The 277960-nt window shown below is 43.7% G+C and overlaps 11 protein-coding genes across 17 annotated transcripts; 5 read left to right on the forward strand and 6 right to left on the reverse strand.

Annotated features, from left to right (window-relative positions):
- Window positions 1–14968: 14968 nt before the first annotated feature.
- Window positions 14969–15940, forward strand: LOC123018539 (olfactory receptor 10Q1-like). Its single transcript, XM_044420750.1, has one exon. The coding sequence runs from the start codon at window positions 14969–14971 to the stop codon at window positions 15938–15940; it is 972 nt and encodes a 323-aa protein (XP_044276685.1).
- Window positions 15941–21584: 5644 nt separating this feature from the next.
- Window positions 21585–22517, forward strand: LOC123018540 (olfactory receptor 10W1-like). Its single transcript, XM_044420751.1, has one exon. It carries the CDS (start codon window positions 21585–21587, stop codon window positions 22515–22517), a length of 933 nt encoding a protein of 310 aa, XP_044276686.1.
- Window positions 22518–30713: 8196 nt separating this feature from the next.
- LOC123018541 (olfactory receptor 10Q1-like) lies at window positions 30714–31661 on the forward strand. Its single transcript, XM_044420753.1, has one exon. It carries the CDS (start codon window positions 30714–30716, stop codon window positions 31659–31661), a length of 948 nt encoding a protein of 315 aa, XP_044276688.1.
- Window positions 31662–40560: 8899 nt separating this feature from the next.
- Window positions 40561–41508, reverse strand: LOC123018542 (olfactory receptor 6Q1-like). Its single transcript, XM_044420754.1, is given in 3 exon segments — window positions 40561–41078; window positions 41081–41195; window positions 41197–41508. Coding segments are annotated over 3 exon segments (945 nt in total).
- An 11219-nt stretch (window positions 41509–52727) lies between these two features.
- On the reverse strand, window positions 52728–53657 carry LOC123018543 (olfactory receptor 11L1-like). Its single transcript, XM_044420755.1, has one exon. It carries the CDS (start codon window positions 53655–53657, stop codon window positions 52728–52730), a length of 930 nt encoding a protein of 309 aa, XP_044276690.1.
- Window positions 53658–71254: 17597 nt separating this feature from the next.
- On the reverse strand, window positions 71255–135867 carry CTNND1 (catenin delta 1). Of its 5 annotated transcripts, none has more exons than XM_044420795.1 (21): window positions 135776–135867; window positions 135371–135623; window positions 109272–109385; window positions 107011–107321; window positions 104774–104845; window positions 104054–104212; window positions 102607–103139; window positions 90388–90851; window positions 90097–90280; window positions 88947–89064; window positions 87643–87796; window positions 87256–87273; window positions 85696–85764; window positions 83970–84097; window positions 81643–81793; window positions 80869–81061; window positions 79118–79232; window positions 78276–78363; window positions 76117–76164; window positions 74246–74337; window positions 71255–73500 (listed from the first exon to the last, which is right to left on the reverse strand). In XM_044420795.1, exons 4-21 carry the CDS (start codon window positions 107203–107205, stop codon window positions 73489–73491), a joined length of 2793 nt encoding a protein of 930 aa, XP_044276730.1. In that variant the 5' UTR covers window positions 107206–107321; window positions 109272–109385; window positions 135371–135623; window positions 135776–135867; the 3' UTR covers window positions 71255–73488. The 5 variants fall into 5 exon arrangements, with proteins under 5 accessions (XP_044276730.1, XP_044276729.1, XP_044276731.1 ...); XM_044420794.1 differs by having other exon boundaries at window positions 135721–135841; XM_044420796.1 differs by lacking the exon at window positions 135776–135867 and having other exon boundaries at window positions 71255–73497; window positions 135371–135712.
- Window positions 135868–166696: 30829 nt separating this feature from the next.
- On the forward strand, window positions 166697–170173 carry BTBD18 (BTB domain containing 18). The gene is made up of 2 exons (XM_044420746.1): window positions 166697–166820; window positions 168135–170173. Exons 1-2 carry the CDS (start codon window positions 166697–166699, stop codon window positions 170171–170173), a joined length of 2163 nt encoding a protein of 720 aa, XP_044276681.1.
- Window positions 170174–172984: 2811 nt separating this feature from the next.
- On the reverse strand, window positions 172985–180298 carry SELENOH (selenoprotein H). Of its 2 annotated transcripts, none has more exons than XM_044420867.1 (5): window positions 180071–180298; window positions 177798–177947; window positions 176861–177006; window positions 173999–174130; window positions 172985–173218 (listed from the first exon to the last, which is right to left on the reverse strand). In XM_044420867.1, the coding sequence occupies exons 2-4, from the start codon at window positions 177944–177946 to the stop codon at window positions 174030–174032; spliced, it is 396 nt and encodes a 131-aa protein (XP_044276802.1). In that variant the 5' UTR covers window position 177947; window positions 180071–180298; the 3' UTR covers window positions 172985–173218; window positions 173999–174029. The 2 variants fall into 2 exon arrangements, with proteins under 2 accessions (XP_044276802.1, XP_044276803.1); XM_044420868.1 differs by lacking the exon at window positions 180071–180298 and adding an exon at window positions 178403–178571.
- Window positions 180299–183306: 3008 nt separating this feature from the next.
- Window positions 183307–192583, reverse strand: TMX2 (thioredoxin related transmembrane protein 2). 2 transcript variants are annotated; one of them, XM_044420800.1, is made up of 8 exons: window positions 192218–192573; window positions 189791–189851; window positions 189047–189160; window positions 188463–188539; window positions 188220–188326; window positions 184952–185017; window positions 184640–184769; window positions 183307–184437 (listed from the first exon to the last, which is right to left on the reverse strand). In XM_044420800.1, the coding sequence occupies exons 1-8, from the start codon at window positions 192404–192406 to the stop codon at window positions 184291–184293; spliced, it is 891 nt and encodes a 296-aa protein (XP_044276735.1). In that variant the 5' UTR covers window positions 192407–192573; the 3' UTR covers window positions 183307–184290. The 2 variants fall into 2 exon arrangements, with proteins under 2 accessions (XP_044276735.1, XP_044276736.1); XM_044420801.1 differs by lacking the exon at window positions 183307–184437 and having other exon boundaries at window positions 184645–184769; window positions 184963–185017; window positions 192218–192583.
- A 219-nt stretch (window positions 192584–192802) lies between these two features.
- MED19 (mediator complex subunit 19) lies at window positions 192803–197244 on the forward strand. The gene is made up of 5 exons (XM_044420802.1): window positions 192803–193026; window positions 194145–194401; window positions 196195–196291; window positions 196543–196637; window positions 196823–197244. The coding sequence occupies exons 1-5, from the start codon at window positions 192822–192824 to the stop codon at window positions 196889–196891; spliced, it is 723 nt and encodes a 240-aa protein (XP_044276737.1). The 5' UTR covers window positions 192803–192821; the 3' UTR covers window positions 196892–197244.
- A 14161-nt stretch (window positions 197245–211405) lies between these two features.
- ZDHHC5 (zinc finger DHHC-type palmitoyltransferase 5) lies at window positions 211406–269930 on the reverse strand. The gene is made up of 12 exons (XM_044420803.1): window positions 269758–269930; window positions 259167–260541; window positions 226088–226209; window positions 224883–225040; window positions 222557–222729; window positions 222316–222418; window positions 222148–222239; window positions 219780–219912; window positions 219248–219371; window positions 218160–218272; window positions 214432–215321; window positions 211406–213100 (listed from the first exon to the last, which is right to left on the reverse strand). The coding sequence occupies exons 2-12, from the start codon at window positions 259268–259270 to the stop codon at window positions 212935–212937; spliced, it is 2178 nt and encodes a 725-aa protein (XP_044276738.1). The 5' UTR covers window positions 259271–260541; window positions 269758–269930; the 3' UTR covers window positions 211406–212934.
- Window positions 269931–277960: the final 8030 nt, after the last annotated feature.

A 277960-nucleotide genomic window follows, 5' to 3' on the forward strand; every position in this document is an offset into this window, starting at 1 on the left:
GGCATAAATATAAAAGCAACAATTGTAAAGACGATTTTGTCCCAGCAAATATAATGGGCATCAGGCAGGCAAACTTTAGCCTTGTTGGCTTTCATGAAATGAATTTGAGGCATCCACCTCTGCTTTCAGATCAAAGCGGACAGGATGACCTTGCTCTTGCTCTTTCTCTGATGGGTGGTGCCATAATCTTGTGTGCAGCCTTCCCCTGAAGTTCAGCTACAGCTAAGGAAACAGTCATCAAGATCTTAGAAACACAACAGCACTTAAATGTCCTCATTTAACTGGGCGATGCTGGACAAGTTCAGAAAAAAATAATCTCTTACCACTCGTGCTAAGCTGGGCTCCCAAAATACTGCATAGCTGAGTTCACAGGCAGAAGCAGTGAAAACATCTTTGGTCCACTTTCCTTAGAAATGCTCCACCATTGCTTCAGCTGCCATGTTCATCAGAGGAAAAACTCAGTATACTCTCACAGGTGTTTGTATCCAACAGCTGTCCCCCAAAAGACAGAAGGATCTTTGTTCCAGTGGGGCCTTCTGCCAGGGAAGTGGAAGAGGTGTTTTTAGAAGGACTCTTCTTCACCCTAACCCTGGAAATCTGCTCTGAGGCATTCAGAAACCCCTTAGGGAGATAGCATGAATGGCTGTAGAAACCACAAAAATAATGCCCAAGTCAAAATTTGCCCCTACTGTCTTTGCATGTGCAAAACTTCTATGTGCCTTCTCCTCAAAATCATCTCCAGTCGTCCTCTCCACCCTTGTCTTGGACCTATTTCTATAGGTTCGGGTTAGGGGGCAGGAAATGGCCATGGAAACGCAAGATGGGCCATTGCATCTGATTGGGTGCCCACCCAAACACAAAGTAGAAGGAGTAAACCACACAACAGTGTGGCATGGAGTGAGTGCCTTCGCTTCCATGCAGGGCCAACCAGTCACCCACGTCAGCTTGCTTCCCCCACCTGGAGCTCCTATCGTTCTCTCAGACTTGGCACGCTTCCTTCCCGCCAGAGGGCTTGCTGTTTGATGTGTGCCTGGAAAATGCTGCACGTTCATGTCATTTTGCCTTCATCCTATAATTCTTCCATCATCTACCCTGCCCCATGGAATGTCCAGTTTTTCATTGATATTTACCCCCAGCCCTTTCTATAATTTGGCAGGTTTTTTAAACCTAGGGATGTATTCCATTTTCATATAAATTGCCAAACACACACTCCAGAACAGGGGAGATGGAAGCAAATCACATCCCCCGCTAACCAAACCAACCAGGCAAAACAAAATAAAAATGCAAAAATGGAAATGAGAATTCCCCTTGAGCAAGAAGTGTTGCTCCTCTGCTTCTGAAATTGCACTTGTTTCTGAACTGGGATCTTCTTTATCTTGTATGTCATCATCATGACAATTGTCCACAAAAATTGGGACATAAGTGCATCCTTTTTTCAGAACCCCCCCCCCCAATGTAAAGGTTGCTCTTGCAGAACACCCCCTACAAATGTTATTCAATTCTGCAAAATGGAAAAAAGAACATTGAGAGTTTCCTTAAAAAACACAAAAATCTAAAGAAGGTGCTTAGCACAAAACACCACACACACATTTTTTGGAAATTTGTCAGACTCATAAGAGGCTACTCTGCCTGCAAATTTCATCCATTGTTGACAAACAAGAAGAAAAGGTATAACCACATGTTAATTTTCAGTGATAGTTAATGGGAAGCAGGAAACTTCAGATTGCTACTTCCTTCCTCAGATTCTGCCCCAGCTAGATCAGACAACCCCTAAATCAGTCCAGGTCAAACTGGGCTCTTTCCCAAATCAGGGTCTTGGCCAAAATTGTGTACCCCTTCTCTGTTCTTCAAGTTATGCCATCTTCTGCCATTGGCAAAGTTGACCAAAGCCAATGCTCTGTGAGAACCTACTGAGTCCAGTGAATAGACAGAAGGAATTGCCTGTCTGCTATGGACTGATTGTGTGGCCTTCAGCAACCAAATGTCTTTCAGCTTCTATTTATAAAAAGGAAATCATAGGGATAAAATGAAATCAAGGTTGCCATAAAAATATTGCAGTATGAAAAGTTTACAACTCTGTGGTCCCATTGACAGTTCCTTCCTTCAATGAACTGTGTCTCGTAATGCACAAGTCTAAAAATAGTGTCTACCTCTCAGCACTAATAGCTTGCCTTGAATTTCCTTTGAGATTTAGACTGAATGATTCTACACCTGAAGGACAAGGTAACCCTTAATGCAGCTCAGCAAATAGTTTCTCTTAGCATTCCACTGCTGAAACACAACACAGTGCTTTTACACACATATCCAAAAACTGGTGGCTGCCCTGCAAAATTTTTCATAAAAGCTTTTGTTCAATTGTAATATTTATTTCATAAATTGATACTCTAAATTCCAGGGCAAGAAACCCAGCCAAGGCAGCTTAAAACAATATAAAATAAACAGAAGCATTTAAATACTCTCAAAATCCATTAAAATAATCAGATAAAAAACAACTAACAACCAGCACACATGACAAAAGAAAAGCAGATTTTTAAGTAGGCTTTCTGAAAGACAGATGTAGATATAACCATGATGTGTGAAACTGAAGCTAGGTCTGCTTTCTCCAGACAGAGTTGCAGCTGGTGAATTGCCCAAAGCTAAGTAAAAGCCTCCGATGCTACTCGCTTCACCACAAATAGCATGTCCAAGAGAACCTCACAGACTCCATTCCTGCATTTTCAGTTGTTGTGCAGCCCAGTCCAAAATGAGTTGCAAGCTCCACCCAGGTAAATAGTCTAGCTGACTAGCGGTATTTCCATTTTATCTGGATTAAGCTTCACCATACCAAGACGTACCATCCTGACCAAGATGCCTCTAAGAAACTTAATGATTTCCTGAAGAGACCTACTGAGAGAACTTTTCAATGACTAGGAACATAGATAATTCCAAGTTTGCAGAGAAAAACTTTGACCATGATAAGCCCTATAGAAGGCCAATATTTTCACCTACCATATAGGCCCATGTTGTGATTCAATCAAGGCTTTAAATGTATTTCCATAATTTTGGTGGGTGGTAGTGGGAAAATATAAATTCAGACAAAATAAAATTACTTTCTGGAAGGAATGAGCTATTTATATATGTAGCAGATTTGTGTATTGTTTTTCAGCTAGAGTCAAAGCAACTTGCAACATTTATAAAACATAAACATTAAAACTGCACACTGAGAACAAATTATCCACCCTCAGTGGAGCAGAATCCAGTATCTAATGTTCTTTCCTACATGACAGCTGGTGGTAAACGGCCCTTTAAGAGAGGGAGGCCATTCAGCTGGAGCAGGGAGTAGCATCGCCTCTGCCTCCTTCCCTCATCCTCCTGTCCATTCCCACCATTTTTACTAATGTTCAGAGAATATCCCTATAATATGCACCTAGGTAAAACATGGTAAGACGGAAAGTGGATTTGCCAATCATTGTTTTTCTCTCCAGCGCTTCCATTGGAGTGCAGTCAGTCTCTAGAGGAGAAATGAAGGCATTGCCTATGAATCATTTGCTCTGGTTAGAAGACCCACCCTCTTTATTTCAACCAAGCTGCTGAGGCCCCTTGGCATTTTGCAAGACTTTTATCGCTTGCTTCTCTGTCTGTTACTTCTGTTCCTGTCTCACTGCAATTCTGAATACATTTATATAGTTGTTTTAGTCTTATTTGAATGTATTGATATGCTTCAACCTGCTTTGTACAAATATTACATATTTTGATGTTTATTGTAAGTTGTTTTGAATACAGTTTATTGGGAAAGCAGCATATTAATCAACATAACTTCGTCAATGCAGAAAAAGCATTTGACAGGGTTGCAAGTTTGATGACGGTATGGGGAATCTTTGAACTTCAGAATTATTTTTGAAACTGGATTCAAGTATTATCTAGAGTTCCAGAAGAAAAAAGATGTTTTTGACACTCAGGAACCATGGAAGCAGGTTTTGGAAGGAAGCACAAGGTAAGATTGTCCCCTGGTACCATTTCCATTTACAGTAGACATTCAACCTTTGACAATCTCAAGAAGGGATTCTAATAAAAGGCTTGATGGCCTGAGAAAAAGAATGGAAGCTATCACTGTATGCCAGCAACACAGGAGGCAATGTAGGGAGGCGGTGGTAGAATGCAGCATGTCATTCCCTAGGCCCAAGGCTGCAAGTGGGGGAAACTGTGTGAGGGCATCTGCCTGCTGCGATCTCCCTCGTGCTCTTCTCTACTGGGTGCATTTTATTTGCTCCCTCCACTGTGGTATCGCTGATCCCTTTCTCCTCCTAAACCTTCTACTCTCCCTCAATTTCATGTCACAAAAAGCCTCTTTGGGGCTCCTTAAAGCCATGAAGAATTCCACTGCAGGCATCTTGCAAGAGAAAGGCTAAAGCTCCTCATTCTAGAATCCCAATCTTTGCAGTCACATGTAATCTGCTCTTGTGAGGGCCTCATTCAATAATGGAAGGAGCAAGCAATGTACCAGGCATCCACTAGTTTCTCTCTGCAAGACAGAATCCCTCTGAGAACAATGGAGTGCCGGCAAGTGCCAGCAGTTCTCTAGCTTCAGAATGGAAACTGAGCATGCACAACACAGGTAGGCCAGCATTTGTTCTCATAGTCTTTTCAACTGCTGCTCAGAACTTCAGCAAACAGTGGGAGGGTTGCCATTCCTGAGAAGCCCTAAGTAAAGTGCATGAATAGTTTTCATCAAAATGTGAAAACTACTTATATGAAAACTGGAAGTTAAAAAAGGCAACATGACCACAACTGCTTCCACTTCTGAAACATCAAGTCTAGCTAGAGATGAGTGAGATGCAAACTCATTTCTGTTTAGAAGTATTTGATTTAGTTAATTTGTGGTAAAAGGATACTGACTTCCTGTAAATTGAGTTTCTTTTGCAATATTCCCCATTAAGTTTATGCAGTGCAATCTCAAATTAGTATGATTCACACTGCGGAGAGGAACTGATCATAATGTGGCAATGCTTGTCTTTCAATGCCAGTTAGCTCTGTTGTTTCATGTGTGGGTCCCAAGGGAATTGCCCTATTGCCCTTCTTAAAGAAGGCCCTACAGGCATAAGGATTTCTCCACATGGGACATTTACTGTGTGCTTTGGCGCCCTCAACCATGGAAGTCCAAGGGCCCTTTTTGTGATGTTGTCTCCCTCCAGGTCCAATCCAGAGTTTCCCAGCTTTCTAAACTTTCCTAGATGATGCTATTATTCACGGCAGCAACCTGGCATATTTTTCCATGTCTGCTCTGCACCACAGCGCCACATTGTCTTGTGTAATGGAGCATATATAGAAAGGCAGAGAGTTAACTCCTGGGAAGAAAAGTCTTGTTGGAAGCGTTCTAGAATCCTCCAGCAAAGAAAATGGAAGAAGAAGCCTGGGGAAAGTACCAGGTTATATGCCTCATGTAGAGGATCAGGCCAAAGACCTGTCTACTCCGGTGTTCTGCTCCAACAGTGACCAGCCCGATGCCTGTGGGAAGCCACTGAGAGGACAAGTGCGTCGCAGTGCCACATGATTTATGCTCCTCCGCAACTGGAATACAAACACACTGCTTCTGGTACTGGAGGTAATATAAAGCCTTCATAACTAGTGGCTTTATCCTCCATGAGTCCATCTATTCCCCTTTTTATCCTCCATGAATGCATCTATATTCCATAATATCCATATTGTGGTCATCCCGGCATCTTCTGCTAGTGAATCCAAAGTTTGCTGTGTATTTTCCTTTCTCTGTCCAGAATCTCCCATTTGTTAGCATCACTGGATAAACCAAGGTCTTAGTATTCTGAGAGGGAGAAAGATGTCTTCCTATCAACCTTTATTCGTTTATTTATTAGATTTCTATTCTGCTTTTTTCTTACACTGAAGTCAAAGTGGCTAACCTCATTCTCCTCCTGCTGCTCTCAGTCTTAACCCCACAACAATAACTCTGTGAGGTTGGTTGGGCTGAGAGGTCCACCTGGCGCCATTATTATTTGTTTTTTGGCGCCAGGCTAAGGCCTTTTTATTCAAACAATATTTTAACAATGTTTAATGTTTATAGGTTTTAATTGTGCAGCCAGGGTGTTTCCGGGTTTTAACTGTATTGTATTATATTTATTTATTTCTGTGAGCCGTCCCGAGGCTATATAGCAAGGGGACGGCATACAAAAAACTTTAAATAAATAAAAAAACCGGCTGGTAGGGGACTGGAATCTCGATTGCCTGAGTCCCAGTCCCTCACTCTTGACCACTGCACTACACTGGCTCTCTCCAGTCCATGCATAATTATGTACATCTTTGTCATGCCTTGCCCTTTTTCTAAGCTAAGCAGAACCAAATGTTGTAAATTTTCTTCATAGAAAAGTTGCTGTAGCAGCAACTTATTCCTTTTGGTTGCCCTGTTTTTGCCACTTTTACATCTCTGCAATGTTCTTTTTGAAATTCAGTGTTCAGAGCGGTGCACAATATTCCAAGTGTGATCGCACCATAGATTATGGTATTGGCAGTGTCATTTTCAGTTCCTTCCCTAATGATCCCTAGTGTGGAATCTGCCTATTTCATGGATGCTATTGTGGTCAGGCTGTCAGGTTTTTCACAGCAGTGATCAAGTGGATGCCACTCAATCCGGATAAGAGCGAGGTAACGTCAGGCATCAGATTTTTAATTAGATTTTAGGACATGTAATTTTGCCTGCCCAGTGGTGTTGTTATCAGCCTATTAAAATGCATCTGAAGACTTGGTGTGCTCATAGACCCAGTGCTATGCCTGGAAGCATTGGTGGCAGCTGTGACCTAGCAAATCTTCTCTCTATTAAATCCATTGCAAGAATCATGGTGCCTTCTTGGAGAAGAAAGGGCTAGACTGCAACAGCCAAGCATGGCTTTTTAACCTACCAGACTGAATATCGCAAGGTTGTCTATGTTGGTTTGTGCTTGAAGACAAACTGGAAGCTTCATCTGTAACGCTCCCTGGAAGATGCATGTGCTTATATCACCTATTCTGCAGTGAGACAAAGTCCTTGGGGAGTGTGTGTTGTTCAGTTGCAAAGTCATGCGCGACTCTTTGCAACCCTGTGTGTGTGGGGAGGCCAATTTAATAGAATCACAGAATTCTATGGAGCCATTGGGTCCAACCCCCTGCTCAGTGCAGGACTCCAAGTTAAAGCATCCCTCCAATGGCTATCCTGTGACCTTGTGAAGGCTTCCACCTTGGGAGAGCCCACAACCTCCCTAGGTCATTGGTTCCATTGTCATACTGCTCTAACAGTCAGGAAATACTCCTGATAGCTAGCCGGAATCTGGCTTCCTGCAACTTGAGCCCATTTTTCTGTGTCTTGCACTCTGGGATGATCATGAAGAGATCCTGGCCTTCCTCTGTGCTCACACATAAAGACAGATAAATGCTGGGAAGTTCTGCCGATATGTGTTTGGTCCCCCACCATCCTACAGCAGCCAGTTGGTGGTGATGCCCAGGGCATTCTTCTCACTTTTCACCCATGAGTCCATAGGTCCCAAAAGTTGGAAGACCCCTGATTTAGTGAATAAAGCCTGCTGGCACGAGGAAGCCGTTGTTAGGCCTCTTTGGTTTCTGCAAGCTGGGGCCATGGAGGAAGACAGAGCAACCTCTGGTGTCCCTCAAGCCATTATGGATGACCTTGAGGATGCATGGCCCAGTCACCACAGGGCATCTGCATCACCTGGCTGGCATGTGGCGCCAGAGGAAGGCTCTGGGTATAGACTGACAGAGACTTAGCCCAGAGCTTTGGTTGCTTCTGCAGGCAGAAGCAGTGGGTGGGTGAATACAGCTTGGGGTCTATGTGTGTTCAATTTTGTTTCTACATTCTGTATGTGAGAGTCAGGACAGGGAGGATACCTTCAACCCTGGCAGCCAACCTGAATACTACCAGATCCCAAGTAGAGAGACGACAGCAAAGTCTTTTACTTACTTATTTATTTTCCATTTGGACGCAGCCCTGGACCCTATCAAGTAATTTTTTAAAAAAAATATGGGCATAGCTCTGAGCTCTGGAAAATAAGAGCAGTTGTTCATTCAGATAATTCCCCTTCATTCTGCCCTGTTCATTATTTGTTCTTTATAAAATTTAACACATGCCCCCAAACTAAATTTACAAACTCTACTTAAAAATCTGATGCTCTACATGATGTGCAGAATTTTTTCATTTCCTCTATCTACTTTGTTCCCAAATTTCCTTGAACCACTTTATTCTGGGTTATTCCAGGTGCCCCCATCCCAGAACGCCCCAGATAGAATGCCAGATTTGAGACAGGGATGGCATATCATCAGAAAAGTTCACAGTTTGTAATACTGTGTGAACAACCTGTTTATCCTGACCTCTTGGAGTCTTTCTACATAAGGCATTTGTGGTACATGCATCATTCCCTACTCACCACTCTTTAGTTTTATTTATTTATTTAAAGTATTTCTATGCCGTCCTGTCACGAAAGCCTATGACAACATAATCCTTCATTTCATTTCTGTTTTAATCAATACTTTTGACAGATATTTTTTAGAAGACAGGAAATACATGATTTCAAGAAAATGTTATTTCCTCTTATATATTTGTGCTATCCTGCTATACCACAGTGCCACCCAGAGTTTATGTAGAGGAAAGCAAATAGGGTTTACTTTTGAAACTAGGGCTTTTGTCAAAGAAATTTTGTACTTCTCCTTTGTACTTTTGTACCTTGTACTTTTGATCATTTTAGAAGCTGTCATTTACATTTAACTTTTATATAAACATTAAAATATGTACTTAAAGACAACTTAATTTGAACAAAAATATTTCTTTTTTTGGAATTAGCAACTTGAAGCTATTGATTATTGAATATCTGCGTGGTGCTCCCTGAATCAGGTAGTGTGACAGTACAAATGCATGTCCAGGTATGCATTTTATAAAAGAAGCTTCTACCAATGACTGAGTATTCCCTAATGCTGGTAAGAGTGTTGGGAAACAGTATTTAGGCCAATAGTTTCATTGTCTTTCATGCTTGCAAGTTTACTTATTGTAAGCTGTCCTGAGATGTCAGTGGTGAATGAGCTACAAAAGTTTTAAATAAACAAAATTACTCTGTGACCATGATATATTTCTCCACCTGCTAGTCCACTTCAAGTTCTTGATTGCTTATGTCTATAGTGCTGAACCTACTGGATGTTCCTCATTGTGGGATGACTACATAGGTTGAGCTTCCCAAATTTCCTGCTCTTGAAATAACATTGGGGTACCACACCATGGGAAAGAGTCAAAGAGAGTCCAAAAGAGGTCACAGTCAGCAGGAGAGTGTGTCTACATTGTGGCTAGTACAACCAAATAGTTCTAGTATATTTCATGGTTGTTCAGAACCTCAGCTGGAGCCTAAGAGTTGTGAGAATTTTATATCGCCTTCAAGGGAAGTTTGTAAAAAAAAGATTACCTTAAGTACTATGGGGCATTGTTGCTACTGCTACTATTTGAAATTCTGAAGAGGGTAAAGTTGTTTTTAAAAACTAGCTGGCAGCTCTTCTGGGAATAATTCACTTCTTCTTGAAGGAGGCTCAATATTACCTAATTAACCAAAGGAATTGATGATAGCAATGTGTGGGTGGATTTTGTTGCTTTGATTTGGTTCCAGTGGAGGGAGATGATCTCAATTTCTCCTCGCAGTCTGGAAAGCAAACCAGACCCACCTCAGGACTCCTGTGACAGAAAGCTGTGACAGAGCTGAGCACAAGAATGATGCTACACTTCCCACCGCTCCACTGGCTCATTGACATCCTATTGGATCCCACTCCCTGTTTCCTTTCCAGAGCCAACATCCCAAGCAGAGGACATTGTGAGCACCAGCTGTGAGCTCCCTTGATGGAAACTCTGAAAGTCTTGAGGATCTTCAAAGGTAAGAAGAGCCCGTAGCTGAATATTTAAGGCAAGGCCAGCTGGAGACTGTTTTGCCCCAGTTATTTCCAAAGAATGATCAGGTTTGCAGATGATATTTGGATTACACATCTAATTATACTGTCTATGTTTATTGATTAGCTTGCATGCCCCTTGTTATTTCGTCCTCACAACAACCTTACAAATCATTTTTGTTTTTGAATAGGCAATAGCCAATTAATTGCTGTGGGTGGACGGGTGCACTTGGCCACCACTTTTTCCTGTTTAAAATGCCTTAGTAGTATTGATTACATTTTCATTGTACCCATCTTCTGAAAAGCTCAGGGTGGAAGAGAGAGTCCCCTCCATTCCCACAACAACCTTGAAAGGTAGGTTAGGCTTGATGGCTGGACTGGTCAATGGCACCCAGTGAATCTGATGGCTGAGCAAGGATTTGACTCAGGCCTAAGTCCACCATTCTGCCCGCTTCGCTGCAGTCACTGTCGCTATAGTTGGAGTGGACTATGCAATGGCTAAAACCTTTGGAAACAAGGTTAATGGACAAGAAAGCCACACTCAAGGCCACGAGCCATGGGGTGGGCTACTAAGGAGGGATGACTGACACCAAGGGTTCAATGAAGGCAGCTTCATTAAGGACCCCCCCCCCCAGTTAGAACTAAGCATAATCATATGTGTGGAAAGCTGTGCAAACCCATGAACCTATCACTATATAGGAAGCCTGGTACTGTGCAACAGTTGGCACAATGAGTGGGGGAGTGGAAAGCAATCCAACGCAACATGAATGCGGGCAGAGCCAGCCTGAGCATTTGGGAGAGCGAGGGGGCAGCCTGGGGTCTCGTGGAAAAACAAATGCTTTGCTATTTGTTCTGCTTTGACATGTTTTTAAATCTAGCAAGAGGCAGTGGGGTTCTGCCTATGGGATTTTCTGCTTTCAGTGCAAACATTGGGAATATGTACTCTGACTTAGCAGCAGGATGCCTTAGGTGAGTCCTGATTATGATCATCTTATTTTTAAGATTTCATTTTTTTTACCACCCAATAACCAGAAAAGCTCTCTAGGCAGTTTGCAAAATTAAAACATGGAAACAAAAACGAAAGTAACAATGTCACAATAAAAACAACGACAATAGCCGATTAGGATGATGTCTTTCTGACAAGATTTTATTTTCTCATTTCCTGCTCATGAGGTGTACGAGTAAGGGGTGACTTGCAGTAGCTTGGGTTTTAAGTATGCTGGCAGGGTAAAATGCAGCTTTGGTGCTTTTAAAAGATGTTTTATAGAGATTGGTACTATCTTTATTCCGTGCCACTCTTTTGGTTAGCAACCAGAATCTAGAAATGGCACAATCGGTATCTAGGATGATTCTTATACCAAGGTCAGAAGGTCTGGAAAAACCAGGAAACAAGTAGGGATTTTTTTTTCTTCCAAGAACCATTTTTTTTTCTGAAAAATTAGAAAAAGTGGACAGATTTAGATTATGATGCATTCTCTTCTAACATTTCAGGACACAATGCAATGAGGGTGCCTAGAACCCTCTGGTTCCAGCTTTCTAACTGTGGTGTTTCAGAGCAGGAGGGAAGGAAACGACATACATCACGTCTCGGCAGAACCAGTCCCTCTTCTTTCTGTGACCTTGGAGAAGTGGCGAGAGAGGCTCTTTTCCCCAGGCAGCAAGGGCAGCAGATAATCCTCCAAGTGCAGAGTCCCAGGTCTGATGGCAAAACGGTTCTCCAAAAATTCTCCTCTGAGCAGTGAAAGAAGGAATGAAGTGATATGAGCAAAATTTAAGGTAAGTCTCTAAACAAAGGAATGCTAAACAAAAATATGAAGGGAGAACATTCAAAAGCTCAGTTTTACTCAGCACTGGCTAGGCTGGACTCATTTGGAGTCCTGTGTCCAGCTCTGGGCACCAAAGTTTAAGAAACATAGAAACAGAGCAAGTCAGAAGGGTCCTCCTGGGTCATCTAGTCTGACCCCTGGCTCCACTCATGACATTCCTACCATGTGTGTGTCCAACCTATCCTTGAACACCCTCACTGATGGGGCTTCAACCATCTCCTGTGGAAGCCCATTCCATACTCTAGGGGTCCTAACTGTCAAGAAGTACTTCCTGGCATCCAAACTGAACCTTGGTTTCCTGAGCTTGGCTCCTTTGGAACACATCCTGCCTTCCTCTGTAGGGGAGAAGAGGTCTAGACCCACCTTTGTGTGACACCCCCTCACGTACCTCTATGTCGCCAACAGATCCCCTCGGAGTCTCCTCTTCTCCAGGCTGAAGAGACCCAGTTCCCTCAGTCTCTCCTCATATGGCTTTCCCTGCAAAACAACCTTGTGGCCCTACGCTGCACTGACTCTAACCTGCCTATATCCTTCCTGTAATAAGGGGCTCAAAACTGAACACAATACTCCAGTTGCAGGCACGCCAGGGTCGTATAGAGTGGTAGTAATACCTCTCTTGATCTAGAAGCCACACTTCTGGCTATGCAACCAGAGGTGGTGTCACACTGCTGACTCATGTTTAGCCTGCAGTCAACCAGCACCCCGAGGTCCCTTTCACAAGTGCTGCTCTCCAGCCACTTGTCACCTAACCTGCCCTCTTGACCACTGCGTCACACTGCTGGCTCATATCTAGCCTGCAGTTGACCCGAGATCCCTTCCACAAGTGCTGCTCTTCAACCACTTGTCCCCTAACCTGTACTTATGATGCCCATTCCTAATCCCCAAGTGCAAGACCTTGCACTTATCCACACTGAATGCCATCCTGTTGTCCCCTGCCCTCTTCCATAGTCTGTCTGGATCCTTCTGGATCTGGAGTACCTGCTTCTCAGTTGTGGCCACTGCCCCCATTATAGAATCATCTGCAAATTTGATCAGCAGCAGACTGGGCACCCACTCTTCCAAGTCATTGATGAGACTATTGAACAGGCTCGGTCTCAGGACAGAGCCCTGAGGGACCTTGCTCACCACTGGCCACCATCCCGATGATTCCTTGCCAATAGTTTACCCTCTGCTTTCAGTCAACCATGCCCTAATCTGTCGGACAGTGCATTGGTCTATCCCAGAACTCCTCAATTTCTCAACCAGGTTATCATGTGGCACTTTGTCAAAGGCCTTATTGAAATCCATAAGAATGTATAAGAAAGACGCAGACAAGCTGGAAAGGGTTCATAGGAGGCCAACAAGGATGATCCGCGGAGTGGAAACAAAGGAGAGATTGAAAGAAGTGGGCATGTTTCGCTTTGAGAAGAGAAGACTGAGGGAAGATTTGGTACACTCAACAAGTACTTGAAAGGCTGCCACACAGAGGAAGGACAGGATCTCTTCTTGGTCATCCCAGAGTGCAGGACATGGAATAATGCACTCAAGTTACAAGAAGCCAGGCAGGGCCGTCTTAACGCATGGGCCTGATGGGCACTTGCCCGTGGGCCCCATACCAATCTGTGTATATTAACCCTCGGAAAATTGGAAAACTTCCAAAATTAACAGTAGTTGTAGTTGTCGCAGGGGCCCCAGTACACTGCTTTGCCCGGGGCCCATAATGCTGTTAAGACGGCCCTGAAGCCAGCTTCGGGCTACATATCAGGAAGTTTCCTGACTGTTAGAGCAGTATGAGAATGGAACCCATGGCCTGGGGAGGCTGTGGGAGGCACTCAAGATGCAACTGGACAGCCACTTGAGAGGGAAGGCTTAACTTGGGTCCTGCACTAAGGGGTTGGACCCAAGGGCCTCCTGGCCCCTTCCAGCTCTACTATTCTATGTGTCTACCTAGCAGTAAAGATAGGGTCTCCCAGGAGAGGCCTGCCCGCTGCTATGGGCTGGGAGGCAGTGGCAGGCCACAATACATCACTCCCTGGCCTCCCTCATGCTCTTCTCTACTTGGTGCCTTTTGTTTGCACCCCCCTCTGTGGTCTCCCTGCTCCCTTTGTCCTCCCAAAGCTTCCACTCTCTCTCAGTTTCATGCCACAAAAAGCTTCTTCACAAAAAGCCTTTAGATCCATAAAAATTCTCACTACAGGCATCCTGCAGGGGAGGAGTTAAAGCTGCCCACGCTAGGATCCCAGTCTGTGCAGTAACATGTAATCTGCTGTTGTGAAGTCCCATTCGGTAAGGGAAGGAGCAGGCACTGCACCTGGCATCCATTGGTTTCTCTTTTCAAGACAGAATCCCTCAGATCAGTGGAGTACTGGCAAATGCCAGCAGTTCTCTAGCTTCAGAATGGAAACTGAGCATGCACACCATGGATGTATAAGCTCTTGGCTCTAATGCTATTAATCAGAATGACAGTTGTTCACTCAGATAATATTTCATCATTCTGTGTATTATTTGTTCCTTGTAAAACATAAAATATCCCCCCAAAACTAACTTTCACAAACTCCAATTAAAATCTGTTGAACATGAAGTGCAGGATTTTTATTTTTTGTTTGGTATAAAATTAGACTTTATTTCCTGTATTTCACTCCAAAATTTCCCTGAACCCCTTTATCGCAGAGGTATTCCATCCACCTCCAGCCTCCAGGAATCAGGCATATTCAGGGCAGTGAGGGTGGCAAAAAAAGCATCTCACTTCTTCTATCCAGCCTTCTGTTTGCTGCCTAGCAGAGCTCTTGTGGACATCCAAGGCCTATTACTCGCTGTCCCCAAGGACATCTTAAGCCCATTTGAGGCCTGCCATAATATATTTGATAGGCACCGCCAGGAAAAAAAATCTCTTTTATCCACCAGGACTTAGGCTCTAATTTTGCAGCATTTGAATCTGGTGAGGTTTCCAGATCACAGTTTGGTCTAGTTTCCTTGAGTGAGCTTTAATTGGTTCAGTTTGAGGATGCTGGCAAAGTGCTTGGACATGCGACCATGTCTATACTGGATCCATGCCCCTCTTGGTTTCTTAAAGCTAGTTGGACAGGCTGGGGAAGGGATCAATGCCTCTTTATGAGAGGGAGAGGTCTCTACTCTCTAATCCTATGTTTGGAGCCTAAATTGTAGGTGCAGAATGAGGAGCAAAATGTCTAGGGCTGATTAACACAGGGTCCACAGAAACAACCGCAATGTAAAATACTTTTATCTTTTATCTAGTGGTGCAAGAGATGTACCTGGAACTCACAAACCAGACCACCCAACCTGCCACCTATGAATTCGTCTTCCAGGCTTTCTCCACCATTCCTGAGATGCAGCATCTCCTGTTCCTATTCTTCCTTCTGCTCTATCTCACAATCCTCTTTGGAAATGTCACCATCATTTGGGTTGTCTGCACTGACCACACACTGCACATCCCCATGTACTTCTTCCTGGGCAACCTCTCTTTTCTCGAGATTTGCTACACCACAGTAGTAGTACCTCAGATGCTGGCCAGCACTTTAGATATTCATAGAACGATTCCCTTGGCAAACTGTGGGACTCAGATGTTCTTCTTTGTGGCGCTAGGCAGCACTGACTGTTTCCTATTGGCTGTCATGGCTTATGACCGTTATGTAGCCATCTGTCACCCCCTTCGCTACACCCTCATCATGACTTGGCAGGGCTGCATGCGGCTGGTTGTTGGTTCCCTGCTTCTTGGCCTTGTGCTGTCACTGGAGCTGACGGTGCCGATCTTCACCTTGCCTTTCTGTGGTCACCAGCCCCAGATCAACCATTTCCTTTGCGACGTGCCCCCTGTGTTGCGTCTGGCTTGTGCTGACACCCATCTCCACCAGACGGTGCTTTTCAGCGTCGGGGTCATGGTCCTGACCATTCCCTTCCTTCTGATATGCACCTCCTACGTCTACATTGTGGCCGCCATCCTGCGGATCCGCTCCACGTCTGGGCGCCACCAGGCCTTCTCCACCTGCTCCTCCCACTTGACGATTGTGACCCTACAGTACGGCTGCTGCAGTCTTGTCTACCTGCGGCCCAAGTCAAGTTCTTCAGAGGACGAGGACCGGCAAATCGCTCTTATATACGCCTTTGTCACTCCACTGCTGAATCCGCTCATCTACAGCCTGCGGAACAAGGATGTCAAGCAGGCCCTCAAGAAGGCCTTGAGGAGGACGGCTGAACCTCAGGCCTCCTTTCCAAATTAATTTATGGCATGATGAAGAAGGTACACTCTCGGTATAATTTTCATATGGGAAAACCTTCCCTCTCCACTATCCCACCATCACCTTCTGCCATGACTAAGAAAAGGGACCAGGGCAGGGGTATCAAATTTGGGTCTGTATCCCTTCTCAGTGACTCCCCAGGAGCAGTTACTGATGCTCATTTATCTACTTTATTCAAGGTAAAATTGGTTGGTCCTCATCATTCTTCCTGCTCACCCACCATGGTGCATCCAGGGAGCTTCCACACATCTTGCTCTTGCTCCCCAGTCACTGGGTGGACTCACACTCACACAAAACACAACATGCCTTTTTTTACCATTGTTGGTCTGCTGTATCATCTAAGCCTCATAATAGCATTTCAACATGTACATGTGTTTTTTAGAACCTAAGAACAGGGGGGAAAAACCAACCAAAAAGCCACCCTGTCCTGTGGTTTCTTGGTTAGTTTGTTGCGTAGTCTGAACCCTGAAAACACAACTCAGTGTGGTACCAAGCTGGGAATCAGAGAGCCTCTTGACAAGTGCAGGCTGTTGCTGCACTTGCCAAACGGCTTGTCTGAGAGAGCCACGAACTGCTGCCATTTTGCACAGCCATCAGGGGCATCCCCACTCTTCCTGCTCCAGCCCCTAGAGGTCTCCTTTTGGACAGGAGCTGACGATCAGCTGGCTAGCACTGGGAAAGGAGCAGCAGTGCTTAGCTGATGCCCCACTGTCTCCCTGGAGGAAGCCTCATGCACACACATGTGGGAGCAGAGAGAATCAGCTGGGGGCAGTGCCTAGGTGGGGGCTGAGCCACTCAGCTGACTCCCCTGTCTAGGGATGGGTGAGAAATCCACTTGGGGTGGGAATCTATTGGATTCCCCGGGCTTGGCTCCCCAGACTCCAGGCCACTTCGTCACAGTCACAGTCACAAGTCCAAGTTCTGGCAAGTACTCTCAGCATTTGCGTGGCACAGCCCAGGACTCGAACTTGGCACAACTACTGCAGAAGCAGCATCCCTCTTCTGTGTCGCATGCAGCAGCCCTTGCTTGTGATGCACATGGCATGGAAGAAGGTTGCCAGTTAAGCAACCGTCATTCGATGGACGTATGGTGGACTTCTGGGCTCAGCTCACTGTCTGAAACAGGGCCGAGCACGAGAGGAAGCCCGTGAATGCGCGAAAGCAGCTCACATGGAACTTTGCCCCCCCACCTGCACATGCCCGAGGGACGCACCTGTCGTGTGTGAGTGGGTGGGGGGAGAACCAGCTGGGGGGGGGTAATGCCTGGTTCGGGCTGGCGCCACTTGGCTGATTCCCCTGCTGCCCCCATTCTCATTCCCACTTGCCCTACAGGCATCCCCAGCCCAGTACCCCCCTTATGGCCACTGCATTGGGAACGCCCCTCGAGCAAGCGGGAGCAAGACAGTGAGGTGAGTGTCACCTCCTGCTCCATCACTGCCACATGGCAGGAAGGAGCCTGTGTGGGTGCCAGGCCGAGGGTGCCTCTCTGGGCGCAAGAGAGAGGAATGAGTGGGGAACCAGATCGAATTTGAAACAGGACATGTCTGTGACCGAAGACACTGTTGTGTATATCAAGGTTATGACTCACAAGCTCAGGTGACTCACTTGGTGGCACACACATCCATGTTTGGTGGTAATTAAAATGTTAAAGCAGCTCCCTGGACTGAAGCGGAAACCTTCAGGGAATTCCCCACAGGAACATGGGCTAGAGCCCATGTGTCACAAATCCATGTATATTAAACAGGCTCTCTCTGGGATTTCATGGAGGACATGATAGGAGAGCTATGCTTGTTCATCCAGAGAGCTGCAGGATGTCTCAGGCAGGAGGACATATCTATCCGAAAGTGGATAAATACACACTCTGTGCAGTGAGGGATTATGGTGCTGATTATTCCAGTCTAGGCACTTTCATGATAAAAAAACCCCAAAGCCCTCCCTTCAGCTCTCTTCTTTACATAATCCACAGTATAGCAACCTTCTCATTTTGAAGCCATGCAGCAACACTAGGACCTCCAGATTGTCATCCTGTGGTGAGTTGTAAATTCTGCAGTAATTCCATGTTGCTCTGCTGCTTCCCATTTCTGAAATGCGTAGGACAATAAATGGGAGATGTGAAAGGGGTGGGGTGCTTTGTCATACAAACCAGGGGTGGCTTCTATAGCATTCCACATGCAGATTTTATAGTACAAATGCTCGCTCCCTAAACCTTCAGGGCAGGTCATATATATATTAGGCATTCCTTGTTTTGAGGGGCATCTTTTATTTTATGGGTGGGTGGGGAGAAGGGACTCTACTGGTAGAGCTTTGGATGATTTGCAGTAAAGTAGCAGGAGTTTCTGACTCCCTGTTATTTCGCAATTAAGCCAATGTTAAACAGTGTCAAGAAATAAAAAAGTTGCCTCCACCCCAAGTGAAGCTGTTGGGAACCATCAGGAGTGCTTCCAGATCAGGATTTTACTGTGCATTCCTTCTGCCTCATACTGTGTGGAGTCCAGGCACAGTTTTCTTCAAGGTGGGAACTCTTATGCTTGCTTAGTCCATCTTCTAACGTGTTGTGTTCCACCTTGCATGCCATAAAAAAGCGGTGGAAGGGGGAGAGTGATGGAATAGTTGCCCGATGCCTCTTAACTGTGGGTTCTGTCCAGAATCATGCAGGGATAAAATGGCAAGAGCTCGCACTGTTCAACTAACATGGTTGCACTGCCATCAGAACTAGTAGTTCATGAGTAGAACTGCAACTAGCCCAAGACAGACCCGCTCAAGTGAAGTCATAAGGAACTGTGCGACACCTTGGCGGTGCTTCCACTGATTTGTGGAAGAGTGCGTACCACAGCTTGAGCAACTCCTGGTAGAATGGCTTGCAGAATGCCCTGCCCAGCCATTTTTGTAACAATTTGTGGAAGTGGAACCACAATCTGACATTTCACAAAAGTAAAAATGGGTTTCCACAAGAAGTAGACATTTTGTGCTGGTGGAGTGAGACAATTGGGTGGTATGGATACAGCTCCAGGACCCTTCTTTCGGGAAGCACCCCAGAAAAGTATGTATGAGTAAAGGAACTCTGAGTTCACTTCTGGTTCCGAAGACAAAGATGCTCAGTTCTTTAACTCTAAACTTATGTCCGACCCCTGAGCCAATATTTTTCTCTTGGGTCCAGTTAGTGGATCATGGAGTTCTAGCAAGATGCAAAGCAGATGCTCTAACCTGAAATCTGCCCATCTATTTTTTCAGAAATGCCTCTTTTTTCAGGATGCCTCTTTTAGCTTACCCTAGCAATATACAGAAATCTATTCCTCTTGACAACTACCTACCACAACTGATTCAGTATAAAGTATCATGGAAAGTACTGTTTTGAGCTCAAAGTCATCTATGAATGGCTGTTTGATTGCAATGTGATAAGTTCAGTTGCTTTTCCTCTTTTCATAGTGCCAGTCAGGAAGTTAGGACCTTAAAGAGAGACCCCCTTATATTTCATTCTTACTCTCTTGATCTGTTGATGCCCATGTTTTAACAGCACAACTGTTACTTGTTGCAGAGAGCAAAAGATCAGCGCATTGCAGCACTTCATATGTCTCAGCTTTAGGCAAAATGCCTTCCCTAGTTACTCCTGCATAAGCAGCTAACTACATCCTGCAAATACATCGTAGATCACCAATATCGTTTGTTCATGAACCACAGTTTTAAGAAAGAAGAGTTTTGTGTGGAGAAGCAGCCTGGAGGGATGCTTAGCCCTAAGTATCCTAAGGACCATCTTTTTCCGCAGTTACCTGTCCATATATTAGGCTCTTCAGCACAGACCCTTTTCAGCACAGATACCACAATCGCCATCACTTCCTAAAGCTGGGCAGTGACTGACAGGGCTTTCTCTGGTGTGATAAATGGCCCTGAGCTGTTTCCCCATGGTGGTTTTCCACAGATGATCTCCTCCATGGCTTCAGATTAGAAAAGTGTCTCAAAATGAGCTGGGAAGGATCAGAAGGCAAAGATCTCTGAGTGCTCACCATGTAGCAGCCAGTACCATAACATCAGTGCCATAGCATCAACGAGAAAGTCAACTTGTGAAGTTTTACCAAGAAACTATGTAAAATTGGTAGTGTGCACTGGACATTGGTTGCCACGTGCTGAGTTACCTATTTGCCACATATTGGAAGTTAGGCCATGAACTATTAAAAACCAAAGCTCTCCAAAGATATGCCATGCAGCAATGGATTTTAGCAGTGACATGACTTCTTCCTGGCTTACTAGGAAATGCTACTTGGATTACGTTTCACTCAGCCCAAATATCTTCTGTTCTTTGTCCTGTGGTTAGAGATGATACCTTCTGTACAAGCCAGTTATTGAAGACAGGGATGGACATGAATATCCATACAGGATCCATCTGTCATGTTCCTACTACCCAATTTACCATTTAGCCATCTGGGATACTTCCATACATGTCCCTAAACCTCCTGGCTCTGATGCTTCACAGAATTTGAAAGAAATAGGAACCAAATTCTTATCTAAAGAAAATACCTTTCTGAAATGTACTGTAAGATGATGTAATTCATGAAATTCTGGGCATGCTGGCTATGAACCAATTAAGTGCATTCTGGCTATAAAGCCAAAATATTTAGACTCAGCACCCTAGTACAAGTTATATATGCTGTCCTATTTGGTTAGCACTAATACTCAAGTTAGTTTACAAGATTAAATTATCAACTGTACTTCCAATTCCTAGCTTAACATCCGTCAGCCACATCTTCTTTCTGAAGCTTCTCTAGGTTATTTTATTTCCTTCAGCACGTTGATAAATTGGGGTAGTGGGAGGTAGAACTCGCTCTATTACACCCCATTTCTACATTTTGTCAATTCTCTGTGTTTCAGGCAATTTACTATCAAAACTAACACAAACATGTCTATACCCATCCACATGGATAGCCCTCTATGCAAAGTGGAATAATATGCAAAGTACAATCATGGTTCGGTCCATCCAATTATTTTGTATCTAGTTCAGCAAGAAACAAATAATGATTTCAGATGAACCCAGCTATAAGTTTTCCACCATTTTGCTGAAACAGACCTTTGCTGAAACCTTGACCTTGTGAAGGATTTGACACAGCCTTTTAGTTGAAACCATGCATTATTAGAAAACTGGCATTTTTCTAGATCTAGCAGAATAGAAATGTTGCCTATAAATGAATTTTAGCCTGTTGATATCCATTCTGACTGATTTGGATTTTCAAAACCTCAAATGTCAGTTCTTGGAAATAATGAGATGAAACAAAATTATCTGAAGTTTGCATCACTTGATTTCTCAATTATGGCAGACTCAAGTATGTGAGGACTAGAAATGCTGAACACTGGGAGCTCCCAATAAACTCCTCAAACTGGAGAATATGCAATCAAATGACCAAAAAAAAGGGGGAAAATGTTAGAATATGAATAATTTTAGGTTGATGTGAATTTCAGAACATTTGCACATGTTCTGCTCTCCTACATATATCACTTCATGTGCTATGCGCTTCTCCAAATCAGAACCTTTCCAAAAATTAATGTATGTGATACCATGTAGAAATGTTAACTTTTTCATGGAAATGCTCCTACGTTTCATTCCAGTTCCTTTGTAGAGTGGGAACTAGTTGTCCGGATGCTCCAGGGGAACTGCACGGCAGTGCTGGACTTCATCTTGCTGGCTTTCCCTATCCACCCAGAGCATCAGGTCCTCCTTTTCCTGGGCATCAGCATAGTCTATGCAACCATCATCACAGGTAACTTGCTCATTGTGGTAGCCGTCTGGGGGGACTCCCACCTGCACACCCCCATGTACCTCTTCCTGGTGACTCTCTCTGTGGTTGAGCTCTGCTACACAGCAGTTGTAGTCCCACAGATCCTGGTGACCAGCTTGCAGGAGAGAAAAACCATCACTTTTAGGAGCTGCTGCACGCAGATGTTTCTTTTTATCGGACTGGGTAGTGCCGACTGCTTCTTGCTGGCTGTCATGGCCTATGACCGCTACGTAGCAGTCTGCAGACCTTTGCACTATTCCCTCATCATGACACAGTGGCTGTGCATTCAGCTGGTGGCTGGCTCAGTGCTGAGTGGTTTTCTGGTTTCCTCAATGCTGGTGGGACTGATCTTCCACCGCCCCTTCTGTGGTGGGCATGGAGTTGAACACTTCTTCTGTGATGTGCCACCCCTATCGCAGCTCGCCAGCAACAAGACCAAGCTCGACGAGGTCGGGATATTCCTTTCAGGGATAATGGCCATTGCTGTGCCCTTCATGTTGATCTGCACCTCCTACGTTTCCATCGCTGCGGCGGTGCTGCAGAGCCGTTCAGCTGACAGTCGCCGAAGGACCATTTCCGCTTGCTCCTCTCACTTAGCTGTGGTGGCCCTGCAGTATGGCTGCTGCTGCTTCATGTACTTGCGCCCAAGTGCCAGCTTTTCTCCAAAGCAAGACCAGATGCTATCAATGGTGTACACGCTTGGTACGCCACTGCTCAACCCCATCATCTATAGTCTGAGGAACAGAGAGGTGAAAGCAGCCCTAGGGAAAGTCATCAGCCAGCAGATCTGCTAGAGGGAACCTAAATGCCCACGATCACGGCAGACTGTAGGTCCCCAACACAGCTTACCTCTTGCATAGAGAAATGGCTTGTAGGAACTAGTAGGGGACCAGTGTATGTTGTCTGAACTAGCCTGAACAGTTTTGTTTCTGCAGCTGGAGTTAGGTAACTTGGAGCAAAGTCTTAAGGTGGAACTGTGCTTCCTCACTGTCAGAGCAACAGTGGAACCAGCTGCCCAGAGAGGTGGTGGGCTCTCCCACACTAGAGACATTCAGAAAGAAACTGGACAGCCATCTGAGTGGGATGGAGTAAATTGGTGTCCTGCAACAGCAAGGGGTTGGACTTGATGGCCTTCATGGCCCCTTCCAACTATACTATTCTATGATTCTATGTATATTTTGAGGAAAGTTCAGGGACAGAATCCAATGATGCCCATCCACCAGCTGAGCTGGTCACCAGCTCTAGTCCACCAGTTCCATTCCACAAGTAGCCCGTTCTGCTTGTGGAATGATGATTTAGCACTCTTGTTTCTGCAAGGGGACAGCTCAGTGGAGCTCCCTTACGTGAGCACTGCAACCCACTCCCTCCCAGAACAAAAACCTCATGGTTGGCCACTGCACAAAGAGGACACTGGATTCTGCCTCTGTTTCAGAAATGCAGAGGGTGAGGGTATTTGCAAGGGAACATCTGTGGATAGAAAGAGAGCCTCATTCTCCAGCAGTTTGTAATTATTTTTCCTAGCTAAGTAATGCAACCAGCAGCAAGCCCAACTAAAGGGGTAAAAATGGGTGGGCAACCTTTACAATGATGCTCATCATTAGTGAAGGAAGAGAAAATAATTATGATTTTGATGTAAGCTTGCATAATTTTAAAACCTTATCTGACCTGAAACTCAATTATCCTTCAAAATTCACTTCTCTGAATTTTACAATAGAGTTCTGCCAGCAAAAGTACTTGCCAAAAAGATGTATATGTTAAGGAAAGCAACATCAAAATGCATCACATTAGGAAAATTGGTTGCAAATTTAGGCAAAAATACATACAAACTGAATGAATTAAGAAATGTACACAACGACACTTATGGATTTTCATGTGAACTTGAGAAAAATTCTCAAAGTTTGGCATGAACCAAATTTACAGAAATTCTCAAAGTCTCTGGTGAGTAGAACTTGAGACTGGAAAAATGAGAAATTGAGAGAAAGCAACATTGAGTGCTTCTTTCATCTATCCTAAATCAAGGTACATGAGATTAATTAAGTTTCTTCAGGAGTTTCTCTGCCCCATCACAATTCAAGATACCCATTCTCTTCTACTGGATGCATCTTAGTTCTAGTTGGTTCAGCTCCTTTGCTGACAAGGTGCTTGGCCAGGTTCATGCAACCTCCTCTATGCTGGATCCTTGCCACACACACACCCCTAGCTTATAAAAACCAGTAAGGAAGGAAGAACCAACTGGTCCAGAGAGGTGATTAATGCCTCTTTGAGAGAAGGCATGGTCTCATGCTGTCTTAAAGAGGTGGTGGTGAGACTGCTTCTGAAGAAATCCTCTTTTGATCTGGAAACGCTGAATAACTTCAGGATGGTAGCAGATATTCCTCTCCTGGGCAAGGTTCTTGAGAAGGTTGGTGCCAATCAGTTCTTGGGTGAGACTGATTATCTGGATCCATTTCTGCTGGGATTCAGGTCTGGTTTTGGCACAGAAACAGTTGCCCTGCATGATGACCTGGGCAGGGAGTGAGATGGGGGAGGGGTGCAACCCTGTTGATATTCCTGGGCCCTCTTGACGGCTTTCAGTACCATCGACCATCCTCCTGGGGCAACTGTCTGAGTCAAGAGTAGAGAGTAGTTGCAGTGGTCCCTGTCCAACCAGGAGGACTGTTTCCAGAAGGTGTTGCTTAGGGAATATTTTCAGCCCAGTGGATTCTCTACTCTGAAGTTCCTCAAGGATCCGTTCTGTCACCCGTGGTATTTTACCTCTACATGAAACCACTGAGTGGTTTAGGAGTGTGTTGCCATCAGTATGCTAGTGACACGTGGCTCTATTTCTCCTTTTCATCAGCAGCAGGTGAGGCTGTGGATGTGCTGAACTGGTGTCTGCCTGTGACAATGGGCTGGGTTATTGCTAACAAACTGAAGCTCAGTCCAGATAAGACTGAGCAGCTGCCGGTGGGTAGTTCCTTTGACTGGATGGAGGGTGCTCAGCTTGTTCTAGCAGGGGCTGCTTTCTCCCTGAAGGAGCACATTTGTAGCTTGGGAGCACTTCTTGATCCATCTGTCATTTGAAGCTCAGATGGTCTCAGTGGCTAGGAATGCTTTCTACCAGCTTCAGCTGGTGTCCCAGCTATACCCTTACCTGGACAGAGGTAGCTCTGTTTCGGTCATCTATGCTCTAATATGTCTAAGTTAAATTAATGCAATACACTCTACATGGGGCTGCTCTTGAAGACAGTTCAGAAACTGCAGCTGGTGAAGAACACAGCAGCCAGATTAATAACTGGGACCCACAGATCCAAACACAAAAGACCAGTGCTGCCCACTCACTGCCCATACTGGCTACCTGTATGCTTCCGGGCCCAGTTCAAGGTGTTCATTTTAACCTGTAAAACCGTACATGGCTTGGGAGCACAATGCATGTCAGCAGGTCTTTCCCAACCACAACTTTCTCAGACACTGTGCTTAGCCTCTGGAGCCTTCGCCAAATGAGGCTTTCTCTGTGGTGGCTCCCCCATCTACAGAATAACCTCCCCACTGCAGCTCACCCGGTGCCGAACTTGTCATATTTTTGGTGCCAGGTTAAAACTGCTCTATATGCTGAAGCCTTTCAAGACTGACTTAGACACCTAGGAGCCTGAGGGGATGACCCATCCTGTCTTTCACAGGGCCTTTCTTTGCTGCTTGTTTTAGCTGTTTCAACTTTTTACTGTTTCTTATTATTTTGTTATTGTTTTTATGGAGTGTTGTAAATGAGCCAGAGATCTTTGGCTATGGAGCGGTACAGCAATGAAATAAATTATAAGTCATACTAATTGGCCTGGTGTCTCCCTGTTGACCATCCTGTCCTGGGTGCCCCGCCACAGCCCGGCCTAGTGAGAGCCTGGCCTCCTGGCAGCATTGCTCTTGGCTTCCCTGACCCACTCAGACCTGCTCATTGCTTTAAGGCCTGCATCCAAGAGGGGAAGCCTTCCTTAAGCAACCAGAGATGAGCTGAAATGCTAGTCTCTGGAATGGAGGAGGTCAACAGAGCTAGCCAAGGGGCGCTCCAGTAAGCATGCTGTTTGAAATCAGCATTTTGGTTCTCTTCAGTCATTGTCCTGGGAAGTGCTGGTTCCCTTTTGCACTTACAGTGGCTCCCACTGGTACAACACAAATAGTGGAGGTGAAGCAAGTACTGCCCTTGAACTTCGAATCAGATTTCTGCTAGCCAGCTCATCAAGTTGAGTATCCTTTCAAATTGGGACCATCCTCCATAAAGTAAGACATGTGGCCACCCTAGGGGACAAGCATGAGACTAGCACATCCTGCACAGAAATAAGCAAAAATGGAAGGGTGGCAGGTCTGTCAGTTGCATGTTAGCAGAGCATTTCCTACCCAGCACCGTCATCATCACTGTCACCATAGGAGTGACAGTCCCTGGCCCCTGTGCAGAAGCTGAAAATGGGAGGAAGAGCTGGGAGGAAGATCCACTGCATGGCCCATCATACACCACACTGTAAGAAGGAAGGCCGTGAGCCTAGAGAATTGCCCCCTGGTTCCTCTTACCTCACCATGGCTCAGATGGGCATGATAGCTTATATCTGATGTGCTGGGCTGCTACGTGGCCACTGAGCATGCTGGTGGGGAATTATGGGAGTTGTAGTCTGACTCATTTGGAAGGTGCTGGGGTGGGGGAGCCTAGTCTACAGGAAAAGGAAGCCTAGACAAAGTGTGTAGAACCAAATGGACTTCCAGATTTTGAATAGAAAACCATGGATTACTGATTCTGAAATGAACAAAATTCTTTCCTGTCTTCCATTTTACAAAACCCCAATCAAGCCTGATATTGCTCATTTTACATTTGCTGAAGCATCCGTCATTTCTGCCTATAAAGAAAGACATTTTTTCAGAGAGCTGCAGCTGCCATGAGAAAATGTAGCTGCCCCAGCATCTGCTACCCTCTTCCCACTATTGTTTTCTGGTGGTCAGGGCTTCATAGCACATCCAAACCGCTTTTCAATTACCACTGGCCTGCAGCCATAGCTGTGTTTCTTCCTGATACTGCTTTGCTTTTCTTTAAATTCAATTATTGAGCACAAACAAGCCAATCTCAAGGGCTTGGAGTCAGCTCCTTTAATGCACTCACATTGGGAATTCTTCTGGCACTCAAGGCTCTGGATTCGTTGCACTGCCTCTGCCATGCATGCCTTTCTACTACAAGAGGAAAGACGTGACATGCTGCTTTGGCAATGAGCTCCTGCTTTGATGCAGGAAAATACATGCTCTGGGACCCTTTCCATTGCAGACCGAGACCTTCATCTTGCCAGAACACCTCCAACCACATTAGAAGACCATGGAAAAAGACCACCCTATGCTCTCTCAAATGCTGCCAAGATCTCCTCTCTAGGTAAGCTTGGAATCACCCTCTGATAGCAACCATGGGTGGTTGAGTAGTGATCAAGTTGGAAGTCAAAAGGGCCACCTAAAAATAAGGCCCTAGTTCCTGCATACTGTGCTCTTCGTTGTGGTGCAATGATATTTGTAAATGCAAACATTTTTAAAACCCTCCAAACTGCCTGACAAGAACATTTCAGCTTACACAGTGCAAACAGTAGCTGAGTTTTTGGCAGGAAATGATCAGGATCTTAAAAAAGAAAAATCAGAGCCAGGCAGTCTCTGTCAGTATCAGCAAGTCTATAATTGAGACCTCTGAGAGACAGATTGTGGCTGAGTAACAAGGGGGTGGCTGAAAACAAAACCAGCAAGGGAAAGAGAAAAGCAGGGATGGCGAATAAAATGGCCTACTTGTGTCCCTCATTCATCCCTAGAGGAAACTGCATGCAGTGAGCTTAGCAAAGCTTGCCACATCCCTGCATAGAGCAAAGATGTGAGGAAAGGAATAAAATTTGCTTACCACTTCTCGGAACTACTCTGTTCCTATAAAGTTATAAAAAGCTTTGAGGTATAACTAACTCAAATCCCAGTATTTTCACGGGGTCTGTTCTAGGAATGACTAAATCCAGCTCCAACCCATGGTGTCTAGAGCTTGATCCTACAATCATGGCAGTAAAAAATATGGGTATTTTGCTCTACTTGGGAGCCAGGGTAGTGTGGTGGTCAGAGTGCTGGACCCAAGAGATCTGGGTTTTAGTCCCCACTCAGCCAAGAAGCTCACTGGGTGACTTTGGGCCAGTCACTCACTCTGAGCCTGACCTACCTAATAAGGTTGTTGTTGTGAGGATAAAATGGAGCTATTTAAGCTGCCTTGTCACAAGAGGGGAAAAAGCAGGATATAAATACAACACAATAATAATCTCATCTCATATCAGAAATATAAAAGCCTCCCATATCCCCATGAGGGTTAGTGGGGGTCTCTGTCTCTACTTAGTGCCAGCAACGTGTCCGAGATGGACTGATATAGTTGAACTTCTTTCTCCTTTGCACGCAGAATACAGGTCAGAATATGGAGGAGAGTGCGCCAATACAGACTAGGCTCTTCATCCGCACTATTTCAGAAAATGTTGGTTTATCCCACATGTGGACAACACAATAGATGTTTCACACATAGTCCCCCCCAGACCTAAAATAAAACCTATACCCCAACCTTCTGACAGTGGAGCTTTTTTTTTTTTTTTTTAAGCACACAGTTGGAGCTTACAGTCAAAAACCCAAAGCACACACTGACAGCTGCAGACTGGAGGAATGCTTCCATGGTAAAACTGATAATGTCTTCCAAAAAGAGAGAATGGAGACATTTGTCCTATCCAATTTTATTTTCAGTTTCTCAGGAGGCAAAGCTGCTGACACTCACTCTAAGCATAAATCCTGCCAGCCACAACATTTCTCCACTAAGCAGATTTGCTTTCCCAAGGACATTCTCTATTATTAATTTGTGATGGGGACAAATTGTAATAAAAGGTATTTGAAATAATTCCTCAAAACAATCAAAAGATGGGTTTGACAGCAGATCTGATTTCTGTAAAATTAACTATTTCAAGGACTGAGAAAATAAAAGCTGACATTGAAAGATGGAGCAAAGAGGACTAATATTGAACTGAAAAGAGAATAAAGAGAGTAGATGAATAGTTCTTGTTATAGCTAGTGAATGAACTAAACTAAATATAGCTTTCATATAGCCTGAAGTGCCTGATCCTGCCTAATCTTAGATATCTAAGCAGGGTCAGACCTGGTTGAAATCTGGTTAGGTGTCTTAAAATGTTGTGAACTGTCCAGACTGCTTTGGCTACTGGTGGTATAGAAATATAATGCAATAATAATAATAGTTGACCAAGACTATAATTGTCTGCCACATCTTCTAACTACATTTCCCCAGACAACCATAAAACAATCTGCTAATTTTGGTACTATAATGCAGAAAAAAGTGGTATGAATATACAGAACATTTCAGTGGCTAGGTTTGCACAATACAACAACCCATTGTGGGTGACAGGCATACTGTGGGGTGGCTTGTTCATGGGCAACAAAATGCCCAACAGCCTATGGCTTGTTCTGAGGGCTGTCATGTCATCCAAACCTGGATGACTTTCCCCACCATGGATGCAGCCAACCAGTTGCTCAGCAAGAACAGCGAAAGCCTCTTGCCACAATCTTCAAGTTCACCCAGACCATCAGTAACTGATGCCCAAACAGGTTGGCGGAGTGGCTGTCACTGGCTGGGGGTTCACCACTGCAATCACAACCCCATTTTCATTCATCACAGCCTTTTTTCTCCCCCCACCCCCCCGCACCTTTTCCAAAAATCGTCATTTGTGGTCCCTGAGGTGACAGCCAATGACAGCCCCTTCCAAGTGCCAAGCAGCGCATTGCAGCAGCTGTTGGTTGCTCGCCACCCCCTGTTTTCAGTGTAAGAAATGCGTGAAATTTGTTTGCATTTTTTAATAATTAGTTGGCTTTCTGCAAGGGTGCACTCCTTGAGTGGGCAATATCCTGGAAGATGTCTGTGGCCCAGATGCAGCAAGAAACACCCACATTGGTCATGGACACAAGGAGGCTGATAAGAGGTGTATTTTGCTAAATTTCCCTCAACAGCTGTCAAAAGGCAAGGTGTCAAGAGAAAGCAAAGCAATGTGTAATCTTTGCTTTCAAAAGGAGGTGGATAGCAGACCCCAACCATTTGCAGCAAGATCCTCTAGTTTGGATATGCAAATGTCCCTGTCAAAATGCCCTGGTTAGGACCATGGATAACCCTAGTTCAAAGGAAGTCTGAAGATTGGTTAGCTTCCACTTTTCCACCTTCCTGAACACTTAGAGATGCAGGAAAAAGTGAAATGATGCAAATTCACCAAAAATGCAACAGTGCACTTGACCAGTCCTTTCCCCATTTTTTGAAAATAAGACATAGGGTCGGATCTGATGTAGGGTGCAATCCTGTGCATGTTCAGTCAGGAAAAATGGTGTGAACATGCACAAGTTTGCACCCTAAACCATGTTTCATTTAGGTCCTTTGAAATCAATGTGGTGCAAGTGAGCCATGGCCACCCTTAAGGACTTTTGGGCTTCTTTGGGCTACTCTGAGTACAACTCAACTTGAACCTAACCCATGGTCTCTTTGAAGATTTTATGGGAAATTTTTGACTAAGTTTAAAACGTATTTGAAAGAAACAAAGGGACTGCTCTCAGCAGTATCTCATTAGGCTTAGAAAAGTTGGACGGGTTAGGACAAATAGGAACCGATACCAGTACAGCCACCTCAAAATGAAAATTGGAATATATCTTTAATAATGAGCATTCATTATCAAACTTGAAAAAGAACCATTCTAAGATGCCCTATGAGTAATATTTAAGGGCATATGAAAAATCTGATACAGCAGTAAATATAAGTGCTGGAAATAACTGATCCCCCTTCCTAGAGTCAGAGATCAGTACATATAGAGGAATAGTCCCAAACTAATGAATGTTTGGGCAGTATGAATAAACTACAAATGGGAAAATTATTTGCTCATGACATTCAAGGACTAGTTAATGCTTCTTTGTCTTATCAGAGGGGAGAAGACAAGATGATCCTAGGAAATCACAGTGTGGTGACTGAATTTGTGTTCCTAGCTTTCCCCAACAACAGACTGATCCAGGCCCTGGTCTTCACAGCCATGCTTCTGGTCTACATAGCCAATGTTTTAGGAAATCTGCTCATCATAGTAGCTATCTGGGAGCATCCCAGCTTGCATACTCCTATGTACTTTTTCCTGTGGTCTCTTTCCATAACTGAGCTCTGCTTTACAACATCTGTGATACCCCACATGCTGGTGAATATTTTACAAGAAGAGAAAAGCATCACTGTTGGAGGGTGTGGGGTCCAGATGTTCATCTTCATAGCCCTGGGCAGCACCGACAGCTTCCTTCTAGTGGCAATGGCTTATGATCGCTATGTCGCCATCTGCCACCCTCTGCACTACGCTCACATCCTGACATGGCAGAGATGTGTTTGGCTCGTGGCCATGGCACTGGCCCTGGGGGTGCTGTTGTCTATGGAAATTGCAGTCCTGATATTTCATCTTCCTTTCAATGGCTCCAACCAGATTGAACATTTTTTCTGTGATGTCAATCAGCTGCTGAAGCTGGCAAGTACCAGGACTGACTCGGAGGAGATTGCCCAGTTCGCTGGCAGCGTCCTTATCCTTTCCGTTCCCTTCCTGCTCATCGCTGTCTCGTACATTTGCATCATCAGAACAATCCTGCAGATCCCCTCAGCCAAGGGGCGGGTCCAGACTTTCAACACTTGCTCCTCCCACCTCATCGTGGTCTTGCTTCAGTATGGCTGTGGCTCTCTGGTGTACCTTCACCCTAAATCCAGACAGTTTGATAAGATGGATCAGCTGCTTTCACTGGTGTACATCTTTGGCATCCCCATTCTGAACCCCGTTGTCTACAGCCTGAGAAACAAGGAGCTCAAAGATGCCGTAAGAAAACTCGTGCTGAAGGGAAAGCTAGAAATGAGAGACAAGTAGTTCCTGCACTTCCTGAAAGTGTGTCTCTACACTTTCTCTAATGTGTAGCATTGAACGCAAATGGTGCATCTTATGATTGTTCCACAATATGCAGCTTCTTACCTCCACAGGCTGATGGAACTGGGGGAACACACAAAGTTGCCATGACACTATGTGGTGCGTTCTTTCAATTAAATGTCACAAGCAAACAAGGGGAAAGAAGCAAGGAGGGGTGGCGGTGGCAGCTGTGAATGAGCTCTAGCTCAACCATCAGGCAATTCTTGCTAACTTCACCTTATTTCAAGGTATGGCTGATGCATGTGCTTAAAATGCCGGTATCCATTTGGTGTGTATGGCACAGCCACAGGGCTGGGGAAACAGCTTCTTTAGGGAAGTCATGTTAGATAGCTTGGAGCAACGTCTTCCGGTGGAATTGTACTGCTGCAAGCTCCTCGCTTCCTCAAGTGGTTTACAGATCCAAGGACAGCATGACCAAAAACTGCTTTCCTTTGAGTGAGAGCACACTGGAGACCTATGACGTATGTACATTAATCGTTTCATTTACAAATAGAGATCAAAAGTGGAGACAAACAACAGCACACACACCTTCCCTGGGCTTTGGCTGCTTTCATGTGTCTCACGGGGCTTTTCTATCAGAAGCATTTATTGTGCACTCATCGTTCCCAACTCACAGTTGTTTATGGTTTCTTTAGACGACACTTTAACCCTCCTGGTTCACTTCATTGCCTGACAAAGACTTCGGTGGTATATCTGTGTGTGTATATATTTAGAGCAGTAAAAATGCAGTATTTGTTTGTGAAAGTGAAAGAAAAATTTTTTTGCATTTCTAAATTTGTGCTCTTCTGCTGTACCACATTGCCACCTAGAGGTCATGCAGCAGAAAGGGAAATGTTCCTCGTTTGATTCCGTAAATAGTGTGGACCAACAGCCAATTCACAGCCTTATGTAGAAAAACCAATAAGTCGCACTGTGGATGTATCAAGCACCATTAGTTAACAGAACCTCTGAAAAGGAGCATCAGCCAGACCTAAGGATACATCAGGAGGACCACACAGTGCTCCCAATCTTATATTTTCATTGTGGGACAAATACAGGGATGAAAACATTTGTAAAAGGAGTGTCAGTAAATTAACACCTATCTCTGATTCTCTCCCACAAACTGGGTGGGAGTTAATGAAGAGTCTATAATTAAGATTCTATGAAGGGATCGGTTAAGCAAGACCCCAGATTAAGCCCTACAAGGATCGGATCTTAGAAGTAGATGACTCTCTCTCTCTCTCTCTCTCTCTCTCTCTCTCTCTCTCTCTCTCTCTCTCTCTCACACACACACACACACACACACACACACACACACACACACCCCAAGCAGTTTTTAATAATAATTGCCTCAACTGGACTCTAAAATGGAAAGTGAGTTCAGGTGAATTTTAAAAATGGTGGTAGCACAGTCAGGAAAGGAAAATGCACAGGCAGACCTGTCTGACTGAGGAAGCTTCAGCTGCCTTCTTCCTGCTGCTGGTTCTACCCTGCACACACTCCCACCAGTCCAGCATTCACATCCCCTCAGCTGTTGTGGGACTGGAAGCATGCAAACTGCCTCCATCATAGAACAAACACTGCTAGATGTTCATGCAAACATTTGTATGAACGGGATGAAGGAACTTGCCTAAGCCATGGTCTTTGATGGAGCCATTCAGCCTTCATTTTCTGGTCCAAGGGAACCATTTGCATGTAAAGCAAGAAATGAGGACTGCATGCAATATATGTTGAATAAATGGTCAAATAAATAAAGAGCAAGTGGTCAAGTTCTCTAGGTTCATCATCATTTTGACAATGGTGGTAGTGGAGGAGGAAGATTTCCTTTGCCAAATGATAATTATGAACCTCCTGCTTTCCCAGATCAAGCTTGTTGAATACCTGGTAGTTTAAGAACAGAAGCTTTTTAAAACCTTAACTTATTACTGCAGGGATAGGTGACATAGTACCCACCCCAGATGTTTTGGACTGCAAAATTCTATACTCTCCAATGATCAGCAATTATAGAAGTGGTCATTTCTAACATCTGGAGGACATCAGGTTGCCTGCCTTGTGAATAAACTTAAGCAGGATAAACTGTTTTTCTCTGATCAGGAAGAGGGTGTGGTTATTTACTCTGTACTGCCCTGAGTATTGAAAGATTCCTAGACAACAGCATTTGTTTCCATTTGGACAATTGCCATTTATGGAATGCTGAGATCTGTGTGCTTACAAATATAGATGAGAAGCAAGGAGGAGCAGACAGGCAGTCATCCCATCTAGAGGGCTTCCAGATGAAGGCATCCTAGCACTCAGTCAGAGGGCTCCGTATAGGTACTGTCTTCACTTATTTAACGGATGTTCTGCCATATGATGGAAGAAGAGGTGGAAAAACACAGAAAAGCTATGAGTGGAAGATGAACCCTCCCCTCTGCAAAATTTCATGAATGAGGCATGGTTTGGGGGTGCTAAAAGCCTTGCCTGAAAGCTCCCCTAGCATGAGGGCTTCTCCCTACAAGGCATTGATTGTGCTCTCATGATCTCTCATCCACAATAGTTTGCAGCCGCTTTACGTGACATCCTCATCCTCCCAGAGTCTGTTTACTAAGCATCCTCGTGGCTTTTATCAGAATAAAGATGATGAGCTATTAAAGTGCTTGCATGCTATAAAACAGTACAAATGGTAGAGCATTTTCACGATTCTGCTCTACCACAATGCCACCTTGTGGTCATGTAACAGAACATGTAGAATGACAGGGAAAGAAAAACCTTGGAAGGAAAAAGACAGTAAAAGAGCCAGTGCTAATTCCACAAAGAATATGGAAGCAGAAGCTTCTCTGCCTTCTATAGGTTCTATTAACCAACGACAAGGCAGTGCTGTGGCACAGCTACAGATCTGCAGTGTCTCACAAGGCTTTTGTTTGGGTTTGAACTATGAGTGTGACTTTCCTCACACTCACACCTCACCACTACTACCACCATACTGACTGGAACACATGAGAGGCAATGACTTCATGAGAAGGCCCCACAAACGTCTATGGAGTGAAGCATCACAAGCGTACAAGAAATGTCTTGTGTTGGGAAGCCCTAAAGAACATAAAGAACTGCTTGATTATAGCTAGGAAAAATAACATATTGCACTCTGATTAAAACGTTTCCCATCCAGGGATTCAGTGCTGCTTCTTTTTCCATAAAATAAGTCCTGGGTCAGAGAGATCAATGCAAGAGTCACCTTGGATTTGGCACAAGGGAAACACATTACAATTATACTAATTAGATGGGATAACAGTTATTCTTAAAAATTCCAGTTATGTCCATGCAAGAGGAGTTTGGGGGGAGAAAAAAGTACTACAAGCTGAAACCTCAGGTTTCTAGAAAAGCCACTGCAGATAACCAACCTGGCTATTAGCACAGAAAAAATAGTATTTATCATGTATTCAGGAAGTCAAGAGGTGACCATTCATTACATGTTGTGGTAGCCATCTTGAACATTGCGGTGCAGATGATCCTTTCTATATGCTAAACTTACTTCTGGCCAGACACTATCCCATGACACCCAAGGTGCTTCCAGGTGAGGCATTTAGCACAGGTGGCTTCTGAGATGAGATGTTGCAAGGGGTCTACATATGGCTGTCCTCCACTTGGAGCTCTCTCCGTCATTTTTCCCTTACCACAGGAAATTCATTGCTGTGCCTTCTGGTTGTTAGCACTAGGAGTCCTCCATCTAGAAGCAGCTCAACTGCAGCAGTTTCTCTTTGAACTTCCAATCGCTCTCACGCATGCCAGCTGCAGGAATATCTTAGCCTCTGTCCTAGCTCATGAAAAAGAGGAAAGTTCATTGCCTAAAACAGGGTGGTCCAACTTTTCATATATCAAGGACTGCATGAGGATTCGACACAGAATCCTGAGGCCGCACAATAAATTACATTTCCATATCATAAATATATCATAAATATCATAAATGCTCACAATATATGTGATATACACAATTAGAGATCACAGGCAGCTCCTTCTCCAACGACAGCTGAAGCATAATGACCACTCCACTGGGGTGGCCCATCCCTTTCTTCCCTGTTTCTCCCACCCAGAACCCTCCCCCCATGTAACCCCCGAGCCCCTCCTTTCTTCTTGAAATTGGCACTCTGAGCCTCGTGCACTTGAGCCAACGAAAGTGGGATGGAACGGTGGCCTCAGGAGAGCTCACTGCAATCATGCCTGTGCCATCACTGGGATACGGATGTGCGGGGGAACAGGGGGGCTCCAAGTCGCAAGAGAAATGCAGAATAAGGTCTGGCGGGCCTCATGTGGCCCATGTGCTGTGTGTTGGACCACCCCAGCCTAGAAGCATGATCTGCTGATCTCAGTAACTTTTACTTCTACTATGTACTTTTCCTTGCCATTTGAAACTTAACATTCTGTGCCAAGTCAAGCTATCAGCTGAAAGGTCTTGCTATTTTCTTGCTAATACACATTTAATATTTTCTGGAATAAAGTGTACTTTTGTTTCAGGGTTGATATGATCCTTCATGTTTCAAAAGCTCCGATGCTCACAAAATCTGCAGTTGCTTGGAAGCATGCTACAAATGATTTAATGCAGAGGAGTAAAGCAAAATGGTTAGATCATCTTTTTAATACACATAAGAAAAATGCTCATGCACCGATGCCAATTCTTCCTAATTATTGTTAAAACCCAGGGATTTTGTGATTACCTGATGCTCAGAGGGGAAGCCGCTGCCATTGGAGAGGCTCAGTTCTCAAGCCATGCCTCTCTTGGTCACACCATGCAGCATTGAGGTACAGGTTGGCCCAGTTGTCTGGTATCTTGCTCGCCACGTGTGTGACAGGATGGAAAGGAGAAAGGCATAAGCTCAGTGGAGAAAGAAAACATTTCCCAGGGAAATTTGGTCAAGGCCAGCTCTGCTTAATTTTACCTTTAGTACTGAAGCAAAGAGATCAAAAGTCCGGGTGCCCCACATGCCGAAGAGTTTGAATGATTGTTGGAGAAAGCTCCCATTCATATGGAGGGGAGTAATTTCCAACCTCTGAGTGAGTCCACAAGAATTTAGATGTTCTTGCAAGGGGAGTGGCAATGGCAGAGGGCAATATGACAATGGACCAGTTAATGGAGAACTTGATAGCAAGTCATCAAAGGAGAAGAGACCTCATCCAGTCCTGCTTGCTTATGGAGAAAATGACTGTGGCATTTGGATGGGTTGCCCCTTGTTGGTGAGTTGAGTGCCTTCAGAGCTCTGGCAAGAGCTGGGAGCTCAAGGTGGTTGATGTTCATGGTTCACGTAGATCGGAGCTGAGCACAAAGAATGCTGCTCTGTTTCTCTGGATCTGCTTGGTAAGGGACTGGCAGTGGAGACAAACATCCATCCTGAGTGCCTCTCCAAGAGCAAGAAGGCAGCTGGAGTGTCCCTTGCTCAGTGGTATCTTCCTGCCCCAGTGAGCACCAGTTTTGAAGGGGGGCTTTGAGGTATGCAGCTGAAAGGGACAGTGAAGGAAAGAGAGGGGAAACCTGAGAGAAAATAGGAAAGAAAGAAAAAGGGAAGAGAAATGCACCAAATGCGGCACACTAAAAAGAACTGAGAGGCAGGTGGGAGCCATACTTAATGTGCAGAAGATGTGGGCATGACTCCTGCCTCACATTCGGTTTAGTGCTGGAATGTGCAGAAGGACTGTCCTGCGCAGGCTCATAAACCACCTGGCTGAGTCAAGGAGACCACAGGAAGGGCTGCAAGCTCAGCAGCCTCCCCCTGGCTTCCCTGGTTCTGTTTGCACTGCACACTGATGCTCCAGGGATGCCCGTTCCTCCGCAGGTTGCTCTTGGCCTGGTCTTTACAGATTCCTTTTCCACAAGCCTGGCCTAAGCTTGGAACTGTGGTAACAGCTTTCCAGGCTTACCACCACAGTAGCTATTCCCAGAAGTGGAGAGATTGCAAGCTCCGTGGCATATTGTTTTTTTTGCCATTGCTTGTTTTGTTTTCACGTGCATTGTAAATCCGCTTAGAGAATCCTGCTGGACTATTGATTAAGTGGATTATACATTCAATTATATTTAGAAAAACAGACTATGATGCTCACATATCCAAGCTGAAGTAAGTGTCTTCTGGGTCACTGAATGTCCCTCATCCCCCCACTCATGATTCTGAAGAGGGATGACCTCTCCATGAAGTTTTTCTCCACCATGTTGGCTTCACGTATGTAGCTTGCTGGCTATAGTCAGCTTATGATTTCTCAGCCTACCAGCTGCCCATAACTGTCAACAAATGCAGCAATTTGGCATTAGCGTGCTGGTTCTCTGGGTCTCCTTTGTGCTGCCCCATCTCAGTGCCACTAGAAAAATACATATTACTGTGGAGAATTTTGCCACCCTGGTCTCTGGGGCTGGTTTGCTGATGTGCCTCTTCTTCCCCAAGTGTGACCTCATTTTCTTATGACCCAAGAGGAACAAAAGAGTTCAGTGGCAGAGGAGGAAATCTCCAATTCAGTGCATTAAAAAAAGCAAGATTTTCATTTCAGTTAACAAATTATGCAAACTTCCCATTCTCAACCTGAACATGAATGAGAGTGCTTTTTTGCAAAGAAAGTCTGTGCATTCTGAAATTTGCCAGGGCACATAGAGATGCTTATTTTTTAAAGTGCACTTTGGAATGCCAATTTTAAAAAATGTATTTCCACAATTTAGTCAATGAAAGGAAAGTCCACCCCTTTGAAAATGATGCAAAGAAAAGCACACTTTTCCCCATTCAAAATGCTCTTTCCTCATTCCAACACACAAACAACACCAAAAACAGAAGAAAGATGGAAATAAGTAAAAGAGCTCCAAAGTGAAGTTTGCGACATTTCCCTGAGCTTGACCATCCCCAAATCTTTCATCTCTACCAATGAAACCTCACATATCCTCAAACATCCAAATGAAGAGCAGGTATATTTTGCATAAGTATTTTGTATCCCACTTCTCTGTTATAAACAAACACTCAAGTCACCTGACAACATTCAAAAGGAAATGCTACTTAAAATTAATTGAGATGGGGGCAGCGCATTAAAGGTCACAAAAATTCCAGGAAACGTAATTGGGCCCCCCTCTCCTCAGAGGTGTCTTCCCCTGCCCCCCGGGGGTGGGGGAGTCACATGGAAAAGAATAGGATCCCTCTCTCTACTATGCATGCACAATCAGAGCAGGTTCATCCACAGGGTTGGTACTGCTGATCTTGCCCCATGCAGAGGAGGAAGCAACGATGCTGCACACACCGATCCATTCTTGCAATATTAACGTTACATGAATGAAGGCCAGTTCCACTAGCAAGGAGACAAAGCCAATGGCATGATTCATGTTTCAGTGACCGAGTGCTTCCCAACAACAGGCTCTATGCAGACACAAAGCCCATGTGTGTGGTGTGCAGATACCACAAAGAACCAGATTTCACCAGGGAAGTTCTCTAGTAAGTGAGATGCAGGGAGGAAAAAGCACCTGAGGCCATGCAGACACATCCCTTGCCCTGAAAATGTACCTATTTAGATTTCTAGACAGCCATATCATAGCTCAGAGCAAGCAGCAACAGACCTGTGTTAGCCACTATTGATCATGGTTCTTTGCTTTTATTTCAAATATTTTGGTCCTAAGCAGGCCAAACCACCAAGGTCTGGCAGAACACAGACCCAACACTCTAGCTACGACCTCCTTCTTTAGATACCATTGTGCTTAGTTTAAACGGTGGTGAGTCAACCCTGTTGCGTCCACCGCCACTCTGTGCCAAGTGGGGTCTGGAGCCTCCATCCTTAGCACTGCCTTGATGGCACCACCATCTTCAGTAGTCCAATGAAGGAGAAACAAGTGGGATTGTTGTTATTATGTTCCTCTGTGGTCTAATAGATTTTTGGCTGTTCTTTTGACACTGATCATGTATGGATTGACTGAAGGGGTGCTTGCCCTTTAGTTCTGGCTTCCTTCAGGAAAGGAAAATGTGCTATAAATATTACATGAAATGTCTTCCTACCTGTGATAGATCCCATTTGTGTTCCCATGTAGATTCCCAGCGACCATGATGCCATGATTACATCCATATATGATTACATCCATATATTATGGATGTATATATTATACATGATTACATTATATGATTACATCCATATATGCCCAACCGCCCCTTGAGATCTGTGGGAGAGGCCCTTCTCCGGGAACCCTCCGTGAAAGAAATTAGGAGGGTAAGTACTTGGAGGAGGGCTTTCTCTGCGGTGGCGCCCAATCTATGGAATGTGCTCCCCAGAGAGGTCCGCCTGGCGCCGTCGTTATTTGTTTTTCGGCGCCAGGTGAAGACCTTTTTATTTAAACGTCATTTTAATTGTTAACAATATTTACTTATTTATCTGGCCAGGGCAACTTCTTTTCTTTTCTTTTATAACTTTTCTTTTATAACTTCTTTTATATCGTTTATATTTTTTATTTATTTTATATTATTAATTTTAATTTTATATTGTTATTTTTGTATTGTATTGTATTGTATTGTATTGTATTGTATTGTATTGTAAGCCACCCCGAGGCTTCGGCAAGGGGCGGCATAGAAATGTTCTAATAATAATAATAATAATGCCGACAATCTTGGGTAGACCACAAGCCAGTGAGATTGTTCCCCATCTACAAAAAAATGGACCTCAAAGGGAAAGGGTAACAACTTGCCTGTGGCTCCTTGGCCAAACTGGAACTTGGGACAAGATCCATATGTATTTATAAACCCTAGGAAGAGGATAAGTAAGGGGGCTATTAGGGGGCTACAAACTAGGTGACGATTTGTCCTGAGAGGACAAATTTATTCTGCTAACTCCCTGTCCCTGCCAATTAACTTGAATGTTTGATCTATGGTTGGTGTCATATTATAATCTACTTTCCCTTGAAAATGGCCCTGTGTAAGGCTCCCTTCACTTCTGTCTTCCTTAGACTGTAGATCAAGGGGTTGAGCACAGGAGTGACTATTGCATAAAAAACTGACACCACCTTATTGAAGTTGATAGAGGAGGCAACTTTAGTACGGACATACATGAAGAAAAGTGTCCCATAGAAGACAGACACCACCGTGAGGTGGCCAGTATAGGTTGGAAAGGCCCGGTAGCGTCCCACCAAAGAGTCCATCTTCAGCACTGTGGAGAGAATGAGGACATATGATACCACGATGACAAAGCAGGAAATCAGGAGCACAACTAAGGAGACCAGGAAGTCAACCGTCTCTTTCAGGGAAGTGTCAGTGCAGGAGAGAACAAGGAGTGGAGAGGCATCACAGAAGAAGTGGTCTATCGCACTGGGGCCGCAAAAGGTCAGCTGCGACATGAAATAGACAGGCAGTGCTGGGGTGAGAAACCCAACTAGCCAGGAGCCAGCTGAGAGGAGCTTACAGGGTCTCGGCCTGCCATCTCCTGGTAGCGCAGTGGTACACAGATCGCCTCGTAGCGGTCATAGGCCATGGCTGCTCACAGGAAGCATTCAGTGCTGCCCGAGAAGGTGAAGAGGTAAAGCTGGGTAAAGCTGGGTCAAGCAGGCAGGATAGGAGATCATCCTACCAGTGAGGGATCCAAAGCCAGACAGCATCTTGGGCACAGTGAGGGAGGTGTACCAGATGCCCAAGCACGAAAGGTGGATAAGAAAGAAGTACATGGGGGTATGCAGGCGCTTTTCTATTGCCACCGCTAGGACCAGGAAGCCATTCTCAGTCAGGGTCAGCACGTACATGAGCAAGAAGAAGGCAAAGAGAGGCATGTGCCCTTCATGTATGCCAGTAAAGCCCACCAGGACAAATTCCGTCACAAGAGTCCAGTTCTCATGAGGAGTCTGCATCTGGAAGAACCAACACAGAATTGTTAGAATGTGGTGACCAGGGGTCAGAGCAGAAGCCTTGTTCTAAACATTCAAAGACTTGAATACATGTTTTTTTTAAAAAATAAAACTATGCATGCACATATATCTGTATGTACACAGTTTCTGTGCTGACTTTGCACCAAAATGTGTCCATGAGAATGCACTGAGGATGTGGACAGAGCATTTAGCTTAATCTAGGGACAGTGGATACAAATTCCTACTCAACCATGAAGCCCACTGAGTAATCTTGAACCAGTTACTGTCATCTAAACTATGGATGGATAAAATGGACATAATCCCACAGATACACCCCTAAAAGATTATTATTATTATTATTATTATTATAACATTTCTATGCCGCCCCTTGCCGAAACCTCAGGGCGGCTTACAACATGATAAAATACATTGAAATACAATAGTACATAATAAATTACCATTAAATATAAAAATACAAAAAAATACATTGATTTACAAATACAAAATTAAAATTATCAGTATAAAATAAAAATATAGGAGGAGAAAGAGAAGGAAGAAGAAGTTGCCCAGGCCAGATCATATGTTTTAACAATTGAAATGATGTTTAAATAAAAAGGTCTTTACCTGGCGCCGAAAAACCAGTAACGATGGTGCCAGGCGGACCTCTTTGGGGAGTGAATTCCATAGGTTGGGCGCCACCGCAGAGAAAGCCCTCCTCCGGGTACTTACTCTCCTAATTTCTTTCATGGAGGGTTCCCGGAGAAGGGACTCTCCCGCAGATCTCAAAGGGCGGTCGGGCATATACGGACGTAAGCGCTCGTTCAGGTAGCCAGGACCCAAGCCGTTTAGGGCTTTGTAGGTCATAATCAACACCTTGAATTGGGCCCGGGCTTCAATGGGAAGCCAGTGAAGCTGATGGAGGACTGGAGTCATGTGAGCATAACGCCCCGTCCCCGTCAGCAACCTGGCAGCTCTATTTTGCACCAATTGAAGTGTTCGGACTGTCTTCAGGGGAAGCCCCACGTAAAGCGCGTTGCAGAAGTCTAGGTGGGAAGTCACCAGCGCGTGTGTCACCGTCGCCAGGCAGTCGTACTCCAGGTAGGGGCGCAGCTGATTAATCAGCCGAAGCTGAAGGAAGGCGTTCCTCGCTACTGCTGTCACCTGAGCTTCCAAAGAGAGCTCCGGGTCGAGGAGTACTCCTAAGCTGCGGACCTTTTCCCTAAGAGGGAGTGTTGCACCATTCAGGACCAGGTCAAATCCACCCTCTCCGAAACCCGATCCGCCAACCAACAGGACCTCCGTCTTGTCTGGGTTGAGTTTCAGTTTATTGGCCCTCATCCATTCCATTACCTCGGCCAAGCACCGGTTCAGCACAGCCACTGCCTCACCTGGATTAGTGGAGAATGAGAGGTAAAGCTGGGTATCATCAGCGTATTGATGATTCCGCAGCCCACACCTCCTGATGACCTCTCCCAGCGGTTTCATATAGATGTTAAATAGCAGAGGGGATAGAATGGAGCCCTGTGGTACCCCATGGCATAGCTGCCATGACGTAGAGACATGGTCCCCCAGCACTACCTTCTGGAATCGACCGTCGAGATAGGAGCGGAACCACTGCAAAGCAGTGCCTCCAACCCCCAATCCCGCAAGTCTATCCAGAAGGATACCATGGTCGATGGTATCGAAAGCCACCGAGAGGTCCAGAAGAACCAACAGGGATGTACTCCCCCTGTCCTTCTCCCTGCACAGGTCGTCGTACAGGGCGACCAAGGGAGATTCAGTACTGTACCCGGGTCTGAAGCCGGACTGAAAAGGATCCAGATAATCAGTTTCATCCAAGAGTGCTTGGAGTTGTCCCGCCACCACTCGCTCCAACACCTTGCCCAGAAACGGGATGTTGGCCACAGGTCTATAGTTAGTGGCCATCTCTGGATCCAGTGACGCTTTCTTCAGGACCGGTCATATTACCGCCTCCTTTAAAGGGGCAGGCACTCGACCCTCCCTCAGAGAAACGTTAACCACTTCCAAGATCCAGGTCCCAATCCCGTGTTTGGAGTTATTTATTAACCAAGACGGGCAAGGATCCAATAGGCAAGTGGTGGGACGTACTCTTCCAAGCACCTTGTCCACATCATTGGGCCGCAAAAATTGAAATTCCTCCAGTAATTTTGGACCAGACGGTGGCATTGGCGACTCCTCAGAGACCTCTGATTCATTAGTGGAGTCCAGCTCGTGACGAATCTGAGCGATTTTCTCCCTGAAATGCCTGGCAAAGTCGTCACAGCAGGCCTTTGAGGGTGGCATCGGATCTTCCTTAGGACCCAGGCGAACCAGGCCTTGCACCACTCGAAAAAGCTCCGCTGGACGGCATTGTGAGGAGGCAATGGAAGCGGAAAAAAACTTCTTTTTCGCCGCCTTCACCGCCACAGCATAGGCCCGATAGTGGGCTCTCAAGTGTGTTCGGTCAGATTCATCCCGTGATTTCCTCCACCTACGCTCTAGCCGTCTCCCAGCTCGCTTCATCGCCCGTAATTCAGGTGTATACCAAGGGGAAGAGCGGACTCTGCCCGGTGGGAGAGGACGCTTAGGAGCAATCGTGTCCACAGCCCTGGTCATCTCTCCGTTCCACAGTTCGACCAGAGCCTCGACAGGAGCACCAGTCTTGTCAGTCGGAAACTCCCCCAGGGCCCCCAGGAATCCATCCGGATCCATCCGGCTCCGGGGGTGGGCCCATACAATCGGGTCCGCACTCTTATAGAGGGAGAGGCCGCTCTCAAGCACAAACCTCACCAGGAGGTGATCTGACCATGACAGGGGAGTCAAACATAAGTTCTTCACCCTCAGGTCATCCTCTACCTGCCCCATCGTGAATACCAGGTCCAGAGTGTGCCCACGTTCATGGGTAGGGCCAGTGACGTGTTGAGACAGGCCCATGGCCGTCATAGAGGCCATGAAGTCCTGAGCCGCCCCGGTCAGTCCAGACTCGGCATGGAGATTGAAGTCCCCCAGGACCAACATCCTGGGGGTCCTCAACACCAGATCCGAGACGGTCTTTGTCAGCTCAGATAGGGAGACTGCTGGGCAGAAAGGTGCACGGTACACCAATAGAATCCCCAATCTGTCTCGTTCGCCCAACACCAAGTAGAGGCACTCCAGCCCTGGTCTCAAAGGGACCGGAAGGCCCATGAGAGAGATGGAGGCTCTGTAAACCAACGCGACTCCCCCTCCCCTCCCTTCTGGGCGTGAACAGTGTTGAACCAGATACCCGGGCGGGCACAATTGGGAGAGGGCAACATCCCCTCCCTCTCCCGCCCAGGTCTCCGTTATGCAAGCCAGGTCGGCCCCCTCATCCACAATCAAGTCATGGATGAGGGAAGATTTATTATTGATCGACCTGGCATTGAGCAGCAGCACCGTCAGACCCGAGGGATGGTTAACAAGGCTACCTGGCGCCCTCTGGTTGGGGGCAGGATCAGAAGGAGGGACAGGTGCCAGCCATCTGTCCATCCTTCTTCTACGTGGACACGTTAAGCCCCTATTGTTGTAACGACCATTGCCCGTGACCACGCCAATAGCAGCCCCCGTGGGTTCCCCAGGATATATAAACGTCGACATGGCCAGGAATGACTCAAAGCACTGATTAAAGCAGGGTAAGATTATAAAGTAGGTCAAAGGAGGAGAAAAAGAACGATAAAAAGAAAAAAGAAAAAGAAAAAAAGAAAAAGGGAATCCTTCCTCTTCCCTGAGAATCAGCAGTAGGCAAGCCTATTTCAACAAGAGTCCATGGCCAGCCCAGCCCCCCTCTCGTCCCCCCGAACGGCACCCCAAACAGCGGCGACCCCTTTGGTCGCCGCCCTTCGGCCGCCGGCCCCGGCCGTTGCCGCGGCTTTGACTCCGCAGGGCGCCTCCGAGACCCGCCCCGTCGCGCACCGCGCGCGCCCGATCACCTGGGCCGGCGGGCGGCGCTCTCCGGCGCCGCGTGAGGCCGCGCTGGCCGGTGGAGCTGGCTGCCGTCGAGGTCGCAGCCGCGTGCGTCTGCCTGCATTCGCTTGCCCGGGAGCGGCATGATGCTGGAGGTGGGCGGAAGCGTCTCTTGCAGTGCGGGGTCGGTGTTTCCTGCCTGGGGGGCCGTTCCCTCCTGGCCGTTGCCGCGGCTTTGACTCTGCAGGGCGCCTCCGAGACCCGCCCCGTCGCGCACCGCACGCGCCCGATCACCTGGGCCGGCGGGCGGCGCTCTCCGGCGCCGCGTGCGGCCGCGCTGGCCGGTGGAGCTGGCTGCTGTCGAGGTCGCAGCCGCGTGCGTCTGCCTGCATTCGCTTGCCCGGGAGCGGCGTGATGCTGGAGGTGGGCGGAAGCGTCTCTTGCAGCGCGGGGTCGGTGTTCCCTACCTAACTACAGAGTTGCCTTAAAAAGAACGTAGTGGCACAAGTTCTCACGGTATTCCAAGCAATTTATATTATGCATTTTAATTCCGACAGGCACGTCCAATCCAAACAATGGGTTTTGCAAGCAGTGCAAATGGATTGCCCAAAGAGCAATGAGGAGGGTTCGCTGGGCCCTCTGGAGGGGTGCAGCATGTAGGAAGTGAGAAATGGAAGAAGTCTTGTTGCAGGAGCAGAAGGCTGCGTACACAACAGTCAACATCACCTTCTGCCTGATTTTTCAGGATTCTAGGGACAAAACAGGAACAATTGAAATTTTGTTACTAGAGTTCACACATAACTCTCCCACACACATGCACACTAATGTATGTGTGTGCCAAAATAATGTGATGGAACATATTGCAAATATTTAACTATAAGCATGATTAAACTGCAAATGTTATTGCAAACCAATAAACTCTTCCAATAGAGAGGGCAAGTCAGCTGGGAGATGCCCTACCTGGAATCACAGTCACCCACAAGCCACATTTGTTTTGCAGGTAAGAACGGGTTCCACTGGCAACCTCTGCATTGATCCATACCAAAAGCACCATATAGCTGTCTTATGCTGGAACTCAAACATCAGAAGCTTTATTTATAACACTTGTTTTTATGGTGCCACAAGACCTTGGCTGCTTTGCTGCAAACAGGCTACCTTGTGATGGCTGGTAAATCCTTCCTTACAGCTGGTAAGCTGGCTAGGTGACCTTCTGGGTTCTTCCACTTCTGTGTGGTTCTGTGATGTTGCCTTCTGTTCCAGATTTTACCGTGCCTGCCATACTGAAATATAGGCTTGCCCTTTGTCAGCATGACTCATGACCCATCCCAAAGCAGAATATTGCTATCCTCTGGAATATCGCTGTGGTCTGACTAAGGACAAGTGCAGAATAATGCTTAAACTGTGTTTGTCTCCAGCATACTTCAACATCAAAGGAATATTATTTTTATTATTATTATTTAAAACATTTCTATGCCGCCCCATCACAATAAAGCCTCAGGGCAGCTCACAAAACATCAATAAATAACAATACAATAAAACCCCAATACAATAAAACCCCAGTGCAATAAAACCTCAGTGCATTCTCGGCTAAAAATTAAAAAAACACCCTAGTTAAATAAATAAATTAACAATTAAAATAAGTTTTAAATAAACAGGTCTTAGCCTGGCACCAAAAAACAAATAACGATGGCGCCAGGCAGACCTCTCTGGGGAGCGCATTCCATAGATTGGGTGCCACCGCAGAGAAAGCCCTCCTCCGGGTACTCACCCTCCTAATATCATTCACGGAGGGTTCCCAGAGAAGGGCCTCTGTTGCTGATTTCAAGGGGCAGGAGGGCATATATGGGTGCAAGCATTCTTTTAGGTATGGTATGACAAAGTATATATGGGATTGCAGTGGGGTTGGATGTTCCTGTGTCTTAAGACAACTACCTTTAGAGACCAGAGAGAACTGACCCAAGTTACTGTATTACCTCCTCCTACTTCATAGTTTCAGGCACCTTCCACTCTCCCTGAATGTAATCCACTCTTGGACCAAGGTCCACATTACGAGCATCACATTAAGGTCTTTTAAGGGAGGTTAGCAGAGGTTACCACTGCATGAGTAACCTGTGAAAAGCAACTCAGCACACAGATCAAGCCCTTTTTTTCCTGTGCCAAAATAATGAGAAAGACAAATCGCACTTCGATGACTTGAAGAAATGTTCAGATCAACGTGATGACAGGTTGCATGGCTTCCACTTCCTGGCCACAACAGTTGTATCCAGACTTAGAAAGAAGACAAGACAAAAGGGTCCAGTAGCAACATCCAACCTGGCAACTGCCTAGATTCCCTAGAATCAGTTGACCTTCTAGGCTAGCGACAGTACTCACCATCCCCACTTCCATGATCCAGCTGCCCAGCTCTGCCTGCCTTGCTCTTCTCCTGCTGACAAGAAGACCTGAAATGGCCTCCTGTCCTTCTTTAACAACGCTGCCTCCCAGTCATCAGTGCTGGATGACCTTGGACCTCCAAGGACAGACGATGCCCAGAGCAATTGTGAGAGTGTTGCACAAGCATCCCTGTCACCCTGACTGTGTGGAACAGAACCACCTATAGATGGCAGCAGCTGTCTAATGAGCACCTGGGGAATACCAAGGCACACAGGTGAGATGCAGGGGGAGGCAGTGGGCACACGTTTGCTGGGTTCCAGCAACTGAACAAATCCATGTGCTTAAGGAGCCCAAAAATACAAAATCAGCAGATATATTTGTTGTTGTGATGTGCTGTCAAGTCATCTTTGACTTACAGCTACCCTATGAATGAGGGCCCTCCAAAATGTCCTGTGTTTGACAGATCTGCTCAGCTCATGTAAACACAAGGCTGTGGCTTCCTTTATGGAGTCAATCCATCTCATATTTGGTCTTTCTTTTCTTATTCTACCTTCAATTTCCCCTAGGATTATTTCCTTCCAGTGAGTCTTGCCTTCTCATGATGCTCCCAAAGTTTCGTCATTTTTGCTTCCAGGGAAAGTTCTGGTTTGATCTAGGGCCCATTTGTTTGTCCTCCGTTCAGTCATTCACACAGCTCTCCTCCAGCACCACGTTTCAAACACACCCTTTTTCTTCCTGTCTGCTTCTTTCACTATCCAGCTTTCATACTATGCGTAGCCACCAGGAAAACCACAGGGTGCATGAGCGCAGACTTACTCCCCAGTGAAACGGCCTTATACCTGATGATCTTGTCTAGTTCCTTCATTGCTGCTCTTCCAAGTCTCTGGCTTCTTCTAATTTCCCGGATGGCTGCAACATCCATGTGAATTGATGATGGAGCCAAGCTATGCAAAATCAACAGATGTACAGAGGCTGTCGCTTGGGTTCAGAAATTAGTACAGCTTGTGCCCTTCACTGAAGTACAGCATGGGTGTTGAGCCGCATGCCTGTCAGTCAATTGCCTCTCCACATTCCCACTCCCCTTCCTCTGGCCATGCCTTCTTTCCAACCATGTTCGCAATTTTCCCCATTCAAAAAGGTTGAAGTGCCTCTACTAAAGCTTCATTTCTGGCAGTAAGAAATTTAAGGTACAATTGCCTGGGGGCTTCTTTGTATTTTTGAACATTTTGGCCTTGCCCCTTTTTGTCTGCAGTCCTATCCGCCTCTGGAATGTAGCCCAAGAGATTCTCTGGCTTTGGATTCAGCCCTCAGGCAGAAAGAGGCTCTGCATCCTTGTGGGCTCCTGAATTCAGAGTCTTTGGCTCAAAGAACCAGTTTGCATATGCATCTATTATAAAGGAGGAAGCTGCCATTTGCTCACTCATAGCAGTGGCCCATCTAGCCAAATACTGCTTAAACTAGCCAGCCAATGATCCCAGCCGGTGGTATCTCAGGCCTCTTTCTGGGGCAGTGCCAGGAACTGAGCATGCAGAGATGTACTTTGTCAATGAAATTTGTCCAGCTCCCTGCAAACACATACATAACTAGATCGGTAATCATTTGGTGGCTTGCACATTGAATGTATAGATACCATTAAAAAGGACTTCTGAGAGGAAATACGGAGATGTTCTCTGGGTGTCTTCTCCACCAAGGCTTATGCAAGAACCACATTTGATGCCGCATGCTTATCATCTGATAACAGCAGAGCCAGATGTTTGTTCAAAGAGGAACCTCTTCACTTGGCTGCAGCACACAAATAATGACAATTACCGTCTGAAGGCTGAGAAATATGGGATGCTTTCGGAACGGAAGGATGTGGGAAGAGCCCTGCTGGATCAGACTCAGGGTCCATGTAGTCCAGCATTCTGTTCACACACCTGCAATCCATTGTCCGCAGGTACTTCACTAGGAGGGCATGAGCATAACAGCATCCCCCCACCCATGTTCCCCAGCAACTGGTGTACAAGTGCATGCTGCCAGCTGAACTTTAGCCAGATTTGAAGTAAAATTCACAGCCAGTTTTGCTGGTTTCTATTGTGGACTGGAGAGGCAGAAATGTTTTGGATTGCTCCTGATACCCGCTGAGTATAGCAAGTCCTTCAATCCACATGCTTAAAATTCTCATGAAGGTTCTTCTTCTATTAACTTTTTCCCTTTTCTGTTCCTAATGATAATGGTGAAACTAAGCTTTCTGTTTGATTCATGCTTTTTCTGGGTTTCAGATGCACAGTTAATACATGTTTAAACCTTTCTTTACAAATGTAAGGACTAGAAATCTGATGTTCTTTTTGGTTCGGGGACAGCAACATGTGGAAAGCCATACAGAGAACTTAGCATGGTCCAAATAGCCACACAGTCCAACAGCCACTTACGACAGATCAATCTGTGTAGCCCAGAAGAGTATCATCAGATGCTTTATGATAGGTGCTTTTTCAGCAATGGCTCCAAGTGACTCATGCAAGTAAGTCAAACTGTTCTTCTGGAGCAAGCAAAAAACCTGGGTCACCTCCCAATCTGATCTGGAGGAAAATACTTTCCAGCCCATGGCAGAGGTAAGATCTTAAGAGCAACCCAAGAAAGTTGCTACTGATTTCAGCTCTATGGCACCCGCTTATTTAATTGCCACCAGGCCAGTCTGTTGCATCCTACAACTAGAAGTACCTGCTGGAAATATTGCAGTGTGCGCCACCTGTGAGGCTACAGCCTCCACTGACACCATTAGCCAAGGTTAATTCGTAACCACATCAGCAGTTGTCATGCTTACTGTAAAAGGCACTGAAAGAAAACAAACTGCTTGAAGCAATGTATTTTTACAAACTTATTTGTAGGGCAACATGGAAAACATTCAGACAGTAGGGATATGTAACTGAAAAGCTTGCTGTCTGATCTATCTTTTCATCTCGGTGGTTCAAGAGGAAAAAAATATATCATTTGATTCATGTGGACTCCTATGATCTCCTCAAAGTCTCTTGAAGACAATGGCAATCAGCAATTTGTTTAAAATATGGTCTCCCATTAATAGAAATGGATACTAGCCCTTTAGCATTAGAATGGAGAGACAAACCACAAATAAGGCAAGGCAACTCCAACAAAATCAGTTCACAGGTTTAAGGAAAAGGAGCAGCCCCTTCTCATTATGAGCCAACCTTTCAAGCTATGCAATAATTCATGGGGAAAAGATTTACAAGACTGAAAATATTTTGGGCTTGATGGGGAAAGTGCTGTTATCTCTAGTAGTCTGTGTCATGTGATAGAGATGCTTGCGGCTGGATCTTTTATCTGTTGGCTGTGCTCAGCTGTGCCCTTGTCCCCTCAAAGGCACCTGTTAACTTCGCTTTGACAGAAACTGAGGAAAATGTGGGCACAGAACAATGAGATACATTGTGTCTTCAGAGCTAACTAAATACTGAAAGTGGAATGTTTTCCCTTATACCATTTTTGGGGGAGGTTCTATAACAGAGCACATACTCAGCCCCCAGGTTCAGTTTCCAGGTTCAATTTCTGGCACCGCCAATAGAATGACCAGGTAGAAAATTATGGGGAAGTATCAGCTAATTAAGTAACCTCATTGCTGTGAGTTTAGAAGAAGCTGTTACCTCTGCTACAGAACAACAGAAAGTCCCGCATTCCTCATGATTTGACTTGGGCTTGGACAATCAGGACACTTGACTTTGAAATCAGATCTCCAGTTTTAATTACCACCTACCATGGCAGCAAATGGCCATTTATGCTGCATACACCCTGTGTACGCACAACCCAGTAGGAAACTAGGTTCTGTGGCATCCAACTCCACAGTGAGAAGAATTTTAACCACACCACAGCCTCACCACATTTTAATCAGGAGCAAGGAGCCTCCTGTTAAGGTTTTCCTCGCCATCTTTGCCAGGCACAACAGGAAACTGGCTTCCAGCCCCTGTTCTCTGTAGACCTTTCAAGCTGCGCATCACAATCGGCAGAGAAGCAAGCGCTGCTGTTGGACCTTGTCAGTTCTGATTGCAGAGAGAAGGATTTGTGTGATCACATGCATACACATACAAAGCCCAGCACGTAGAAAACTGGTGTATCTGTAAGAAACCAATGCCAGAACCCTCTTCTTGTCATGCTATTTGCCCGTCACAGATATGGATAGATACCCAGGCGTCACCAGAGCAGCATGCAGGAATCTAGTGCCCTTCTACAACCTGAAGCAATAAAGTCCAGCAAACCAGGAGCATCTGCTTCTGCTGACCTTATATCCGAATCAGGGGCCCAAATGCTATTCCCATTACTATGGTGCTTTATCGGTTTGCTTCTGGTCGCCTACTAGCATCACTGTAAGTTTTCCATCCCTATTACATTGTGTGCACTTCTTGGTAAATCTGAGCTGTTTTAGTGGCCATGTAATACAAATTTATCAGAAACATTTCATGGAAAGGAGATATTCATACTGCAGAAAAGATAAGTATCTGCAATTTGGCTTCGTTGTAGCATCTGTCACTGCAACAACACGTGCTGGTAATATGCTTGTTGAAATTAGTCTTAGGTTATATTCATGGCCCATTAGGAAAAAATGAGTTTTAATCCCAACTAAATTTTATTTTTTTATTTAGCCAGTCAGCTTACAAACATTAAGCATGAAACAAGCATTTGTCTTACGAGTACAATATTCCTTGGAGAAAATTCAGAGATGCACACTTTCAATGGATTGCATGCATCCAACACCTGTGTGCTGAAATTCATGGCAATGAAAGGCAGCCTTCCCAACCTTATACCCCTCTGATATGTTGGGCTGCAATTCCTACAATTCACAGTCAACATGGCTGGAATTATGGGAGGAGTCATCCAGCACATCTGGAGGGATGCAGGTGTGCGAAGGCTACAGTGAAGAGAGCGTCTTCTCTCTGCCTCAGTCATGTGCTCTTCACCTGGCTGAGCACCTTCCTTAAGGCTCTTTTCACATCTTTGTTCCTCAGGGTGTAGATGATAGGATTCAGCACTGGAGTGAGGACGGCATAGAACACGGATACAACTTTGTCAGTCTCAGAAGCCTGGCCAAAACGAGGGCAGAGGTACATGAAGATGACCGTGCCGTAAAAGATAGTGACCACCATGAGGTGGCTGAAACATGTGGAAAAGGCCTTGTGTCTTCCCGAAGCAGATGGGATACGGCAGATAGTAGAAACAATCAGGGCATAAGAAATCAAAGTCAGAATGAACGACAGGAGCACAATCACTGCTGAGACCAGGAAGACTACTGCCTCGGCCATGAAGGTGTCACCAGTCGACAGCTTGATCAAGGGTCCTGTGTCACAGAAAAAGTGGTCCAGTTGGTTGCTACTGTTGAAGGGGAGCTGGGAGATGAAAGCTATGGGTAAGAAGGGCGTCAGGAAGCCACTCAACCAGGACCCCAAGGCTAGGGAAATGCAGGCATGGTTGTCCATGAGTACTGGATACTGCAGGGGGTGGCAGATGGCTAAATATCGGTCAAAGGCCATGGTGGCCAGGAGGAAGAATTCCGTGGTGCCAAAGAAGAAGAAGAAATACATCTGAGTAAGGCATGTCCAGAGGGAGACGGCATGGGGGCCAGTGAGGAAGTCCCCCAGAAGCCGGGGGACCGTGACTGAGGTGTAGCACATCTCTAAGAAAGAGAAGTTGCTTAAGAAGAAATACATTGGGATGCGCAGGCCGATGTCCATCTTTGAGATAAGAATGATCAAGGCATTGCCAAGGAGTACAAAGAGGTAGACCACCAAGAAAGTGATGAACAAGAGGAACCGGAATTCTTGGAGCTCAGGGAAACCCAGCAGGATGAACTCAGGAGCTGAAGTGCCATTCAACATTTTCATAGTGTTCAACAAATATAAGCAGACAGAGACAATAGCTGGGGAAACGAGAATGAGGGAAGCAAAGAAAAATGTATGGTTGTTAAAGATACCCCAGGCAGGAAAAGAATCCAACATTCATGTTTAAATGAATAATTCAAGGACATTTGAGTACACTTTGATTTTCTTCTATTAAAACAAAGCATCCTGAGCTCACATTCATAATTCTGTCCCTGTTACAAGAAAAAGTACAGGCTTCATTCACAATATGTTGTACAGAATGAAGTCAAGTCAATTGGCTTTCCAACCACTTAGTAATGCTGACTGTATGCATGTATGTCTAAATCACCGTTCACCATAGTCTGCATTCTTTCCAGAGATGGGTTAAAGGTAGTCACTCAAGAACTGGACAAATACTGGAGCGTTCTCAAGAGCAGTCCAACAGCTCTCCAAAGGACCAGGGTTAGATTGTGTGTGTCAGCTCTAAATTAAGATTAATTCAATAACCCCAAACCTACCTATGATACAACCCAAGTTCCCTGCAGGTAGCCAGAACTCACCGAAGCCTCCACACTGAACTCCTTATTCAGAGCTTTGAAGTAAAGAACTTCCATTGTTCATTGAAATAATTCCTTCTCCAGGCTTGATATTTGATTTCATGTAGCAGTTTCCCAGATGGCTGGAATATATAGAAAGAATTGGAGGACAGAGAGGAGTTCTAAGAAGAATCAAACACAACATTCTAAGATGGAGAAATTGAGACATGGCAGTAGGTCGACATAATTAAGTGAACTGAAATACACAAGCTGGCTAGAGAGGAAAGGTAGAAAAAGTCGGAAAAACACATGCCTCCAAAATAATACTTATTAATTAAAAACAAAAGAAACAACCCAATAACCTGCAGGTAGTATTAACAGCTTTACTTTATGCCACGCCGTGTCATTTTATGTGAATATGTTCTGATGCTATGAACATAAATTCATAGTATGCACACATTTAATTTTGGTAAAGTCTTTATTTGGGTAAAATCAAATGCTTAATTTATTCTGAACTATTTTTAAAATAATGGAAATAATCCTGGGAAACAAAACCCCTTAGAGATCAAAACCTCCATTCACATATTTGGAATCAATTCCAGCCAATCTCCTTTGTTTTTCCATGCTTATTTCAAAGGCTGGAATTTCCAGAACATACAGAAGCAAGTATTCCATTTTCTTGCATGCACACATAATTTTTCTCCAAATGTTCTCCTGGGTCAAGGAAAGTAAAGCACAGAATGGGGTGTTGGTTCAAGCTAAAGAAACAATCAAATTATATAACCAGAAACAATTATACTATATATTTTGCAGCTGAAATCATACATGACACACGTCTTTTCCCGATTTATTTATTTTTTATTTATTTAAAATATTTATATGCCATCCTTCACTATCGCATCTCAGGACGGCTTGCAAGATTAAAACCAATAATCATGAAAACAATCAATAAAACAGTACAATAAAATTTGTTGTTGTTAGACGCGAAATCATGTCCGACCCATCGCGACCCCATGGACAACACTCCTCCAGGCCTCCCTGTCCTCCACCATCCCCTGCAGTCCACTCAAGCTCACGCCAACTGCTTCAGTGACTCCATCCAGCCACAGCCTTGCCGAACTCCTTTCTCAGTTTTGAACCAATCAGTGGTTCCGTGTCCAGTTCTCACTGTTGCTTACCAAACACCAATACAAATAAATCAAATTAGAACAATGCAAAAGCAATTGTGAATCAATAAAATGCTAATTTTAAAAATAATAATTAAATAAAAAGGTTTGTCAGGACATCAGAGCAGCCGGCAAGGGTCATTGGGAGGCGTCTGGCTTGTGAGGGAGGATGCAGGCTTTGGTGTCCATGGTGAAGGGCAGGAAACATGATACAAGGAAGATCTTTCCAATTCCCTAATTCCTAGAACGCCTCCCCAAGACCCTACCATTTCCCCACACCTTTAGAGATTGTCCAGTTTTTATAGTGTCCCTGTGCGATCATAAAAATGTCAGACTATTAGGCTTTTATGATCATCTCCTAGCAAGCAGGGATCAGAGCGGAGGGGATATACTCACCTCATAAATTAACTTGCAGTCTGTTTTTCACTCCCTGAGCCGCAGCTGCTGCAGAAGTGAGGCACGGGTCCGCTTGCTGAACTGCACTGTCCGAGCTCAGTTCTGTCCCCAGAGGAAGAATCCCGCAAAAGTCCTGTTTTCAAGCTGGCGGCCTTTGCATTTGGGGAAGGCATTTGCTCAGAGCCCCTGCCAGCCCCCACCACACCAGCATCAGGACCTGTCCTGTGCTGCATGCGGAGCCATTCGGTGTTGCCTTCCCTGCCTGCCCAGAGCAGCAGCTGCATTACAATGGAACTCAAGCATGCTATGAGTGCAGGTCTCTGGCTGCCTCTGTGGGCAACTTGAGTAAAGCCTCTACTGAAGGAAGCCGCTGGGCTGATATAACTTCAGCTGAAGACCTGGGAGACTTGCCCTTCGCTGCCTGTTCACGTTCACGTGCCAATTATCCCTTGGTAAGCTAACTGGGAAAATAGGTCAGGTGCAATCCTCCAAAACCTTGGCTCTGGGAATCCGTTTGCAGCAGGGGCTCAGGGACTGAATTCAGTTTTGGAGATGCTGGGGAGGGGGGCACATTCTAGTGCAGGGTGGGCCAGGGACAAAATGGATGGGGTCAAAATGCAGAAAAGATGGGTGTATTTTAGCTTCAAGTTCTTACTGCCAGTAAGAGCTTTTCTACTTTTGGCTTTGTTGTGGAACTGGGTTCAGGATGCTAGACAAAGAACTTTTCATTTCCTGTGGTTTTCTTACATGACCTGCAGTACTATAGGGAAAATGTACAGATACACAGGTGGGAAAATACAGTTTCTTTTAGCATCAAAAATAATGCCACATTCATCACACTCTAAAATAAATAAATAGCCCACAGAAAGTGCTTTTAAAAAACAGGAGTGAACATGGAGTACCATTCATGGCACTATCCAAAGAAGCCACCAACAACTGTGAGGCAGGAATCCCTGGTGACTGGTAAACGGAACATAGAAACAGAGCAAGTCAGAAGGACCCTCCCAGGCCCTCTAGTCTGACCCCCAGCTCTGCTCCCGACATGCCTACTTCCTGGCATCCAAATTGAACCTTGGTTCCCTGAGCTTGGCTCCGTTGGAACACGTCCTGCCCATCTCTGCATGGGAGAACAGGTCTTACTGACCTCCATGTGGCACCCCCTCATATACCTATATGTTGGCAACAGATCCCCTCGGTCTTTTCTCCAGTCTGAAAAGACCCAGTTCCCTCAGTCTCAGCTCATATGGCTTTCCCTGCAATCTGGCCACCATCCTTGTGGCCCTACGCTGCACCAATTCCAACCTGGCTATATCCTTCCTGTAATGTGGAGCCCAGAACTGAACACAATACTCCAGTTGTGGGCGCACCAGAGTCATACAGAGTGGCAGTAATGCCTCTCTTGACCTAGAAGCCACACTTCTGGCTATGCACCCAAGGGTGGCGCTTGCCCTCTTGACCACTGCGTCACACTGCTGACTCATATCTAGCCTGCAGTTGACCCGAGATCCCTTTCACAAGTGCTGCTCTTCAGCCACTTGTCCCCTAACCTGTACTTATGATGCCCATTCCTAATCCCCAAGTGCAAGACCTTGCACTTATCCACACTGAATGCCATCCTGTTGTCCCCTGCCCACTTCCATAGTCTGTCTGGACCCTTCTGGATCTGGAGTACCTGCTTCTCAGTTGTGGCCACTGCTCCCGTTTTAGTATCATCTGCAAATTTGATCAGCAGCAGACTGGGCACCCACTCTTCCAAGTCATTGATGAAAATATTGAACAGGATCGGTCCCAGGACAGAGCCCTGGGGGACAACTCTTGTCACTGGCCGCCATCCTGATGACTCCCTGCTAATAGTTACCCTCTGCTTTCGGTTCATCAACCCTGCCCTAATCTGTCAGATGGGTCTATCCCAAAACTCCTCAATTTCTCAACCAGGATATCATGTGGCATTTTGTCAAAGCCCTTGTTGAAATCCAGGTAAACCACATCCACTAGCAACCTCGAAACCTTGTCATAGAGTTCCACAAGGTTCATGTAGAAAAGTTCTAAGCCTCAGGAGAGGTATCCAGCCCTTTAGGAGGGAAAGCTGTGCACAAGCTGGAAAACCTCCCGCCAATTCAGGAATGAGAGTGGGAACCACCCAGTGCTGCAGAAAAGAGGGCGCTGGCCCTCTGAGGGCTGGGCTGGGAGCCCAGGCAAGCAGGATTTGGGCCCTGGGCCTGAGTTCAAGCCCAGTCTATTGTCACCCTGGAGAGCTGAGGCACTTTCCCCTTGACAAAGTGAAGAATCCATTGAGAAAGACCTGGAAGACTGCAGCTTCATCCTTCTGGTGTCTGCGCACCCCTCCTGCATCCTTGGGGCTCAACCCCAGAGTTACAGACACATGTATGCAAAGGCCGGGAATGGAGGACCTGACTTAGTCTCCAACTCACACACATTATTGATCTGCCCATCCAAAACTCATCTGTCACATCTCGCCCATCCTGTGTAGATTGTACATCCTCTGTACCAAGTCACAGCTATATTCAATACCGTTTTTAGCTCACTGACAGCAGTGAATAAGCCTCCCCTTTATAGATCCAGAATCTCCAGGTATGAGGTCAGCTATCCAGGTGAAGTTTATTTTAACTCATAAAGAGTTCTAAGAATATAAGAAAAGCTCTGCTGGACCAGGCCAAAGTTTCATCTGATATATAATGAGATTTTGTTGACACAGTGGCCAACCTGCTACCTATGGGAGACTCACAAGTGGGATGTGAGTACAAGAGCATCCCTCCAACTACGTTCCCCAGCAACTGGTCTGCTCAGGCAAGCTGTCTCTGATACTGGAGGGAACACACAGTCATCAAGACTAATAGCCATCAAGACTAATTGCCATTCATGGCCATTATCTTGCATGGACTTGTCCAATCCTGTTTTAAAGCATTCAGACTGGTGACCATCACTACATCTTGTGGAAATGAGTTTAACTATGTGCTGTGTGAAGTAATTCCTTTTATCTGGCTTGAATCTCTCACCATTCATCTTCTCAGGATAATGCCCAGTTCTAGTATTAAGAGAGAAGGAAAAATGTCTCTCCAACCACTTTCTCCACACAGTCCTTAATTTTGTACATCTCTGTCTTGTCTCTCCTTTCTTGCCTTTTTTGTAACCTTTCCCCATGAGGAAGTTCCTCCAGCCTTCTGATCATTAATACTATTATTACATTGCATTTATCTTCCACTTTCCTTCCTCTTACAAAGAACCCAAGGCAGCTTACAAAGTTATCCTCCTCTCCATTTTATCCTGCCAACAACCCTGTGAGGTAGGTTAGGCTGAGAGTGAGTGACTGACCCAAAGTCACCCAGAGAGCTTCATGACTGAGTGGGGACTAAAACCTGGATCTCCAAGTTCCAGTCCAACACTCAAACCACTATGCCACACTGACTTGTTTTAATTATCCTTTTCTGCACTTTTCCACCTCTATAATACCAGATGTACTTTCATGGAAAATATATTTATTCTTTTTCAGCAGGGCTTGTCCCTCTGTATGATTACTGATTCTATATTTAATAGTGTTTTCCTCCAATTTATCCAGAACAGAATGTCAAGCTAACCAGAATGTAATTTCCTGGATCCCATTTTTAAAATTGTTAGCCATTATCTAATCCTCTGGTACAGAGACTGATGCTAATGACAGATTTTATATTTTCTGTTGTAAGATCAGTACCAAGTGATCTATTAACTTTCCATTTGTCAATAAGGACTTTCCTTCCAGATTAGTAAAAGTGTGTTCCCTGCTTAATGATAAGAGGTGGTATATGAGCAATTGGATGGCGATTATAATACAGATAATATAATCCCTATACAATCCATCCATTCTAATATTCTGAAACAGCTAAAATTCTTTTGTGCATTGATACCTTTTGACATGTGCCATATGACCTTGACATGTTTACTTTGCTTTCTAACCAGTTTGGATCCAGATTTAAGCTGCCTCAACTGTGCTAGAGGGTATGAGCTTCCTCATATCCTCCTTCCCACTACAGTCTCTCCATCCTTCTGAAAACACTACACTGGAAGTTAAGAGGCCCTGCTGAATGGGATGAGCTGTGGTGACTGGGAATCCCAAATGTTACAGCTGAGGGGTCTTCCGGAAGCAGAATCCTTCTTTCTGGATTCAAGCCCAACTTGAAAAGTTCAGTTCACTTAAACTTTTCATCATACTATTTCCCCTCTCTTTCTCAATATTTTCTCCCTTTTTCTTCACATACACTGTTCCCAGTTCATCCGTTTATCACATGAAGATGTGATAAGGATGAAGTTCATAAATTCATCACACATCGAAGGGGCTTCTGGATCATGTGGCTGCCCCATCCCTTCACATCTGCACCTGGGCCTGGAAAGCTACGGCAAGTAACCTCTGTGGGTGGACATGACCCGGCACTGTGTGATCACAAACTTGAGGTTTGTGATCAGAGGCTCTCTTTCTCAATATTTTCTCCCTTTTTCTTCACATACACTGTTCCCAGTTCATCCGTTTATCACATGAAGATGTGATAAGGATGAAGTTCATAAATTCATCACACATCGAAGGGGCTTCTGGATCATGTGGCTGCCCCATCCCTTCACATCTGCACCTGGGCCTGGAAAGCTACGGCAAGTAACCTCTGTGGGTGGACATGACCCGGCACTGTGTGATCACAAACTTGAGGTTTGTGATCAGAGGCTGCCACCAATGTGTCAGGGGTGGGGTCCAGTTGTCAGTTCCTGAATGGGCCCTGGGTTCAAGCTTAGTGTAAATGTCTTCATTTCCTACCACTCTAAGCTTATCCCACAATCCTCATCCTCTTTGCTTCGGTACTCTTCTGCAATCTCAAAATTACATCTTCCATACCTCGAATGTGTCTCATCTGTCCTTGCTGCTTCCTACCACTGGAAGTCCTCATCTCCTAGTATTGACCAAGCTCTTTTCCAGGTTGTAATGCCTGGTCAAATCTCACCTTTTCACTTCAGCCTCTCCCACTTCCAGCCTTCCTCCTGCTTCCCTCTATTTGCTCATGCATCTAGACCAGGGTTCCCCAACCTGGGGCCCATCAGGCTGGCTGGGGATAGTGGCAATTACAGAGAGCCCCACACACATGGAGGACACCAGATGGAAGAACCTAGTTTCTGCTTTAAAACAAGTTCTTTAACAGTGGTAGGGAAAGGAGAGATCTCCAGGATGGCCAATGGTCAGGAATGATGCGAGTTTTAAGTGCAAAACAAGTCCACAAACCAAGCAGCTTACAATCTAAAATTTTAAAACAATTTAACCAGAGACTCTGGCATGACAGGAATGAGGAAAGACTAATATATACATGTGGCCAGCGACAGTCTTGCCAAGACTGGAATTATCTGCTCACATTCACAGGAAAAATATGGACAATGTGTGACGAAGGAACCCTTCTGTGTGAAGCTATTTTAGTCCAGCAGGTTTTGGCTCATGCAGAAGCCAGCAAACTTCTGTGATATGGGAAGGACCATTTGTCAGAACTAATCAGAATTGCCATTAATGTATGCATTTGCCCATTAGAGACCAGTTTAAAACACAATCCTGTGCGTATTTATACAGAAAAAAGTCCTACAACTACCAGGGTGCTCCAGCCAACTATACTAGGCTATGAGCTCAAACATCATCCTATTCTGAATCAGATGTCAGAACAAAAACTGCTTCTCTATTCTCAAGAGCCAAAGACTTTCATGGAAGTTATTATAAAATAGAACTGGGTGAAGGAGCCCTCCAGCTCCTCTGGGGCTTAAGTAAGCCCTTGAGAACAGGAGGTTCTGCATGAAACATGATCAGATGCTTGTGAAAAAGAATTGGTCAAGCAGACTTGCCTTGAGCCCCACATTCAAGCTACTTGGCAAAATATTCAGAGCAACTGAACACCACCTGTGCAATAATAAGACCACTCTTGTATGAACCAAGTCCAGGTGGCCAAGCAGAGCATCCAGACAACAGCAAACAGCTTGTTCTGACTGGAAAAGATGCTAAATAGCTGCTAAAGTCGGGAGGTAGGTTTGTCTCCAAAATATGTCTAGTCTCAAGGAAAAGAGACTCATTAATGTCTCAAGGTACAGATTCTGCTCTAATCATTATTCTGGTGCTGTTACTTAAAGTTCCACAGGAATATTTCAGAGGTACTCTAACCCCCAAGAAGTACTTCAAGAAAATGAATTAGCCCTGGGTCTCACTGGAAGAAGAACACAAGCTTAGCCTCTAATGCTTTTTTTCAGGGAAGCACAGAGACTCTATTGCACCAAATTGCATCACTTGCCATGGTGTTTTGCTTTCAGGTCCCCAAACAGTTATATAGAATGATCAGGAATCTAAGCGATAGCAGCTTTCCTCAAACAGAAATGGAGCAAAATTGCTTACATTTGCCTTTTATCCAGCCTCTACATTATTTCCAGGGGGGACAGCTGTGTTGATCTCTTGCAGCAAAAGCAACTAAGAGTTTTATGGCATCGTTTTGGGATAATGGATTGTTGTTTCTGTTTTTAAATCACCGACTTGCCTAGTGTTGGGATGTTTTTGTCATCAGTAAGAATGGCACTGGGAAGAAGCTCTGTTGCTAACGTGATTGTCACTGCCCTTATTTTCTGCATTTCTTTTCCTCCTGACCACACTGGTTTCCCCCTGTCCCCACCACCCTATGCACTATCTAGAAGTCAAAAATAATACCTACAGTTGCAGAACCTTTGTCAGGAAAACACTGCCACACCACATCACTGCTTCCAAACAGTATTTACCACACTGCTACGAAAAGAGAACCCACTCCCACAAGGCAGTCATGCTTGGGGGTGCCAGGTTTGGTTTATGAAGACCTGCTTCTGCTGGATCAACCACATGCTCTATTCAACTCCATCAAGAACTTCTAGCTGTATCCAAGCAGAACTGTGGAAACTCTTTCCTGTGTAAGAAAAAGCTGAGCCTGCAGGCAACAGTGCACCCCCAGCACCTTTCTTGGTGCCCACCAGGTTAGCCCAGTGTGTTTGTGTATGTCTGTGTCGGAGAGAAACAGAGACACAGTCTCAGTGTAGTAGCTCCCTTCTATTGACCTGCTCTACTCCAGAAATGACTGTTTTGGTTACTTTCCACTAGTGTAAAAGGGACTATCCATTGTGCCAACAGTGGGTCCTGCTGGCACATGGGCAGCATTGAACCCGGATCAGACCATTGAACCAAAGAACCCAGATCAGACCATCTTCTCTTGCTCACACTATAGGCAGTTCTTCAGAGTAGACAACTCTTTCATTGGGCATCACAAGAAAAATGGCAAATTTCATACTGGATGCAGTGCTAGTACAGCAAAGTCTTGCGGTAGGTGGCAATATGATCTAGTTTAGACATTGTTAACCCAGTTCTGTTTCTGTTTGCTGGTAAATCCATACAACTGAAGTAATACATATTACCATCTGCCAGCCATAAGACTATTAAATTCAAAGACTAAATCTTTTAATTGCACCACTGGATATAGACATTGGATAAGAAGCACAATGACCAAGTCCTGATAGCTTCAATGACTGCCAAGCATCTTGCCTTAAAAATTCAGAAACCTCCATTGATCCTCTCTCTACGAACTGGCCAGGTATCTTACTTTACAGAGGATGGTCCTCTATTTTCAAGAGCTAGCTATTTGAAGATGGCCTCTACTCGATGGGTGATCCAATTCACATCTGGTTTAAGGTCTAAGGATCATACAGTGGGAAAGCTTTGAAGCTGCCCATCAACACCTGGCACCTGGACAGTCTTGTCCGCTATGGGGAGAGAGGCATTGTATTTGTATTTAAATTATACTTCTAAGTGTGGACCTATACATATTTGAATATACATTCAGCTATTGGGTAGTATAAGAATGAAATAGATAGATACATGGGCAAATATCATGCTATTTGTTCTCTATTTTTGTCAACGTGTAAATGCCAAGCCCAAAAGGAGGAACCGATTGCAGCTGGGAATCTCTTCCTCCCTCTGTCAGCTGAACTTTGAACTAAGGTTCTGCTGTCCCTCACAAAAGAGGACTTGAGCCATTTATTGTTGTTGTTGTTGTTGTTGACCTCTCTGGCTGGCTATATTGGAATGCTTCTTCAGCCAGGTCCTTCATCTGGTCTGACACAATTTCTTCACCCTCCGCCTTCTTTTGTTGTAGGACGAAGCCTGGATCAGGGGGAGAGGCTGCAGCTGAATGTAAAGTACATGCTTTGGAGGCAGATAGTCCCAAGTTTATTCCTTGGTATCTCCTGGTAGGGCTAGAAAAATAAATTCCTGAAGCCAAGGAAACCCACTGCCAGCCAGTGTTGACAATGCTGGGCTAGGTAGACCCAGGGTCTCCATATACGGCAGTTTCCTGTGTGGGGCACCATGAAGGACATGTACAGGTTAGCAAAATGGTGGTCAACTATCTATGCTGTAGGAAAGCAAATTAGATTAGAATCATGAGACTGTGTATTATTTCCTTAGCCAAGTCACTGTCCTGTCTTGCTATGAAAATACCACATCCAGAGATATGCCTGCCAAGGAGAACAACATCTCAGTGACCTACTTCATCCCGCTGGGCCTCATATCAGACCAACACCACCTGCAACCGCTCTTCTTTGGGATCTTCCTATTGATCTACTTTGTTACCTCAAAGAGTAACTTGGATATGATAATCCTGATCCTGACCTTCATATACTCGTGTATTTCTTCCTCAGTGCTCTCTTTCTTATAGAGACCAGCCACTCCTCTGAGACCACTGCCAGGCTTCTGGTTGACCTCCTTGCGACAGGCAAGTCCATCTCATACCACAGCACTCTGGAATGCCTGATGCTAACTATTATGGCCTATGACCATTATGTGGCCACCTGTCATCCTCTCTTCTACCCCCAACTCACGTCCAAGAGTGTGTGTACGCAATTGGTGGCAGATGCTTATGCCTTGAGCACTGCCAACAGCAGTGCAGACCCACAGCGTGTTCCAGCTGCCTTACTGTAGTCCTAACCTTCTCAAGTGCTACTTCTGAGACATCCCTATCATGCTGCAGCTTGCCTGTGCTGACATGAGCAAGGCCAGGAAAATCCTCTACTTCTCCCCTGCCTTGGCCACAGTCACGTTTCCTGGCATTGTAATCTCCTACAGCTACCTCCTGGTCACTACTGGCAGGATGAGCTCTTCAGCAGGCCAGCAGAAAGCCCTCTCCGTGTGCGCCTCCCACTTCACAGCCATCACTCTCTTCTACAGCAGGAGTGGTCTTCATGCACATCAAGCCCACCACAAGCCATCCAATGGACCAGGGTAGAGTTCAATCAGAGTTCTACTCCATTATCATCACCATGTCGAACCCACCAATCTAGAGCCTGAGAAACAAAGAAGTCAAGGAGGCACTGGAAAGGAAGATCCAGGGAAAGATACTTGCTCCATAAGGAAAACTGAAAGCAATTGCCCTTCCAAATGAGAGAATGGAAAAGTGAATCCATTCAACATTTGAAAAAAAGATGGGTCTACAAGGAAAGGTATGCTTCAACAAATGGAGAATTTAGTTTTGCTTCAAGGAGTTCTGTGCCATCAGCAAAAGGCTGGGAAAGTACTGAAGATCAATGAAGTGGATAGGACTTTGTGGCAGGGCTCAGTTTTTATCCATGCATAAGGTAGCTCAGAACATGAGAGAAGCCATGATGGATCAAGACTAAGGCCCATCTAGTCCAGCATGCTATTCATTCAGTGGCCTACCATCTGCTCACAGGACCCCTCAAGGACATGAGCAAAACAGAATCCTGAAGGCCAGCCTCCCAAGCAACTGATGTCCATAGCCATACTGCCTCTGATACCAGAACCAGAACGGCTTTCAGGAGATGATAAAGAACAGGTCTAACCAAAGGAAGGTTGCTTACCTGCACCTGTCATTCTCAGGGTGGTCGTCTATGCATTCACACATATGGGCTATCAAAGTTGTTACCATCACCTTCGATCCTTTACTTTGCCTTCACAATAGGTAAACATCTAGCTCACTCACACTGAAGATTATGCTCTTGGGGTGGTTATTCGATACATCACATGTGGGCAGCGGCAGGAATTCGGTTATGAATTTCGTATGGGCTAAGAGTGTGACATAATGCTAGCGTGAAGTGAGCTGGGCCATCATCCAGCTTAATTTCACACTGGTAAGGCAGAAAACTCAGGAGAAGCTACATAATGCCAGGTAAGCTGCCAGTGCCATTGCTCAGTGATAGAACACATGCTTTGTTTGCATGAAACTCCCAGTCAGTCCCTAGCATTGCCAATTAACAAAGCTAGAGCTAGATGGACCAGAAAGCTGCCCATGAACATTTATTTATTTATTTATTTATTTAGTTATTTAGTTATTTATTTATTTTCGATTTATATCCTGCCTTTTTCCTACAAAGGGCTCAGGGCAGCTTACATCTCCTCCTCCATCTTATCCCAACAACAACCCTGTGAGGTAGGTTGGACTGAGAGTCTGTGACTGGCCCAATGCCACCCAGTTGGCTCCATGGCCGAGCGGGGACTCGAACCCAGATTGCCCGAGTCCCAGTCCCATGCTCTTAACCACTACGCGACGCTGAACAGTTGAGATCGCCACAAGGACTCCTTTACAGGACAGCTACACAGGATTTCATCTATTTAAACCTGATAATTGTAAGAGTTTAAAGAACAAAAACCATTCTGTCTTCCCCTTCTATTTATCCTTGGCATTCTTTCTAGTACAGCTTGTTCTTCACAGTCCCTTGTGCTTGACCAAAGTTCTTTTTGCTTTACTCCAGGCACTATCCTCTGTTTATAGCAATGGTTTCTTTCCAGATGTTCTGTGCTCCTCCCTTTACTTGACCCCCTTTTGGTACACCAATTTTTGAGAGACGCCATCATTAGGAATTGCTGCTCAGGAATGATTTTCAGACGAGGGAAGAGACACTATCAGCCACACCCACCCAGTACCACTAATGATCTTGTCATTGGACAGGCACAATCCAATGGGCTCCCGAAATCTTCACAGGGAGCCGTAACTTTTTTAGCCCTGGTACTGTGGTGCTACGGCCTTGGTACTGCACTTCAACGACTGAGCTCCTGACCCACCACTCCTTGTAGCTATCCTGGGAAGAATCACATCAGCTCCCTCTCCAACTGTGGAAATGCCCGGGGGAGAGAGGTGAAAGAGGCATACTGGGGATGAGGAGGGGAGTAGGCTGGGGCCGTTTGCCTACACCGATTCCCACTGTTGCCCCAACCAACTTGCCTCCCCAGCACTTTGTGTCGATATCTGAAAATGGCCATCTAGATAAGAGGCACAGGGCAAGGCTCAGCGGCAGGAATTGCACTTTGCTCCAGCTGTTGGATGCATGCAACCACCCATGTTTGGAAGCTTACGTGTGTCACTAAGGTGGGGGGCATTGACTCATGCCCTAAATGTTGTGGCACCGAAGTGTTTAGGTGATAAGACGACTGCAGTTCACCACCACCACCACCACTTCAAAGGCTTCTCCCATTTCCGTATCAGATTTAACTTTTCTTGGAGGGCTAAACCGCATGCCCTGAGTCACCACAGCACACGCTCTTCCAGGTCTCTTCCTCCTGCAGTTAGCCAGGTGGCCCAAAGCAAGTGATGCAAGATGACTGGCCAACTTTGCCTCTGGGTTTCAAGGTACAAATCCAGATACATACTTGCAGTCCATAAATAACAAGGCAACTTTTTTCAGAGTGTCTTTGATTCTGTATCAATCCAAACTTTTATTCCCAAGGACTCTAATCAATACCAGGAACTTCTGAACCAGTTGATCACTTACCACCAAACTCAGAAGCACAGACACCTCCAAAGCCTGGAAGGGACTCTTGAAAGCTGTGGTCCATACATGGGACCCCTGCATTGCATCTGGGCTCCATCCTTTGCAGCTTCAATTCAATATTGTTAAGCTCATTACAAAACATTAACATACAAGCCAATGCTCTTACTCTTTTGGCCAAATCAAAGCAGGAAGACTGGCCTGACTTACTATACCCAGTAAACCTTCGATAATTCCCAAGGGATGGATCAAACACATACAACCTTCTTTACTGTCATCGCTAGCTTCATTTTTTAACGTTTTACTACAAGCAAGCAGTTTGTAGGGTGGACCTTTTCCTATTGCATATACAGGATTTGGGGCATGTTACTTGCCCAAGTTTTGTCAAGTTAACCCATTGCCCCCAAAGTCTTTTCAATGCCGAGGAGCATCCTGTGTTTTTGAAGATGCAAACAGAAGAAAACACAGTGATTGAACTTTGAAACATATCCTAGATCTGGTACAGAGCCTACATTACTGGAATCCATCAGTTCAATTTATCTGCAAGAACACGCCAGTCCACATTGCATCCTCCTGAGCCAGTTTGCATTCTTTGTAGAAACAGGAACTCTTAGGAGGCCAAAAGCCACCTTGCTCAAGTTGGTATGTTGAAAAGGCTCCTCCTGGAATGTAAAGAATCCAACCACTTTCCAAAGAGGATTGCACTTCAAGCTAGTACTTGATGCTGCAATTGAGTTACTGGATTGTCACCCTCCCAGGCTCCCTAAGAAAGTGCCCCAAATGTGCATACGAAAAAACAACAGCAAGTTACTTTTTCTGCTTCTTCTATCCTGTGTTCTCCCATTAGTATGTGCCCAAACTGGTAGATGTCTGTAATTATTCCAGTGGGACGAAACACTTCAACTTTGAAAGCCAACAATAGAATCTTAACTCTATAGTTTTATAACTGCAGTTGCACCAGTGACTAGCAGCGTCAACTTATCAGGAGCTGTGCAGGTTTGGGGGAGAAGCATCATTCTTTGTTCTGTATCCCGATATCTGTGCTGGAGCACAGTGTAAAACCGTGTGCCTGGGTTGGCCAGCACCTGTATAAGCTGCTGAAGGCACCACTCCCATCCACATCCCCAAACTCCGTTAGAGGCCTGGGAGACGCTCATGTGCATCAACACAATAAATGCTCATGTGCCATGTTATTAACTGCCTCAAGCCATCACCGTTGTGCGCTTCGGTTTGTTTATGCCGAGTATAACATGTGGCAGCTGATCAATACCACATGTCCACTGGATTAATTAAGGTTTTTCCAAACACCAAGCAACACCCTTTCCCATGAAAGCAGAAACATTTCAAAAGCTGTTTGAAATAAGGTATATAGACCTGGGTGTAAAAAGAAAGTGTCACTGCATAAAGCCTGGAAGAAAGCCTAAAATGGCTCTTTGACTTATGGCCAAAAAGGGGACAGGTGACTACAGATACAGGAGCAACTTGGGGCCCTCCAGATGTCGTTGGGCCTCAAAGTCAATCAGTCGGCAGGACCAACGGCAGGGGTGACAGAAGCTAGAATCCCAACAAATGGAGGACTACAGCTCTGCCACCTGGAGTAGAATATCCAAGCCATACTCTCGGCACTTAAGGATGCTTCTAAGGACACCTATGGACCACACACTAGCAACCAGCAAGTCCAGGTTCAGTTTGGCCAAATCCAGCTATTTCCAAAGGATCACTTTGCTCCTGAATTGCCACCATGGCACTCTGTGGCAGCATGCGCACCTCCTTTCACAACCCATCGCACCAGACATTCTCACACGTTGAGCCAAATCATTTTAAACGTGTTAATGCCCCTAATTTGTGTTTAAATGGCATTACTGTAGTGCCCAGTGCCAGTCAAGATCCTTTCCTTTGCCACACTCCCCTCTCACACACCCTGAAATCCAGCAATTTAACATAGACATGATTATGTTGACAAGCCCATGCTGGACACTGCAATTGTTCCATCTGGGCTAGTGGTAGCATTTGGAAGGAAGGGAAAGTACAAATATTTATCTGCTATTTAGTCCAACTTCAATCTTCCCCAACCTGGTGCCTTGTTTTAGACTGCAACTCCCAGCAGCCCCCAGCCAGAGTTGTAGTCTAGCACGTCTAGAGAGCAACAGGTTGGGGGAAACTGCTGTACTTCGTCACAAAACCTTCTTTTGAAATTCCGAGTGTAAGCAAAGATTCTAGAACTCTTCTGTAACTCATTTGAGAAACCACATCTGTGCAAGTCCAAGGAATGTGCTGAGCCTTGGGGAGCTTTCATTAATGTAGAGAAGCTTGCCAGGCTGTTCATGCTTTATCAGCAAAAGTCATGGCAAGATCGGATGTTGCTTCTCAGGGATTATTTTGCCACAGCAAGTTCTAAGGGGAAGAAAGGCTTGGTGCTTACAGAACACAAGTTCTGCATGCATTTCACTGGCCCAAGCACCATTCCTAGCATTCCTCATTAAATCTTTCTCATCACACAGCCTTCCGCTACTCAGGGAAGACAGGAATACGCTCAACAGACCCAACCTTTGTGTTTATTAATCGCTAGTGCTGGATTCGTCATAGTAGTGCTTGGGAAGGGGAAAGGCATCTCCCAACTTCTAGGTTCAGCTCAGATAATGCTCCAATATCCACCCTGCTTTGAAGTTAAGATTCCCAGCTTTAATGGCGACATGGAGCATTCAACAACACAGGAAGGACAGAACTGGAGAGCCAAGTAAGCAAGCAAAGATCAGAAGAAGCTGAGACACTACAGACTACTAGAGATAAAATTTGACTCCCAAGCTCCCTTTGTCTTTCTCTTTCAACCACATTCTGCAAAGTGTTCATTGTGAGAAGTACTGCAACTTGGATGGATGGATGCAGAAAATTCACAAGACAGTGGAACAGAAGAAGCAACATTTGACATCATCAACCTCAATGGAAACATCAAGAGTTCAGAAAGGGGACTATAAGAGTGAAAAAATATTTTGCCCAACCTGCAAGGTACTAGGGGACTGCATGTTAATATACTTGTGTTCTGTGCTAGCACTGGGTAAAGGTTAAAGCTAAGATGATATGAGAGACAATGAAGGAGTAATATTTTAATTCCTAAGACTGAAAAGAAACAGCAATGAATGAATTACTCAGCTTAGGGGATAGAAAGCAGAACCCTTCCTATTTTCTCCTGCTTGCTCCTTAAGTGCAGAGACTGAAGAGGGAAAGAGGAGAAAACTTTTAACAAAAGGAGAGAGTTAATTGCCCACAGGTTACAAATGGGATTCATTGCATTAAGGATGGAAAGCATAGTCTGCAGAGAGTAATAGATGTTAAGCCTGTATATTTCTGTTTATCACAGTCCAAGTCACAGGCAGAAATGACAAAGTAAAAACCAATGCTTACAAAAAGGCAGGGAGAGAAAATGGATGCTTTGAGTACTTTGTAAGAAAAAAGGCAGAAAATAAATCTAACAAACTAATTAATAAAACGGATAATCATTATGGGATGTGTAAAATCTTGATGGTTAACTTTTCAAAGTTTCTTTTTTTCAGGCTTCAATTCACCTGAGCAGGAGCACATCTTTCCCCACCCCACCCCCCAAGTGAGCCCAGTTTGGCACAGAGAAAATAAATAAAGGCTATTAATCTGCAGCAACTGAAACCCATGTTAAGTTTGCAGGCAATTTCCATGAAAAAGTAAAAGGCAAGACTCAACAAGATTTGGATAAGACAATTACATTTTAACAAATACACACTTTAAAACTTTATTTATATAAAAATCATTTCATTTTAAAAGCATTACAGAGTGAGCGCAAGACTCAAAGAACAGCAGGATACCCCCTCCCCCTGGGGGTGCAAAGGAAAAGCAATAAAACCAAACAACCATCAGTGAATTAATAGTTCCTCCTATAACAGGATCCCTTCAACCTGATGCCCTCCAGATGTGTTTGCATACATCTCCCAGCATCCCTAAGTAGCCATGCTGTCCAGGGAATCCTGGGAATTGCAGCCAAACGCATGTGGAAGGCACCAAAATGAGGAAGGCTGTCCTACAGCATTGAACTGGTCAGTGGGGAAGGGTTGTTGTTGTTGTTTTTGGTTCAACTTGAATTAAAAAAAGGAAATAGTGTTTTACATTAGAAAAGTTGAGTGCCTCCCCCCTCAGAAAGCTGATTTACATGTCTAATTCCTCCCACTCCCCCTAGAGGAAAGTAAAACTGGGATTGAGCATAATACAGAGGCACCAAGAATCTTCCCCGTCAGGCCTTCCCTCTGGACTGTTTGTGTGGAGACAATCCCAGAAGTCAAGGGCAACAGAGTTTGTTCCAGTTACTGGGCCAAGGGCAGGGCTTTGAGGCTGGGATGGGTGGGAGTTGGCAGGTCCTCTTCAGCAGGAAAGGGGCAGAAACCAATGTGGTGTCCAGAGCTGCTCACTACTGTCCCCTTTCCTGCAGCCCTGAAGAGTAGGACACAGATCTGGAAGTGGACCCTAAATTCGTTTTGTTCCCTGAAGAGGGGAGCTGTGAAGGTGCACACCATGATCCTCGTCCAACAGGGATTTCACCGCTCCCTTCCTGGCCCCGTGAGCCTTTACTAGTCACCAGGTGAGCTCCTGGACTCCCCAACTCACCTACTGGTAATAGCATTCTGAGCACCACTATTCCAGGTAAGGATAGCCAACTTTTGGTTCCCAGGCAAGGAGTTAGGGGAGAGCAGGAGTGTAACTCTGTGCCCAAAACCTCTCTCTCCAGTCCAGGTGCTCTACCTTCCCCTCTCAAAACTAGGAAAAGCACCAAGCTATTTCACAGTGGCAAAGAAAGGCACGTGTAGATAGGGACAGGTGGTTATCTGTTTCATTCCCCTGCCAGCATGGGAGGATCTGGACAATATTTACAGAGATCTTGCCTTCCCTCCCTCACATGCTCTCAGCATCACCAAGCTTCCCACTTCATCAGCCCCCCACCCTGCACTCCAGCATCGGCAACAACCACTTAAGTCCAAATCATCCAACAGCAATCCAAACCAGATGCCTCATTTGTCCTCTCTGACAGAATGTTGAACTTGCCACCTTGAAGTTTGAAAACTTAGGCCCCTTCAGCCACACGTCTTCCATTTAACATACTCGTCTTCTTCTCCTTCCATCAAACCCTACACCCCATAAGCTGCTCTTCTCCCACAAATAAATAGCTTCCTAAACGCCAAGTTAACCCACGTCAGACTAAACCATCGAGAATAACTAAGAAACGGGAGAAACCAGATGAAGATGAACACATTCTTCCTCAGCTGACGAGGATACAGAAGGCCGTGCCTTCACAGAAGCACTCTTTAAGGCCATCTTGCCCCCAGATTACCCAGATGTGGCCACTCACAAGCTGTTCCCTCCTTTGTCATCTCCCACCCTCTGCCCCTCCCTCATCACCATCCCCACCACCCCCACCAGGAATGTTCCAGTATTCCCAGCATCCTTTGCTGCAAAAAAATGAAATCACACACAAAAATATATTCTATAGGCTAAGAGGAGGAGGAGATGAGCTCCCATTCCACTTCTCTGTGAAGAGAGCTGGACACATCTCCTTGAGAAAAACTAGTTCCAGTAAGGTCGAGTTCAGTGGAGCCTGCACCCATGGCCTCCATCATTGGCTGTGGATACAGCAGAAGCGTGTAGCTTTACGTGTCTGCCTTGGTCGCTCTAATGAGATCTGTCAGGAGTATTTGGTCTTGAGGAATTCTTGCATTTTTGAAAAATATAGACAAAAAAGTGTCCAGAGGTTGGATGCACAGCCATCTACAGGGAGGTGTGAGGCGCTCTGGGCTCAAGGGGGGGCCAGTCATTTTGGCAGGGTGGCTGGACTCGCGTGCCAAGAGATTAAAAAAAGTGTCAGTCCATTTCACCACAAAGGGTTATACATATTATGTTATAAACTCAAAACAGAGAAGGCAGATGGTGGCAACTCTAGATCTTCTGCTGTGGAGAAAGGAAAAAAAGCTGCTGTTAGCAATCATACAAGGGCAACACGCAACAGCTTTCCACACGGCAAGCAGATCAGACATGGAATCATTAAGCGGTCAGAACCTCAGAGTCTTGGTGCTGCATTTGGTCGATGAAGAGATTGGTTGAGCAAGACCCCAGATTAAACCCTACAAAGATCGGATTTTAGAAGCAGACAGCTCTCTCGCTCTCGCTCTCTCTCTCACACACACACACACACACACACCAACACAGAGGGAGAGGATCACTGTCAGAAAGCAAGAACATACCATAGGGGGATAAGACAAGTGGTCATTCTCCTCAAGGAATTCCTGCCCTTCCTCCTGCTGTAGACATAGGTATGGTTAGTAAGGATGGCATGTTATGTAGGAGGGGAGGCAGTGGGATGGAGGGACAAGGAGTCTAACTGAAAAGTCACTGGGGAAAGTGAATGAGAGGCTGAGCGGAAAACAGACAAGTCAACGGAGCCCGGGTTAGTCACACAGCAAATACCTTAACGAGCCTCCAAAACATCGGGTAAGAGAGCAAGGAGAATGGCACATACCAGCACTGTTCCCAGTGCACTCTTTAGTGCTAGAGATCCTTGGGCTTTCAGTGTGAGTGGACCCTTCCAAAGCTGCTTCTTCACCAGTTCCAGCCACACAAACCTTCCCTGACCATCCTTGCTACCTCAGTGACCACCCACTAGGTGCCTCCGTCAATGGCCACCCCAGGTCTTTACCATCAGTGGTGCTCCCTTCACAGATTCCATTTCTTCTCCAGATCGGTCCAATGTCCTATTATGTTCCCGTTCATTCAGTGTTGAGTAGTTGTCTGAAATCAAGAGGGATATCTGATATAAGGAAAATTCACATGGGCCCAAGGCAAACAGGCTGCTGGGGGAAGCAAGCTCCCCTTTGGACACCCCAGTCACCTTGCATCACATCAGCCTGCCAGGGAACAAACTCCACCACCTCCTTCCCTGCCACAACGCACAGCAAGAGATCAGGAGGCTTCTGTGCACAAGCAGCACTGCTCTTGGGACAAAACATATACTTGGATGCACCCACTACAACATTATCACTTCAAGCTTTGGAATGAGGTGAATTATAATGGCAAAGAACTCAAGGAAGAATGTTTTGGTGAGAAGAAAGGCTAGAAAAAAGGTGAAAGAAAGGCTACATGTAGCCTGGTTCACACATGCTGGCTTATCTTACCTATGGTTTGTTGCTCTACCCAGGGCTTGATTGGCAAACATTTTTAATGCCTTGGTTGCTATCCTCTGCCCTTCCCCACTCTCTCCTTTTATTGAAGTCCCCTTGTGACCAAGCACTGGCATGTAGAGCCATTAAAAAAAAAAAATCTTGTCCACAGCCTCTGCAAGCTGGTGAAACAATTACACTTTCGCCCACAAAAACAACCATAGCTTAAACAGAGTTCACATCCCAACTACAAACTGTGGGTTCTCCTTCTGGGTTGTCTGTCGTTAGTAAACCATAGTTTGTTAATCTGACCGGGTAGCTACAACGACCCACAACCCATACCACAGGTTGGCATTATCTGTGAACCCAGCAGGCGTGTTTGAAGGTTGGGACAGAGGATGGCCACTGTGGTCTGTCTGGACTCTTCTCCTCTGCCTCCTCACCCAGTAACTCTACCTGCTTGCTAGTTTCATGGCACTGGCAAGCAGATCGACCTGTAGGGGGGCTGCCCGCCCGCCCCCCCAACACCATTCCGGTAGCATGTTTCATCCTGCGAGGGAATGTGATTTTAAAAAGCTCTTGGGGCGCACATTCCAGTGATGAGCACGGCCAAGTGCAAAAACAGTGCAGCAGAAACACACACAAAAAAACAAAACAAAACAACCCCTGCATTGCTTATTGTAACTTAAAAATTGTTAGTGTCGGTATCTGAGCCCTAAGAAGGCATTTGGACCTTTTGGAAAGAGAAAAAACTGCACCAAAGCCTTGAAACCACCACATAATCAACCATTGGGGAAAGGGGGCACAGCCATCTGGGGCTCTCTAGGGGGCTGGGTTTGGTCAGCTGGCCTAAGGTACCCCCTCCTGTCTTAGGGTGTAACAAGGCTGCCAGCGAGGAAGGTACACCACCCCTTGTTCCCGAGATCACTTTGTCAAGCCAAGATTGGCATACATGAATTAACTGCAGGTATCTGGAAGAGAGATTAGTTGTGCCAAAGTGAGGCCGACAGCTAGATCATGGGTAGAAACCATTGGCTTGCCTGCAAAAGACCCCTACAGTAGCAAGGCAGGTTTGCTAGGAATACAGGCAGGCACACTGAAACTGGGGAATGCTGCTTCCCCAGAGGCAGAACAGAACCATTCTAGGCAAAGCTGGAATGCCAGCTATGGGGGTCACACGTTGGCTGTGTGGAGTGATGGGAAGTGCTGGCCAAGACCTAAACTCAGCATCTACATAGTTACATTGGATGGACTAGTGCCACGCATGCACAGGACTCAGCTGCGGGTGGCAGAGCACTTTGGAGCTATACAGATGCAGGGTTGGTTGTGGATTTTATCCAGCAGCACTTCTCTTGGGTATGCCAAAAAGTCCAAGCATCCTCTTCCCCTTTTTCCTCTGAAGCTCCCATACCTGGTCCCATGTTGCCCATCTGGATCTCCTCTCGAGAGGATTTCTTGTCTAGACAGAAAATAAAACCAAAACAGTTAGATGCAGAAACCAGACTCCTGATTTTAACTAGCTATGCTTGGGTTAATCAACAACCCATAAAGGGGGCCCCAGGAGAAGCCTCTCGTGAGTTGGAAGACTTACGTCATTTTGCTTCTCCCATTTTCCATGATGCTAGAAATCATGGGCTACTATTACAAGACGATACTCTTCTTTGGATGATCGTTCTTTTAAATTGCAACACAGACTGTTCAAAATCATGACTTTCTTTACTGTTTTCAACATAGTGCTGCCCTTGTTCTGTTGCTGCTGCTGTTTAATAAAAGCATTCATTCAGCCTAAATCTTGCTATTCTACTGACAGTCCCCTGCAGCTTCTTGTAGTAAATCATCATCATCTTTAACAAAATTAAATACTCATGGAATAAAGGTACAGCTAAAACCAGTCTTAAACTACAACTCAAAAAACATAGGAAACCAAGTTGCCCCAAAAAGGCACTGCTAAAGAAAGAATGGCTTCAAGAGCCCTCTAAATATGATAAAAGGAGCTGATGCATATGTATTTGGTGTTGATTTATTAAACAATTTATATATAGTTTCAAAAATTGCAAGATCTTTAAGTGGTTTAAATGAATAAAATATATTACACAAAAATGTACCCTAATCAATCTATTAGAAATATTATAGAAATGGCCAAGCAAAGCAGTGCAATGACCTATCAGGGAAAGCTTAAGTAGGCAGGTCTGTCTTCAAGACATATCGAATGTTTATCTGTTCCTGCCTCTCGGACCACACCTGGGAGAGCACTGTACATTCCGCTACCTGCTGACACACGCCTGGTCACAAGATGACCAGGTAGGCTTCTCAAAAGGTTTTAGGGGCCAATTTGGTTTCTATGGGGGAAGACAGTTTGTTATGTATGCTAGTCTCAAGTTGTTTAGTGCTTTGCCAACAGCAGCATTTTTCGTGAGGCTCACTGGCCAAAAGACAACCTAGAATCATAGAATAGTAGCGCTGGAAGGGGCCATGAAGGCCATCAGTCCAACCCCTGCTGTTGCAGGACCCCAAGTCACACCATCCCACTGAGATGGCCGTCTGGTTTCTATTTGAATGTCTCTACTGTGGGAAGTACCTGCAAGTACCCATGTAGGGTTGCTCTCTCCTGCCCTCCACAGAGCAGACCTGAATGGGGGGTGGGGGAGCTCTATTCCCCCGAGTCAAGTTTTGTATGAGCAAAATGTGGTGTTTTCCTCTTCCTAGATACTTCCCCAACACAAGAATGCATTCAAAGGATGCAACTCCTTTGTGCCCGTGTCCTGGTGTGCTGGAGTCTAGGCAGGCTGGTTCGGTGCCAATGCTCCTGCAGTCCCTAGAGCTGGTTGCTGTGGAAGTGGGCGTGAGAGCAGCCCTCAAGGGCAAGGGGGGAGCTTCTGCCCAGGATGGGTGCCCTCTGGCAGGTTCTCCTAATCACACCCCCTACATGCACTCCACAAGAACCATCTGGCAGGGAAGTGGGATGCTCTTCCAGCGAAAGCTCAACACTGTGCTTCGAACCGCAGGACGCTGCCTGTGGTGCAAAGAGCAAGAGCAAGCCCCCTCAGGAGAACTGCTCCCAAAAGAAAGTGGCAAACACAAGCAAACTGAAGTCGTGCAAACAACACGATTTACACCACTTTTTCAACAATGAAGCAGTGCCGTATCTGCACACACGGTCGCTGCTACTTCTCCGGTAAAACTGCACAGCACAGACACACTGCAGAAAACTACGGGTGCACACATGTCCCTGGGTCAGCCTTCTCCACACGCTGCTTTTTGAACTTCATCGAGCTCTTCCCATGGAAAAGGAAGCAAGTGTCCACCTCTCTCCCACTCTGTCTAAATGACATGGAGTGGCAGCAGCCTCATCTGCAGCAGCACACAGTCCCAGCTAGGTGAACAGCCTGAACTCTGGAGAGCTACCGTCAGCCAGTGCAAACAATACCAGGCTAAAAAAGAGAGAACGGACTGCCCTGCAGGCCGTTTCCGGGGTTCCATCCTCCTCTGCTGCATACAGGCCCCAGGAAACACATGACCTGGCACCAGGCCTGGGATTCAGACACAGACTGCTGCCAAACCTCCACCTACCTCCTTTTTGGTTCTTATCAATGAGAGGCAAGGTGCTGTCATCGAAGGAGTTGCCCCCCTGGTTCCTGGAGATGGTATTCGGATGCACCTGAGAAGAAGGGACTGTTCAGTAACTGTACGTCATCATGAGGCAGGGCTTGCCTACCTCCCTTCCTAGCTAGTTCGTACAGGCTGCCATCTAGTGCCTACAGGCATCAGCAGCACCCACCCCTTAGGAGGAGGCCAGTCTCATCTGCAGAACCCACCTGGCAGGCAGCAAGGGCAAGCAAGTACAAGGGAATCCTTCAGCAGGAGAGCTGGCGTCACAGGCGTTTCCCTTGGTTCTTTTGGGCAGGTGCAGTGGATTGGGGAAATGGAACGGACTGATGAGACACTTTCGACCACAAGGCTCGCTGGGTGACCTCTGGCCAATCACTGCCTCTCAGCATAACCTACTTCACAGGGATGTTGTGAGGATGGGGGGCGGGGCAGAATATACTCTGCATGTGAACTTCAGGAAAAGCAGAAGGCAAGTATAATAAATAAAAGAGATGCAACGCCTGTTGTGCTGGCAAATACGATTGCTCACAAGGAAAGGCCCGGTGGCGTGCAAGGACTGGAAGGATGCTCTGCTTCCGCACAGCAGCCACTAAACTGCTTCTCTGGGTTCTAGGCCAGGTACTATAAATCTGCTTTCATTATTTTGAAAAGGCACCATGTTGGCCACAGAAGCGGCTCATCCAGTCATAAAGACCTGAAAGGGCAACCATCTCTGACTCACATTCGTAGGACAAAGCACAACCTGCCTAACCCTCTTCACCCCCCACACACTCCAAGTCCTTCCTCAACACCTGGCCAAATACCTGGAAGTCAGCCTTCTTCCACCCTTCTTTCTCCAGCGGCTTCCGTAACTCTTTATACCCCCAGATGGTTTGCAATACAAGAGCAGCTGCTCTGACTTCTCTTTCCGAGCGGTTCCTAGAATGCAAGAACAGAAAAATATAACAAAAAAATCAACAGCCTATTATTATTATTATTATTATTATTATTATTATTATTATTATTATTAGAACATTTCTATGCCGCCCCTTACTGAAGCCTCGGGGCGGCTTACAACACAATACAATACAAAAATAACAATATAAAAATAAAATTAATAATATAAAATAAATAAAAAATATAAACAATATAAAAGAAGTTATAAAAGAAAAGAAGTCGCCCTGGCCAGATAAGTAAATATTGTTAACAATTAAAATGATGTTTAAATAAAAAGGTCTTCACCTGGCGCCGAAAAACAAATGACGGCGCCAGGCGGACCTCTCTGGGGAGCACATTCCATAGATTGGGCGCCACCGCAGAGAAAGCCCTCCTCCGAGTACCTACCCTCCTAATTTCTTTCACGGAGGGTTCCCGGAGAAGGGCCTCTCCCGCAGATCTCAAGGGGCGGTTGGGCATATATGGATGTAAGCACTCCTTCAGGTAACCAGGTCCCAAGCTGTTTAGGGCGTTATAGGTCATAACCAACACCTTGAATTGGGCCCGGACTTCAATGGGAAGCCAGTGAAGCTGTCGGAGGACTGGAGTCATGTGAACATAACACCCCGTCCCCGTCAGCAACCTGGCAGCTCTATTTTGAACCAATTGAAGTATCCGGACCATCTTCAAGGGGAGCCCCATGTAAAGCGCGTTACAGAAGTCAAGGCCGGAAGTCACCAGCGCGTGTGTCACTGTCGCCAGGCAGTCGTACTCCAGGTAGGGGTGCAGCTGATTAATCAGCCGAAGCTGAAGGAAAGCGCTCCTCTCCACCGCTGTCACCTGAGCTTCCAATGAAAGCTCCGGGTCGAGGAGTACTCCTAAGCTGCAGACCTTGCCCCTAAGAGGGAGTGCAACCCCGTTCAGGACCAGGTCAAATCCACCCTCTCCGAAGCCCGATCCGCCAACCAACAGGACCTCCATCTTGTCTGGATTGAGCTTCAGTCTATTGGCTCTCATCCAGCCCATTACCTCGCCCAAGCACCGGTTCAGCACAGCCACTGCATCACCTGGATTAGTGGAAAATGAGAGGTAGAGCTGGGTATCATCAGCGTACTGATGATTCCGCAGCCCACACCTCCTGATGACCTCTCCCAGCAGTTTCATGTAGATGTTAAACAGCAAAGGGGACAAAATGGACCCCTGCGGTACTCCATGGCATAGCTGCCATGGCGCAGAGCCACAGTCCCCCAGCACTACCTTCTGGAATTGGCCGTTGAGATAGGAGCGGAACCACTGCAAAGCAGTGCCTCCGACCCCCAATCCTGCTAGCCTATCCAGAAGGATACCATGGTCGGTGGTATCGAAAGCCGCTGAGAGGTCCAGAAGAACCAACAGGGATGCACTCCCCCTGTCCTTCTCCCTGCACAGGTCATCATACAGGGCGACCAAGGCAGATTCAGTACCGTACCCGGGTCTGAAGCCGGACTGAAATGGGTCGAGATAATAAGCACTGATAATTATTATCAGATAATAAGCCTAGTCCATAAGCACTGAGGAAAAAGTGAGAGATTGTGGGGAGGGCTTATGGAGAAGTGTCCAGGCACTGTCCACCTGGGCCCTCCCCAGGGTTTGCACCCACCCAGATTTGTTGATCAGCACCAGTTTCTCAATGCCTTGCGTCTCCCGCAGTTTCTTCGCTGCTTCCAAGTTTTCCACAATAACCTCATTTATAGTGTTCAGCACTGAGACCACGGTATCTTCAGAGTGGTTCTTCACCGGCATCTGTTGACCCCCTGGCAAATTCTTCACTAAACTAGGAATGGCATGTTTACCTAGAAGCAGGAGTAGATCAGGGTCAGTTAAGAGAAAGGAGGGTTATGGGCAGAAGACAGAAGTGGCAGAGGGCTGCCTGCATCCTGCAAGCCCTGCTTGAGCTCTTCAGGTACCTAGAAAGCCTCTCTTCTTGAAAGTGGGGCATGAGAAGAGTTGTGCAGAGCACAAAGGTGGCGCTCTCACAAGATCAAGGAACTGCCGTTCAAAGCGCTTCATTCACTCGCCTGGCAGACAAAGTTGCCAGCCGAGTCTTGTTTGCTAAGAGGCTGGAAAAGGGAAAAGGGACACAATGCTGTGTCCTGGCCCTCCCAGCAAGATCCCTCCAGATGTGTTGGACTACAACTCCCAGCATCCACCAATCAGTGTAAGGACTGATTTCAGCATTGCAGGAAGCTAAATTCTGGTTTTGTTTTAGACCTATGTGAAGTAAATTAAAGAGTCGAGTCCCAATTATCCAACATTGATAGCTGGGAGTCAAGGAAATCAAAGTACAGGTGCGTGTGTGTGTATTTTAATTTTTTTTAAATGCGCATTACTCAGGCCCAAAATCTGAAAAGCCCCTTCCTCTTCCGGCTCACACCTATCAGCTCTTTGTTACGGGAATCCACTGCCAGGTTGCGCAGCGCTCCAGATGCAGCTTTCACCACACGCTCACTATCATGGGTCAGAAGGTCAGCGACGGCAGAGAGGCCTTTCTCCTGGCGCAAGGCGGAGCGAATGTAGCGCCCGTACTGTAAGAGACAACACAGCATCAGCTTGAAGTCAAGAGCTACAGGACGTGGCCGCTGGGCTGGGGGCCCCTGCACAGGACTGCACTTTCTGTTCATGCTGCTAGAGCAAGATTCCCCTGGAACAAGATGTTCCTGACTTCCCTTCCTTTGCAACCTTCCTAAAGGGCAAGCTCAGTTTCCTTTGGAAATCCTATAGCCAAAGCCCACAGTCAACCCAGTACTTCAATATACAGTCCCTGAGACCAGCTGTTTATTTTTACAGCTAACACGGAGCTGGCCACATGCCTTTGTTACCACAATGCTGACTTACTCTTCCATTCTGGAAATTCCCCATGGCTGCAAGGTGACATACAAAACCTTCATCTCGCTTTGAAATCTTAGACCAGAGGAGACTTGGCAGCAAGATCCAGGCAGCCATGAAAGTGCCCCCAAGTTAATTTCTGACTTCTTCCATGGCTGTTGCCTTCAAAATTGGACCTGCTAACCACTTCAGAGACCAGCATTTGCGTGCATACTAGGACTGTTCAAGTAAGGGGTGGGGAGGGAGAAAGGCGATATGCTTCCTCCATTCCTTCTCTGCACCTCCATCTCCTGAACAATTTTTTCTATGCCCTAGCTAGGGTGGAGTGCCTGCTGCATTCAGCTTCCTTTACCAAGCAACTTCCTACTAGATCAGTACAGCAGAAAAGTAAGAAATGCTCCCAAACTTGGGATGTCCTCTACTGTTCCTTTATTAGAAAATATTTCTAGCAGCTGGGCATAAGCCAATCCAGACTGCCTTTTATAGCTAGAGAAGGAAGGGTGGGTGGAAGGGGAGCAACATGCACTTGTGTATGTGTGTGTTTGGGGAAGATGGGAAGCAGAGCAGGGCAAAAGTAGCTGAGGAAAAACTGGGAGTACTAAAGACACCAGAGGACAGAAGAGAGAACAGAGGGACAGACCTGTGCACAGCTCCATCCCTTGCAGGGAGGGGTTCTGCACCAGGAATCCTCCTTCCTTAGCCTGCCAAAGTTTGAAGGGCTTAAAAGCAGGGCTTTAACCAGTAGGCAGAACCACAGGACTGGAAAGCAGAGTTTTACTTTTAAGCAGGGTTGCTGAATTACAGGCCCAGCCCAGGCCGCTGGAGACTCAGTCCAGCTTTCCAGGGTTCCCCAGGTAGGCAAACCCCCTTCTTCTGGCTGCACTTCCATTTCTCCAACCACCAATCACTAGGTACTTTCCCAGCTTTTGTACCACCCCACCCCCAAAGGTTGAGATGCCTCTTCGAGCTACAGCAGACTGGTATTAAGCCCAGCCACGTCTCCTTTTGCCCCAACTCAGAACCGGAATGATGAGGCCTCTGAAAGTTTCCTCAAATATGGATTTGTCCCTCAGGCTGAAAGCCTCTCTTTACACCTTAGGTAGTGTAGCAAGAGTCAGTGCGGCACAGTGGTGAAAGTGCTAGACTGGGACTCGGGGGATCCAGGTTCTCGTCCCCACTCAGACATAAAGCTTCTGAAGTGACTTTGGGCCAGTCACAGACTCTCAGGTTAACCTACTGCACAGGGTTGCTGTTGTGAAGGGAAATGAAGAGGAGGAGCCTTGTAAGCTGGCTTGGATTCCTCACAAATGGGGGGAAAAAGGCAGGATGTAACTGGGATGATGAAGAAGATGCAAACACAAAGGCTGACCCAGATTGCAGCAAGTAGCAGCCTATGAGGTTCAAGGCCCCTTGGCTGGGAGACAAGCAGGAACTTGCATGGCTTTTAAAAATCAAGCAACACTGCAAAACTCCCTGGTGTTTTTGGCTGTACCTAATTTGCTTTAAAACAAATTGGTGGGACAAAAAGATAAAGTGGTTGCAAGAAAGAGCAGCAGCCTAGCACTGGCTCTGGGGAACCCTAGTCAGCTCTTCCATGATGGCAATCGTCAACCTCCCAGCCCCTTTGCATTCCTGCCCTTTTCCATCCATGGGAACAAAACCAATCTTAAATTATCAATACTCGTTTATGCCAGTCTGTCCAGTTCAACATGCTCCAGGATATAAGGGTGGATCACATGGGCTTCCGCCTTCATGTGCACAAAGAGGCCTTTCTTCTGCTTTGCCCATGGCCTGAATTTCAACTCCTTTGTTGGGTTTCTTTGAAACACACAGGATCCAGTTAGCAACTGTGGGAGCTTTAGTGTAGCCACTCACCGTCCAACGACCTGCACACAGATTCTGGATGGCTCCCGCTGAAGCTTCTAAGATAGCCTGGGTTTTGCTCTCCTTCAACAGTGAGATATAGATACGAACAATCTCTGGCTGGAAAAGGAGCTCATATCCTAGGAAGAAGCACATATCCAAGTTAGATGTAACACCTACAAAAGATCTCCTCTTCTCTCTCTCTCTCTCTCATACACACACACACACCCATCCAAGATCAAGTGGCTGGCCAGAAAAAAATCCTTCTCCGTAATGAGAAGGGAGATCAGAGAGTCAGTGTGATGTATGGTTAAGAGTGTGGGTCTGGGACTCAGGAGATCTGGGTTCCAGTCCCCGCACAGCCATGGAGCCAACTGGGTGACTTTGGGCCAGTCACAGACTCTCAGCCCAACCCACCTCACAGGGTTGTTGTTGTGAGGATAAGATTGAGAGGAAGAGAATTATGCAAGCTGCCTTGAGTTTCTGAAAGGAAAAAAGGTGGGATAGAAATGTAATAAATAAATGATAGAGGCCCCCCTCCCCTGGTTCATGGAATTCCCTCCCTCCCAAAACAGGCCTACACTTATCCTTTCAGGGCCAGAGGCATTTTTATTCTCCTAGATCTTCTAATCCCATTAGAACATTTAAACATATTTCCATATTCCCCCTTGCTTTGGTAATTATCTGATGGAAATTCAGATGCGGGGACAGCACAGGGATCTTATAAAGAGAAGGTGAAATGATGCACATACAAGAGAGTCTAATGCTCTCAACAGGCACTGAAGCTGTTCAGTCTTTTTCCCTAGTCTTAAGCAGAATCCTAAACCATGACAGAACATCACTTGACAAGGGGGAGGGGGCCACTGGATCCAACACATTTTAAATTCTGGCTCCATGTTTAATTAACTTCAGCTAAACACACCACAGAGAAGAGCACTTTTCATTTCCTGATTTGGCAAGTCATCAGCCTCGTACACTTCACCTTTTGTTTTACTTCTGCTGCACTGCGTATAAAATAGGCATCCATCCATCCCGTACACCTAGGAGGACAATGGTCTGCCCCTTACTGGCATTACAGGCTGAGGCCACTGAGCAAGACTAGCTGCTTTGCTGGCACAGCTGCATACCACACCTTTGCTAAGACTTGGGATTGTTTCTTACATTGAAACATGTGCATCTCCACCTCAGCCCCCAGTAAAACATGTCTGAACAGCTCATGACCCACATCCTTCGCCTTAGGTTAAAGCTGAACCTGCGGCAGGACACACAACAAAAAGCTGCAGTGGAAATGCAGCTGAAGAAGCAAAAGTGACGAGAGGAAAGCTCTTTATATAGTACATCATATTTGGATCCCCCAAACCTGGTTCAGTCTATTCTGATCAGCGACAGCCCAAGCACAGAGATGCAAAACTCCAGGATGGGGTCCAATCTGGCCTTCTGGCATTTTTCACAGAGTCACACCCTTTTCTTGGCTGCACCCCCTTTTCCCCCAATGCCAATTGTTTGGCATGTTCCAGGCCTTTCTGGGGGCTCCCCTGCTCCCAGTTCTAAATGGCTGAGATGCAGCTGCCAAAGTTTAATTGCTGGCAGTCAAAAGATTTAAAATAAAATATGCTGGTGTTTGGAGGATTCTGGCTCTAACCCTTTGGCCTTCAGCTACCTAATCCTTCCAGAAAGTGAACATGGTACCTTCTGCACACAAACAGAACACTGAATTATAAAAGAATGGGAAGAATACCTTTTGCAGGGGTTTGTCTTTTGGGAAAATCAACTACATCAGCAGAAGTATCCTCGGCTGTTTTTTTACCTTGAAAAAGAAAGCAGACTACATTAAAACAAAACGCCCTTCTCTCTGTGTTCTGTTACAAGGTAAATGCACCCTCTTAAAGCTACAGACTCTTCCACCCAACAATGGATGCAAAGATAAAAAGGGAAATTTGTGCCTGCCCATTTGTAGTCAGGAGATAAAAAGAATTATGTTATTAAAAGCCAAACCAATGATGCTTCTATCATAGTGCCTGCTCTATCAAGTAGTGACTTTCCACATATTTCAGCATGTTCAGCTGCCAGAGATCATTTAACTTGGTCTTCCCCATGATTCTTGGCCTTGCTGGCTGGATGTTATGGGACTTGTGAGCCGCCCCGAGGCTTCAGCGAATGGGGCGGCATAAAAATGTTTTAATAAACAAACAAACAAACAAACAAACATCAAAAGTGCACCAGGCTGGCGAAGGCTGGTTTAACTGGAAATGCCAGGAATGAATTGGGGACTTCTTATGTGTGCAAAATTTGGCTGGGCAACTTGTGACTCTCCAAATGTCATGGCCTGAAGCTCCCATGATCCTTCACCAGTGAATATGCTAGCTTAAGCTTAAGTTGCAGGCCAGAACTCCTGAAGTGTACAGGTTTTCCACCCTGGTGTAGTGCGTGTGTCCTATTGAAGGGTCCCTCCCTATTTCATTCTAAACTTTAGGCCAGGGAAGTTTTCAGCCCAGCAGCCTTTCTCCACTGTCAAGAAATGCAAGATGAATGTCTTGCCATTGCAAATTAGCCATGCCATAGCTGACACTGCCAATTTCCAGTTCAAAGAGAGGAGTTCTTACTCCATTACGCCTTTGGAGAAGATCCAAGCAGGAGCAAGTTCAGTAGCCAAAAAGAACCCCGAATGTAAATTGACTGACATAGCACAAAGTTTGCATTCCTCAAATTTGTAGAATTCATTCTGTTCAAAGTTTTCTGAGTTCACTTCCTTCAGAGAAGGGAGTGCTGCCAGAAGGACTGGAGTGGCAAGCAGCAGGAGCAGCAATCAAGATGTCAGCAGTAACGAGGTTGAGGGGCAATGCCTGCCCCAGCCCTCCAATCTTGCTCATCTTGTCATAACCACGTTAGGAAAGGTGCTAAAACTCTTCCAGTTAGCAAAAGACATGCTGCTAATTAAAAAAAAGTGGGAAAAGGCTACCCTGAAGAAGTCAGTCAAGACTACAGGAAGGTTACTTAGCTGCTTAGCTGAAAGTATGTGCAGTAGCTTAAAAACTAGACTTTGCTGTAGTTATGTCTCAGTGGTCATTCTGATACTCTTGCTAAGCAGAACGCAAGCCACAGAACAGAGAGATCATCTTGCCCCAAGGAAGGACAAAGCTGCAGGGACAAGCACATGTGTGCGTGCGTGCGTGCACACACCCCTCTGTGTTCAGTATCCAAAATGATAAAAGAGCAAAGATTAGGCAGAAACTTGGTATGTCCCGTATTTCACAGAATCAGTCATGCCACAAAATAAGAAAAGAAAAGCTCAACTCACCTCTTGCGAACCATTCATCTTTTGGTGAAGAGAAGGACAGGGAAGAAGGGAGCAAGAGAGAAGAGATGCCAGCAGGATCACAGGTCATTTGGAAGAAAAAAGCAAAGAGAAGGGGAAACAGGCCACAAATTAGTTGAAGGGCCCATCCATCACCTTGATTGACACACCAAACAAAAAGCCCACCATACAAATCACAGGCTTGAGAGATAAACAGCAGAAAAGCCAGAAAGCGGCTCGATGCATCTGCAGGATGCTTCTGCAGAAAGCAGCCGTTTGCTCTAGGAAGCAAAGGGTGATTGAAAAGCACTCAGACACTGATTTCTTCTCCCCACTCCCTTGCCTTCCCTCTTGAAAGGCTGGGCAGATGCTGGAAAGGAGGCATCGTACCTTTGCCCTTTTTGGCACCAAAGCAGCTGGCTGCATGGGGTCCAGTGTTGTTGGGGGCAGCAAGTGGGGCTTCCTGATAGCGCTCTGCATGGGGGATCTCACGGTGCACCTGGTAGGAGAGGTTCCTCAGGAGGCAGACACAGTTTTCCACAAGCTAGCAGAAGATGGACAGGTCCTCAAGTTAGACATCAAGGTTACTGAAGTTCAGCCAGTCCACAGAGCAGTCACACAAAACAGCAACCATAAGATAAAGTCACAGCTTGTATCATCTCAGAGCACGGGGGGCCCTTCTGTTAATGAGTCAAAACATCCACCCCCAGCTGTGCTAGGAAATATGGAGGCTACAAACTGCTGGTGAACATGTGCATGTTGCAAGGGCTACGGTGAAGGATTAGGTTTGGGAATCACATTCTCATGGCTGAAGATTTTTAGATGCACAGCTCCTGGTATCAGTGGAATCAGAAAGAGCATGAAGGCAAAGGGGGGATGGTAGCATCTGCCAATGCCAGCCAGCCAGTCTTTCCCAAAAGTTAGGGACAGCTCCATCTTGCTTTCCTGCGCCTCTCCCACTTTGCATGGATCTGGAGGCTCAGGACAATAAACCAAGCAGTCTCTACAGTAGGTGTCAAACCTCAGGCTGACAGGCCATATCCAGCCTGCCCAGGGTCCCAAGCTGGCACTCTGGGTCCGCCTGAGAGATCTTTCTCTGGGCCTGACCCCATCCTCTGGCTGCCAGTCGTTCAGTGGCTCCCAGCTTTGGCATGTGTTCCTTTCTATTGGTTGAACAGAAGCTTCTCCTAAAGCTGATTCACTGGCAGTTAAACATGTTAAGCTGAAATGTGTTGATTATTTTTGGCCAGGCCCTTTTCCATTTATGGAGTGCAGCTGCCAAGAACTCCTCTGAAACTTTCCCTGATCCTTGGGCTAAAAGAGGTTTGACACCTCTGCCTGAAGAACCTATAAAATAACTTCTGTGACCTTGAATTGAGCACAGACTTTCTTAAGCAACTTCTCCTCCAAGGGGCCTTATGAAATCAGAGGGGCAAATATTAGGCATAGGGGTGGGGGGGGCAAAGAAAAATATACCCATCTTGCAGCAAAGAACCCCATTACATGACATGGGGGAAAACTATCCTTCAGCTTTTCCCTGTCGATCATCCTTCTAAGGATCAGTACTCACAAAGGAGAGAGAATACAGCATTGTGTGCTTGGGAGGGAAGAAAAGCCCTGGATAATATACTCCCCCATCCGGGGGGGGGGGGGCTGCAGAAAGAACTGAATTGCCTCTTCCTGCCTCTGCTTACCTTGCTGTCTAAATCTTTCTGGCCAATCTCTGCTTGGACAATGCAGATAAGGGCATCCACTAGCCCGTCGCACTCTCGCAGCTTCCGGCGGGCTTCACTCCTCTCTGAGCTGACGTTTCTACAGGACAGAGGAAAGACATGAGAGATGGAGACAGCAGCAGATACCGGCTTTCCGAGCACATCTCTCTCCCTTAGTTAGGACAAATTTCCACTCTTGCTCTGTGCCAGGTTGGGAATCGCTAGCTGCTGGGGTTGAACACTGTACGACACGGTAGAAGTCTATTTATTCAAAACATGTGCATGGCACCCAATTGTGCCACAGCACCTCTAGGCGGCTCACAACCACAAGATAAAAACACAATAAAAACCTAATAAAACCAACAGCACATTAAAAATAACAATAAAATACAAGCAAAAAATACAAAACAAAGGTGTTATGGCATTAGTTATTTTTTTTTTTTTAAAAGGAAGCTCTTCAACGGGCACCGAAAAGAAAGTAAGGAAGGCACCAGGTGAACCTCCTTAGGGACAGTACTGCAAATATGGGGAGCAGCTACAGAAAAGGCCCTGCTCCTGGCGGCCATCCCTCTCACCTCCTTAAGGGATGGCTCACACAGGAGGGGCTTCACCCTGCTCATTCTCTGTGTGCTGCACTCTCCTACCCCAGAAATGAAGGGGACAGGTAAAACCCCATGGGGTACTAATGGCCTGCAGTTAAGAATTCAACATTACTACAAACAGGAGCTCTTCTCTTGGCTATTAGAAAGTGTGCAAGACCCATCTCTCAAGAATGAACATGTAATAGCTTAGTGTTCCAATGTTTTATACATTTTAATGTTCTTACTTGTATTGTTTTAAATTGCTTTGTACTGAGTTGATGGCTTTTAGCAAATAAGGCACTATAAAATATTAATCATAAAGCTATCACAGTTTGCTCGAAGGCAGCCACATCACCCAAAATTCTCCCTCCAGTCTGAAAGCATATCCCACCCCAAGCAAAGTGACCCAAGAGAGTCACACACTTTCACCCAAATGCCTCTTCTGCAGGAGGCGGCAACTTTCAGGGCCCCAAGCAGCTTGCCAGATACCATCACTAGATTACAGAGCACACAGTTGCCCCGGCAGCTGCCACGAGACAGAGCCTGCTTACCTAAGGCAGCCAATGGTGTTTGTGAGCACCGACTCCCACTCTATGTGGCGGGGCTTTGAATCCTCGCTGGGCTCCCTCTCCCATCCTGAGCGTGGAATGATAACCTCGTCGGTGAGGGCATGTAAGGCGTTGTCCACGATGGCCATCTTGATGGAGTCATGAGAGGAAAGGTTCCACAGTGTTCCTGTGATGAGAAGCGTGGTGTTAGTAAGTTTTCTGTGCACACACCAGGCCACGAACCTCACACCTCCTTGCCTAGCCGCTCCCCCTTCAAGATGGGCCAGGAATTACCTGTAATGACTTCTGTGAGGTCCATGTCACGTGCCTTCCGCAGCAAACGCACCAGAGCAGGGACACCGTCGCAGTTTTTGATGGCAATTTTGTTGTCCTGGTCCCGGCCAAAGGAGATGTTCTTGAGGGCCCCACAAGCTCCATAGTGCACCTCCTTCTTGGGGTGGTCCAGCAGTCCCACTAACACAGGAATGCCCTTCAGCTTGCGCACCTCCGTTTTCACCTTGTCATTGCGGTAGCACAAGTGCTGCAGGTAGGCGGCAGCATTAGACTTCACAGCATCCAGACGAAACCCCAGCATGGCTATGACCTCAGGAAGCTCTGGCTGGCGCCAGTTGGCTGCTCCTGGGCCTCCCTTCCGCAAGCTGTCCAGGCTTGCTAAGCTGCCCCTTTCATGCTGGGCCAGAGGGGCCCAGTAATACTGGTCTCTAGCCATGTCATCCACCAACATGTCCTCATAACTCCTGCACACAGGGGAGAAAAGCAAAGCAGCTAGTAAGTAGATCAGGAACATAACCAGCTTATCTATCCATTGCATTTATATCCCACCTTCCTTCCACCAGGGCACGCAAGGGGTCTACATGTAGTTCCCCAGGGGTCCTCTCTCCAGGCAGGGACCAGGCTCAGAGCTGCTTAGCTTCAGCATGGGGGCTGCCTCACATGTCTTCAGCATACACCCTGGGACCAGTTTTCATACATTTAGAGAACAGATTTTGGTGACCAGAAAGGGTCCCCACCCCATAAGGCCCTGGCTTCAACAGAACTGCCTAGGTGTGCCAGGGAAGGCAGGACAGCACAAGGGCTAAGAAGTTGCACATAATCACCGCCACTGCCTGCACTGCTGTTAGAAGAGGCTTGGAGAGCCTCTTTCTGCCCAAGGGCCACATTCCAGTCCAGAGAAGCACAGCCTGGTGGGAGGCATGGGCCGAGGCAAAAGGAGCATACTCCAGAGCAGCAGCTTCTCTTCACTTAAAGTGCTGGCTGTCAGTAACTAAGCCTTAAGGAGCAGCATGTCTGTCATTTAGACTGGGGGTGGGAGTAGAGACTTGCAACAAAAGGCAGGAAATTGCTAAATGATAAGTGGTTAGGAAAAGGGCTGGGAAACTGAGAAACTCAAGAGGGCCAGACTGATACTTCTGCATCTCTGTGCTACATCAAAAGCTTAAAGGAGATGCTCTGTTGACCAAATCTTTGACAGCACCACTGGTGAAGAAGCAAGCAGGTGTGAACATCACTTGCACACGACCAATATATTTAGCAAGATGCAACTGGGTCCCCGAGTTGTCTTTTCCTGGTTCCAGCAGTATGCAAGAGAACGGGCACTTGCTCTTCATTCTGCCTTACTACTGCTCAAACATTCAGGGCCACAGAAAGATCACAGATCCTTGGTAAGCAGCTGACCTCAGAGCTGGGCTCGAATGAGCCATGCATGGGCAGTAAGAATGACAGCAGCTTACACAGGTAGAGCTTAACTAGCTCAGGAAGAAGAGGTGGTTGTTCTTAATGGAGGATGAGCAAGTCCCCAGGTGTTAAAAATCCAATGCAGGCATTGCAGTCATTGGGAATTTCAGTACTACCTGGAAACAAACTAGCTGTTTTGACCTTTTCAGATATAGAGGGCTTTGAACTGACATCCTAGGCTGGCCACTAGAGGGCAAGTTAGTGCCATTCACACCTAGCCAGAGTATATCCTGAGTCATCCAACCTATTCCCACTGCTCCAACATACCAACATAAAATTACTTTGAATACTCCCTTCACCCATTGCCATTCTCTGCACTGCCCCTATGCTTACACTGGTTAATCCAGGCACCAGCTCCTCCGAGGTGAAATTTCAAGGACACCGTATTTGTACAAGGCATGATTGTGTTGCAACACTAATGAAGGCATAAGGGCATTTCAGACGTGTGCACGCATGCACTTTGCTAAACAGCAAATGCTTTTAAATGCAGGTGTTTTCTTACATCAAGTTTAAGAGGCTACCTACATCTCTGGATTTCTCACAGTTAATGCTTTGGGGCACAGAGTAGACCATCTTTCCCTTCAGCTGCCTCATCAGCAAAATCTCCCCTTTCTAGAAATGAAAATAGATCCTAAGCTGGAATCCCTGCTTAGCAGTGACAATTCCTCAGAGGGATCCATAAAATAAGAATTGTGAAGACACGGCAAACTGAAGGAACACTGGAGTGAGGTGTGGGGATAAGAAAGAGCAGCAGGAACAACAGTGCCTCTTGAATGGCAGAAGTCTGTCTTGGCAACAGACCGTGTATAGGGACAGATCCCTTGCCGTACTCATCCTAACCCTGATATTCAAAACCCTGAATGTGTCAATTTGCTTGTTCATAGATACATTCTCATTCTGTATCTATATGAGAGAGAGAGAGAGAGAGAGAGAGAGAGAGAGAGAGAGAGAGAGAGACCCCATTTGTGAGATGCACTTAAACTGTCTCATGAGGGTTTTTAGAAAAAGATGAGGCTACAGAATGTTTTCCAGAGATCACAGGTTTATATCTTAATGACCCCACTTTTATTTAAGTATCTTACTATTGGAAACAGCAATAGAAAACTTTATTATGGGGGGAAACATCTTTTCCCTCCTGTCCTTTCATTTAAATGCAGTAACCTGATCAGCATGCACAACACCTAGCTCCTGGGTTCTTATCCTTACTTCTTGATAACTATTGCTTTTAAAGCCAGCTAGCAAGCAAAGCTGTTACCACCCAGTCAGTCAAGAGGTGCAGAGTAAATAAGATCAGTATGCTAAAACCAAGAACGGCCAGCCTGATTCTGACTCTGCAAGATTCTACCTTCACCAGACATACAAAAAATGTTCTCTGCTCTTTGCTAAAACTGAGTCATGCCACTTTTATCCAAGTAATTAGCCTTCTGCCTTATGACCCCTGGGATGAAACATCTTTTCAGACTGCTCCTTTCAGAAAGAGCCAGGCAGCACCCGCCACCCTCCCGCCCCCACGTCTGCTATCAGGAAGCGCCTTATGCAGCTGCAACACCTGTAATTTGTGCCCACACTAAGGCAGTGCCAAAGAAATACAGCTCAAGACTCCTCCACTCACCATCTGGAGCAGTTCTGTACACATGAGCTTTTGGCTGAAGAGACCTGACATGATGATTCCCTTCCTCTGCAATCTTCTAGCGAACAGTCTCAGCAAAAGTATTACTCAGAAGCAGAGCGGCTGCATTGTGCTATATCACTACTTGAGGACTGGAAGGTTTTCATAAAAAAGAAAGCAAACCTTCCCAGCCTAGCTTGATGCTATCAGGCAATAAAAAGGAACCCAGAAAAGAGAAGCTGGTATTAGCAGTGCTGGGAAAGACCTTTACCTGCCATTACACAGAGTTCCTGGCAAACTATGAACTTTTAAAATTATACTTCTATTTGGTTTTTCACTGCTGGTTTGATTGTTGCTTATACTACTGTTTATCCTCGTTTTTGCACTTTCTATTAGTATGATTTTATGTGGTTTTTAGCTTTATTTAGCTGTCATTGTTTTATTTATTCTTTTTTTCATGTTAGCTGCTGTGCTATGTACACTATGCAAGCTGCCCAGAGAGCCCTTGGGCTATGGGGAAGCATACAAATGTAATCAATCAATCAATCAATCAATCAATACCTAGTAAATGGAGGGTGAGGGAAACCAAACAAGTCCAAGTGTGTGTGCTAGGCAACACTTTCAATCACACTGTTTTGTTCTCCCTAATCTCCTTTTTATCTTCAAATATTCAAGGAGACTGTTGGAATGCTGCAGGTATAACAAATAAGTTAGTGCTACTTTTAGTGCCAAAATGAGACACAGCAGATTTCCAAAACCCACCCAGTTCTTCAAAAGTTTAGCAATAATCCAGGAATCCAACAAATTTTGAACAGTCACAATTTTGGAAGTGTGGCAGCTCTACCTTGATTAGTCTTGTGGTTTTGGGCCATAAAAGACATTTTTCTTTGTTGCTCCTACCCTCCAGAAGACTTGGGGTCTTCCTAACAGAATCTATTGCTCTTCCACCAGAAGCTACAAACAGAATTATGACAGACTTTTTACACTACTGGATGGATACTGTGTATTTTCTGTGTATAACCCATCCATACCAATGTCCTTAGCACTTACATTTTATTTAAGGCTGTGGTGCTCATAACACAGCAGTTTATCAGACTAAATTTACAGCACACATTTACGATACACATTTTATTCAGTTTTAAACTTAAGGTTTTTATAGTATGTTGTACTTTGCTGTTATATTTCTTGGTTTTAATTATTGCTTTGCAAACTGCTCAGAGAACTTCGGCTACTAGGCAATTTAGAAATATAATAAATGAATAAATACAACCATTCAAATAGATGTCATTTTAAATACATGTTTATTTTTAATTCAGCTTTTAAGTAGTGCACCCAAGTTATATTTTCTTTTTAAAAATGTTCTAATAATGAAATGCCATTTAAATGAAAGGCTGCTACACTGATATGCCTCTCCAATGCAATGCTGTATACCAGGAAAACAAGGGAAGGCTACGAATGGATGATAAGACCATGTGGATTTCCCGCAAAATGTGAGTGAAAAAGCCACTGCAGTTCCACAATAAATGCTCATGTGGAAGCAGCCGAGCACTGAAACTGGGCTCTTCTTCCCTGCAGTCTTGACTGAAGTGGGGACTTTGCCCTGAATCTAAAGACTGTCCCAGACATAAGATGAGTTGAAGACCACAGTTACTTTGCTGTTTTCATTGCACTTCCAAAATCTTTATTTTTTTCACATTTACAGGTCACACTGCACTTATGCCATGATTATCTTTAAAGCAAACAAACCAAACCTCAATTTACAAACAAGGCAAATGGGAGTTAGCCCATGAAATCAGTGTCATGTGAGCTGCAAGGATGCCTTTTGGCTCCTTAATGTCTCATTTTTTTTCTAACAGCATTTACAATCTACATTTAATGAGGAAGTTGGGGGTTTTTTTGTTGAAGTATCTCAAACTTTTGGTTTCATGTACTCTAACCAATTATGTTTCCAGAGAATAGCTTCAGCCTAGTGGTTTTCAAACTGTGCTCCTGGGAAGCTCATCAAGAATATCTGTGCAGTCAAACAAGCTTCCTCTGAAGACACAATCTACTAATATGTTTTTGCATTACAACAAACCACTGCAAAAGGGCACTGGGTTTATTCTGGAAAAAAGATAGGCAGAATTAACTGGCAGATGAGTGGGTGATTTGCAGTAAATCCCAACGGTTTAACAAAAGCAGCAACAAAATTACTTTCCACACAAATACACCCTAAATTATACTGCTGAAATACATGTGCACGTGCATGTATGCACAGGTATATGGACTGCAACATCCATTCACTTCTTGTACTCAAAACAAATTCCTAGGGTCAGAATTCTTCAATTCTGAGTGTATATACATCTTGTATACCAGACACTGGTTGGTAGAAAACAGACTATCAAATGAAGTAGATTGGTTGATAGAAAGCAAAGCTGTCTGTCCCCTTCTGTTCTAGGGGGCATAATTTAGTCGATTTGGGACAACAGCAGAAAAGAGCTGGCTAACACTCTGCGTCAACCAAGGATGCAACCAAAATAACCTCTGAAATGCAAAGGCCACGAGTAACACTTGGGTTCTTTTCCTATCAAACAAGCCAGTATGGAAAGTGGTCCCTAAAGACAGGAAGCCTAAACTGATGAAGACAGTAAGTATCTACTGCTGCAGAGGCAGATAGCATCGGTTAGTAGATGCTTCCCCTCTTGGAAACTTGTTCATGCAAGACCTTCACATAGTTCTACATATTTCTAAAGCCACACACATGGCTCCTTAAACATCCTAATCTCTTAAATCAGAGCGCATACAAGAGACACTTGTCCAATCTTAACTCTCTCTATTTCCCCTCCACTTTAATGAATTCAAACCAAGGGGATAGTCCTTAAATCCTGGTAAAGAGCAGAACACCTGGATCTGGAAAGCTGCTCCAGGAAACAACATCCAGGTGCTCTTATCTCCAGCTTTTCTGGGGTAGGCTGGAAAAACTGTTGCCTGAAAACCTGGCGCAGATGCTCTGTTGCCCATGAGTGTTGACAATTCCAGGCTTGCAGGACTGCTAATAAGGTAGCTTTCTAATGTTCGTATATCCCAACAAAGAAGCAGCAAACTGACCCAAGCCAGTCTAAGCCTGTGTGACAACATGAGAGCAAGAGAGAATCGATTCTCTACAGCAGCTTAATGTCAGACCATATAATTTCCTGATGTTCTATGCATGCTGTTTAGCAGAACTCTCACATGTGGCTCTTCCAACCTTCATGGCAGATTAGAGTTAAAGGATACTGAACTCACTAAAGATCTTTAAGGTCTTCCTTAGCAAAATGCCAAGTCTCCATGGTCAAAAAGAAAGAGAGAAAAAAACCACTTTGCTTTGCTCGGGAACAAGTGTGCCAAGATGTGATTTGGCTAGTTACCACCCACAGGAATAGCCAAGAGGACTCCTTCCTCCAGAAACGCGCACACAGACAGAGCTCAAGTCATGACGGTAATGGAGATGATGGGCTGAGGAGCCAACTGCAGCAAACACTGGATTCCACAGATTTCTGCGATTTTTATCAGCCCCCTTGGAGCACAGCAGTTTCACAAGTGGCCAGCTAGAGGTCAAAATCCACACAAGTAGATTTTACTGACGCAATTTTATAGCAGTGTGATTATGGGGTCACAGATCAGACTGTGGCAGCATGGAAAGCAAATGCCGTTTTTATAGTACGATGCTCAGGCTAGCAAGTTGTTTAATCATTCACCGCTTTCAGCAAACAAGCAGCAGCAGTATTGTGGGCAGGATTCTTACAACCAGCCACATGCAGCAGCAGTTAATCAAACAGCACATTTCTTTGGCTCCAGGAAGAAGCAACCTGATCAGCCTAGAGTTGTCAGGCATTATTTATTAAATTTGTAACGCGCCTTTCCACCAAATGGTGCTCAAGTCATCTAGCTATAATACAGATAGCAAAATACAAATATACTGAAACAAAGACAGGCAGATAAAAAATCGTTTAAAACCCAATAAAGAAGCAGCCGGTGGAACAAGGCAATATTTACATAATAGTCAGGTACTGAAACCACAGACTTGTCTAAATAAAAACACATTTGATTCTAGTGGAAGGGCCTTTGAAAGAAGTTCCATACTTCAAGAGCATCCACTAAGGTTGTTTCTTGAATGCTCACCAAACACACTTAAGCTATAAGAGGGACAGAAAGCAAAGCCTCCCCCAAAGGTCATAAAAATCAAGCGAGGCTTGTATGAGAGAACATGGCCCTTCAAATAAGCAGGTCCCATGTCCTAAAAGGCTTTTGGACAAGTGCTCTGAGTCTGCCCAGAAACAGAATGGTAGCCAATGAAACTGTTGGAAATCATATACTCCTTTTAACTGGTCCCAGTCAATAACTTTGGTTACAGTTTTCCAAATCAGGTGATGTTTGTTTGCACTTGAAGGCAGCTTCAAGTAAAACACTCTTCTGTCATCCAAACAAGATGCAACCGAGGCACATGCTACATGGGCAGCTGAAACATCAAGGACTGTCTGCTGTTTGTGCATTCATTTATAGCATTGCAAAAGCATTCCAAACTACCAAAAAAAGCATGGGAGCCCAGAATCAGGTCTGAATTTAGGAGCACAGCCAAACTGCAAATTTAAATCCTCAAGGGGTCTATAAACCTATCCAAGAAAGTTTCTTGATCTATCTTTCTACTAAATAGAAGCACCTCTGCCTTATCTGGCTTGAGATTCAATTTGTTCACCCTCATCCATTCTGTTACTGACTAGAGAAAGTGATTCAGAACTTCCTTAGTTTACATGTAAAAAGAGGAAGAGTTGAATGTCAATAGAACATTGGGGTTACTATTAAACCCCAAACCTCCAATAGGTTTGGGGTTTAATAGTATGATGCTCAGATGATTCATAGAATCATAGAATACTAGAGTTGGAAGGAGCCAGATGGCCACTGGGTCAAAACCCCTGCTATTGCAATACACTAAGTTATAGCATCCCATTTAGAAAAGAAAGCACTTAGAAAGAAAGCACTTTCTGAATGCCTCCAGCAAGGGAGAGCCGACAACTTCTCCAAGTAATAGGTTCCACTGTCATACTGCTCTGAGAGTGAGGAAATTCTTCCTGGTGTCTAGTCTAAATCTGATTTCTTTTCACTTAAGTCTGTTATTCCTTGTCCTGCACTCTCGAATGAATAAGAAGAGATCTTGTCCTTCCTCTCATGTTGATGTTCAAGAGCATGGAGGACAAATGGAACCCTGAGGAACATCACAAGCCAGTAAATGAGATGTTGAAGTGGCATCCCCCTGCACCACCTTCTTGAACTACACTTCAAAAGACCATAAGACAATGCATCCCAAATTCAATTCCAATCAAGTGCTCCAAATAAAGGTACCATGACTGATGGTATTAGAAGCTTCAGAGAGATCTATTGGAACCTGTCTTCATGACCTAATGATGACCCATGAGTGCATCTACCTGTAGGGACTGGGCCTGCTTCTCCCAAAATTCAGCATTCTAAGATGACCCCAAATCCAAACTGGAAGAGGGTGGGGATTGGAATGTTTAGCGGAAATGCCAAGGTTCATGAGCTTTGAGATAAGCCAAGCAGTTGGTAAGAAGCAGACCATATCCAGTATGGTGCAGCAGGGGGGGCACTGTGGAGCAGGGAAGATAAGAGAGGAAGGGGTGTGACTTTATCAGTTCCATGGTCAGACTCCAAGTCACAGGAGCAGGCCAATTAAGTAACATCCCTGCTGCCTGACCAACAAGCAGCACAAATCTCCCTGAGGATGGAGCTAACTCCATTTGGTGGTGAAGAGAGGAAAGGAGTTCAGTTAGGAAACAACTCCTGCTGTGTATGAGAACTAACTCCACAATTAGAGGGTCTTGATAATTGCTCCCACTAATAATCTTAATATTACTCTCCTCATATCACAAAGCCAGTCTTGGCTGGTTAACTTTCACATAGTTAAGACTGTAGTTAGAAGCCTCTCATAATGATGTGATGAGAAAAGGAGAGGGGTTGGGGGAGAGGGAGAGGGACTAACTCACTTTCCCACAAAGAGAATGGCCACATTCTGTGGGTTATGCTAACCCAAAGTTGGGTGAAGTAATCTGTTGACCTAAATAAGAACAGGTAATTTTTGCCAGCTTTCAGCCCCGCCCCACCCTAATCAGCACCAATCCAAGAGACTCCCAACAGTTTTTAATATCTGTATATTAATTGGTAAAGAATAGTAAGTATGAGTGGAAAAATTGGGCAAGTCAATGGATAAGCAGTCAAGCTGACAATGATAAGACTTTACCAATTCTAGACCAACACAGGTATCAAAAGCTACCACAACAGTTCTTTCTTTTGCACAAGATGCATGCTTTAGAGGTTAACCCAAGAGGGCCTGGAATTCATCTTCCTGGACAACAGCAAGCCAAGCAAAGAGGAGTGTTACACAAGTTGCTCAATTTGCCTGCCATTAATTCAGGTGCTTCACTGCAGCTGCAGAATATAAACCGGAAGGGCTGGGAAGAGTTGGAATGTTGCAGTGTTATCTTGGATGGGGGACAGGGGGCAAAAACACAGGAGTCAACACTGGGCCAGGGACAGGCATGCAGAGGGCACACACTGTCAGCTAGAGCTGGAAGACAGACTGAGACCAGAGAAGAGGAATGGACGCCATGCCAAATAATTGCCACTACCCAGCCCCATTTTACTCTAGGCCACACCACTTCCTTTTCATCTGGATGCTTAAGAGAAGTGATCACTTCAATGGGCCAGCCCAGTAAGTCAGGATAGTGCTCCTTTAGTGCTTTTCAATACAAGTTCTACAGCAGCCACCCAGATTGTGGCATAATCACAGTCCATTCATTTACCAGCTCAGTGAGACAATCTAAGGGAAAAATAAGGTAATTCAAGAGAGAAGCTTTATCACTGTGACAGTGGTCTGGGGCTATACCCCAAAGGTCTGGGGCTACACCCCAAAGAAAAAGCAGAGCCACACAAAACAAACCACTGCTGTCCACATACAGCAGACCATGCCGTTCCTATAAGCCCCTGCCGCCTCACTGGCCCTACCACGCCAGGAAACTTGTTGTCAAGCCACAGCAGGGGATGCTGCCACTGCTGCAATCCAGTGGGTGTCTCAGGGGTTTCTGAACGTCTTTCAGCCTGAACTGAATTTTGGAACAGCTCTCAGGGACTGTGTTCCAATGGTGGGTGGTGCAGGAGAAATGCAAAAAGGGGGGCACCATATCTTACATCCAAGATCATTCTGCCAGTAGTTGAGCCTTAGAAGAGGGACTGAAGCCTTTAGAATTGGGGGTGGGGACTGCACAAAAGCCAGGAAACACCTATCAGCAGTCAGTATGTACAGTGAATGGGCATGATCATCTGGAGAAGCCCTGAGGGGTGGATTGGGACCTCCAGCAGGCCAGATTTGGTCTGCAGGCCTGAGGTTCTCCCTCTCCACTGCAAAATACTTAAACAATATGAGGTGTATATTCAGTATACATCGAGTATACTGCCATTATGTACTTAGCATTTTATAGCATTTTGGGGGTATGTCCTTGTGAATTCTTGATAATTGTTACGGTAATCCTGCAAGGCAAGCTAGTATTACCCCTCACATTATAAAGGGGTGACTGACAGGAGTTTCTTGCATAAAGTGACTTGGTAAGCACAGACAGAAGTCTTCAAATGAGATTTTCCATCCAAAACTGAACCACAATGCTAGCCTCGAGCAAACATGGTACAAGTTCCAAACCCGCTACAACATTGCCCGATGCCTGGACATATCAGGAAGGGGTGCAGTACCCACTTAAGGAACATTTGATGGAAATGGAAACTAATTGTGCAGAAAGCCATTGACAGGACAAGTATTATAATCCTGAATAAGTTGAGGACACCTTTCTTACAGAGGCAGTGAACCCAAATCTGAGTTACACAACTTTTGCTTGTGAGTGGAGGACAGAATGCATTAAGGTTCCATCAGTGGATGTGTGATAAGAGCAGTAATTAATTGTTTAAGATATATAATTTGCCTTAACGGCTTGCTTATATGCAAGCAAATTATGACTAGAGTTGAGATCAACAGATCACTTGTGTCAATCTAATTCTGATGCAGACACCCATTTCACGCCTCCTAAAGCTGCCTACGGATTTCATCTCACCATGGAAGTGATTACTCTGCCAAGATGTGCAATGTGTTTTGATGTTCTGCATAACTGCAGGAATTCTGTCAGCTCAACAAAGCTGTGGTGCAGGCTCTCCCATGGCATGCAAATTTCTGGAGCAGGAATATGCTCCCCCCCTCGAAAGGGAGACTTTCATATGCAAACATGCTCCAGCTAATAGTACCACTGTCTCCAGTGTGAAAAACTAAGCAAAGGGAAAGTTAAAGGGAGAGAGTGGGTGGGGAGAAAAAGAAGAGCTGCTAGAAATGTGAACATCTACTTGACCCAAAATATCTAAGTGAAATTCAAAACAGATGACCAATTCTGGAATTTGCTCTACTGGAAAAGGGTAGGGAAAACTTAATTTGAGGGCCACATACTAGCAGTGAAGGTGGGTGGTAACATCCCTTCTTCCAACCTTATCCATACCACACAGACTCATGCAGAATGGGAGGTTTAAACATGTTGCTCAGCTGAGTGGGAGAAAGCAGGAGACCAGGAGGGGTTGGAAAGGAAGGCTTTCCGGGTCTCTGAATCCTTCCCCCCGCCCCCAGTGTGGACCACCACACCCAGAGACTATATATGCTCTTTGTGGGGAATAAGGAAATTAGAAAGTCTGTAAGCCATGAGAAATGGAAGCAATGGAAGAGAAGATGGCTAGACACTTGATAGTAAAGACATTCCACAGTCAGGGGAAAACAGAGAATGAACCAAAGGTTTCCTTTGCTGGTTTCTGTGTCCTGCTTTTATCAAGGGTGCCAACTTCGCTATTGAAGAAACCTCCAGAAAGATGCTGCTCTCTCCCCTAAACCTCAAGAGCAAAATGGAGCAGAATCTATAAACTTGCTTCCCAGATTGTATTATTATTCGTAAGTGCAACAACATCTTAAAAGATAATAATTCTGCCCCATTATATTATTAACCAATGGACAGAAAACATCCCTCCAGGACTGCCTTAACAAAGCTCCTACAGTAGAGCAGGAACAATAAAACTGTACAAGTCATAGATGTTCCTACCTGAGTCTCGGACGATGATCGGAGGGTGTTCCAGTCCGCCGGGCTGTACCATAGTCTTGCATTGTGCCATAATCCAGGTCATCACATCCCATGCTACGCTGGTCATCTTCTAGCCCATAAGGCTCAGCATGGAAGCGATTCAAGTCCATGTTGCTTCCCCCTACCCGCACCTGCGGCTGAGGGCCATAGACATCCTGCCGGCTGGTCGCCCGGTAGCCATCCATGGAGGGACGGTAGCGCTCATCAATCCGGGTCACACGGGACAGGCTGCCGTAGTTATGTTCGCTGCCATGATAGCCATCCTCGTATGGGCGGCCATAACCATCTGGATAGTGGTAATTTCGTGGGAGGGTGGCCGTGCCTGGCTGGCTCATGTAGGCACCAGGGCCACCGTTGGTGTTTTTCCGGAAGTTCCTATCTATGGTCTGGATGTAGTTGTTGGTGACTGGAGAGCCATCCGCAGGTAACCCATCTGGACCGACAGGAACTTGCTGTACAGTGCGTGTGGTCATGGTCTTCACTACTTTTTTCACCTACAGAATAGTGACACAAAAAGCTGTTTGGCTTCTGACACTTCCTCTCAAGCCACAGTTGTCTTGACAGCTGAAGAACTTGGTTCACTGCTCACTTCCTGCACTGTGTATTTTCCCATTCGTTCCACTGGGCATCACTCTCCATAGCCTCCACTTCTGTAGATCTGTTTCAAAAGTCTCTTGTCTTGGGGCAGCTTTCTGTGCCACCCTGCCTAATGCCTGCAAATGCTGCACACTGCAGGAGTGTTGTCCAGCTGTGGTTCTTTGCTACTGAGGGACAGCGCTGCAACTGAAGTTCTTAACCCCACCCCAAGACACAGCAGGTCAGCATGTTGCAACAAGGCCAAGCTGCTTAAGCAATCGGGAGCTGGTGCAAGAGCCGTGTGTCCTATCTCTCCTACCCAGCCAAACACTCACCCCATGGCTTCAGATCCTCTGCTAAACCATCACCTTCAATAGCTCTAACTGCTGTCAACATCACTACCAATATAACTGTTAACTGTTCAACTGGGCAGGTGCAATTTATGCTCGGGGGCTGTGACGTCTTCCATGAATTATTTGGCTGCATGATGTCCATCCTGACCTTTGGGGGCGGTAGCTCTCTCAGTACCTTAAACAGCCCTCACAGGCAAAAATTGAAAGGACTACCTGCTTCTTTTGCTCTCACTGGTTCTTCACTGACCACTGTCTGGCACAAACACACAGTCTTACCTCCTCACTATCCAGTTATCAAGGAAACGGCATGTTCAATAGACACAGGCAACCTGGAACCTCACAGGCATTTGAGAACAGAACTTGCATAAGCCTCAGCCAGCATGGCCAATGGATCAGCAATTCAGACCCAAAAACTCTACAAAGCCCCAGGACACCTGCTCCAGCACACCAGACAGGATGATTCGTCTGTAGCTCCTCACCGTGGTCTCCGTACGGCGGGTTGTCCCATCATCTGAGGTCTCTACTGACACAACTGACATGGCACCCTCTGGGTCCTCCTCCATGGTGTAAGTCTCTTCCACAATCTGGCCTGGGTCCTGCATCCTGGGAATGGTGCTGTATATCAGGTGACTGTGGTCCTAGAAAAATGGACAGTATTAGCCCAGTTCTGCCACACCATACTAGAAGAACTCATTCCCCTCAAACCAGGCTGTAATTGCAGAGTTCCTTATGACATCCGCCCCCTCTCTCTGGAAACAAAGAAACATAAAAAGTTGCCTAATGTGAGGGGACTTTTTAGCCAAAGTTCTTTAAAAACCACTCACACAAGTGCACAGTCTTATGCAATTCAACACTCTACCATGTCAGTTATGGTTTTTGAGGTCAAGTAGTAATTCAGACTACAGCTAATGACTCAAAAACGACAAAGTCAGTCAGGAGACATAAATGAGGTGGCATCCAACCCAACAGAGTGAGAACTTAAGCGTCTTCTCTGCACGTACTTAGCCACCCACTGCTGCAGTTCGGGCTTCTTCACTTTTTATGGAAACATAAAGGCTGCCCTATCAGGAGGTCTATAAATCAGGCTAGGTGAGCCTTCCCTAACCTGGTGCCTTCCAGAACATTGGATTGTAACTCACATACTCTTCCAGCAAGCTTCGATAACTAGTCAAAGATAAGCTCTCGGTTCTTTTCTTTACCTGTGGTCCGTTGAGTTTCAGTTCTGAGAATTTCTGCCTCTCCAGGTCAGCATTGCCCAAAAAACGGCCGTTCTGCAAGAGACAACAGGCATGCGTTTGTAACCAAGCTCAGGAAGCAAGAAAAGGGTGGAGAAGAATCACCCAAGACAGTTGAGCACCTTTAACTGGACCACTTTCATGAAGGACCACCATGACTATATGTTTGGCTTGCTATCAATTAGGAGTTTAGAAGGTTGGGCTGGTGTGATTTGAAAGTGATAAGGTAAAATAGCAGCTATACAATGCATATAGTTCATTAGATGGTTTTAGACTTCTCCAGGAATGCAGAGAAAGGTGTATAAGTTATCCTATTAAACTAAGAAAAACTATACAGGTTGAAAATGACACATTCTGGAAATAACTTGGTCAGACCCCAATGCTACAGGCACCAAAAGCTTATCTTAGTAGCTGACTAAAGCAGAGATGAACACCATGAGAAACCATTCAGAGGTTAGGAAGAGTAACTTATGAATGTAAATCAAACTTTATCGCCATCCTACTCCTACTAGGGAATTCATACTAAAATGACTCACCCATCATCAAGGCTGGATACAGCTTTCAGAAGGGCTTTGCCCAAAATACCCTCAACAGGCCTCTTCCCTAAATTTCACTTTTTACCACCAGCAACCTGGTTCTCACATCACAGAGCCAATTCCTGAGTTGTTTAGGGTTTTTTTTGTTGGGTTAACTTTTGGCAGATGCTCAGTTCTCACATCACAAGCAACTCAGGAATGTTGCTCCTGGATTCTTAAAGAGAAGTGAAAGCAAAGAGTTTGTCCTCACTGAATTTCCACAATTTCCATCTTAAACAACCCAGATCGCTGTTGGTAGCTGTTAGCCCCATCCTTCTTTCTGATCACTGCCATCATTTCCTTTCTCGAAAGGCAGGGAGTCAATGAGCAATTTACTGCTACTTCTTTTGACTACCCCCATAGTCTGGGTCACAGTGGGAGACAGGTGAAGAAATACACTGCCATACAGAAGAGGATGAGCAACTCCAGAGGGCTCTTGCCAATGGCAGGCATCCATGACCACCAGAATGAAAAGGAAAGACATAAGGAACTCTCCAGTTCAGCACCCTGTAGACCTGCAACTGCATTCACCTGTTACACCTCTAAAGCAGCTTCTAAGCCCACTGAGGCAGGAATTCTGAACTCCTACACAGAACCCGTATAGTAACCTGGGCCTCCATAAGCTTAACATATGCATTTTTATTTTAGTCACTATCTACTTCCACATCTGTATCCTTTAAGGGATACAGATAGTTAGAAGAAAGCAAGAATGGAAAAGTAAGAAGAGCTTGGTCTAAAAGCCTAACAGAAGTCACTTTCGCCACTCCTTGGGATGCTACTACATCCCTATGCACCTGCATTTTTCAAAGCTGACAGCTGCATATCAAAGTCCAAGGACTGCATATGGCTTAGAGATTTCATTACATTAAGCAGTATACAACTACTGCTAGGAAATAAAATAGAAGCATTACCACTATAAATAAGGAGGACTTCATTTTATTGTTTGGCATGCAATAGTTAATACTTATTTGGCCTGGGAATTTTTTTCGGGGGGGGGGGTGATTGTTCCGCACGAAATAGTTAATACTTTTTTGGCCTGGGAATTTTTTTGGGGGGGGGGGAGCCCATCCCATCAGTCTGAAGACCTCTTTTGGCCAGATACCACAGTCACAGCAAGGAGGCTTCAATTGCTGCTCGAGTCGATGCAGCAGCTTGCACAACATGCTGGTGAACAGTGGCTCAGAAACTATTTATTTAACCCAGGATATTCTCTAGGGAGCAAAGCACTCCAGTGCAATGGCTCGCTAGAGCCAACTCCACTTTCCAACTATGCATCCACCACACGAATACTAGTTCTGCCCTCCCCACTGTCACTTGCAAGCACACATTCCCCAAGTATTGCGAGTGCAAAATGTAGCCCAGAATTGGGAAATAGGTCTAAAGTTTAGGCTCAGAGTTGCTGCTCTTTAATTTCTGCCTCATACCACTCTTAAAGAGCCTTGGCAGGCTGTCCGATCTTCAAGCGTTGGGTGATTCTGAACACAGAACTGCAAGACCGTTGGACCAAGCTGCTCCACAAAGCGTTTCCAAGAGAAGCCACACAACCAAGGCGGCAACCCAGCAGGCACCACTTACTCCGAGGCAGACAAGCATCCCGCTTGCCCACCTCACCTGAGGCCCTTTTACCTGGTGCCGGCGTGTGAGGGTGCCGTTGGCCATGGTCTGGCTAGCATCCTGTGGGGAGACACGGACGCGCTCCAGCTGTGCAGAGACATGGCGCCGTTCTTCCTCCAGTGCCCGTGTCAGCTTCTCAAACTGTGCCTCCTGCTCTTTGACGGAGGCCAGTATACTGGCCGTCGACTCCACTTCCGAGTCATCCATGGTTGTGAAGGCCCCGTGCAGGGGGAGAATGGGTGCAAGGCAAGGAGATGCCACGGGGTTTGTGGGAACTGACGTCACACAGAAAGGGGGTTGGAGGGGCGAGAAGGAGCCCCTCACTTCACACACAAAATTGGGGAGAGAGTAAGGAGAGAAAGAAAGATCTTAGATCAGGGAAGAAAGGTGATTTTTTTAAAAAGAAAAAAAAAACTTGAAGAAGGCCAGACTCCACTTTGCCACCTCTCCCTCCCTCAAAATCAGAAGAACAGGAAGAGTCAAAACTACCGGCCTCCCCCTTGGAGCATGTTAACTGGTTCGAGAAAGAGTGAAAGAAAAGCCATCTCCCTGGAAACCAGCCTTCTCTGACCTGATGCCCCCCAGAAACACTGGACTGTAGCTCCTAGCACCCCGAGTCAGCCATAGTCCACATCTGGAGAGCACCAGGTTGGGGGAAAGATTGTTTAGACTATGGACTTTTCCACATTCTCTGTGGTTTGGCTCAGCTTCTTCCGGCTATTTTACTAACAATTCCTTAAGAAGATCCAGGTACTTTTCTTGTACCCCATCAGATCCACAATCCATATGCAGAAGGCAAGCAGGAAAAGACAGAGTATTGTGCGTTTTATTTACACAAATGCATATAATGCCTTGTAAGCGTGGTTCTCAAAGCCTGTTAGTGCAAGGAACAAGGAAGACTGCCCTCAAAACTGTCATTTGGACAACACTTCCAGCTCAAGGATTCTTCCTGTAAACAAGACTGGTCAAAGCAGTCTGTTTCAAAACATAGGCCAACTCTCTGTTAATCCCCATTATTACATTATTTATGCTACAGAGGTCTTTACAGGAGGGCCACTCCATCTCAGACATATGGTCTGCATGAACCTAGTCCAACCTGCTTGCAATCTCCAGTTTTGACTTTATTGGCAGTTCTAAATCTGACCTGCCTATCTGGGTCCAGGTTCCTTGTCTCCTGAACAGGAGGCTGCATGTCAGCTTAGTTCTTATGCATTCCTATCAGGCTGCAATAGCCTCTGAAGACGTGGCATTTGGGAAAGAGAAGTTGATTGATCTATGACCCCCCCCCCCAAAAAAACCTGTGGTTATACTGGGCAGCAAGATGAGCTGCCTGTGCCAGAAAGGGTGGAGCGGGGGGGGTGGGGGGAGTGCAACTCTTGGGAAGAAAGCTCCAATATCTTATTTCAAACACATGTACATGTGGTGGGAAGCTGCAGTATTCCACTATGCATACACGCAAAATGTTTGCTGCAAGACATTGTTTACATGCTTGTCAGCAATTCTCATGTGGAAGAAGTCAGTCTCATAGAAACAGTGGTACTTGATGTTATCCAGTCAAAGCTTTCCAAAGAACTTTGAGAACAAAATGACCACTTTCTTGGCTTCAGGTACATTTGTGTGTTGTGTGTGGTAAATATTTTAGGTTGATATTTATAAGTGGGTTCATTTTTTTTATTGTATTGCCCAGAGAATCCCAATTAGTGGGAGACTCAGAAAGATTTTATAAATAAATAAATGATCCATTTGAAAATCAGGAACAGAAAACCACTCTTTTCAATCCTCAGACTTAGGTGCAGTGCAAGATGTTCCTCAGGCCAATGCCTTTCAAGAGACCCTTCCAAGCCCACTTTTCATCAGCTGAAAACTACAGCTGTGCAACTTTAAGTCCCAATCGTAACAAGGCTAACAGGACAGGCAAGGAGAGTAAGTCCTTTTGCAAATCATATCCCTAAGCCTACGGTTGATGCTGGAGTGCTTAAGGCAAAGCACTGGCATATGTCCAACAGGAACACCTTTGACACACAGTCTACCTACTTTATGAGTTTATAAAGTTGATTTTTAACATAATCCACACAGAAAAGAGTGGTGAATGTGGGAAGGCTGGAGGGAGATGATACCCATGCTTGTATCCCATTCCCTGGGACTTCTGCTCCCCTTACCACAGGAGGAATTCCCAACATTTTAAAATGGTTAGTCTGGAGAAAAATGAGCCCACTACCCATAATGGCAGAGAACATCATGACATTAAGACTGATTTTCCATTCTATACACACCTGTGCAGGAAGGCTGGTCTGATTTGACTGGTTAAGGCACAGCCTGGTCTAAGTGCAGAAAATCATGGGAGAAGTAGCCCAGCCACCAACAGCAAGGAAGCAGGAGGGAAAAGGCTGCAGAGACAGCAGGAAGGGGATAAAATATATATATTTAAGTATGAATTTTAAAAGGAGAGAAGCAAAGGAGGCAAGTAAGGGAGGCTCTATGAGCAAACCAATTTTTATTTATTTTTACAAATCACAGTATCATCCCACCATTAATGCCCGAAGAGATTAAAAAGGGCTCTTAATTAAAATAAATAAAACAAACCCATTACCCAGTATGATACAAGACCAGCAGAGTGACTCATAGAAGTGGGACTTAACACATGAAATGCCTTCCCACTAGCATCAATGCTGTGATAGGGTTAGGAAATGCTCCACAAAATAGACAAACGCTCTTCTGCTGTTAGCAGGGCCAGGGCTCTAGCGCATCCTGAATTTGTGCCCTTATAAAATGCTGCTAGTTGTATTACTGAATTTGCATTCACTGGCAGAAGCATCCCATGGGGGAAAGAGAAGCCAAGTTTTCCTATGCTCACACCAAAGCAGCATAACAGGGAGGGGTGCATTTAAAAAAAAAAAGATTCAGTAAAAAGCCAGCATCTTTCCCCTCCCATTACTCTCACATACAAACTGCACTTCATTGCTGGTACAGTTTTTGCCTCATACTGAATATATGAGAATGATGGAAGGGCTCTGGATCATGTGTATCTACAGGCTCTCCTGCACACCTTTTTGACCTCTTTGACAAAGAAGCAGAATTTGCAGATTTTCCCACAGCTGTAGTGAGGTTTCCTAAGTAAGCCTTTCTTCTTGAAGAACAGAAATTTCTCTCCACCCTCAGAGATGAAGAACGGAAAAATTTTGTGGCCTCTGGAACTCTTGTATGGACCACAGAATTGCAACCCATGTTTGCAAGATTTCAATTCACTGTATCAGATTTTAAATAAGCATTTTTAGTCAGATGTTTGGTTCACAAGGCTGGCTATCGACACAGATGAGAAGTATGGGAAATATGAGAAGAAAACAAGTCCACACTTCTAAACTAGTTAGCTTAGTAGGCCAAGCATACAGATCTGGTATGCTGGTTGATGAACGGTAAGATATAGAAGCAGTGGTTCTCTCCCGCACTTACATCCCACCTTAGGAAAGTCTTGTCCTAGCATGTCAGAGTTCTTTAAAATCCAGTAAAAAAAGCAAAAAACAAAATCAAGGCAGAGATGGCATGCTTGAACTAGCCTAGCCTTGGAGACAGATAATGCTTCAACCTACTTTTCCCACGGTGCTGGTGACACATCAGCCCCTAAAAACAATTTAACCATAAGGCCATGGGCATAACCATTTTCAGGGCAAATCTCTTTGAAGAACATTCTAAACAGAGAGGAGAGAAGTTTAGCAAAATCCCATGACTATGATCTGGAACACAGGAGCCCATTTTGCCACGTTCCAAGAAGCCCAAATCAAAGCTTCACCTAATTCCCAAGCAACATTTCAGTCAGTAATCCCAGCCAAACACACCCATGCACAAGGCCCGATCTAAAACTGAAGAAAGTGGCTCTAAGTAGCACCTCAAGAAAAGCCTGCTGGGTATTAGTGCAAGCTCATCTTATGTCTCTAAAGCTTCTAATGCGTCCAGAATTACTTTTCCGTCTCTGTGTTACTTTTTGGCAGAGGTTTGTCATCAATAAGTGTTTTCAACATCAAAAGAAACAAATCCCAGAGACACTTCCATTCCATTATTAAGGTTCTGCAATTAAGTAGGCAAGATAAAAGTGCACATGCACCCTGCACCAGCAATTTACTGGTAGCAACTAGAATTATGATCCATTTCTACAGAACAACAACTATGGAACAATGGCTTGCTAGAATATAAAACACACAGATAATGTCTGAATCACTGAGAGAATAATACATCCCTACATTTCTATGCTGTATGACTACAATTCTTTGTATATGCATTAATTATGCTTTTTAAAAAGTTAGATGGAAACACATTCTGAGAAAGAGCATGTGTCACAACTCTGGACTATAATAGGAAGACATCCCAGTCATATTTTTAGTCACATGTTAAAAAAATTGCTTATTTGACGACCAAACTTTTTTCACTTCAGTTCAGACACTTTGGCACCAAGAGGACTTTGACCCAGAAGAGATTGTTAGTTTGCTTTAGACAGTTTTATGTGCTGCCATCCAATGGCCTCCACCCTGTAATCTTCTTCTGCAAAAAGCAATGTAGGTCTGCACCAGGAATGTACCCAAGGCCTGGAAGAGACCATGCCACACTCCTATTCTTTCCTTTGTAGGGTAGCTGAGGAAGAGCTTCTGGGCACTTCTGGGTGAACTCACCAGAAGTACTGAACTGTGTAACCCTCAGTGATATCATACTCTGGTGGCACTGCATGTCCCAATCATACAGTCATAACTCTCCCACGCCCTAGGGCACATTTGTGGCTACAGGTCCAACACCTAATATAAGGACAATGTTATCAACACTTACACTGAAGAATGGCAGCTCCGGATTCATTGTCCAGTCCATAGGCTGAACAGCTGCTTGTCCTTTCAACAAAAGAAGCTGCCTCACAGAGGTAAGCCCTTCTAAACTAGTCCCAAGCGGAGAAGACTCCATGCAATGCCGAAACCTGCCCCATTCCTTTCCTGATATGCAAAGCTCTGAATCTGTTCTATGGTCTGCTATACACCACTGTGCCATGAGAGCTGGATGCCAAAGTGTCATCTTAGTTTGCCATTTCTAAAACAGGCTTTGCAGGCTTAAACAAAGCACATAGGAGCCCCTTCTCTCAATTTGACTATTATCTTCTGCTCCAAGGGACACAGTTGTAGAATACCAACCGAGTCTTTTTCCTGTTGTTGTGCTGTTGCTGTTCAAAGGAAGCAGCACAGAAACAACAGCAACAAAAAGCAGGGAGACAATGCAATACCAAACATCCTGTAGACTTAGGCCCCCCAAAGCTCACTTCAAAAACCAGAATGCATTGATAGGCATCACAACTGAAAGGAGGATGGGAAATTATCTTCTTCCTTGCTTGTTTGACTGATGGAAAGGGCTTAAGTTCAGGTTGCAGTTTTTAAAATATAGCATGTCTTTTATATAAGAATTGCCCTGCTGGATCTGACTAAGTTCTCATTTTCAGTCAGCGCAAACAGTGATTGACAGAACCATTAATGGAACACACTGTGTGTGAGTGGCCAGCGTGTGCAATTTGGGCCATTCACACATATACAGCAACCCCAGTACAGGCAGCCCTGAATTTCACTTGCATATGCAGGATCTCTCCCCCATCCAAAAAACTGCAAAAAACTGTTTGCAAGGTTGTCATGCTTCAGTTCAATCCACCTGGACAGCTTATATTCTCTCTTGTCCCTAAGATGCCACCACTGGACACCTGGCAGCAACAGCAGGGAGCGAGACAACAGAGCTCTAGGTAAATTAGCAGAGTGGGAGCTGGCTAAAGGGATAAACCTAGCACCACCCTGAAGGTCCGACTGCAGTTCAGAAATGGCTAGAAAAAGGCCTGCAGGCCCTGTTCCCACAATGCTTTGGCAGTGGTCACAAAAGATTTAAATCAGGCACCCAGCTGGCTGGAGCTTGTGTAAATAATGCCAAAGAGGGCAAGTGATTCCCGTAATAATTAATTTCAGATCAGAGACATCATGCACATCAGAGAAACTCCCATCACAGTTTTAAGCGTTAAAAGCCTGATCCTTTGAAAAGTTTGTGGGTTTGATTCAGGCACACTCATCCTTAGAAAATACTTATTGAAATCAATGGAATATGCTAGTCATCACTAACCTGAGTCCTATAGATTTCAATGGGGCTACTCTAACCATGACTAAATAACTATCCAACCTCATAATTATATAAAGGACAGCCTATAAAAGCTTTAAATAAATGAATAAATAAATCTGCTTTCTTGTTTCTCAAATTTCACCAACTCAGATTTTGTGACAATGTTCTGAATTCCACCACAGCAGATTTCTGCTAGGGTATTCAAGGGTCTTACATTACACCATCTGAAAAACATGTGAAATTCCATGTACCTTCAACTGTTGAGATTAGACCTTGTGGATTCCAAACTTGACTACTGGAGTCTTATCTCTAGAGCTTAAACCATGTTGGGAACTATAGCCAACTACAATCACCCATGTGAGAGATTCTTTCAAGGAATAGTGCCAGGTTTCACAGAATTCTTTGTTCGGAAGGATGTGCTTGCGTTATTCCTCATGGGTCAATGCACGAATCAACAAACATTTGTATCAGTGACATTTGAAAGACAACATAAAATATCACTCACAAAATGCTCACTCTGCAAAAGGCTAATGAACAGGGTGCCTGTAAGCCAAGATGGGGTCAGAGCAATCTCAAAAGCTTCCCTGAACGTTCTTCCCAAGTGGGGCCTGGTCTCAATGTTTACTGAGTTAGCCCATGTTCTTATGATGGACTCCTGGGTCTTAAAAAATAAACAGCTGCTTAGAGTCTAAATCTCATTACCACAGCTTAATTGTGGATATCTGGCATACTAACAAGCACAACCAGTAGCGGATGTTACAGGGTGATTTAAAAGAGTTCAAGAACTCTCCATTCCCAGTAAGCCTTCTGGGAGTACTTCAGCATGCTACTTGCACATGGGAGAATTTGAAGACCCGATTCCTACATCCATACAGAATCCACAACTATTATGTTAGAGAAGAAACTTTGCTGGGAAATGAGGGCTGATTCCCCCGATGCAAGTACTTTCCAAAAGATGCCACTCAAGCATGCTACCTGCCTTCAGGAAAAAAAATGGGTTATTTTTTTAAAACAGTAATTTTCTCTAATCTATTTGCTTCGCCTTTCCAGATCCAGCATCTGTAGTCCAAACCCAGTGACCCTCAGTTTGGAGAAAAAGCAGCTATCTGTGCCTGGTCTGGTAAACAACCTTTCAGGAGCAAAAGGTATTCAGAAGGGATCCATTTTCAGCTAAAAAGCCAAGAGGGAGTCCAGTTTGTACCAGGAACATATTCTGGTGCAGCTCTCAATGGCTACCTTTCCTTCTAGAAGGAAAGCAACCACATTAGACAAGTTTAAACAAGCATGCTTAATGTTCTACATAGTTGGCCTCAAGAGAGCTATGCTGTTGAGATGACCTAGTACAGGGCAAGTGAGACATTTACATGGCCTAGAATCCATTAGAACTAAAGGGACATTCTGCCCCACTTAGAAAGAATGCACAGCATTTTTGGAGGCTGATCCAGCAATGAACACATAATAGTAGAGTTCCCTAAAGTTTTACAAATCGGAAAGCCCAATATTAACCCATATTTACTTACTCTAGCCTTAAGTTACATTTCTCAGCATGAGAACAGGTTAAAATGTCTGACTGAACAGAAAGCCTTTTGCCTCCATATTCAAGTTTATCTCCAAACGTTCATCAGGGAAGAAAAAAAATACATTACTCAAAACAAATAGGTGTATGCCTACTACTCAATAAACACTTCAATACTCCTAACAACAACTGCTATTACTCAGGAATTCAATGTGCCACTATTACACCATTACAGACTAGGGACCCAGGCTAAGAGGTAGTCAACTGCCTAAAGCTACCCTTTTCGACCAGGGGCTTCCCAGCTCATGCTCTTATCCCATCAGCTTGTGTATGGATGCACAGCAGGTATGTCTGAGCTACTGGCAGATCTGATTTCCAACTCCATTTTCCCCCTTAACTATAATAGAAGCAAAATAACTTGCTCGTTGCCCTAAGAAATACTGCTGAAATGAAGAAAGCTTCCAAAGAAACCAAGGAGTGGGTTTATGTGTATAAGGACGATAAACTCAATTTAGTTCCGACACTCACCCACATTCCTGGGCTCAGAATCATTCAACCCAGAGTATGTCTTTTGCACCAGGCTCCAGTTGGTGGATCTCGGGGTTCTTGTAACAAACAAGCCAACAAAAAAGCAGATCCTACAAGCCTGAAGTCTACCCACCCTTGCGTATGTCTTTCCTTAGAGGAGAAAGCACACACCGTGGCAAATGTATGATAAGTTTTGTGCTGGACTCTAGGAAAATGAAGTAGCCAACACATTAAGCACCTTTATGACAAAAGTAGACAGTCAACCAGCATTCAAGTTAAAAGTAATAGCCAGTTCATCAGTCAAAACCCATCTGGAGGCCAAATGAGATTTTGTAGTAATAACTATAAGAAATGTGAAGTTTCTTATCATAGGTGTCTGCTGAACTACAACTCTCTCCTTAACAATACAAGCCACTGCCAGGTATTGTGTTGTAGCAACACAGACAATTCCAACAAGCAAACAAACCCTGAGAGATCTTTATGTGTCTATTATAGCTCCCAAACCACACATCCATTTAGGGGTGCTACTACAAAAAAGATTTAAGCAGCCTCTACACATAGAATTTTCTCAGGAAACCCCACCATAAAAGATCCATCCATAAGTAGTTTAGCTCAGGTTCTCAAATGCTCACTGCAAACATTTTTGCCGAAATGAAAACATCTTGGAAGAGATGGGGTAGTGACCATTGTACCATATACAAACACTTTTAAATAGAGTAAATGAGCTGGTCACAAAAACTTTGCATCCAACAGAATCTACACTGGCCCCGAAGAAAGAAACTGCATGCACAACCTAGGCCCTGCATCCTCAATTGACTGGAGTCATTAAAACATACAGTTATTGTAATCGTTATTTCTATTTCAGGACACATTTCTGAGATTATTGTCTAATACTTGGCTGCCAGGGGCAATCATCAACAAACTGTGTGAGCTCTCCTGCCCCACATGAAGACAGGACTTCCAAGCTCATACTCAAAACAGCCACATACACTGGCATTAGCTTTTAAGCATCCTTTTGCAAAGATCAGCTCCTAAGGGCCACCCTCCTTTCTCTAAAGGAAGCAGCTATGGCGAATGAGTGGTCCTCTGGATGGAAGTCACAGACCAACATCTGGAGGGCCACATGCTTGTGTACAAAATTTCATTGTGAGTTTTCCCTCTTCCCCATGTCTTAAAATAGACAGAAACTTTGCACAAGAGCAGTACCCCAAGAAATAAAGTATCTGACTCATTAGCACTACTAATCATCATTCAGCTCATAAAAATAGTATTCCCCACTTGAAAATAAGCATGACTGAAGTCATAGTTGACAACCATTCTGAGGAGCAGTTGTAAACTCAAAGAGCAGAATGAATCCTCAGTTAACTAGGTGAGTAAAAGTACAGTCTGATGTTGCCACTACAAATTATGGGTAGCGTTCTGGACTTCTTATATCCAGAGATTCCATGCACTACAACAACAGTCTGTGTTAATGCATGATATTACACGTTAAATGTGCATCCTGGGTTACTTTAAGAATGTCATTTTAGAATTATCCTCCAAGTTCCTGGGTACGTGAGAGAATGTTTAGGAAACAGTCACATACCAAATCAGACTACTAGTCTAAGTAGGTCAGTACTGCCTACTGGGTTTCAGACAGGAGCCTTTCCCAACTTCCACCAAGGAACAGAACTTAACATTTTCTGGATACAAAGCCCGTGCTCAGTCCGTGAGCTATAGCCCTTGGCCTGCAAGATTTTCACAAGAAAGAGGACATATACCTATGTCAGTCAACTTGGCAAGTCATGTTGAACACCCCACCACCTTGTGCACCTTTTGTTCGCATTCACTTATTCCACAAGGCTTCTTCATGCTTTCCGTTTAATATATAAGCCTAAAAGTGTGAAGTTATGGGTGCTAAGTGCCACATGCAGAGTAGAGGTACAATCGTCAAGTAGCCATGATCGTTCCTCATGGCATGTTGAAATGAGCCTTTATTCTTTCACCAGGCTTCCTGTTTTCAGTTCACTGAACCATTTCAGCTCACCTCAAGCCTCACTTCAAGACCCATTTCTTTGCCAAAGCATTTCCCAGGGTGATACTTTAATTCAAGCTACCAATCTTTTCTCCTCCTCTGCTGCTCCTCTTCAGCTCCTCTAATTCATGCCAATGATACTTCTTAAAAAAAAGTAAAAAACCTTTGTGTCCTACCAAGCATTCTTCCTTCAACCTCAACTTGCAGCTTATTGTAACCATATCCTACAAATCTGGCACAACAGGGTAACCCATCTGACCTGTAAGCAAGATACCCCCCCCCCATCCCCAGCCAGAAGAATTAAGAATCCCTTTGGTTATCTCTGATCAGTGACTGGTGATAACAACAGAGACTTGTATACAACATGCTGTCCTAATCTAGGTAGCTTTGCTGCACTTAACCAAGGCTCCTCCAGTCACACCTTCAATGCTATCCTACCCATGAAGCCTGGAAGCAACTGGCCCCCCACCCAGATAAATTTCTCCATCACTGCTGTATGTCCTCAGGGCCAGAGGCAGAGAGCCAAGGCCCTTAGAAGTTTTTTGTCACATCCATAGACTTCTTGATGTCCTCCGCAATGTTTCTGCTACAGAGTCAGAAATATCTTTGAAGACTTCATCCAGAGCCATTAGGCTAAGAATATATTCTGTAAGGGTCACCAAGATAATTCCTAGATTGAGAACTGTCTACAGCCAGACACATATATCTCAAATCCAGATGGGTCTGTACATTTTCTGTGGCCATAAACCTAAACTTTCAATTAAAAAGCAGCCATATATTTAATCCAAATATGGGGTTTACTGTGCATGCTGGGGGTGGGGCAGTCAGCAAGCCAGATCCACAGAGGAAATGAGCAACACTTCCCATGAGCTCAGCACCTTCTTTAACTCCACAACCCTACCTGAATTAGCAGAAGGAAAAGATGCAAGTTGTGCACAGGTTTACATGTTTGTAGGGGCTGCAGAAAGCACTGTTCCTTGGTGCAAACAAATAGGAGTGTATTTTACAGCAGCATAACGTGGGTTATTGTTAGTATTTTCAGTAAAAATAACATCTGTTCTGTTTGGCACAGTCTGGTGGCCGGCAACACACTCACGGCCTTGCCTGTAATGCAGTATCCAAAATAAGAGGCCAGAAAAAGACTGAGAGAGATCCGAGTCTTTAAAATACTGGTTGAGTTTTTCTGAACAGCCACAAAGTGGACGGTCCATGCTCCTGGTCTGAATTTCACTCACCTGTTTTTCCTTCTGAGATTTACTTTCCTCACTCCTACATCAACACTTGCTTTTACTGGAAAGGCAAGATCCTTTGCCAAGTGTAGAAGGGGAAGCAGTGTGATAGCTTTGTTCATTACGGTGCTTGGACTTTGAACACTTTGCCACTCCCTGTGCATGCAAAAAATATTAGCCACCAACCCATGCAGATAGGCAGAGTCCCTTCTGAAGACTGCCTTTTTCTTTTCTTTTCTTTTTTTTTTGGTAGCCAGCCAGACTTCAGCAACAAAGCTTGAGCTGCATGCAGGGCGTGTCCTGCATCGATTAGAACTGGCCCAGGGCAGAAAAGGTAAAGCTTCGCCCCAACATGTGTCATACACACAAGACTGGTCTAACTAGTTGATCTGATCCCTTCAAGAGAGTTGTCTGGCTCCCTGTCCTACCAACAGCCAGCCCTGCACCCACCAGGGAGGAAGATTACATGCCTAACCAGGAAGAACTCCTGGCTAGTTACGAATATCTCAGTTTACATCCATGCATACTTCACCTGGCCATATAAGGGGAAAGCTAAGCAGCCAGGAGAGGCTGATAAAGTGGCAGTGATAACGGTGGGAGCAGGGAAAGGCAGGGTAAACGTTTAAACTCCCAGAGAATGAACGGAAGACATGAGATCAGACATGAGATCAACGGGAGGAAAGCACCAAGATCGATGCAATCAAGACCCCAGCAAGTCTCAAGGACAGTTCAACACAATTTGGCAGAGAAAATGAATACATTTTGCGCATGGGAAGCTTAGGCAGTAAAGAGGTAGTAAAAACTAGCCTTGGGAGTCATTTGGGGAGGTGGGGCAGGGCAGGAGGAGGAGGAGGAGAGAAACTGAATAGAGGATGCCAGCTTTTAAAGCTCATTGTAGCTTCAAGGCGGATTTACACTCCCTAACCCTCCCCACCCAGCCCAAAGTATGTATCCCGGAAGCTGCCTGAGCTGCAACAGGAAACTTTCACCTGCTGTACATTCTATTATCCAGGCACCTGTGTGAAAACATAATAACCCCCCATACGCAAAACAGTTTTGGGGATAGGGCACAGAGATGGAATAATTGTACTCCATGAAGCCATGGCAAGTTACACACCAGAAACTGCTGAAACATGAGCCCGGGCCTGCGCAGACCAAGGGTTCCACCCCAAGTAACTCAGGAAGCGAGGAGCTGTTCCAAGGTGGAGGGGGAAGGGAGAATGTGGAGCAGACAACAGAGAAGGAAATGGTGCCCAGCCAGCAGCAGAACAGAGGGAAAGGATTGTTCCAGTGGTATGTCAACAATCTGGCTGCAGGGCAGCTGTCCTTCTGGGCATTCAAAGGAGGGTTTGTGAGCGCATGTTTGAGAGCTGCCTTGGTGGGGGACATGGCTTAACGACATAAGCCACAAATACAGACACCCTCCCCATTCAAGTCCTGTCTCACAATCTTATGAAGCCGAAAGAGGCAGAAAAGGTTAGGTCTACCCTGCTTTAAAGTAGGGAGAAGCAAGAGAGTGCCACAGACTGAAATGATCAAGACCTTTACCACTCACATTCCATACACACATAACAGGTTAATTGCGGAGCACCATCTTCAACAGGCACCCATGCGGCTCAGGTATTCTTGGAAGCAGTAAGAGAACCTGAAAGGCTGCCACCTTGAAAGGCAGCTAAGAAATTTATTCAACAAACAAGAGGTCACACAGGGGAGCCATTGATATTTCAGCCATGGCCCCACACAGGAAGCCCGGCACCAAACGCATCTCTGGGTGAATCCAGAAAAGGCAATCACATCATCTTCTTGCCACATTCATGGCATGTGTTGAGAGGGGTCCAGAAGGCAACACTTTCCATTTGTAATCCTCCTATGTTTTCACAGCATTTCATCTTACTGCAGAAAATCTGTTATGGGAGAACTGACAAATAGGTACAAAATGCCTTCAGACTGTTAAAACTACAACCTCTTGGTCTAAAAAGGCACACTTGCCCGACTAAAGAGTCAGGTTATCAGTGGATCAACCGTGGTTCAAAAGTGCCCTTCCGCCACATGTGTGGCTATTCCCTGGGCCTGCTAGCAGTAAAAAATGTGTTCCTAACTAGTCCCTTCACTGGGCAATTAGGAGTGCCTAAACAACAAAGCCCTAAGGCAACTGTAGTTGATGCAGAAGATCATATCTATGAAACCTTCCCCAACTTGTCACTACAATCCCCTGCAGCCTTGACCATTGGCTATGCTGACTGGGAGCGAAAGAACAAAATATCTGGAGGTTGGTGAATGCTAACATATATTCAGAAGGGCTTGATAACCTTTAATTATATTCTTGCTAATATTTCTTCTCCTAGTAGGAAGATGCACATCAATTGATTTGATCTCATACAAGCCCTGAGTCTTCTATACCCTAGAGAGAGCCACAGATTTGCTCATGAGCTGGTGGACTGACACTCCCAGCCCCTAAGCTCTGGAACTGCACAAGCTGGAAATCCATCTGCAACACAAAGGCCACTCTTTTCTCTGTGGGAATTTGCAGCTGAGCTCTGGGGACAAAGGGATTTCACAGGCGCACACACAGACACCTCCCTTCTCCCCTTCTCCCCCCCCCCCACACCCCTCCCCTCCACAGCTTCCCCATTTCCTGTCACAGTAGCACCAGACCTCAGAAACAAACAAACACAGAGCACTGGATTCTGGGAACCGGGCCAGAGCATTCCAGGGCAGCCTGGCCACCAATCAGCAACAAGAGCTCCCACTTTGCCCAGCACAGCTTCTTATCATATTAGAGGAAAAACAACCCTTCCTGACTCCCTCCCCCCAAGGCAGGATTGCGCTGAAGAGGAGACTAAGATGCTTGACTTGTGGCTGAAGTGTCAAGGACATGGAGTGGGGGGAGAGCAGGGGCAGGGCGGAAGAGGAAAAGGAAAGGAGAGGTAGCTACCAAGTTAGCCATTTTGCTAGAAGAACACTGCTATGGGACACAGGCAATTCTGTGCTCCGTGATCTACAAAAGCACTCCCGACACAGTTACCTATGCGATATAATCCAATATCCACTCTGTATTAACTTCAAGGCTGACATATGAGCCCTTGGTGGCACCGGGACTCTCTCATATTATGCAAAGATACCTTCAGTCATTTGCAGGTGCTCCATTTCCATACAACTTTCCACCCTGCAAAAAGCAAGACAGCTAGCTTTCAACTGCGGCCTTACAGCAAATAGAATCTGGGAGTTCTTTGCGATAAGGCCTTGCTTATCAGCTACACAGGAGCAAAGTCCTTTACTCAGCCAAGAGAACCGTGGTCTGCCCTGAATACTGTTCACAGGAAGCAGCCACTAAAGATCAGTCCATTGGCCAACGCCCAGATGACTCAATTTCATGTTGAAAGGGAATGCGTATTAAAAAGGCAGCTGGCATTCCAACTCAACTCTCAGGTACCTCTAGACCATTTTGCTTAAAAGGCAGAGCTGGGAATTGTGCTTTGTCCCTCCATCTCTTACCTACTTTGACCCTTCTATACCCTGGACATAGAACCACCTACAGTGAGAGAGCTGGTCCATCAATTCAGGAACCCAGAGGGGTGTGTAGGCAAGAAGCTGGAAACAGCAGCTGTGAAATGCCTTTCTGCACCCTGAAAAATTCTCAGTTGATGAACAACAGACTGAGAAACTGATCCAATTACTACAGAAGGGGGACTTTCCTTCTCCACACAGCCAAAGAGCAAAGAACGAACACTTTGAATTAAGTGTAAACAGGGCCATAAAACTAACTGGAGAATGGCTGGCTGGGGCATGCTGGGAACTCTAGGGCTTTGCTCTGCTAAACATGCATAGAATTGCACCTTTACTTACTTGGGCTCACTCCTGCACCTCAACTTCTGTTTTGCAAGCATGCGTTTCTCCGTGCATTTCTTGTCTCACTTGACATTTAGTCCTAAAAGAGCTAGTTAGCCAATTTTAGAGCACACAGGCAGGTCCCAACAGAAGAAAATCATAGAATAGTAGAGTTGAAAGGGGCCAGAAGGCCATCCGGTTCAACCCCCTCCATGGTGCAGGAAACAAGAGTTAAACCATCCCTCTCAGATGGCTGTCCAGTTGCATCTTGAATGCCTCTAGTGTGGGAGTGCCCACAACCTCCCTAGGTACTTAGTTCCATTGTCATACTGAACTAACAATTAGGAAATATCTCCTGATATCTGGCTTCCTGTAACTTGAGTCCATTATTCTGTGTCCTGCACTCTGGAACAGAGAGGAGATCCTGTCCTTCCTTTTTGTGACAGCCTTTCAAGTACTGTACAACTGCTGTTATATCTTCCCTCAGTCTTCTCAAGGCTAAATATTCTTTCAATTTCTCCTCAAAGATAGGTGTAAGGTAGTAAAATAGCCAAGTGGCTAAACTGGTGGCACCAGGAACTCAAACTATTTCCAGCACTGCAAACATGACAGCAGCCCACTTTGGTAACCTAGCATAGCTATTATTTCACATTTTCTGTATCATCATTATTTCACATTTTTTGCATCCATCAGTCACAGAATTACGACCCTCATCAGCCATCTTAATTGTGGGACACATTTCAAGATTACCATTCAAGTACAAAATCAAATGCCACTACTGTTGCTTTTTGCAACATCTTTTCTAGTTCTCAAATGATGTAAAATGCCTTCTTCAGAGCCCTGCAAATATTGCTACTAGGAATCAGCCAGCCACCCTGCACTTCCAAAATGCAGGACAATAATGAAAGCTGACTGCAGAAATGAAATCAGGTCAGCAACTGATCTCAAGACAAAGGTATGGAAGATACACCATAACCAGTCTGTTACTGGGGTATCTGCCATAATAGTTTATAATTGCTAGATTTTATATCTTTTGCATTCTGTCATCCTCAGAATCTCAAAAAAGCTATAAGATTCCCAGATCCCACGACAGCAAGCAAGACTTGAGGTCAAGAAAAGCTCAGAAGGCAAAAGACGACAATAGGGAAAGCAGCTGCTGCCAACAGTCCAAACTAACATTTTTCACAAATCCTCCAGAAAAATCCTCACTCCTCATGCACCACCAACCATGTCTTCCCAAAATTTTTAACTTACTTGTACAATTACAACTCTTAAAAGTAAGACTGGCAAGGTCAATTCTAAATGCAGAATGTGTATTTTCCTTACATCAGAACAACCACCCCTAAATATAATTACAGGATTACTCGGATGTCACAAATGGATACAGAATTTGAACTGTTCTGAGAGGGTTTTTTGCTAAATAAAAATTCTAAATAAATACAGAATTTGGTTTCCTGAATATCTCAGCTTTCATTAGAAGAAACAAACAAGTAAAAGCACTTTTAAGTGTTTGGCCCTTAACATTGTAAAGGCATGGTAGAAAGTATTTGGGCAATGCTTTGAAATCTCATACAGCAAAACTGCTAACCAGGATTTCCAGTGACTTTAGGAGAGGGCCTGTATCTCCTGCACATGTATTCCATGTGTACAGAATTCACCTTCCTGGCCCCAAATTCAAATTGCCTATAGCAGAAAGTATACAACTGTGACTGTAATGGCTGCACCTTTTTCCTAGGGTCACAGCAGCCTCTTGCCTGGATCACAGTCTTACTTCCCGGTTCTCATCTCAAGGCTCATGATCCAAGGGAGCGACATGGCTTTACATAAGGTCTAGCTATCTAGCCCAGTCCAAATGGCAGGAGTTTCCCAGGGTCTCAGGCAAAGATCTATTAAATCTCCAGATACCTGACCCTTTGAACTCAACTGGAGGCTCCAAGGACTGAACCTGAGACTTTCTGCATGCCAAGCATGTGTTCTAGCATTGAACTATGGACCCTCCACAAAACTGGTGAGAACAGGGCATACTCCTGCCATGAAGGGCTTGTTTTCTCCTAGTGAAAGGCAAGGACCATGGCATTCCTCCTCACTCCTGATGCCAGATTCAAAAGCCTCCATGTCATTTCCATGTGGCCCAGACTACTTCCTTTTCCTTCTATCTGCCTTTACAATCAAAGCAAAGCACAAACAACCTGCAGACTACTTGATAAGTTCAGAGAGTGAACATGACTAGTACAGCACAGCTCTGGAACAGCAAGTGCTGCAGGTCCATTGTGCGGTGCTTTCCCGCAGACGTGCACAAAAACAAGTCCTGCGTGTGGGTGAGCTGCTCTGGGTGTGGGCTCCAGGCTACTTTATCTTCAGGCACCCAGAATGATTCAATGAACTAGAATTTGGATCATCAGCAGAACCTGCAACACTGCCGCTGTTTCTCACCTCATCCGGCTGTGTGTGTTTGCGCATGCACTTGGGAAGGGGAAGGGGCAGTGAACAAGTTTTCACAGGCACAGGTCTCAGGGGGACAAGCTGGTCTGTGCACCACTACCAGTTCTCCAGACAGACCCTTGTTACTCTGGAGGGCAGGAAATGGTGGACTCCTTCTCTACCACCTAGCAGGCACTGGCCATCCAGCATTTCAAAAACACCATCTGGTCCAACAAAGATCCCTTCACTTCCAATAGGCAAACACTGTCACTCTTTACCAAGCTTTAAGCATGTTCCTTAATACCGTTTACAAATTAATAACACATCTCATTGAAGCTCTCCTGCTCCCACATTCAAAGATCTTCAAGTCACAAATGTCCTGCCATTACACCCAAAAAGAAGGTGTGTTCTCTGCTATGCCTGGCAGATCAAGGGTATAATCCTATGCATAGTTAAACAGAGAGAAGTTCTAAAACTCCCAGCATCCTTCTAGCCATCTGGAAATCACATAACTTTTTTCTGTCTAAATATGCATGGGACTGCACCCTAAGACACAGATTTTATTTCATCACGGGAAGACTTAAGATGTTGAACAGGTGCTTCTTACGGGAGAGGAGATTGAGATGTTTGGAAGAGTCAGCCAATGTAGCATTTTGAGCAGAAAGTGGGACTGAACCATCCGTTCCAAACATGCACAAAATGTTTTCCACACAGATAAGGTAGCCTCTATCCCCACAATATGCCTGTAACACAGCTATGAAAGCAGGGCACTACTTAGTCATATCTACGTGCTACATTACAACTCTGTTCCATTAAACGTAAGCTTGTTGATTCCTCTTGGACCATCTCAAACACACAAAGTCTAAAAAAAACAAAGGCAACTGGGTAGCTCTCCATTCAATGTAAGACATGATACTAGCTGCAGTTGCAACTAGATCACTTAACCCTTTTAGAATGCCTTTTACTTTGTTGGGAGGAGGAAATAATGGCATCCAAACATCTTTTAAAGCCTTTATTGTTCAGGCAGTAAAGGAAGGAAGCAAGCATTTCCTGGTTAGACAGGAAATGACATTGTGTTTAGAAATCTGTAGGAAAGAAAAGGCAAAGTTGCCTTGCCTGAATGCAGTAGGGGTACAAGAGAGTCTTGTGGTACCTTGACAGACTTAATTTATTCTGGCACGAACTTCTTTAACTATGGTCCACTTCATCCAACACAGAAAATGCTAACAGCTTATTTAGATCTGCCAACTTGAGGCTAACAATGTATATGATAGAGTAGACAATGTCCACAAAAGTATATACCAGAATAAATTTGTTGTGCTTTTTAGGGTAGCATAAGGCTTCATTTTTTGCTTCAACAGATTGTCATGACTCCCTCTGGGGCCCTCCAGATGTTTTAGCCTACAACTCCCGTCAGCTCTAGCCAACATAGCCAGTGGTGAGGGATCATGGGAACTGTGGCCCTCCTAATGTTTTAGCCTTCCTAACATTGCCCAGTCTAGGGACATCCATCCTCATTTCCCAAAGCATCAGTAATCCATACTATCTTTTACAGCTGAGAGCAAACTGCATTTTTAACAAGTCCAGCAGTGTCTTGGTATTCTTCCCCATGCTCACCTGGGACACAAAACTCAGCATCTTTCTCCTAATTTTAAATCCTACTTTTTCCGTCCCCCTTCCCCACTGAAAGGTAAGAATTCCGTCAATCCCAGACCACAGGCCTATTATTCTAAAGTTACTCTTCCTCAGATCAAACACAACCCTACCTCCTCAGGTATATAATGTTAAATTGTAGTAGGGCACTGATCTATCCATAACTTAGTCAGCAGTGAATCAACTACCAACGAAACATGAAGCCCTTTCCCCACCTACTCCAGTAGGTGAATCCAATAGGAAGCCTGTTGTTGCTGCCTTATAAAAATCTCTGCATTATGACCTATTTGCCACGTTGTTTTCAGTTGTGAATTAGCCACCTTTCACCCAGACATTGCTCAACACAGAAGAAAAGATCAGAGAGAATTGGGGTGATATCTTCGGTATGTCACCAACTCAGATAGCCACTCAAGGCAGACATCATCATTAGGATGATGAAAGCTAGAGTGGGGGGAAAGGGGGGAGATGAGATGAAGAGGATGGGAAGCAGATGGCTTACTCAAGCCATTCATTTTCACTCCCCTAGGAGGGAGTAACTCCAACAAGATACTTAAGCCAACAAACTGTAAGTATCACAGGCTTCTTCTTCACCTAGACAAAACCAGCTTGCTTGATTCATAAGAAAGGCACTGGCAGCAAAGTACAAGCAACAACATGTTCAGAAGAATTTATGCGCTACTCTAGAGGGCAGGGAAAGGGGCGTGCCGGTAACACGCAGAGAGGACGGTGCTGTGTTGTCCTTTTGCTCAGAGAGTCTGGTTTTAGAAATCTAGGTGAGGAGCTCTTAGGCTAGCAATTCACTTATGTTGCAATAGGGCTGCTTGCTGGTTGTGTTTAACAAGATTTCCCTCCCTTCCTGCAGTTGGAAAGGGACAACCAGGGCGAGGAAAAGAAGCAGAGAAAAAGCTTGAGATCTTGTTCAGTTCAGCTCAGTGTAATGATTTTAATTTTTTTAAAGAGAGGTAGAAAGGTAAGTTCTTTTACTCCCTTGCAAGCAGGTACAGAATAATTTCTATGAAGACCTGCTGCTCTTTATGCCACCTTGAACTTTACAAGCCAGCAAACCCTGTTTTACTAGCAAGTGTACACCAGACAGGGAGCTGCTATCCTTTCCGCCAACCTTCTTGCTCCAGTGAACTTTACTGTAGGATAGGCTTTTCCAAATGCAGATCTCATGCACATGTAACCATCTTTCATGTGAATCAGCCCTCAACTGACACCTAACATGAGGAACATCAATAAACTCTGGGGCCAAAACAGGCTTGGAAGGCAGCCAGTCTAGACTTCAACCAATCACACATAGCATTTAAGATGGGATAAATACGGGCATATTCTATAGGCTATGGCTGCAAGAGTGTTCCAGCATTTCTTCACATCAAGAGAATGCAGCAGCCATATTAAGCAAAATGGTCTGGCGAGCCTCACTCAACATGTGGCTTCGTCTGAAGACTGCGGGTGCTGGCAGTGGCTGCAAGCTCAAGAACTGCACAAGGGCGTTGTCACAGGGCTCGCTCTGATTTAGCCACAAAGGCAGCCAAGGCTACTGCTAGGAAAACAGCAAGGAGATGGCAAGCCTAATAGCAAAAAATATTACCCACAGTTCTTCATCCCATTATTTATTTATTTATTTAGCAAGCTTCTATGCCACCCCATTTGCCGAAGCCTCGGGGCGGCTCACAACAATAAACAATAAATAAATACACAATTAAACAATATAAAACAATATAATTGGAGACGTCCTGGCCGAAGATATAAAATCAATAATATTAACAATTAAAATGACGTTTAAATAAAAAGGTCTGACAAAGTCTGTTTGAGCAGGTCTACTTCTATGTCACTATCTTTTCTTTGCATGCATCTTCCCTGAAGCTAGAGGCCTGTTCATGCATTCTTATCACTGCCTGACCTCACCATGTGGGTGGGACAAGGCCACACCAAGTAGCTCCAGTGTTACATCACAACACAGCTCTGCCCAAAGGAGTCTACCTGTACAGTGCAACCAAGTACAGCAGGGAAGCCTCTGCACATACATCTGTATAAGTGGAAGTTTCCATGCAATTCAGAACCCCGTACATGGGGATGCTTTAGGGCATTGCTACATTGTGATGCAACGGGGCTGGGGGGGCAAGCCGATTCAGCATGGCCCCAGCTCTTGTGGAGAGTTTTACAAGTTTTAACAACATCTAAATACAGCTTTGGTTTAGGGCCTGAGCAGAAGTTGGGTTTAACAAGCGGTACCACTGTTTGTTCTTCCTAGGCCTTCCCCACTATTGCCACTTAGCTGGACAGCCATCTGAGAGAGATGGTTTAACCTGAAGTCCTACACTGAGCAGGGGGTTAGACCTGACACCCCCACCCCCTGGGCCCCTTCCAATTCTATCATTCTATGATTCTGTGCCACCAGAGGCATAGAATGCAGAGACTGCAACAGTCTCAGAATGGCTAAGAATTCCATGAAAATTGCAGATGAGCCAAGGCGAATCTCACATGGAACAGACACTACATCTATCATGTAAGGCTGTAAAGGCCTTGTTCCAACATTGCCCAACTTCAGTAGGGACTAGCAGATCGTGAGACCCAGGTTCTCCTTTATTACAGTTTTACCCCAGACATTTGCCCTTCACTCTGCGTGAAGCCCAAAAACAAAATGTTTAACATACCATCCAGTTTGGTCAAGAATATGTGCAATTTTCACCTTCATTTGGGGTAATCTTTTATTGTAAGCCATTCAGAGACGAAAGTGATAGACGGCCTAGAAATATCCTAAATAAATAAATCTTTAACAGCTAGCAGCATTACTTGTTCCTGGACTCATTGTTTGATTTACCTAACTTAGTCATGTCTTTATTTTGCCTGATGGTTATTCCTTCATTGCAACCTGGCAGGTGGGACAATATGGGGGTGTGGGAAGTGTAGAATGAGAACCAAGAACAACATAAAGACGACACTGGCTACCAGCCCAAGGGTCCATCTTGTTCAGCACTCAGTGGCCAGTCAGCTGCCCCCAAAAAAGCCACAAGCAGGACGTGAGTGCAACAGCAGCATCGCACCCACGTGCCCCAGCAAATGATGTACAGCGACACACTGCCTCCGATACTGAAGGTAGCATATAAACCATCAGGACTAGTAGCTATGGATAACCTTATACTGGATGAATTTGTCCAACACCCTTTAAAAGGTGTCCAATCAGTTGGACATCACCACATCTTGCGGTAGCAAATTCCACAGTTAAACTACATGTTGCATGAAGTACTTCCTTTGACCTGCTCTGAGTGTCCCCTTGGTCACCTTCAAGGGATAACCCTGGGTTCTATCATTACAGGGGTGGACAAAAAATGCCTGTCTATCCACTTTCCTCACATTACACATACATTTGATAGAGTCTGCTGTTCAAGGAAGCAAAAGGCAGGCAGGACTCCTTCTGCATTCCACTACTGGGCAAGGGCCAGTGAGCTGAGCTCGGGAGAACCTGCAGGTGATAGCTGTGGGTATTCTATCCCATCTCATGATGCTCAGGAGTCACTGCAGGCTTTTAGGCTCAACTGTGATTCAAGGGGCACATGTACCCCAGACAGCAAGTCAGTCCCACTGAACTGCAGCGTAAGGATCACAACAGTTGTTCTTTCACCCCTCCCACTTCATTCAAGTCTCACCTATCCTGATGCCACTGTATTCAACAGCTTGCAACAGTATTTCACCTAACACTGGTTCCTGCCACTGCAAGCTTCACGGTTCCAGCTCTTCCCTTCCTATCCTTCCAGTGACTAGAGAAGCAAAGGCAAAAGACAGTTCATGCTAGGAATACCATGTTCGGTACATCAAGATTTCCACTACTTTCCCCACTCCCATCGTGCCTGAAGTCCAAGACTATTCTACAAGCAGCTACTGATAAATTTGAGCAAGTGTCCCATAACAGATATGCAACATGTGCCAGCCTGTGGGCAGATTTGGCAATCAGAGCAACTGTGCCAAGCATCACCACAAAATGGCTACAGTGGGAGAAGCAGTTCATCATAAAGACTAGCCATGCTGCCCACTCTTATGCCACCTGCCAAGATGCCACAATCTAAACAGGCAAAACAACGGTGTAAAAGACTCATAACCACTGATTTGAACCATAACAGACATTTTCCTATGGATTTTATGGCAGGCATCAGTACAGCAAATAGCCATCCTTATTTTTCACACAAGGAAGCAGCCAAATGTCACACAAGGCTGAGGGGGAATGTGCCCCAAGGAGCTTACAAGCTACATTTTGATGGAGAAAGAGGGATGGTACCTCTCCAATGTTCTTCCTCATAGGCTTTGTAAGACTAATAAGGGATGGATGCAAACATTTTCTCTCTTCTGTCGTTTCGAAGATGCCCCCCCCCCACTTCTTTTTGATCGCTGCTTTCCACATTTTCCTTTTCTGCAGTTCTTGTGGTTACACACAGGCCACAAAATAGGAAACTCTGCTGGTGGGAAAAGCCACCATGGTTTGTACTTCCTTAGGAAGCTGCAACCAAAACTTTGATGACTCAGGTAACAGCAGCCAGTAGGTCTATCCCCACTCCCCTGATCCCACGATTTCCTGTCCTGTTCTCAGAGCTGTTCTGCCAACAGCTCACAAGTCCCTTGATTAGTCAATGAACTGTCCTACATCACCATGTCTGTAAAATGGATGCATGTCTGTAAGATGGATAAGTCATCAGTGATAATGTCAACGTCCCTTTTCATAGGTGACCTCAATGACACTGCTCTAGGTTTCCAGTCTTAAGACAGTGATATTGAGGCAGGACTGAATTGTCATTTAGAAGATGAAGACAATTCATTTCCTATAACAGAAAATTCATTAACCACTATGATCCATTAGGTAGAATACCCAAGAATTAAACAGTTCTAAGTAGGTATTAGCCTCCTCTTCCATCCAAGCTAGATTTAGCAAGTGGGATTTCAACCAGTAAGGTCCAAACATAGATGAAATGAGTATCATACTTCAAGCAGACCCATTGAAATTGATGGACAAGTCATACCATGGCTAACTTAAAAGCCACTGACTTCCATAGCTTCACTCTAAGCAAGACCCAAGTCTGGATCCAACCCACTCTGCAGAGGTCACTGCTTCATTTGCAAAATGCTATGATAAGAATAATTCACATTCTCTAAGTTTTCCCTATCTGCCAGTCCAAGCCACCCTGTCTACCAACTGCTCCTGCTAGCAGCAGCATCACTGTAACTCATTAAACCTATGTGACCTTCCAGCTGTCAAATACCAGTCTGTTTTGATAAACCATCTAATTCATGTGAGAATTAATGTGGGAAACTAAATGTTTTAACTGGTAAGATTTAAAAAAGTATTCTGCTTTTGTGCTTAAAATACAACTCACTGAAGTTTAAGGAATGAGTTTGAGACCTTCTATCATAGGGTCAAAACACAGACATCTTAAAAGCTGCATGATTTTCAGCCACTTGCTTCCCACAGGAGTTACAAACACTTTGGTTTCCAGACCAATTTCAAGGAAAAGAAAAGAGTAGAAAAATAAGCAGAAAACTCTTTAGCTCATCCCAATTTCCATTCCAGAATTTCAGAGCAGGAAAACCATCTAAACCAGGCAATGTCTGCATGGTTGAAATTTTTCTATTATATGATCAGCCACAAAACAAACAATTCCAAGAGTCAGCAGCTAAGGATCTCTGAGCTTTCCACTTCCTTTCTTAAATCCACTTCAAGGGTTCAGAAAATGCAAAGCTGCAACTGAGAAGCCATCCCAGCCAGGTTTGCTACTTCTAAAAATAAAAAGTTGGGAGCACTACTTACAAGCAGCAAAAGGGAAGGTCCCTGTCTAGAGCCAATGTGAGGGCAGGAGCCGAGTAGTATGGCAAGTTCCACCACTATTGCCTGTTCCAGTTCAGCCCCCTCCTCCCTTCACCACAGAACTGTCAAGACACATTTATTCTGCCTTGCATCACACTGCCCTGCCTCAAATGTTCATCCTTGCTAGCTTAACACAGAAGCCAGTCCCCTCTTCATTCCAAATTTCTATAGTGGCCTAGTGACTGACACTCACTCACACACACAAGCACACATACCCACATGTCATGTAAGAGTGTGCAGCAACAGGCAAAGTTACACTGGTTTTATGATCCTTTAAGATGCTTTTGTTTTTGCAATTGTTCTTTAATGAGGCAACCATGTCCATCATGTTTCCCACCCTTTCTCTGAGGGGTTGAGGATAGCATACATAGATTTATTCCATTTTATTCTCCCAACAACCTCATATGACCATTTTTCCAGGCTTTACAATTTGATCATATACAGATTTATTCTGAATCCCATTGTTTTCAATGGGGCTTATTCCCAGGTGAGCGTGTACAGGATTGCAGCCTATAATACTTGAAAATGGATTTGGCTAAGTGACAATATTCTTCTCGAAGTGAGAGTAGGCATCTATGAACTGAAAGCTTCTTGGCTAAGTGGGGATTTGAAATCTGACCTCACTATTATTCAAGTCCAATGCTCTGTACACTACAGCATACCAGCTCTAAGAGTTCCAAGGCATGGGAAGTTAAGCTTATTAAGAGCATCTCTGAAACTGAACTGCAGCTATAACAAGTAGACAGGGCTCTCTACCAGAGACTTACTGTGAGTCTTTGAGAAATCATGGTTCTCTTTAAAATGGAAGTAAAGGAAAGTCTCCACAGCTTGCACTCATTCTAGTGCCCTGCTCCACCCAAAGAGCAAGCAAGTTACGACTCAGGTACTCAAAGCACTGAACTTTGCTTCCTCAGAATGCAACCATACATATAAAGTATTTATATCTGCTTAATTGTTACTTTTCTTAATATTAAGCTCTCAGCATCACAAGGCTGGCCACAAATGCTTTTCAAGGCAGCCCTTCAAGGTGCAGAAAAGAAGTCACTGAGTTCTCAATCATTTTAGTGCATTTGTTCTGTTTAGACAGCAATCCATGCCAACCAGCTGCTCCTAAGCTGTTCTGTTCTTGTACAAAATCCAGCCACAGAAGCGGGAGAGTCAGATTGCTTTAGAATTTGTCTCCCTTGCTAGGAGAAACCCCTTCAGCCTATAGTCCAAGTGTTTCTCCTTTCCAAAACTTTATGTTTTGAACTGAAAGGATCAGAGGCTCTTTTCATCCCTCCAGGGAAGACACATAGGTTAAGTATCATAACTATACAACAAAGAGAGGTAATGAGAAGCTGGCAATATAGACTAGAAGTCCTAAGCTGCTTGCTCTCTAAAAATTAAGGTTTATCTATCGGTCTCGGGGGATGCAGAGGAGAATGTATGTGCGTGTGTGCATATCATACTGCCAATCTCATGTTTTTTCTTTGTGTTAGGGGATGGAGATTGTTTTTCTGCAGGCATTTGTTCTAAGTGGCAGAAACCCAAGATTCCCAGCATTTTAGGGAAACTGTGGTGTTCTATGGCGACTGACAAACCACAAACCACACTCTGTCGTTGTTAGACCCAAAGATAGAAAGCCCCTCCCCTGCTCCTTTTTGAAGTGTCTTTGTGTTCTGCCTCCACCAAGACCAAGCTCTTTCTTAGGGGCTTGGTGGCTAAGCAAGGTTACTCCTATAATTCCACAGAATTATCTACCTCAGGGGACCAGGGCAGGAACAGCAGAACAGACAGTACAAGAATTCAACCACCTCCTCCTCCAACAGCTGCATTTTAAATCTCTCCTTTGCTATTCTGTCCATTCAGCACAATATGCTGGATCCAGGGGCTGTAAAAGTGTTTTTGAATGCCTGCATCTTCACCCAGTAGCCACATCCTCTTACAAGATCCAGAATCTAACACGTAGGTAGGTGTCTCCAGATTCATTAGACTCCAAATTCCATTAACCTTAGCCAGCTTGCCCAATGTAAGGGATTATGGGAGCTGTAGTCAAAAACATCTGAAAAGCACCAGTTTGCCTGCTCCAGAAGAAACCTGCTTCTCCTACTACAGCAAGAAGTGGAACTCCTGTTTTAATAATGAGAAACCAAAACCACTACCAAATGAGAAGGACGTACTCAGAAGTGAAGGTATATTTAATGCTCAACGGTATTAAGGGAAAAAAAGATCTCAGCTCAAGACAACTTAAAGACTAAAATTCAAAAATGCGAAGAGGGAAGAAAGATGAGAAATAGCACAAGGGATGGATGGGGGCAAATGCAGTTAAACTTCAAGAGCACAGCTAACCAAGATCTCTGATGCCATCAGCACTTCAACATCTGAAAGGAACGCTAGACTGAAAACTGAATACACCCACTGCCAGCCTCTTCAGTTAGTTTCAAGCGCATTCCTGCTTTTTAGCAAACTCCCCAACCCATGAAGCTCAACACGCAAAAACAAGACAATACCCGTGAGATTGGGGCGGGTGGGGGAAGCTTGAAAATTCTCAAGTAAAGCAGACTAGCCCACCAGCTCTCTTAAGCATTTAAAAGAATACATTTCAATGCTTTGACTCCCATCATTCCTGTGATGCTTGGGGATGACGGGAGTTATAGCCCCAATACATCTGGAGGGCACCAGGCTGGGAGGAGGCTGCTTTAAGCCAACAAGAGAAGCATTAGGAGTCCTGCAGCCCCCCCACCCCCGTTACCCCTCGACGTCTGATGGCATAAGGCCCATCCCACCACTTCTGCAAGAGGAATGTTACGTTCTTCCACCCAAAAAGGAAAGTTCTGACCGGCTCCCTATGGAGTCTAGTTCGAAGCAGCAGCTCAGGAACAAGGAGGCAGCCCCCACCCAAACGCACCTGGGGAAAAAGCAAAATGGGATCCACCCAGCCCTTTAATGCAAGCTTGACAAGGGAGCTCCGGGGCAATACGACTGCACAGTCAAATCAAATCTTTTCTCTTTTTCCGGATTTTTTAAAAGTCCTTTTTACAACAGAGAAACGAGCCCACTTTCCGAGCAACTCCTTCACATTCTTCCCCTTCAGTTTCCACAAGGAATGAAGGGGGAGGGGTCACCAAGAGCAGTAAGAGTAGAGCCCTCCAAAAGAGATGACCTTCCATACAATTCAAAAAAGTTGAGAGAGAGATGTATTCATTATCATCTCGCCTTACCTTTGTCCTTTTTGTTCTCTTCCTCCTCCTACAATCGCGCAGCCCTTCCGTGAGTGCTAACTAAGCAAGTTTTACTTCTTCCCTTGAAGGTTTAAAACAAGAGAGGGAGAGTAAAGGAGAAAGGAAAAAAGGCAACGTTTTTTCTCCAGGCAGGCTTTTGTCGCCGACCCAACCGCTCCTCTCGCAATTCCTTTAATCATTCAGGTTGACAACTTCGCACAGACTGCTTTGGACCAGACGGCTTTTTGTCCCTCTGCAAATGCAAGAAGAGAACAAAATAAGCATGCAGTTTCCGAAATGCATCTAAAAGCGAAATCACTGTCAAGAAAGGCATTAAAACAGACACACACAGACGAAGAAAAGACGAAGAAAAGCAAGGCGGCGAGGTACCAATCCTTTCCCCACCTCCTTTTCCTGCGGGACCTTTCTCTCGCTTCCCCCCCCCCTCGCTCAGCTCCAACACCTAAAATGGAAGTTGCACCCAGCCAAAGGCAAAGCAGGCTGGGTGGTGACAAACTGTATGTTCCAGCCCAACCCCTCTTTCCCTAAGTGATGTCAGCTTCTGCACGGCTCCAATGGGAGGCAGGCATCAATCAGGGAGCTCGTGCTATCCAATAGGAAACTTCATTGTAGAGATTTTTTTTAATTGAAAAAAAGACAAAAAGGGGGAATAAAACCACATTACGAGTGGAAATAGAAGGAAAGATAACTTTAAACGCTATCAACAAAAACAGGTTTCCGCTAAAAGATACGGGCATCATCCTTCACTTTACAGGATTCGTTCCCATTCCAATTGAAAGAGCAAACCTTCCAATGATTCCCATCCTTTGCCTGTCTAGATTTTATTCCCATTCTTTACCGATCTAGTTTGTAAACGCTTTCACAACACCGTTACAGTCCTACTCTGTGCATGATTGCTTTGAAGTAAGTCCTGCTAAATTCGGTGAGACTTACTTCGTAGTAAGCGTGCAACGAAATTATAGCTGTTCTCTCGCAATCCAGTGGGACTTGTTTCCTGGAAAGGCTGCGTTTGGATTTGCAACCGTATGCTTTCGGTTGCTCTACTGTCCTCTTTCTCTTTTCATTCAAGCGCTCCATCTCTGGAAGGGTGGAGAGAATGGCCACTGCCTATAACAAAAGGAATGCGATTTTAAAGTCTACCTTGATTATGTTGAGACTAACATTAGGCAAGACCAGATTATGCGATTTGCAATCAAGTCTCCACTAGAGGAATTTGCCCTCAACTGACAAGCTTGAATGTAATTAACAAAATAAATTCAACTCTAAAATAAGTAAGGAATTTACCTCCACTCCCCACCCCCATCTTTCTTCAGTGAAAAAACAGATTCTTTTCTTTGTCTTTCTGATTAGATTGAGTTTGGAATTTACACAGTACAATGCTGGCACTGATTTTGCTTGTGGCTTCAATACTGCAATTCTAAACACGCAGCACAGTCCTGTGCCTGGTAACTGGAAAATGAATCCCACAAAATACAGTTTTAATGTTGTTTGTTGCCCATCGACCCTGAGATATAAAGGTTGAAGTAAATAATGGTGCTTATTCCTAAATAACTGCATCAAATATTTCCACTATGTCAGTTTGACAACTTTGCACAAACAGTTTTGGACCAGATGCCTTTTTGTCCCTTGCAAATGCAAAAGAAAGGGCAAACAAAATAAGCATGCAGTTTCCTAAGAAAAATGTTGAAGCATCTAAAAAACAAAATCAACCAGTTTGGAAATACTGTATTGAAATTAATGGGACTCACTTTTCAGTAAAGCAGTTGACTGTATTTTAATAGCATCTTTCTGAGTTCAATCAGGGCGATTTATTAAAAATTCAAAACAAAGGACAGCTTCACATAAAAACATAGTATAATATAAAAATAAAATCCGTAACAATTTTACAAGCCATATTTCCTGAATGCACATAGCATGTGGGCATGTTGTAACTCTAACACTGACCACAGGAATAAAACAAAAGAATGCCATTTTGCAAGATGCTAAGGCAAATAGGAGGCAGTAACAAATTGGATATTGTTATTTGCAATGATTACAGTTAAAATTGACAATTAGGCTGTGGTGTTAATCACAGTAGGATTACTTCTGAGTAAATATGCTTAAGATTGCACTGTTAATGAATTGCCTGCAGGGCTTGTTATATCTTGGGTTTATATGACTCTAGGCTTTCTAAAGTATAAAGTGAGCATAAGATCATATAAGTGAGCATAAGATCATAAGAAAAGTTGTGCTGGATTAGACCAATGGCCCATCCAGTTCAGCATTCCATTCACAGGAAGACAAACCAGCTGTACACAAGATCCCTCAAGCAGGATGGGCGCAAGACAAACCAGCTGTACACAAGATCCCTCAAGCAGGATGGGCGCAAGACCTCGGCCTGTCCCAGCTCCATAGCAACTGCTGCACGCAGGCATGCTCCCTCTGGTAATGGAGGTAGCGCATAGCCACAGATAGCTTCTTCCTCTATGGTTGAATTCTGTTAGTTCAGGCCCTTTAAGGTACAGATTTTGATATATGTGATCAACAGAATGAACAAACACAATAGAAAGTTCCATTTGTTATTATTTATTTCATTTCTATACTGTCTCACAGCTGAAGCAATAAAGAAATCTGTGGTTTATAAAGGGTTCCTAAGACTATATATGGGATAAATTCTTGTTGTTCTCCCACCTATGCAGAAAATTTCCAGTTGTGTGGTACATTTGAGGTAAAAGTTGGGATTAAATTAGATTCTTATCCATTGTGTTATCAGTCGCATGACATTTTATGAAACCAAAGGTATTCTTCAGACCTAGATTTTCTAGACAGCCCTGTTTTTGGCAAGAATCTAACGCTACGCCCCCTTTTGGTACAGAATCTGTATTACTCAACACAGATTTTGTCCCCATTATTCTCAGCATGGTTTCTTTGATGGAAGTGTTCATGGTCCACTATGCAATGTCATCCTCTCGGTCTGTTATCAATGGCTGCTAGTCACAATGGCTATATACGACCGCTGGATACAGTGTGAAGTGCTTGTTCCGAGGAGCACAGGTGGCAGTGGGCCGCAGCACTCCTGGCCTGCTGGCAGACTCCCTTCAGTTTCAGCTCACTGCCCAACTCTGGAGGGGAAGGAAAGGAGGCTGGGGCACTGGCAGGATACCATGGCAACACCAGCCTATTCCCCTTTCCTTCCCTCCCCATCCCTTAAGAACACCCCCCAACCCCTTCTTTGGGGTCGCTTTTGCAACCTCAAAAAAGCCTAGTTCTTTTTATGTTGGTTTCTGTGGGCAGAGGAGGATCCAAGACCAGATCCCCAGTGATTAACATCAGAGCTGGGAATCTGATGTTCCTAGCTGCCTAGGAAGGCCTCTGCAATTATAGACAGCCTATAAATAATACATGTATGTATGAATGAATAAATAAATGTTAATCACGATGAACCCATGGACCTTGAGATACTGCCTAGAATCTCTCTGCCCATACAAAAGTTATATCCCATCTCCCTTCAGAAGGAGCTAAAGAAAGATTACATTTATGTTGCATTTCTATTCACATTTCTATCTCATTGCACAACTTTGATTCACAATTTGTGAGCCAGTGTGGTGTAGTGGTTAAGAGTGCTGGAGGAGATCTGGGTTCTAGTACCCGCTCAGCTGTGCAGCCAACTGGATGACTTTCGGCCAGTCACAGACTTTCAGCTCAGCCTACGTCACAGGGTTGTTATTGAGAGCTGGAGGAGAATGATGTAAACTGCTTTGAGTTCCTTGGAAGGAAAATAAATAAATAGTTTACCACTGTCATGTGGGATAATCAACATACATGCATGTATTTGATCATGGTGACTCACATGCGCATTGATTGTTGGACAATGATGTATATTTTCCTACAAAATTAACTACATACACACAAATGTAGGTCGCTATGCTTTTACAAGTGAAGATGAGCATGAGGTTGGCTATATGTTTCAGCTGTTGAAGCTGAGTAGGTATACTTTGAGGGGCTTCCTACCTTGTCCCTCCTGCCCCAAATGACTGCTTTGGCTGCCTGCCCCTAATTCTAGCCCTGAACCAGGGGAGAACGGATGAGTGATGGGTGCCATGCAGCAGGGTGCTTTCATCAGGACTGCAGGTACGTGCCCTCAGCTGTGCACACAGCTGGAGTCAAGGGCTGGATGCTTGCTGAAGGCTTTGTAGTCCATCACGTGCCCGCTGACAAGATCCCCAGGACGTGCTCCTCCTCCTCACAATGGCAACCTGCTCGTTCACTTGCTTCTTGCTCTAGCCCAGACAGCAGAGATGGCGAGGAGCAGCGGTGGGAGCCACCAGCCGCCACAGCCAGTGCACTTACTCCGTCTCTGCCAGTACATCAACCAAGTGACGGCAACGATGGGGCACTGGAGTGGCTGCACTAGTAGCGAGTGGCGATGGTGATGAGAAGGGGGGAGTCTGCCCTTGCGAGGGCCTTGTCCAAGGGCTCTCAAAAGCTGGAGCCAGGACTGACTGTGCCCATGTCAGAGAGCCCAGAGCAAGAACCCACACTCCTGTGATAGGGCCACCAGTCTCATCTTCCACAACCAGGCTACAGGTGAGAGGCAGAGTACTAAGTTCAGAGGCACATGGCAATCTCTCTGGGCAGCAATGTTCCCATCAGAAAAAGCAGGCACACAAGTCTTGTTCCAAAGCATTTCAGTGTTCACACTGCTATTCTATACCCGCTTTCCTTGGATAAAGTATGACTACACCCACTGTGGCCGGCTTTAGAATAACATGAATTAGACTGCTTTTTAAAAATAGCTCTGGGGGAAACTCTGTGCATGGAAACAGAACGAGTCAGAAGGGGCCTCCCAAGCCATCTAGTCTGACCTCTGGCACCAGCCGGCTCCACTCACGACATGCCCACCATGTGCACGTCCAGCCTATCCTTTGCTTAGGTGACATCTCAGTCACCTGAGCAAAGGGTGGCAGTGCTAATGATTATCATGCACATGCCTCAGACACTTTATTGTAGGCTATAAATGTGGCCAAGGAGAAGTTAAAAGACGGGTCTGTGCTACAATTTCAGTGCCAGTTTGCAATATGTACAGGTTACAGTATATGCACATAAGCAGAGTCTATGTTAGCTAGGTTCACCATAAAACTAGGTGATACTCATTAGAACATGGATGCAGACCTGGCACAGGCAACTGTGGTAAGTTTCCACAAGCATCCAGGCTATTTTTCATAATTCGATCATTTATTCCAGATCAATTATTAGAACACAAAGAACATGAAACAACATGCAGAGTAAGAAAGATGATACTTTCCCAGTAGTGCCCACTTTGCACCCAGATAATGAGCTGATCATTTTTCCTGTGTTTATTGCAGATGCTGGAAGAATAGCTCTGAGCTTGCATTAATGTGATAGAACAAGATCAAGGAACACCCATAGAACCTGTAGTATGGCTTAGGCATAATCTTTCCAGAAATTTAACTAAATCAGTTTCAAAATTCATCTAACCAAGTCAGTAGCAAGTTTCATGCTGGTTTAAGAGGCCAGATATTAATTTATTCATTTGCTTATTACATTATTTATTTATTATAGACCGCCCCTCTACTGGTGTCTTGGGATGGTTTGCAACAAACAATATAGCTATTTTTACAGATATTTTTATACTTCCCAATAGCTAAAGCTCTCTTGTTTGTTTTCATAACTCTTAACTTTTGGGGGCTCCTGCATATATTTAGACTTTTGAGGAAAAAATATCATGGACATCATTCACATGGGGGTATAAGTCACCCATTTCACAGAATTCTAAACGGTGGTTCTTAAAAAAATAATTAAACTGCCCAATTGATTAAATGAAATGCAGAGGTAAAGTGCATCTAAACACCAACCTACTTGTGTGAACCAACAATGTTCTCTCTTTCTTTCAGGAACACTCTCTAACTCTTTGTCTGTCTGGCTGTCTCCCACACACACAAACCAAACCCAAAACACACACACAGGCAGCCCCCTCCTCACTTTTTCTCCTACCCAATTACATCACCCTACAGAGCTCCCTAATGTCCTCTCTACCCCAGCTCAGCCTCCAACCTCTGTTTGGCTGCACCCAGTTCTGCCCTGGTCGCCTTCCTCTCATGCATCAGCTCGAACCCCACTCCCAGCTCTCTCCCAGTTGCCCCACTATCATCCCCAAGTCTCCACATTACCGCCACCAGCAATGGGATCCATCCCTTTGTTCCTTTCCCCACAGTGGTCAAAAATGTTTCAGAATGAAGGACTAGCCTACAGCTACCAAACAACTTCACTTCTTAATAATGTTATTTTTTTATTATTGATTTCATTTCTATACCACCACACAGCCAAAGCTGGGTGGTTTACAACAATCTGTAAAACAAAGAACAAATGCAATAAAAAACCATAAGATCAGGAAAAAATAAATAGCTTTAAATACCAAAAACAAACAATAACAAAAGATGACTCTGTAAAACACCTAGGATGGGTAATCCTCTCAAGCCCTTAGGTGTTCAAGTAAGCCTTTAAAAGCCTTAACGTAAAGCACCATCTTAACCTTGTGCCACAATGATGACAAATATGGCACCAGCCTGCCTGCAGTGGGGAGGTTGTTCCACAGATGGGGAGGGGTACTACAAAGAAAGCTTCCCCACCACCACCACAATAGCCACCCTCTGTGCTTCTCTTGGAGCTGGCACTCTGAAGAAGGTCCCAGAGGTTGAACATATGGTCCAAATATCTCCTGGAGCCCAGAAACACTGTGGAAATAAAAGATGGCAGGAACCTGGAGACAGGTGCTTTTCTTTGAAGTGCTCCAAACCACTCAGAAAACTATAATTATAAATTTAAAAAATGAACAACTCTATCATTAGGAAACTTCAGAGATGCAGGACAAGGTGTCTGCAGGCACAGGAGAACCCATAGGTACCATCTTTTGGCTCTGGCCTCTTGGCAGAGCAGCAGAGGCAGAGGCTGGGAGAGAGCGCTGAGTGGCCAGGGGACTGGCGAAGGCAAGGTAGGAGCTGGGCAGGGAGCAGAGGGCCAGGAGCAGCAGAGAGGAAGGGGGCGGGGCCAGAGAGGTGGGAGGGGCCAGGAGGGAGCAGGGGGCGGGGCCACCGGCCTGAGGGACTGATAAGGCGTCGTCCCTTGTCTGCGTCCCTTCGCTGCGGCCCGGGCTGTCCGGAGACTCCCTTCCCTGAGACACAGGAGTTTGTTTGTTTGTTTGTTTTTGTTTGTGCTGTGCTGTGCTGTGCTTTGCTGTGCTTTGTTTTTCTTCCAATTTAAATTTAAGTTTATTTTATCCTTGTGTGTGTGTGCAAGTGGGTTTTCGTCTGGGAGAACTGGGCGAGTGAGAGGAACTGCAGGACAGACAAGGCAGGGGACCAAGGCAAGGTCTCGGAAGGGATACCGATGGCAGACCAGGAGATGGCCCTGGCGGGAGTCACGGGTGTTGCTGTCCGCTGCAACAGCTGCGACATGTTCGCCCTTCTCCCCCAGGAGAGGCAGGGATACACTTGCCCTCGGTGCAAGATGGTGACCCTGCTAGAAGAAGAGGTGAGGTGCCTGAGGGCCGAGAGAGCTCTCCAGGGCCCCCCCGGAGCAGCCCCCCTCTGGACAGTGGGTTGAGGGAGAGGCCATGGGAGGAGCAGCTGCGCAGACATGGAGGTATGTCACCCACAGGAGGAGGAGGCCAGCACGGCCTCCTCCTTCTCCTGGCACCAATCTGGAGCTGGGAAACAGGTTCTCTCCACTTGGGGAGGCTGGGGCTGATGAGGCCTCGGGGGACCAGCAGGACCCCCAGCCTGATACGTCAGGCGGCAAGGGGGCCGCTGCAGGAGAGGCGAGGGCCAGGGCATGGCCGCCCACCAGCACCGGGAAGGTATGGCGGCGGGTGATTGTTGTTGGGGACTCCCTGCGGAGGGGCACTGAGCCAGCGGTGTGCTGCCCCAACCTGGAGACAAGGAAGGTTTGCTGCCTGCTGGGCGCACGCATCCGGCATGTGATGGACAGAGTGGAGCGTCTTGTTCGCTCCGGGGGTCACCAGCCGCTCCTGGTGATCCATGTGGGCACAAACGATGTGGCCAGGCAGGGTGTGGTTGGGACCACCAGGGACTTTGAGGCCTTGGGGAAGAAACTCAGGGAGCTGAAGGCCCAAGTGGCCTTCTCGTCAATCTTACCTGTCCGGGGATTTGGGCCAGGAAGGGACAGGAGGGCCTCTGAGGTGAACGACTGGCTTAGGGTGTGGTGCCAGAAGGAACGTTCAGGTTCCTCGACCACGGCACTCGTTTTCTTGCCAATGGACTTCTGGCAAGGGACGGGTTACACCTCACAAGGATGGGGAAAAGGTCCTTTGGAGATGCTCTAGCGAGCTTCGTCCGGAAGACTTTAAACTGAGCCTGGGGGGGGTGGGTTCAGGGCCCCCAGGAATGTGTCTGCACTGGACAAGTGTGGGGGGAGGATCAGGGCTCTGGGAGCAGGGTTTTAGAGATACTGCAGGGACTGACAGGACTCCTTTAGAGAGGGGCCAGGTATTAGGGAGGATGGGAGGAAGGAGGAGGCTGGGAACACCGCTGGGAAAGGAATCGGTGGGAAGGAGTTGAGGTGCATGTACACCAATGCTAGGAGCATGGGTAATAAGCAGGAACAGCTTGAAGCTCTCCTGAGAATAGGAGGGTATGATCTGGTGGGAATCACAGAAACTTGGTGGGATGAAAGGCAAGTCTGGAATGTGAACATAGAAGGGTATCACCTTTTTAGAAAGGACAGGAAGGGAAAGAGAGGTGGGGGTGTGGCTTTATACGTCAGGGAAGGGATAGGATGCAGTGAGATAGAATGCAGCACAGATGGGGATTCAGTAGAGGCAGTCTGGGTGAAACTTAGGGGTTTTGACAGGGAAAGAGACCTGACAGTGGGGGTACGTTATCGCCCTCCAGGTCAACTTGAGACCCTAGATGATGTCCTGACAGGCCAGATTCTAAGGATATCTCGGGGGAGAGACACAGTAATTATGGGAGATTTCAATCTCCCGGATATTACTTGGGAGACTCACTTGGTGGTGACAGCCAGGTCACGTCGCTTCCTAGAAGCTATTGAGGGAGCATTTTTCACACAGAGGATCTGAGAGGTGACGAGGGGGGGAAACATCCTTGACTTGGTCTTGACCAATAGGGAGGAGCTGATAGATGAAGTACAGATTAGGGGAGCTTTGGATGCGAGTGATCACTCCATCCTTTGCTTTGAGATCAGGGGACTGTGGACGGGCAGCAGGTCGAGCACTAGAAGCTGGGACTTCAAGAGGGCCAACTTTGGCCAACTGAAGGCCAGACTGGGGAAAGTCTCCTGGGATAGGTCACTGGAAGGTAAGCGAGTTGAGGAGGGGTGGATAGCACTCAAAAGGGAGGTTTTGGAGGCGCAAGCCTTGACGATACCTCTAGTCAGTAAGGTGGGGAGGCGGAGGAGAGTGCCGCCATGGATGCAAAAGGAGGTGGTTAGAGGGATTAGACGAAAGAGGAACCTCCGTAGGAAATGGGTACTGGGGGAAATAGACAAAAGGGTATACCGGGAGGAGGAGGCCCATTGCAGAAGGATTCTTCGCAAGGCTAAGGCTGATTATGAGCTGAGACTTGCCAAGAATATCAAGAGCAATAAAAAGGGCTTCTTTCAGCATGTAAATAGGAAGAGGAAGGGGAGACAAGTGGTGGGACCACTAAATAAGGAGAAAGGAGATCCAGTGACTGATATGAGGAAACAGGCACAGATGCTAAATGACTATTTTGCCTCTGTGTTCTCCCCAAAGCAGGACAGGGGATATCCGCATAGGAGATTAGATGAGGCTGGAGACTTAGGGGCACAGATTAGAGTCACCCCCCTTGAAGTTGAGGGGCTTCTCAGGGCATTGGATATTACAAAGGCGCCAGGCCCTGACGGGTTACACCCGAGAGTACTTAGAGAGTTGGCAGGGGTTCTCTCACGCCTGCTGGCCTCCATTTTTTTTTTTTTTTATTTATTTATATCATGCCTTTTTCCTGCAAAGGGCTCAAGGCAGCTTACATCTCCTCCTCCATCTTATCCCCACAACAACAACCCTGTGAGGTGGGTTGGGCTGAGAGTCTGTGACTGGCCCAAAGTCACCCAGTTGGCTCCATGGCTGAGCAGGGACTCGAACCCAGATCCTCTGAGTCCCAGCCCCACGCTCTTCACCACTACACCACACTGGCTCTCGTGGAGACCTCGTGGAGAACGGGTGAAGTTCCAGAGGACTGGAGGGTGGCATCAGTGGTCCCAATTTTCAGAAAGGGTAGTAGAAAGGACATGGGGAATTATAGACTGGTTAGTCTTACGTCCATTGTAGGAAAAACAATGGAAAGACTCATAATAGAGAGAGATCTAGTGATGCTAGATAGGGAAGGGAGGCTGACAGCCACACAACACGGCTTCCGCAAAAACAGGTCCTGCCAGACAAACCTTGTGAAATTCTATGACAAGGTTTCACGATGGCTAGATGGAGGGGATGCAGTGGATGTGGTTTACCTGGATTTCAGCAAGGCCTTTGACAAAGTGTCCCATGATATCCTGGTGGAGAAACTGAGGAGTTTTGGGATACACCAAAGCACTGTCCGGTGGATTAGGGCATGGTTGACTGACCGAAAGCAGAAGGTAACCATTAACGGGGAATCATCGGGATGGCGGCGGTCCCCCAGGGCTCTGTCCTGCGGCCGATCCTGTTTAATCTTTTCATTAACGACATGGAAGAAGGGGTGAACAGTCTGCTGATCAAATTCGCAGACGACACTAAAACTGGAGCGGTGGCCACAACTGAGGAGCAGGTACTCCAGGTCCAAAAGGATCTGGACAGACTATGGAAGTGGGCAGGAGACAACAGGATGGCGTTCAATGTGGATAAGTGCAAGGTCTTGCACTTGGGGCATAGGAATAGCTGTCATAAGTACAGCTGTCATAAGTACAGATAAGTGGCTGGAGAGCAGCACTTGTGAAAGGGACCTCGGGGTACTGGTTGACTGCTGGCTAAACATGAGTCAGCAGTGTGATGCGGTGGTCAAGAGGGCGAACGCCACCCTTGGTTGCATAGCCAGAAGTGTGGCTTCTAGATCAAGAGAGGTATTACTACCACTCTGCACGACTCTAGTGCACCCGCAACTGGAGTATTGTGTTCAGTTTTGGGCCCCTCATTACAGAAAGGATATAGCCAGGTTGGAGTCAGTGCAGCGTAGGGCCACAAGGTCGGTGGCCGGTTTGCAGGGGATGCCGTATGAGGCGAGACTGAGGGAAATGGGTCTCTTCAGCCTGGAGGAGACTCAGAGGGGATATGTTGGCGACATACGGGTATGTGAGGGGATGTCACATGGAGATGGGTAGAGACCTGTTCTCCCCTGCAGAGGAAGGCAGAACACGCTCCAACGGAGCAAAGCTCAGGGAGTCAAGGTTTCGTTTGGATGCCAGGAAGCACTTCCTGACAGTCAGGACCCCGAGGGTGTGGAATGGGCTTCCACGAGAGGTCGTTGAGGCCCCATCGGTGCAGGTGTTCAAGGATAGGCTGGACGTCCACATGGTGGGCATGTCGTGAGTGGAGCCGGCTGGTGCCGGAGGTCAGACTAGATGGCCCAGGAGACCCCTTCTGACTCGCTCTGTTTTCTGTGTTTCAATCTAGCCTACTACCTGTTTAGACTAAATGACCACTAGGCAGCACAATCCAATGCAGCTCCCTACAACCATCCAAACCTGAAGGTTCATTGGCATCCTAGCAAGGGTTGAAGGAATGAAGAAGTGAACATCACCTCTGTGCTACTCCCACCCTAGATGGAGAATTTAAGCCATCAAAGCCTTTTGTCCCAGATACTACATACCTGTGGTGGGGCCTGCATCCTGCCCTCCCCACCTCCCAGATAACCCACAAAACTCCAGTTCCAAAGTGGGTCTTCTGACCTCAGAGTTGCAACCAGTGTAGTTCTTTCCTCAGACTTGGAGTGCTCTGAGATCAGAGTCCTAGTTGTGATACTGATCTCTTCTATGGGATTCAGGTCAGAGACTGCCTTGTTTGTCCTGTACAATGACATCCGTTGGGAGAGAAACAGGGAGTGCAGCCCTGTTGATTCTTCTAGCCTTCTCAGTAGCTTTTGACACCATCAGTCATGGTGTCCTTCTGGCAGGTTGGCCAGGATGGGAGTTAGGGGCACTGCTTTGCAGTGGTTCTGCTCCTACCTGGCTGATTGTGTCCAGGAGGTGGTGCTTGAGGATAGTTGCTCTATCATGTGGTTCCACAGGACCCTATACTATTCCCATGATGTTCAACATTTACATGAGACTGCAGGGAGAGGTCATCAGGAGGTTTGGGCTGAGGTAGCAGCAGTGTGCTGATGACACTCGGCTCTACCTCTCATTTTCAATGAATCCAGGTGAGGCAATCTCTGTGCTGAACCTGTGTCTGAGTTCAGTAATGGATTGAATGAGAGCCAATAAACTGAAACTCACTCCAGGCAAGATGGAAATGCTGCTGGTTGATGATCTGTCTGATGGATTAGATGGCCACTGTCTGTCTTGGATAGGCTCACGCTTCCCCTAAAGGTCAGGGTCTGCAGCTTGAAAGTGCTCCTGGACGCAAGACTTTAACTGGAGTCTCAGGAAGACTCAGTGACCAGGACTGCCTTTTCCCAACTGCCACAAGTATGACAACTACAGCCTTATCTGGATTGATAAAGCCTGACCACAATTTCTCATACACTGGTAATATCCTGACTGGATTACTGTAATTTACTCTACATAGGGCTGCCTTTGAAGATGGCCGAGAGAATTCAACCTGTCCAAACTAGGGCTAGATGTCTGTTGTCATGTATCAAGTTCATGTGCCCACATAACACCTATTCTGTATAAATTACACTGGTTGCCAGTTGAAGCCTGGGCCCAATTTAACGTATTTGTTTTAACATGGTGGTGGTTGTTTAGTCACAAAGTCATGCCCAACCCATCACGACCCCATGGATAACATTCCTCCAGGCTCTCCTGTTCTCCACCAGTTTGTTTTAACATACAAAGCCCGAAATGGCTTGGAATCTGAACTTGAAGGACCACCTTTTCCCATATACTCCTACCTGCCCATTGAGATCTAGGAATGAGATCCTTCTGAAAGAGCCATCCCTGAAGCAAGTAAAAGGGATGGCCATTAGAAGAAGGGCCTTCTCAGTGGCTGCCCCCCACTTTTGGAATGGGCTTCCTAAAGAGGGCCACCTGCACGGTCACTACAGCACCAGGTGAAAACTGTCCTCTTTCAAAGGTTTTTCAAAACCTGATTTCAACACCTGAAATTGAAATTTCAGTTCAGAGTTCACACTGGTACTGACAGGCTTTTTCTTTGCCCCCTCCCCTTCTCCTTCCCCTTGTACTTGTAATTGTACCATTGGCCTGTTTTTAATGTTGTTAGAAGCTTAGAGAGTCCTTAGAGAGCTATTTGAGGGCCTATAAATAAAATAAATACGGCCATTTAGACTCTATCTAGCTGCCACAGAACTGCATTCTAAGAAGTCTGAAGAAGAACAGTTAAATTTATTAGAACTACTAGGAATGTTTTGATCTATCTATCTATCTATTGCTGTTTTAGATTTTAAATATTTTAACAATGATCTTGGAAGCTCGGATGGTTTTAACTTAAGAATTCAAGTTTTAATGATTAGCATTATTTTTCAAGAACAACAATAGGTGTCAAATGGAGTCCACTTTATCAATACTACCATTACTCCAAAACAAGGTTTTCATTGTGAAATTAACCTGTATACTTCACAGAACTTTTTAGATGACATCACCTTCCATTCGTTAGAATCCTTTTTTTTTTCTTATGGGTTGGGTGGGATGGGGTAGAGGGCTGTGGAAGGCTTAAGGAAAAGACAGAAGGGTTACACAATGTTGTGTAACTATTAACAGTAGGAGTCTTCCATCTGGAGCACTTGATGAAGTGGGAATAGATTTACAGAAGTTCTAAGGCAAGATATTAATATTTAAGTGGCTACCCAGGGCAATTGTAACATCTCCTCAGGCGAAATGCTTGATCAGATTCTGTAGTACAGTGGCAATTTGCATGTAGCCTCAATATTATTTGCATGAGAAATATAAATTACATTAGTGTGTGGCAATTATGCCTCTTTATACAAAGTTCAACACTTCTTTCATTCAAAAAGAATGTTGCACATGTGCTCTTGGTTGTATATGTACTCCAGAATAATTTGCTTACTTATCAAAACATGCCCAAAAGCACAAATTACATCACATGGTTACTCCAAGATAATTGCAACAAACATTTGACTGCTTTTAATATTTTTAATTCATATTAGTCCAAAGTTCTGTCTCAATCTGCTTAGCTTTTACTATGTAGTTCACACACTTTCTCATATTGTGACCAGTGACAGTCTCTTGGACAGTAGCTGTTCCATTCGTTAACCATGATGTGTGAGAATTATTCTCCACAAGAATTGCCTGAAACTTAGCATTAAATAGGTAGCCCATGTCAGCCTCTGAGCAGGTTGGCTTTCAAACATCCTCCATGGGGTAACCATAATATTGAGTAAGCCCTGAGCTTGGTAGCATCTTCGCAGACAAAAGGACAAACCTTGCTTAGTATTACTTTACTACAATGCAAAACTGCTTTCCCTGATCTTTCACATTCTGTTCTTTCTTTTCAGTCATTGGCCAAGAAATTTCTTCAATGTTTCTGCCATCAGTGCCTGAGCAGAATATAATTGTGCCTTTGTCTAGCTTTCATTTTAAAAGTAGCATAGTCCTGTATTGTTTTATTGCAGACTTACAGACCACATTAAAGCAAGCAGGTTAAGAACTGCTGGGTGAATATATGCAAATATAAAAAAGAAAGCACAGCCAGATTTATTCCATCGCAGAGAAGAGTGATATTAGTTGTAATATGAAACACAGTAAATGTTTATAGTAGGATACAGATGCAAAAAAGGCCAGTGGCCCTTGGTGGTGATATAGGACAAGAATGTGACAACTTTGGCTTCAGTCAGTCAGACAATTATATTTGTGTTTACTGCATTAGGCAAATGCCACAATCCAGCAGAATGCAAATAGAAAATACCATAATGTGCAGCTTGTGCTCTTCCTTAAAAACTATTTGCATACTCTCAATGTCCTCATAAATTCTAATCATGAAACATAAATGCTGTAGGCATATATTATAGTGGAATTTCACTTGGTAACTAATAATAAAACATATTAATATATTCTTGGCATTATTTCAGTGTGCCCACTTTAACTGCTGTCTACAGACAGTTGCCAGGCATGCAAAACTAGTCACACATTTATTTTTACTATTATTCTTGGCTTCAAATCAGCTCGTTTTCCTGAAGGACCGGAAAAGTGTAAACCATTTACTATGGAAGACAGCTCCATTTATTCCTTTATAAAACATCTTTCCTCTCTTTATGAGTCACATCCAAGCAGGTGATGTTGTATGCTTACATGATCAAAAAAGAACACTTCAGAAGAAAGACATTTTATTTATATTTTAATTGTTTGTCACTACAGTTGTGCTGTAGAAGGAAGCTCCTAAGGTAACTGACACAATGTGCCTTGAGCAACAAGTGATCCTGTCTCGTTCCCTGCTCAGAGACAATTAAGAAGTCCTCATTTATTCTTAACATTCTGGAAGGAAGCAAAGGTATCTGTCTGCTTTGCTGAAGGAGCAGAATTGGCCGTTCAGGATGTAGGATCAGGGGGCTGTTTCTTGCTGCCCCCTCTTCCTTTATGAAGTTTTACTGCTGTGTCTTTAACACCATACTGATTTGCAGAAACCTAGTCAACTCATAATTTATCTTGGAAAGCACAGAACCACTGCAGTGGTGGCTTTGCTAAAAACAGTGTTGCCCAGAACACTGTCTTATGCTGCCAGATTGGTTGTGAATACATGGGAAATCCAACTGGCTGGACACCCCTCCAATATCTCTGTAATAAAAATAATGATGGATGCAAGAATGATGTAAGACACTTTGCTCTCCTAGTTCATGTAGTGCTCAGCTATGCTAGGAACCTTAATACAGTAGTAATTAGTATCTTTATGCATTAAACTTTAATTGCAGGTTTTACTAATACTGAAAGTAGTCCCACATAACTCTTTAAATTACAAATAATATGTACTAGGTTTAAATACTTTTTTGGGGGGTAGGGGGAGTCCTGTGGCTGTTTGGTCATAAAAAGCATGCTGTCCAGCATGTTTTATGAACTATTATTCATTGTTTTTTCCCCAGAAGACACTGGATATTGTAGGAATAAATGTCTCACAGTATACTGAGCATCCCATTCAAAGCGCAATGACTTTACATTTGGGCAAAAAGATAGAAGTGATTTGGGCAGTGATTTTGGTATAATTCCAATAACAAAGAGACAACTGGAAATATTCTTTTATGCTGGCAAGTTTCTATATTTATTGTGGTATTTAAAATCTTATTACTTTTTAATTTTGGAAATGGAAAAATGTAAGTAGTGTTGCTTGCTTCTGATAATCTAGAGTTAGTTTGTCTGAATTGTTATCATCTTCTGTTTTGTTAATATTTAAACTTTACAGCGATAGCTTGTGATATGAGCATTCTCTGATCAGGAGCATATTTATAATGCGGAGTGGACTCAGTAGCAAGAAGTTTGTATTTTACTCATAGCTGCCTATGCACATGTTTTGCAACCTGATTGTACATGGACATATAATTAAAATTGTCCAGGACATTGCAATTAGTGATCACATATCTCTATGGCAGGAGCCTCTACCTACATTTTGTACATAATCTAGATAAACAGCCAAAAGCTGGCTAATTTACACTCTGGCTAAGTAAACATTTCCAAACATAGTCACTTACAAATGCTAGGATCTCTGTTGTGGCTGTGTGGAGAGAAAACTATTCTGACACCCGTGCAACTAAATGGGAATACAGAGTAGCAACATTTGGCCAAAATTTTCATCACCACACACTAGCACTGCGCACACTACTTACTTGCAACCACTCTGTGGCTGAATCACAGGGACAATGACTACTTGAGGCCTCCATCCTTCACAAGCCAGGTTTGCATTTCTTTTCATAGAAGCTGCTCAGTTTTTGGCTTGTATTTTAGATTGGAAATTACTAAAAAAAAAAAAAACCCCACAAAATTAAAAAGTTGCTCTGCTTGACTTCCTGCCTTCTACTGCAACTGTTTTTGCCTCCATTCAACAGTTATGAGTCAGAAAACAGATATGGTACCAACACTCAGGTATCGACCTTTACGAAAACGATCAAACTGCTTAGGAAACAGAAATGGCCATAAAGAATTTGATCTCACAGGAAAGACAACTCTTTGCCTCTGGCATGACCAGTACCGAGTAACCAAGTGTGCCACCTTTTGGAGTGTCTGTGGTGTTTCAGCCTCTGGTTTTCCTTTCTTCAATTGAGTGTTGCCCTTGTCCAAACTTAACCTCTGGAATCCTTTACTATCTTACCCAAAGCTTTAGGTATGGTAAGAATGTGCATTGCAAACTGCCCTGGGACAAATATGATGAAAGGTGGTATTTAAATGCCTTAAATGATGGGAAGTCGCAAAGAGGATGGCTTGGCTCTCCTTCTGGGGCTGCAATCTGGGACAAATGGCCCATTTTTCCACTGGACAAACTAAGAGAGAATCAATCTCCCCAGTGCAATGGCAGTGCAAATTCCACAGCAATGAATGGGGTTTGTGTTGGGCAGCATTTTGAGGACTAAAGCCTTACTGTTAGCATGAAAAATTAAATCTTTACAGTTGCACGTAATTCTTTTCATTATTCAAATATATACCTTGGCCTATAGTGGGGAGGTTTACAGTGTTGAATAATAATAACAACAACAACAACAACAACAACAACATAATTCAACCACAGAATCTGATTAGTTTGAAAAAAAAATACATGTTGCCAAACATGACCTAATGGCTTATGACTACCGGGACAGAGTGGGAGAATAATTCATGCTCTGTTGTGCCTAATGGCAGTGGTTCCCTATGTCATCTGTGGGAGGCCTTGATCCAGAGCCCTTCAGTGTGAGTGAAAAGGCTTCTGTTGGCTTCCATGAGCTCCTGCACAGGAGCAAATGAATCGTCTCAAATTCATTTGTATTCTTCACACAGAAGCAAGTGAAAGAGCCAGCCACATGCCAAATGCGTTTGGAATCAGGATCAGAAGGAACTAAAATGTCATCGGAAGGGCAAATATAGCCTTGTCCTTTTTAAATATAGAGATGTGCTTAGCTTGTTTTAGCCAGCATGATTCCATTTAGGATGAAAAGTATACAGTATTTATCTACTATACCAGACCTGGGCATTGTACAGCCCGCGGGCCTCATCTGGCCCGATGGTCGACCCTGACTGGCCCGCATGAGGTCACTGGCAAATTAAAAGTCAATGCAAATATATATCGTCGTAATATAGATGCAAGCAATACAACTGCACTGCTTTTATTTTGAAGGATCTGCTAAATTGAATTGAATTTATTGCTTTTCATGTAATGATAATGTTTTTGTGAATATTCATTAGTGTTGTTCTGTGCTCCACATTTTCATTGTATCATTGTAATGTTTCATTTATTGTTTTTATAGAGATATATATTGAGCAGAGCTGTAAGTGTATTGGTCCGGCCCTTAGCAACTGGCAAAGTTTCTCATGTGGCCCCATAGGAAAATTAATTGCCCACCCCTGTACTAGACTCATTTAGGCAAGGGATGAGGGACTAGTGCAACTTTGTGAGCAATGTACAATGTATTTTCCACTGATCCTACCAAGCACATAAGGAGTTCTGCACACATGAAGTCCACATGATGCAACAGCCCATTATGGCTGCTACCCAAGGTAAGTTGTCATGTTCTGCAAATCCAGATCAATTTCCCTGGAGTAGCTTATGCACACACAGCAACAAGCCACCCTATGTGTTTTGTAGGGGTTGTTCTACTCATCACGGGTTGCCTTGTCCCAATCCATGGATAAGGGGAAGCAGTTTTGCAGGCTCATGGCAAGAGCAGTAAAGGAAAACAATAACCTTGCTGTTCTTGCCATTCACCAGCACAGAGTGAGTGCTGGTGTCAAGCAAACTCAAATTGCCCAAGTGGCACTTGTGAGCAGCTGGCACTGGCTTTCCCGCCTCTGCCGCCTCTTCTACTACAAAGCATTTTGGGCATCCCATGGCTTTTCATCCTTTCCCCTTAGACATCCTGCATGCTGGCTGTCAAACTGGGTTTCACATACCATATTTTGACAGCTATGGGCAGCCCCTTCAAAAGATCCTAATTAGAGGGGCTGGCCATGGTTACCAAACTTTAAAAAAATACACACACACACTATTGTGTGAAAGGGCAGGTTAGACAATTTAGATACAGTTAAACTGGTACAATAACCATGAGGAGTGCCAGGAGCAGCAGATAGAAATCTGGGCATTGCTTAGAAGAAGCTCCAATTTCATCCCGCCTTTGTTTTTTCTCCACAGCAGGCAGAAGGTGAGCTGTTCCAAAACTAAAGGTGCAACTGATTTCTAGCTTGGGGAGGATTTAAACCCCTTTGGGGCAAGATCCTTATCTCCTACCCTTTAATTCCCACCAGAGTACACATTTTGCATTCCCCCCCCCCCCGAACTTCTATGCACTTCACCTTTTTTCCCCTTCTTGGTTTCTTTAAAAAGGGGAGTTTGAGTGTGTAAGTGGGAAATGGAAGTTTTGGACAGGGATATATACAGATACTGTATATGTCCCAGTCAGAATCCACCTCTTATATTTCTATAGGTTGAATGCCTCTAGCTTTCCTGGGCACCACTGGAATCTGCCTTTGAGGACTGCTTGAATAGATGGCTCCTGAAAACTGCTTGTAAATCCTTATGGTGTGTTAATGCATATACCGTAATTTTCCTAGCTGAAGAATCTGGCCATCTCAGTGTTGGATCAGTATTTCAGATTCACCAGACTGGATACCCATTATCCTCTTGCTGGACTTTCTAAGATAGCCTGCTGCTGAAGAAGCAGCAGCTTACCAAATACTGGCTCCTTCAGCTTTCTTCCTAGTCATAACACCATGTCCCAAGCCCCTTTGTTCAGATTAGTAAATGTAGCAGGCATATTTGTTCACTTCCTGTGCGCCTTTCAAAGATTCATAATGTCATACATCTTCAGATTGACAGGAAAGCCTATTTATTTACAAAAATATTTTGGTAGGAACTGTCCTTTGTTTTTTTACTCCATGTACATGTCTGGCATTTTAACGTATGTCCCAGTTGTGGCACAAAACTATTTGCTTTCCAAGGGAATGAATATTGTGTCTACTTCAAATATAAATATTTAAGTTTAAATGGACTGAGACCTTCTGCGTTCAAATCATGCAGCCTGCCACTGAGCTGTGTACCATAAAGCAGACCAAGTCCATGCTTTTGCTAAAAAAATATGTTTGTTATGGTCAGTGTGGTGTGTGGGCTTTCCCTCTCCATTTTACAATCAGAATAGGACAAAAAAACTTTCTAACTAAAATGTTTATTATGTTAAAGCTGGCTAGCCAGACCTGCTTCAAAATACAAAGGAAGAATATTGCATAAGTCAATAACCACAGGTACAAATGAAGTTAGAATACTAGCCATTAAAGACATACAACTTAATAGTGCAAAGTTGATTCCAAACTGAATACCTCTCCTCTTTTCAAAGCAAAAAGTTGTCTCCTCCTTCAGGGTGGTTCTTGGTGCTTTATGGCAAATCAGTGAAAATGTCTGGTGATTCTTAATTGGTCTGCCCTTTTTACCTGATGCCACACAATTGATGATGTTTAGTCTACCCTCATCTCTGAATGCTCAACCAAATTTCCCACAGAGCTTGAAACTTTCTGATTCTCAGCTGACAGTCTTGCCTTTGAGTTGCCTGGCCTTGGCATTTCAGCTAAGCATTCTAATTCTGACCCCTCCGCTAGTTCTGATTCTGGATCTGAGGCATGAACCTTTGAAGAATGTGAGAAAAGGACACCAATCCCTACAATGGGCCCACCCAGCCAGTCCATATTAACTCCATCTTACCTGGGCCCAAAAGCCAGAAAACTCCTTTGCAAGCAGCTGCAGGTTTCTGCTTAAGTAAAAGGCTTACCCCATGAACAACAGACAAAAACAAGGGAAGAACCAGAGGAGATATCCTCTACTGGAAAAAGGGAGTTGAGGAACTCTCTCTTCCAACAAAAGTACCATAAGCAAGTCTCCCAGGAAGTACAGATGCTCAAGGCATACACAGAAAGGTTGAATCAAGGTTCCTCAGGTATAGGATCCTAGATATTTTTTTCTTCAAAGAGAGCATGGAAGACCTGACGCAGGCATCCATGGAGCCTTAACATGGACATAGTGGGTCTTCAAAGAACCAGGTAGGCCGTTTGCACAAGGCTGTGCTAGCTAGCTGCATTGTTCCCTTTTTGTTTACCTTTTGCTACTGATTTGCTTCTTTAAACTACTTACTGTTGAAAGCTCCCAATCTGATCAACCTTTTCCCCACTCTGTACTTTTTTTCTGAATCCTTAATAAAGCTTTTATTCTATTTTCACCTATACCCAGACAGGGTGCCTTGGGGAAGAATCACAAGCAGGCATGCCACAGTTGGGGTCATGCCATGCTGTTGCAACACCAAGGCCACACATAACATGCTGAGCAAAACTTGTAACTTGGCTGTATTCTAAGGACACAAGACCAAGGGAATCTATTGGGATCCTTTCCCAGTCATTCCCAAGCGGTTGGGACACCTGAGAAGTAGAGACAGGGTTTGTTTTACTATTGATGGAGATAGCTGGCAGTAGACACTGCTGCACCAGACTTGCACCCGCAGATGGAGTTGCCTGTGGATGCCAGATCACCACAATGCTCTACTTAGTTCAGTGGGACATACTCCCAAGTAATTGTAAGACTGACAAGGCCATGTTGTGATGCCCGTTAATCCATCATAACAAGACATGCAACAAGCAGTAAGCAGATACAATAAACGAAGCATTAAAGAGAAAATATCCGAGTCACAAACTGTAAAACGGGGAGGGGGGAACCTTCTTTATTACTGGAAAGGACAGTTCAAGTAATGGTGTATGGGTGTTTGAAGGGCAGTTTTTCACATGGAATATCCTCAGATTTATATCATGTTTTTGATATTCTCTTTTGCCTCTCCTTGTACATACGGAGTTCATGTTGGAGTGGGCAGGAGGAGTATCTAGATCTTCTGCTAGGTCTCTGTGTGATTTGCAGTATGTTGACAGGGATTTCTGATTCCTACTTTTGTTTCTTTTTTTGAAGATCCTACTCTCTCTAAATTATGTTGTCAAAAGACCAAATCGTCACCACCACCACCACCATCATCTTGGGATAACCAGGAATGGATTTTGGTGCAGGAGGCTCCATTTGCTTCTAGTGCTCAAAAACAAATTTCCTGGGCTCAGAAATATTTAATTTGGTGAATCTCAGGACTCTCAGAAAACCAAAGCCCACAAGGCTAATGTCTGCCTACCCTGGTTTATTGCAAATCAGTCAACATCTCTGCATTGTTCAATTTTTGTTCAGGAATGGAATGTATCCAGGTTATGTTCAGTAAAACCTTTCTAAGATGATAAAACTGATGTTTAAGTGTGGGAGTGGAGAGCTTTCTTCAGAACTGCCTTAACGCCTTGGTGCAAACTGTCACTCTCATTTCCTTCCTTCTCATTATTATTTTACCTTCAGTGTTTTGTTTGATGGTTAACTATGTAAAATCCAGTTTGTGTTCACAAGATTCTGGCCAGTTTAAGATGTATATTGGAAACACAATATTACAGGAGAAAGCAGTGCTGGAAGGATGGCCCCAGATGTTGTTACCTGAAAATTTGTCAAATAGCATAGAAATTCACTTTTCCCTCCTGAAGACTAGGTTGAAAGTCAGTAGATATCAAAATGGGAACAGACCATTTTGAAATGAAGGAACTTAAATGTCTTTTAAACAATGTTATGGAATTTTGTACTGTATTCCATGGCATATTTGGAAAACCTCAAAAGGGAGTAAATTATTCTCTGTCTCATCCATAGTCACCACTGTATCTATGCTAACCTAGCTGTTTTTCACTGGAAAAGAGATTGCTGTCACAAGGTTTGTGACACCAGCAGTCTTTAATGTCCAATGGTAATAACAGGTGTGTGGCTCCACAGGTTGAAAGGGCTTGGACAAAGTGCCCCCAAAGCCCCCCCACACACACACACAGATACACAACATACACTCACACTCAGCCTTGGCTGCTCCTGGTCACTCTACTGTCCTTCCTTGCCCACTCCTAGCTTATCAGGAAGTAAGAGGTACTGGCCCTTTTATTTTTAACATTTAATCAGGTGTGTGTGCTGCACAGTCAATTGTATCAAGATTGTAGGTGTTTCCACTATCTCAGTTTCTCAAGAGCACCCCATACTGTTCAGATGGGAGATATGAAGATGGTGGATGCTTCTGAAACTTTCTAATATGCATTTCACTACACAACACATCTGTTCATCTAATTATTGAAAAAGAATGTTGTATAATGAATGGTGTCAGTTCTGTATATGGTGGTACGTGCTAGCTGCTGCTAGCTTCAGGTCATTGAACTTGTACCCCAAACTTGAGCCCCAGAAGAACCATTGGTGGCAGGAGTTTAAAAAGAATGTGAATTTGAAGACGTCAGTGCAAACCAGAGTAGCCACAAACCAGACTGGCGTGTCATATTTTAAAACGTCACCCATCATAAGGGCATTGTTGCAAGAAAGAAATTATAGAGTGAAAACTGTTTGTAAGAGAATCTCATGCATCCATTTTCCACATATCCTGGTATTGTGCAAGAGGGGAACTTAGTTTTACCCACATGGGGAGCACTTCCTGCCCACTGCTTCCCTTAGGGACCCATTCATTTATCTTTGTTCTATGTTGTAATATCAACACATGTTGTTGACGCACTGAACTGCTCTTATGAATGTTTTAACACATGTCCAGATTACAGCCCACCACATCTTTCAAAACCTTCCAAAAGTAGGGTTAAAGCAGGATGTGATAATGAGCATACATGCACAGGCTTGCAAGATATCCAGAAGCCTGGAAAAAATTATGGTTCTTAGTACTGTTATGCTTTTGCTAACATTCTTGTAATACTTGCCTGCATACTTTCAATCTAGTGAAAATTAAATGAAATCACAAAAAACAGATTTATCTTAATGCTCATAAAAGAATTGAGCTTCTTGTTTTGGATTATTTGGTCAATTAATGTAGAGCAACATATGTCAAAAATGAAAAAAGGAAGACAGGAGAATCCACTGAGAAGCACTTTATATGTTTTACATATGTAGTTGCTTCACCAACTACCAGTGAGGAAGCTATTGAAAAATTTGATTTGCAATGCTTTGGTTCCAACTTCTATATAGACAAATTGAAATAAACAGATATATTAATCTCTCATGTTACTAAACATCTGCTAAACTGTAACATGAAAGCAGCCCAACTCAGGTGAACCTTTTAACTTCATAGTTAAAGTGAGCTATTGCTCACTGAAGATAATGGATTTTAGTGGAAGTGAGCAGTCTATTCATAGGACTGGCCTGAAAGTCTGCAAGCTATACTCTACACCTATAGTCTTCTTGGATTCTAGAGACCAGCTCAGTGTAATAAGAACCTAACAAGCAACTCATACTAAATGAACTAGATAATAAGTTGAGGATTTGTTTAAAAATTAATATGCACTGATTTTTATCCTTGATAGAAGATGGTTTGTTTCTAGTTTGTTACTGACTTAAAGGTGAAAAAGGAGACTGAGAAAGAAAAGGCAGCTCAACTTTTATTACAGTCATGCCTTCTGTCCTTAAGTTCCCATTCACTGATATGCTAAGATGGAGTGCCCTGTCCTTTTGAACTTGCTCCTGGCATAGCTAATGAAGAAAGAAGAGTCAACTGGTATCTCTGAGGCCTAATCTAGCATCTTGAGAAATGCATTGTGGACAATCAGTAGCCAGTTCAGCTTCTCCTGTTCTGTGCCAGTAGACATTTCAGGAAATCCTCCATAGAAACGGCTTGGGTCCTGGTTACCTGAAGGAGTGCTTACATCCATATATGCCCAGCCGCCCCGAGATTGGTGGGAGAGGCCCTTCTCCGGGAACCCTCCGTGAAAGAAATTAGGAGGGTGGGTACTCGGAGGAGGGCTTTCTCTGTGGTGGCGCCCAATCTATGGAATGCACTCCCCAGAGAGGTCCGCCTGGCACAGTCGTTATTTGTTTTTCGGCACCAGGCGAAGACCTTTTTATTTAAGCAGCATTTTAAATGTTAATATTACTGAATTTTATCTGGCCAGGGCGGCTTATTTTATATTATATGTATTTTATTATAATGTTTATATTTTTAATTATAATTATTTACTAATTGTTGTAAGCCGCCCCGAGGCTTCGGCGAATGGGGCAGCATAAAAATGTTTTAATAAATAATAAATAAATAAAATAGAAAGACAGGATCTAGTGCCTGAATGGGTGGGAAAAAATTTTGGTAGACCACTTTAAGAAGCTGGAAGGAAGCCTTTCCCTTTTATCACTTCTGCTCCCCTCTCCTCAGGATAGCTACTAACTGGAACTTTAAAACATCCTTCCCCAAGCTAGTGCCCTCCAAATAGTTTTTGGACTTTAATTACCATAAGCTCCAGCCAGCATCACCCATATTGTAAGCTCCATTCCAAAACATCCGAAGGGAGTCACCAGGATGGCGAAGTCTGTTTTACAAGCATGAGAACTCTGAAATAATAACCAATCCAACTTGGATACTCGGATTATCGTGTGCCCGCCCATTAGCCCAGGCAGCCCTCTCCACAGCTGCTGCTCCGTCTTTTTTTAAAGCCTCGATTCCTCCCGCCAAAAGCTTGCCTCCATTGTGATTCGCTGGGACCACAGCCAATAGAAGCGGTGTTTCCGAGACGCGGCGCGGGGAAAGGCGAAGAGGTGTGGCCGGCGCGTGCGGGAGCCTTCGTTCCGTTGTGTTTTCTTTCGGGGTGGGAGAACGTCCTATAGGTCGCGTGGGGGTCGGGGAGGGGCTGGCGCGGCGCGCCTTCCGTCAGCGCCCTGGGGCTGCAGCAGGTGCTGCGGCGCGTCTTGCCGCCCCTTTGCAGGCGACCGTCCGCGCGGCTGTGGGGCTGAGAACCGGGACGAGCTCCTTTCAGGCAGTGCGGTGGGGTTGGTGGGTATGGGGCGGGGGCACTGAACGGGTATGGGCGAAGAACCTCTGAACTCTCTAATTATGGAGTGGGGATTATCGGTAGTAACAATACAGTATCGAAGGAAAAGTAGAAAGAAATGGGAATTTCTTCAGTACCTGTAAACCATCAAGTCAATAGCTCACCTTTTAAAAATTTAATTATTTTAAATAAATGTTAAATCGTTACTTGAGCACAATCTTTGCTGCTCTTTTGCCTGTTACCGGATATTCGAAGCAGCTCAAACAGTTTTTAGAATATACTGAGTTTTGTTTCGTCTGTTTGTGCCGTTCCTACAGATACCTGGTTTTTTTAAAGTTGGGTTAAGCCCGCTGAAGGCCTGATGTGGTGGAAAAAAGGAATATATATCCTCTCCCCGCCCCAATAAAATTTGGTTAAACAAAATGCTGTTAAAATTGCTGGATTACAGTCAAAGCTGGGCATTACCAATTTGGGAATAAAATGATATTAAAATTTTAACAGTTGTCCTCTGCAGTATCTGGATGAAGTTCCTTAAGTATAGTTTGAGCTATGTAGTTTCCTCTCTGTTGGTGATTTGCCTTGTATCTTGGTTGTAGTAGTGGGAAAACATCCGTCCATCACTTGAGCTGCTGCCTTAACTTTGGTGCAGAAACACAGTGATAAAAATACTGAATTTTGCCTGATGAGGTTGTTTAAGACTCTATCTAGAACGATGTTTTAGGCTGTTTATTCAAAATAGCATACTGTAGAGTCTTCAGCATGTCTGATTTCAATGGGGCTTACTCCTGTATGAGAATATAGCCTTAAAGTGGCTTTGCTGCTGCTTAACACTCATCAGGAGATCTCCTTTGTTCTTATAATTGGTATAGGAACCAAGGTAGACTTGAGCCACACTTCTGATGCAAATTTGTGGACTGTGTAAACCCATTTAGTGAAGAAGTAGGTGTTTTTCATTAGTGCAGAACAGGTGTGGTCTTACAGGGAGTGGTGGCATGCTGATCCAGTTTGTATTCTGTACTTAAAACTCTTCCATCTGGAAATACTTATACTGCCTGCTGTATGTGATTGCAGGTTGCCAAAAACTAAAGATCAGCAATACATCATAGCACTAGAAAAGTTAGGGGGTGGCAGCAAAGTTTTTGGAAAGATGTTATAAAGTTGGAGGAGTTGCAGAAAAAAAACCCAAGCATGTTCTCAATGAAGAAAGGTTGCAGTGTTGTAGTGGGCAGAGAAGGTGATGGGTGGAGTTTGTGAAAGGGATCTATAAAATTATGTGTGGAGAAAATAGATGGAGAGGTTTTTCCTCCCTCCTAATACCACAACTGGGTGGGTCATGAATAAAACTGATTAGCAGGAGGTTTGGAACAAACTAAAGGAAGTACTATTTCCAGTGACATGCAGTTATATAAATAACTTGCTGCCATAAAAGAAGGTGATAGTTGTAACATAGATAGCTTTAAATGGAGGTCAGAGAAGACTTAAGTTTGGGAGGGTAGGAGCAACATTTGGAGCTAAGCACCACCTACTCTTAGGAGGGGCCCTCAAAGGTTGCCTGGATAAGATGCAGTGCAGCATGGGCCAGAGGTTTTGCAGCCCCGTTTTAAATGATAGTCATGAAGGCTTTGTTGAGAACAAAAACAAGTAATTGACTCTTGCTGTTTGGTCACTATATATATATGTTTGGTCATATGTTCTTCACCTATATCCAGCCTCCAAGGTATGCCACTGAATACCAGTTACTTAAGCTGGAATCAACAGAAAGAGAGATGTACTAGTTTTTCAGGAGCATCTGGTTGGCCATTGTTGGAATAAAGATGTTAGACTGCATGGCCCATTCATTGGTTTGAGCCAGCTGGGTGGGTCTTAGTTCCTAACCAACAGAAACTCCGGTCAGAAAAATTAAACTAGACATTTTTCTAACAAGCCAGACTTCTAAATCCTGGTTATATGCACAGAATCTACCACCTCTTATTACTCATCTTTCTTCTATTAGGATTTAATATTGGATCAAGGCCAGTAAGATCCCATGACCACCACCTACTGAGGAAAAATGCAGTGGTGGGGGGACCTGTAACTAATTCTTAGCAAGCAAGCAAAGTTGGTTGTAACTCTAACTTTTATAGCTGATAATTGAATATGCTTTTTCATACTATCTAAATACCTATCAGGATTTTAATTCAGGTTGTTTCAGAAAGATCAGGGCTGACAAGCAGCTGGCATTTAATTAGTGTGTGTGTGTATGAAAATTGTGAATTATCAGTCCATAAGCACAATCTGTGGAATGGCAGTAACATAAGACATTCAGAGAGAGAGAGCGAGCGAGCGAGCGAGCACTTCACCGGAGGTGCTACATTTCCTTTTGTTGAGTTAAGGAAGAATTTCTGATGGCTGAAGCACCAGGTTTATACTAGGCTCTTGATGCCACTCTATTATATCACTGTATCACTCAGGAAATTGCTCTGGTTTCTTGCAAACAGGATGGTCACAGGGAGACTGTACAGAAATCTGTCATGTGAATAATTTGTCAGAAACCCTTTCCTAATTTTTAGTTGAGATACATACCATCTTCAGTTGTGCCTTTTCTGGAGCATAAAAGAATGGTTTCATCCCTTCTTTACCGCTCTTATAAATTTATGCTCTTTGAGAGTAGGTTGACTTGTGGCTAAGCTAAGCTTGTTTAGTATTACAGGTGATTCACTTGGGTTGTTCTTATAGTTCTTTTCTGCACTTCCAATTTGATTGTATTTTTCCAGAAGTTGCAATTACTGTTTTCTTGCCACTGTAAGCACAGTAATAATTAGGATTATGTCTTTGAAATAGTTTCTAAACAAGCAAAGTTTTCTATATAGCCTTGCGAAAAGAAGGCAGGGTGAAAAAATAAAGATTTTTGGAAAAATACATGTTTGTTGCCTCTGTGAGATTCCCAGCCCAGTTATTTCTTCTGCTCATGTTTAAATTATTGATCAATGGTATCTTATATTGATAGACATTAAAGGATGCCCTGGATCATGTCACACTCAGTTTTCTAATAAGTATGTGTCATTATATAGAAAAATGTGCCTTTTTTATAGTTTGCCTTTTTTCCTATAGAGACCTGTGTTTCTTGGCTTATTCTGTTCAGATGCTGTGGATGTCTTTGTAGTTCTAATCTAAAAACTTACATATAAAATAAATGCTGTAGGCCACCCTACCACTGGGATCATATGTGACAGAACAACATTTGGGTTATCCCACTTGTATTTCTTTATCTTAAAAAATAGCTGTGAGGCTTGAGTCTCTAGAACTGACTGCCACAGTGGGTTAATAATGCTATGTATGTTTTATGCTGTTTTAGCATGTGTAAGCTGCCCAGAGAACCTTTGGGTTGTGGAGTGTGGGGCATAGAAATGGAACTAAATAAATAAATAATATATTCTTAATTAGCTCTTACTACTAAGGAATGCCTCCTCAGCTACAAAACCTTTCAGTGGCTGCTACTACAATAAATTCTATCTAAAAGAAATTCAGTCACTTGTTTCCTGTGGTTTTGGCATGGAATTGGTACTACCACTAGAGAACCACTTCAAAATGAACAAAAGCAAAGATGATCATTAGCAGAAATGACTTACAAAATTGAATAGAAGTGCATTCTTCAAATAATGAGACAGCATTAAGTTTCTTAAACATGGTTGCTTACCACTGCTAATAAGGGCAGGAGGCTTTCCCAGCTAAATACAATTTCAGTAGCTTTTCCTTCACATCTGATTTCCCTAAACTATACCTCACCAAAAGGAATAGGCTTAGGAAATCTAGACTTCTTTATAAACAGGAACAAATGGCTGTATGCCACTCATCCTCTGCCCGTTTTTCCAATGTCCTCTAGGATGCTTCAGATGTTTAAGGGAGTACTTGGAAAGACATAAAACACACCTGAAATATATGATGTATAACTTGCTTTACTGATACAAGTATGTTTGGTATAATAAGAGTAAAGATTATTGAGAATCATTATAAATTTACATTTTGACATTAGAGATCATTTTATAAATTATACACAATATGTTTCCAAAGCAGCCTTCCCTGTTGTTCACCAGAAGTTTTAGACTATTACTTCCAGCATCCCTGGCCATTAACCATGAAGCCTGTGGCTAATAGGAACTAAATTCTGAAACATCTGGAGGGCACCATGTTGGGGAAGCTGTTTAAAGTGACTTAAAGTAAAGAGCCCCCATAAAATAGGTATTTTTCCTGTTTTGCTTGAAGTTTCAATTTTTTCCCCATACCTACCCCAAGAAAAAGTGTTTTCCATGGCTTCATAATTTCTGGAAATGTTACATCTTTGATGTAGACTTCTGATAATCCCCCCCGCCAAATCCCTCCCCCCGTAAGGCATACACTGCTAACTGCAGTATGTGCCCTGAAAGATGCTATGGTGGTGTTAAAGACAATAAGGAATGTCTTTAACATTTTACAGTGCTGTGAATCTTTGAAGGGAGTAAAGACATTTTACAGACCTTATTGTTAAACACACAATAGATTTGGGTCTTGTGACCTTAATAGTATCTTCTTGGCTGAAAATTAAATTATTTTTTTTAATTAAGCTGTTTTCCTAAGGTTTTGTTGTGGGGGGTTGTTTTTGTGTTCCCGATTGAAGCTGGGATGTTTTGAGTTCTTGTGCCTCAGAATGGTTTATTAAAATATTTTGAGGTATCACTTGAGCAACTTTGCAACTTTGTATTGCAATTCTGAAAAATACAGGCATGGCTGACAGTTCATAATTTCTGATATTTCATTCTGGGTCATTTAGGTGCTTCAGGAAAAAAAACCTCATCCAAAATACATACATTGAGGTAAAACTAAAATAACACTCTTTGAAGGTGTGATGAAGGGAGTATTGCAGGTTGAGTTCTGAGCAGAGTTTTATAATGTAGCCTAAATAAAAGCTTACAAAGACCTGTCTTGTCCCTAAGCTGCTGGTTGGGGACTAAATTCAGAGTATAGAGCACTTCTAGTTGGGAGTAGATCCCATTGAACTAAGTAGAATTTAATTCTGAATACACTTGCATAAGTGAAGAACAGCACTAATAGAAAGCTGGACTGTTTCCTTCACAGAAAACTGACACCTGACAAAGGAAGGGAGGTTCTGCTGCCATGAGCCCTCCTGCAAATCCCAAAATTCTTTATCGGAATTCCCGCCTGCTCCGTATGGTCTTCTTACAGCTTCATCGCCAACAGAGAGCAGACTTATTTTGTGATGTTGTCCTGCAAGCAGAAGGTAATCACTTTGAAACTGGGGCAGACTAGGATAAGGGTGCTTTGACTTCTGCCAGATTGGAAAAAAAATCAAGCAACCAGATGACTTGGATGCTTAGAAATTCTGTTTCGCTAGCCATAATCAAAGAATATTTTTTCAGCTCCCAGAGGCTGATACCTAGAAATCTGATGATAGGTCTGAAAAATTCCAAGCATTTTTCTAGTCCTGACTGTAACATTGGCTGCCCAGTTAACCAAGGAAGCCTCTAATTCATATGGCTGGTGTGGCAGGAGCAGTGGTGGGTTTATGTAGAATGTGATGGACGAATGTCTAATCTCCCAGAACTCGTTTTTGGTGCTGTGCTGGTCTTGACATTTGAAGTAATAAGTGTCTTCACATAAGCAGAATGCCCTAACCACTGAATTCTTGCAAATGAGCCTTATAAATGGAGCGGAGCTCGCAAAGCAAAGGGTTATTCTTCTGTGTGGGAACACGCTGTGGAATCTCATGCTTTAAACATCAAGTCCTATGGAAGGCTGATGTTTTCATGGACATTATATGGAAATATGTAATAGAGAAAAGGGACCACAATGCAGGAGAAATTAATTTCACTTTGGTATCCTGTTGGTTTTCATTTGAAGAGATTGAAGTATGTACCTAATTCTCCCTTTGCACTGAAATCTTCCATTGGAATCTGAGAGGTCTTTTCAGTTCTTAAGTTTGACTAGATCTTTTCCAAGGATCCTATACATTTAGCCCACCTGTTGTAGATAGACTGTATAGATGGCTCTTGCATGTTAGGTAACTACTATCAGTTTGTAAAATTCACTAAGACTTTCTTCTGTGCAAGCCCCCCTTTGAAACAAATGAGCATATTAGCATTGAAGAGAGTTGTGCATGCATATGCACATACTTAGAAAAATGTATGGCCCATCCTATCTAGTAGATTGCCTTTGTTAGCAGCAATTTCTCCTCAAAACTTGCAGAACAGGGTGACCTAAAGCACCTCCCTGCCAGCAACTAGTCTTTTAATTTATAGCATCTTCAACAGTATTTCTGGATGCATATATAACAATTTAAAGTGAGCTGTTGCACAGAAGGTTTATAAAACTAAGTTGCCTCAGGCTACCATATGTATACAGAGAAGTCTAAGCAATGCTGCTATAAAATAAGTTTCTGAGATACCACTTGGAGTCCCAGAGGAATTGTGTAATGTGGGCTGGAGTGCTTCAAGATCAGTCCATGGGGAGCATCTTCTTTCAAGACAGGTTTTCAGGGCCTAAAATTCTAAAATTCTCCATGACCAGAGCCTGCTAATGATGATGTTCTTTGCAGGGGAAGCCATTCCAGCTCACTGTTGCATCCTGTCAGCCTGCAGCCCCTTCTTCACAGAGCGTTTGGAGCGAGAAATGCCCCCCAAGGGGCATAAGGTGGTATTGGAGATCCGGGGGCTGAAGATTGGTACCCTGCGTAAGCTGGTAGATTTCCTCTATACATCTGAGATGGAGGTGTCCCGGGAGGAAGCCCAGGATATTCTTGCAGCTGCACGGCAGCTTCAGGTGTCAGAACTAGAGTCCCTACAGTTAGAAGGAGGAAAGCTAGTAAAAAAATCACTTGGCCGACGACTCAACCGTGATTGCCTACAGCTGGCCAGTCCAGTATCCATTCCAGAGGCAAGCTTGGTGCAGTCTCCCCCTCTCTGTGGTACTAGCTCTTTGGCATCCTGGCTGGTTGCAGGCAAGCAACATGCAGTGGCAAGATTTCCATGCACCAGGGAAGTGAATGATGATAGTGATACTGACCAGAAAGAGATAAAGAAGCACAAACCTGTTGGAACATTGCTGAGTGAGGACAGACAGATTCCCAAAGGCTCAGCAGTTACTGCTGAACCACTAAGAACAAAAGGTAAAAAGCGTCCTGTAGGCACGGGAAGGAATACTTTGAGCAATGAAGAGAGCAGCAGACTGCGCACACAGGAGATTGAGACTGGAGATAAGCAAGCCATGGCCAGCTTGCAGAAGTCGAAGAAGATTAAGCTCAGCCGGCCAAAGCCCTCCTCACCACCTTCGCCCATGCCTTGTACCACTAAAGACTGTAGCGCTGTGGCATCCATCAAGGCATCTTCAAGGTCTGTTCGGCGTCTCTGGAGGCAGAAAAGTCCTGGCCAGGATGAAACAAAAGGAGCAAAAGATGGAAGCTATTTGCATGGCTTCTGGAGCCCTCCCCTTCTTTCAAAGTCGACTAAAAGCAGAAAGCGCAACTCCAGTGAGCCAGCTCCCAGCTCAACCGCTCCCCAAGAGGCAGGGCAGATTGGCCGGGTAAAACTCAGGAAAGTGATCAATGGCAGCTGCTGGGAAGTGGTGCAGGAATTGCCTGCTGCGCAGCTCATGAGGCCTGCAAACACTGTGTGCGCTGTGAAGACAAAGGGTTGCCAGACCCTCTCTCAAGGTCTTGAGCCAGAGGTAGCAGACTCGCAACAGGTCATTGGCTCTGCTGGCCTGCTGCCAGCAAAACTAGAGACTGCATCTTGTAGTGAGAAGAATCTGGCAGAACAAGCTGAGAACAAGATGGTCTTAGATGAAGAGGATAGTGCTGCCGGGAACCCTTTTGGTCTGAACATGTTTATGCTAGACCCTCTAGCAGAGGTGGAACAGTATGACACCCTGGCCTCAGCTGGAGAGCTAGAACACATGCTAGATCTGCTTCTGGCAGATGACGATGGCACTGGGGGACCGCAAGGCACCACTGATGCAAAGAGCACTGCACCAGGAGCCAATAAGAGTCCACCGAGAAGCACTGAAGCTGAAGAAAGAGAGAAGTGTCCTGCTGAAGTGTCAGCTTGTCCGCAGCTTGTCAAGACAGGCAATAGTTCCCTACAAGGGGAACAGGAAGAAACTGACAGGAAAATCAGCCAAGGAACTTGTGGCTCAGCTGATGAAGGTCCCTTGCTGGATGCCGTTTGTGGCAGCCTTCCATTTGTGACCTCTGAACCCAGCTGTGGCTCTCTAGCCTTGTGTAGGCCGCCTCCTCCTCCGCTGCATGATTGGGGAGTGCCTCAGCCCCAGCTCACTGTGTCAGAGAATGGGACTACAAGGCTTGAGGAGCCTTTGCCTCTCACACTAAGGGGTGATGTGGACGAAGGGCTTCTGTCCTATGGAGCGGGGTTCTTGGACACAGAATCCCAGCCCCATACACAAGCAGTGCTAAGGAGCCCTTTGCAGCACAACTTGGACTCTGAGCTGCCGCCGCTCTTAGCCAGCTTGGAAGATGAAGAAATAGATGTCGGTGGGGTTGAGGAGCCATTTGTTAGCACTGAATGGGTTCGGCCAGATCCTTCTCCAGTGTCTGAAACCGAGGTGGATGTTCTGAGCTAGTGAGTGCAGGATGTGTGGCAAGGTATTGCCTTGGTTAGCCAGCACAGGGCAGCCCTCAGTACTGTGCATACTTTTCATGGAAATGGCAATGGGCCTGTGGCTAAAAGCATGGGGAATGGGATCTTACAGCATTTCGAGTAACGTATTGGAAGTGTTGGGAGAAAGCGGCTTCTGAACTTCAAAGGGAGGGGCAGGGCTTCTACTCCATGACCACCATCCTTCAGCCTAATCATGGCTGTGATCTTCATAATCCCGATGTTTGTGTGCAGGGAAGTCTCCCAGGATTCCTGGGCTCTGCTAATCTACTTTATGGGGTAGGTAGATATGAGACTTTAAAGAGAGGGAGAAAGAAACCAGCAGTGGTGCTTCTGTGAAGTGATGGTATTTTTTTGTTGGGAGATTTCTCCTTAGAGCAAGCAAAGATTGCTTGAGTGCATTGTTTCACTTCTGTTATTCAGGACAAAGGTGTAAACAGAAGAGAGTATCGCTGCCCTCGGATCAAGAGAGACGTTAACATCAGCTGGTGCATGTGTGCACCCTCCAGTGGACCAAATTATTTGTGCTTTCTGGGGTAGAGGCGCCCGTCTGCTGTGCAAGCTATTCAAGCTCTGCACTTCTCATAGCCATCTTTTAAAACATTTTGTTAGTGGGTGGTTAAGTCAACTCTTACACATCTTCTTGTAGCTGTTTGGATTATTTCTTTATAACTTTAGCTAGTGGAGCAGCACGGGGAACCAGCCACTCTTGATTTAAGTAGGAGTGGATTACCTGTCAATAATGGGGAAGACACAGGTGACCTCCTTGTACTGGACCCCATCTGCTCCTGCCACAAAAGTACTCTTTAAAGAGTAGTGTATTTGCTACCTACTGCTAAGGGAATTGACTATACTTTATGGGAGTGTTCTGTGGTTTGTACAGTGACATCTCAAAAGCATTTCTTGGAGAAGTTGCTTGGCTGTTAAATTCCCTTCCTTAATGAAGTGTAATGTGCCGTCATAAGCAACAACTCTTGTCATTTTGCTTTGTCTGACAGGATGGACCCGCTGTTAACTACACCACCTCAGATAACAGGCCTACTTTGTTCAGAAGCTGATGCAGTGAACAGTTAGATGTCCTGCTGACTTTCTGTATTGTATATAGGGAAGGCTCTCCAGAGTCTTAAAAACAAATGTTAAGTCGCATGTTGTTCATTGAAACCATCTCCCTTGTGTTTACAGTTTCTTCACAGAGAGGTGTATTCAAGTGCAGTGACCCATACCTCCATGGAGCTGTGCTTCCTTCTCACCACCCAGAGTTCTCAGTGTAAGAACATTCTGAAGAGCAGATGGCACAAAGGCAACAATAAAATGTTGAGTTGCGATTTGTTCAAATAAAGTTTACTTGTTTTACTTCATCTATACTGATGTCAGCTTATAAATGTAACTCGCCCAGGGGAAAAAACATCTATCTACATACTAACTGGCTGGCAGGGGAGGGAGATGATTGTTTAGGGAGTAATTGCAGATATTAAGAGGTTTCTGATGCCATAGCAGTGCTTCCCGAGTTTTATGAGGACTTGGTTCTACTTGAGACTACGGTGTCTGAACTGCTCTCATAATCATTGCTAGTTTGGGAAGGGCAAAGTAAAAAGGTGGATTCCCACATCTGTTGCTGGGAAGTGCCAAGCAGCCACTGTGAGCCTGACAGGTGATTGGGCACATGGTAGTTGCTTGCTTACCCCACCACCTTCCCTCTTAGCAGCATCCAGAAACCACTGAAGGGAGGAATGAGGTCCCTCTTTGATAGCTGCAACATGAGCCAAGTTCCACTTCGTACAGACGGCTAGACAGCCCAAACAAACAGAGCTCATCTCTTAAAGGGCAGCATAGGGCTATTTATTTATTTATTTATTTATTTAAAGTTTTTATATGCCGTCCCCTTGCTACATAGCCTCGGGACGGCTCACAGGACTAGTAGGGTGGTCCTGATTCTTCCAGGCATAAGGTGCATCAGTCAGCTGGAGAAAGCTCCCCTGTTCAGGACCCAGGGGGAGAAACTGGGGCAGCTGTTAGCCATGTTCTTTGGCTAACTGCTTGGGAGGAGCAAGAACTATTGCTCCTGCCAAGTAACACTTTCACACTGGGCTTTCTACCACATGGATTGTGTTGTCACAGTTCAGACAGACATGGTAGAGATTACTGTGTCCTAATTGACAGTCATGGTAAGTCAGAACAGTCACTTAACATGACGGTTCAGACAACATGACAAGCAGCCATGGTTTTTTTTAGTGGTTGCTTGTCTTGTGCGAACCCACTCAAGGTCACTCCTCATCACCATCTCCCTGCCAGCAGCCCTGATCGGGATTCCAAAGATGCAGAGGACAACTACAAGTGAAGGAGTGGGGTAGCAGGAAGTGTAGGAAATGACAAGGTTGCCAACAGTCAGTTCCTTTTTATAGACGAGAAAGGTTTCAGAACTGAAGGATAAGGATAAAATTGTTTCAGAGCTCCACCGTTGCAAGCTTATAACCCCATTCCCAGATGGCATAGAAATATCTGGTCTCTCAAATCACTGGTAAGGGCAGAAAGTATTTGATGGCTATGCTGGGGAAGGTCTAGATCCACATGTGCTGTTGGAGAAGCTTGAGGGGACAACAGACATTTCCCTATTGAACTTAAGTGGAATGTTTGTTCTTAAAAGGAAAATAGATTCATACTTCCAGTTATCTAGAAGGGCAACTTTAGCAAACTTCAGCATTTAGTATACTAAGATACTCCTGGATAAGTGCCCACTACCTTTATTCCACTGAACAGATTGCAGACAAACAGCAAAGCATATAGAACAAGTTTTATTGGGAAAAAAACAAGGAATTTCCTTGCAAATTTCTAATAATAATGCAAACAGACTTTAAAAAGTGAAGGGGCAAGGAATGGCAATTATCTGATCCATTGATCTTTGTGGAGGAGGGGCTGTAGCTTCAGAGATGTGACTGGAGTTTAACCCCACTTAATCATATCCCATCATGGATGCTCCAACTCACTCAGAATGAATGGTTCATCAGATGTGCTGGGTAGAAAAAAAGACTGCTGTTAGCTTTTTATCTACACAAAGCATAAGGTGTGGTTAATGCAGCTCTTCCAGCTTGTGTTGAAGAAATCTGAAACATTCATTCTTTAATCAGGAGAGGAAGACTTTGCCATCAGTGGCAGGAAAAGACCCATTTGTGTGACCTTTTTCTTCTATTTCTCAATGAAAGCCAAGACTGTCACAGATACACACAGTGACAGACATACAATTGTTTGTCCTAGTAGTTTTCCTTATAGATTCAATGCATTTTTTTTTGTTGCTCTCACACAAGATTCTATTTGCCGCACTGGGGTAAGAGAATTTTGTTTTGGATGGACTTGATATCCTCTCCTAGCCTTCCCTGTTCTGCAGCTTACATACCACATGAGGAAACTTTTGCTTAATTAACAGGTATGCAAAAACTCGTATGTGATCTTGTGTAGTAGGTGCATACAGGACTGGTGAAAAGACAGATCAACCTTCCCTTGGAATATCTGATTTAAGTGAGGGATTTTCTACTGTAAAATCATGGAGCAGTCACCTTCTCATATCCCAAGGATTATTTTTGATAAAAGAGCAACAGTAGGGAAAATAGAAAAGAACGCATAGCTAAGTTTTAATCCTATGGTAGCAAGTGTTTAAAACTAACACACCATAATATTCTGAGCACCAAGCAACTCCACCAGAGGTTCCTGCCTGCTGAAAACATTCTGATTTTCAGTAGATCTTAGAGGACACAGCTTTGGGTGGTTTTGGTTTGGGTTTTTGGTACAAACTCACCATTGGCAATCCTACCCAGCTGCTGTTGGCTTTAATCCAAGTTACCCTTCAGGAGTTCAACCACATTATTTGGTTCTGGAAACTTCAGTTTGCGTGGTGGCCCTTTCTTAAGGCCAGTCCATAATTCCACTCCTAAAATCAACAGGTAGAAGGTAATCAGCAGTAGCATGTGTATGAAATTACTGCCGATACACAGTAAGCATACAACCAAGAGGCCACCCCGCTCTGTTGGCTTGGAAGTGGGGCATTTGTGAAACAGCCAGCTGTTTTTCCAAACAAGTGGGGCTAACAGCCCCATCCAAACTATTCCAGATCACTCCCGCTTTATCTCTCATATTGAGCCAGTTCAACAACTGCCTCTGGGTCTCTGGAGTGGTGGAATGACAAGCAAAAGGATAACTGGACTGCTGCAGCTCTTGAATCAGGAAGCTGCCATACAGGTCAGGCCGAAGACTCTTCTAATGCAGGATTTATCCTCACTTCTTGGTGAGCCTTGTGAACAAGGCTTCAACTGATGTCTCCAGATGCCTGGAGCAGCTTCCAGGAAAGCAACATGAACATGAACATGGCCATCTTCCTCGCTCTGACACGTGTTTGTGGCTTCCTCAAATTGAGATTGGGGTCGCAGATTCTCCCTCCAAACAATAATCTCCTCCCCACCAACCCTCCTGTCCTCCACGCCGGAAGTCGCCTCAGGCAAGGTTAGTGTTCTCTCTCTTCATACAGTACTGTACTTTGTTTCATATTTTTGTGGTTAAAAAAACAAACAAACCCCAAAGCACATGAATGGAGTAACCTTATTTACATTGAACCTTATGGGGAAATTTGACTCCGTAACCAATTTGGTTCACGACCAGAATTGTGGAACGAACTAAGTTTGTGAACTGAGGTACCACTGTATTTGCTTGGACTGGCTGTGAGCTTTAATACATTCAGTGTTATTAACACAAAATTTTAGCTTTGAGTTTTCCTATATATGAGTTCTTTTTTCTAAACTAAAACCTCAGTATTCAGGTTTTATTGCAGTGTTGGCACATTGCGATAAGTAAGTGGGTTTTGGGTTGCAGTTTGGGCACTCAGTCCCTAAAAGGTTTGCCATCACTGACCTAGGGGATCATATGGCTCAAGAAATAAGGACTTGTACATCAGTGAGGGCTCTTCATCCGAAAGAGGGCAACAGTAAGGACTGTCAGACTGCTGTTTGGGCAGGGAAGGTAATATGAACCATAACTGCAAAACTCCCTTCCCACACCTGATGTTTTGAACTTGAGCTTCCTGTCAGCACATGCAATGGGCAAGAATTGTAGGTGCTGGTAGACCAAAATTTCTGGAGGGCACAGGTTTTGGAAGGCTGGCTTAGAAGATAGTGCTATCTATTAGTATTAGATCCCAGTATTAGCTCCAAAAAGTTGTAAGAAATATCTCACCAGTCCAGTGAAGAGCAAGATATGTTGCCTATATTTCTCTCTGCCTTTCAGTATTTTAACAACTGGACCTGAAAGCAGGTGGCCGGTTCACCATCTGTTACAACAAGTGGGGAAAAGTAGCACACCCCAAATAGCTACCAGTCTGTTTGCAACTCCAGCCTTTTCCTATGCTGGGGAGTGATACGTGAAAGAAGCGACAGCCTCTGCTCTATGATGGAAGAACACAAGCTCAACCTTTAGGTGCTGTGCCATCATCAAAAGACTGGAGAAGCACAGACCAGCACATTCCTTGTTACATTGCATTCCCGACCACATGTCTGAATTACCCAGAAAGTGCTAGGCACTCCCTTAAGGGCTGTGATAAAGACAACTGCATCTGTAGCTTACAGGCCAAAGGCAAACAGAGTACAGACAGTTGTGTAATAAAAAGCAATAAACAGCAAAGTTACTTGTTTGTCCTTGCTTTTTATCTTCTCAGAACTCGGAGGTTGCTATCTTTCACTTCAAAGTTTAGCACAAATAAATGCCCAAATGGGGGCACAAGTATCAGTGGAAGCAAGCCCTATTCAATACTTTAGCCTTCCCCAACCAGTCACTCTCCAGATGTGCAGGACAACACCCATGCTCCTTAGCCAGGATGTAGTTGTAATCCAACACATCCGATTGAGAGGGCTGCAGCAGGTTGCACTTTTTCCACTGTTCAGTTTCCTTTGATGGATTCAAACATGTTGCCTTAGCCTGCTAGCCAACCATTATTTGTGACAGCCACCAACACTGCCCCTTCCACAATAATCCTCTGGAATGTACAGAAAAGACAGCATTTCCTCCCATTTGTGCTGGATAAGCAGCAGCAGAAGACACAATCTTCCTGCTCAGAAGAGCTTCGAACTGCACTGCAAATGAACTCTCAGAAGGACTCTGGACGACGGTAGGTGTCCTGCTTTCCCAGTGAGTGGGACCTGTGGCATCCAGTCACGCACATTCTAGCACAGGGGTCTGTGGCCCTCCAGATATTTTCGCCTCCATTTCCCATCAGTCCTCAGCATTGGAACTGTAGGCCAAAATGCCTCAAGGGCTACAGGTAGCCCAACTCCTTATTCTATTCTATTCTATTTATTTATTTAAACATTTCTATGCCGCCCCATTCGCCGAAGCCTCGGGGCGGCTCACAACATAAAGTAAAATACAAAAATAACAATATAAAATAAATAACAATATAAAATAAGTCGCCCTGGCCAGATAAATAAGCAAATACTGTTAACAATTAAAATGACGCTTAAATAAAAGTCTATTTTAGACTGCTATTCTAGCAGTCTAAAAGCTACTGAGCTGGGCGCCTTCTGAAATTTCTCCACAATAGATAAAACAGCTGTTGAGGAGTCCAGTTTCTCACCCATCCAGCTATACTAGGGATTTGCATGACACATTCACTTACTAGAGCCATCCTCTTTTAGCAGAGCCACCTCAAAGCTATTCCTGCGTGGCTTCTCAGGGTTGATCTCCACCAGAGCATCAGGAAAGGCCTGCTGTAGTGCCTGGCTGACAGCATCAGCATTGCGGCCAAACACGCGTCAGCTTTTGCTGTAAGAAAAAGAAAAGCAGGAACAAATGTCTATTTTTTCTGACCCATTGCTTGAACGTCTGCATCGAATTCCAAGTGATGAATTCGACTTCCTGAGAAAAAAGGGCTCCCATCCACTTCCCGTATTCAGAATTCATTCCATGTTTCCCATTCCATTACTTATTTCCTGTAAGACATTCAGCATTAGAAAATGGTATTTCCAGCTCAGAATACAAGTATTCTTATTACAACTGCAACATTTAGGGCACAATCCTATTCATACTTAGAAAAAAAGTGTCCCAACTATCAGCATTCTCCATTCTGCATGGAAAATGCTGGGAGCTGTAGAACTTTTTCTGTCTAAGCAAGGATGGGATTGTACCCTTATTTTTTTTAGCCCAACTGATTACACATAGTGTTGATATATGCCTCTTCTAAAAATGATGCTTACTGCAAGCATAATAAAAAACAAAGATTTTCCTCTTTTTAAAACATGCTTTTCAAATGCAAAAAACTTAGTATGCAACCTTATGCATGTATAAACAACAAGAAAAAATTCCTACAGCTCCTAGTGATTCCTAGTCAGCTATGCTGAGCCCTGTAGGGCTTGTTTTTCTTTCTAAAGAATAGGATTGCACCCATAATCAATCAAAGTTCAAACTACTGAAGGCCTAAGACTTCTTTCATTCACTGACAGAATTAATGCTCAGAAATCCCATCCAGCATGTAAAGTGTCTTGGCATGACGCAGTATCTCAGGTCACCTGGCTGTTCCAACACACAGGAGATGAAAGTAGCACAGAGATGCTCACCAATGCTCAATGATCACGTGAGGGCCCGATCCTTCACTCTTTTTCAGTTGCTTGGGCAATTTCTCAGCACCATCTGGTTTCTCTCCGTTGGATGCTGCAGCTTTTGCCTGAGGCCTTTCAGCCTTCCTCTTCCGCCCTTTAGGGGGCATTCTACACCAACAGAAAAAACAGAGACAAGAAGTGGGGCTACCAGTACTGAACTCCTCGCTCCTGGGCCACCGTTCATTCTCAATGTGCATATGACAACCCCTCCTGGGAAGAACAGCCCAGAGAAAGAAATAACAGAAGCAAAGGTTAGGAGCTGCCTTGGGCTTACTTGGCACATCAGTGTAACTCGTTCACTACTGTGTACAGCAGCCTCCTTCAACCTGGTGTCTGCCAGATGTGTTGGACTACAATTCTCCTCAGCCACTACAGCCAATGCCCAGGGAGTGTGGAAGTCTGGAGGGCATCAAGTTGGAGAAAGCTGGTCTACACTGATAGTCTCTCCTCAGTCTCTACAATGGTTTTTCCCCAACTATACTTATGCGCTTAAAAGTATTCTTTACCCCCTGAACAGGAAGGGTCCTAGAGTAGTTTACATGTAATGATAAAACAAGACTTACCATTTAAAAAGATGCAAGGAAAGGGGGATCAGACAGAATAAGGAAAAAATAGTTTTTCAGTAGGTCTGATAAGATGCTACCACCTTCCCTCTACGTGGTCTGCAGATCTGTATGCAAAGTGTACAATGCCAATGAATTACTGTGAAAAACAAAAGAAACCTGAAACTATGGGAAGCATGGCAGAAATGCTTCCTTCAGTGTTAAATATTTCAATGTAGGTCCACCAAACATCTTGCAAGACACCATAAGAGATATTTAGGCAATGGTGTAGTGAAGTCAGGGCTTCGACTGCTGTGAGCTATCATAATGTATTTTGGAGTGGCTTAGTCTTGAATGAACAATTAGGACCCACCAGCATTACAAAAAACTTGCTTCTGACAGAGACAAAAATAGCTAGGACTGGATTTCCAACTATGAAATAAAGTATTTTGCCAAATGCAGAAAAATAAATAAAATATATAAATAAAAAACCTTGAGCTGGTGTTCTTATGCCATTTAGGGACCTGTTGGTCCTGGTCACATGTAATGATAATCCATCAGTTTAAAAGCCAATAGGTGGTGTGTATGTGTGGTCTTACTGCTATAGAGCACACCTGCCACTTCTGTTTTTACTCCCCCACCCACCATTGGCTCTTTCATGGCTTGTGAAGTGTGTCAGGTGAACTTGGACTAGCCCCTAAACAGCCCAAGAGTAAACCCAACAACAAGCCATGAGTTAACTGCTCCACTGTTTAGCCCCTAAACTCCAGCAGTCTTTGTTTGCACATCACAGCTCACAATCCATCAAAGAGCCAGCCTTGGATTTGCTGCAGAGGCAGGATCACTGTAAGCAGCATGCATAATAATATCCCATCAGTTTAAAAACTGGTGGGTTATGTACACACCTACTTGTTGTATACTCGTCTTTCCTTTTCTCCTCAATCTTGGGTCTCTCCACCCGAAGCCCAACATACTAACAGCTACCTTACCCTTTGCCAGTTCACGATTTGCCTAGATGAGCTACTCTTTGTCATGAGTTATTCTCTCTTAACTGAGTAGCATGCTCTTTTTTGGGGGGGGGGCGGGGAGATGTCCATGCAGATGAACATGGCTACCTGAATTTTGGAATCTGCTGGGGAGCAAGTCTATGGGGGCTATTACAAAATGCACCCACACTTCAGAATTTATCACTACACCGCTGCATTGAGGTGTATTCGAGGAACTTTCAATCAAAAAAGGCGCAAGATTTATAAGTACTCCCAACAACTGTTATAACCAGGGAAACCTTAAACGATTATTCTAGGAACGCTGGTTGTGCTCAAACTTGCAGGATCCTAAAAAAACGAAGAACAAAATGGCAAAAGACAAAGGCCGAAATGGTTCAGCGACAGGCCAACAATGATACTTCCGCAGAGAAGGAAAAGGAGCCGCGTCGGTTGCCCAGTGATGACAAAAATGTAGGGCAGTAAAGGCAGAGAGGACCAAGGGTAAGCAACCACGAATTTAGGCGAAACCAAGAACCGAAAGAAAAAGGAGCCTAGTCAGTCCCTGCACGGAGCGGCAGGAGATCGACTTTCAGCTACCGTCTTTCCTCAAACGGAGAGGCTTCCCATCCCGTCAAGGGCAGAGATGCAGGAGAAGCCTGCACAAAAGGCGAGCCCCGCTTTCCGTCGCGCAAGGAAACCTTACCTGGCGTTTTGGTCGACAATGATCCGAACCACGTGCCGCCGCAGACGGAGAGAGGAACCTGTTCTCCAGCTTCAACCATTTGAGAGGAAGGTAGGCTGGAAACCCCATTGGAAAATTCAACGATCAAGCAGAGGAGGCCACAAGAAGCAGCCGCGCCAAATTCAGAGGCCGACTAGCAGTGGGGGCATTCTGCCTGAGACGCCAAGGAGCCAGGCAGGGACAAGTCCTAATCATGCTCGGAGAAATCCTTTTCGTCCCCCTCCTTTTTTAAAGCGTTGCCAGTTGGTTGCTGCCACCCTCCGCCAAGGTAACCAATCACTGCTCGCTCCGAATCCTGGCTTTCCGGAAGCCGCTCTAGGCCTTGGTGTTGCCAGTTGGAAGATCCTGGAAACGGTGGAATCGGTGGTTTGTTCTCCCACGGTAGGCGTGGTTGCAAAGAAAGGCGGGCGGTGGCTGTTTCGTGCTATCGCTTTAGTACGGGTTTGGGCTGCCAGCTTGTGCCCGTTACCTCATTGAAATCACTAGCGCTCACTTCCGAGTGGCTGTGCATTAAAATTGCACTGTTACTTCCATGCATGCTTAGGCAGAAACAGCCTTACAATTCCCACCATCGCCCGCAGTCTTTTCAAGCATAAATCCCCGCCTCCGTACTTACTCCTAGATCTGAGGTGGCCAAATATGGGTAGAAACCGGATTGCTTTTACCTATTCGGGATGTGCTAATGCTGAATTAAAAGGATGCGAGGCCAAGCGTAGCTGTAGCAATTGCCTTTTCGAAGTAAAGGTGCTGCTACATCCTTAGAGAGTTTAGGTATAAGAAAGTAAGGATTTATAAATTGGAATAGCTATGAAAATTTCCAGATTAGTGCCTGATCTTACTTTGTTTTCCCTTTCTCTCTGTGTGCTTTTGTGGTCCAACTTTTAGATTTTAGGCATTTTACAAATACAGTAATACAGCTGACTTGGTATTATATGCGTTTCAAAAATCAAATCTCTCAACTCCTACCATTATGCAGTATTTTATGTAAATTTATTACATTTATAGCCCACAATGTCTTCAGCAGTAAAGTTGTTTTCCAACATTTACCATTCTATCACACTGGTTCTCTCTTATAACATGGTCTATACATTCATTATTATCATAGTCGATTATGCAGGGGACCTGCTGGAAAGCAGTACTCGAAGCAATGCAGAAGTTCTGTAGGGGGTTATCAAGTGGTGATTGATTCACATATGATCTCAACAGTGGGTGAACAGCTCCTGCCATGTCTTACTAAGGCAAATATGTCACTTGCCAAATATTTCTACAGCTTCTCTTAAGCAACTTGTTCTATCGCCTAAACTGGCAAGACCTCCTACAACCCACTCTAGATAGGTCCCTTTCAGGTCGAGGCAACGACTTCCTCTTCCCTCAATGAAGCTGTGTTATGGAAGACTCTTCCATTGCTCTAGGTTAAACTGTTTCCATCTTTCCTGCTCTATAATGCATTTGAATCTGTTCCTGTTTCTCAAATTGTTCCCTCTTTGTATCTACCTTTCATAGGACATTCAACTGGTAAACCATGTATAAATGAACTAGTGCTGTTGAAATACAAGAACTTTTTCTTCTCTTCCTGCAACATCCTCATACTGGTACCAAGCTGTGGACCATGTAGCTTTATCATGCTATGCATTTTATAGTAGCAAGAGTGAAAAGTTACTTATTTATTTAGACAGCTTATATGCCGCCCCCATCGCATAAGCCTCGGGGCGGCTTACAATCATTAAAATCCATTCAACAAGATACAGTCCTGATTCAGATTAGCTCTTGCCCCATCCACTTTAAAAAAGCTTTGAAAGAAATCCAGTTTGGAGATCTCCTAAAACACTCAGTGTAACCTTTTTATTCAAACAATATTTTAATAATGTTTAATATTTATAGGTTTTAATTGTGCAGCCAGTGTGTTTCCGGGTTTTAATTGTAATTGTAATTTGTTTTGTATTTATTTCTATGAGCCATCCCAAGGCTATATAGCAAGGGGATGGCATATAAAAACAATCAATCAATCAATCAATCAATCAATGTGACCTTCCAAGATGTATTCACATTTTAAGTCTTACAATTTCTGTGTCACCCAGTAGATGAAGCTTTCTGGGCAATTCACACCAAATTTCTTTGCCATGAGATCTGTCTTCTGGACTGTAGCCTTTGGCCTCTCTGCCAAGTTTATTTATTTTATTTATTTAAAACATTTCTATGCCACCCCATTCACTGAAGCCTCGGGGCGCTCGCAACATAAAATTAAAATAAAATACATTCAAATATACAACAAAATTAACAATATAAAATAAGTCGCCCTGGCCAGATAAAATAAGCAAATAATATTAACAATTAAAATGACGTTTAAATAAGGTCTTCGTCTGGCGCCGAAAAACAAATACCGACGGCACCAGGCGGACCTCTCTGGGGAGCGCATTCCATAGATTGGGTGCCACCGCAGAGAAAGCCCTCCTCTGAGTACCTACCCTCCTAATTTCTTTCATGGAGGGTTCCCGGCAGATCTCAAGGGGCGGGCGGGCATATATGGATGTAAGCTCCTTCAGGTAACTAGGACCCAAGCTGTTTAGGGCTTTATAGGTCATCACCAACACCTTGAATTGGGCCCGGACTTCAATGGGAAGCCAGTGAAGCTGACGGAGAACTGGAGCCCTGTCCCCGTCAGCAGCCTGGCAGCTCTATTTTGAACCAATTGAAGTATCCGGACCGTCTTCAAGGGTAGCCCCACGTAGAGCGCGTTACAGAAGTCAAGGCGGGAAGTCACCAGCACGTGTGTCACTGTCGCCAGGCAGTCGTACTCCAGGTAGAGGCGCAGCTGATGGATCAGCCGAAGCTGAAGGAAAGCGCTCCTCGCCACTGCTGTCACCTGAGCTTCCAATGAAAGCTCTGGGTCGAGGAGCACTCCCAGGCTGCAGACCTTGTCCCTAAGAGGGAGTGCAAGCCCATTCAGGACTAAGTTCAATTCACCCTCTCCGAAGCCCGATCCGCCAACCAACAGGACCTCCGTCTTAGGAGAGAGTAGCTGGGTGCTCCCTCCCATGAAGGAAGAGTCTTAAGCAGGGAATGCAATTAGATGTACAATGCCAAACAATGTGTTTTGTGTAATGAGAAGCAACAGTCAGGTAAAAGTTCTCAATGCACTACAGGTGCTCTTCATATTACAACACCTCCCCCCATAAGAAAAGACTACACAGGAACAAGACATTCCCAGGTTTGTTTATTAGAGGCGACTGTACAAGACCATTAACAGAAGCATGAAGATGGATGAGCGCAGTGAAATGGAGCTTGTTTCTACCAATGAGCAAGCTCCCTGTGTGGAGTGGTACAGCAGTGACTGTACATTTTGTACAGTACATGATGACTGATAGAAACAGCTACTCCTTCAGTCAGGGGGGAAAGGCTGCTACATGCTGAGCATGCACATGGGCAGGTAGCAGCTAGAAAGACCTTCAGGGCTGCATGGCAGCCACGTAACTCTCTGGCACAGCAGCACATTCAGAGTTGGCGCACATTCTAATTCTGCCCATCAGTTTCTAAGTCCCCAGACAGTGAGAAGAGGCAGTTAGAAGTTTTGCTCTCATTACAGCTGAGGGCAATGGGTAGAAATTAGTAGAAACTGGAAATTATACCTATATCTTCTCAATCACAGCTATCACCCTGCAAAAGATCATCTCAAATAAGAGGGTGTTCTCAGAGCTTTGACAGGAAGGAAGGGAGCTGATTTCACAAAAGATGTGAGTTTGTCAGGATTTTTCCACTGAACCAACATGGAGCCCACCCCCTTCCCTTCCAGTGTCTGTTGAATATCTCAGCAGTTCCTATTCACAGCCAGAGCGGGTTGCAACCTCTCATCTAGATGTCTCTGTTTTCACAGTTTTAGTCTCTATAAGCAAGGTGGAGAGATCCCCATTTGCTGGTTCTAATCTACGGAAACTGTCCCTCACTGATCCTGCAAGGAGGATCAGGACAAAAGTGCACAAGAACATGTCTAGCCCAAGTGGCCAGCAGCAAGCACACACTGAGCCCACAACCAACAGAAGCCCCCTGACAGTTAGACTTCTCTCCCGGCATCAGCACTGTTAGGTGGAAAAAGATTTTGGGCAATTCCCCAAGAGAAATCAAGATGGGAATGAAGAGGAGATGGGGAGCAAAAGCACAAGGACCAGAGTGCAATCCTACAGACTTCATTTGTCCTTCTTGGTCTCCCCATTAGGAAGCTCAGTGACAGCAGACTGTTCTGAAGACTCCTCAGGGATCTCAGTGGATTGCTTGGAGAGTTTCTTTGCTTTCTGATACAGCTCGTTCAAACTGAATTCCCGGATCACATTCTCCTGTGACAAAAAGATGGATCAGCATTGCTTTGTGCCAGTCTTAGGCACCTCCCTCACCCATTAAGTACAGGACTCACATCCCCACCTTTGCAGCGACTCTGCTTTGACTGTGGATAACTGAAATATCACCAGGAACCTTGGCCTGCTGTCACCATGCATGGGGGGTAAGGAACTACACAATGACACTGCAGACCAGGCATACCTCAGAGAAGTTCCACGAAACTGCTCGTCCCTTCTTATCGATCTGTGGCCGCCGCATCACCTCCTTCCCACCTTGGAAAAGGATTAGAGTGGGCAACTGCTTGGTGAGGGGAGAGGTGCTGACTTTGTACCTGTGAGGAGACAAGGAGTCCAAAAAGAATTCTAAGCAGTGTCTAGCCAGTGTCCTCTCTTCCTTCCAGTCTGACCTGCTATTGCAAAACACAAACGTTTCAAAAGGACTATGCAACACAAATCCTGCTAGCGAAGTCATTTCCAAGAAACTACCTCTAGCAAAGACTACTGAAGAGCTCACCTGGTGCTTACATCAGGGTAGCGGCCCACATCAACTTTCCCAAAATTCAATCCAGTGCAGTTATACCTGGTGGGACACAGCGAAAGTTAGTACATGGGCAAAAGGCTGTGAAGAAATAAGTGCTTATAATTATCATCAAGAACAGCCACCACATTTGTTCCCTCCAGCATGGAACTCCAGGCAGTATGTATATTTTTCCTGCCCAGGGAGTGAGCGGAGAAGCCAGCTTAGCTTCAGCGAGACTGCAGCATCATGTGCCTTCAGGTGATGCCAAGGCATAGGAAGTGTACAGAAGGTTTGTTGAGCTGATGACCGAGTTGCTTCTCACTAGCTTGAACGACTCCTCTGATTAAGCATCAACCCATTCAGAGCCGGTGTGGCAAACTGGTGAGTGCTGAGCTGGGACTCAAAGAGAACCAGGGCTGGTCCCCACTTGGTCATACAGCTCACTGGATGGCTTTGGCCCAGCCACTGACTTTCAGCCTAACCTGGCTCTTAGTGCTGTTGTGAGTGCAAAATGAAGAGGAGGAGGAGGAGGAGTAAGTAAGCCACCTTCATTCCTTGCAGGAAAAAGGCAACATAAATATTAACAAATAAACAGGTTTTACTATGTTGAGTTACACAACCGCTCTTTCTTCTTAAGCAATAATCAACTGAATGTCGCATTTCCAGGGAAGCTGGGATTTTCTCTTAGACCAGCAATTCCCAAAGTGAGAGAATTCCTGAGGGCAGTGGAAAGATCCAGGGGATGATGATTTGTTGTTTTAAATCTGCAGTAGAGCAATAGACCTAATGCAAAGAGAGAGGCATGGGGGCACTAAGGTTGTTGCCCAAAAGGAAAGGAGGTGGAAGCCCAAAGAAGTTTTGATCCTGAAAAAGGATTACTGCCTTGGAGTAAAGATGAAACTTTTTACACTGTGGCCACCTACTGGCCATTACAGGAAGCAAAATGTCTGCAGATAATTTTTTCTGAAATGAAAGCCAAGAGTCACAGAAAGACCCCCCCCCCTTTTGTTCCTCAGTGCAAGAATAACAGGATTGTGCCTCATTTGAGTGCAAGGGTGACAGGGCTTATTCTGGAGTTTTAACCAGGAACAGCCAGCAGTTAGTACACAAATGGACGCTCTGCATCAGCTCAAATCCTTCCCACATGCCTCTTACTAGAGTCACAAGAATATAAATGATAAAACCTACTCAAACTGGAATTATGCCTCTAGAAAAGAATGATATACCGTATTTTTCTGTCTATAAGATCCCCCCATGTATAGGATGCCCCCCACTTTTCCTACCAATCTCCGAGCAAGCAAGCTGCTGCCGCGTGCATGCACTGCCTCGCCGCCGCCCCCCACGCGTGGTTCTCCTATTGGCCCCCCGTGTATAAGATGCACCTCCATTTTTATGTAAATGTTTTTAAGAAAAATTAGCATCTTATACACGGAAAAATACGGTAACTTCTGCACAATTTCAAGAGCCAGGGTTTGTAGGTATTACCTATTTCTTAAGCCTCCTTACAAAGCTGCTTTGGATAGAACTCTGGAAGTTACATTTCAATCAAAGGGAAGGGGGCAACTCTGGAGTGTCCATGCAGCCTGGAATTTTCTGGGATCTACAAGCCCACTGCTCTGAAAACTGTAGCCAAATTTCAGCAGCAAGAAGCCACATGCTTGTTCTAAAACAGGTGCAGGCATTCCCTGTATGCCTGACTTGAAAGAGAACATGCTATTCTTTTCTCCTTACCACCAGGCACAGCTACAGTTCAGGGGTGGCAGGGACAAGCACAGCTCATTCCAGTTTTAATAGAATGGCCATTCCACAGCCTTCACTGCTCCGGTTAATTCACTTCCTAAACCATCAATACAGCAACAATGACAGCCACAGTAACTTGATTACTTTATCTTTGTTCATCAGAAAACTGCTGTGCAGTCTTAGAAATCTTGTGCATTTGAGGTTATGTGAGGTTAGCAGTATTACACTGTAATTATACCTAACTATCTTTGTTCTTAAGTTTCAGTTTAAGGAACTAAACACCTACTATCTGTATCCACCCACCAGAAGAGAAGCACATTTCATGGCTTCAATAATGTGGCTTAATGACTTGATACACTTGTGGAGAGCTTCCAGGAAAAGGTTTCAACACAAGAACTGCACTGAAGCTTTTAGAGGAAGACAGCCCTCATCTTCCCTCTATTTCTGATGTCCAGGCAATGTCAGCTGTTGCTTACGTAGCCAAAACACACAAGGGAGGGTATGGACAGGCTTTGGAATAAACCTAAGTGGGAACTCCAAAACAACCCAGTGAGGTCTGAGCACATTTAGTGGCCATGGAATGACAACAGTCCATAGCTGGAGAAATGAAAGGGAAGAACGGAGTAGTTAAAACTATGCACAAAACACTCCACTCTGCATCATTTTGTTGTAGGTCCGAACTTGTATGCTCTAAGGTAGGGCGGGCAAGCGGTCAACAGACAGGTGATTTGAGGTGGACTGAGAGAGGTTGTTGGCTCCTCAGTGCCATGCAAAGCACTCTCTTCCTCCGAGAACAAGTAGTGTTTGGTGGTGGTGGTGTTTAAAGCTGCCAAGAGCTATTGGAGGGAGAGGAAGAGAAAGTATCTGCTCTTATGCAGTGTTTTTCTTTAGCACTTCCAACATGTGACCATGGTTTGCTTCCTCCCTGCACCACCACCTTTTAATTCAGGCACTTTGAGATCAAGCCATTGCTAACCTACACATTACAGCCAACCTGGCGAGTTTTGAGTTTTTATTTCCAAGTGATAGCAGTAGAAGCTTCCAGAAAACTTCACCACTAGTTTTGTAATTATTTTGCTGTAAGAAGGGAGGGAAGATTTAAGCCAATCAGCAATGCATGAATAAGTAGAATCAGAGCTGGAAAGCAATTAGGCTAAATGTTTCTGGTTCAATTTTTTGTTTTGTTCTCAGTACCCTGCCCCCAGCCTACTATCTTTGTTTTATAGTAAAGTATTCTTTAAAAATGCACCAGAGAAGCAGAAGAAAGTGACTAAAACAAGGAGCTAAAACTGAAAATTAAGTGGTATCTAACCATGTTCAGGTGAAAATGCCAGAGTATGGTTCATAGGACACAGCATGAAATTGTGTCTAACACTCCCCCCTCAGCAGCTGCTTTTATGAATGGCCCCAGTTGATGGGTCCCTGGTCAATAGTACAACAGTGTAAATAACAGATGCTTAAAGTCTTTCCACCCCTGTTCCAAGGCACCTATATAATCTCTGATGAAGAGTAAACCACTCACTTGAGAGACAAATCAGCATAGATAGGAGCAAATGACTGACATTCATTGGACCAGTTAGCAAAGAATTCCACAATCCAAGTTACCCGCTTGTCACGTGCTAGTTCCTCCTGTAAAAGGAATGATTTGTGTGATATCATGTCCATCACTTAAATGTGTTTATGATATTCTAAGAGAGTTGAAGAAAACAAGAAATTTAGCCCATCTTTTGAAGAAAAAATGGTGTACAGAGAATAAAATACTCACATCTATGGTTTTATCACTGAAATATTTGATGTACTCAGGACCTAGGTACAGAGGTGGCTTGCAGGTCATCAGGAACACTGAAAATATACACACACCAAGCATAGCTTAACACGATGCTGGGGTGGGCTTAGGAAGTTGTTTTCTGCCAGGCCAGCCTATTTGTCTGTCTAGCCCAGTACTATCTACTCTGATTAACAACAGTCCTCCAAGAGTCTCAGGCAGGGCCCCCAATCCTTTTAAATGGAGACCCCAGGACTGACATTCTGTCTGCAAGGCATATGATCTACCAGTGCTATGGCATCTCCCCACTTTGACTGAAAAATTCCCAGGTTCTACTTCTCTACTGGCACTAACAAAAAAATTCTCAGACCTCTCAGCCCTCCTCCCAGATCTCAAGCAAATGGATTCAGGCAGCGGTATTCTGCTTTGCCTCTTGTCTGGAACTAAGATTACCACATTAAAGGTGCACAAACCCCAGATCCCCAACTTCCAAATTATATTTTACACCAAAGCTTCTAGTACTTCTTGTATCTAAGCCCTGCACAAGTGATGTAGCTTCTGGCCGCACACTCAAGAGGTCTCACCTATGCAGAGGGTGAGGTAGAGTAGCCCCATCCGGATGTCGAGGCGGAAAAAAAGGATGACATTTGCTACTTTGCTGAACATGAAGATATTTCCCACATGCTGGTCCACAGTAACTTGACAAAGACAAAAAGAAATGATACTAGTGAGATTGTCACTGCTAAGTCTAACAGTTTCCACAGCATGGTAGGTAAGTCCCAAAACCAGGGATCTGGAGCCACCCATTTGTTTATTTCTCTCTGTTGCCGATCCTTTCATCCTCATCAACTCTCCTCCCAGGCTCTCTACTCCCGCCTTGTTGATATCACCTCTAGGCTGTCCTTCTCTTGACCCCACTATTAAAACATCACTGTGTGCCATGCATAAGCTTTCTCCCTGACCTCCATATCTGTATGTTATGGATAAGCAGCAGGAAACAAAAGGACATGGCCACTCCTGTTCTTGAAGGCACAGCAAGCCTAATGGTGGTAATGAAGCTATTGTACCAAAGCTGCAAGTACCTCACAGCCCCTTGACCTAGAGCTGTTCAAGGTGCCTTCTGTTTCCCTGTGGATTTACTGTCTGAAGATATGGTATGCCAGCCATTTGCTCAAGTTGAACTGACTTGATCATCACATTTTCAGTACAAGCAGGAGCTGGCTGAAGTTTCTTTCCTCTGAATATTTCAAAAGTGGTACGATCCAAATTGTGAATCTTTGTTGAGGGAATAAGTTTTACTCCAGAAAACAACAAAAAGCATTACTCACTGGATCTGCGGTTCTTCATCATTACAATGGCACTGAGGAACATCAGGATTTCTACCTCCCGCTAAAAGAAAGACAGGGTTTTGAGTAGCAGTACAAACAAGAGAATAAAAGATCTATCTATCCAGAGAGCAGGTGCCATCTTTTTCCCCTGCTGCTATATACTACTTCATTATCAAACTGACCAGACTTGGTTGTAAGTAGAAAAATTTTTGTAGTTGCCTGGAGCTTCCAGGGCCATAAAGTAAGCAGGTGAATGATAAAAGGTTTCAATAAGGCCAATAAAAGCAGAGTAAATGTTTAAGTGACACTACATTCAGACTTATTTTGCATTTAAGTAATGCACGTAATCTATTTGCAGTCTTGTCACCACACAATACACTATTTATGCAGAAGTAACTTCCAAGTATGCCCTCCCGCGCCTTGAGATCAGCAACGGATGCCCTTCTCCGGGAACCCTCTGTGAATGATATTAAGACGGTGAGTACCCAGAGGAGGGCTTTCTCTGCGGTGGCGCCCCATCTATGGAATGCACTCCCCAGAGAGGTCTGCCTGGCGCCGTCATTATTTGTTTTTCGGCGCCAGGCTAAGACCTTTTTATTTAAAACTTATTTTAATTGCGAAATTATTGTATTAATTAGTATTTTAAAATTTTTAGCCAATAATGCACCGGGGGTTTTTAAATGTTGTTGTTGTTGTTTTTCTTTTAAATTGTTATATTATTATTAGTTATGGATGTTTTTATGTATTCTTTGTGAGCCGCCCTGAGGCTTTGTTGCAATGGGGGCGGCATAGAAATGTTTTAAATAAGTGCAGGACATTTGTAACTAAAATAATCTTTTCACTGAAGAAACTAATGGACTCCTATATAAACACTGTGCTCAAATGTTCAATTGTTTTATGAGACAAATACCAAAAGAGTGGCCATAGTTTGTGGCTGCAAACTTAGATAAGTCTTGAACATGTGATAAATTTAGAATGTGCTTTGAAAAAGATTCTGGGCCATAAAAGCTTAGGCCACAATCAGTTTTAAGGGTACTGCAAGAGTCTGGGTTAGTTTGATAAGATGAAAGGTGCAATAATAGGCATGCATGGATAGAAAATAGTCTGCTGCTCCCAGCAGCCACACTAAACATTCACAGGGTTGTGTTTTATGCCATTTTCATTATTTAGCACATGCGCAAGTTAGGGCCAACTCTTTTTCATCATGCAGCTATTAATTTACTTTTCCAATACAATAACTTAACAGAGATCTAGTATATCCATAGTTGCTATATCACCTGGCTGAAACCTACTCCAATAATTGATGAATGGTAGCCACCTTTTGGGGAAGTCTGGATGGAATACATTCTTCCCTCCAATAGCAACTTGTAACTTGCTATTTTATTAATTACTGTAGCAGTTCAAATATTATTTTAGCATTGATCATGTCTCTGATACAGTCCTATCACCAAGCTTGTGCTAACTGAGCTTTACAGCTATTAATATATAACTATCACCACTAAACATCTAGGGATCTGGAGTGTTGGGTTAACTCATAGTTATTATTTTTATTAATAATTATCAATTTTAATACAAATCAGCCCCAAGAGCCAGTGCAGCTCATTCATGTGTTAATCTTTCCACTTGTAATGGGTATCCCGTGAAATTATATATCCACAGAATCAGATCACCCAATGAATTGCTGAAGCCAAATGGCTTGAAACACTATCTATCTATCTATGGATTTATATCCTGCCTTTTTCCTACGAAGGGCTCAAGGCAGCTTACATCTCCTCCTCCATCTTCTCCCCACAACAACAACCCTGTGAGGTAGGTTGGGCTGAGAGTCTGTGACTGGCCCAAAGTCACCCAGTTGGCTCCATGGCTGAGCGGGGACTAGAACCCAGGTTGTTTGAGTCCCAGTCCCATGTTCTTAGCCACTACACCACCCTGGCTCTCTTCCAAAGTATTCCCAACAGATGTCTGCCTCGACATTTTTTGAAGTGTCCACCTACGAACAAGTGTCCACAATTAAATTGCTCTGATGATCAGACAGTCCTTCTACAACTTCAACAATAGAAAGAAACTCTACATGGCAGCATGAGCGATCAGGGTTCAAGATAAATATTAAAAACAAGCGAGTCATTTGAATGTTAAGTCATGAAACCACCAAAAAGCCATCAATCTTACTAATAAAAAGAGTGAGCGGAATTCACTTAAGACGGCGAGAAAAAAAGGTGTGCAGGAGGAGCTCATAGCTGGGGGTCTTCCACGAAATCCTTGACTAAGGAGTCCACGTGGAGGCCCCAGCTCTACAAATGTGTCCGGGCAAAGGAGGGGACGAGGCGCGGGGCCTTCTGCAAGCAGCCCTCCCCCCGCTGCGAGCCGAGAAGGAAAGATGAGGCAGGCAAGCAGCAAAGAGGCCACGGCCGCCGCGCAGGGTCTCACCCAGTCAAAGTCGCAAGGGTTCCCGTCCTCCCGCTGGCTGGGCAGCCCGTGGCATAGCGGTGGCACCTTCCGCACCAACAGGAATGCAGCCGACAACAGGAGCGAGAGTGGATAGTAGGGCTGGGCTAGCCAGCGGCAGATTCCCGGCACGGAGTAGATCAGGGCCAGCAAGGGGGCCAACACCGCCATCTTCACCTCACACTGACCGAGCCCCGACTCTGCACTGCCCACCGCACGCCTGTAACAGGGAGAGTCGTTCCTTCCTTCAGACTCATAGGCCGCTACAAACGTCAATCAAGGAAGAGGCGGAGCTTAAGGGGGAATTCCGTAGTTTTATTGGTTGTTTCTAAAATCACTTGTGGCTAGCTGGAACACAAACAAGGGAATATTTTAGATCCCCGACGCGTTCTATTGACGTACTAAAACTAGGTAAAATTGCGTCATTGACGTCCTAAACAACCAACCGGAATAGGGGCGAGTTTCCAGGGTAAGTAGCCAATCACACGTAGAGGAGGGTTTACTATTCTCCAATGAAAGCAAGGCCAACTTAAAGGATCGCCAAGAGCAGAAGCCAATGGGAGGAGTTTGCGCGGAGCACGCCGGGATGATGGAGAATTTTTCCGCTCTCTTCGGAGGGACAGACCCTCCTCCGCCTAGCGCAGCCGCCGCGCTAGGCTTTGGTCCGGGAAAACCGGGCGGACCCGGGACTGGGCCGCCTCCCGTCCCTGCGGTGACTCCTGTCGGAGAGGAGGCGGCGCGCAAAGCGGCGACTGCCAGCGGCCCTTTTTACCTAATGCGGGAGTTACCAGGTAGTGGCTGTTGGAGGCGGGCTCCGGGGGTTGGGCCAGCCGGAGCTTAGAGGAGGGCACTGGGTGCCTGGCCAATACCGGCTAGCAGGGTTAGTAGCGTCACGGGAGGATGGTCGAATGAAGTAGCCCGGCCGCCCCAGATGGGCACTTCCCCGATCTCCGTGGGAATTTAGTCCCAGCAACTGTCGAAGCTCGCGACTTGGCGGAAGTGTAGTGTGTAGTGACGGAGGTCGATGGGCAGCTCCTGGAGCCAGTGAGGAACAAAGAGAGCTCCGGGAGGCGGGTTCAGCTCGCCTGCCAGTATTTGGCGCTGCCAAACCGGAAATTGCTGAAGTTCATTGTTGAAAAGCGCAGGGTAATCCTTGCGGATTTATTCTGAAGTAACTCCCATTAAATTGAATGGGACTTACTCCAGAGTAGGTGTATTTGGAGTTACAGCTCTGGGAGCTGGGGTGGAATTTGACCCACCTGCTCTCTTCCTTCCCTGATCCCAATCCGTTTCGTTGATCCTGAACACGGAGCCTCCCATCCCCTTATTCCTTGCAGTGCGATGGTCTGGCCCATATCTGTTGCCCCGGCTGAGGGAAGCGGACTACAGCTTGTACAAAGCATCCTATTGCACGTGTCCTTCTAAGTACTGCTGAAGTTTAATAAGGGTTATTCTCTAATATGTGCAGCTGTGCACCCCTGGAGAATAAGCCTCATGCCCTCAAGGGCTCATATAGATCTTCTTGTTAATGGTGAAAGTTCTTATGCACACTAACCTGGAAGTACGCTCCACTGAATGTAAAGGGCCAATTTGGAGTACAGATGTATGGTATTATGGAGTTTGACTTATTTCCAAGATGCCTCACTGAAGGCGTAATGAAAAGTGCCACTTCATCTTCAAAAATCAGGGTAATGGTTTGACTGAAATATCTTTATCTGGCTTCACTGAAAGCATTTCTGGTGGTACAGAAGAGAAAAAATTCTTGCCATCTGCAAAGAGGACTTGGTTGCAAAAACTGAAGTTCTGAAAGGTTCGGAGGGCTTTGCTTGCCAAACTTGGTCTGCTCCTGGGTTGTTACTTCAGACAAGACAATCATAGTCTATGATGCAATGTTTTTGTTCCTTGTCAGGCACCACTGAACTAACAGGAAGTACAAACCTGATCACCCACTACAATCTGGAGCATGCTTACAACAAATTTTGTGGCAAAAAGGTGAAGGAAAAGCTCAGCAACTTTCTACCAGATCTGCCAGGAATGATAGACTTACCAGGCTCTCATGACAACAGCAGCCTGCGTTCTCTAATTGAAAAGCCCCCCATCTGTGGGAGCTCATTCAACCCCATCACTGGTACCATGCTGACAGGTTTTCGTCTCCATGCAGGCCCGGTGAGTTAATTTGGGGAGGTAGGTGAACAGAGGATGGGGTGGGAGAGAGAAATTTTGATTATCAAATGGAGAAAAGCACAATTATATCAAGACTAAAATATACTACTCTATATATTCTACTTGTCAAAGCTGTGGTGAGACCTGAAGGAGATGCAGTTTTCATGAAAAATGAGTTTATTTATTTATTTATTTATTTAAAACATTTCTATGCCGCCCCATTCGCCGAAGCCTCGGGGCGGCTCACAACATAAAATTAAAATATAATACATACAAATATACAACAAATTAACAATATAAAATAAGTCACCCTGGCCAGATAAAATAAGTTCCCGGGAGACAATATATGGATCATTGTGCATCATGGGAGCAGCCTTTCAATTCAGCACCATGGGATCCATCTTTACCATTGAACTAGATATTGGTAGGTAGGAGAGATTTGAAGCAGAGAATGGCAGAGCACCGGTCATGGAAAAAAAGTACTGCATGCTTCCCTGTTCCATGTTGCAGAGCAGCTGTTAAGAGATAATTCCTGCCTGAAATCCAGAGAAACCACTTGTCATGTTTCTTGAAGGGTAGTTTCCCTGTCATGTAGAAAGCTTTAGGAGAGTGTTTTTTACCAAGCTTATCATCCCTCCCACCTCTCATACCTGAATATTCCCTAGTACAGTTGTCAAAGAAATGGTTTTTGCTCATTCTTCCATAATGCCGCATTCTGAGCAAGAACAGGGCTGCTTTTGTGGCATACTGAGACCATCTTGGAGTAGGTGGAGAGTTAATTGGGTGTGCTTGACCATTCGGGCACCTCTGACTGGCATTGCCCAATCTGCTTGGTCTTTCCCATCGAGAAAAGTTGGTGAGAGAGTGGCTGCTTAGGCAATGGTGTTAACGGCTCGGGACCTGGATACCTAAAGGAAAGCCTTCTTCCGTATTTGCCCTCCTGCCCCCTGAGATTGGCAGCAGAGGCCCTCCTCCGGGAACCCTCCGTGAAAGATATTAGGAGGCAAAGTACCCAGAGGAGGGCTTTCTCTGCAGTGGCGCCCCGCCTATGGAATGCGCTCCCCAGAGAGGTCTGCCTAGCTCCATCGTTATTTGTTTTTCGGTGCCAGGTTAAGACCTTTTTATTCCAACAATATTTTAATAACTTTTATTATTGGATTATATATGTTTTTAATCTGCAGCCAGAATGGATCTCAAATTCATTTGTATTTTGTTTTATATTATTATTAGTTTATGTAAGCCATCCTGAGGCTTTCGTGACAGGACGGCATATAAATATTCTGAATGAATGAATGAATGAATGAATGTGGAGGAGCACTGCTCACTTCTGAGCAGCAGCATCCAAACTCCCCCACCTACCTTTCCTGCTCTGGAGCATGAGAGGATGGTGTTACTCTTCACATTTGCCACAGCACAGTGAGTGAGTTTGTCAGTGCAGCCCTGTGCGTTCTTCCTTAGCCCAGGTGTCACCAAAACAGGTATGGAGGGGGCTGGGAGGGGGCTGGGAGCCCGAGCCAGCAACAGCATCGATCAATGAAAACTTGGCAGTGCTGAATTTGAGAAGTTGGTGTACAAGGAATGAAACTCAGTGGATTCAGAACAGCTGTGCATAAGGACTGAACTAAGATGAACCTAGTACCAACCTCCTCCTGCAAATTATGATTGAGGACAACAGTAGAACTAGACCGGCAGAGCTACAGCCCCATTGAGTGATTGCACCTGTGGTTACCCTTGGCCACAGAAGAGGTATTCAGTGTAGTAACATGCCTCTTTGTTTTTGTTTTGTGCTGCCTCAGCTACCAGAGCAGTGCCGCCTAATGCACATCCAGCCACCCAAGAAAAAAAATAAGCACAAACACAAGCAGAGCCGTACTCAGGATCCTGTCCCTCCAGGTAAGAAGCTCACTCTTTGGGTGTTGTGGGTGTGTTGCCCCGTCGAGCATTCCACGGTCTGGCACTTGGAGCTAAAAAGCCTAAGCAGCAACCCATAGCAAGCCCTTTACATGATACCCAAGTCCTTCGGTAAAAAAAAAAAAATCGCATAACAGTTCTGTTGTTGGGTTCACAATGCACTGTCTTAACTCTAGCAGTCCTGTCCCACTCACAGTGAAGGCAACTTCATTGGTTATTTCTCTTCTTGGCAGAAACTCCCTCAGATTCTGACCACAAGAAAAAGAAAAAGAAGAAAGAGGATGATCCTGAGCGAAAAAGAAAGAAGAAGGAGAAGAAGAAAAAGAAGGTAAGCTGGGGAGGATGCTTCCACTGCAAAACTCAGCATTTGAAGCAGGTAGAGGAGAACTAAATAAAGCTAAGAACCTGCTCAGATCTTGGTCTGAGGTCTTTGCTGGTCTAAAATGCCTTCATGGCACTTGTTCATTCTCCTTAGAATGTCCATTCTCATGTGTGTTTGTTGTTTTTCTGCAGAACCGGCATAGCCCTGAACATCCAGGGGTGGGGAGCTCTCAAGCCAGCAGCAGTAGCAGCCTCCGGTAAAGTCCTACCAAGAAGCATGATGTAAAGAGCTCTCTGGGGAGGCGCTACAGAGTTGCTGGGAAAAGGAAGAGACACAAGGATGGGGGAACCACTGCTGACTCATACTTCCTCTTCATCTTATGGAGCAACATGTAGATGATGACTACTGGGTGGAACTTCTGGGACTCTATTGGTCTCTTTATAGGAACACAGACTTTTGCCTGGGACATAATGCAGGCTGGTGTCTTCATAGGAGAGTCCTGCTATTTTCTTTATTTTTTTCCTTTTGTAACAAAATGATCCTAACTAAGTTGGGATGTGTCTGTCTCATGTTTGAATTAAATCTCTGTTGGAGGAGATGCTAAAGATTTGAAGGAATTGTGACTTCTGAAGCCTCCTTTTCCCATGTCATGGACTTGCAAGGGGCTCCGTTTTCCTCTGCTTTTATTAGATGATAGCAAGAGACTCCAGAGGGCTTTCTGTTGTAGAGCATGGCCTAAGGCTGGTAGATGGGTTAGTAGTCCAACTTGAAAGAGCTGGTCTGACCACATGTTTTCTAAATAGGGGAAGAGAAAAAGCAGAATGTTCAGATGGGAGTAGAGACAAGACAAAGCTGGATTCTATTTTTCCAGTCATTATCCTTGCCAGTAAATAGGTTTGTGTTTAATATCAGATGGATGGCTAAGTGAAAAACATTGACCAAATTCCTTTAGCAGTGGAAATATGTCAAAGTCATTAAGGTGTTCTGTGAATCAAACAACGGATTTTTTTCCAAGTGATTGCTTATTAGGTAAAGGGTTCTCTATAGGTTGCTGCTTTTTTCTATTAACATTTGGTCTTTGCTAGTAGGAGGGAGAAATAAGCAATAGATTGAGTCTGAATAGATGGAAATTTCTGCTGGAAGCATTGGCTGGACAAATAGAACTAATTGATCGACTTGATCCCTTCTGTAATGTAGCTCTGTTCCTATGTATTACTCTGGCTAAAATGGTTACTTTAATCTTCAGGAGGTCATCTTATCTGCTTCTGTCTGTCTTGATTCTAAACAACACCAAGCCAGTGACTGATCTGGCTCCTTGTACAGCAACAGCTGAAGACAAAAGCCTGATGGGGTCCCAAGAGGCACATGCTTGGAAACAGCCCAGTATCTTAGCTGCCTTTTCTTGCCTCCTGGAAGAATTCCAGGAGTTAACACAAGGATCAGAAAGTGGTTGGAGTTTTACCCTGATTTGCGTCAGTTTAGATGAGAAAGGTAGAAGAACTCCCTTTTATTCGGATAGGAAGTTCAATATGAGGACCCTGGGTGAGGTTCAGGGCCAGGGCCAGGAAGCAGTAAAATGTCCCACCTAGGCAAAAAAGAGAAAGAAAGAAAGGCAGGTACAATCTAGGCACCTGTGTCCCACTCAATGACTATCATGAAAAATAGGAATGGAAGGTTGTTAACACCCCTCTCCTGTGCTGTGACCTCAGTGCAAATCTCCCCCATTTTTAACCAAAGAAGAAGATGCGGGAAAACTGCTCAGGGACTGCCCCTATCTCTTGAAGGTTTTACTTTGATAAAGCTGTAGGTAGATGGGATTTGGAAAGTAAAATGAAAATGCTTTGGCACTACTGAACAGTTTCCTTATGATTTGTTCTGTGTTAGCCTCTCATGTGCTACCTTGCTTGCTTAATCCCAAAGGAATGCATTCCATGAAGCAGAAATGTTTCTAGGCCAGCTGTCATGTGCAGGCCTCGTGTTCCTCAATGGCTCTCCGGACTGGACAGAGAAGAGGCAGGTTTCCATCTAACACCTTGTTGGAACAGCTCTGAGCATACATATCCTCTTTTATTAAAACTAGAGGTATTTATAGAAATATATATGTCCTTCACTCTAACTCGATGCAGTAGTTCGGATGGTCAGGCGGAAGGAAAAATGAGCCTTGTTTATGCAGGGTGCCAAAGGGAGGTGTAGGTCAGGTTCTCTTCTCTCCCACTTGTCATCCTGCCGTGGGTGGATGGAAAATAGCTAAGCACTTTGAAGTTATATGCAAGTCATAAGCATAACTTAAGGCTAGAGGGATTAGAAACTTAGTAATGAACTCATGGACTATGAAGTACAGCTGTTTGTATCTGATTTGCATCAGAATTCTGCAAATTGCCATTTTAAAACTTTCTGGCTATCATGTCCGAAAGGGAAAGCATGTAAATAAAGTTAGCGTTCTGCTGAGTCAGAATAGGGTGGCGGGCTGGCAAGTGTCGACGCTGTCATTTCTGCACCACGCCTCCAGGCTTTGGGCCTAACTATACTTTCATCCTTCAGTCAATGCATTCTGTAGTCACCTGCATCTACTGTGCTATTAAAAAGGGTAGTATGTTGAAAGAAACAGTAATGGAAATACAGGTTGGTCTATATCTTGTAACACATTTTTTTTCTCTGCAAATTTCTAGTGATTCATGGAGATGTGTATGTGGTGGGTTCTTTCAGGAAAATCTCTTTATAATGTCCACCTGTTTTCCTCCTAGAGGAAAGTGATATTGTCCACAGTAGGGTTCTTCCCCCTCCTGGGATACTACCTGTTCCTGTCAACAACTGGTACATGTATACAGTTGCGTGGCACAAGATCATCTGCTACCATTACAGAAGCTAAGATGTATCATGTAGCTTGAGCATGGTATCACCCACTTCAAACAGTCCCTGGCCATTCAGCATTCATTGCCAGTGTAATCACTTTCCTTTGGATGTACCGATTCCCTTTACTACTGCCAGGTGTAATGAATCTTGCCTCCAACCCATGCTGGAAGTGTATTGCAACCATGGTTTCTAATTATAGGCTGACTTCTACAAACAAAGACTTGGCAAAGGGAACATAATCGGGGCAGCAGGGTCATGGTGAGCTGCAAACGGAGGAGCATGTTTCCTATGGCCAACCCGTTAATGCCTGGTTATTGTACTTGCGCTAGTTAACTTGCACATTTCTGTTCTTAAATATGAGACCTAATCTTTCATATGTTCGTGCTTGTGCTGTGTGGCTGGTATGTACCTAACCCTAAGGTATTCTTACAAATCCTTCCCCTGTTCTGTTTGTTCAGTTACTGGTGCATGGCCCTTGCTAGGACTGGGTGGCTTTTCTGTAGAGCAGCCTTCTCCAACTGACAGCCCTCCAGTTGCTTTTGATGACTACTTCTTGCATTCCTGACCATTGGCCATGCTGGCTGAGGCTGATGAGAGATGAAATTCAGAATATCTGGAGTGTGCCAGGTTGGGCTGCTATAGGGCAACTGTGATTGATTGCCACACTGTGTTGATGAACTGTCATGGTGGAATCAGCACTGGTAACACACCAGTACCTTGAAGCGAAAAAGGTCCCGTTTTAGCCCCAGGGCTGCTACTTATTTCCCACGGGTGTGCAGCTACGAGTCTGGCAGGCAGCCTCATATGATAGTAACAAAACTTAATAAGTTCTAGAGGTAAAACTGAGTATATTATCCCAATGTAATGCAGCACTTGGGTTTGGGGCAATTTGATTGATTTCCCTGGCCCTCACAACAGCTCTTGAATAGCTGCACACAAACCACAGATTTTTATGTTTCCTATCTTTCTTCTTGCCCTGCAGAAAACAAAAACAGTGTATTAGGGCATGACTGTAAATGTGGTTCATATAATCAAATGTACTTGCTACTCTAAACCATTTAGGGCTTAATCTAATGAGACTGCCTATAACTCACCAAATTAGGAAGGTTATGGGCATCTTACATAGGGCAGCAGACATGCAGAAACTTCTGCCTGCCTCACCCTACAGGAGGGAAGGAGGCTGAGGAACCATCAAAACGCACAGTATCTTGGCATTTCCAGTCCCCTCCCTTCCTCCCCTGAAATGCCTCAAAACCGTTATCTGAAGTGACCTTCCAATCTGATCCAAGTACAGATTGCTTTGCCCATGAACAAATTTAAAAACTGAAATCTACTGAATATAATAAAGGAGAAGAATGAGAGCTCTACTTCTCACTGTCATCTCTATCCCGGTTCTCTCATGCATCTAAACTGAAGCCATTGCTACTCTTGGAGGAAATGCCTCCCCCAACTAGAAGTGGTCTCTGCCCCCTGAAGAGCAGTTAAACTACTCACCTTCCAACCCAGAAGCATCACAAGTATTGCCCTCTGCTGCAGCCCTGGCACTGCCTTTAGGGCAGGAATGGAGGGACACATACAGAAACCCTACTTGGCATTAGGCTGGGATGGGGTGCAGCCCGCTGGATGTTGTAGGATCCCATCTGCACTGGGAAGCATAGCCTGTAGTATGGGATGATGAGAGTTGCTGTCCAACAACACCTTGAAGGCTACACCAATCCTTGTCCCTGGACTAAGCTATCCTGTCCATAGACAAGGCTATCAGAATGGGATGTGAAGAAACAAAATCTAGGTTGAGCATGTAGATGGCCTGGGGAAGATAGGGGCAGGTGGCTTTCATTTGCCCACAGAAAACTCTGCAGGACTATGTAACTGGGCGGCAACGCAGGATATACCCAGGGAGCAGCTCTCTACCCAAAGCATCACACTGAGCCAATTTTGAGCTGAAGGAAAAACGCACCCACCACATCTCATAATGCCAGTAGGAGGACAGGCCTCATTAACTAGGCTTCCAGGGAGATGTGCAGTGTTTCTTCAGAGAGATGATTTACATTATTGGGGCACAGCTCAAACCGCCCCGAGGGTGAGAAGCATCGATATAGCTACTGCCTCCAAAGTGTTTGGATGCTGCTGCTCATTTTAAGAGGGACAAAAGCTTGCACGCCATCGATGCCTGTGTGTGCCATAATGGAATGCATGCACCACAGGCACACGGAGGAAAGGGGGTGTTGTTATAAAGGGAGGGCAGCAGGCCCAGCAACGCAAGAGGCAGGCATGTCACATCAATATGCAGAGTGCAAATGTAAACCGAGATTCAGCCAGAACGGGAGAGGGAGGGAGGGAGGGAGAGAGAGAGGGAGAGAGAAAGAAGGAAGGAAGGAAGGAAGGAAGGAAGGAAGGAAGGAAGGAAGGAAGGAAGGAAGGAAGGAAGGAAGGAAGGAAGGAAGGAAGGAAGGAAAGAAAATCCATCAGTGCAGGTGTGGCTGCTTTGACAGTCCTGCCAAAACAACTGAAGAGAGACCATCGCTTTCAGCAATGGGGGAGACAGTCCGCAACAGTCCAAAGCCCAAGTTAGGGGTGACATTCAGTTTGCCAACTTGGTAGCTTCCTGTCAGAGCCTCACACTAAAGCAGGGGTCTCAAACTCGCTGCCCGCGGGCCAATTGCCGGGCCGGGTGGGGCACGGGGGAGGGGCCCTGTGGCCTTCAAACCTCCGGATGAGCGGCCCACCCCCACCGCGGTGGTGGAATACTTGATGCGGCCCAGCCTCACCCAGACTCTACTTCCAGCGGCCCCCAGGTAAGTTGAGTTTGAGACCCCTGCACCTAAAGCCTTTCGGTTGATGTGCAGTAACATTGAAAGTCTCTTACAAAATGGCAAACAAACTCACTGTAAGACTTGACAGCTGCCATACTTCATTGGTAGGCTCTGTCCGTTTGCTCTTTTAGTCGTTTGACTGGGTTTCCTATTTGTGCCTTGCATAGTGATGGGACACACCCGTCTCTCGCATTCCTGGCCCTTCGGCTTTCTGTGTCTCTGCATGTGTGTCTCTACCAATGTAGCCTATCAGACCCATGCATCTGATAAAGCAAGCTCTAGCCTATTAAAAGCTATGCTACCTTTGTCAGTCTTTAAGTGCTACAAACAAGCCCTTTGTATTTTGTGTGTAAATTAACATTTTTTTTACAAGAGTATAAGAGTGTGTTAATTGCCGGGAAGCAGTTTTCCTTTTAAATGTTTTCTTTTTAACCCATTCTGTTACCCTTTCTCCTCCACATTCCATAATGCCCCTTTCTGTACAAGGCCGTTAACACTCTTTCAGCCTGAGGGCTAAATTCCATTTCAGAGCTGCTTTCAGAGGCCATGTTCATTCTAATCAAATAAAACACCAGTGTATCTTAGCTTAAAGCTCTTGCTGCTAGTAACTAACCCTTTGGAGAGCTATTTCAACATTTTAGAATTGAGAAAAAGCAGCGCAAAAGTCTGGAAACCCCTCAATGATCCATGTTTGGGGAAAGAGGTTGGGGCCAGTTGGGCAACCCTGGCTGCCAGATTTGGCCCCTGGGCCTGGGATTCTGCACCCCAGCTCTGCAGTCACAGATCTCTCCAAAGCCCCTCCCCTTTCTGAAGTCCTCAGGTTGATCTGTGCCTGCAGAAGTGCTGCTGAGCTAGTCCAAGGTCCTTTCCAGAGTAGTACCCTCTTTCATAGCAGCAGCATCCAGGAAGCCAGGCCCAAGAGCATAACAGCCCTGTCCTACTGTTGCCCCTCAGCACCTGCTAGGGACTGGCATGCTGATGAGCCTCTCTTCCATGCACTTTTGACAACAGTGAGCATCACTGCTTGGAACAATGAACTCCATACATTTAACTATGCATTATATTAAGTACGATCCTGAATTCACTTGCCCTCCATTTTGTTTGGTAACCCCAACTTCTAGTATTATCGGGAAGGGAGTGAAGCTTCTCTCTGTCCACTTTTTGAATGCCAGACAGAAAAGGTGCTCTGTGCATGCAAAATCATCAGCTTAGGCTGGCACACTTAAGAACAACCCTCTCTGGATTGATCAATGCCATCAGCTGTGGCTCTATGCTGGACAGGTTGTTTTGCATTGGAGGTTGATGTGCCACAAGAGAGTGGTTCAGCTCCTACTTGGCTGGCCAATCCTAGAAGCTGTTGCAGAGGGATGATTGCTCTGTGCCTTGGTTGCTCTGCTATGGGATTCCACAGGGCTGTATTCTGGCTTCCAAGCTGTTCACCATCTAGATTAAGCCACTGGGGAATTACTGAGAGGTACAGGCTGAGGTGCATCAACATGCCAACAACACCCAACTCTAGTTACTGTTTTGAATTAGTGCCTGGGCCCAGCAATAGGCCTGCAAAAAGAGCGTCATCTAGGTAAGACAGAGGTACTTAGTGTGTGGCTTGCCTCATGTTCGACCTGTTCAGGGCAGACTTCATAGCTTGTGGGTGCTCATGGAGCCACCACTGGCAGGAGAGATGGTTGAATAGAGCACCTCCTATCAGGATGCTATGCCAACAATGTCCCTGTAAGGGCAGAGATAGCCTAGCCATAGTTATCCAAGCTCTAATAACCTCTTGCCTGGATTACTGCAACAAGTTGTATGTAGTTCTGCCTTGATAACAGTCCAGAAACTTCAGCTGATCCAAATTTAGGACAGTGTGATTGTTAACAGGGACTGACCCATGTGAACCTATTATGATATTTTTCTATGTGAACTGGCTGCCAGTCAATTTCTAGGCTCAGTTCAAAGCCAGAAAATCTGAGGGTCATCTTCTCCCACATATACCTCTCCAGACCCTAAGATCATTTTCAGCACTCTTTTTCTGAGATTACCCAGAAGGAGGTGATTACTACAAAGTGGGCTTTTTCTGTTGTGGCAGCCAGGTTTTGCTTCCCAGAGAGGTCTGTTGGGGGCCTAGGTAAAGACCATCTTATTTTTCTAGGCCTTTCAGTCTCCCTGTTTCTCTTTCAAATATGTTGCTATATTTTCAGTCTTCGCATTATGACTAAGTTTTCTTTTTCTTTTATATTTTATTTTGAAGCGTCTATGTTGCATTGTATGGTTTTTGTTGTTGCAAATTCCCCAGAAGGCTTTTGGCTCCTAGGCCCTATAGAAAAGTAGAGGGAACTTTTAACTAGACCTGCTTTCACAGCTTGGGAAAGAAGCAGTAGGAACTATGAATGCTGCCAAATAATTAACAGATGCTGAAAGATTAAGGCTTGTACTGACTTACAGAAACTCCACGCAACCCATGCTATCCAAATAATTTAGCAGACAAAATTATTCACATCCTCAGCCCTTAAAATGCTGGACAAATTTTGTGTTTGACCTTCCAACAGGTTTGTGAGTTAGGTCACTATTAGAATCTCCTTTTTAAAACTGGGACCCAAGGCCTAAAATTACTTGCTAAATGTGGCTATGCCAAATGCAGGAGTTGGACTCATGTCTTACCTCAGTCCTAGCCATATTCTTTTGCAGGCTGGCTTTCAGGAAAAATGAAGCAACAACTGGGAGACTGTGCCTGCATTCTGTAGCACTTACCCTCTTGTTTTCCCAGCCAATCACAGGAATTATGAAGTCATGTTCAGTACATTGCCCGCCATCCATATAAATTTAGGGAGTGTGCAAGGAGTTCCACATGAAGGAACTCCCATGGAAGTCTATTTGTTTAATACTGGGTTTAGCCCAGAAATATTAGTACTAATCTGTGCAAATAGTTGGTAAGAGGTCCTCTTACCAATTATTTGCACAAATTAGTAGTAATATATAGTACCTATTATTGGATAACCATAATAGGTTATCCAACCTATTATGGATAACTAGCCATGGTGAGTTTTGTTCTATGAAGGTAGATCACTTCACCCATGAGGGCTTGTTTTTTTCAAGCAAACCATGCTGGGAACCATGGGGTTTCTATTACATATGGTAGGTTGTTGTATTGTTTGAAACTGGCTGACCAGTCCCCACTATGGGTAAAGTGAAGCCATGAGACTCAAGAGTGGGAAAAAAACCCTTGCCCTTCTTAACAATCATGTGCCACTGACAACCCTTCTGACATGCTCAATTGGCACATTGGAGGGGCTATCCATGCTTGACCACTGACTAAAAAAAAGTCACTCCAAATGTGCACTTAAAAGAGCTGTTCAGATTTGCACAAGAGTAGAAGTGTGCACTTCTGTGCATCCAAAATAAGAAGCCTCATCCAGGCAGTGTTTTTTTACCTCCACCCCCTTTACTTTCTCCAGAAAGCTGCCAAAATGTGACTTGCCAAGGGAACACTAAGCTGTGAAGGGTTTTTGCTTGTGAAATGGGGGCAGTGAGATTTATGTCCCATTTCCAACAAAATCTTCTTTTGCCCTGACTATTCTCATGGTGTTGCATATTTAGCGCTTGAGACTCTAGCTACTCAGCAAGTCCAAAAGTAGTTCCTCTCCCCTTTTGGGGATCCCTTTAAGAGTTTTGACAGGGCAGTGGGTGCTTTTGTCATATACAGTCATGTGTCTCTGGGGTTGAATTCTATTTGGATTTACACAAGTGCAGAGATATGTGTTGTGACTGGCTGTTAAAAGGGGGCAAGGCGTAGCAAGAGGGAGACAAGTTGATCTTGCTGGAGGACCAAGCAGGAGAGCAACCCATGGTGAGTCCAACTGTTTATTGAGTGCACAATGGGTTGTTTGCAGAACAGTCAATCCATCATGGCTTATTGCTAAGATAGATTTGTGTGATGTGTTGATCTGCCTATTCAGAGCAGGGGACCAACAATTCAGATTGATGGAAATGCAACAGAATTAGGAGAGAGATATGGAACCCAGAAGGCCACTGGAGGAGAAACTGAAACAGCTGTATCTCACAGAAAGGAGAAACTGAAACAGCTGTATCTCACAGAAAGAGATGAAAGTGATACTGATGGCAATGTCAAAGGATGGCCCAAGTAGAGCGGGGATTATAAAAGAAATGCATTTTAATATACAGGGAAAACTGCCTATGGCAGCCTTCTAGTGCCCGTCAGTTGTCTTAGACTACTACTCTCATCATCCCCAACCATTTGCTGAGAGACTGGGGAAGATTAATATTATAGTCCAAGATAGCTAGAGGGCTCCAGGTTGGGGAAGAGATGCACTGCTCAGCAAAGCAAGCTACTGTTAAGGAATTTTCAGAACTTTTTCCCTTAGGATTGCTATAGATATGCTACCTGGATAAGGCCAGGAAAAGCTGAAATGCCACCACAAATGGTAGGCTCTTCTACATGGCCACTTGCAGTTTTACAGTTATTCATTTAGTGCCAATTATGTGTATCAATCAGTAGGTTTGACAAGTACCAATTTCAAGGGACTTAGAATCTAAAAAAAACCACACTGGGAAACTGGGGAAAGGGCAAGAACGGAGGCAAAAACAAATGGAGAAGAAATGTAACTTAATTATATTGCCAGGGGAACAGATAAATCTGCATGTTTTAAGGAACACATGGCACACAAGGGAACTCTGCCTACCTGAAGCCATAGCCATAGCTCAGTGGGAGGAAATACCACTGTCAAAAAGTGGCAGCGCATGTAACTGTTACATATAAAATAGAAATTCAATAGGTGTAGCATGCAGATTTGTGGCATGGAAGCATGCCAGCTGCAGGCATACTGTGCAGAAAAGACACATAGATGGCCTGGTCCGCTAGCAAATCAACAAAAAAGCAGCACCTAAAATAATGGCAAGCCATTTACAGAGTTCTCATGATCACTTAAATTGAAAGCTACTTGGTAATACCCACCCCCACAGGCAATGGAACTTAAAGCTTTCTACAATCTAGTCAGTCTGGAAACTCCCTTTTCTTGCAGATTACTTACTATGGGATTATAGCCAACATTCATGAAAGCACTTGTCAAATGTTCACTTCAGCTCTTTCAAGTGATAAACAGGTATGGGGAAATAAGCTAGTTTCGAATGTTGCTCTTTGAGGCAAAGTGGTACATCATGACGCTGGCTCAGAACTGGAATTGGGGCAATTTCAACTCCTGCCGCCTTCAACAGGGCAGAATGCTTAGTCACTAGAGCCAGATAACACATTCAAATGCAACTATGCTTAACTCACAAAAGTTACCCTGTGGATGCAGCTACAGAAACTGAATTATTTCAGTGAATTGAACCACCAGGTGATTCCTAACATTTTTCCTAGAAAATGTTTGATGTTTGTACCCCCTACAAAAGTAGTATCACATTTGAAGATCCAAATACAAACACAATAGTAATAAGTCAAATTTCTAATTTTTGAAGCGCATACAGTACTGCAGATGAACAAACTGAATTTTAAAAATGAGCTTTTAACTCAATGCATAAAATGCAAATATAAATTGAGCTATTAGAAAAAATTGTAAACAGTAAATCAATCCCAGCTGTGAATGTTAACTTACTACTTTGTTCCTGCTTTTCATTCATGATTTTGTCAAAATGTGGAATTTTCGTTGATTGTGAGCCACAACTCTGCTTGTGGATTCAGGCGATTCTTAGATTTTTGTCTCTAATGACAAAAGAGAACTGAATCCAAATGCAAACAAAATTGTAATAATTTTATTACTGGGATAAATTTTGTGAAAAACATAACAATTTGCCAATTTTGGTGAATTGAGACACAGCCTTCCTCTTTGTTGCACCCCCTGAAATGCCATCTTGCACCCCCCAGGAGTGCAGGTACTCCAGGTTGGGAGCCCCTCTTCTGGATGGCCTAAAATTCATTACTAATATGGCCATTCTCCATGGCTACTAGTCCTACCATCTTAATGAATATATGCTCCCACCAGTATCAGAGGGAATATGCTTATGTACACCAGTTGCTGGAAAACATAACTGGGAGGGTGCTACTGCATGCACGTCCACCTTATGGATTCCCCACAAGCAGCTGACTGGTCACAGTGTGAACTGAATGGATCTTTGGCCCATTTTCCGATGTTCAGTACAACCCACTGCTTCCTTAGCTTTGACAGTACAAATATTTAGGAAACTCTTCCCAAGGTTAGAGAATGGATGGAGTAAGCAAAGCAGCCTTCTTCATTTTGCATTTCCCTTCAACCACCACTGTGGCTGCCTCACCTCAGCCTCCTAGATTTATAAGGTTTTCTGCTTGAACAGTATGAGGTCCAATAGCATATACAACACAAACATTTCTGAAGATGGATATGCCACCCTCCAACACCCAGTTTACATGCGGAAGCAATCTTTTTTTTTTTTAAACACAGGATTCTCTGGACTGAGGCTGCCTCCTGGTCACCATGGGTCAAGTGCTCCTACTTGGTTTTCTGCCTATGGAAGACATTAAAGAAAGCAAAGACACTTTACCTCTTGCACCTATGTGCTTACTGTTTAAATTGCAACAGAAGTAAGGGTAATGGGAAGACTTTATACAAGTGGAGTTGTATGCACTTTGCTTGAAATGATTTCTAATACAATGGCTCAGTTCATACAGAACAACTGAACCTACAATGCTGTCTCTTGCTCAGCAAATCACAGGCAGAACCCTGGGTTTAGCCATGAGTTTCAACTCTGGTTTGTCAGGTAAGAGACAAGTCAGAACTCTGGGTTTGGCCATCGTGCTAAGCTACCCAGGAATAAAACAGTACCCTTCCCACTGTTGAAATTTACACTATAAGCATATTGATGATACCGTACAAATAATATTGGGCACAGCCCACAGTGAAATAACTTTTCCAGTAACATAAAAATAGGCATAGGCTTAATATTCTTCCCACTAAAATTGAGTGGAATTAAAATTGCTTAACTCTGGCTGGATTGTGTTCTTAGCTGGTTCTCCCTTGGTCAGCATCTCTGTAAGATAGCAAGAGGACTCAAGCATCAGGTCATTTTTCCAGTGTGAACTTTTTAATATTTACATTGTTTTGTTCTACTCATCCTTTGTCTCATCAGTATCTTTTTTCCTGAGAATGCTTCTTCTTTGCATAATAAGTGGATAAGCAGCTTTGTTTTATCCAGTGAAATAAAACATCCTCTTTCTCTTCTGAAGAGAAAATATAAGCTCTTTAATTATAGGGTGCCCTACACATGCTTTATGTATAATATTTTCATCAGCATGAAATAAACACAATGACAGATTGCAGTTTTCTCAATGTGAATGAATAATCCACCAACTCTACAAAAATTCCACCCTCAAACATCATTTGGAATTTCATATGCACTTTTAGTCACTTGTGGGGGAAAGCAGTTTAAGAGAAAGTCCAGATAAGAAGTATGTATATTATGTTAATAGCATTTTGATATTTGATCTCTCTCTCTCTCTCTCTCTCTCTCTCTCTCTCTCTCTCTCTCTCTCTCTCTGTGTGTGTGTGTGTGTGTGTGTGTGTGTGTGTACACTCTTATATTGTAAACTGGGCATAGTAGGGTACAATTCTAAATTTAGGATGATAAGCAGGAACTTTTGAGATGAAACTAGTATGGTAGACTTTTAGCCCTTGAAAGAGATGGTTAAAAGCTGCAATACAATTGCACTTCTGCAACAGTTACTTCATTGCGGCAATTGACACCATAAACAAAGGAATGTTACATTTAAGAAGTAAAACATTAGCACAAAACCTATTAATCAGATTAGACCATTTCTGATTAGGAATGAATTCCTGGAAAAAGTACAAGAGGAACAATTACATTACACAGCTTGAGGCTTACTGTATAATGAAATTGAGTTAAGTTGTAATCATGGTAGTGGCTTTAGGTTGATTCTGCACTACCACCTTTCTAGTATCATGGAGAAATACACATTAGAGATGCTAGCTGGAAGGGCTGCTAAACATTAATCTTTTGCTATTCTGAAAGCAGGCTTTACTTCTGCCATGTTTACTTCATTTGCTAGTGATCTTGAGAGCTTCACAGCTCTCACCGGTAGCAAGCCTTCTCTTCTACTACACTCTTTCTCTACCCTAAAATAATATGGCCTGGTCTGTTAAGAATGTAGGTGGAAATATCTGCCTTAGTTCAGGAGAGATTTCACTGTTCTTCTTAGCCAACTGCATTCAGAACACTGCTAAGCTACAAAGATTATCCTTCTAAACACAGCCTTTAATAAAAAAAACCCATTCAACAGCTTATTAAAGCAAGGCTGTACGCTTGATTAGTACTTTTATCTCTTTTCCCTTCTTACACCATCTTGTTAGCCACCTTTTAAGATACGTGAGCAATATTACAATACCAAGGGGCCCAGGGTTACACAAAATAGCAGTTCCTGATGAACCAAGTCACTCTCTTTTGTACTCAGGTTGATTTCGTCTTCATTAGAAACTGTGCATCAAAAATACTGATTCCTTTGTAAAAAGGTATAGTCACCTTAGAGCAGTTGTGTGACCAAAGAACCTCTACAGGTTCAAGGTAAAGAGGCAAACAATACATAACCATAACTGTATGTACTGCAGGCAAAGAAAGGGAATCTAACCTTTCCCTTCCTTGCTCTGGTCCCAACAAATTTCCCCTGGCCATCAACTGTTATTTGCATCAGGATGCCCAATAGAACTTCTCTCCCAATATAAACAGTAGCTGAGCTGATGGGACTTTTTGTCAGGACCACAAGGAGGGAGAGGGTGAACCTCCCCGTTCCTAGCCTACCATACTTCTGATGTGGTTTTTCCCATCCCATCAGGCCTATTAACACAAAACAGAAGTGAACATTGTTTCCACCCAATTATTGGGATGGGGAATCTAGTCATTAATTTGCTTTCTCAAAGAATATCTTGCCGTTTATATTCTAGCTCAGTGCTTAGAATGTAGATGAAGGAATAAACATGACCTGAGAAAGCCGTTCACATCAATGGAATTCTGGCCAGAAGCTCACTATCCTGCACTGAATCATTACTGAAGCGAACCACCACATCCTCTCCCTTTCCCCAGTTACAAAACAAAAACTACACAAGCATGGAGGGAGTGGCTCATTATATTTTTTATTCCTCATTTTAAAATGGCTAGTCATAATAAAAATAAAAGTGTGGCTCAGTGGAGACCACAGTTAAGATATTGCCATAGAGAAAGAGTCAGTAGCGACTAGAGATTGTTGGATTCCCGGGTTGCTCTGATTTTTACTTTCATAGGCATGGATAGACATTTTTGGCATATGGAAAAATATTGCTTTTTGGTTTGTTTTTTTCCTCTTCTTTCTCTTGCCCAGTTTGTGAAGAAAGAACTGTGACACCACAATAAATCAATAAGGAGCAATTCATAAAAGCAATGTAAAAAAGCAGGGGAAACCACCTGGGGGAAAGGTTGACTAAATACAGTATTTCCACATAAGGGACCTAGCCCCAATGCTGCTGCCACCCCCCTCCTGCTGCTCAGAACCCCACATACCTTTTCAGGCCATAAAGGTATACAACTGAGTGTACTTGTGTGCACTCATCTGCCTGATTTGCAGGGGGAGGCATGCTTTTGCTGGGAGTCATCTTCTTGAGAAGGTAATGTCTGTCCAGAAGCTGAAAAGTGCTAACAGTTTTCTGAAACTATATCCGCCAAGAAAGGATATGCTCAGATGGAAAGCCTTCCAGCACACTATAGCCCAAGTGAGTAGGATTGCAGAAGACAGGGGCTTTGTATGCTCTTTTCTGGAATGAACAATCCAGAACTCAGTACAAGCCAAACTCATGTCTGGCCACAGGTCTTGGGATGACCAGGCCAGGTCAAATGCAGTGCTGGCATCTCCTCAGTCCTACCTGCCCTGGGTGAGGGTGGGGGTGGCAGCATTTCTTTTGGCCTGCCCAACCCATTCAAAATAAACCGAGTGGCTGATGATCCTCCACACTCTCCTGAACTTAAATGCCCCTGAACTTAACTTAACACATGGTTTCCTCAGGCCTGGCTAGTGGAGTCTGCCTGGGGCTCCCTCCCTCAATATGGGTAGATATATAATTTCTTTTTATACTTATATTTATATATTTATAGATATTTATATATACACACACCCAGTAACTCAGAAGAGGAAAAATAGAATCCGTAACAATAATAAAAAAAATTAAAAATGATCCACTCCTACTGCACTAGGCGAGCGATTGCACGAGGTCCACAATTGACTGTCCTGTTGGTAGCGGGGCAGGCTTCAGCCTGCACCTTCTCCCACAGAGGGGTGCTGATAGCAAGCCCCTCCTCTTCTCTCTCGGCAGTGTGTGCTACAAATTGCAGTCTTGGTTGTTGAGAGGAAGAGGGCAGGCTGTGGAGGTGAGCAAGGCTGGATCCTGCTGTAGTGTTTAGGGACTCTTTCAATCCCAGTTTGTTTCATTTAAAAAGGTCACTGTCCCCTCTGCTCTCTCCCACCCTCCAAAAATCAGATTTGTAAAAAAAGAAAAGGTCCATGCATGTGATGGGCAACCATCTGCTGAGCAAGTTCCTTATTCCTGCTCATCAGGAACAGGATATTTTGGAATCAGCCAGGGAGGAGTTGACAGTGGGGAGACACCTCCTCATACAGAAATCTCATACGTAGTCCCACCCACTCCAGAGACCTTCTTGACTCCTCCACGAGTGGGGCTGCTGAGAGGTGGCTGGCCAGGAGTGGGCGAGGTGGAGCCCAGGCTCTTGGGCTGTCCATTGGACTTGCTGTAGGAGGGTCTCATCTGCACCTCGTCTCTGGGAAAAAGGAAGGATAAAAGGGCGTCAGGAAGTGACCACTCATTCAATGGCAATGGAAATGGAGGAGGTCTCACACTCAGGAAAAGGAAAGAAAACCTTGAGATATAACTTACACTACTTGGGTTAGTAAGAAAGGAACAGAACAGTGGATTGTTAATATCCACAGGGACGGGGCACTATAAACACTTTACAGAGCCAGCAAAGTGGAGTCAAGCATACACCTGTCTAGCGGAAGATAGGATCTTATACACCTAGAACTATTAAGAAAGGTTGCTGCATGTACCCAATACAGTACTCACTGGAAGGAAACAAAGGAAAGAAATGTAGGGCATAAGAAAGAAGCTCCTTGAAAAAGTGACAGGACAGATCATGCTTCCACCATCTTCAGGACAGATGTTTTCTTACAGCCTGTATCTCACCTAGTGATGCATGAGGGATCTAGTTTGGGAGCAGGAATCCATTTGGTTTCCTTGACTTGGTTCTCTGAACTCTGGCCTGTTTTCTTTCTCTACCCACTTCATGTCAAGTAATTGTGAGGGAAGGGGAAGGAATTTTGTCCACAAGGCCACTGTGCAAGTGGAGTTCTGTTTTTACACACATGACTAGTGGGCTCTGCATACTTTGCACAAAGAATTATATATTTTGTGCAAAAAAAGCCACTAGCATCCCCAAGATTTCAAGGGCTTGATCTCAGCTTTACGCATTTCCTGGCCAGAGCCAAGCATGGGAAAGAAGTCCAGCAAGCACAAGAGAATCAGATTCTAGCCTGTTCTTTGCATCCCTAGTCTTACTCCCCACATTATAGTAGGCTCAAGTTTTTCTCACATGAACACGGAGAAGACAAGGAAGTGGAATATACTAAGGGTAGGCAGAAGGAAGGGCATGACCCATGCATGTGAGAGAAATAGTCTCAAATAGAATATTTTTATATATGTGGTAAAAACAGGCAGGTATCTCACAGATGGTCCAGGAATCCTGTACCAGTGACCATCTCATAAACCCAAGGAAAGTGAGGATGCTGAAATGTACACACATCACAAAAAGAAATGTGATGCAATGGGATTTGCCCTGCACTGTACACTAGAGGGTGAGGAAATGGCTTGGTTCACACACTGAAGGGGCAGGAAGGAAAACAGAAGGAAAGGAAGGAGCAGACGAGAGCAGGCACTATTTGTAGATTACCCCCAGCCAATCCTTCCAGATGCTGCTGAAAGGAATCAAAATGATCTTGGGTTCCTCAGTCAGAGCAGTGATGGAGCAGGGCTGAATGTGATTCATCCTCCATCAAGGTACACTTAAAACATGAGGCAGGTGTCACTTGTACTTACTTTGGTGCCAGCAAAGGCTGCAAGGCCACCTCCTCAATCTCTGGGACGATGGCTTGGGGTGACTGTTTTTGGCTGCTGTAAGACACAGATTTGCCCAAGTGAGAGGCTGCAGGCTGGTCTGGTGAGCCCAGTGAACGCACTCTGAGTGCATGTGGTGGCTCCGGTTTGCCAAAGCGAGGTGCCACTGGGCGGGTGAGCGGGTTCTTGCCCAGGGGTGAGCGCTTTGAATCGTCCGAGGAGGAGCTGGTACGTGGGGCATTGCTGGAGCCTGGTGTGGATTGGATGCCTGAGTCCCCCAGTCCTGTATCTTCCTCTTTGGCTAGGGGTGGTGGTGTGGGTGACTGCTGAAGCAACTTCTCCCGTTCCTGCATGGAGGCCACAATGTGGCGTGAAAGATTGTCATAGCGGACGGGTGAAGAATCACGGAGTGGCTGGTGCTTGGGAGAGCCAGAGGTTGGGAAACGACTGTGCAAGTCAGCCTCCCGCTGTTGGGCAATACGAGCTGAAAGGAAAGGAGAAGTGTAACCCATTGGGGGATCTGGCTCTGGACCTGCCTGCACTGACTCAAAGTCAGGGCTATCAGAAGGTGTGAGAAGGCTATCATATGACAAACTCCCATTGCGTGTCTGATTGACCAGGCTCTTGTAAGATGTGGATGTGGTGCCCTCCGAGCGGATGGACTGAAGGTGGCCCAATTCAAAGCCTGTGCCTTGGGCAGACTTGAGGCTGGAGGAGCGGGAGCCACTTGAAAGTGGATCAAAATGGAAACTCTTGCCAAAAGTGGGAGAACGAAAACTCTCTGGCTCCAGGCTTGGCTCAGAGCGGTAACTAGGATTTCGGCTGCTCTCAGCAATGGATGTTGGCTCTTTCAGGCTGTCTCCTCGGTTTAGCTGCGACAGAGAGAAACAGATATGAAAGTCATGTGTAAGTTTCCTCGGCGATTCAGAATTATACCAAAATATGGAGCAAAGGATCTGCTTACCCAAAGTGCCCCATACACAAGGACCATTTTTGTTTTATTACTAGAAAAAATCTCAGCTTGTGCAAGTGCATCACTATCATTCAAGTTATCATCCAATCAATTGAGTTATTTACTTATCAAATGACAGTATAATGTGATAGATAAAGTGTTGGGCCTGGGCATGGGTTCAAATTCACATATGAAGCTCACTGGGTGACACTAGCCCAGTTATACACTCTCAACCTAATCTATTGCACAGGGCTCTCTTGGAAATATAGCAGAATAGATCCATGAATCTCCCTGCCATACAAGCTTCTGTGAGAAAGGCAAGTACAAAAATATTAAGATCTAGGCAGTTTAGGGTACAAATATGCTGACTGGGAAATGTAGGATGTTTTCTGTATAAATAGGCATAGGACTGTATCTTTAAAATAACAATAATTTAATTTAGCAAATTCTATTCTGCCACAGTAGAAGCAGTAACTGCCTTTAAGTTCTTATATGTATATGTCCTGAGCTGGTCCCTTCCCTATTTCCTTCTGGTAATCAAACTCAATTCATTGAAGTCCAGTTCTTTTAACAGATATGAGAACAGCATGATCTCTAAAGTGGCCTTCTACCAAAGCTAAGAAAGAAGCATCTGCCCATGCAAAGAGCTGTATCTAAACTGGAAACTTCTTCTCTGTCCCTCCCTCTCAGTAAAGCTTTTGGGTGGCACATGCTGCTTGAAGGTAAGACAATGGGAACATCAGAGACCCTCTAAGCGGGCAGTTTGTTTCTCACATTGCCTCCTTACTGGGTCAAGGACTGGGTCTCATATCTGCTCCCCCTCCCATCCTGAAAACCCTTCTGCCCTTCCAAAGCAGGCTAGTTCTCATACTCTCCCTAAGAAATTTTACTAGGTAACCCTGTAATTTCAAAGTCCTTGCTCCCCGCTTGCACTTCCACCTCCTCCTTAGAATCAGATGAGTCTATCTGAACAGTTTGTAATGAGCAAGAGATGGGCTCATTCTCTACAGTACACATCAGCACCACTAATGGAAAACTCTGGTGCCTCTTGGTTTAGAAGCAAATCAGGGCCACTCCAAGATAAGGTATTGAATTCTACATACTAAGGTGCAAAGAAGTACATGTGTTTGAGATTAAAGAAAATACATTTTTAAAATGCCAAAAAATGGCTTGGGAAGGACTTCAGCTTCCATACTTAAGCCAAAAAGGGGTCTAAATCAGGGGTACACCTATTTCAGTCCCTCCCCACTCCACTAGGCTCTCTTCAAGCTAGATGACATGAGCTAGGGAAGCCATAGTCAACCACATTGTTGCCCTATACGTCCTGCCATTCTTTATGCTGGGATAGGCCCAGAGAAAGAAACTCAGTCAGTCTCAGGAGGAGCAACTACTTTGCTTGGTTCTGACTGAATCCTTGACTGCTTGCTACACAAAGCCAATACAATCGCTCTGAAAAGAATGCCCCCCACCCCCTCAGTCGAGTGCATGGCTTTGAGCTATGTGAAAAGACTTGGCCAGTGCTAGAAAGAGGAGAGATAACATCTGTCACAAACACAGAATTCTGGAACAATATATTTTGGAATCACATATTTTGCTCTTTGTTTAAATAGAGCTCTCATTTAATATTTTCTGAGTAGTTCTAAGAGGTATCCATTTAAAAGTTTTGATCTTTTGATCAGAAATAATAGTAGAGATTCCTTCAAAGGAGTGAGCCTTGGAGGCCGAGCCCTGTTCCTTAGAGGAACCTAAGGAAGCTCTGGAAATCTCTTGGGCCAGATTAGGCTTGTGGTCCAGACATTCTGAATTTCTGATGTCAATGGACCAAAATCTGGCAGACTGTATGGGACTCTCAATTTAGTCTATAGCTGAAAGCAACTGACAATGGAATTTTAGGATGTCAGATAAAAACTGTCCTTTCCCTTTCATTTTACTTCAGTCTCTATCAACATCACCACCTTGGGCTAAACAGTACACAAGGTTATTTTTCTAGCCTGTCTGGAGCACTCCTAGGAGGAACTAGGAGTGCTAGAATTGAGGTTGAGCCATATTCTAGGATAGGAAACATTTTGTAATAATATATCTGTTGGTGCTCTGAAGGATGGGCATATTTGGATTTTTTAAATAAATCAATACTGATTGGTGCTTCTGCACAGCTTTACCCTGGAGTTTGGATAGCTCCTATATCTTCATGATGCTGTTTTCACAGAAATACCCTCCAACAAATTCTACAGTCTAGCACTATGTGGCATTGGAAATTTCACATAGGTGGACCCTACTCAACTACTTACACTAAATTCTGGGAGTTGTACCAGGGCTTGATGCCAATCAAAGCAAAGGAGGTGAATACTTTTTGCAACTAACAAGTGAAGGTTTTAGTTTACCTAACTTTTATGCCATCTGATAACAATGGCCATACAATGTATTGTATTATGTTGTTAACTCAAGGGACAATGAATACTTCTCCAAGGGACTATATTTCACAAAGAGAATTTGCATTTGAGCATGCAGTTCATTCCAGTATATGGCTTATGAAATTCAGAAGGGAGTTCATTCTTAACTGCCAATCTGAATCTAGCTCCAGTTGGTGGCTTTGGAATTCTAGTAAGAAATAAAGCCTGAACATTGCCATTCCCTGTTACGATGCCATTTAATTTGTCAATCAAACTGAGGCACTGAACCCCTTCCCCTTCCAATTCCTCATCCTGTATGATGTTCACAACCCCACATCTTCACACTCAAGAAGCTAATTTCTCATTACCTTGGCGCTGGTGGAGTGAGGCATTGCAGCTGAAGTGCTGCTGCTGCTATAGCCAGGTCGGTACTTGTACATGGTTGGAGTTGGAGGACTGTCCTTGCCTAGCAAACTGCTGTCTGCAGAGAGAAAAAGAAAATGGACACACACACTCACAAGTGATGTTTCATGCAGTCACTTGCAGCTTTGTCCTGGGAAGTTCCAGGAGTAACTCTCCGAACATTGTACAGAGGTGTTATGTATGGTGAGCAACTGATCCATGAGAGCAAGGCAAGAGCCTCAAGCAGGTGGACACACCATGGAAGTTAAGGAAGTATTCAGGAACTAGGGGGCGTATAACCGGGGTGGAGATGAAATGGAGCAAAAGCAACACTTCCCCAACAATGAGATCACACAAGTAACTTCCAGCCTGTGCATGCAAGCCTTGCCAGTCCTGACCCCTGAGGCTCTCAGTTTTGAGCACTATGGTACAGGAAAAGCAGTGGTACTGACCAGAGAATGCTAATGCAGAAATGGAAAAAGAAAGTGCTAGAAATTGCTCCACATATCACATTTTCTTTCAAGGTGCAGCTTCCTCTGAGAATACTGGAATAACAGCAAAAGCAGCAGGAATCACACCTGCACACAGGGAAGTAACACTAGCTGTTGGTTCCATACTAGCATACTACAGCAAACAAAGAAGAGACCTTTCTCCCCTAGCAACCTCACTTTTTACATACAAAGGAGAACTGATAGTCAGTCAGTCCTCAAATCTTGACAGTTCTCAGCAGTCTTTAAAAGCAAGAAAGTGAGAGATTTAAAATTTGCATACCTTCTAAAGGTTATTCTAGCTATCAGCTTAGCACCTGCCCCAGTACCCAGTTGAAAAAGTCAACTGTATGTTGAATTAGGTAATCCTGCCTTAGTACTGTACCAGCACTACACAAAGCTGCCCTAAGGGTTATTCCAAAAGTAACCAATGCATTTTGCCAAGCAGCCCAGGGCTGTCTAGCATCACTACCTGTATTGTAATTAGGGACAACTCTGCTGACAGCAGGCTGTGGTGCAAGCACAAAGCTGACTGTGCCCTTCGCTCCCTGGCATGCTCTTCTTACCCTCATTGGTGGTCAGAGTTAAATGCGTCCTCAGACCTGTGTAGCGGCTGAGGTCTGGCTTGGGTGGGGGTGGTGGCTCAGCATCAGCAGACTGGCTCTCCGTCACTTCAAGGCTTCCTTTGGACTGCAGAGACAAAGTGCAGAGGAGCAATCAGAAGAATGAGGCAGGACCCAAAGTCCTGAATATTGCCTCCAATTTGACAGAGGTGTAAGTAAGTGTGATTAGAAGGACCTGTAGCTACTTAGCATTTCTGCAAATGTAGTTGTAGACTATGCATGTCTCAGTCGCTGGATGAGAAGAGAAAGGGCAAGTCAGAGTTACCCAGGATACAAAGGGAGCAACTCTCATGTAGCAATAACTACATGGGAGGGAAACAGACTTCCATTTTCTGGGAAAAACTGGAAAAAAAGGAATGGTAACATGGAAGAACAACATTCAAATGGCTCATTTGAGACCTACTCACGTATACAGCAGCACCTTCAAGGATTTGAGAAGACCACTGCCTGGCCAACACTTTCACATTCTCCTCACCTTTGATCTCTTCAACTCAGCCTGGATTCCATTGTCCATTATCTTTACAGCAATCTGTCCATCTGATATTTCTGGCCGTAGGAATGGTGGCCTCACTAATACAGTCTGTTCTGCCTTTGGCCGCCCAAGATACCTAGTGAATCATGAGAAGAAGGTAAAACACTCCTAGACTGAAATGAAGAAGGATGAGTCAGTCTCTCTTGCAAGCTTTGACCTAGCTGAACATGTTTACCTCTCCAGCAAGACAGTCTGAAGCTAGAGTAATGTTTGAGTAATAATCCTCCTTGTATCCAAGGAACTGCAAAGATAGCATTGCCACAAGATATAAAATCCGCTTTTCAAAGACTCCTTCTCCCAAGTGTGTTGTCCACATCATTCCATTGGTATAATGGAATCACACTATCTATGAATTCATGACAAAAGCTGAATGCGATGTAAGTACCACTTTTCCTTCAACTTTCCTGTTAAAATGCCATATTGCCACACTCTCATTTTAATAGTGGAAAAGGGCGTTAAGTTACACTAATGGTGTGACAACCCCTCAAGAACATGTACTTGAGGTTGGTGACCTGTGTGCCAGCATATGACAACACAAAAGCTTTTTATAAGGAAAATATAAACCAAATTGATCCATCTAACAGATTAAGCACATTCTCAGAGTAAAAGCTTTCTTTATGCACTTTGTTTCTTTGGATATGAAGTAAAGATTAAAATTTAAAAAATACTATTTAGCTGTAGCTCAAGGATATAGATACAAGAGAACAATTTACAGCAAGAATAGTGGAGTAATCACAAATTAGTAACTTCATAGTATACCCACTGCCACAACTCTAAAACAGAGTATACCCTACTAAAGATAATAATTAACTAAAAGTGTGATTCACAGAATGATGAACACATTGTATCTGTACAAGTTTCTTTTATATTTGCTCATGTAATGAAAAACAGCTTTTTTCCATACCATTTTACTCTAACAAGGAGCTAGGAAGAATGCACTGAAATACTTAATGCACAGGGTACTGTTAATTCTGAATAAAAAGTGTGGTGCTATTAGATTCTGATAATAGACAATTACAATATAGGAAAGCAACCTATACAGTTAAGTGGCAGAAGCACCCAGAATATATATTCATGCCAAAAGGCAAAGCCAAATTCTAGTATAAGGATTTTGTTTTTCAAAATTTCAGTGTGTTTCAAGGCTTGAAAAGGGAAATTAGATTTTATAGAATTGTGTTAGATACACTATTCAGCATTCTGTGATACAGTCATACAGAGTTCTGTCCTCTCTGATTACACACATAAGTGTGAGGAACACAATAGCACTTTCCAATTGGGTGTATCTATGAAAACATCAAACAGGAATATTGTGTATAATACACAGGTGGTTTTTCCTTAAAAAAATGGATGCCAGGAGAGCTACCAATCTGAAAAAGGTTTGGTTCGGGTGAACAAACTTGGGGGAAGACAAGCACCCAGCTGAAGGCTAACTGTACCTTTATGTACATAAAAGCACTTTGAAAGATACAAAGAAAGACAACCAACATTGTCAGTCACTGCAAAAACTCCTCATGAGGAACATAGGAACAACATTTGGGGTTCATTAGTTTAAAAAAAGGGAAAGAGGAAATATTATGCAAATACGTAAAATTATGCATGATGTAGAGAAAGTACTAACTCTAATCTCTGAATCATCCCATGAAGCTGAATGGTGGAAGATTCAGGAGAAAGAGAAAAAAGTAATTCACAGAAACCATTGTTAAACTATGGGGCAGTATCCAGTGCAACACTACTGCTAATATAAGTTATACTGCACTAGCTTAAGTGATCTCCACCACAACACCAGTAGTGCTTGCTGGTGCAGCAGGTTTCCTGTTATGCTAGCAAGTGTTTCTGATGTTGTGCTAGATGTGGTTAATGCTATTTACATAAACAGTGGTGTTGCATTAGGTATGATTTCCTATGTTATACTCATGACCTGCTTGTGAGCATTGGGTCATTTGACTGGCTACTGTGTGCAGTAAATAGGTTTTTGGTCTGATCTAGTTTATGTTCTTATGGAAGAATATGAATCCCAAGATGACAGCCTTTGTATTAAATTAGCAGGTACTAATCCCACATCGCTAGATACATAGCAGCCTCCCCTTTTTTGAATTGTAATTTATGAGGAGGAAAAAAAACCTCCTATTGATCGAAGACTGTCAGCAAGTGCTTCCTCAACCCACCACCACGATGAACGATCCACATGGATGAGCCCTAAGCATCCTCTTTCAGCTTTCCACTCTTTCATTACCAATACAGTAAATCAAGGTCATCCCACTTAAAGAAGAGCCAGGGCCTCTACAACTTTTTGGGTTTGTGCAGAACTTACCTGGGGGCAGGGGAGCTGCAGAGGACACGACTGACATTCTTACAGCAACCATTGGTGAATGGATTTACCCCACCCCGGAATTTACCTGTAACCTGCAAAAACAGAAAAGTGGTCAAAGGAACTGAGGTACAATTAAGTGAAATACGACACCAACTGTGACATACATACCTGTTCATTGGTAGTTCGACCCCTAGCTACCAGTACAACATGGAATCCTGTAAGGCCAGCTACAGGAATGAAAAACAAACCAGCCACACACATGACAGCCATGCTGCCAAAAAGTCAAGGAAATAATATTCAAGAATCAATAAGCATTTCTTATTTGGAGACTCCCGAACCCTATCCCACTCCCAGCCAGAGGTCCTGTGTAAGGAACTGTTTGTACCCTGGAGAAATAAGGTAAGGATACGTGACAGCCATGCGGATCCCAGAGAGTTCTTCCACTTTATACAGGACATACAGCAAGCCAAAACCAAATACACCCATGATATGTACTGTAAGTGAGAGTAGAAACAGGAAGAAGTAGCGGTAATTGCGCCGCCCTATGCAGTTGTTCACCCAGGGACAGTGATGATCAAACTCCTATCAGTTAAAAGATAAAGAACAAAGTTAGAAAACGTCACTTCCAAAAAATAAGGCTGCAGTACCATGTCTTCCATTATTTCCAGAATCATCCTAAACTCTAGATCATGACTCCATCAAATATTTACTCCAACAATGGGAGCAAGATGGAACCCCTATAGCAAGGGTAGATAGAGTGAATATCATTAACTCATAGATTATGGACTGAAGTAGCCTGGTGACTTATTATCACCTTTGCTTCCTTTAAAAAATGTATTCATTTTTACATGTGTGAGTCTTACAGAAGTGTCCTCAGCAGGAAGAAGTTGAAAAAATGCACACATGCACCCAAATCTTGATAAGCAAAGTGTTTGTAACAACCATCAAACCTTCCTGTCTTGTTCTTATCCAGGCCTCCCAGCTCCCATGAGCAGCACTGAGGAGCTTGACTGGCTTTCTCAGTCTCACCTTTCACTGTTGGATGGGTTGTAAAGTTGCTCAGCTTGTTATAAGTTTGCACAAAAGATTAAATTCAAATCTGGCTTTGTTGCTTCAGATATTTATTAGTACGTCTATACTGCCCTTTTACTAAAAGACCACCAGACATGTCTCAAATATGAAGCAGAACCTTGCTTTGGAAATCCAAAACTTCACAAGTCTCTTGTATTCCCACTGACTATCATGGGAAAATGGGGACAGGGAAGCTCTGTGAAAGATCACTGGGACAACTGGGTATTGGGTGCAGAGCTAGGCTTCCTCCCAGCTGTTTTCAAAGATGCATGCTTTTCTTCTGCCCTACTGAAATGCACTGGAACATCAGCAACACTAATTTTTACACCACCTGCCCCCACACTCTAAAAAATAGCTGAGGCACAAGCCCAGCACCACAAAGGACCCTGTGGGCAGGGGGCCTCTTCAGGGAGGACCTTGCCCCTACCATTTCTGAAGTATGTAGACTGTATTTTTCCTCTTTGATAGCTTTCCTGATATGCTACTTAAAGTAATCCCTGCAGGCACTGACAATGCAAGCAAAGACAACTATGAATGAGCAGGTATCAATGTCACATTCAGAGCAGTTCCTAGGATCTCCTTTAAACAAACATATTGGGGGCTTTGCATGTGGCCAAATGGCATTCAGAGCAGGTCCAAAAGCTTAGGGGCCTGCCTGACTTGCTTTGGAAAAGTCTTGCTTCACTCTGGGAGGAGGTCTGAATACCTTTAACTTATCTCACTTAAATTTATTAATTGCACTTCATCTGAAGCAGATGCAGACCCTTATTCATTAGCACTGGTGAAATGGAGAAAAGGAAAATGGAAAGGCAGAACACTCACATTTGGCTGAATATGGTCACAGCTGGTGTTATTTGAGGTTGTGCACACAATTTATGCTCTGTCCCATGTAATGTTTTCAGTTCATTATGCAAGCCCCTGAGATCAGTGTAAACCTTTGTTTTCCCATATGTACATGCAAATGTTTTCTAGAACATTAATCCCTTGCTACATGTGTGGGTTATATGTATAACTTAATGTAGCACTGTTGCATGGGCACTTCTGCTGAAGTTCCCAGATCAACATGCAGGTTTACTTCTAGATTTGTGGTTGTTAAGCAATGGAGGTAATCTCTGGAGGTAGGAACATCATGTATATATGGGATCAGAGATAACACACTACTTATATATACATGCAATAACTGTGCAATATATACCATATGAGCAGGGCATAGTCTGATGGCACATGACAGAGCATGCATGCTGAATCTAGGCAGGTCTGTCTCAGTACCTGAAGAGGAAACATCCTGGGAAACCTATATATACCACTCTGAATTCCATGTATAGAAAAAAGGTTGATTTAAGTATAAAATAAAAAATACTATATGAACAAAACTCTTTGTGAAGTCACCCTCCATAATGCAATTTATTCTGGACCTCTCTTGCCTCAAGGCAGCATTCTGCAACTGGTTTCAGTTTGGGAAGCCTGAGACTCTGGTTTAAAAAAAAGGAACATGCAAGTGTCTGTCCAGGTCTACAATGCTCAGAATGACATCCTTTCCCAGAACACTCAAGTACACAACTCTCTATACATAGTTGCAAGCAGTAAATACTCAAACTTCATAATTCCTCTTAGGACAAACAAGTCCGATCACTTGGCATAGTTCTCTTCTCCAAGTTTCTCACCTCCACACAGTTGTCGCAGACGCTACAGTGGGAGCACCGTGGGGGCCGATAGAATCTGCATGTTGCACACCATTTCATGCGCACCTGAATGCCCTTTATCTCCACAGTCTTGTACAGTGGAGCTCGGAAGTCATCCTCCTTGTCCTCATCTTCTTCAGCTGACGAAAAAGAAAATCAAAGCCAGTGAACTAAAACAGACCAACATCCAATGCCCCCTTCCACCACAAAATTTTTGTATTCCACAAAATACAATCAGCCTGCTGCTAGCGCCTGTTGTTCTGGTAGAATCTTCTGTCCTTCTCCCAAGCTTTGAGAAAAGGAAGGGTAGTGTTGAACACATAAAGAAACTGTGAAAGCTGTAAAGTCTTGGAGACTCAACAGGAATTAACCCTCACACAGGCTTCCCTTCCAAAATCAGTGGAAGGATTTTGACTGCAAGTTTGTGCTGAGGGCCTTGAATATACTTCAAATGCTTAGGAATTGCAATTTAACATCAGAGTCAATACACCTTGAAACCCTCTCAGAACATGATTTGTGGAAAGTCAGCCAAGGTTTATGAATCCCACCCTTCCTAAATACTGCAATAGCTTGCTTGCAATGGATTCTTAAATCCACTCTACTCTTGCATCAAAATCAGCAACAGTCCAGGTTTCAAAAACACAAGGTTGTTTCATTATCTATTGCCTTGGGAAATGTTTTAAAATAGCTTCTTCCAACCTGGTACAATTCACATGTTTTTATGCCAACTCCCATCAGTCTCAGACACCATGGTTAATGGTCAGTGATGATGAGAAAGGTACCAGATTGGAGAAAGACAATTCCTGGAGCTATCAGTATCCTCCAGGCTTTTTTCAGTGGACAATTGAGCCCAAGAATGGTGACCAACAGTTGCAATTCACTGTACTGGTTCATAGTACTGCAGTGATCAAATATCAATTTCTCACAATGTATTGCTTTAAAGCAGAGGTAGGAAACCTGGCACCCTCCATATATTTAGGACTACAAATATCCAGAGTCTGTGCTGGATGAGTTTTACAAGATTTATATCCACAAAGAAGGGTATCCCCTCCTACTGGAAAAGTTTTGACTACGAAAACCAGGCAAGTTCATGCACTAGATTAAGAGAACTGAAATAACCTTCCCCAAATCAAAACCTTTTCAAATTATCATTGCCTTGCAAGAAGCAGAACAGAAGCATCTCTCACCTCGTGGAAATATGCCTGGATCCATGAAGGTGGCCATGCTGAAGTTGGCCAGCACAAAGAGGAAAACCACAGCATTGTAAATGGGTATGACTGGGGAGATATCAAAGCTGAGCCCTGGGCATCTGCACAAACAAAGGAAAGGTAAGTTAAGGCAAATTACTAGCCTTTTAGCTAAGTTAATTATATTTTGTTTCAATTTCAAATAACAGCTGTAAGGTCTTTTCATAAAATAAAACTGGAAAAGTAAAAATGAAGAGCAACTGATCCTCAATACTCTTATGAATGAGAAATGAAATCAACTTTCTTAAATTCTCTAATGCATGCATTTTCATGGAAGCCCTGTATGACTGAAGATGATCTCAAGATGAGGAAGGATGTGGACACAAAGCATATAGAATGGAGTATCTGCTGCATTTCAATTGTGTCATAGCAGAACACAAGGAGGAGGAAGAGGCTTTTGCCTACTTTTTCAAAAAGTTCTGCACTGGGTAGTAGGAAAATTATATCCTTGCTATTTTTCTTTCCAGGTGCAGCTAGCTAGCATTCCCAAGCTTTATTTTTGTATGCTAACTAAATAACATAGTGTAGACGCATAATCTGGACAGGCTATACTTTCAAACTCTGAAGCAAATGGGAGCCTACTGGGAAAATCATGTCATACCATGATTGGCCAAATTCAATACAGAACAGGTATCTAGTGCTTTCCACAGTAATAAGTATATAGTAACTTTTCTCTTACAGCTGCAACTTCTTCAGTCATACCATGATCAAGACAGAAAGGTATCTGAGTCTGGTAATCCTAGCTTCTTATCACATATGAGCAAAAATAATTTTGCTAGTCTTCAGTCCTGGCTGATCAAAAGCTCTCCCACAATGTCATTCTCATTTCCAGCTAAAGAGGGATACCTACTAGGTAAATTTGCCAGTTACTAGTCACTAAGGTAATCAAATACAGAGCCACTGATGAAGACTGCAAATTAAAGACAGGCTGATATGAGAGGAGGTGGTGGGGTCTTTCAGAAACACAACACTAGTAAGGTAGGAAGGAGCTTGCTCTTATCACTGATATCTTTACCACTGCAGGCGGCATTGCCTCCGTGTTTATGTAAATGAGAATACAATATGTAATATTTGCTTGCTTGAACACTACACTATATGTATGAAGCTGGGAGTTTTCGACAAGTTAAAATCAGATGCAATCCAACTTGTCAAGGAACAGGATGTAGCAAGAAAGAGAAACAGACCTAGCTTGTTTGACCAGAAAATCCATTTGTAGACCCATCCCATATGAAATCTGCAGTAAAAAAATATGCTAACTATAGATAGGAGGGAATGAATAAAGGAACAGCAGGTATCTTCTTAGAACAAGTAAGAAAACACTTACAGTATATCACAGAAGTGAGTACACCCCTCACATTTTGTAAATATTTTATTATATCTTTTCATGTGACAACCCTGAAGAAATGACACTTTGCTACAATGGAAAGTAGTGAGTATACAGCTTGTATAACAGTGTAAATTTGCTGTCCCCTCAAAATAACTGAACACACAGTCATTAATGTCTAAACCGCTAGTAGCAAAAGTGAGTACACCCCTAAGTGAAACTGTTCAAATTGGGCATTATTAACATGGCACCTCAAGGCAAAGAACTCTGAGGATCTGAAAAAAATAATTGTTGCTCTACATAAAGATGGCCTAGGCTATAAGAAGATTGCCAAGACCCTGAAACTGAGCTGCAGCAGTGGCTAAGACCATACAGTTTAACCAGTTTAACAGGACAGGTTCCACTCAGAACAGGCCTCGCCATGGTCGACCAAAGAAGTTGAGTGCACGTGCTCAGCGTCATATCCAGAGGTTGACTTTGGGAAATAGATGTATGAGTGCTGCCAGCATTGCTGCAGAGGTTGAAGGGGTGGTGGGTCAGCCTGTCAGTGCTCAGACCATACGCCGCACACTGCATCAAACTGGTCTGCAGGGCTGTCGTCCCAGAAGGAAGCCTCTAAAGATCATGCACAAGAAATACCGCAAACAGTTTGCTGAAGACAAGCAGACTAAGGGCATGGATTAGTGGAACCATGTCCTGTGGTCTGATGAGACCAAGAGAAACTTATTTGGTTCAGATGGTGTCAAGCATGTGTGGCAACAACCTGGTGAGGAGTACAAAGACAAGTGTGTCTTGCCTACAGTCAAGCATGGTGGTGGGAGTGTCATGGTCTGGGGCTGCATGAGTGCTGTGGCACTGGGGAGCTACAGTTCATTGAGGGAATCATGAATGCCAACATCTACTGTGACATACTGAAGCAGAGCATGATCCCCTCCCTTCGAAGACTGGGCTGCAAGGCAGTATTCCAACATGATAATGACCCCAAACATACCTCCAAGACAACCACTGCCTTGCTAAAGAAGCTGAGGGTAAAGGTGATGGTCTGGCCAAGCATGTCTCCAGACCTAAACCCTATCAAGCATCTGTGGGGCATCCTGAAATGGAAGGTGGAGGAGCGCAAAGTCTCTAACATCCACCAGCTCCAGGATGTCGTCATGGAGGAGTGGAAGAGGACTCCAGTGACAACCTGTGAAGCTCTAGTGAACTCCATGCCCAAGAGGGTTAAGGCAGTGCTGGAAAATAATGGTGGCCACACAAAATATTGACACTTTGGGCCTAATCTGAACAGTTTCACTTAGGGGTGTACTCTCTTTTGTTGCCAGCGGTTTAGACATTAATGGCTGTGTGTTGAGTTATTCTGAGGGGACAGCAAATTTATACTGTTATACAAGCAGTATACTCACTACTTTACATTGTAGCAAAGTGTCATTTCTTCAGGGTTGTCACATGAAAAGATATAATATTTACAAAATGTGAGGGGTGTACTCACTTCTGTGATATACTATAAATGTTTACCTACTGGATTGAAACTCTGAATGGAACAAAGCTGGAAGTGAATTACAGCTATCATCCTTATCTTTAATGGGAGAGACAGACACTAGCACTTAACACATAATTGAAAAAATAGAATACCCTGAAGTCCATCTCAGTTCAGATGAAGCCAAGGTATAAAGCTTGATAGATTCAGATTTGCCCCCGGTAATTAAGTACAAAAGTATTTCTAACCTACTATAGAAAGGACAGGGAAGATATCTGCATTTACACCATAAGGCAAATTCAATATTAATCAATCGTCTTACTCCTTTAAGACATGTTTTTTTACCTATTCAAGTCCATGAAATACTACTTTTTCAGCCTTTCTATTACTTGACTATGTATGAATTGGGATTCTCATCTACATTAGTGAATGTAATTCAGGAGCCTATCAATTATTAATTTGATAAAAGGGTGAAAGCTCCTGGAATAAAAGAGTATATGTTTGCACATGTGATGTTGGCCCAAGGAAATCCATGGTCTCTGAAATACATGCAATATTTTCCACCATTAGGGGAAAAAATATATTGGTTTCTGGCCACCAGGTCTCAAGGAGCAACAAGATCATAGCCATTACATTTAGATTAAGCTTTAGGTAACCAGAATGGGTACAGGAGTATATATAGCAGATTATTGTAACCAGTTATATACATAGCAGCCTCATCCCAAAGTACAACATGGTGCAAGAATACTTAGAAATTTAAGTTTCTTTATCAGTTTTTCATTTTTTATTATTCATGTGTATCATTAAAATACCCAGGAACAAATAGTCTCAACAAATGACCCAGCATCAACTGCAAAACACTTGATTTGCAAAGATAACTATGGTAAGCAAAATCTAGATGTTACCAAAATTAAGGACACCCTGTTTTCACAGTAACTACACAGAAAAGTACATATGGATGCTCTTGCTTGAGTTCCTATGTAAAGGTAAATGTGGTTATACTATAGATCAGTTTTATTACTGTGGTAGCTTTACTATAATATACTAGATATACTGTACTTATGGGCTGTTGGGTTATTTGAGGGTCGCTTTCCCCCATAACAAGTCATGTCATGCTTGGTTAAGGATGATAACACAACAAGTGGTGGATATATTAGACAAATGGCATTCAGCACATGCTATGGCTCAAACAACACACTCAGGGTAAATAAAAATCAATGGACCACTCAAGACAAAGGAGTTAGTTCAAACAGGAAGATAGTGGTCAGATGTATAAACATGCTGGATAACTAAAGTAGCAGCACACATTCAGTTGCCTGCTCTTTTGGATCTAGGATGGCCCAGCGAGTTATTGGAATGCTGGCAGACATGAACAATGAATGTCTTTGGTGGCACTAACTGCAATTGCTGACCATACCATAAGAGTAGGCAGCTGTATCATATTGTAGAAGCCAGTTTCCCCATCGCTGAAAGTAACAGTAACCATGAAACGGTCTGCCATAATGGAATGGAAGGACAGGACGCTCCAGATTCAGCATTATTCATTTTCAATTTCATCTAATTCCTGAAAGTCCCTGGGCAATCCACAAAATAACCTCTGCTAGCATTCATGGACAAGGGTTCTTCAACAGAATGGATTTAAATGGATTTAAAAATGTTTTAATAAATAAATAAATAAATAAATAATAAATAAATGTAGATTCAGGTGCTGTTTAGGACAAAAACATGAGAATGGAATAAATTGGCAGGGGGTTGCACCTGATGGCCTTCATGGCCCCTTCCAACTCTACTATTCTATGATTCAATTGCCCTGGTATACAACCTACATCAGGAACTAGAAAGGAGTATATTCTTCTCTGCTTTTGATACAATAATCTGTGACATCCTTCTGAATTACAACTCTGATTGGGACTTTGGAAACACTGTTTTGCTTCCTTTCCAGTCCTTTGTGAGTTAGTTCCAGAAAGTTGGAAAAGTTCCAGAATGCTGGGAGACTCTTGACACCTTGACCTTTTGGCCTATGTATCCCTCATGATTCAGTCTTGTCCCTCAACCTTTCCCAATATGGTGCTCTCTAGATATTTTGGACTCCTATTATCCCACCATTTGGGATATCATTCCTGACATTTGGTCATAATGCCTGAAGCTGATGCAAGTTGTAGTCTAAAGATCTGCAAGGAACCACACTGGGGAAGATTAATACACATAAAAACATTGGGAGAAATCCGGAATTTGAAAGATATTTGTCTTCAGTATGCTCTCTTCCTCTTTCCTGTCTGATTCCAGGAAACCTGTTGACCCAAGAGTGACTACATAGTCATACACTCCAGCTGTCCACTACTCAGAACACATATTAACCATTATGTTGAGTTCTGGACAAGAGCACAATTTTAGTAATGTTACAAAATTAATGTGCCACTGAATCCTCACTTTTTAAAAACACATGCAATTCTGTCTTGGTAGCAAATCCAAACTCATGTCAAAAGAAAAATTGAGCTTGCCATTCTTTCATTTACAGAGCATTGCTTGCAGTCATTGTTCCAGGCAGAGATAGCAATAAGCTGCTCCCACACCCAGTGACCTGGTATATATCACCAGTACAGCGCCAACTAGTCTTATCTTACTGCTCCATAGTAAGCTCTAACCTGATGACAACACCCATAATTATTAGTTAAGTGGTGGAAGGGAGGGGAAGGGAAACCTGGCATGCACAAAACCAGCTCTGCTCTCTTGACTTTGCAGGAACTCCAAAGTACAAGGGAGCACTGCTCTTCTGGGTGTCCTAATTTGATCCTATCCAGCTCCCCAGAGCCAGTCACAAAACCCAGTTATTCAATGAGAAAAAACAGAGCACTCAGTGTAGGTGCTTGCAGCCAGTTACCTGTTTATTCTTCCCTGGCTGTGCCTGCTCAGTGAAGTTAGTTGTGAACAGAATTAGGCAGCAATGCAATGGTGGTGAGCAGAAGTGATAAGGAAAGGAGGTGCAGACCATGGCAGCCAGTGAATTGTTTTATTTTAAAGACTGATTTATGTTAAATTAACCTGTTGGCTGGGTTTCATCAAAAAGCAAAGCCCTTGGCCTTTGGCCAGAAGTTCTGTTTCCTAATCATTACATCCTGCTGTTCAGCTAATCTCAGTCTCTCCTCATCCTCTTTCCCCTTCTCTTCCAAGTTCCCATCCCGCCCAGTTAGCTGCTATAAAGTCAGTCCCTGAGTTAAAAGCAACCTGTACTTATGAACAAACTGCCATAAAGCCTGCCATTTATTGATTTTTTAAAAAATGACCATGAAAAATCACCACCACCATAGAAATAGAGGAAGCGAAAGGAGAGCAAGGGAAAGCATCCAAAGCATCACCATAGAGAGGAAGCAAAAGGAGAGAAAAGGAGGCCTCCATACTATGTTTTCTTCCCATTCGGAGAGGGAAATCTCTCTGGCATTTCCTGGCTGCAAAGAGGTGCCACTGGTGAGTTGGGGGGGGGGAGGAGGAGGTGAGTTATTCACATTTTTCCTACTTTCACGAAGCTCCTGCAATCCTAACCCCCACAAAGGTGGTGGGCCAACTATACGTGATCCAACTTGCATACAAATTTGGCTTAGAGATGAATTTCCAGGTTGGGATCATAGCCTGGCAGGCCCAGCAGTGCTAGTGTTTCAATTCAGATCTGGCCCTTGCATCTTCAATTTATATTGCAAACAATGATTCATTTGCTTTAAGGGATTGCAGCATAAATTGTAGGCACAGCCTCCCTGATCCAGGTCACAATCCTAGCAGCAAGAAGAACTAAAGCCCTCCCAAACCCGATGTTAGGGTCCCAATTTTGATTTGGCCCCTTGCACTTATTCTAGATTAAGCTCAGAGAAAAATTCGTAGCTGCTAGCTACCACTCTGAAGTCATGTCTGCCTTCGGTCAACTTGCTGCTTTGGGGTTTATTCAAGTGGTGAGCTCCTTCCCACAGAAGTATTGAGTCATGGGAAGACAGGCGCACACACGCACAGTAGTATTGCAGCTGTGTGGCTGACACAGGGGAAGTTTTTTGTTGTACAAAACTTTTCATAACTGTTGTACCTACACACAAACAGCCAGAAATTGATGGAAGAGTGAAGATTGTGTGTCAGCTGGAGAAGAAATAAAAATACTGCAGTAGCCACAAGTGACTGAAAAAAGGAGTTAAACCATCGGAGGATGGGGGTTGTCAGAGCATTGAAAAGGATATGCCAGAGAAAAGATCAGATACAGCCCGGACAATCTCAGGCAAATAAACATAGTGATGCACACTTTTCAGTACATCCAGGTTGGTCAGCTGTTAAAGTTGGAAAGTGAACCATGTGCCTGGTAAATTAGGGTGGGTGGGTGCTAGACAACCACAGACTGGTTGGAGCCATTGATGTGGAATGGAAAATTTTCTACAGAAAATGATCCAGAACTGAAATTTTTGATGCCATACTTTTCTATGGAAAAAGCGTCTAAACCATATAGGGCTTGATAGTCATCTGGGATATTATACTGCAATCAATCAGTGAAGATTATTTAAATATAGGTTCTAAACTTCTGTACATTATTCTTCTAAGACAAGCACTGACAAACTCTAGTACTAATTGTCCATAAGGGTAACAAAAAAATAAAGTATGACAATCCCCTCCTCTATACAATAAAGTTGGCTCCTAGTAGGCCTTGGTCCGAACTTGCACATGGCATATTTGCTGTCTGTTGCTAATATTTAATAACAAACTAGAGGAAAGCTGAAAGTATGACTATGATTACTGATTATTTCACTTAAGAACACAAGAAGAGCTGTACTGGATCAGACCAAGCATCCATCTAGTTCAGCATTCTGTTCACATGGACGTGAGAGCAGGGTGTGCAACACCACCTTCCCATTCAAATTCCCCAGCCAGTGCCCACAGATCTACATTCATCCTTTAGTGAGCTAGGATGCTCAACTAGTTGTTCTGTATTAGATTTTTCTCAACTTAAAATGAAACTGATAAGCAGTGCAGACAGCAAACAAAGCTGAAAGTGCTGTTACCTCAGCAAAAGGAAATTAAACTATTGATATAACATTTACCAGCTCTCTTTGGATACATACCTTTAAAAAAGTGTGTTCTTTCAGGTGTAGTAATTTTGTTAAATATAGACAAAGATAATAAGGAACTATTATCTAACTATAAAGCTATTGTATTTACACTTTTACAAAGATTTCAGTAAAAAAAATCCACGTAAAGCAGTGAGTATGGTTGAATATAACCTTTAAAGTATATTGTGTGGTTAATTTCTTCCTAAGCAAATATTTCAGTTCAAATATTTTGCAGTTATTGGATAAACTTTTGGTATATTTATACTACACAAAATTTATAGTTTTGTTTATTAAGTATAAAATAGTGTATCTTATTGAGGAGAATGAGGAGTAAAAATGAGTCAAACATGCTAAATTAGGTAGCATCATTTCACATGTTGGAAAATCTTCCAGTTCTCTTTCTTTTCTTGGACAATCCATGCCACTTGTTGAAGCAATGGGCTCAACGGGTGGGCTTAACCAGTACAGTCTTCTATATCTCTACTAATAAATGCTGCTGATTTCAATGAGGCCTACTCCCAGGTAATTGGTATAAGACCGGATTATAGCCTGAGTGTGAAAAGCTTTGCTTTTCCTAGCTTGACTATCCCCAGTGTTTTCTTCGGAAAAATGGACATTATTATTGCAGCAGAAATATGTAGACCCAAAGCAAGTGTTCTCCTTTGGTTTGGCATTCATACTGTTAACACTTATTTGCCAGTCTCTGCTTTCTGTTTGCCTGTGGAGCAGACAAATCTGGGCACAAAAAGTAGTTTTGTTGTGTGTTTTGCATCACAGATACTCTGTCTACACTCCTGCATTACACTCATGAAATTTAAGTTCATTTGCATGCCTGAGCCTTACCTTTCTGAGGAAGGGGACCCTGCTGTGGAGCAAAAATCATGGTTCTACCTACTTTTTTTGCTATTCCACCCCTTAGCCTCAATAAGCACCAGCCAATACTGATGCCATGGCAGATACGAATCCACAAGGAAACATGGGTGAAATCTAGGTCAGAGAACATCATGGCACCCACAAGAGCTTCTTGAAAGTGGAACAGACTGCCTTGGGAAGTGATGGGCTCTCTTTCATTGGAAGTATTTAAGCTAGAGAGGCAACTGACTGGGATATTTGAACTGCAAGCTCCCCACACTGAACAAGGAATTGGACTAGGAGCCTTCCAAGGTACCTTCCAACTTGAAAATTGTATGGTGGGAATATTATACTGAAGAGTCCTTTCTATGGAAAAGCCTCTGCTCAGGACCCAGAGGGCTTCCCCCTTGAAGACGCCAGTGTAATACCCTAATCTGCTTTGCTGCTGGGAATTTAATCCCACAGATTTAGGGCAGCATCTGTCCCTCTTCCCCCAATCAGAGCAGTCTGTGATAAACAGATGGATTTAGGCAGCAAGAGCAAAAAGCCGGGAAGGGAAATGTATTACTACCTCAACAAAATGACATATGGGGCAAAGCAAGTAATTAAGAGCAGACTAGGCACCTTCTAAGGGTTTCTCAGGGCTACATTGTAAATTAGCAGCAAGAGCAAGATAGTCTTACCAAAATATATATATTCTCCTCTTATTACCAAAATATCCACCAAAAAAACAAAACAAAACAAAAACCATTTCAACTTCACCTTCCATTTGTGGGTCAGTGGGAGCATGGCTTAATCCTTAATACAGGGCAAGAGAGAGGCCACAGCAGCAGCTAAACATTGACTCAACAAGCTCTGCTTATCAGCACTAGGCCTGCTAATAATTAAAAATAATAGGGTGGTGGTTAGAGGTAGGGAGAAACATTGTTAAACTTCAGTGCACCATGAACAGCAGTATAAAACAAACAAACAAACACAGGCACAAAGCCAGGAAATAAAACACGAACTATAGAAAGGCTATAGCACATATGAATACCACAGTTCAATGAGAGACAATGACAAACAGTTTTAAACGAAGAGAAGGAAATTGATATGGATGCTTTTGTACAAATAAACTACAGAAATCCCTTTCAGTGTGGCAGTCATCTTTGCTTCTTTTCTGAGTGCCCAGGTATTACAGATATACACATCAATAATTTAAGTACATGCATTTATCACACATGCACACAGTCTGGAACAGTTAGCATGCAAGATGTTCAGAGAAGATAGTTTTAATGCCAAATGAAACCATGGGGAATTAAAAATTTCTTGGAAAGTGAACCAGAGAGCAGGATATGACTGACATCAGGATAACATGACAGTCATGCCAATCCACAAATACCTCTTAATTCATTTTTTAAAGATACTTTTCTGCATGTGCATCACAAGGATGGACATATAAGAATCTGAATTCAAGATGCAGAAGAATTATGGAAGCAAGGGAAGATCTGGGGTTTTTACCCACCATTTAGAAGAGACTACTCCATATAGCTGCATTTTAATTGCAAAATCTTCTGCCATGGAAAAATGAAAAGAAGAGACACAAAGAAGGTGGTGACAAAATAAAAGACAGCAGAGCATTTCAGGCAGATACCAGAGGTTCCACCCTGGCAGAGGAAGTGTTCAAAGAGCTATTCAGGCAGGAGTTCCCATGGCCTATCCCAGCAATTAAACTGACCTTGTAACTTTCTCCCTACAGGAAAAGATAATCTAGGGCAAAACCCCTCCCAATCATCTAACACCACAGGCATGCCCAACCCACTTTTATATTTTATTTGGTACAACTGACAGAATGGAAGGAAGAGTGACTCATTCACAGCTCTACATTCATTACGGAACCTTTCTAGGCCTCCAGCTATACTGGTTAAGTTCTAAGGTTACTGTGGTGCTTACAGAAATGCCAAAAAGAGAGAATCGGATATAGCTGTACTAAGGAGGATTTGGATATTTACATGGTATTTCTGATTTTGTCAGCCATAATGTCTGTCATATTACTGCTTCCCTCTGACTCTTCATGTTATATGCAGAAATCATAAAAACTATTTTGCCAAAACTATGTGGCACTTAACTTTTTAGTAGCTTCTTACAAGACCTACAAAAAGCTGTTTGTTCCCACTTTGCTCTGATAGGATTCCATCTAGAGAATTTGGAATGTCTGTTTGTATGCAAAACTGAGTGAAAAATATCCTAATCCATATAAGAAACTGTGGGAGTGAAATCAGTGCTAAGACAGGTGCTTAGCAAAACACACAAATGCACTTTTTGCTCAGTGTGAAGAAATGGCAGGTGTAACTGCTGTACTGTAAAATACTGTGTGGCCTCTGAGAGACTATATGTATATTCATGTGCAGGCATAAGGCCTATTGTTGTTACTGTATTTAAGTCTGTTTAAGATTGGCAAGTGTTGTAACAGACAAGGAGAAAGTGAAAATTAAGTCATTCTTTCTCTGTGGGATATGGATGGTAAAGATTAGGAATACAAGGCCACCCTAATATCTTGCCAGAAGGTCACACAAGTGAGTATTAAAAACCCAGAAATGTCTGAGTCTTTTCTGTTGTATTTCTGTCCCAGCAGCCAGAAATACACAAGTTGGAGCCTTTGGGATCAGAGGACAACTATACCCAGGAGCCAGACCTGGTTGTGAGCATATTCAGCTAGGAAGGAAGTTTAGGGCATTTGGCTTAAGATAAAATTAGCAATTGAGAGGTTTGTATTAGCAAGAGTGTCTCTTCAGTCTTTAGGTTTTCTCAGCATTCTTTTGTAAACCCCACTAGAATGCTTTTATATACAAGCTGTTCCTTTAATAATTTGTTTAATAGCTCATCCTGTCTCATGTGCTAGCTCTCACCTCACACCCTAGTCTTTTATACCAAAATACACTGGAGGTAGTGGGAAAAGACTAGACTTGTAGAACTCTTGAGCTGCTGTGTCAGAGAGTTCCTTAAGGCTTGAAGTATAAACATCAGCTAAAAAAATAAGCCACTGGGGGACTGTCCAGGGAGGGGGCAGTTTCCTCACAGATCTATGTATCATTAGGCAGAAGTACTCCCCCCCACACACACACACACAAACACACACACAAATCACCAACCATCCTAAAGTAGAGTGTAGTTTTTTATGATTTTTCACTTTTAACACCAATAAGCGCCATTTTTCATGGCATCTGTGAATTTGATTCCAGTATCTTTCTGGCACAGAATAGATGGGTCTTGAACAATGTGTGTTTAGTTAAGTGACAAAAACTGAGAGGGGAAGTGTTTGTGTCACTATTGTAAGTATAGCCTGATTCTTTTAGAAAACATATGCATCTGGAATCTGGAGCTACAATATTCCATATTAGAGAAAACATTCTGTGATTAGCAGTTATGTATTTTTCTATATTTTCCTCACTCATTCAAGATAATTAGGTACAACTGTATTACTAGTTTGTTTGTTTAGGAGATTTATAGGCTGTCCATCACTGTCGCCTCTGGATGGCTGCCAGACAGCTTAGTTCACAGTCTCCATGCTTGCCTACATATTTGTCTCCTTCATTCTTTGTATACACCCATGATACAGAACCTCTTTTAACCCAAAGGCTGAATTCCATTTTGAAGATTTTGAGACCTGGATTCCATATGTTAGCAGGATCAAAATCATAAAGGGCACCCCACAAAATAGGGGGATATTTTAGCTTAAAATTCTCGCTGCCAATAACTAAGACTTAGAAGAGGTATTGCAACCTTTTAGGAATGAAAAATACTGCATACAGGCAGGAAATCACAACACAAACCAGATTAAGATTCCTGAAGAGATGATGTGGCCACCAATCCAGAAATTCAGCACCCCTGCTTTAAACTCAGTCCATTATACAGAGAATAATTTCCTAGCACTTGAATCTCAACATTTTAAAAAAGAAAGTCTTGTTTCTCATCATTCCTCTACTGTTAAAATGAAGTACTGATAATCACGGGGGGGGGGGGGGGGGGCGAAAGAAAGAAAGCAAGCAAGAAAGACAGACTTACAGACTGATTCATGCAAATGGTACCAATACATTTCCAATATTTTTCTAGCTCATTTCTCTTATATAGCTCACAAGAGAAAGATTGCTACAGCATGTACATTAGATACAACTTACCAAAAATTTTTACTGAAATCCCAGTCACTGGTGTTCTGAAGACTAAAGTAAGGCAGATTTCCCTCACTGCCACTCTGCAGATGTTTTGAGAGCAAATATGCCAGTTAATCCAGACAAGCTCTTTACTGGGAGGACTAAATCCCACCTTACATGTCTTTAGGTTATCGGAGAAGACCCCAACAAGTCTTCCTGTCATCTCAAATTAGATTTGTAGTAAGTGCCAATTTTATGAGCTGCTTTGGAAGCCAATTACTGGGTATGCAATAGGATTGAATTAGTGTTGGGGACTCTAATCAAGCAACTCACTCCCAAGTCTGACTCAAGTCGTGTCAAGGCTGTTGAGACTTGATTAAAAAATGTCTTGCTATGCTTTGAGATATAACTTGGGCTCGAAAGTAAAGACTTGAGACTTGACTCAGGACTTGGAGTAAAAGCCTTGAACACATCACTGGGCAGAATATGACTCAGCAGTCATTCTGCTGCTTCATAAACAAGCAATCTAATGTGTACCATATGCAATTGAGCCAAAATGCAGCTATTGCTTAAGCAAGTTGTGGAGAATTTGACAATTATATTTTTATGTTTTTAGTATTTACATTTCATAGGCCACAAATATCATTTAGTAATATCATGTGATACAACGTATCAGTGACAAAATGACAGTGGTTCAACCTAGTGATTTGGTTCAAATAATCTGCCACAATAGGAAACATGTTTATGACATGAATGCATATCAAATAATTTGCACAATACTACTTAGTTATGAATCACTGTCTTTGCACTCTCTTTAAAAGTTCTCATCTATCTGAACCTTATTACTGTGTAAAACTTCTGTCCAACAAGTTCAGTTTATGAGACATAGCAGTTTATTTTTCTTAACATTTTTAAATAAAGGACACTGCTCACTCACATATTTTATAAAGTTTTGCTTGTTTTCACAACACTCTTAACTTCCACATGTGCATATTTAGAATGTATGGTTTCTACAATAAATACACTAGAAAAATACTGTAGCACTAATGTCCCGTCAATGTCAGTATCTGATTATTCTCACATACTGAACAGCAACAAACCTGCATTTGTCACCAAGCATATATTCAGCAAAGAGCCCTGTCAGTCCCAAGCCTGAAAAATGATACATACTGTTGAACATCTGTCATATTAACATGTTATACTGTCCATACTAAAAAGTAAATACAACTAAATGTAAGTTAGTGTGTGAAGAGTCCCTCAGATATACTATGATTTAGAAGTGTCTATTTCTAGAAATACTGAAGCCAAGAAAAACATAGTACAGGGAGCAAGGGTGTGATAATTGAAACAAATGCTACTCTTTTAACAAGCCTTATCTTACTTTATTACTTTAAAAACTTGTAATGCATTATACAAAATAGTACATAAATTGTAGCATACGGAATATTTATCAAGTATGAAGGTATAAATAACAGTATTTTGTTCCAAATAATAACTACAGATAGACCCAAAACATTATAGCTGCAAGCAGGTATATTTCAACTATCATTTGGGCAAATTAAAGAGAGAAGGGAACCGAGAACAGAAATTACTAACAATGCATTTTGCTATTTACCTTGGCATCTTTTCAAATAAAATTTTCATAGTGTAGCTTATGTCTTTAAAAAACAAGAACTACAATGCAAAACAGAACAAAACAGACATTACCATTACTAAAAAACAACAATAAATGAATGAAAAGGCTTTGGAAAAATATTTTCAAAGTCTACTTAAAGATTAAGATGACAGATCTTGGTGAGGTGCATTTGAAAGGACTTCTTCTGATGCCCACTACCTAATCTTTACTAATAATCAGCTACAGAAGAGAGCTTTAAAGCCAATTTCAAGGACTGGGTTAAGATAGCATAGGTCAATCATCTCTAACCTGATGCTGCCTAAGTATCTTGGATTACATTCCTGACCATTGACAAGGCTGACTGAGATTGATGGGAGATGCAGTTCAAAACATCTGGAGGGTAGAAGGTTGGAGAAGTTGTCATAGGTATTCAAACAACCAGATTCTAGACCATTAAGGGTTTCAAAATGTTAAAGCCAACATTTTAAAAATGGGTCAATAAATTAATTGGTAAAGTGTTTAATATAAACTGACTACCCATGTTCCTACTGGGAGTTGGGAAGCTTAATTTACAGCCAACTGCAGTTTTTGAACTGTTTTAAAGACTGCCCCACACAGAATACAGTACCACCAGTGCCTGAATAACTGAGTAACCTTTGGGCTACTGGAGTGGTACAGAAATGTAGTAGTAGTAGTAGTAGAAATAAATGACCACCTTCTCTAGACAGATGCATAGTTAAAGAACCAGTTGGAATTGGTAAAGGGCACTCCTAGTCAGAAAAGTCATCTGTGCATTCATGCATAACACCATGTACAGAAGAACCCCCAAAACTCAAGGGTCTTCAGGGGGGAGTGCAACTCATTCTAAAACAAGTTACATTTTTAAAACCAAAGGAAGATTTGACTATTTGGACTAAAATAGTATTTAGTTGTCAGCATCATTTAAAAATAAAAGGATCCAATTTCTAAATACAAATCCCAGAAAAGTAAACATCCCTATTAATGCCACTGAATATAAATAAATCTGGATATTCTATTCAGCTGATCTTTAAAAAAATATCATTGCATTGTAAGGCTGAAATTGGATGCACACTTACTTAGAAGCACACCCACTGAATTCAGTGAAATTTTGATCAAACATGCACAGGTTTAAGCTGCAAGTGTCATACTAAGTAGACAAGTTTAGCTATGCTGAACTTCTAACTATAACTTGACCCAACCCAGTATTTTTTTAAAGTAATTTCTAATCAGGATCAGCATCTGAAAAGCCAAAACCTTCCAATTCTGAACATTCATTTTGAGCTTCACTGTCTTCAAAAAAGAAAGCTTAATATATTCCTTTCTTATGTGTATTTTCAAGTATGCTTATTTCACCTGAAGAAGATAAAGCTATGAACATGCTGCATGAACAAATGCTTGGCAGACTCCCATATTGCACGTCTGTATCAAATACTTGGAGATGTTCCATACTCTGAAACACTTGAAAATTCTTTTCCAGCAGCAAGAATCAAATGTTGTTTAATAATCTAATCAGAAAATAGCAATGCTATAACTACTAGCATTACCTTGGAAATTAACATTTATACTGGTATAGGTAGGTTAATGTTTTTTAAAAACATTGTTTAGATGAGATCATTAAATTTAAATGATTTTTAAAACAATATATATCCTACATTTATTTATTACAAAAACACATCACAAACATGTTAAATTTTCACTCATAGTCTCATAATAATGAATGAATGGCTCCACTACATTCACATGCATTGAATTACTTAGCATGGAAAGATGAACATTCGTTTCAACTTTTGTCAAAAAATGGTTCTGACCAACATAGCAGCTCTTGTTTCTTGAAAGATCTGGGCTTTCAGTTTGTTTTTCTTATTGAAGACCCATGAGCAAAGCTACTTAAGTGAAGGTGGAGCTGGATCAAACGCTAGAAAAATAGTTCGGACATCACATCAATGCAGCTAGATAAAATAAAAATCCATGATTAAGGTTACAATCCTATGGCCTCCTGATATTGCCTGGGGTGGCCATTGGATTGTCTTTGAAGGTCCTTGGAGCTGGGACTCCAAGCATGGATCTTCCACCTTCGTAACTGACATAGAAAGAACTGCACTAGTGGCATATCTGAGGTTGGAAATCAACCTCATTGAGGACTGAAGGGCTGGGATATATCATATTTACGTAGTACTACAGCTTCTCTCCCTCCCTCTCCTTCCACAGTGCTTCATCCAGATGGCTGAAACCAGCTGTCTGGATGAACTACAGAGTGCAACAATTGCTGCCACTGCACTTTGCACCTTACAATGGATCTGTGTTTAGAGGCCTACATTTATCAAAGGTGGACAACGTAAGATAGCATCCTTAAAAGGATCAGAAAAATTAGATTTTTAAAAATCTTAGATCACATTTTCTGGGGCTTTTTAAACAAAAATACCAAGTTTCTCTTTAATAATATCTAGGTTAACATTAAATAAATTGGATGTGGTTGTGCTAGCCATATAGATAACCTCTTAACCAAAGCATCAGCTCTGCAACATACATTGAGTTAAAGGATACTTTTATGGAAAGAAAGAACCAATCTGCTAATTTCTCAAATATGAAGATTTGCTCCCTATCCATGAAACATAGAAATGCAGTATTTACTTTCCACCTGATGAAAATAAACTATTCTAGTTTGTCCAGTAACAATCAAACATTACTTCAACCTCTCATTCATGGACATTTCATTTTACATGGTATTTTATTATTATATTTCTAGCTCACCCTTTTTCTCTCAAGGAACTTAAGGAACATAATCTCAAACATATCTTCACAACAATCCTGTGAGATAAATTAGGGTGATAGTCAGTGACTGGCCCAAAGTCACCCAGTGAACTCTGTGGCCAAATGAGGACTAGAATCCACACCTCCTGGATCCCAGTCCAACACTCTAACCATTACACTACACTGGCTCTTTGTGAGGATGAAGCAAATGAAACATGAATGACACTGCAAAAAGGTGGTAATACTGCCTAGTATTCATCTTCCTGTGTACCCCCATACTTCACCTACAATGCTGTAACTATTCACCTGGGAGTATGCTCATTGAATTCAGTGGAAGTTCTTCTTGAGTAGACATACATAAGCATTGTCAACCTCTGACTTTCATGGATATCAGTCAAAAGACACACCCTATCTGGGAATATTTCAGATACATTCCCTTATTTAAACAAAAAAGCATACAAAATAACTAAAATGAGAGCGATTACAAGGCTGTAGCTAAGAATGAAACTGTGTAAATAATAGAGCATGAATAATGGTTTAGTAGTCAGATGTGCTCCATTTTTCAGGAAATTTATGAAAAAGTTTTAGTGGGGAACTTGATTTAAGTCACTGTGATTTAAATCAATCCATCCTAGAACAGTATTATTATAACATTTAAAAATGTCTCATTATTTCTTCATGCAGAAAGTGAAATATCTTCTATGTGGTTTTCAGTTTTTTCTTTTCAAGCCTCGGAAACCTTTCTCTCCTAGGTGTTTTTAGCCTGAGATCTCTCTCCCCTCTCTATAATCCAAACTTTTCCCCACCTCCACTTCTATGCTGCTCAGCTTACTAGGGAAATAGTGAGAGGTACCTACTGCTTGAGGCAGCAGTTCCAGGAGCCTCCCCTCTTTCAGGGAGGGAACAGAGGTTTAGCAGGCTGTAAGGGTGATCTGGTGGGCTTCATCCAGGCTGTGTTTTCTGCACTGCTGCTCTATACAGTTAGCTAGAGACCCTCTGAATTCTTCCCTCTGAATGGATTCTAGTTTCCTCAGTGGCAAACTAGAACTCCAGATCACTAAAATTTTCATTCCTGGATACCCAGCCAGTAGAAGACTCCAGAAAGGTATGGGGTCCTCCTATGAAATGAAATCTTTTGAAAAACAAAAATACTGATGTAGGCATGCAAACTACAAAATTACAGAAACTGTGAAACTGAAAGAAAAAATGAGGAAACTCCTCCACTGAAGTTCTCATTATACAAGCCTTAGCACCACCATTTACATTAGAAATAGTGAACCCTGCACAAAGAATGCACATTCATTAGGACAGGCAAATGCTTGATATGATAAAATGCTGAGTCATCTATCTGTCAGCCAAGAATTAATCCTTTTTCTAGAATATAGGTTATTGTAACTGAACATGAAAAGCTGACTACTCTCATATGAGGACTGTTTCCAATATTTTAACTTCAGAAAACACTTTCTGCATCAGCTAGTATAACCAAAAGCTAAGCTCTGCCACAAAAACATAACCATGGTGTGCTGCAGAAATATAAGGGTTATGAACTAGGTTGCACATATTTCATGGAGAGTGCTGACCAGTTACATGGTTTCTCACTACTACACTGTATTAATTGAGAACACAGTTTGGATCAAGTCTTGCAGCTGTGCATTTCAGGCAAAGGTACGTAAGAACGTAATTGTCCATCATTCCAGATCAGTCTGAAAGCCACTATTGTAGAAAAACATGGTCTTGAATTAGAAACTTTGGTAGTTCCATGTGTGCAGTGGAGCTTTTAGTCCCTTCTCAATGGCCTTCCACGCTTTTTGATAAGCTTCTGATATAGGAAGTTCAGTTAGATAATGGAATTAAATGTGCTGCAAAAATATATTAACACTAAAGGAGCTTTAAGGAATGCAGCCCTCTGTACAACTAAAAAATAGCTTGAACTTTGAAGGGAACCAGAGGAATGTTCTTCAATCATAGCACACAAACTCATATCCACTTTTAATTGAATTTAGTTTCAAATCAAAGAATGGAATAAACCTGTTTCAGCCACAGAAAGCACCGAAGTTCCACTTAGAATAGCTGATCTTGCCATCTCCTTGGTTAGTGCTTCAGGTGGCTAAACTCCATGAATTATATTGTGATAATTTAAAGAAAATATATTCTCTCAATCAGTTCAACATGGTTAATGAAACCTATTCCCCCCACCCATGCAATGCAATTCAAACTAAGTACAGTACTAAGAGTCTGAACACAGCACAATTCATATCCCAAATTATCCTTCCTGACCATTTTCCTGACCATTTTCACTTGTGGAATTTGAATGTCCTTTTAAAATCCAACCTACCAGTTCTATTTTTTTAATTTTATTTAAGCTGATTTTAGTGCAAATTTAGGAATACAAATTAAAAATACATAAATAAGCCCCAAGCAAATAGAAAAGCAAGGAAAAAGGTGCCTGACAAATGCTCTGATTCCAGAGGTGTGAGGCCACAAATGAAAAGGTCTCTCTCCTGTACTCACCAGCCTCACTGCCATTGGTGGCAAGCAGGTGAGAAGGGCCTCTGCTGATGACCTCAGAATGTAGACAAGCTACTACAAGGACTTGCTGGTCTTTCAAGTAAATTGTGCCCAAGCAGTTTAAGACCTTTAGGCCATTTAAGTTTCAGCCAGCACTTTAAATTGGGTTTGGAAATATATCAACAATTTATTAGTTTACTATAAAATCTTTATTAGTTTTAAATTATTATTATTTCAGGATCTGTGGAAACATAAAGCAGTATACAAATACGGCTAATACAATCTCAAATAACCCCTGCTTGGATGCACCCCTTAATGTGGTGAGAGGGTTTGAGAGTACCAGAAAGCTAATACCAATGCTACCAGCAGGCCAGACTGTCCCACTAGGAAGAGTCATCCAAGTCAGACCAGTCAAAGCTGACTGTCAAAGACCAAGAACTATTAATATCACCGATCAAAGTAAAGTTGGAAAAGATCACTAACACACACACAGTGCCAAAATACAACTTCATTTAACAGTCCTGAGGAATGTAAAGTTGGCATAAATTCAGATATGAATTACTGAACTCAACTGACTGAACCAGAACTGTGGACTGAAAACAAAGACATTTTTAGAGATGAAACCAAAAAGACAATTCCTGTAAGAAAAATACAGAAAAGTCCGGATGGGTGACACAAGACAAAGGCACTAAGGACAAACAAGTAGCAAAAGCAAGAAGTGACAGGCATATGGTCAAAATCCTGAATGTAACTTTTCAGTAAGACTGAAGGCAAAAGAAAAAAAGAACTATTACAGGGCAAAGAAATAGAAGAGATCAAGAAAGAGGGAAAACATTAGCTCTCCTCCACAAAACAGAAGAAACAAAGGAAATTTCAACCCTTGATTAGGAATGCTGAAAGACTAACAGAAGAACATACTATTCACCAGAATAAAATAAAGGAGATGCAAACAAGATAGAACTATAAAGAACTATACAGAAGAGATAAAAAGATGACACCCTCCTTTCCAAAGGAATCCTATGATAAAGTGCTGGCAATATTAGAAAGTGAAGTGAAAGTTGCTCTGAAAGCACTTGGAAAGAACATAGCACCCAGAGTAGGTTAACAAAAGAGCTATTCCAAGGTGGCAAGACCAAATCAGTTCAAATCCTTAAAAAATGCCAATCAATATGGAATCAAAATAGACCACAAACTTGGAAATGTTCTATACACATTCCAATTCCCAAGAAAGGAGATGCTAAGGGTGCAGCCACTGCAGAATCATTGCATTGATTTCCCATGCAAGCAAAGTGATGCTCATGGCATTTTAACAAATAATTTTATACAGAGCAAGGAAATCTTGATATTCAAGCGGGATTCCAAAACCCAAGAGGCACTCAAAATCATATTGCAAATATATGTTGGCTATTGGAGCACTCCAAAGAATTTTAGAAGATGATCAGTCTATGCTTTATAGACTACAGTTTGACTGAGTGGATCACTGATGGAAGATAAATCAATAATTTAAAATTTGCAGATGATACCATCTTACTGGCAGAAAGACGCAGAGATTTGGAAGGAGTCCTGGTGAAAGTAAAAGAAACTAGAACAAAAGCAGGACTTCAGCTGAACTTTAAGAAAACAACAATCATGTCGACAGAGTTACACAACTTTAATGTCAACTATGATGACACTGAAATTGTGAAAGATTTAGCATACACTAGCTCAGTCATCAATTCAAACAGAGACTGCAATCATGAAATTAGAAAACTGAGACTGGGAAAAGCAGCAATGATAGAACTAGAAAAGATAAATAAATGTAAGAATGTTTCATGGGAGACCAAGGCCAAGATCATCCACACTACTGATTTCCTAACCACTGTGCTGCATGTGAAAGCTGGACAATGAAAAAAGCTGACATGAAGAAAATGGATGCATTCAAAGCATGGTGGGTAGGGGACAGCTTTATGAATACTCTGGACCAAAAGAAAGAGGAACAAGTGGGTCCTAGATCAAAATTAAGCTGGAACATTTCCAGGAAGCAAATATGACATAACTGAAGCTGTTATACTTTGGGCACACCATGAGAAGACACAACTCCCAGGGAAGACAATAATGCTAGGGAAAATAGAAGGCAGAAGGAGAAAAGGAAGACCAAATATGAGATGGTTTCATTCCATAAAGTAAGTCACAGCCTTCCTTTGGTGCATCTGACACCTATTCCATATTCTGTTTGGCACTGGGTGAAATCCTTTTTATTTTCCCAGAATTTTAGCAGTTTAACTTTAGTTTTAATATTGCATTTTATCCTGTACCACTGCTGTGCCTCTATGCAGATTCAGCTGCAAGTGCTGTGGTTTTATTGCTTTGTGTTAATTTTCAGTGGTTTGTGTGCTTTTAACTTTAAATGCCCACAGAGCCTTGGCGATTGGGTGGTATACAAATGAAACAAACAAACAAAGAAGTGTTGATGCCACTCTACATGACCCTGGTGTATTCACAACTGGAGTACTGTGTTCAGTTCTGGGCTCCACATTATAGGAGAGACATAGCTAGGTTGAAATCAGTTCAGTGCAGGGTAACAAGAATGGCAGTCAGGTTGGGAGGGATGACATAAGAGGCGAGATTGAGGGAACGGTATCTTTTCAGCCTGAAGGAGACTCCGAGGGGATCTTTTGGCAACTTATAGGTATGTGAGGGGATGTCAGGTGGAGGAGGACTGTGACCTGTTCTTCCCTGCAGAGGAGGGCAGCAAGTGTTTCAATGGTGCAAAGCTCAAGGAACCAGGCTTCAGGCTGGATGTCAGGAAGTACTTCCTGACAGTTAGGGCCCCTAGGATATGGAATGGGCTTCCAAGGGAGATGGTTGAGGCCTCATCAGTGAGGAAGTTCAAGGAAAGATTGGACAACCACATGTTGCGGACTACATGAGCGGAGTTGGCTGGAGACGGAGATCTGACTGGATGGCCTGGGAGGCCCCTTCCTACTTGCTGTGTTTCTATGGGGAATGACCATTTTCTACAGTCTCTCTAGAAAAAAATCAATACATCCAGTTTTCAAAATTCCAAGGCATGGCTTCTCAGATTACTCAGGTGCAAAAGTCCTACAGTAATCACGTATGTTGGAAGGAGAAATGCGACAGAGAACTGTATTAATGCTTAAGAATCAGAGTAAGCTCTATTTATTTGCAAAATGCGTTCTTAAAAATCCTGAAAGGCACACTGCCATGTGACTTACAACAGAAGTTCTCAATAAATTAGACAAGTCCAGTATGTTCACAAGTCTAAAGCTATGACTTTGGTGGGGCACAACATACTAATAAATGCTGATTTAGAAGCAACATCGTGCGAACTATAGAGGCCTGTTACCAAACTCCATTACAAGACTGGTGGAGAGGGGTTACTTCCATACAACTGCCTCCAGAGTTACTATGAGAAACCTCCAGCACTCTTTAATGAGAATACCCTCAAAATCTGTTGAATCTTGTTTTTCACTGTAGATTACATGTCTCTTCAAAACTCAACTCAATTTGTGACTGACAAATATTCTAAGTCATTTTTTAAAATGTAGATGGCTTTCTTTTTATGAACAGCTAAAACTGGGCCAAGACACCACTGACTTTAATCCAAAAGAACCTAAATATATGTGCTCAAATCTAAGAATATAAGGAGAACCATGCTAGATCAGATGAAGGGTCCATCAAGTTCAGCATTCTATTCACCCAGTGGCCAACTCACCGTGGCCTATGGGATCCCACAGACAGGACATGAAAGTAACAGTAACCTCTTGTAACAGGACATGAGAGTAACCTCTTGCCCAGGTTTTAGAGCAACTGGTGTACATAGGCATACTTTTCTGATCTAGAGGTAGCAAATACCAATCAAGATTAGTAGTTATTCATAAAATGCATCCAGGAATTTGTCCAATTCTATTTTAAACCCAGCCGCGTTAATGGCCATCACTACATCTCAAAGTGAATTCCACAGTTTATGCACAATATGAAGAAGTACATCCTTGCAGCTGTCCTGCATCTCTCAACAATTAGCTTCATGGGATGCCCCCAAGTTCTAGTATACTATGAGAGGGAGAAAAAAAATCTCCCTGTCCACTTCCTCCATACCATGCATAATTCAGTATAGCTTTATCATGTCTCTCACTACTTGCTCTTATTCTAAGCTAAACAATTTTAACTCTCATAAACTTTCCTCATGAGGAGTTGCTTTACCCCCCTGATTATTTATTTGCCCTTTTCTGCAATTTTCCCCAGTCTATATAGTAGGTGTGGTGATCAGAACAGAACATACTATTCAAAGTGTGGTCACACCATGGATTTGTATAAGGACAGTATTATACTGGCAGTTCTATTTTTAAATATTTCCCTAATTATGCCTAACATGAACTTGCCTTTTTCACAGCAGCCTCACACTGGGTTGATATTTTTATTGAGTAGTCCACTATAACCCCAAGATTTCTTTCTTGGTCAGTTTATACATAAAGTTTGGATGTTTTGCCTCAATGTGCATTGCTTTATACTTGTTTATACCGAACCATATTTGCCATTTTGATGTCCACTCTCCCAGTATGCAGTTCTTCACAATCTTTTTGTTTTAATCACCCTAAATAATTTTGTGTCATCAGAGAACTTGGCCACTACTGATAATTTGCAAGTAATCTAACAGAACAAAGGTTCTGCCTTAGCTGGTACAAGCAGCAAAGGGATCCCTGTGAGAACTTCTGCAAGAACTACTTCATAGCTTGAGCACAGTACAGAACACATAGCAGTGTATCATGACAACCCACATAAGGGCTCTGCCACCTTATGAAAAATTTCAAACCATTTTGAGCATTAAAACAGAAGATTTGGCTTGTTTGCACCTTTATTTGGCTTTTTAAAGTATTCCATAGTTCCTCCAAGTACCTAAGAGAACAAATTTAATTTGAAAAGATGCTATCTGAAAATCAGAAATCAGCCAGTACCCACATATTACTTAGTAGAGGTACTTTCAACTATTCACGTCAGTTTACCAGATAATTACATTGAATTTAAAAAATGGCATCTGCAAGCCCCCTTGAAACTATGGGCTTTCATACTGTGTGAATTAAGTCACTGTTCTTTCACTGATGCCCCTTCACAGTCCTGGAATTAAGGGGTTCTTTTCTCCCTTTCTTCATTAGGAATTTGACTACTCAAATTCCCAATTAATTCAACATACTTCCAAGTACTAGGGTATTTCAGTACCTATCAACTGTATTCACTAAGTACAAGTATTTTCCCAAACTGAAATGATTATGCAAATGATATTACAATATGAAGCCCTTAGACATTATGTACATTATCATTTTTAATAAAGAAACTGAAGAGCTTTAAATGACATCAGAATGACACTGAAGATACTTTACAGCTTATTACAATCAGAAATCTAACAGTACTACACCACTGGTCTAAAAAACTCTGCAACAGTGATTAAATTATGTTCGTGAAACTGGGAATATTCCTCACCTTGGCTTGCGAAGGCTCTCCCCCAACAGAGCAATCAAGAAAAAAATCACTACTAATTAGTTCAAGCTGAATCACATGATCTGATGCCTCTCTTAATTAAGTCCATAAATTAAAATGGACTTCTTGGCTCAGGAATGTAATTCCTGGGCCAGAAGTCTGAAAAGCCAATAGGAAGTATAGCTGAGGTAAGGTATAATGTATTATGACAAGATCAGTATTAGTCATGTAATTACTGAACTTTTATAAAGATATGCACACAAAGAGGAAATATTACAATTAGCTCTTCGTATCTTGAAGCAGAAAAATATCAACAGCTAAACAGTTCAAGTTCATTCAATTAAAAGCCTTATTTTTCCTGCAAGCTTCTTTCATTTACTTGAGACCCTGTAACTATGTTACTGAGTTTTCTTGGGACAAATGCTTTGCAGTAAATGCATGTCAGTGCCACAGGGCAGAATCCAATGCCACACAGATATCTGCTTGCTCAATGAGATTTGTTCATGTAGCAAGATGTTCTTCTCCTCTTCTCCCACTACAGTTCCTCATGTCTTCCCAAATTCTGCTCCAGAGAGTCCCTCAACTCTCTGGACCAGAACTGGAAGGCATGGGGAGGCTGCAGGGGAAACTGCTTCCCTCCCTGTTCCACTGGCAGAAGCCACTCTCTCAACTGAATAAGCATAGGATTCTACCTATATTTTTTATAAGCAATACTGGAATTAAAAAAAAAAAATCTGCCTCTTGTTGGAGGATGTATGAAAACAGGGTTTGTGATGCCCTCAGCTGCCTACTGGTTGAAGCACCAAAATCAAAGTTCAGAGAATGTTGCATTTTTCTGTACTTTCTGCTGTCACAATCCTACTATAATGAATAGGCAAGTAAATAAAAAAGCTTATTAAATTCATTACAGTGTCAGAATTCCTTCACTAATGCAAGGTGATAGTTATGGATGGTTCAGAGAGGAAAAAACAGTAAAAGCCCAACTAACACATGTATATGCATTGCAACTGTAATTAATAATATAATCTAAATATAAATATTTGTAATATAAATGTGCAATTGAAGTCCGAGCCCAATTCAGGGTGCTGGTACTAACCTATAAAGTCCTAAATGGCTTGGGGCCAGGCTACCTGAAGGAACGTCTCTCCCCCTACATGCCCTCACGCCCCGCAGGGGAGGCCTTGCTCCAGTAACCCTCTTTGAAGGAGGTAAGGAGGGTATCTACCCAGAGGAGGGCCTTCTCTGTAGTGGCGCCCAGACTGTGAAATACGCTCCCCAGAGAGGTCTGCCTAGCACAAATTCTTTATTCTTTTTGGCACCAGGTGAAGACCTTTTTATTTACCCATCATTTTAGTAACTAAATTAATATTTTTAACAAAATCAGTAATATTTTATACAGTCACATTTTCTTTTCCTTCTTTCCTTTATTTATGAATTGCTATCATTGTTCGTAAAGCTGCTTTTAGTGGATGTTGTAATTTGTTTTATATCACTGATAAGATTTTTTGTAAGCTGTCCTGAGGCTTCGGCAAAGGGCTAGGTAGAAATGATTTAAATAAATAAATAGAATAAATAACTGTTGCCTCATTTAAATGATCGGAATATGTGAGTGTACTCTCACAGATGAAGCTTTCATATCACCTCAGTCATGTTTTCTTAAAAGGAATCAGTTGATTTTTAGTTACTAGAATGATGAGAAATCATGTTATATACACATGAATAAATTGGCCCCAAATTATCTTTACATATTTCTCAGCAGCTTACCCTATATCACTGTTGCAAGGAAACAAGTAAGCTCATATCTCTACACTTATTTCTAAAGAACTGTGAAAATACTGTATGCCCATCTTGGACAGATGCATGTTGGGAAAGATTACAAAATATACTTTAGACATTACATTTTAACAAATCTTTATGGGGCGGGGGGGGGACACATATATTAGAGTACATTTGTATCTTTAAAAAATGCTAATGGCAGAAACTAGACACAGTATTTAGATATGATGTAGGGCAGCATTCCCCAAACTTTTTTGGGCTGTTGCCTCCTTTCCCCTTTGGCGAAGTGCCCCCATGCCTCTTTCTTTGTATTAGGTCTATTGCTCTACAGCAAATTTTAAACAAATCACCACCCCCAGGGATCTTTCCACTGCCCTCGGGGGTGGCAGGTAATGTCCACTTTGGGAATCACTGATGTAGGGTATGAAGATAGTACAATTAAACCCACCCAAATGATTCTGAATAGGGCTGGTTTCTCAAGGCTTTGCTCATTAATTATTCTATTTTGATCTGTTGTTTTAAAGTAGGCTAATTAATTTTAACTGACCTCCAGTTATGTGGTTCTTTTCTAAAAAGCTCATTCAAAACAAGCAACTCTACGATACAAAAGCTGCACTCCATGTGTTTTCACCCTGTAACACAGACTGCAGGACACTTCACATACCAACTAGTATAGTGTGGTTATTAGTATTGAACTAGATCTAGGTTCTAGTCCCCAGTCAATCATGAAGTTCACTGGATGACTTTGGGCCAGTCACTACCTCCTAGCCTAATGAACCTCACAGGGTTCTTGTTAAAGCTATGTAAAATGGAGCTATGTAAGCTACCCTGGGTTCCTCACAAGAGAAGAAAAAGCTGGATATAAAGGCAAAAATAATAATAATCTAGTCCAAAAATATTTTTAAGCTTATACCCTGTAGAAACATTCATGAGATAGTACAACTTCCCATGAAATGCTACCATTATATTTAGTGAAAATATCTGAATTAATCTCTGTGAGTGTATTACACAAATCTGTAAAAGTATATGTTACAATTAGTGTGTGAAGCAGACTTACAAATTCCTTCCAAAATTGCTTCGCTTCCATGTAATTACAGCTAAGACTTTTTCCTTCAGTCCAATTATCACCAGTGTTATTTAAGTTCCTGATTGATTTACTCATATAATTTAACTGGTGGATTGCAAGCACCTTTTGATCACAGAAATGTTTATGGTCATAGTTATATTTCACACAAGAGTTACTAACTACTGTGGTATATTACTGGTGCTATGTGCTATTGATACCCTCTTGGCACACAGCATTACTCATTACTGGTCAAGAAGCTGAACCTTAATTTGTTTACCCAACAAGAGGCAACTTGCTCATATTTTTTCAGCAAATATGAAGTCACAGCACACCACAAATTATATTAATATATTTTCATTGGGGAGCAGACAGGCTAGTGTCTTAAATCTTCAATTAACTCTCCAATTTAATTACCTTGGTGCCAATTATGTGGTTATTTAAAAATCAGTGTAATACACTACTTGATGAAAGTTTGCTTTTAATTTTATTAAAGCATCTCTACTGATCAAGGTGCATTCAAAATTAAGAAAGCTCTTCTTTATTACTCAATGTAAATGCTTGATTTCACCATTACCAGCAGAAGCTCCAGGACAAAGTACAAGCTTACCAGGAGTGCTATTTCAATAAGGCACTCTAGTTAATAATGCTACCAACATGACTCTTTGGTTCAACCAGATTTAGAAAACTGAATATAATTCTGGTGACCCAATCTCAAAATAGTACTATAGATGGAAAAAGTCAACTTTGGGTACAATCCAGTGCATGTTTAGGTAGAAAACAATCTTACACAAGTCTTACTGCAATGCTGACTGGGGATCACTAGGAGTTCCAGGACATTTTCTTTGCACAGGATTGAACACTGCCACCCCTTCCTTATAAGTAAAAGCTAAAATTCTGAAAAAAACTACATGGACACTGATAATATACTAATGATGTGGAAAAAATAGTCTCTTCTCCCTATTATACAAAAGCTCAGGCCCACCCAATAGAGTGAATGGGTAAACTTAGAGGAAATGACTTATAGTAGACTATGATGGCCTATTTGTATTGCTTTTAAAATTACACAAATGCATGTACAGAAAAATTGATCTATCAGCTCTTTTAGTTATGAAATGAAAACTCCATGTTCAGGGTCAGTATTTGTGGAAAAAACAAGAGAAGGCTATCACTCTTCTTATCATAATGCCATGTTTGTGAACTTGCAGAAGTAAACTTGCTGTCTACTACTCTGGAGAGCGCATGGTAGGATAGATGGATCCTTTGTGTAATCTAGATAAGCAGTTTGTACATGGAGAAAAAGTAATTCTCCCCTGTGCTAACATCTCATGATTCAAGGCCTTATGGAATTCAGCTTCAGGACAGAACCTTTCCTATTTCTATTTGGTCACTGCCCAAAGAACATCAGCTATTGAACACCATATAAATTAATCAAATGATTAAATATTACTGAATAACTGAATGCTGAGTCTCTTCTCTGCAAATCTGATCCATGGACCCAATGGATCATACCAGTTTATCTTGATTTTTCTAGGACTAAGCAGCCCAAATACTATCCATATACAGTTCTGAATGTCTAGAGCCAAATAAATTTCTCCTATCCAACTAGCCATGCCAACAGTAGAGATGTGAAGATCCAGAAAAAATAGAGAAATTCAGAGGGAACATCGTTTTTCCTCAACTCATTTTTAATTTTCCAATGGAAAATTTGAAACTTGGAAAAAAAACCTGGAAAAAACTCATGACATCTTTGTTAGAATTGAATGAAGTGCTCTTACATCAAGGTTTTACTTATTCACATAAAACTACAAAGCATTAGAAACTGGTAATACACTAAATATGTTTTAATGCTTAATATTGTGGCTATAAAAGAAAATGTATGTCTATGGTGTCAGAAAGATCATGAAGAATTTAAAGTTTCTACTTTCAACTTGCCATCCCCCCACTCTAGCTCCCCGATGGCTAACTCAGATACATGTGCTTAGCTGGCATAGAGTACATAAGTTTGCAGTTTTCTCTGCCTCTTTCTCCCCTCAGTATTGAGTATATTCACAATTTACTTGTACAAACAAACAGTTCTATCCTATGGCCATTAAATAGCATCTGGCCAGTCACAGGATTAGTGGGAGTCTCAGCTCTGACCTTGGAAACTCACTCCAATACTGAAGCTGGAATTCTGAGCTCAGAGCACTTACAGCAGAACTGTGGTGGCTGCTTCTCCAGACCCACAAATGACCTTGCAGAAGGTGCTGAGTGCACATTCCAGGGGATGGGAAGAGGAGGAGGAGACAGGAGCTGCCATGATACAAGAAATCCTGACAACATCTTGGCTGCCTTTCATTCCTCTGCAAGTCATGCCATTTGCAGAGTAGGAGGAGCTCAGAGGCAACCTTCACTTTCACTCTTTCCACCCAGCACAGGATACCTGCAATTCTTTGAGTACAGAGCATTACAAGTATCCAGAATGGAATGGTCCCCAAAGACATTTTATACTATTGAGATGCAACAAAATACACATTTATCTGTGAAAGATCTCTACTAAATGCATAATCCTATGGATATTTAGGCAGAAGAAAATTCCTACAGCTCTAACCATGGGGCTGTACACTCTTTTCCTGTCTATGCATCCAGAGGATTACACCCTAAATAGAGTAGATCACTTCCGAGTAAACATGCATAAAAATATTTTATGTAAGCTGTCATAGAAGAGTTTTAGAAGACAGTCTAAAGAGATTTGTTTCATCTTTTAAACTTTTGTTAACCACTGCTATTAGGTGAGATAAAAATGAAATAAATAAGCATTTTTGAATTGTTAAAGCAATGCAGTAACTTTTGGATTGGTAAGTATTGTACATATAAATTCTTCCATGACTTTAAAATTTCTGGACATTTTACATTGCTAATGACCAGGAAAATAATTTAAATCAAATTGTCAACAGCTTAAAGTCTGTTTTCACTCCACAAAGCAAATTTATTGGTAAAATTTGAAAAGGACAAATTTTAATCCAGGTGTTATTGAGCTATGTTTCAGTTTCACTTCAAAGAATTTCCCCCCACCCCCAAATGTGTGTACAAGAGACATCCCACAATTTCAAGTTACAGCTGGATTTTGTATGTAATATTTTGGCCCTGCTCAAGCATTGACACCTTACAACTGAAGCCTTTATCATCGGATAGTGTTGACTAGCATAAAGTCTGGACACCCACAATGTTATGTCACTCAATCTAAATAGAACTTTAAACATTTGCTGTAATGCAGTTCAGTATGTGTGACATGTCATTATATGGTTACATGGACAAAGCAGCTTCAGCCTGGAAAACTATGCAAACCACTTGTAGTTAGTAAAGCTTTTTTTTAACCTACATACCACATAAATAAGCAGTGTTTATATAGTTCTGCTTATTGTCCACCTAAGAGAATATAAAGCATAGACAGGATTAATCTGTGTTCTAGTATTCCACCAAAATAATTATGAAGTTGACAAACTGGTCTCTAAAGGACATTTGAAAGAATTTATTGGGCTTCTGTACTTCAACTTAGGTCCAGATGTTCATCAGTGAATATTCTGTTACAGATACCCACACATATTACACCAATCATTTCCAAATGTTGGACTGAGACTTACTAGTGCAGCTCAGGATGTTAGGGATATGTCAACCAGCAGGAATAGGAATAATGCAGTATAAGGGGGCTTCACTTAAACATAAGCTTATTGATTCAAGGAGTGGCTCCTTATTCCAGTATGCGAGACAAATGGAAGCCCCCTACTGGTATAAAATGCCAAGAAGAGAATATGAGTTGCCTGGGATCAGAATGCTTAGCCACAGCAGGAGAGATGGAGAGCCTTAAGAATGGGAGATTAATCTTGCTAAAACAAAACAAACTAAAGTGCCCCATTTTGTATGACCAATTATTCCTGTGGGCACAGATCATTCATTCTCTTCGCAGTATGCACTGAGAATATTTCACTGCCTTTATGGAATGACAAAGAAAATGATGCTACAGTCAGTTCACATACTATTATTAAAATGATTACAGCAGGATCCCCATATCCATGGGGATCCGTTCCAAGCCCCTCCACTCCACAAATGCCTGCAACCACAGATAATAGCAAACACTATATACTGTACACACACACTTCTTTTTTCACAATTTTACAAGATTTGTTCTTACCATTCATTTTAGCAACCTCGACATATATTTTTCCCCTATTAAATCAAGAATTTTCACATAAAACTGAGGATAACTGCAGTTAAATGAAAATGTAGTAACTGAACCAGTGGACATGGGAGTCCTCGTGTATATTTAAACCAGAAATTGTATAAAATTATCTCTCCAAATCTGTACACAGTACACCATTTTATTTGCAAGACTAATTATCAATAAGGCAGAAGTTATAGCTTTACTAGAGAATATGGTTAAAACTATACTTGTAATTTATTTCCCTGCTTTTTATCTATTTATACAATATCTTGTTCTTCCACACAAGGAGCCCAGGCTAGCTAGATCCAACTCTACAGAAACCGAGTTCTCTCATTTTTATAGATCAAGCAAAACATTATATCCTATACTGAATATGCATTTCAATCAAGATTCCCTCTACATGATATTTACATTTCTTTCCAAAGGGTCCTAGCTTGAACATTGTAGAAATGAATGCCCTCATCAAAGCATGAATGCTTGTCTGTTGGAAATAAGACTTAACACCTTCTCACTTTAATTCATATGTAACTTGTTTACAAACTTCAACAAGACTAACCTGTATATTGTACCAGTCTTGCTTCAACCAGATCATCATTTATGCAAACTCAGTTTAACAGAAATGTATACAGTAGATTTGTATATCGAACGGTACCAGATTTTAACACAGCTGATAGCTTTACAAGTGCTGCCATCAGCTTGAACCCACACTATTCACCCCAAATACTGATATTTTTTTTTGACTCACGTAAAAGCAAAGAAGAGAGTGGTGGCTCCTACTAGGAAGATGGCTGCAGCTGATACTGGGACATATTTGCTGGGTTTGAATCTCTTTCCAGATGCTGCTGGCATGTTGGAGCTCTGGTGGATGATCCGCCCTGCAGCATAGCCCAGGCCCAATTGGAGTCAGAATGGACAAGAAAATGGGGAGAGGGACCTTCAAAAAGGAAGCAACTATAGAAGGAGAGAGGTTTAAGCAACTGTCCAGTTTTTAGCTGTTAAAAGACAGCTGATTTATAGTATGATTAGTATGAATAATGAATCAGGTTTGTATTCACAACTGAAACAAATGTCAAAATGACAGTCAGGGGAATTGGATATCTATTCCCAAGGCTCTTCAGGGGCAAAAATTGAAAAATATAAAATAGAAGCTTGTATTCCAATTACAATTGTAGCAACTGAGAAGAGTTAGCTGAAATTATGCAGATTCTTTGGAGGCTTTAGAAAAAAAATACAATCCTTCAAGTAGTGTTCAAGATGGTCCTCTTCTGAAGGTGGCACAAATAGTTGAGAGATGTAGCACTGCAGTAGCTGAACTCAAAATTTTAGTGCAAGAGGGCAGGATGAGCACTCCAGGGATGATGATCAATAAGAAACAAGGTCTCCCCTAGGTTTTGGTGTTGTTTAATGTTTTATTTTCAGAAAGTCCACAGTAATTTCCAAGGCAGACTCTGAGGTAAAGTTTCTCCTTTTTAATCTGCTCTTAGTATAAAACAGTGCATTCTGGGTGTTCCTCAGGGAAAGGTTATTCTGCTTACAAACCTGCCAGCCTTACGCACATTTGTTTCTTCAACCCCACCAAAGTTGTCTTCTCCTAAAGCAAGAGCACTCTTCCCTGGTTTCATCAGAAATTGGGGCTGTATGTCTGGCAGTTTGTTTAATTTTGTTTATTTCTCTGCTGACTGCTAAATCCGGGTAACAGCTGGTACACGGTTGAGCTGTAAATCCTTTTCTTTCAAGGGGGAGTGGGGGACATGTTGGAGGACTAGTCTTATTTGTGCTCTTGTATACAATGCACTAAATCCTTCAAGTCTAGCTTCATTTCATGTTTTATTTTTGAAGAGAAAATTTATTTTCACGTTGGTGCTTTAATGATAAATCACCTGTACCCAGAATAGATCCAGACAGAGAAACTCTGTTTTCAAATGATGCTTCTTAAAAATCTAAAATGTAATCAACAATTTAAAAAACTATCTTGGCTGTTCACAAACATGTCCTAGAGTACTTCATCTGTTCCATTGTCATTCTCCCGTAACACAAGAAAAAATAATCCTTAATTGTCCATACTTGCTTTATTAGTTAACTTTATTAAAAAGTGTGCCATCTTGAGCTTCACCCTTTACCTAGAAAAGATAAAGATAAAGTTACTTTCCAACAGTAATTTTTAAAGAATATTCAAGAGAAAGCATGGATTAGTAATGAAACTTTAGCACAGATCTGTGAATAAAAGAACAGTGCTACTCCCAATTAAAAACCCATAAATATTGCTAGCAGTTGTCTGAGTTTCTACATTCATAAGCTTAGGACAATTCTGTCCTTATGAGTCATGTCATATTTAGTGCAAGCAGCAGCACACATTTTGCACTCAAAGAACTTCAAACATCTAGTAACCCCTCTACAGTTTGGATTATCTCAGTCTTAAAAACAAACTCAAACATTAGATTTCTTCGTTTTATTCTACATGCAATCACAGCCAGGTAGATCTATGAAATGACTACACCTTGAAAGAAAATGCATATTAATTCAGCAAACTTACTGTTCTGATAGAATTATGTAATACCCTGTCAAAATGTCAAGGAACAAGCTACCCATTCAAAGAGAAACCAAAGGGAAACATGAAAGTTGATATCTCAGAAAGACAGCAAATTCAAACAGCATGACACCCACCCTATGAACAAGCTACTCAATGTTGGCTGTTCACCCAATCCACAAGTGCACCTCCACAGACTACCAGGAATACTATGGGTTGTTCTCCCCATCCCTGTCATCTCAGTCCTTCATCTAGCATCCTAGAGTCCTGCACAGAAGAACCTTATATGCCTGCCCTTGCCTGTACCAAACATGATCCTATTTTTGTTCATGGTTGTTGTTGAAGCCCCATACCACAGCTGATACATCAATGTCCAACTGACACCTTAGAGCAACTATCACTGACTTGTTGCCCTTTTTGGGGGATTGTACAATTGAGTTCCTATTTTTTTCCAATCTTTGGCTGGTACACACTTACAGCTGCCCACTCTTGCATGGCCAAGGGCCTGATAACTGTTTGCTGTCAACATGCAGTAGGCGATGCCTATGGGCATATAGATCAAGGCTAATATACATCAAGGCTACATATAGCTTACTTTGTGCATACTTAATAGATCTTAATTGGTTGTGTCAATTTTTAATTGAAAAGCAAAGTTGCAAAGGAATTTTGCCCTGAAAGGAGGTGGCAAGTCTTATCTTCCACTTAGTAGTGAGATTCTCCAGTTTTTAAGTATTGCCTGACAGCTCTCAGTGCCCTCCACATTTTCAACACTTTTGAACTTCTAGATACTCTAGAAAGAAGAAAATCTACCTCTTTCTTGTGAGCCCTCACTCTGTACTTTTTAACCTTTATTTTTTTAACCTTAAAAAAATCAATGGAAAATTTGAGCATTCTGTGGACAAGAAAATATACATGCAAATATTTAGGCTTTCCTCAAATAACCAATTCTCAAACAACTCCTGTCACCTGGGTTCACACAACATGGAAATCCTGAGCAATCATGGAAGCCATGGATGTAATATAAAAATGGTGCATATGGCATCTGGCACAAAACAGCCCTGGGGGGTATATTAATCTATGATAGGGCTGCTTTTCTGTGTACACCAGGTCACTGTAAAAATTATAATGTATGATAATATCAAACTGCAAAGTTCCCAAGCTGGCTTGCAAAGATTTTCAGTGCTCTTTCTGTAGATGCAACTCCCTTTCAATTGGCTGACAACTGAACAGTACTCCAGGGCAGAGGTCCCTAACCTTTTTAGACCAAAAGGCACCATTTGGAAATTTGAGAAACTGCTGTGGGCTTTACTACAAAATAGCTCCCAAGCCTATTTAGTTAGTCACATAATGGCTGCCATGGGGGCCTGACTAGTTAAAAGTGGGCTAAAGAGGTGGAGGTTAAGAAATAGTAAAGCCAGAAGTGGAAAAGCATTGCAAAAGAGCAGGAGCAAAAGAGCAAGGATGGAGACTAAAAAGGCAGCAAAAAAAAAAGCAACCCTAACATTTTACATGAATTTTTTTAAAAAGTCTTCTGGAAATAGAGGGCTTCATGGGCGCTTCTGGAAATGTCTAGTGTTGTCACATTGTCTAGCTGCAACTACTCAGATTAATATAAAGATATCCACCTAGATCCTGCAGTAAGTGAACAGAAGCAAGCTCACAGAAGTTAAGTTTTTATTACTCTCCCACACCCAACCACTTACTGTCCCAAGAGCTTCTCTATGAGGACACAGGGCCTCCCGAACTAAGCAAGATAGAGTAGAGAAGCCGCCAGGGAAGATCTAAAATTTGAAGGTGACTGACAGATTTGGGAGATACCCCCAACACCATGAATCTCCCACACTGGTTAGGACAGGCACTCAACTCTAAGGTAAGGTTTTCTGAGGCAAAGGGAACTACTGAGGTGCAAAAGAGAGAGAAAGCTCTCTGTCAATTTCATTAACTTTTAAGATTCAAGCCACTACCACCTGTTTCATTTTCCCAGTACTTCAATGAATCATTGTCAGAATATGCTGCCTGGGTTTATCCAACAAGATTATGCACACTCAAGTTTGAGTATGTATGTGAATTATGTTGTCTGAACCCAACCACAGTATCACACCATGGCTTGGTAACTATGAACAACCAATGGCAAGAACCTATGGTTTCTTACTGGATTGTGAACCACGAATGAGTTTACATGGCAACTATAATCCATCTTGGGTAAGTAGCTATAACGGACTGCCATGTTGTGCAAACCTGGACTGCTTCTCACAACTTAGCTTGTTTGGGAGTAGCAAGCTGCCCTGACAACCAATGGCTGGTTCAGGGATCATTCAACCTACAATGTCTAAACCAAGGCAAGCACCCTCCATCATAGGTTGTGGGAATCAGCATGCATGTTGCTACTACTGAGGTGACATATTTGTCACCTACTTTCACAAGATATATCTTTTCATGGCTTTGATTTAGCTTGACAACTTGATGCTTGACAGCTCTCAAGTGAGGAGCAAAGTAACAAATAACACAAGTGAAGCATTGCTTGCTTAATATCTATGGCTAGTATCTACTGCACTTTGACAGCAGGCACTTACCACAACATTGACCAAAATAAAAAGTCTTGCCTGCTCAATCACCAGTGCACACTAGGGGCATTCTAACTAAAAATTAAAGTACAGAAAAGTATTTGTGGACATGTTTAACATGTCTAACACCTAAAGTAAAATATAGGTGAACCAGTGAAGGCTATTTCCATATGCCACATGGGCACACTAAAGCTGTCAGCAGTTGCCTCTGATAGTGATCATGAAAAGATCATGAAAGGGAAAAATGGAAACTGGAAAGGGGTCATGGGTGGAGCAGGAAGAGGAGAGAAGGCTGGAGGAGAGGACAGTCTTAATCTGGTGCCCAAAAATGAAAATGGGGGGTCATTTTTGGAAGGTCTCATTGAGGAGATCACCTTGCCTGCACTTGTACTGAATTTCATCAGCTTTCAGTTATTTGTTCTGCATGTATTTTTCAGTCTCTGTTGGATTTCACCACCCTGAACATCTCCAGTTAAATAGCACAGGACTAAGTGCTGATCCTTGCAGGTCTCATTTCCAATAACTTTTCACATGCTCCTATGCTTCCTGTTTAACCAGTTAGCAATCCATAGGAAACCTGGAAGAGCCTTTAGTGAGGAAATTTGTCAAATTTGTCAAACTCTTTTGAAAACTGATGGGTTGGATCCAAAAGTTATAATTACTGTAGACTCACTGCAATCAGTATGACTTAAGTTAGTTCTGACTAATTTAATTCCCATTAATTTCAGGTGTCTACTCTAAATATAACTACACCTGGCTCCAGCCATATGGCTTGGATCCAACTCTGGATCCTTCCTTATGTGAAGATAACTGATCCGGTGGAAGCTCTGGCTAGAAGGAGAGATGCTAGTTTCACTAATGTTTTTTGCACCACCTCCTACCCTGCTCTACAACCTTATAGGGGCTGAGCAGACTGAGCAGTCAGAAAAAAACTAAGCTGAACTGAATTCTTGCTCAAACTGACCCAAACTCGAAGCTCTATTCAGCCATCATGCCTCCTGCTCTAACACGGCTACCAATATGACCCTTGGCCCTTCACTCTGGTCTTTTATTATTTTCATAAAATCAAAGTACTCTCATCATTTTTGTAATTCTCCCTAATCCAACTTCAAGAACCTGTTCCACAATTCTCCCCAAACTATTCTGGACAAAAGTCTGTCCCATTCCTAGTATTCTCTCTCTTCAGTGAACTCAGTTCCCAGTACATTACCCAAGGCAAAGCCTTTTCCTAAAGCTATTGCTTGTACCCAGTCCTAATCATTTGTCAGCAGAAGTGAAATTGCTGGCAGAATGACTGGGGGACCATCCAGAGTAGATATGGATCATGGGCAAGGTATATAAGGGGAGCAGAACGAGGAAAAATACTTTTGTACAAGTGAACAGTTGCCTTAGGTAAAAAAGGACATTACAGAGTTGGAAAAAGTGCAGAGAACGGCAGCAAAATGATGAAGGAGCAGGAGGAACTTCCCTATGAGGAGTCTATAACTTTAAGATAGCAGTTCCCAGCATTTGATGACTGTGTGTACATTTGGAAATTTGAGAAACTGTTGTGGACACCACCACAAATGATGTCACAGAGCCCATGGGTGCCACATTATGTTTTGGGTTTTAGGTGCCACAAGACTATACTTTTATTAGTGATCTAGTCTCTTAAGTGACTCATTACAGCAACATCTTCAAGTCCAAGTCCATATACAGATTTTCTCCTCACTCCATTGTGCCTTTTCATATTCCATCACATAGCTATACAATTAATGTTCTTAGGCAAGATGACGAGTCTGCTGGTGTACCACCCACCCACTACCTAACAGTCTCCCTACCTTAGCTCACAGAAGTAGTCTCAAAGATTATATTTAAAACCAGAAGATTTGGGGAACTTTAACATCTATCCTGAGCCTGCCTTACATGGACTAACTCAAGACTTCATGGCTGCCATAACAACCGTGGATCTACCTCAAATAGTATCTGACCCAACACATATGACAACACACATTGGATTTGGTCATATGTATGGGAATGGAGGAGTCTACTTTGAATCATTTATGATCAATATGAGGTGAAGCTTGGATTGCAAGCTGCTTCTACCCTTTGCAGTGGCAGGGATCCAATTCTGTCTGTCCTCAGTAACTCAGGGGCCTGGATAGTTTCCTGATTCCACTTACAGAGTCTCCCACAAAATTGAATGGTGGTCCTGCCAACGACCTGCTTAATTCATAGAATCAGAAGATGAGTAGGGCATAGATACCAGCAGTTCTATATGTCCACAGTCATGAGTCACTGGGGTACAGTGGTTACAAGTGGGATTCAGGAGTTTTGGGTTCTAGTCGCCAATCAGCTATGCAACTACCTGGATGACTTTGGGCCAGTCACAGACTCTCAGTCCTAAAGACTCAGAGTCAGTTCTATCTATTTCACAGGGTTCTTGTGAGGATAACATTGAGAGAAGAATACATAAGATGCCTTGAGTTCCTTGAAAGGAAAAAAGGCAGGATATAAATATAATATAATAAAATAAACAAGCAAGCCTACAGACTTGTACCAGCTCCCTGGTATTCTGATAAACTGAGAGTGGTAAATCAGCAAACTCAATGTCTAGAGTGCAAGAGGTATAAGATCAAAGCAAACAGATTAGAGTTTACTTTAAGGTCTACTCCTAGGCTTTGACAGCAGTCAAATAACTTATTTCTACACTTATTTCTATCATTGCATCTGTACAATGCCAGCAAATGGAGTTGTTTTAGGGGGAAGTGAGCCTACTACGTACAGGCCCAATCAGTCAGCTGCTGGAATCTATGAAGGCATGTTGTAATCCAATGTTAATTCAAATTGTTGATAATATATTCCTATTCTTGCCAACTTAAGATGCCACAGTTTTGACAGAATCAGAGATACAGTCGTGGAACCCTGTGGTGTTTTTATGGATATTTCCCCTACTTGTATCACCTGAAGATGTTGACAAGCAGCTTGGAAGACTGAGGACTACCACTTGTTTAGATCCTTGTTCCTCCTGGCTAGTAAATGTGGCAGCTCAAACACCTGTGGAAATTAGGCTCTTGGACCAGATTGCTCCTATTCTCTGTACGTTACCACTGACTGCCTGATACTTTTTAGGTTCATTTCTAAGCATTTGCTTTGGCCTTTATTTATGTAATACTTTATTTGAAGAACCACCTACACTTGCACCAGTCTGCTCAATAATTAAGATCAGCACCAAAGGCTCTACTCCAAGGGTCCTCAAACTTTTTGACCAACGGGCCAGTTCAAAGCTGCTGGCACTGGGCACAGGCCAGAAAGGTGGTGTCTGGTTGTGCACACGGGCCGGCAAGGGGGCATGGGGTGAGGCATGGGCAGGCACACGTGAGGGGAGGCAAGGTGGGGGCGGGCACGTGCCGTGAGGCAGGCACACAAGGTAGCGGCTTGGTCGCTTGGAGATCATTTTCTCCAAGCAAGCAAACCGCTGCCTCCCGCGCACGGGGTAAGATGGGTGCAACAGGCGTGTGTGTGGATTGTGCGCAGCAGGTCCAAATGCCCCCCGGGCCGTAGTTTGATGACCCATGCTCTACTTTCTAGACCACCGGCAACAGCAATTTGGCCAGCTTTCCCCAACCTGATGCCCTCCAAATGCCCGCCGTTCAGCCTCAGCCTGCATGGGTAATGATCAGGAATTCAGGAAATACAGTCCAAAAACAGCTAAAGGATACCAGGTTAGAACTGAATGGATTAGGCTGACAGGTACTTGAAACAGAATTCTCAGTGGTGGCTCCACGCCTTTGGAACTCACGCCCCATGAGGCTATGTATGGACACATCACTAGTAACTTTTAAAAATTTCTGACAATACATATCTTCTAGTTTTCATTTCATGCTTTAAAAGCATAAGCTGATGATGAGTGTATTTAACAGTAATATTGTAAGCAGCCGTATGAGGACTGTGCACCCAGTAAAACGGGTTAACAATCTTTTAAATGAACAGAGGGAGGACCACATTTCACTCTTTTTAAATCAAAGCTTGTAGGCATATCCTTTAAAATCTCACTTCTACTATTGCTTTTGAATTTCAGTTTCCTTCTGTGTTTTCTATCACTGTTTGAAATGTTCTCTGAAATCCTCTTCTAGTATGGATCCTTGCTTGAACAGCTATTAACTAGCTCTTCTCTTTTCTTATCTACAGGGCATGGCAAGGTTCTCCTTATACAGTGTAAAATCTTCTGCAGCAAAAATCAGCTTATCATCAAATACCCTTATGAAGTCTGCCCTGTTTGCTAAATAAAACAGGTTCTCCTAACAACTGGTAAGTATGTGAGAAGCATATACAACCGTAACTCAATAATGTGATTTACACTTTCCCTGGCAAAACACATTTAAGGATCTCTACCCCACTGTACTAGCTGATTAGCAAAACTTTATCAATTTTACCTCTAGTTAGATGTAATTAATGTTAATGTTTAATGCTTCTTTTACATTTGAATTGTACCATATCTGGATGCCCAAGCATTTAAAGTTGTTTAGAAGTTATGCTGTAAATCATGCAGGGCAGTTTGGCCATAGAGGATATAGAAATAAAATATAGCGCACTCTTCTAGTATATCTAGCTTACAAATACAAGCTATATAGATATAACATCTTAAGCATGAATACAATAAATATCTGAGAGAGAAAAAATGTCTTGGCTGACAGTAAGAACACCTGACACTAGGAAGGCCTCTGGGAAAGAAATAGCACAAGCATGGTAGTAAAGAGGATCTCTTTGACTGCTACACACCTTACCCTCAGAAGATGGGGAAATCTGGAGTAGATAATCTTGATGCACAAACAGGTTGGTTTAGGAGCAAGTGTTCCTTCACATACTTGGTTCCTACACCATATAGAGCCTGAAAGGTTGAGCCCCAACATTTTGAATTCTCCTTGGAAACTGACTAGAAACCAGTAAAGTTATTTCTGTACTGGTGAGATGTTCCCACTAACTGGTGAGATGTTCCCAGTCAACAGACTAGCTGTTGTATTTTGCATTGCTGCAGGTTCCAGCCACCCTTCAAAGGAAAGCCCCATATACAAGGCATAACAGTAGTCAATTCTGGCTTTATCAGAGGATTGGTAACTGAGATATTTTCAGAGTTGCATAGCAGACCACTATTCTTCAGTGTTGTGATCAGCTAGTGACACTGCATTGGTCACATATATCTAAGTTTCCTCCAGTTATGTTAACTGCTGGGCAAGAAATATCAATATAGAAGTAAGGCATACCCTCCTGAAAAATTCCTAGAGTTAATGGTGTTCCCTTTTCCTTTATAGGCTAACAAACTGAGAAACAGGATAGACTGGCAAAGGTCATGTATAAACTATAATGGACAAGTTTCAGTAAAAGAAAGTGTCAGGTAATTAATCTAAGTATGCTGACTTATTGCTCCTTAGTATCTCTGCTTCCAACCACACATTTCCAAAGGCTTCGGAGAGTGTTATGATCATGAGACTAAGTAAAGTTATTGTCGTTTTATAGATGAAGGCTATGGTCACACACTCAATACTGACACAAAGCTCAAGATCTAAACCCAACTTATTTTCAAACCTAGTTTAGTCCTTACTCCTCATAAACTACCACTACATACATCCAGGCCTGACCCACAACTATAATCGCAGCGCTATTTGTAGGCACAAGCTAAACAGCAACCTTAAGTAAGCTACCACCATGTCAAGTGGCACCCTTTCATGAAAACGAATTGGTGGGTGGGAAGAGGTTATTAGCGGCGAAGTTCGGAGAAATTAACTTATCCACTCCCAAGTATTAGTATTGTCGGCTGCACAAGCTGTTACTGACATTAAAGCCAAAAGGAAAAAAGTCTTTGTAAGCGGAAAAGACGAAGCAGTGGTAGTCGTAGGCAGCGTTGGAACCCATTCAGGGTGCCACCAAGGGAGGGAGAGCAGGGGCGGCGGGTGCCACAGACAGGAGAAGGGCCCTGAGGGGTGGAGGGGAAGGCAGAAGTTACCCTCACGGCCCGTTCACGACAAGAAAAGATTTGAGTGGGAGGAAAAGAAAGAAGACAGATGAGAAACGCACAATGTAGCTACTTTCCTTCCTCTTCCCTCTTTCTTTACTACCCCGAGAAAGGACAGGCAACCGTTAGGCCCACGGATCCTTCACCCTGTGGTTGGGGAACCCCCCTCCACGCCCGCTTCGTCCTTAGGCGGAGATAAACCGCTCCCGCTGCTCGCACCTTTCACCCCTGACCGGCCGCGCCTGGCACTCACCCGCCAACACCGCTCCTTGTGCCGCCGCACCTTGCTCCCGCCCCGGGAGGAACCGAACTCGGTCGCTCGCACGGCCCAAGCAATAAGAAGCAGCACCAGCGAGGAAACCTGGGCGCGCACGCGCGTTCTCAAAGCCGTTCGGGCTCGCGACAGGACTCGCCGGTTGGTCAGGTCGCCGCCCGCCGGCGCGCGCACTCGCGCGATCACTCGCCACCCCTCCTCTTCCTTTCCTCGCGGTCATGCGCAAGAAACGATAGGCTGAAAGGGGAAAACGATTAGTTTGCGTAAAAGGGGCGGGGTCTCGCGTCGGCAAATCGTGATTGAAGGAAGAGGAGCGCAGAAGCAATAGCAACAGCAGCAGGCTTTCCTTATGCGCATGTGCATACACAGCTTCATCTTCTGAGAGGGGCAGGGACGGAAGTGTAGAACGAGCATGCGTAAACTGTTTGCCATTATGAAGATCCGTATTTGCTTTCCTATTTCCAATACCTTATTAGGGCGATCGGGCTACGACAGAAGAACTTGATATTCTTTGTCTGGTCATTTGTTAGCCTTCAGTCAGCTTAATAAAACTATAGTGTCATTTATTTAACACAAAGGTACTCAGTTAAAATTCCAGTGCATTTTGTAAAAAAGTTGGGAAATAACATACAGCATGCATGATGCTCTTGTACTTACCATTTTAAAATTCGTTTCTGGATATTTGCAGAAGTGACTTTAAAAATAATACAAGAGTTGAATGAGTCTATTTTAATGTAAGTTAATTGAAAATACGTATTTTAAAGATTAAAAATGTACTGTTTAAAATGTGCTGAGCACAGCCATGTTTACATAATCACATATTTAAACACAGCAGAAGGGAGATGGACCACCAGGGCTGGAGCCCTAACTCTGAGAGGCCATCCTTCTGCCCACGGCCATGTGCTGAAACAGAAGTACAAAGGCCCTGATGATTTGTTTTCCATTTGATCACCTTGGATCACTCTGTTACATCTGATCACATGTGCTGACTCCATCTCTCTGAATCTGTTTCTGAAATCAACTGCCTTCCTCCTATCCCCCATTTATACATCATGTTTTGTTAATGGGGTGTCCTTAAGAGACAGTGTCCTTTAAACAGACTTTGGCACACATGTAAACTGCAAATCTGTTCGAAGGGCATGAGCTGAAACCTTTTTAATACCTAGCACTGCCCCTGATTTTATGGGCTATTTTATAAAAAGACCATTGCCAGTACATATAAAATGTGCACATGTTCTGATGATATTCCTTTGATTTTCTGGATTGTGTATCTTAAGAAGTAAATACATTATTACAGCTTATAAGTTCTGTTGTATTAAAATTAGTGGGAAAGATGCTACTTACTTCATGCCTCAAATAAACAGTCATATTCTATCTACAGTTGTGAAGCAAGCTCTCTTTCCTTGTGAGAACTGTGAAGATTAATTTGTATTTATTCCAAAATAACTGAATGTTACTTTTGATAAAATTGCACTCTGGATAAAATTCATTTGGAGGCTTGGAATGCAAGAGAGACATATGGTCAAGGAAACGATTGTCCAAACGTTAAGACAGCATTGCTATGTTTTATTAAATGTGTCACTTTCCACTGCAAAACGCAATTTCAAAATTACTTATATGCACAAATACAGAAATTCATGAGTAATAGGAAAAATGCAACAGTATAATCCATAATAAAAAATACCATAAAACAATCTAAAAACAATCATTATGAAAAGTGTGTTCCTACAAGACTCAAACTCTCTAACTTAGCCCAGCTGAAATAATTATTTCTCTCTCTTTGCTCCACATCCCTTTTTCCTTGTGTGGTGAGTCTTTTTAGATTGTGCAGTCAGTGACTGCCTTATTTAACTGATTTAGAGCTCTCTTAGCTGAGCAGTGGAATAAAGATATTTCAAATAAGTAACTTCATCCTAAGAAGACTGCAGTAGTTGAAGTGGGAAAGGGTCTGGGCAGAGTATGTTCCTGCAGATACATGGGTCACTGGACATTTATTGGGCAATTTCAAGGCCTTTGTGTGACACTGCATATTTTACATGAACAGCAAATGCTGTGAGTGAATTTATTTGACTGCGTTAAAATCTGTTGCAAAGCATACAGGAGCAAAATGCAACTTAGTATGCTCTATAGCAGTGGTGGCGAACCTATGGCACACGTGCCACAGCGGGCACACAGAGCCCTCTCTGTTGGCACACAAGCCAAGTCACCCCAACATCACCCCAGCAGCTGAGCATCGGATAACAGCGTACATAGGAGCCATGCGCATGCTCGGAAAGGAGTAACAGTGTCAGGCAATGACGTCACAAGCCACATCTCATTAGCTGCAACTTGTCCTAGCTTTCGCATGGCCGGTCAGTGTGCTGCCAAGGATATATATATATATTTGCTTGGACTGGCTGTGAATTGTTTTTTCTAAACTAAAACCTCAGTATTCAGGTTTTATTGCAATGTTGGCACTTTGCGATAAATAAGTGGGTTTTGGGTTGCAGTTTGGGCACTGGGTCTCTAGAAGGTTCGCCATCACTGCTCTATAGCATGTTTTGTAGAGAAATTGTGCTGGAGGGAGATAATGGCATCAGTAAAATAAACAAACAATTACATTCCAGGTTCATATGATTGCTTACAAACGAAACATGGTAAGACTCATAGCGTAGTTGTCAGCCATCACTTTATCACTTTCCCCTGTGGTGCATTACTTCACAGGAACTAAGAAGTCCAGACATATGCCTAGGTTGGCAGCAATTTAAGCAGCAGGAGTTAACAGAGATTTAACTAGGACTCAGCATTTTCAGCTTCTAAAATTGCTGTTAGCTTTTTCTACAACGAAGATGGGGAAGCCCTTCTAAAAGCCATGAATAAGCACGTGGCAATTTCAAAAGAAGCAGGTAGCAACTGTGGTTGTAGTTCTACCTCTGCAGCAAGTGCTTTTCAGTTGCATTCTATTATACACCAATGAGGAGGGCCAGCCCATGACATTTTGCTATGGGAAGTGAAAGACAAGATCCCTACCACACCCCATCATTCAGTGCACAAAAGCTGACCAGATTAATAGTTGAATCTTTCTTTAGCACTGATGATGGAACAGCATTTGCCACCACACCTGAGCACAACAGGCGACAGAGGGTGCGAAACAGGACATACAAGTTGCACAGTTCTGTCCTTCAACACCTCATGCCATTTGCTCTTCCACCAGTCCTACTTGTGGGTCGCTCAGATAAATGCTGCAATGCACCAGTGGCAGCACCCTGCCTTGTGAGCAGAGCAATGCATCTGAGTTTGTATACATGATGCTTGCTGGAGTGCCTGGCATAACCTAGCTCCTCCCCTGCCCTCTTGGTAGGTTGGGGCCTTTGTCAGTGGCATTGTGTGTGATACGTTGGGAGAAGATGACTATATAAGATAAACAAACAGCCCACAGTGCCAGTTCACAGCCACAGTGGCAGTTAATTTAATTTTAATTTAATTTAATTTAAACATTTCTATGCTGTCCTTTGCAACAAGCCTCATGGCGGCTTACAGAAGATAAAATAACAATATAAAATACCATTAAAACATTCTACAATAATACAGCAAACTACAGTTCACAACCAAGTTAAGAAACAGAGTCAGGAGAAATTAGCACCTGCTGAAGGAGGAGGCATTTTAACCTCGCCTAATGGTAGGGTCGCTCCTTACTAAGCACGATTGCTGGTCTGGCAGTCCTGATCTGACAGTGGTGTAGAGTGTGGTAGAAGGACAACTTATTCTGGCCTCACTTCTCAGCCAGCAGACCAAGGGCCATGTGGAGGCTGAATCTCTACTTCCCAAGAAGACTATAGCAAGGGGAGAGTAACATGATCCCACAACAGCTGGGAGAAGCCTGTTTTGCCCTTCTTGGAAGCATAAGAGCTGAGACAAAGGATAGGCAGCTTGTGGCCCTCCAGATGTTTCAGCCTACCGGTTGCCACCTTTTGAGCTGAGATCAGCCTCATCCCAGCCTTCAGCTGGGGCAGGAGCTGCTGCTCTAACATGTGCATTCCTTTTTCATTTTGTATCCTGCTTATTAAATTGTGGAACAGTAAGTTTAGATATTCTTTTATTTCAATACAAGACTTAATACATGTTAAGCAGTTTATCTCTGTTAAATAATAATAAATAAGATCTTTGTATAACTAGTGATTTACATGCAGTTCTGTGCATCTTATGCTAGGGAAAGTCCAAGGCAGAAGGAGACAACCAAGACCAGTTATGCTGTTGTTACATGGCATCAACCTAAGTATGAGATGGATCAATTTCATAAAGGAAAGGATGTCTTTGAGTTTCCAAGAGGTAGGCAGGGCTGTCCAGGACAGGACATTTTAGAAGGCTTTCAATCATAGAGTCTCCATGAATTGACACCATGTAGCAACAATTGTTCAAAGTTCCAAGGTGTTTAGTGAATCTGATTCCCTGCAAAATGTGCATAGAATTGCAGTCTTACGACACGGTTCTATGCAGGCCTTCCCAAAAGCAAGCCCCACTGAAATCAGTGGGACATAATCCCAAGCAAGGGTCTTCAATAAAGTCTTTTCCATCCTGGTACCCTCCAAATGTCTGGATTTCCATCAGCTTCAGCCTGACAGGAGTCTAAGACATCTGGATGGCACCCAGTTGGGAAGGCTGGTCTAAATGATTGCTCCTGATAAAGCTATTTGTTAATGCTTTTATTGTGATAGTGACTATCTTGTTTCCTCCTCTATTTTCTTATGCTCCCTCTAATCACAGTTGTCTATTTAAAAAAAGTTCAAAATTGGCCTAATTTCTGACAAGAATATCTGGCAACTGCAATCCTTTTTAGAAAAATAATAAGAAAAACAAGTGATTTTTTGACCAGCTTTCTATGCCAATACTTAAAAAACTGATGAGAGGGAAACAATGCTGTATAGGAACAAATGCTGTAGCAGCAGTTAGTATTGACCCTTGTGAAAATGGATGGCAATTTAAAAAACAAAGAGACAAAACATCCCTTTGCATCTGCCACCTGAACTGTAATGTCATTCACATTTTACTTTTCCACTTACACATTCCAATTGTAAGAATGTATATCCTTTATAGCAGGGTTTTGGAAACCCTATTCAATCCAAAGGACAAATTCTGGTCTGGAAAGGGTCTCAGGTGCTGCATTCCATCTGTGGGTAGAGTGAAAATATGATTCTTACCTATTATAAGTCCATTCAGAAAGAGGAGTACATTAGTCTCTGAGATCTGCTCAGATCTGCTTACTCAGAAGCAAACATGAGCAGTACGTCTACACACAATTAGTACAAGCCTCGGAAGACTACAAGACCAAATAACTGAGCAGTTTCCTCCCTGCCCTGCCCCTGGGGGACATGAGGAAGAATTGGGAGGCTATATGGGAAACCCTGCACACAATTCTCCCCAGACCTATTTTACAAGACATTAAGCATTGCATTTTGGGAGCCTGGTTTCAGTTTGGGTTCTGCAATGACTGAAGTTGTCCCAGTTCAGGCCAATACACATTTGGTGATTGTTGGAACAAACCTGAAGTAACCAGTGGGCAGTTTTAACGGTGACTGAGGTCATCGCACTGCATTGTATATGTGCTCAGCAATTCTTGTACTTTCCTGCTTAGTGTATAGCTAACCACACTAACCCTAAAAGTCCAGTGCTTGTATAAGAAGTGGAAAAAGCACATACAGAAAACATTCCTTCATCATGGATTAAAGTAGATTTACATATGACAGGATATGTGTCTACTTTCTCACACTGCAGTTATTCTCATGCTGCTTAATTCTCTCTGCCTTGAAATGACATACCCCCCAGAGCCTGGAGGCTGCAGAACATTTCTGCAGCCCTAATTACCAGAGATGCAGACTGTCAGGCAACCCAGCATTTAACAAACAATTATGTAAATGCTGACCCTTCGATCAAAACGCAAAAGAAAGAAAAATGATTCCCACTACAGCTGACAACTACTGGCTGAGAACTACCGCATGGGGGAAAGCACCCCGCAGCGCACGGAAGAGTTGCCTTCTTCCCCTTCCTCCACCAGGATGTTTATCTTCACTGTCTGCTGGAGAATGAATTGCTGACTTTAAGCAGCAGGCCTTCCTCTTGCCTGCTGTTTCCCAGCCTTGGGAGGGAACACAACAGCTTGGATAAACCCTGTATGAAAATCCTCTCCCATACTGTTTTTTGTGTATTCAGGTTTCATTTTAATTGAGGCCACTGCATCCCTTTTTAAAATTCTAACTTGTGTGTGGGACCCTTTTTGCAGGGCAGCAGATGCAGGCAGAATTCTATTTGAGTTCAGTTTCAAGAGGGAAATTTCAAATTTTGGTTCACTATTTGGAAAAGGAAGTTGAGTAGCTTTCAGTGCAGGTCTTGGCTTCACTTCTGTCACTATTCTGCCTCCCTGTGCATCTTTTCTCTGTGGCTTTGTGTCCAATACCATGTTTCTTCTTATTCCCTGTATGCTGTTGGGAAAATCCAAATAAATCTTTATAGAGAAAGGTTGCTTATATGTGTCTTTGTGATATAAAACAAACCTGCAGTGTCCCTGCTCCCCTTGCCCAGAAACAAACAGAATTCCAAGCCAGGCTTCTTTTTTATTCCCTGAAGCATTATTACTCATCTGTTCCTTTAAGAGACTGAGACTCTCCACTTGCCTTAGGCGGCTGCTTCATTTACTAGCTAAGTTTATCCTCTGCGGAATGTGGCTCCCAAGGAAAGCTACTGGATGTTAATTCTTCTGCTAGCCGTGGCAAACCTGTTCTGACTGATTTTTCTTGTCATGTTGTAATCAGACTTGCTTAGAAGTTCAAACTCACACCCAAGGCTTGTAATGATTCATGTGCCTTTCTGATTGTCATGCCAACATCCTGTAATCACCGATATTTACTGTAGTGTTGTGTTATGTCTCCTCTCATGTTCCAGGAAGATGGCATACTTTCAGAGGATGAGAGCCCTGAAGAAAAAGCAACTCAGGGCAAGGTATTTCTTCATGATAGTTTCTCAAGACTACTGGCAGATGCTATAGAGCAGGGGTCCTCAAACTTTTCCAACGGGGCCAGTTAAAAGGTGCCGGCGGAGGGGCGCGGGCCAGGGTGCGCACATGCGGCAAGGCAGGGGTGGGGGGGGGCGTGTGCGGTGAGGTGGGGGCGGGGGGCGAGGCAGCCGCTTGCTCTGGCAGAGCTTGTTTTCTCCGAATGATCTCCCCGCAAGCAAGCCACCACCAGGCGCACACATGGTGAGGCGCTGGCTTACTCGCGAAGAGGTTGTTTTGTCCGAGTGAGTCCAGACCGGTCTCTGTGCGAGCAAGCTGCATGCCCGCGTGCAGCAAGGGCAAAACCTTTGGGGCGGGCCGGTTAAATGGGCATTGTGGGCCGCATCCGGCCCCTGGGCCGTAGTCTGAGGACCCGTGCTATAGAGACTCTGCTTCTCTCCTAATTATATGAGGCTCAACCCACTGTGGTACCCAACTACGTATCTCTTTGAGAGTGGCATTTGCTGCAGCCTTCCCTTCTACACCTTCTAGCTAGCTTTGATATTATTGGCAAGGAATTGCATTCCAATCTGTTTGAATTAGGAGCACAGTGCAAGGGACTCCAGTTATGTTGGTTCAGAGAATCTCAGAGCCATAACCCTTCTGAAACCCTAGACAATCAGACTGGTTCTGCCTCTTTTCTCCCTCCTTCAGGACCAACACATTCTAATGAGGATGCTACAGCAGCCAAGCCTATCAGTGCACAGTATAAGTGGTTGAAATCCCTTCTAAAAGGTCATTTTTCTGTTCTATTGGACACAGGCCCATCTACATACCTTCAAAGCAGAGTAAGTGAAAGTAACTCTGTGTTCAAATTGTAAACCATTTCAGTGAGCTGATGAACAGTATAAAAATATTCTAAATAAATAAATGGATTGGCCCAGTCAAGAATCTATTAACCCAGCAGGGTGGTCACTAGACAGATACGTATCAGTCCTGTCAAGCATCCTGTTCAACCCCAAATGAAACTTATTCGATGATCACCAACACATCCCAAGGGCAACTGCTCTTATTGTCTGCTGTCCCAAATTTATAAAATGGCTACCTGGAGGCCAAACGTTAATTTGAAACCCCTTTGAAACACTAGGAGCTACATTACTCAAGATCCTCACCTTGAAAATGATTTCTTTCATAGCAGTTGCCTTGGCTACAGGAAGT

This window comes from Varanus komodoensis, unplaced genomic scaffold (assembly GCF_004798865.1).
Source record: "Varanus komodoensis strain SLA01 unplaced genomic scaffold, ASM479886v1 scaffold110, whole genome shotgun sequence".
In the NCBI taxonomy this organism is placed as follows: Eukaryota; Metazoa; Chordata; class Lepidosauria; order Squamata; family Varanidae; genus Varanus; species Varanus komodoensis.

Bases quoted from the DNA above. Each gene is read 5' to 3' on its own strand.
- LOC123018539 (XM_044420750.1), top strand. From the start codon at position 14,969: ATGTACCTGGAACTCACAAACCAGACCACCCAACCTGCCACCTATGAA.
- LOC123018540 (XM_044420751.1), top strand. From the start codon at position 21,585: ATGCTCCAGGGGAACTGCACGGCAGTGCTGGACTTCATCTTGCTGGCT.
- LOC123018541 (XM_044420753.1), top strand. From the start codon at position 30,714: ATGATCCTAGGAAATCACAGTGTGGTGACTGAATTTGTGTTCCTAGCT.
- LOC123018543 (XM_044420755.1), bottom strand. From the start codon at position 53,657: ATGTTGAATGGCACTTCAGCTCCTGAGTTCATCCTGCTGGGTTTCCCT.
- CTNND1 (XM_044420795.1), bottom strand. From the start codon at position 107,205: ATGGATGACTCGGAAGTGGAGTCGACGGCCAGTATACTGGCCTCCGTC. The intron at 90,852-102,606 runs GTAGGAACATCT...CCCTGTGTGCAG, and splicing joins GATCATCGTCCGAGACTCAG to GAGTTATGAGGACATGTTGG. The intron at 74,338-76,116 runs GTATGGGAGCTT...TCTTGATTTCAG, and splicing joins GATGGGCAACATGGGACCAG to ACAACTACTCAACACTGAAT.
- BTBD18 (XM_044420746.1), top strand. From the start codon at position 166,697: ATGAGCCCTCCTGCAAATCCCAAAATTCTTTATCGGAATTCCCGCCTG. The intron at 166,821-168,134 runs GTAATCACTTTG...TGTTCTTTGCAG, and splicing joins TGTTGTCCTGCAAGCAGAAG to GGGAAGCCATTCCAGCTCAC.
- TMX2 (XM_044420800.1), bottom strand. From the start codon at position 192,406: ATGGCGGTGTTGGCCCCCTTGCTGGCCCTGATCTACTCCGTGCCGGGA. The intron at 185,018-188,219 runs GTGAGTGGTTTA...GTGTCCCACCAG, and splicing joins TATGCTGATTTGTCTCTCAA to GTATAACTGCACTGGATTGA. The intron at 184,770-184,951 runs GTGAGCTCTTCA...GTCTCCTCACAG, and splicing joins TACCCTGATGTAAGCACCAG to GTACAAAGTCAGCACCTCTC.
- MED19 (XM_044420802.1), top strand. From the start codon at position 192,822: ATGATGGAGAATTTTTCCGCTCTCTTCGGAGGGACAGACCCTCCTCCG. The intron at 196,292-196,542 runs GTAAGAAGCTCA...TCTTCTTGGCAG, and splicing joins TCAGGATCCTGTCCCTCCAG to AAACTCCCTCAGATTCTGAC. The intron at 196,638-196,822 runs GTAAGCTGGGGA...GTTTTTCTGCAG, and splicing joins AGGAGAAGAAGAAAAAGAAG to AACCGGCATAGCCCTGAACA.
- ZDHHC5 (XM_044420803.1), bottom strand. From the start codon at position 259,270: ATGCCAGCAGCATCTGGAAAGAGATTCAAACCCAGCAAATATGTCCCA. The intron at 226,210-259,166 runs GTGAGTCAAAAA...TTGTTTGTGCAG, and splicing joins ACTCTCTTCTTTGCTTTTAC to ATGCCCAGGGCTCAGCTTTG. The intron at 222,730-224,882 runs GTGAGAAACTTG...TTTAACTGATAG, and splicing joins TCTGCGACAACTGTGTGGAG to GAGTTTGATCATCACTGTCC.